The sequence below is a fragment of the Molothrus aeneus genome, chromosome 1 (genome assembly GCF_037042795.1).
Source record: "Molothrus aeneus isolate 106 chromosome 1, BPBGC_Maene_1.0, whole genome shotgun sequence".
Classification (NCBI taxonomy): Eukaryota; Metazoa; Chordata; class Aves; order Passeriformes; family Icteridae; genus Molothrus; species Molothrus aeneus.
Window position 1 is genome coordinate 135,442,067 of NC_089646.1, and position 288,358 is coordinate 135,730,424.

At 36.7% G+C, this 288,358-nt stretch overlaps 5 protein-coding genes across 7 annotated transcripts; 2 read left to right on the forward strand and 3 right to left on the reverse strand.

The window, feature by feature from the left end:
- Positions 1–52,819: 52,819 nt before the first annotated feature.
- Positions 52,820–113,943, forward strand: CNGB3 (cyclic nucleotide gated channel subunit beta 3). The gene is made up of 18 exons (XM_066547962.1): positions 52,820–52,927; positions 55,345–55,420; positions 64,943–65,054; positions 79,644–79,798; positions 81,239–81,454; positions 82,440–82,648; positions 84,476–84,526; positions 86,509–86,595; positions 88,194–88,258; positions 91,734–91,856; positions 99,575–99,716; positions 101,623–101,782; positions 102,151–102,248; positions 103,285–103,368; positions 105,216–105,334; positions 109,726–109,872; positions 112,402–112,582; positions 113,713–113,943. The coding sequence occupies exons 1-18, from the start codon at positions 52,820–52,822 to the stop codon at positions 113,941–113,943; spliced, it is 2,364 nt and encodes a 787-aa protein (XP_066404059.1).
- A 3,012-nt stretch (positions 113,944–116,955) lies between these two features.
- On the reverse strand, positions 116,956–143,298 carry CPNE3 (copine 3). The gene is made up of 17 exons (XM_066565604.1): positions 143,202–143,298; positions 138,646–138,738; positions 136,369–136,508; positions 135,540–135,719; positions 134,306–134,380; positions 133,817–133,888; positions 132,958–133,041; positions 131,282–131,371; positions 127,864–127,962; positions 126,655–126,741; positions 126,018–126,077; positions 124,889–125,022; positions 124,409–124,463; positions 124,267–124,318; positions 123,503–123,636; positions 121,194–121,430; positions 116,956–119,814 (listed from the first exon to the last, which is right to left on the reverse strand). Exons 3-17 carry the CDS (start codon positions 136,498–136,500, stop codon positions 119,704–119,706), a joined length of 1,602 nt encoding a protein of 533 aa, XP_066421701.1. The 5' UTR covers positions 136,501–136,508; positions 138,646–138,738; positions 143,202–143,298; the 3' UTR covers positions 116,956–119,703.
- A 2,898-nt stretch (positions 143,299–146,196) lies between these two features.
- On the forward strand, positions 146,197–160,388 carry RMDN1 (regulator of microtubule dynamics 1). Its single transcript, XM_066565648.1, has 10 exons — positions 146,197–146,338; positions 146,980–147,091; positions 149,789–149,876; positions 150,822–150,981; positions 152,329–152,418; positions 153,075–153,130; positions 155,192–155,279; positions 156,837–156,867; positions 158,054–158,187; positions 160,188–160,388. Exons 1-10 carry the CDS (start codon positions 146,228–146,230, stop codon positions 160,224–160,226), a joined length of 909 nt encoding a protein of 302 aa, XP_066421745.1. The 5' UTR covers positions 146,197–146,227; the 3' UTR covers positions 160,227–160,388.
- A 2,883-nt stretch (positions 160,389–163,271) lies between these two features.
- On the reverse strand, positions 163,272–221,813 carry WWP1 (WW domain containing E3 ubiquitin protein ligase 1). Of its 2 annotated transcripts, none has more exons than XM_066565636.1 (24): positions 221,631–221,813; positions 198,349–198,439; positions 194,583–194,721; positions 192,232–192,356; positions 189,293–189,430; positions 189,129–189,192; positions 186,917–187,098; positions 183,647–183,998; positions 182,293–182,388; positions 181,473–181,647; positions 178,083–178,137; positions 177,904–177,988; positions 177,676–177,804; positions 176,681–176,753; positions 176,517–176,588; positions 175,445–175,533; positions 172,628–172,787; positions 169,789–169,922; positions 169,552–169,692; positions 168,524–168,644; positions 167,264–167,368; positions 165,788–165,884; positions 165,416–165,488; positions 163,272–164,196 (listed from the first exon to the last, which is right to left on the reverse strand). In XM_066565636.1, the coding sequence occupies exons 2-24, from the start codon at positions 198,416–198,418 to the stop codon at positions 164,097–164,099; spliced, it is 2,775 nt and encodes a 924-aa protein (XP_066421733.1). In that variant the 5' UTR covers positions 198,419–198,439; positions 221,631–221,813; the 3' UTR covers positions 163,272–164,096. The 2 variants fall into 2 exon arrangements, with proteins under 2 accessions (XP_066421733.1, XP_066421724.1); XM_066565627.1 differs by having other exon boundaries at positions 189,129–189,195.
- A 22,390-nt stretch (positions 221,814–244,203) lies between these two features.
- On the reverse strand, positions 244,204–263,925 carry ATP6V0D2 (ATPase H+ transporting V0 subunit d2). Of its 2 annotated transcripts, XM_066547973.1 has the most exons (8): positions 263,739–263,925; positions 256,715–256,886; positions 254,709–254,887; positions 251,913–251,992; positions 250,000–250,077; positions 246,612–246,788; positions 245,150–245,227; positions 244,204–244,628 (listed from the first exon to the last, which is right to left on the reverse strand). In XM_066547973.1, the coding sequence occupies exons 1-8, from the start codon at positions 263,866–263,868 to the stop codon at positions 244,467–244,469; spliced, it is 1,056 nt and encodes a 351-aa protein (XP_066404070.1). In that variant the 5' UTR covers positions 263,869–263,925; the 3' UTR covers positions 244,204–244,466. The 2 variants fall into 2 exon arrangements, with proteins under 2 accessions (XP_066404070.1, XP_066404079.1); XM_066547982.1 differs by lacking the exon at positions 250,000–250,077.
- Positions 263,926–288,358: the final 24,433 nt, after the last annotated feature.

Genomic DNA, 288,358 nt, shown 5'->3' on the forward strand with positions numbered 1-288,358 from the left:
GTAAGAAGCATCTTCTATGCTATCTTCAGTTAAAACACTTAAGGATGATGATAGATAAAGGAAGTGGGGCTAAGAAGGCCTAGAAAAGCTCTGAAAAAAGCAAAATGTGTACTTAAAAAAAAAACAAAACCAAAACCTGCAAAAGTATAGAATTTCCCTCCAAAAGAAGAATGTTATCTCCTGCAAAGATAGAGTTGAAAGAACCATACGCACATGGGCACTGAAGTTCTAATTTGAGTTCAGAACTCCCATTACCACCTTAAAGTAGGACACCTAAGCAAACAAACCAATTTCTGATGAAAAGAGTGTTATATAAAAACTCTCTTGTGCAACTTAGCATCTTAGTATGCTGCCTTAAGAGTTAAAGTTTCATGGTAACTGTGGAGAAAATGGCTGGATAGAATCCCAAGATGGCACTGAGTCCTTTATGAGATACCAAATCAACTTTAACAAACCGAATTTAAATAGAAGCAGAACTCCTAATACACAAAGGACAAGGCATGCAAGCAATACCTATGCAAACACACACACACACACACACACACACACACAGAGCTCATTTTTGTCAAATGTCACATTTTCCCTGCGTGCCTTTGGACATACCATGTAGGAATATCAATCCCTTCTGCAGCCCTCCTCTAAGTGCAGTTGCACCCTCACTCTGCATATACACACCCTCACACGCGAGGAATTTGTGTGCACATGCTAATTCAAGCCTACACAAAAATAGCATTATAGTGGTGATGCCTCTAGCTTTCAGGGGCTGGGCCAAAAATCTTTATTGCTTGATAAAACATGCACTTCACCAAGACAGGCTTTGCATATAGCTGAATATGTGTCTCCTTTGAAAACAACCCTGAATATCCTCCAGTGTTCAAGTGACATTTTTGAGATCCAGTCCCATTGAACTATATTCTGCATATGCTAACACCTGTTCTGGAACTGAAAGACAGAAGAATGTTCTGATGAGACTGGGAGAAGGAGGGGGAGAGATGCAAAATATTTAAGGCAAAAGTTCTGAAAACATAAAAATCTGAATTGGCGCAGATGCTTAACTGCCTTTAGCATCCCTTGGCATGCAGCTTGTGCCTAATGAAGCAGCATTAGTTTAGCCTTTGGATGTAAGCAATACATTCAGTCGCCCCTGACGCATCACTGAAAATAATTGGACCATGCTAAAGGATATCATATGAATGCCAGAGATATATGTCATTCAACATATAAATGTCATAATTATTTCAACTAGGAGAAGAAATGCCCAAAATAAAACATTTATAAAGGCTGGTAAAATAAAGTGCTTTCTCATTTTGAATAGAAATGAATTTAAAAACAAAACTGTTTATTTTCTTCTTAGCTTTGCAGTGCTCCCTGTTTTTATCCATAATTTACTGTCATTCATTACTTAATTTACTTTAATTCTGGTAAATTAGTTTCATTTTCTAAGCCTTCTTAGCTAGTCAATTAAACAGAGGGAAAACTATCAGTATTAGAAATATTCTTTACTGTTCAGGGATTTTCATGTGTTTTCCAAAGAATGGATGGAATAATGTCCTTCTTGCACAAGATGACCCAGAAAGAAGCAGTAGGCACTTGACAGCATTAAAAATAAAATGTTGATGGTAAAATCTCATCTCTTCTCTTGCTGGTGAACTGGATGCAAGTTTTGTCACAGACACAAAGATTTTTAATCCAATTATTTCAAAGTAACCATGGAACTTCAGCTTATAAAACTCTGCTTCATCAGCATTCTTCACTGCAGTCTGATCTACTCTGCCTGATGCTCCATCTAAGGACATGAAGGAGCCTACTACACTTGAAAAAGTGGGTGCAACAGCTTAGCAGGTGCAACACCTTAGCACAAGCACTAGCTGTTGATTATTCTAGGTGTAAACTTTTCAGATATGATCCTCCCAGCCACTGAGATTCCTGTGCAAGCACTTCACCTCATCAGGGCACATAGACAGAGCATGAGAGACAACAGACATAACTTGAAACAAGGATTGGAGATAAGCAGCATATTTTTCCCTCTGACACTGCCTGGAGTAGGAGGTTGGATAGACTAGAGAATTCTTGAGGTCCCTTCCAACCTGAATCGTGGTTATGAACATGCCAAAGAAATAGGAATATGCTTATTGCTAGGACTTCCTTAGTGTATTTGAATTAATCAATACAGCAATAGCTACTGTTTCTCCATCTGAAACCAGTGACTACATCCCTTTTTTCTAAACATTCTGATAAAAGCACACACGGATTTTTAAAAAATTTTATATAAATTTTTAGACTTTATAAAAATGAAGATCATCACACCGAGTAAAACATATGTACACCTTGCACAAACCTGAATTGCTACTATTTCTTCAATAGACTTAAAATTATTTCAGGCTATTTGAAGGAATACTACATCAGGGAAATCAGACCTTGAAATATCTTTGGCTGTGAAGAAACTAATTCAATTAGAGTCAAGCAACATATTAGGTACTGTATATTGTTTGAGTCACAGAATAACAGAATCACAGAATTTCTAGGTTGGAAGAGACCTTTAAGATCATCGAGACCAACCCTTGTTCTAACACCTCAACTAGATCATGGCACCAAGTGCCACATCCAGTCTTTTTTTAAACACATCGAGGGATGGTGACTCCACCACCTCCCTGGGTAGACGATTCCAGTATTTGACCACTCTTTCTGTGAAAAACTTCCTCCTTAATTCTAGCCTGTATCTCCCTTGGCGCAGCTTGAGACTGTGTCCTCTTGTTCTGTCTGTTGTTGCCCGGAGAAAGAGACCGACCCCCAGCTCACCACAGTCACCCTTCAGGAAGTTGAAGAGAGTGATGAGGTCACCTCTGAGTCTCCTTTTCTCCAGGCTGAACAACCCCAGCTCCCTCAGTCGTTCTTCATATGGCTTGTGTTCCAAGCCCCTCACCAGCCTCGTTGCTCTCCTTTGGACATGCTCAAGCATCTCAATGTCCCTCCTAAACTGAGGGGCCCAGAACTGGACACAATACTCAAGGTGTGGCCTCACCAGTGCCGAGTACAGGGGAAGAATGACCTCCCTGCTCCTGCTGGCCACACTATTCCTGATACTAGCCAGGATGCCATTGGCCTTCTTGGCCACCTGGGCACACTACTGGCTCATGTTCAGCCAACTGTCAACCAGCACGCCCAGGTCCCTTTCCTCCTGAGCATTGTCCAGCCACATCGTCCCCAGCCTATAATGCTGCAGGGGGTTATTGTGGCCAAAGTGCAGGACTCGGCACTTGGACTTATTGAACTTCATCCCATTAGATTCTGCCCATCCCCCCAACCATTCCAAGTCCCTCTGCAAAGCCCTCCGTCGCTCTAACAGATGGACACACACTCCCAGCTTAGTGTCATCTGCAAATTTGCTAATGAAAGACTCTAAACCCTCATCCATGTCATCAATAAAAATATTAAACAGAACTGGCCCCAGCACAGACCCCTGAGGGAAACCCCTGGTGACTGGCCGCCAGCTGGATGCAGCACCATTCACCACCACTCTCTGGGCCCAGCCATCCAGCCAGTTCCTAACCCAGCAAAGAGTGCTCCTGTCCAAGCCACAGGCTGCCAGCTTGTCTAGGAGTATGCTGTGGGAGACAGTGCCAAAGGCCTTGCTGAAATCCAAATAAACAACATCTGCAGCCTTCCCTGCATCCACTAGGCGGGTTACCTGGTCATAAAAGGTTGGTTAAACATGACCTACCCCTCCTAAAGCCATGCTGACTGGGTCTGATACCCTGGCCATCCTGTAAATTCTGTGTGATGGCACTTAATATAAACTGTTCCATTATCTTGCCAGGTACTGAGGTCAGGCTGACTGGTCTATAATTACCAGGATCCTCCTTTGCACCCTTTTTGTGAATGGGTATCACATTGGCCAGCTTCCAGTCACCCAGAACCTCACCAGTGAGCCAGGACTGTTGGTAAATGATGGAGAGCGGCTTTGCAAGTTCATTTGCCAGCTCTCTCATTACCCTGGGGTGGATCCCGTCTGGTCCCATAGATTTATGAACATCCAAGCATTTCAGTAGTTCTTTGACTGTCTCCTCTTGGATAATGGGGGGACCATTCTGCTCCCTGACACCTTCAACCATTCCAGGCAGGCAGATGTCTTGAGGGCAAGTCATCTTCCCACTAAAAACTGAGGCAAAGTAGGCATTAAGCACGTCTGCCTTCTCCTCATCTGCAGATACTAAGTTCCCTCCCTTGTCCAATAAAGAACAAAGACTGATCCTACCCTTCCTTCTAGTATTAATGTATTTGTAAAAACATTTTTTATTATCCTTTACAGAAGTCACCATTCTAAGTTCAAAATGAGCTTTGGCCTCCCTAATTTTTTTTCTGCATGCTCCAGTAGCCTTCTTGAATACTTCCTTAGAGACCTGACCCTCCTTCCAACACTGATACATCCTCTTTTTATTCCTAAGTTCCTCCAAAACCTCCTTGCCCAGCCAGGCTGGACATTTACCCCATTGACTGATCTTTCAGCACACAGGGACAGTCTGTTCCTGTGCCCTCAAGATCTCTGTTTTGAGGCATGCCCACCTTTCCGGAACTCCTTTGTTTTTAAGGGCTGTTTCCCAAGGGACGCTCTGAATAAGTCTCCTTATATATAAGTCGCAAGCCAAGGCATTGTTAAGTTGGGGTTTTTGTGGTTTGGTTTGATTTTCTTCCAAATGCAAAAGTTCCTTTCTCTTTCCCTCTTCTATTTCAATGATTTGAACAAATATAGAGAAATCTAGCTATAGAGAACAGTCAATGTGCCACAAATACATAATGAATTTGGAACAGGTAAAGGATAATTGTTTTCTTGCTACTCGATTATTATTAAAAAAATCCATGCTGTTATTTTTTAAAAAACAAGGAACAGCATAAGAAGAAATGTGATTTTAAAGTTAACAAATCATGCAAATGGTTCGATAGCATCACTACATATGTGTTACAAATAATTTGACAAGAGACATGTCACAGAAATATTTTTGTGAAAATCCTTTTCTTAGGATTTTTCCTTCTGAGAAGCTGAGAGGCCTCAGAAACTAAATGTTAACAATGGTTATCTGCTGCTGTGGAATGCAACAGGTGGATCTGTGATTGGTCTCGTGTGGATGTTTGGAATTAGTGACCAGAGCTGGCTCTCTCTCTCTCTGTCCAAGCCACAGATCTTTGTTTTCATTCCTTTCTATTCTTACTTTAGCTGGCCTTCTGAGATGAAACTTTTCCTTCTATTCTTCTTAGTATAGTTTTAATGTAATATATATCATAAAATAATAAATCAAGCCTTCTGAACATAGAGTCAACATTCTCGTCTCTTCCCTCACCTGAAAACCCCTGTGAACACCGTCACAGAGACAGATAATTTTCTCAAAAGGAACTGTTGACTCAGATTTCAAGAAGTATCTTCAATCCTATCTAACATTGAGAAGTCAGGTTTGGCTAGGATACTAAATGCTTACTTTGAGCACATAGATTTTCAGCTTGTGTTAGAAAAGAATCAATCTAGTGTTTTATGCTGCATTCCTCAATGCTGGACTGGGGTGTAAGAGGCCCCAATGCCAGCGTTGGGGCCTTTATCTCCTACCCATTGCTCAGCGTGACATCAATGGATGTGTAGTGAGGAGAATGACCAGGAAGAAGATCCAAACTCTGACTGCAGCCTGACATGTCAGAACTTGCTGCAAAAAGCATACAACAGGTAGTAGGATTTTAGGCTGGGGGGAGTGCAGGGTGATGAGGGGTTGAAATGTAAATGTATGTCTTTACTTAGCCTAGAAGGCATGGGCTGTTTTGTTGCATAGTGACACACTTCTAAAGAATAGCATGTGCTCCAGGGTATTCTTCAAGTAAGGGCAAATATAGGTGGAAATATCACAAGCAGAAGCAAGCTTCAGACTGGGTCTGTCACATATAAATCAGATTTTAACATCCTGGTGATTCATGATGACACTCCGCTAAATCACTAGAACTGAACCCTAGACAGAGTCATCAGAAGGTTGTGAGGTAGGGTAGAACTGCCTCCAAACTAGTCGTAGGCCTCAAAATAAAGATTTAAAGACTAAAGACTAACAGTGGTATTGGGACAAAATAATTTTAAAAGGATCCATTATTAAGCTGTTAAAAAAAATCCAAGTAGGCATTTTGCTGCCATACAAGATTTAAAATCTTCACATGATGAGCAGTTCACGAGTAAAAAAAACCAAGTTGTAACAGCCATTGCCTGTTTAAATCTTCAGAAGGATGAAAGACCTCTTTGTGTTTTGCTTTATGCTCCTGGAATTGGTTTCAGACATTGTCAACACAAATGAAGATGATGAATTTATTGTTTCCAATCCATAGTAGTGATCAAAACATTTCTATTCTTGACAAAGATTTCTCAAGAAACAAGACTAAACCACTTACATTTTCTATCAGAGGAAGACAGTCAAAGAGAAGGCCAAGGTCTCAGCAGAGTATTCTGAGGATGGAGATGAATGAAAGCACATGTTTCCAATTGCAAATGCAGAAACAAGTAAGTGAAATCCTAGAAGTTTTATTAACTGATGTTATTCTAAAGCATTTTCTTTTCACAGATTGAGCATATCATAGTTACAAACGGTAGCTAATGGGAACCAGTGTCTTGACATGCAGTTTCTGCTTTGGAACTGCAATAGGCAGGACCCCCTGAGGTTCCTCCTAAAACTACAGGAGTGGAGGGGAGGGATTGTTATTCAGAACAACCTATTCCCAGTTTTACCATCTGCTATCTCATGTTTAATATTTACATAAAGCTTAGAGAAAAAAGTAATTATGCATCCAGTAAGAAAACCATGCATAAACATTTCTCATACCATTATTTTACCAGTTGCTTCTCAGAAGTCAGTAACAGAAGAAAGAAGCTTGAAGCCAGGAATATGCTAATTGAGGTGCTATTAATCAAGAGACTTAAGAAGAAGAAGGAAAGGAAAGGATTTGGTTTCCTGCACTGGAAGATGATATCCTCATGCTAATTCACAGGAAATTACAGGAAATAAACAAGAAAGAGAAATGCAGATAATATCATCTGGGACTGAAGAAGAAAAGACTTGCCCCAAACCTTAACACAAATGACTTCAATAAATGCCTTCCAAAACAGAAGTCAGGCAACTGCAGTTTCAAGAGCTCCCAAAGATATACTAATCCTTAAATTGTTTTTTGGCCTGTTTGAAGGGTTTGAAGAGCTGGCATAGATACAGAAACTGCTAGGGAGAATCTTATTGTTAAATACCTTTAATAATTTATTTATAATATTTTTAATGAATTTGATTAAGTTTTCTACATCTAAATCTATTTCATTTTAAATCCTGTTGTGTCAACATGACTGAATAAACAAGGGATTCCTTCATACTGAGTAGATAATTTTGGAAAACACCCTGCATCACCTTCTTCTGTTTCCCCCACGTACCAAGCCGTAACAAGGTTTTCCTATCTCGCAGCTGCACAGTCAGGCTCGGTACAGGTCCAGCCACTTCAAGGGCTGAATGATCAGCAAGGAAAGCCATTGCTTGTAACAAAGCACAACAGGGAAGATGGAGATGTCCTAGATTTCATTTTGAAAAAGTTCAGTGTAGAAAGTAGTACCTCTGGGAAAAACTGAGGGAAGAAATGTCCCTTCGCTTCTGCATAAAAACACCTAATATATAAATATTCAAATAATAAGTGTTTAAAAAATACAATGCTGCAGATCTGCTGTCCTTTGCTACAGACAGCTGTGGGAGTGGGGCAGGAACCACATTACAGCTGACACTGAGCAGCACCAAGATTTCCATGTTTGCTAGGAAAACTTCCTCAACTTTCTAAACTTCCAGGTGCAACTCAGCTAATAAAATGCTTGTCTGGTCTTTTAATCTTTACACACCATTAATCCCTACTCACACAAGAGTCTTAGCTCTTATCTTTCTTGTTTCTGAACAAAGAGTAGTTCTGGAAAAGTAAACAAAGAGAGCAGAGAAGCTGAGATCATAGTTGGGCCAATTAATGTGAAGTTTTAATTTCCATCAAAGTGCCAATCACATGTTGCTAACTGCGAATTTTTCTCCCTCTCTCCTACCTTAGTCTTTATTATGTGCAATCCCCAAAGCTTACCCCAGATTTCTCCACCATAATGTATTTCTTAATTGGACTTCATCCTAAAAAATCATATTCTTCTGTGACATCTAGGAATACAGTGCTAAAATGTTTGTGATGAAGCCAAATACTTAACTCATATTGTTGCAGGATTCAGGGCCTGAACATTTCACTTGAAAGGGCTTACAGAGTCTCATTGTTACCATGGAACACCTGTTCCCAGTCCACAACCCAGAATCCTTCACTGGACATCTCGTATAATATCAGGAGCAGAAAAGGCTTGATTTTTAAAACTTAAAGAAAACAGTTGCCCTTTTTGGACACAGGCTTAAAAATAGTGGTTTTATACATAGACTTAGAAAAGTTACCTTTTTTCATAGTATTTTCCCAGTAAAGGATGTAAATGTCTAAACAAACATTGAAGAATGTACTTATGCATGTAAGCTCTGCACCTTAACCAGAGATTAAATGAAACCGATGTTTATTGAAAAACAAAGTATTTGTGTGCATTTTCTGAGTCTTTATTAAATGTCAGTGCACATTGGAAATTTAAGTGTCAAAATCTTAGTAAAAATATCAAGAATTTTTCAGTCTTAACATTTTGAATTCAGATTTAAGCCACGGGAATCTCAGTTTATGGGAAGGATTGAAGAATGGCATAATTAAAATCTAATTAGCTCCACAAAGGAGGCTGCTATGGATGAACAAAAGAGGCTCCTTGATGTCAGGGACAATAAAATACAGATTAGTTTGGAAAGTTTAGGTATTTTCTTTAACTATTTTGAATTATAAGATATCCTACATATGAAAGATAAACATTAATTTGTAGAAAACAGTTTGAGCAGAAGGTGAATAACAATGCAATTATAAAGCTACAGAAATCTAAATTCTCTTTATCTATTACTCTAGAAGGTATGCACTATAAAATAGTACCAGTTATGTTTAATAGAAGCCCAAATCTATTACAATCAGAGGGCAACTTAGTCTTTTCCAAAGCAGCCTATTATAAGTGAAATTTTGAGAAGAGTGGAAAAAAAATTATATGCTTGCTTTGTGGGGGAGGGTGTCATGGTCTGTGTGTGTCTTTTGCTTGGAGATTTGGAAAAGAGTGTTGCATGAAAGTCAGGATAATTAAATTGATCCAATAAAAGGTGACATTTTTTGAACAGATTTTGATTCATTAAGAATGTTTTCATTCTGTGTTTATTCATAAGTCCAACATTCACAGTCATCAAAATAGCCTCAAGCCAGAAATATTCACTTTTTTATTTTCCGTATTATCTCATGATCAGGAAGGCAGAGCTCCTGGGTAAAGATGATAATGCTGGAGAAATTATCCTGTGAAGGAGAAATGTATAGGAGGCATACACTGCCTAAGAAGAAGCTATAAATCTCATAAATTATTGCAAGAGGAATAGAGGAGAAATCTGGAGAAAATAGAATTAGGTACTGCCTTTTCAGCTCATGCAGCTTCAGGCTTCCAATACCTTTTTTGCTGTGTTCCCCACAAAAAAGTATTATCCTGGACATTTACTAATATTTCAGAAGATTAAACTGAAGAATGATCATACATACCTTATCACTGAATACCAAAACACTTTGGTATAATCTAAAAGCACCTTCTAAAATATACAAATATATCTCAAGAATGTACCAATAGCTCTGTGACTCTTGTTGCATTTTGACAGAATAAATATTCTACAGACACTTTTAATAATAGTTACTAAAATTTTGAAGGCAAGTGAACTTAAGCAAGCATGTTACTATGCTAATTATCTTAGTAAAGTAACTCCCTCAAAGATAGCCTACAGTTTTAAAATAAGGTCACAAGGAAGACTATATTCATAGGTCCATAAATAAATTTGGCAGATAATCAAGCTAAATGTTGAGTTTCATGCTACAAGACAAGGGATCTTGCATGCTCCTTTGCCTTTGTAGTGTTCAGTTTTCCATCTACTCTGCCTCAGGGACCACCTTTTTACCTTTGGATTAATCAAGCAAATGTAAATGTTGAGGAAAAAAAGCAACCAACCAAACAAAAAAACCTGCTGCAAATCCAAATCCTCCTATGGTTTTTGTTCCACTGATTAATTATAAGAAGTTTCATCACTTGAAAAAAAAGTTAAAAAAAACAATTAAAGTTCTCCCAGGTTTAGATCATATTGGATTCAAATCTCACAAGGGTGTACATTATCACTAGAGTGACATATGGAATACTATCAGCAACTGGAGAATTTCAGAAGGAGAAAAACTCTGGAAAAGTGTCCCTTGGATAATAGAAAAGAGAGATGACATTCTCATTATAAGCAGAAACAAGCTGAACAGCTGTCCATCCCAGAGAACTAACTTTGAGAGTCAGAGAAACCAGGACACAGTTTAAAGAACATGTATTTCATGAGTCAAAAAAATGGTATGTTAGCTACAGATAAATAGAAAATTTATCAGAAACAAAATTACAACAAAAGAAAAATCCTCAATACTGCAAAAAAAAAACACCTAAGTCATGACTCTATTTATTTATCTTTAATTATTTTCTTTTTTCAAGTGTTTGAGGTTATTTACAAGCCTTTGTAAATAACCAAGGTCCTGAGAAGAATATCTTTAAAAGATAAAAATCGAGTGAGCTTGCTTAAAAAGTATTTGTTTATTTGGCAAGACAAAAATTAAATCTTGTATTCAATTCTTTGTATGTCAGGTGAAGACTTGTCCCATAATACAAAAGTTATTACAAATTTGCCTGCTTACTGTGCTTTTAGGCCAGAGAGCAAGAATGAACAAAATTACTCTTTCTGTGCTGAATAAAAGTTGTGTAAGTATTATCATTTATATATATATATTTATATTTTCATATATATAAATATATATATGAGACTTTTATGTGACACATTAGACATATGACATGACTTTGGTATTATTCATTCATGAGAAGATACTAGTAGCCAAGGGAGCTGTCCAGATACACCTTGGGGTTAATTAAAAGGTCTAAATATCATTATTATATCCCTCCTCTACTGGACAGACTTTCTGTGACAAACAGGTATCAGAATTATTTTTTTTAAGGCACTTCCAAGAGAAAATGTTGTTTTTACAATAATGAATTCTGAAAGTGTGCAAGCAAGATGATCTTCAAGGTCCCTTGTAACCCAAACAATTCTATGGTTGTATGATTTTTTCCCCCCTGGCCTAGTAGCACATACCCCATTAAATTCAACAGAGGCTAATAGCTGTCTAGAAGAGCTAAAAATCTTAGTTTCACAGCTAAAATTCTAGATTTCTGATAGAAAACATAAGGTCCATCAGGTTTCAAAGGGGAAGTTTCTTGCCCAACAGCTCCTTTCCGGACATGACACCAGCAAGGCAGTGATCCCTGGGGTCAGCCTTTACACAGCAGTTTCTCATTGCTGAATTTGCTTAGTGCCTTATAGCTTAAAGCTACTTCTCACCTGTGTCTTTCATGATACAAAATGAGATCTTTGAGGCAATATTGGGATAGGAGCTGTTTTATACCTCCTTGCTGAAGATGAGGGATTAACCTAGAAGAGAAATTTGAGATTTACATGGTTAGGTACAAATAGTAAGAGCCTGATAGATTCTATAGCTCTCAAAAACTATCTTAGACTCCAGTTCATACTTGCTTTTTGCTCATTAACTGAAAAAACAAACTTCTCATGTAATATCTTGTAATCTGTGTATTTCAATCAGATACTTCAAAGTATAACCTGTCTCTTTATGCAAAGAAAAAGTATTATGAGACAACAGATTTTTTATGCAGAGCTTTTAGATTGTCTGCAGGAATTAACAGAAAAGTTCAATGCAAAACATAATTATGCACATTTTGAACATCCTGATCATGGAAAATGTCAAACTCCTATGCAGTTAAGAGGAAACAGACCAATTACTTATCTGCTCACTTATCTATAAACACTGAATTTTCTTCATTAAAAGCAAGCAAACATAACTGGAATGAAGATGTGTCAGGAGTTTTAGGCTAGAAATTAAGACAAGATTCTTCATTCTGGTTGTTGGACAGTAGAACAGGCTCCTTAGGGAAGTGGTCACAACACCAAGTCTGACAGAGTTGAAGTGTTTGGATAACACTTTCAGGCATGTGGTGAGATTCTTGGAGATGATGTTTTGCAGCGCCAGGAGTTGGACTTTGATGGTCCCTGTGGGTCTCTTCCAACTCCAGATATTCTATGGTTCTATGATGCTTAATCCATATCAACCTTTGCTTTAATTGTCTATGGACACAAAAAGATTACTGCTTAAATACATTGCATTTTTGCTCATAATTTTTTTAAAGGGGTAATTTCTTAGGGTTTCAAATTCCAGGTTTTTACTGGACTAATTAGATTCAGTTGGAAAAAGTTCCCTTCTCATAATGATACTCTGGTCCAGTGAATAAAAAATGAAAAGTAAAATTTGATCTTGAGAAGATAGAAAACTTGACAAACATGTTTTTGTAGAAAAATAGAATTCATCTTTTAAAATTGGTTGCCACTCTGCTGTGTGTAGCAGTAGAGATCAAGAGGGCATTTACAAATTAGGGAAAGCAGAATGCTAGTAGATAGTGAATTTTTATAGATGTGCTTGACTAGAAAGAAAGACGAATTTATAATTCATAATTTATAACAAGGATCCTTTTCCTGGATTTATTCTTCAAAGATAGCTGTGGGGTATAACATACAGGAATCGTTTTCAGTGGAGCAGTGAAGCTGTCTAAGCATAATTTTAAAGCAAAATTGAAATGTTTCATAGCAAAAGACTCTAAATGTTTTATGCTCCCTTAGAAGCTTTTCCAACATTATAAAAACAATGCATGGACATTTTTCTATCAGAAAAAGTACTAAAGCAAAAGTCTCATTCAAAAGATTTCTGAAGGTGCTTCATTTAAATTCTAATCATTTAGTCTAAATAGAAAAGCTATTTAAAAAACTGTAAAAAAAAAATCTGGGTTACCTTTTAGTCTTACTACTTTGTAATAGAATGAACAGTCAAATGTTGTCATGTAGATGAAAGATATGTTGAAAAATACATTTCTTCATGAAAAAGTTCTTTAATGAATATAATATTTTATGCATATGGTAATCCTGTAGTTTAAGCATAGTAACAAATACTTGAGGCACAAAATTTTATTTCACATTTTAAAATTTTAGTTATTTCAATTTATAAATTATTCATTGTAAATATTTTACTTCCTCATTAAGCTAGTGGAATTTGGAAAGAATATTTTTTTTCATCATAAAACTTTCTACCACATACTCAGTACCACCTTAAATAACTTTATGTTAGATTCCATTATTTTTTAAGTCATGGCCAGACCTTGCCTCAGTGTCTCCAAACTGATAATGAAACTGCTCTCCATTGCTTTTATGTTATTTTGATTTTTAAGTCAGAGTATAGAGTGATAATGTGGAAAAAATAATCAAAAAATGTAGGGGCAAAAAAGGTAGAGAATTTAAATTATCTAGCAGATGTAGTGAATGTACATAAGAAATAATATATCCTTTCTTGCTCTGCATTCTATGAAATGTTATTATCCAGCTGTGGTAATCTACCCTCAGAAAATCTTAGAAATTTTCACTGGACCTGAGACTATGCGAGTTATACTCACATAAACCAGGGACAGACTTTCATTAAAGGGTAACTTTATTCTTTATTACTAACCTGTGAAGGGCTGTGGAGGTGACAATTTGAAATACACACACACACACACACACACACACACACACACACACACACTTTTTTTTTTTCTCAATTTTATAATATCTCACTAATAAAATGCAATGAGTCTTGACACCAAAAATACTTATATAGGAGGCTCACATCAAGCAGGGAAACAGCATTAGTTTTGAAATTTAATTATACAGGACTTTGCTAGACTCTCTACATTCAGATCCTATATCCAATGGGAAGTTCATTTTGAGATTTCCAGGACAGAATTTTAAAAATAATTTTGAAGCAGATATAATTTCCTCCGGAAGCACAATAAAAATGAAACAAAAATACCCTGAGTACCAAAGATCCCTATCTGGCTATTTCTAACCTTGTGCATAGATAAATTTCCTTGAAAATTGGAGCAGCAGAAGGAGAATTCAAACGCCCATCAAAGGGCATTTGGGATAGATTGTCTGCTTTTACTGAATAATATACCCCATTGCTTTATATGAGATCCTCCTATTAAATTTCAATTGTCACCAGTCAAAAAAATAAATATAATGTGGGGCTTGTGCAATTATCTTGATTTTATCAGATTTCTATTCTTAGACATTTTTATGGTCTCAAAGAATTCCTGTTCACTTATTGGTTTTCATCAGAAGGAACAAAATAACAATGAGGGCAGTGTTGCATTTTGGTTTTTTTTTTTTTCCTTCTTTTATGTGCAACAAATACATTTCCACAAATAAGTATCTCAAAAGCACCATTCACAACTGGCTTTCAGCATGAAACAGCACAACACAAAAAACATGTTGGAACATTAGTCTGGTTTCACACAGTGCTTTTCAAATACTGTGATAAGAGCTCTTTTCCTAACCAAAGACTGAATGATGGAAGCATATTGACTTGAAGGAAAGATCTGCCTTTTTTGTTATTCCATGTGTCATTACAAGCTTTAGACATCAGAACAAGTTTTATATAAATGATGCACTCTGCTAGAACTGCCTTTACTCTAAGAAAAATATCAGAAGTCAGATAAGATAGCTAGGGAAAAAGCAGTCTAATTTAAAATCTGTCAGAAATAAAGAGTCTCCTGGTGAGATACTCTGTGACAAGGTCTTAGATATGCAATCACATCCAAACCACAACTTCTGTATATGAGTAACAGCTTCAACTCAATTGCTTTTATAGCCCCTTATTTACACCAGAATTGAATTATATCTACTAAAGGCCAAACTTTATCACTGTCTGTGGCTGAAGAAGCAAGTGCTGCTGAGTTGTACAGAGACTTAACCAAGACAGTAACCAGGACAATTTACCTTAGTGTTCACCTGGCAAAGGCAGCAGAATACTATAATCAAAGCCAATAGGATTACACCAGCAATCAGAACTACAGAGTTAGATTCTCTGCTATGCTATACCCAGCAGATTTGTTCATCTATGTCTACATGGGGAATTTTAAAAAAGATCTGAATGGTGGCATTATATTTTGTGGTGTAAGCATAAGAAGCATATCACCTGTAGAAATGGTATTCCCGTTTTTACAGCCTTCCTGAATGACAAATCTGGTCTCCTGATTGAATATTTTCCATCACAAAGTCCAGTTCCCTGTTAGTGGTAGGCATCTATCACTGTCTCACTCGTGTGTAGCACCATCTGTAAAGCAGCTCGTCTCTTTTCTCCAGTGTTGTGATCAAATGCAGTTCCAGAACCTCCCTGCTGTTGCAAATACAAATTTTTTTGTGGCCAGTCTACACCTAACACAAAGTAAGATAATGCAAAAAATCAAAGACCTTCATGATTATTATTATTATTATTATACTTAACAAATATTTATTGTAAGCAAAAAATATTTTTTGAAGCAATCACACAAAAGTCCAGGTTTTATTTCTTACATAACCTCCAAAATATTTGAGGTTCATTAATGGCTGGTAAAAGGCCTTCTGCTGTTTCATGTTGGTATGTTATCAAGTGGATACCAGAGCCCAGAAGCTTCCTCTTCTATTCTGTTGTAGAACAGAAGTATTTTTCCTCTGCCATGGAGGAAGACAATAATTTCAATGGTAGACTAGAGAACATAGGCTGAAACAGCAGCAAAGATAAGATGAGCTCTCCAGTATTCACAGCCATTCCTATTTGACTGTGAGCTCTGAAAACCCCCACCAGAGTGCAAATGCCTCATGAATTCTAACCTATGGGAAGTACTAGGGTGCTGGAGAAGGACATCTTGTTCTTTCAAAATCACCAGAATTCTCTCACAAAATCTTAGTGTACCTTTAATCATAAAACTTGTCCTACCTCAGATTTCTCATCCATCATCAGATTTCTCATCTAATTTTCTGCTGAACTCAGAAATGGTATGAAAATTATTTGTATAGATTTCCAGTATGAACAGGTGCCTGAGATCTGACAATTTTCCTTACACAAAGAGCAACACCTCAAAGTATAACACTATATTTTAAAACTGAACAAAGCCTATAAGTACAGGAAAATTCAAATCTTCTTCACTTGCGAAGCCAAAACAGAAGTTTTAATGACTTTCCATGCTGATCTTATCTTTCAAGGAAGATAAAGTTTTATATATAAAATGAAAACGATGATTCACAACAATTTAATTCATACACTTAGGCTGGTATGTGTTCAAAGTCATCTGACCTGTTTTAAGAGTTGAAATGGCCTGTAAATACACTTTTTTCTTTATTTTTATTTCCACCAGAAGTAGCGGATACAGGAATCTAAGACTTAGACATTCAGGTTTTAAATGTCTAAGCTCTAAGACATGACTCATGGTCAAGATACTGTCATTCAGAGGAAGAGAATGGTAGAATTCAGCTTATCCTTATCCATTTACCTTCTTCTCAGGTGTCCCTCTGAAGATAACAGTAATAGTGCCTCAAATGTTGAACATTTGAAGCCAACTGTCAAAAGGCATATAATTGAAGGCTTGTGAAAACAATCAAATGCACTATTAAACCAGATTTATTTCTTCCTTCAGTTGATTTATTTCTTACTTCAGTTGATTCTGTGCTACTCCAACTGCAATCTGCTATCCCCAAGACCTTTTACAGATCTGAGGACTTTAGTTCAGCTGTTTCTCCCAAGTTTCACTAGTATACAAGTGACAAAAATCCATGTTAATCCTGGGCCTGAGATTCAAGTATCTGGAGACCACAGAATTCTGTGCTAAGTTTTGCAGCAATCCCACATTTTCATCACAGACAATGCTGGGACAGTGGGGAAAACAAGACCCTACTGTCTTCAATATTGTGATTCTGTCCTCAAACCCAATAGCATTGGTACTGTCATTCTACTATTTTAAGACAGAGAATAAGCCATAAACCAGGATAATGGCACTGGAAAGTGGAGTCAAAGGAGACCACAGATCTTAAGTAAGATCTTTCCTGTTCTGGACAAGAATGCGCTATGTCCCTGTACTTTCCCCACAAAAATTACTGAATTTATTCCAGCAGAGCAAAGGAAAACAAGGAAGGAGAAGTCTAACCCCACTGTAATCAGAAAACACCTTATTACATTCTTTTTTACCAAATTTCTAAGACAATCCAGATCCCAGCATCCAAATCCAAGAAATTCAATAGATGTTGAGAAGGATCAAGCAACATGCATAGCCATGTAATAGTCCCAGTGCACTTTGAATTAATTATAAACCCAGCAGGAACTCAGAAAGCATTGCACAGAACAGCAACAACAATTATTCTTAACTGTAGGCCCAGCTGGCTCCCAATCTTAAACCAGCATGAGTTTTGCTAATAACCATGGCAATACCAGAAAAATAAATACCTTTGCTTAACACAATCATTATTTACTTGCATCCACCCCACTGATGTAATTTAACTTGCACTCCTTATTCTATCTGCTCTCTTCATGTCTCCAACCAGGGTATCCAGGACATATGACACTAAAGTATATGCTGAATAACTGCATTGTTCCCACACTGCAGAAAATCCACCAGCTAGAGCTGGGAGCACTGAATTGAAGAGTAACATGCAAAAGTCTGTATAGGTCTCTCTTATTTAATTAGTTTACCTCATAGACTGCATATAAACTTGTGTATAATGTAAGGAATATCATCAGTCATGACAGCATTGGGGACTATGATTTGTATCAGGAAAGATGATCTCATAGCAGACAACTAGAATTTAATTTGTATAAAATGAATAAAAAATACAGTTTGCCACTCATAACCCTAAAGTTTTCAAGGAATGGGAGAGGAAAAAAAAATACCAAAATCTGAGTGCAACTGAGTCAGAATATGAAATTTTCATGTCTCCAGGCTGTAAATTCAAGAGAAGGTGTAGACTGGTAATTGCTAGAAATCAAATGGAAAGTAAGTTGTGACATTCTGTCAAATTCCACCTGCAAATGCAAAATACTGATAAAAATAAACTCAGCTCAACCCTTCTGTATCCACAATGCATCAAAAATAGAAGGTTGAGGTTACTTTCTCAATGTAATAAAAATGAATCTCTTTAATAGATTCAAATCGAAAAATGTGTTTTGCGATTCTAACTACAGTATTAATCACACTTCCTACATTCAGGAATGCAGAGTAACATTTTCAAAAGTGTCCAAGATTTTTCACTGACCAGACTTTAAGTTCTCTTTAAAAGTTTGGTTTTAGGTCAAAGGAGATGTGCAGAACAGCAGTTCCCAGCCATCACTGGTCCTTAAGTAATAATTCTGTGAAAGCAACATTGTTGTAGCAGCTCTGCATTGTGTCCTTCCATGATCAATTTTGAGTTTTCAGTTGCTCCTGAATGTGAGCAATATCACAGGGTCAGAGGCAGCATTTCCCCTCAATCTACAAACTGGCTTTGAATCTACTTCAAGAGAAATAAATTTATATATATCAGTTTTACTAAAGGCATCTAAGACTACTAGAGCTTTACTTTTAGTGTATGTATTCGTTGTTCACACCCAGTCGTCCAAGGTGATACACAAAGATGGATTCTAATTCTTCCATGGAACCTCACCAATTTCTGTGAAGCTTTTTTCAAGCATCTAGTCGTATGACTAACACAAACTTACAGCTCTTTGCACCTCATTCTTTCTGAAACAAAACCAGATAGGAAAGTACAATTTTTCTCTAAATTTTAATTTTATTTGCTCTAATATAGCAACATTTCTCTTAAGATTCATAGTAGTACCGTCTGTTTGTTTACATGTTTATATATATGATGGAATATATGGAATGATGTTTATAATATGATGGAATTTTTTAAGATAAACACCAACATGCTTCTCTTCATATAACACTTCTTTAACTCACTCTTGATTGTCCTTTGTGCTTTTTTCTTTAAAGTTTTGCAATAACATATTTGAAATTTTTTGCATAATTATTTGGCAGAATATCATGGTAGTGACTTCTGCAATCTGTGCAAGATCTTCGGAAAGTATTATTAGTTCTGGAAAACAGGACTTTTTGTGACCCAGAGGAGTGAAGATCTCTAGCTTGTTTAAAAGTAAAAAAAGATTGTTTGAGAAAAAATTATTACACTTTGTTTCCCACTCAGACAAAAGGAAAAGGGGGCAAACAGAAAGGAGGTTTTTGAAGTTTCCATCAGATGGTATACACTTTGCTGCCATTTCTGGTGAGATGGTAGTACACAAATCAGTTCTTCTCAGATAAGTTATGACTCTCCCCTCTGTGAGATTACTGCTGAGATTACTTACCTGAGATTTCCTGCTGTAATCTTTCTGTTGTAAGTACAATGCTTTACTGGACAGAATATGGGCAGATGTCATTGCATGTATCTCACATGTTGTTTTACGCTTATAGTAGGGGAAGAAGAGTTGGGAGGAGGGAGTGGATTAGTTTACTTACTGCACCAACTTTAAATCAGTACAAATTTCCAGTGTAAGCAACACCTTACCTGGCTTCAGCAATCACACTATAGTGTCTAGGAGGAGCTTTTCACACAGAAGTAAGAGCCAGACTGCTCTAAACTCTTGAAAGCTCTGAGAAGGCATTGGGAAAACTGGGACTGAGAAAACAAAACAATGAGCAACACTTGAGCTTTGTGAGCAACCAGCAAACTCCTGAGTGCAAAACTGCAGAACACCAGTTAGTGGAAGTAGACTACCCAGCTAAAATGCCTTGAAGGACTTTGGTTTTGTGTGCAAGAAGAGTAAAATCTATTTTCATATACTTAAAAAAAAAAAAAAGTAAATGCATTAAAGTGGCTTATATCTAAAACCAGAGAATTTTTCATTTACAAACCAAGATCAGTGCTGGAGCTGACCTATATTCCTAAAGGATGATTAGATCAAATGTCAGATTTAAGTGACCTAAATTTCCATGGATGATGCAGACAGTCAGAACTGCACCATTGAATAAGGAACATACCCTGATAATGCTAAATTGATGTGAAATAATGCTAAATTGATGCTGGCAAACATTCACTGCTATTCCATTTCTTTCAGATAGTCCATTAAATCGCTTGTAAATAGCAAACCACCTACCTTCAGAAGGAAAATAAAGAATTAAAAAGTACATTAAAACACTCCAAAATAAGGAAATTATAGAATTAAGATTGCCCGTAAAATCTTGATAGGCTTCCCTGTGTATGGTGATAGGATCCCTTGGTCCTCAGGACATCTGTTTCATTCATTCCTAAAAGGAGACTACTAATTAATTAAAAGAGCATATATGCCATGCCTTGTTTGTCACAACTGAAATTTTTTTTCTAGTTATTTTTAATTTGATAACTGTAAGGACTTAAAAATCACAGTTGCCTGTCTCATACACTGTTAAAACAACAGAACTTTGCAGAATGGAGCAGCAGGGTGGCACTGGTTGCAGGCAAGGGTTCCCTCTATGGCAAACGGGGTGGAACAGCAGCTGCTTGTACTCATGTCACTGGTATCACCCCAAGTTATGTGACTAATGGCATCTGTGACCACCAAAGCCCCCCTCCCCACACACACTCACTCCTGCTCCCAAATATGCCTCCATGGATTCCTGGAACCTGAACTATAAATTAAGCCACTTGACAGGAACATAAGATAGGATAAAGGTGGTACTATTGACCACCTTTTGTGGTTTAAGCCCAGCCAGCAGCCAAGCCCCAGGCAGCAACCTGTGGGGAGATGTTGCCTGTGGTGGAAGCCCCCACCCCCCCTCCCCAGTGGAGCAGGGCAAAGAATCTTCTCTCTGAGTAGCAGCAGAAAAACATGTGATGAACTGACCATAACACCCATTCCCTGTGTCCCTGCACTGCTGCTGGGGAGCAAGTGGGCAGGTAGAGTTGAGAAGGAAGGAGAAGTGAGGGAGAGGTGGGGTTTTTAAAGTCTAATTTTAGTTGTCATTATGCAGCTCTGTAATATCTCAATTAGACTCAAGTAATATCTCTAATTCTAGCCTGTCTTACCTGTGCTGGCATTTGGTGAGTGATCTCTCACAGTCCTTATCTAAACTCATGAACTCTTTGCTATATTTTCTCTCCCCTTTTCAGCTGTGGAGGGCAGTGAGAGAGTGGCTTTGTAGGATGCTGGGCTACCAGCCAGGATCCACCCACTACATGATTTTGGCATATGGTCTTGTCTGTACCTAAATTCAGGTAGAGGCATCTCTCAATAACTGGATCATCACACTAACCTTAAAACTGTTCTCTGAAGGGGATGATTAAATTCTTCTTCTCATCCTGTGGTGCTCTTCCTTCTAACAGGTGTCTGAGAACTGATACTTTTTTCCCTTAAATTTTCCCTGTCTGACAATGACTGAGGATAATCCCCATTTTACAAATAGAGAAGGCAATGAGCCAAATCTCACCAATTCTTTACACTTGGTGATGTCCTTAATACTTGACTCCTCTCCTAGGGGTTCCACAAGCACTTCCCCACCCAATCCACATCTCAGAGGGTGACAAGCATCTGCAAACTACAGTTCAAGGCCTTCAGTCAGGCCCCAGGAAACAAAATATGAGACATTTGGGGATCAAAATAAGACTGGCTTTAGTGGTTTGCCTACTATCAAAAGGAGCTCTGTGAACCAGGCAGAATCAGCAGTCACTTACTTCTTCCAGGTGAATGCATATCATTTGGAAGAAGGCTTGTCTTGCAATGCCATCTTATTCCATACTTTGCTTATAACTGAGGTGGTGAAACCATAAACTGCAGTGTCCTTCACATACACTACAAACCTGAATCATGACTACACTGGTCACAACTCAACACTACATACTGGATAATTAATCCTAACCTATCTAAATCCTTATCAATTAATTCTAACCAATCTTAATCCTAACCTATTCTAATTTAGAGCTGTGTAGCACTATAATTTCCAAATTTAAGAGTTCAAGCATTAATTAAAAAAAAGCCAGAACAGACAAATCTCACTGGGTGATACCCCACACAGCTTTTTGGCAGTGTTTTGGAGAGGCATTAGGACTTTCAAAAAGTCCTGCATTAAAACACTGCTTCTTTCAAATCAGCCTATTATATATTCAGAATCTCTCACTGTACAGTATCCGATTTTCTAAAATATATTCAGAGATTCTGTATGTAAGTTTTTAATTTATATAGAATTGCCTAATTGAGGAAGTGTGAGCATTTTTAGTTGCTCTTAGCAGGCTTGGATTTAAGACTTTAAGGATTCACAGTCTTAAGAAAAAAGTCTCCCAAACTTTTCTGGTCATTTCTAAGATCTATTTAGAGACAAGTCACAGTGAGAATCATTTGAAATGGTCTCACCACAACCTCAAGTTACTCTCCTAAAATATCCCTCAAGTATTTTCTTTAAAGCTGGCCTCTAAGCCTCTGACCATAAGAATGCCTTTGAAGCTCCATAGCAGGAACTGTGGAGTGTCTTGCTGGTGTTACTCAGAAATCCAGTAATTTGAGGAGCAGATCTTGAAAACAACTCAGTAAAGCTCCAGACAGCTGCTTTGTTTTTTCCCAGTGCAGCTTTATCAGGCTTGTTTGTTGCTCATGGATTTTGCATGCTCTGTCTAGTTTTAGGACTAGATGAAAGTGCTTGGGACAATTAATTATTTCAGGTGGTCCACAGAGATGCAGGAATACTTTCTTTCACCCAGTAGACCAGTTGTCATTATAGACATTTCCCAGATCCCCTGAACAATGGATGACAGATAAGTTGCACCCACACAGCCTTCTGCCTAAAGATGCCAACACATAGTAGAGATGGTTAAATTTCTTTTCAGAATGTTCTTCATCAATCTATTAAGATCTCCTGATAGAACTGGTAGAAAACTATATAGACATGCAAAAGAGCAGGTATCTTGTCCAACAGGCAAATTAATATGAGTCCCTGAGTCAAGAGTAACTCTGTACCAATAAATGGAATTCATTTGCTCTATGTATTGGTACATGGAGTTGGTTTGGTACCATGCAGGATCATGTATAGTTTATAGATGTCTGTCCTGCTCATCATGGTTTCCCTAGACAAAAAACATGTCCTGCAACAAGCTGACAAATATCTGAAGAAGTGGCAATAGAAAATGAATTGATAAAATGTTGGTTCTGATTCTTTTTGGGGAACCAAATCTGTCTCAAATGATGTTAATGTAATTTACTGTGGCAAATGTGACATCTCTGTCTGAGAGCATGTTAATGTAATTTACTATAGTGAATATCGCATCTCCATCTGCTAAAGCAATCTGTTAAAATTCACTAAGATTATTATCTTCAAAAGGAAGAGGTTTTTAATCTTTCAGGTTGTTGTTTTTAAGTTTCTTCCAATGGAAGTATTATCTAACATGTGATGCTGACAGACAGCCTTTGATTAAATTAAAAATGGAGTATGTCAATTCCTAGCTCTTACCAGATCACTGTAAAACAGCAGCTGGTAGAAAGTTTAGGCCAGAATTTCAATAGTCCAAAACATTTTAATTTCAGACAGGACTTCTTCATGAGTGGTAGATAGACACCAGTGCTATGAGAGTAATATGATAAATTTTACATTTGCCTAAATTGCATCAACTTTTCACAAGTCTTTGCTTGTATCAGAGACCAGATACCAGGTACCTCAATAGGCTACACAAATATTAAAAAAAAAAATTAGTGAAAGATTGCAATGGGTATGACTATTTCATTATTAGAGTTATGCAGTGTTTAAAACATAAGGATAAATCTTGCAGGCCCTACCACTGTGGAAATCAGGAATAAAAAGTCTGAAATATGTCAAGAACCACATTTCTTTCCTGAGAGCAACCCAATCTGTGCTCATTATGCCTAATCTATAATAATATGGAAAGAAAGATGTTTGCAGTACTAACTGAAGATACTTCAAAGCTGAGTCAAAAAGGACATAATGTAACTACACAAAATATTATAAAATTATATTTCAAAAAGGCATAATGTAACTACACAAAATATTATAAAATTATATTTCAAAAAGGCCTAAAATGAGTTTAAAAAGGCAAATACTTAAATTCTGAAATTTTTTGTTGAAAACAAATTTCAGTTCAGATTTTTTTTATGTCAGCAACTAACAGGTATCACAGATTAGAATGAGACTTTCAGGAGAAAAATATATAAGATGCAATAGCACATCAACAGTTTTGATTAAAATAGATTGCACTGATCAAAATTGCCAAGCATCCCACTTTTAGATGCTTTTCCCCTGTTTGGCTCTGGATTTGGCTAGGATGGGTAGAGAGCACAGAGGGTCTCAAAGACTGAAGTCAGAGACTGCAAAGCTTTGCAGTTCTGGGGATGGAGAATGAAAATGCTAGGATCAGTAGGAAAAGAAACTAAGAGGTACCTACAATGGGAATGGAAGGTTTGCTTAATTTCCCTCTCCTCTTTCCCCTCAAAAGATGGCTTCCTTTACGGTAGTGACAAAGCACTTCACAAAGTGAACTTTCAAAATGAGACATCCGAAATACTTACACCCCCTGTTCCAGCCTCCTTCTAACTGGATCCGGCTCTGGGCAGCATCTTCACTTTGGGGTATTGACACCTGCTGGCCGACATAAAAATAGCAAACTGGTTTTTTCTCAGGAACACCGTCCCAGTGATGGGTGCATATGGTTTCATGTTCTCTCTCTGCCATATGTTAGAAACTTTCTGATTCAAACTGGTTGCAAGTAAAAATCATAATTTTAAAAATATCTTTAAAAAATATCTGGCTTGGATTTTGTTTTACTACAAATGCCAGGACACTGTGAACAAGGGAAACATTACCTAGTTCTCTCCAAATTCTCCAGAATGACATAAACAGCAAAATTAATCCTTCGGTTCTGATTTTCACGGATTCCAATAAATCCAAAGAACCACATATTCCGAATTTTACTGGAATATAATCTGAAATGAAAGAAAAGGTCCATATACTGGCTTTGATATTTCTGCTCTTCCTATGTTTATGAAAACCTTCACCTCTTCTTCAAATGTTTTATATTTATTTAGTTTTAGAATCTAAATGAATTACAACATCCTTTTAAACACAAGTTAAATGTTTTCTGTGAAAGGCTAGAGAGATTCATGAGGGAAAAACTACCAACAGTCAGTAATTGCACAGGAATTACATTTGGCTAAATTTTAAAAAGTTTAGAATCTGAGATATCATCAGAGGAAATATTGATGTTATTTTGCTTTCACGCTTTGTACAAGTTTTCCTGGGCATCCTCTTGTGGTTATTCTCAATGGCAGGATTTGAGTTAAATTGCCTTTTGGTATGGCCCCATATGAACATTCTTGGCTACTGAAAAATATCTATTAACAAATACAAATTAAATGCCATTACCAGTATCCTACATTTTGCACCTTCGGGCTTAAGGACATATCGATTCATATTCCTCTATAATCCCACCAAAATCTGAAGTTCACAAGAATTTTCTCCTTAACTCTATGTCAAATAATCTCCCAGTAAGTGTTATTCCAAATTCAAAAATAAAGCTTTACACTAGATATCCTACTTTTGATAGTCACTTGCTTCTGTTTTGCAGACTGAATGTTAAATATTCAAAACAGTAAGACAAACACATCAAGGATGTAAATTCTGTTCTCTTCTTTAATGTACATTAAATCCCTATACAAACATCTTCATTTAAGAGACTGAAGAGTAAAATGGTTTAAATTAAATGCAGAATAATCCTTAGAGCATTGACACTGCTTTCATGATTTTCATAAATTTTCTTCAACATTTCTAAGTGTTTCTTTTAATCAAAAAAAAAAAAACAAAAACAAAAACAAAACCCTTAAGAATGTTACCTTTGTTTCTCTTGGTTTTTATTTTGGATAAACTATTGTGTTCAGAGAATATAAAAGTTAATTAGCCATGTTGCTGAGGAAGACTGTAAGATGATTTTCATCATATTTTCACTGCAGGCAAGATGGAACTACTCATTTTCACCATTTCAGCTCACTTTATCTCATCCAAACATTCTGAGCTACTGCAAACTGAAATGTCATGATGTATGACTGAGGGACATTGCAGTGCAGTAAATTTTTTATGCCAGCTTTTTTACATTTAAATTTATACAGAATTTTCTCCACCTCCTCTAGCATTAGCAGACTAGTTCTGTACTCTCTTTCATGAGAAGAAAGAGAAGGAATTATATTCATTCCTAGACAATGAAAGGCAAGAATTGAAACATAGATCAGAATGAGGTAAAAGAGGAGATGAAAGACAAAGAAAATTTATTTTAAACCTTCATAAGTGATAATAAAATGTTTACATAACCAAACAATGTAAATTCAGACTGTGAAAAAATACAAGTGTCTTGTTTTTCATTGTTAAAGACTCATAGTCTAAAATAGGACAGGACAAGCAAAAATCATCAGCATATATGGAATATTAACAATGTGAGGGACAGAAGAATCCTAAGGAAGAATAGAGTGGTCAGGGGTGGTACACTGGCCATCAGGAACCTGAACAATCAAAACCACTGTGTATTTTAGCAGACTTATGTAGGTGGAAGAAACATCATTTTAATACTCACAGGGATTGAATAAGTTTCTTCATCATCATCAAGAGGATCTGACCATAAAAATTCTCTTAAAAATAAATTAACAAATAAAGCCCAGAAACTAACTGATTCCTTGCAATACAAAACAGTGGCTTAGCAAAAATAAAGACATGAAGGGATGGCTGACTTTGAAAAATAAGCTCAAACATGGTATGTAATAAAAATTACTGCAAACCACTGTGACTGGAAAGATAAGTAGCAACTGATATGAATGATTCTGATTATCATGATGGTCTTCTCACTTAATTGAATTTGTAATTCTTTTACCACATGGTTCAGAATATAGCACTGTTTCAACCCCGTCAATGGTGTCAGGTTCCAGGTCTTGCTGAAAACAACCAGAATTGTCAGAAGGGAGCTAAGGGGAAGTAAATGCATAACCATGACATCTGGGGAGTTAGCTGAATTTTCAGTCTGGTGTTAGAAATTCTCTGAACAGCCAAATGCTCTCAGTTATCTTTCCCTGATTCTTAGCTGAACTGTTCTTGCAATAAATGGAAAGGAATGGCATTTGGTTGTGTGTCATAGCTGGAACAATCCCAGATGATGCTTAAATATTCATTGCTTAAAAGAAAAGAGTTCTGGTAACACTGGATTTTTGCTAATATTTTTGTCATCCCTGTTACCCCTACTGAGACAAAGAAACAAGGAGTGAGAAGACATGAATTTAATACACTTATCTAGTTCAAACTTGACATACCACTTGAGAGATGGTAGTTTTCCACCTCAGTTTGCAACATGTATTTCCACAACACATTTTCCAAAATTGGAGAATACTATTCCTTACATTATTCTTCATATTCCTAAGGATGATAGCAAGCAGCTGCACTGTTTGTAACTAAAAAGTCCTCAACATATTAAGTACTGAGTGAAAATTCACTGGTATAGAAGCAACTACATGAAAAAATGCAAACTACTAACATCATACCTTAGGAAAATTCTGAATATATCAAGTTTTGCTAATGTTTATGGTCCACACCTTTGGTTTCCTATCTCCTGACAGATGTGCCCCCTCTTTCACATGCAGGCTTTTTTGGTGTTCAAAAGCTAGGTATCCCAGCCCTAAAGAAATACTAAATTTCAGCTGTCCCCATTAAATACATGAATGTATGAGAAAAAAGTGCTGCCAACATGATATTTTAGCCCAGAACTTTCCTCTAGAGAGCAGGACACCTGAGATTTCCAGATAGCAGAGACTTGTCACTAGACAAGTGAGGCTAGGCTACTCCAAAAGCCCCCAAAAGAATGATGTGGCTACCAAATTCTGTTCTCACAAGTACATGGACCTTTGTTTAGTAACTGCTTGGTTTAAAATGCATAAAATATCCTTAGGAGTAAGGAATTTGGAGTGGCTACAGACCTTTCCCCATTGTGCACCCTAACATTAATGCAAAGGCATGCTCCCTCATGCATGCCTTCTTACACTGCCCCTTGAATCTTGTATTCCCAATGGCATAATGGTTCAGACTTTACAAAAGATGGGAAAACTACCATTTCTGCCTACCCTGTCTGTCCTGGTGCTCTTCCATAACACAGTAGATGTGCCTAGAACATACAGTACCAAGGAGGGTACAGACTTTAAAATGACTGTTTTGCTGGGTTTCAATGACTCTCTTACACGCCAAGAATAATATCACTTTGGTTTGGATTAAAGGAGCCAGGGATGATCCAGACAGTCTTGCCCAAATACATTTCCTCTGTAATGAAATTCAAGTAAGGCAGAATTTCAGCAAGGTCCTAGAGTGTGACACAAGCTGTTGGCCTATTCAGGCACCTGGCCCTTGGCATGTGCTTGTGAGTCTCAGCATAGATCCTGTGAAGGCATGTGCATCACAGTACCTAAATATCTTTTTATATCCAGAACTTCTGAAACATTAACCAATATCTACTTACCTGTATTATCAAGGTGATTTAAAAATATAAATTTTTAACTGTTCTGTCCCATAATATACTCTGAAATATCTTGTTTCAGCAGTTTAGTATTTTACAACTTGGTTTTAATTACCCTTGGATTATAATTTTCATATCTTCTCTAATGTTAATAATTTGAGGAGACACAAGACTGCCAGAGGGGAGAAAAGAAAATAATGCATTTACAAATGCAATAATAAAAGATCTTATAAATCAAGAAGGGTCCTGTGTTTAATTTGTATTTTGTGTTTGATTGCTCGCTTGTCTGCATGCAGGCTTTGCTTTTTACCTTTCTGAATTTCCAAGAGGATTTTGTTAATATACACATTGACATTTTGCAAATAATATAGGGAGAAAGGGGGAAACACACCTAATCAGTTCAATATAAATTTCCATCACTTAAAATGTCTCATGCATCCCACAAAACATATATCTTAAAATGAAGGTTGCTAGTCTATATTGATGATGTGAGATGTGATACAACAACCATCTATAAGCCTAATTTGCAGAATATGGGTTTAAAGCACTATTTATGTTTTCCTTGATAAAATACACCACTTTGTGAACGAGAAGATTTTTGAAGAATTTTGCATGTTGCAAGGTAGTGAAGAGGAATGTAAAGTTTACTTCTGATGTTTTGGTGGGTTAAGACAACTAACCTACTTTGCAAAACAGTATAAAGAAATTCCTGATGGCCTTTACCATGTAGCTCTAGGCTTTGAGAGTGTCACAGGAGGCAAAGTTCAGTATTCACAATATGGCTGCATGTACCTCTAGCTATGAGTCACTGAAAAATTGCACAAAATCTGTGTGTGAAGATTTGGGATAATTTTTTCTACTACAAGAAAGTTTTACTTAGAGTGGAACTTTACCTTTTTTGTGTTCTGACACCACACAAAACCTTATACTTCTAGCTATAACATTTTAGTGGTTTTGAACTCTGGTTAAATTAAGTGGTTTAACCAGTATATTTGATCTTTCTTTGCAAATTATGTAGGGCAGAATTATGATTATGTAATTTTCTTGGATAAGTATTTCATACTTTTACACAGCTGGATCTAAAGTCATTCCTCCCTCTGAACTCCCTGGATAAACAACATTTGGCTTCCTGGCAACCTCATTTGCCCTCATTCATTCAGAAGAATTACTGCAATTCAGTTTTAAAACAGTATGATTTGAAATTATAAAAAATACTTCTGTTGTGGATGTACAATTTCTCTACTGCAAAATTCTTTCACTATGCAGTAAAAACAGGCAGGAAGAGATACTATATGTAACCTACTCCATTAATTTCTCTCCTGCTCCTTACCTTCAGTAAGAGGAAGTTGGAAGCATACCCAGAAAAAAAAAAAAAGAAAGCAACATCCCTTGCACTTTGTGCATAACAGAACCTTTTGGACGGATACAGAGAAGTGACAGTGAAATGAGCTCAGAAGGGGCCAGACAGATGGGCAGTGGGCTGAAGTCCGTGGCATGCAGAGTGAAGCTGAGAGCCAGGTTTATTCAGTTTTCAGGAGAAGGCAAATGGTGTCCTAGCTAGAGATGCTGCCCAACAAGGCAGCAGGACAAGAGAGTGTGACAGTCCTTGGTGTTGCACAGCAATAAGGTGGTGGGTGATAGACAGTGGGAAAAAATCACAATGTAGGTGATCAGCCACAAGAACAGCTTGCCCAGCTAATTAAGTTCCTCTTTAAAGGCATTCAAAACTTGACTGGACAAGGTCATGAGCAAATGCCTTAGGCCATCCTGGATTTGAGTAGGGATTGAATGAGACAACCTAAAGAAGCTCCATGGTTATTCTATAATTCCAGCTTTTGAGCATGCTACTCTATCTGAAACAGCTGTGTTTTAACTACATGGATGAGCTAGACAACTGGACAGAGCAGGTCCCTCACTGTGAACATTAGAGTCTGTTTGGGGTTCTGCACATGACTTCAGCAAAAGCAGACCCTAGTTTCTGTTCCAAATAGTTGCATTTGTTCATTGACACAAATTTACAACTTCTGATGCTCATAAAGAAATGCTTGAAGTTGTTTACTAACTGTTCTACTTGATTTAAGGCATATGCAAGAGCAAAGTAATCCAAATTCAAGAGACTTGAAATTGCTGTTAATCTCTCTCCATGATGAAATAGTTTTTTTCATCTCAAAACTCATTTAATAGCTTTGCTTTTCTGTCCTGCATTTGCCTCCATCCCTACACTTAATTTTTTTTCCATGTTTTTTCTCTGACACTTCAAAGAAGGAAAATAGAGCATGAAGTAGAAATCAGAATAAGTTTTGCTTTGGTACCTACATTTTTAAAAAAAGAACTAGTACAGAATTTCATTGTTTCCATGGCTGCTATTATCTTACTGAGATCAATACCTCAAGTGAACTCTTATAGAAACTCCAAAAAATAGTCAAACACATGAGTCTGTGTACTTCTAAGTCTGAGTTTACATTTGCTATTGCATTACTTGGGTTCTGTGTTGCCATTATTTTATACAGATATGCCTCAAACCTCACTCAGACATAAAACGACTCTGGCAAGATGCACTGAATTTAGAAGCTCATGTTTTTATGTCACTCTTTTACATCTTTTTGAAGTCCTTCACTCCACTGAGATATAAAAAAGAGCAAAAAATTTAGATTGTAATGATACAAAAAGATCAGAATTCCTCCCAACAAATATACACCAGGCAGTGAAGGAGAACAAAAATATGTGCATAACCAGCACAGAAGCATTCCCCAGACATGTTGTCTGATGATCAGAAACAGTATCAGTTTAGATGGAGTCAGTTGTTGCAGCACCTATACTTCAGTGAAAATACAACCAATTGTTTTAGGAAGAGGGGAAAAGTGACATGGTTACACTGTGGCATTGCAGCCCCATGTAAGGAGCATCCACTTTGTTTCAGTAGATTTCCAAAGTAATGTGTACATAAAGGTCATCCCTCTCCAGAGTAGGCTGCCACTCTAAGAGACTGAGGAAAATCTGTATTCTCTCTGTTTCTCAGTGTAAAATATGAACACATTAAGTCCTCTAGAATTTACAAAATCAAACAATATTTCATGCATGTATTTGGAAAATTCAAAGTGCAATTCAAAGTCAGCTTTTGTTTCAGCCTAGTACTATTTTTTGTCTGAAGATGTTAATAAATAAGGCATCTCTGAATGTGTTAATGACATTTTAAAGAGGCAGCTAATTTGTTTCTGGTTCACTGAATCATATTTGTTTGAAATTTGCATTTCGCAATTTCACATTAGTTCCCTAAAAATGATACTTTAAGAATATCTTTGTAAACATTTTCTCACTACTGCTAAACATCACCACTTCTTGGCATTTATACACAAACACAGGTGTAACGAAGAGTAGAGTTCTGACTAGGTAATTACTGTACTGCTGCCAAGGACATAGTAGAAACCAGATGAGATGGAGGTTTTTGACACCAGGTGAACAAGTGTGCCTGATGGGTGCACATCCAAAGGAACATCCAAGGCAGAAGATTGCAATTGTCTCTGCTTTCCTGTTTCCTGTGGCAAGACCTGCTAAATTTTACTGCTTTCAGTAGCTTATCTAGCCTAATTCCATCATAGATATTCTGAGTATTGCTACAATGCTGTGGACAGAGCCCAGCTTACTGGGTTTTCTGCAGCTGGACAATGTGTTACTGGGGTAGGAACAAGAAAATTCAGTTTTAAGGATGAAAGTTTTACTACTGGTTCTACGCACCCAAACCTATTTCTGTACTGTGCAGAGCTTAGGCAGAAGGACCTGACAGCAAATAGAACATTAAATACTTTTCTAGTGATAACTGAATTTTTTTATAATGACAAACCAGAAATATACAGATTTTTTCAGATGAGGAAGCAGAGCAATTACCCAATTCACATAACACAAGGAATACTAAGAAACCCATCTGAAACTCTGAATGCTGAGGTACACAATTTAAATGCAAGACTACTACTCTTCTCACATTAAAAAATGGTGATAACCATGTTTCAAAGAGACTTACTGGAGAGACCAAGGGAAAGCTGTCTCCAGTCTTAGCAGGACTATTATTTTTCCTGATCTTATATTCTATTTCTCTCACTAAAATAAATGAGAAAACTTTTTATGTCTATTTGCCATCCTTTGAATCTCAGTACATAGGGCTGCACATCTCACCTTTAAATGCTCTGAACACTAGAAACTCAAACCACTAATAACTGCCTTTTGTAAGTGTCATTTTCAGAATGTGACCAAGGTACTTATTCTATTGACTGCACTCTTTGAAGTGCATAGAGAGATATCCTGCAGAGACTAAAGTAACTATGTATACTTCCCATGGGTAAAACTTCTGTCATCTTTCTCGTATTGCCACTAACTGGCCTGATTACCCTCACAATGGAGCCAATTTTGCACTGAAACTATTCCACTATCTTCAAAGAAGGTTGTCTTCATTTAAATTTAATCTGAGAAGGAGTGTAGGCTCCAAATATGATTTAATCCACAGAAAATCATAAGAAAGTTGAAGTGAGTCTGTTTAAAACTTAAGCTATTTGATTCCATCTCTTTTAAAAGAAAAAAAATCTTCTAGCACTGAAGAAGCAAAGTCAAGAGTTTTACCCATCATAACCATTTGAGTTATAAATGCTGATTTCTCCACCCTATACTCCAATGTTACTAAGTTCCTCCAGTTTTCTCCTTTTTTTACTTTACTTCAAGGGAAATTAAGTTAGCACTGAAAAAAAAATTGTATTTTTCAGGCTCAAGGTCTCAAACACAAAGCATTTTGAACACTCAGCAGAAATTCTCTAGAGTTATAACAGTATTCCAGAAGTTCATCAAGGCAGAACTGAAAAACGACTGGCGAGGATCACTCAAAATGAATTGATGAAACATGAACTCTAGTACTGGGATGTACCTTATATTAGATGTGTTTATTAGTCTTTCAGGGCTTTCTTTTATCTTTCCAATATGTTGATGTGACTTTGTAAGTAGAATCAGTATGGTTCTGAGCACTTGCTTCAAAGACCAAACTACTACAAAATTATATTAGATATGAAATGAAAGTCCTAAAGATAAAATCGAAATAGAATTTATTTTTAGGGGGTTTTGGGGGGTGGGGGAGGTAGTAAAGAAGAGTGTAGCCATCATTTGCATCCCAAATTATTTTCTAAGGAGAATAGCAAATCGCAGTGATCACAGAGTGTGTGCAACACAGCATCTTTCCCAAGGAACGACAACATCATATTTTGCTTTCATCCTCTAGATTCCAGACCAGCTCTGCCTCCTGCCCAACCACTTTGATGAAGCACAATCCACCGTGCAGTTGGTTGATTCTGAGCTATGAACATGAAAATAACTGTTCATAGACTTCTTGGCTGGCTAATTTCCATTTGATCAGCTCACAGTTAACATCTACCTGCGCCATCAGCAGGAACACAAATTCAGACCTCTCTCTAATAACCTCAGAGGTTTATGCCTTTAAGATTTTTTCAGATTTGTCCACACAGGCCGACACAAAAAAATTACTGTGGTGAACTAAAGACAGGCAACATGTCTATGTAAGCCTGATATTATTTAAAAAGTTAGCCTAAAAACATTCAGAATTACAGAAATTCTGAATGAGTATATCCTGTAAATCCCAAAAAAACTTTGTTTTTCATCCCCTTAAAGTACTTCTTCTGATTCTGGGAAAACTTCTCATGATGTTCTAACAGCTTAACGCAATGGTCCATGTAACCTAAGCCTTAAATTAAAGCAGAACAATGGAAATGCTATGTTTGCAGTATTATTTATTTGACCTGAGATTGCCTTGGGGTTTTATTTTAAGTTTGGAGGCTGCAGAGCTCTGAAAGAAGTTTTTAGCAATCAGCTAATTTACTGTCTTTGGACATATCCTGAAAGGTAGAGATACACAATTCATTTTTAATTCTTAGCTCAGGCTTGGACTCTTATGCTTACATTGGCAAACACAAAATTATTTATAAGCAGAATAAATAACAACTTTCCAAGAAAGTAGTGAGGCTCAAAAATGAAAGGACTACAGCAGTTAACTAGAAAAGATTGTATGTAGGACTATTATTACTTTATTTCACAGTGAGAAATACCTTCAGAAAAAAATCAAAACAATTTTTTCAGTATTAGAAAATAGAATAGAACACATCAAGTATTGCTATACCTGTGGAGAGAGGAGCACTAAAAAACTATTCTTACATAAAATATTATCCACTTTATCCATGAGCAGTTCTAATGGTCACCTGGCACGTATTTCCTACTTCCATCATCTCTTAATAAATTCAAGTTCTATGGTTGCAGATACTTTTCTTAAAATTCCATATCATAACTCAAGGAGATTAACCTACTTGAAAGAAAATATGAAATTGATCCTGACATAGCTTCTTTGCCATTCAGGTCTCCCTCCTACTATTTTTTTATTTAAAAAATCATCCCTTGATTAAATAATATTTCCTGTCAGATTCTCCATGTGTTTTTCCAGAAAAAGTCCAGTTTTGTTGAAGCAACACATTCTCATGTAAAAAGCCTTTCCTGTGGAAAATTCCACATTAACTCTAATCCAATTGTCTTCCCTGAGGTCCCAACAAGATTCATTCTTGCTATGCTTTCACCATAATTTTAAACTGGTCATGCTGCTGTCCTAGAAGTCCTGAGTTCCTTAAATGTCCGCCCCAGAGGTATTTTGCCCATCTAAAAGCCAGCTAAAGCTGAAGCTTTCACCCTCACTGTGTTAAAATTCCTGTTCTTGAAGCTGATGTGAACAGCAGCCACATGGCAGGAGTTTTAAAGCACTCAGAATTCTCAGATGTCCTTCGTGCCACCTCCTGCCCCGCAGCACAAGTACAGCTGTGCAGAGCTGCACAGGGGCTCCCAGCAGGTCCCCCTGCTCTCCCCAGCCCTGGGACTGCAGAGCAGCACCAGTAGGGCTCATCAGATAAGGCACAGCTTCTTGTCATCTGTCCTCAGCTGTGGTGCCTCTTCCAACCTAGCTCAGCCATCCATTGTATTCAGGAATTCTTCCTCACCAATGCTTGCAAGGCAGGGATTCTTATATCAGAAACAAGGCACAGGTAAAAATTCTTCTAAAAAGCACAAGTTTTTTTCTTTAGAGCCTTTTTTCCCTCCTGCACTGTTTCATTACAGCCTAATTCTGATTTTTTGTGATTGCAAGTTCCAACAGGTTTGTGCTGCCCATAAACCAGAAAGTCTACAAGCCCCTTGAGATGTTGTAAAGGTGGAAGATGACCAGGCTTGTCTCCTCAAATTTGTGGCATAGTTATAAGGAAGAGTTCTACAAAATATTTGTTCAAATTAATATCTTTTCATTGTTTCTTATTGAAAAAAATAGCCAAAAAAGTCTATTTTGAAACTGAATTGAGACATACCACCTAGTTCAGTCAAAAAGGAAATTAATTCAGCACTCAATGAGTAGCCTTCCAACAATTTTCTTTGTTGGCAGATACAAACCATTGAAAATATAGTACTCAATATATATGGCATGTGTGATACAATGCCATGTGAAAGCTTATGTATCTGACAGTGGCCTTAACAATAAATAAAATGGACTTGACAAGGACAGACTTAATGATGTGGCTCTTCATTCAAACGACTCTTCAGTCTCAGGACAATGGATAAGAACTCATCCATTCCTAAATGGGTCCTTCTACTAAGAACTCCTATTAACCTCTTGTGAACCCTTTTTAAACTGAAGAGCATTGAAAATGTTCTAAACCAGTAAATGGTGAAAATGTACAAGAAATGTTGCAGAAACACAAATCCACTGAGATTTGTGTTTTGAAATATTTCACTTTTCACGGATTTGAAGGCAAGAACTTTTTTTCCTTCACAATAGGTGTCATTTGAGTGATTGGTTGCATAGTTGAAAATTAAATTAAGTATTTTTGAAATATGCACTGTTTAAGACCCTAATATATTTGAGCCTACTTCTGTTTATAGCTCAGTAACTGCTCCACTGTCTTGCTTTCAAAAAAAGCAATTTTTTCCCTCTGCTTATTGTCAGTTTCTCTAGAAAACTATGTATCTTGTTTAATGATTTTCTTCTCAAAATATCTTTCAAGTAATTTAAAACTTTTTCTCTTGAATAAAAAAAGTTTATGAAGAAATGCTATAAAAATTCTTATCCCAAGGGATTGCAAGACTTATGTTCCTATCCAAGTACAAATTCTCATCACGGATACAGTAGAGTCCTTGATTCACAAATCCTAAGGGATTATTGGAAAGCATTAAAAATCTATACAGACAGTTATACTTCTAGACAGTAAAAACACCAAGAGAAAAATTATATAGAACAGAGAAGAGCCACAACTCCTGAGTTTATGGCTTCATAGAATGAAACTTAATCCACAGACAAATAAATTGTTTTATATGTTTAATTTGTTTTTATTCCCAGGAAGACGTTTACTGAACAATTAAACAAACTCCAAAAAAGTGTGAGAGCCCACTCACCCTGGGTCTAAACCACAGCAGAAATGGAGGGATGATTTTTAAATTTAAGATGTATTCCAGGATTAAGATGCCATTGTAAGCAAGTGAGAAGATGAAGAAAGTTATTCCTCTTTTTCTCACCAGCAGAATTCATAGCATCTGGATCTATCATGTCTGACATCAAGTCACATTTACCTCTGTCCTAAAGTGCAGCAATGTGTAATCATCGTGTTGGCTATGGAACTTTCTCTATAGAAAATTCTCTCTTCACAATATATAAATGTCTCATTATTTTTACCTTCAAAATTCTGTGAAAATTGCTCTCTTGTCTTGGATTTTTTTTATACTGAGCATCCAAATAGCCTCTTGGCTCTTCCAGTCTTTGCAATCTCATTTCCAATAGCTTATTTAATTGCTACTTCCATTCCCCTTTTAATCATTCATTCTGTGATCAACTCAGGCATGGAACATAACATATTCTCTTCAGCTAAGTCTCTGTTAAATTCAAGTGAGAACAGTTCATTAATTTTTTTCACACGTGCATATTTCTTGAATTTATAAAAATACCCTGCCCCTTTGACTGCTTTTTATACCATTAACTCTTTTTAGCAGACACCATGTTCAATTTGTTTATTCAGAAGCTGAATAAATATTTGTACATCCTGTAAAATCATAATGTCCTTTATATATGTTGGATCATAAACTGAGCTCTGCACTTTCTGATCACAAGGATTTCAGGTAGTTTTCAGTTTCCAGTACATATTTGGCACATTGGTGTTAGGAAGTGTGGGTCTGTTAAGAGATATGGTGGCTTTTGAGTAGCTGGTCAAATGAGAAGATAAGTTACATCACATTCACAGCCTGCATTATGGGGATGTTTTTAACTCATGTCAGAGACAATCATAATTTGAGAATCTAAGGCAGGCAGCCAATTGAGAGCCACATAAGCAAAAGAGGCAGCCATCTAAGATGGCATGGCACTGTGAGTTACCCTTCCCACACCAAGCTGTCCTGAGAAAGTAACAAGGATGTATGTCAGCTCCTAATGGGAGCAAGGAGAGAGAATGTCCCAGAAATAGTCTTAACCCTTCCATATGTCCGCAATGCAAGACCAGCAAACTCAATCATCTAATGGGATCCCAATCCTAACCCACAGACTTGCCATGATAACATGGAATAGACACACCTCCTTGAAGAACTAAAATTCAATTTTAACAACTTTTCTGATAGATCACAATCCAACATTTCCACCCATTTGTACTGCATATACCAAGTAACCATGCCTGGTATCCAGAGTATAATAATTCTTTAGGTCAATCTAACATCCAAAGTTAGCAGCCATTTTTGGGTTTTTTCTGTCTACATTAGGAAAGGAAGACCCAAGAAACTACAGGCTGGTCAGTCTGATCTCCATGTCCACCAAGTTTATGGAGCAGACTATCCTTGAAACTATGCTGAGGCAGATGGGAAATAAGGAGGTGACTGGTGACAGCATCTCTAAGGGAAAATTGTTCCTGACAAATTTAGTGGCATTTTATGATGGGACTGTAGATTTGATGGATAAGGGAAAAGCAATGGATGTCATCCACCTGGTCGACACTGTCCTACAGTGTCAAATTTTCTTTTCTCTAAACTGGAAAAACTTGAATTTGCATTTGATGGATTGACCATCTGGTGGATAAGGAACTGACTGGATGGTCACTTTCAAAGAGTTGTGCTCAACAGCTTAATGTCCAAGCAGAGACTGGTGATGAATGGCTGTGTGAGTTGACAAACAGGAAGCCACAAAAACCACAAAACCACAGCTGAAACGTAAACAGTACATTTATTTCCTTGCCTCATTAACCAGATGATCCTTAAGAAGCACCCAGGCAGAGACACACAAGAGGGAATGCAGCTCCCACCAAGCTTAGTCCATCCTAGCAAAAGGAGGGGTTGCTCTTCCCACCAGTTTATCAAAGGCCCATGCGCTCGTAATTTGCCAACATGCTGTGACCTCCCCTGTGCTTTTTATGATCTCTGAGCTTTGATCTTCTTCCTCCTTCTTCCTCCCAGAATAGAGAGCTTGTCCATGAGAGTGCCTCCAAGTCTCTCAGAACATCTACATTATCTCTACACAGAAATTCCACTTCTCAAAACAGAGGAGAAACAGCAATAGGCATAAAATATAGGCTTTCCCTCACCCTTATTCTCCATACTTTGGCATTTCCAACTGCAAGGCCATTCAAGCAAATCTAGCTTCCTCTTCACTATTCTTCCACTTTTAACCCTTTTGTCCCAAGAGTGGCATTCCTCAACGATTGGTGTTGGGACCTACAACATCTATGTCAGGAACATCATGCAGTGGGATTGAATGCACCCTCAGCAAGTTTGCCAAAAACACCAAGTTGAGAGGTAAGATCAAAACCCTGGAAGGAAGGAATGCATCCAGAGGACTTTGACAGGACTTTGAGATGTGGGCCTGTGAGAATCCAATGAAGTTCAACAAGACCAAATGCAAGGGCTTGCACCTGGATTGGGGCAATCCCAATCACCAATACAGGCTGGATGAAGAATGGATTGAGATCAGACCTCGGCAAAAGGACTGGGAGATGTTGATTGAAAGAAGCTTGACATGCCTTGAGCCCAGAAAGCCAGCTGTACCCTGCACCAAAAGAAATTTGACCAGCAGGATGTGAACTGGCTGCAACAAGTCCAGATGAGAGCCGTGAAGATGGTCAGAGCAATGGAACACTGGAACAAGTTGACCAGAGATGCTGTGCAGGCCCCATTCCTGGAAGTGTTTAAGACCAAGTTGGAGGGGACTTAGAGCAAGCTGGCCTAGTAGAAGATGTTCCTGTCCATGGCAGGGGATTGGAATTATATGATCATTACCTTTCCTTCCAACCCAGGCCATTCTGTGATTCTATGATTAATAGTCCATCTTTTAACAAATGAAAGTACAGGGAAAACACAGACACCTTACCCCAACGCCCCCTCCAAGTTATTCTTTGAATTATCTTTGCAAAAATAGCAAAATATTGAAGAGCAGCTGTGGCCCTCCATTTCACAGAGAGGAAAAGACATAAAAAGACGATGCAGGAGAACTCTACAATGCAAATTATGCTAAGAGCAGGACTTGGTGACTCAGTCCAGAACACAGAAAAGCTATGCATCTTCCAAGATGAGACAGAAATAGAGAAGGACACTCTCATCCTTGAGTGCTACTGCAGTATCATGCCTTCTGTACTATGACATTATAGAGTTAACATGCATCACTGAGCAAAATTGCCCATCTGTTAGAGAAGAAATATCTACATTTAAATCCTTGTGGCTTTGCTACAAGACCTCCAAGAGACCATGTCAGACACTCATCTGCATTGTCCAACTCAAGAATTCATTTGTCCTGATGCCTTTCATAATGCTGTGAGAAGAAAGGCACAAACAAGCCTAATCTCCCTTCAGGAGGCCTACAGCTCCCCCTTCAGATAGTTGGGATGAATCTCAGAATCTCAGTCTTGAAAACCAAGCAAAGACGTGAGAATAAACATGTTACACTTAGATGACCATACAGAGGTTTTTTTTAATACAGTGTTTACTTTTAAATAAAATTATTTTCCACTTCTTCATTTTTAAACTCATTGTACAGGTGTGTGACAAAGAGAAAATCAATACAAATAGAACAAAGAATATAAAACCAGGTTAAGAAACAATTAATAAAATAAAAACAGTTGGCAAGAAAGTGACAGATTATTTGGAGCCTGATATTTGCAAAAGGCTAAAGCATAGTAGGTGGCTGAGAAAATTGTATTTTCTATTAAGAAAGAACAGTTTCCTGTCAGATTCTGCAGACAGTAAGCATCTCAAAGCCATTTTTAGCTTTGCATGCAATTAGGCTGCTGAATTTAATGGGGATGCATAAACTCCCCTGTGTAGCTCATTTTGTAGGACGTATTTATCTCATGTTTTTGTGTTACATAGCAGTACAGCAAAACATGCTTGCTCCTATTAAAAAAAAACTTAAGAAACATCTATATTGAAATGTTTACATATTCTGTATGAAATACTTTTTTCCATACAGAAACCACAAAATGTAATTTTCAGTCTGTGTTAAAAGAAACTGTAAAGACATTACATTATCTTAACAAACAGGCTGTTTCTTCAGTGAGTCCAGGATCATATTTGCACACAAAAAATGTTTGGAATTTTTTACCTCTTTTTGTCTATCAAAATACAGACAGCTGAGAGTATGTGAAAAAAGTACATTCTTGTCCAGCTGATAGTGGTGCAATTATCTGACAACTTTCCCATCACCTGTGCTTGACAACACCTCTAAAGAGGAGCAGTGCTGAAAGAAGAGATTGATTATATGTAAAAAATAGCAGGACAAATCTGGAATTTAACTACACAGGCTACACAGCTTTTTATAAAACCTTGAGAAGGGAGAGTGTAAACCTAAAGTTTTACTAATGCCTAAGCTGAAGTTTGATTAATTTCTAGAAGACTGCAGTACATACCCATAAACTTTAATAAGGAAGCAAGACCTTGAGACACAAGAGGTGCCTTCTCATGCAACATTCCATACTAAAATAAATTAATACAAGAAGAGTTTTAAGTAGTACTCAGCAGGAGAGTAGAGGCTGCAGCAGGAAGCTCTAAATCTGTAGCATTTGGTTGTAAATTCAGCAGATCTGGTCCCTAAGCATTCAGGATTACAGTAATGAAAGGTATTTCTGTGTGCCTTGTACTGTAATAGCCATTCAGTATTTATTGACCTAAAAGGGAGGTAAGCAACAAAACCTCTTTGCAGAGGTCTAACACTTAGCTCTTAATCAAAGAATAGAGCCCTCTAAATTACTGACATGGAAAGGATGCACTCAGTCTTTTGCTGGGGCTGTAGCACTACCTTCAAAACTGCTCAATGTATGTATTATTAAATAGCAGGACTTTTCAACTCATGGTCTACAAACCAGTTTTTCTCAATTATCAGGAAAAAACACATCCATCCACAAGACTATTGTCATCCCTGGCATGGTCTCAACAAACTTCTTATCCAAAAACCTAGCTGAAGAGCTCTGACTGTGATTTGCTTTGTGTATCAGTGGTGAAAGAAGCTCCACTTACTATTAGAAATTGCTGCTGCTCTTGCTAATAGAGCACCAGTTGGTAATGCAAAAAGGCACAACCATCAGCATGTACAGGCTGCTTTGTCTCTGACAGAAAATAAATTAGGGTGAGGAAGTTGGTGAAGGACACCTGCTGTAACACTTGATGTGATTTTTCAGCAGGACACCGCATTGGAGCTCTGACAGGAGGAGCAGGTCTAGTGGTCTCAGAACAAAGTGGTCCTGGATCTCAAGATTCTCTGACACTGGCATGGTAGGAACCAACATGAAATATCTGAATATGAATATAATGTTTATTGATTTTAAACAAGCTGAAGAGGGAAATCAGAAGATTTAAGAGACATTTTGCAAAATGGAAAGAAAGAAAGAAAGAAAGAAAGAAAGAAAGAAAGAAAGAAAGAAAGAAAGAAAGAAAGAAAGAAAGAAAGAAAGAAAGAAAGAAAGAAAGAAAGAAAGAAAGAAAGAAAGAAAGAAAGAAAGAAAGAAAGAAAGAAAGAAAGAAAGAAAGAAAGAAAGAAAGAAAGAAAGAAAGAAAGAAAGAAAGAAAGAAAGAAAGAAAATTCAGATCACTGTGCAAGTAAAAATTAAGAACTGTATGGCTGATAACATGACTCATGGGTTTCATGGGTTTTCTGGGTTGACACTAAGTTGGGGGTGAAAAGGGGGGAAGTTTTGTTAATCTAGTGAAGAAACATGTTTCTCACAATACAAAGGTGTTGAGGATGCAAAAACATGGGTAACTGGAGGTATGAGTAGATGCCAACCTCCATGTTCTTCTTATACACACACATGAGGGAAGTAGAAGAATGGGACTACCCTGGAGCTCACAGTTTCTAGTCCCTCTTATCAGTCAGGTGCCCTTAAAAATATGAGGTCTTTGCTAAAGACTAAACAGAGATTTATAAACAAACAGGAAAGTTATAACTAAGAACTTTTCCAGGATTTAATCTGAAGGAAAAGCGACTATTGCTCTGCTGTTTTATAACTGGAAAAGCTATAATTTTAAAGAGAAATATAAATCTTCTCTCTCCCTGATAAAATTTACTGCTCTTCATAAACTGCTTAATCATGAACTTACTAGTGCTTTTGATTAATGGCTGGGGAGAGAAAAAAAGTCATATTTTATCTGAATTAGAGATGGCAGTTTTGTAGCAGTGAGAACCATAACCAAGCTAAATCTATAACAGAAAGGAAATGGCTTCTTTCCAGCTTGTACAGCACTGATTGAGCTTTTAAATACTAAATAAATCTATTTGCCTAAATTGCAAGAACTTTCATTTTTTCCAAGAACAATCTTAAACATGATATCAAATATATTAGCAAAGTCTACTGCAGAAGGGGAGAAAAGATGTGCTCTATTTTATTTCTTTAAATTCTTCAGGTGTTCTTTAAAAGTTTTTTGTCCTTAAATAGAAGTACTAGTGACTTAGAAAAGCAAATATTTTGCTGCATTTTACCACCAAACATGCTATATCACCTTTAGAATCTCTTTACCTAGGTTTCTGTCCAGCACACAATACTGCAGTCTAAGAACATTCACGTATAACTCATAACATTTAAGACACACTTTTTCAAAGACTTATGGACATAGTGAACTTTAAAGAGAAAACTAATTACATCACTTTTTTTTTCATTTACAACTTCAGTGAAGGAATTCACCTTTTTTAGATATACCCATATGCACATATCCCAGAAGAACAGAATCAAAATCTATGACAGATGATGGCAAGTAGAAAAATCTCTCGGGCAAGTAACTGTCTTTCACAACTGTTGAATTCCCACAAGAACCATTCCAGTGGTACATAGGAACACAGCAGACAGACTGGTGTTTCAAATGGGTGCAAGCTTACTTCAGCACATTGAGTTCACGAAAGTTAAGCTACCCTCTCCTTAAATTATCTGACAGCTGTGTAGAGGTAACCTTAAAACTAATGAAAGATGCTTTTGGGGAGAGGTGGAATATTGAGGTTAAAGAGATAATGAACTAAAATGAAGAGAAATCAGGTAAGTTTTAAAATATTGTTGTGGTTAGCAGGCCCCAATAGATGTAGAATTTTCTTATCTGCGGGATGGAAATGTCAAAGATTGATGAATTATATTTCATTAGGAGAGGATGTGCAAGTAACAACCTATCAATTTAAAATTTCCAAGTAGAGAACACCTTTTCATTCACATTGCCCCCAAAATATATTAGTAAAATGGGAATATGTAGTCTTCATAGCATTACCTAAACAGAAGTAAACCCCTTCCTGCAAACATAAAGTGAATAGAATAGGTCAACCAAGCCAATAAAGGATGTTTTTTTTGGCCATGCAATACCCTTTTCAAATCTATCTCACTGTATTATGGGAGTGTCTCTAGCAACACTAGCCTCTACTACTTCCCTTGGAGCTGATCACATTTTACTAGAAGTATAATCAATGTTATACTTGCAAAAGAGAGGTGCATGAAAAACTAGAAATGGAGGCTGGCTTACTTATGGAGTCATTGCTCTTCTGCCTTTTATTACTAAATCAAATGAGTTGCTAAATCAAGTTCATCATTAACACCAGACCCTCTTGAACTGCAGGCCAGTCAGGTGATGATTACTCTAGAGTCAAGGCTTATTAAAAGATATTTCCATTTGATTTTCACTCCTACAAGTTTTTTGTGTTTTATCCAGTAAGTAGAAATGAAATTATTTATACAAAATTTCCCATCTTTACAGGGGAAGTTACCAGTCTGCTCTATGCCTCCCAAATGATGGAAGTGCAGGGCTAACACTTGCTCTGGCTCTCCTTCTGATCTTTGTGTTATAATAGAAACAGCCATACTGATTCAACAGCAGACTTTGAAGATATTTATTTTCATCTTTACCAAAGGTCAGCCTAGTATTACGAAAGAGTGGGAATTGTGAATATGAATCCCTTTTTGTCAGAGGTCAAAACCAAAGACAAGTCCTGGATTTAAGCTTAAGATAGAATTCACAAGATAATTGCACTAAAATATTCTCACTTCTCCCTTTCAAAAAAAGATGAGAAAAGAAAGCAGAAGCCAGTACAGAACTTGGAACAGTTTAATTATCTTAGACACTACTTTTCTGAGCCAAGCTATACTTACACAAAGAGTTAATATTTCCTAATGTGAATGTTTTCATAATGCACTATCTCATTAGAGGAAACTGGAGTGTTAAGTACCATTAGCAATGAATTAAAAATTAGAATTCCTATTCCTTCCACCAGAGGTTTCCCCATCCAAACAACTTATTTGTCAAGCATGACAACTCTAGAAGTTGGCAAAAAAAGGGCTAGAATTTTAAAAAATATGCATTAGTCTTGATCTCTTCATGACAGGGAAAGCCTCCTCAGACAGTAATTACTTTTAAGGAAAGTACACAAAGGAAAAATGCAAATATTTGATGGACTGACTGAAACTGAGCTAAGTCCCAGTTCAATGCTTAATCAATTGTACCAAACTACCTCCATGTTTGAGGTGCTAAGGTTCTTTCTCTGCTAAGGCACTGTTTTTGCAGTACTCAGTTTGCAGTTTGTTACCATGTTGTTGACTAGATGAGGCAGCTTGTGCTAGTGGCATGCTTTAAATATTTATGTTAGCAGAAACAGAAGGCTTAGCACAACTGCAGAGGGAATAGGATGCTCTGAGGGTACATAGAAAATATGATGCTTTTAGAGGAATACATTACACACTTCTGAGAGTTTTTCTTCTTTTGATAGCATGATGAATTTCATCTTTCCAGAAGAGATGCAATTTATAACCAAGTTTCTATTTCCATTTCCCTCAGATAGAAGTGTTAACATACACAAGTGTTAATATTGCTGGCATGAAAGACCCTAAGTGTATAACCCTCTATTCCTCCCCTCCCCACAGTGATCATTTGCTTGCAAGACAGTACAGTGGCCACAGATGTTTTTCCCCCACACTTATTTCTGCTCTTCACCACCAGTACCTTTTTCATCTAACTGGGTCCTTTTTCATCTAAATCAAGCCATATCATCATCTCCACAGTCCCTCTTCAAGAAAGTATGTCGAGCTCTTATAACTAAAGTAATTGAGAAGTGGTCTTAAGGAAAAAAAAAAAACAGGGGGACTGCATCACTTAAGGTGTCACATTTGCTTCTGTTTCTTAAAACTCTCATTTTTATTAGAAAAGGAATTTTCAAAAGCCCTCAGATATTGAACATGAAATTACAATTCTATCCTGATCACCTTCAGATATTTTTCAGTGTAAGAAACTATTTCTTTCTCTCTTCTCCCCACCCCCACTCTACTCCTATAAGATAATATAATTGCAAAATGTTGAGATGACATTGGACAGAAACCTGGCATCAAGAATGAGATTGTGTACTGCAATTATTCTGAGCAAAATTATTTCTTATTTCATTGGTTTGATTTGTTTTTTGTGTTCTGTTGGTCGGTTTGTTGGCTGTGGATTTTTGATTTTATGTTGTGATTTTTTTTTAAAGAAAAAATGCCTTTTTTTAATGGGGGCTCATTTTCACCTCATATTAGATGGTTCTGAATTCCAAAATGAAGGATTTAGACTTAAATCTTATCAAAATTTGAGATTCAGGTGTTCAAGAATATCTCTTCTTCTCATGTACAATGAAGTTTCCTTTTCCTGATGCACTCACACATGTGAAAGACAAACTCACCCAATATTTTGTCAGAGTTTTACTTAAGGGAATTAAATTCTTTTCTACCACTCTACCATCCTTGTTATCCATGGATAAAAGAAGCACTGATTTACATAAGAGAAGCAATGATCAGTGGTTAAATAAGTGTTGTGAAATCATTGTTTAATACATAAATATAGTTACTAGAGAATAACCCTTGCATTTTTCTTTTGAGTATAAAATACATGTAAAGCAGTGGTTCTGAAACCAACATCACAATATCAAATTTTTTAACAATAAGAAGCATTCCAGATTAATGCTATTTTATAAGGCTTGAAAACAAAGCATCAGAAACACATTTTTGAAGTCTTGACATTTTTCTGAAATTTTGACAGCCTATTATTTTAGTGTATGCTTGCACAGTTCAGAGACCTTACTGCTCTTCCTAGCATTTCAGGGAAAATAATTTTACCAAAGTGACTCAGTTTTCTAACTCTTGATGTAAGTACCCTTCAGCAGAAAAAAACTACTTGCCCAGTAGTTTTCAGTAAAGTTTTTAAATTTGGTGCAAAGGCAGTCCATGCAGCTCCACACTGAAATGCTGGCTCGAGTCCAGGAGTCAGACCTTTCAAAGAAAAGCTTGTCTCCCCTCCCTGCTTTCCTCCTGAGCTTCCTACTGAAGACATTCAGCAAAGGAGCCCTTGTCAACTTTCCTACGGTAAACAGGTGCACTGTGTATTCACCAAAAAAATTTAGCAGTACAGAATGGCGTTGTTTGAGCTCATCTCACATTGTTGTTGTTAGACAATGGTTTCTTGTACAGTTTCTAACACTGTTTAATTCTGTACCTATAACATCATGGAATGGTTTCAGCAGAGGCCAGTCTTCATTTTTCCTTTGGGAAAACCACACCAGGCACTGTCTTCAGCAGGAATTTTTGTTTGTTCTGTGGTAAATACCCTTTTGTGGGTAAAACACTCTCTTTTGTACACTTTTATTCATGTTGTTGTGGTTATTGCAAATAATTAGCAATTTGTGATTCCATCTTCTACTCTCTCATAGTGTTTCATCCACTATTGGATGGGAAGAAAGGGGGACAGCTTGGGTGGGTCTGAAGTTCCCACTGGGTTTTAAACCAGCATAAGCATATTTTTAAAAACTCTAGCCCTTGAACTTCATATTTTGAACTACTTCATTTTCCCTTGAAGTGCCTTACACACAGAGGGTTTCCCCTGGGAAATATCCAGCAGACCACATACAGGCAATTTCCCATCTAAATATTGTGATAGAGAATTTATTTCCTTTTATAGCAATCTATTGTTCTTCATAGAGATGAAAAATAGGAAAAGAAAAGTGACTGTGACCCCAGCAGAATAAGGTTACTAAATGGCTGAATATGGCATGAGACCACTCTATTTTAGGTTTTGTTTACTTCTGACATGAGAGTGACCTGTCTCACATTCCAAACAAGTACTGTGTACCCATGAAGGTACTTGAGGAGACCCTAACTTGCTGGTTTGAGATTATGTGGTCTTCATGGAGGGTCTGCAGGACCCCTCATTCTTTCAGTGATGTAGCCCAGGCTGAGAATCCTCCACGTAGTTTTTGCAGCTACCTTTCTGGAGGGTCTGTTCCTTTTTGGCTTTAGGTTCAGAGACTAATTTTGAATACTCATTTAAGTGAGACACTTTTGAGCTCTAGCTTAGCAGATAAAGCTTTCTCATGTGATGAGTCACATTTTAGGCAGTGACAATGATGTTACTAAAGAAATCCTGCCCATAAGGACATGTAAGAAATACAGACATAAACATCTATTTATGGTACCTGGGTTTTTTTGTTTTTGCTCTGAGGGAAAAGAGATGCCAAAAAAGACAGGGAAAAAAATATAAGAAAAAAAGCCAGACATGCTAGGGAAAGTGTACCTTCTACTAGGAGACAAGAACCTTTCCTCAGCTTTTATTATGCCTGCAGATTAATGTCATAACTAAACATAAAGAGGTTTGCATTTTTCTTCTGTCTTAAATCCCACTCCTTTAACTCACGTGTCACTCTCATCAAAAGAGGTCACTAGCAAAAAGTGGCATCAGCCATTATAATTTTGGCAGGCTGACAGTCCATTTTGTCACCTCCTACAACCCACACATCACATTACAGCATGATTCCATGATCATACTCAAAGCTAGCCAGGATCTGCTGCATACTCTAGAAAATGAGCCTTTAGGATATGGCTTTCAACTCTACTAAGTAATTTTATATAGAGGACTGTGAAAAGGAATAGGAAAAAACAACATTTTATCTCTTTTCAGATTATTTTCAGATATAGCCGAAGTGTTTCGATCTCTTCTTTGCTGTAAGCTGAATAAATCCTATTATCAGAATTTTAAAAAAAAATTGAATTTAAAAGGAAAGTCTGCATTCATTGAAGTCCAAACAATCAAGATTATTACAAATTTTCAGATTCCTCCAGACCATAAGACTTATTATTGCCTCAAACTTAGGATTCAGAAGATTTGTGGCAGCATATAAACTGCAACATATGAAAAGCCTTATGAATCAGTGCAAAATTAGATATATTAAAATGGTGAAGGAATCATCCTGTAAGAAATCTTTGTAATTTCTTTAAATGCCTCACTGAATACCAAAGTTGTAATGCATACATCTGGCCATGACTGTGATTATATTCATAAGGAAATAGATTTCCATTGAAAGCATGAATTAATTTTCTTTATTAAGGTAGAGTTAGATAGAAGATATTATCACCTCTGTTTGAAAAAGAAGACAATAAGTAGATATGAACAATCTGAACTCCAAAAACAATTTTAATCTGAGGAAAAAATAAACAAAGTCTTTTAACAAAACCCCAGCATTAAGGAAGACAGATAAATTACTGTTATAATTTTCAATAGCTCACAGAAATAGTGAAAATTTTCAAATATTTCACTCTGAAGAAGCAAAAATTATGAAAAGTCCGAGATTCAGCTTTTGTCTATTATTACAGAGCTCTAAAGAAAGATGTGCTACTCTTAGCTGTCAAGATCCTTAAATCACAAAGATAAACTGAAGAAAGATACCTACGAAAAACATCTACACACTACATTTTGCATCTAAAGAATATCTGAGCAGAAGTGAAACCCAGGTATTGGTCTTTTTAAAATGTTCCACATGACTTAATACAAAATAAAGATTCCAAGTGATATCTATTGATCTGTACATTCAAACAACTGGAGCAAATGACACTACCTTTGGAGGAATGAAAATCAGTCCTTGGAATTCAATCTTTGCCTATTAACTACACTGGGAGTTAAATCTGTGCTCACGGTGCTTTCAAACATTTTATTACAAGTTCCAGGCAAGAAAAGACTAATAATAACCAAACCAAACCACCTCAAGAAATATAGTTCTGAAAAAAAGGAATCTCTTCCAATTACCAACTCTCCTAATTATTCAGAAAAAGAATCACGTTTCCTTTTGTATATTCTTATGATTTAAGTACTGCTCTCTTTAAGATTGAAAATAAAATCCTTTGAATAAGAATCTTATAAAAAGTTTGAAAAGCCAATGCATATGTCACATTTTTTACTGGAAAACAAATATGTCCTTGAAGAAAAAAAAAAAGGGATAGGAGGTAAATCAATAATAGATATAGGATGTAGTCATCCTATAGCTAAAGAATACATGAGGGAGGCTTGAAATCTCTGTACCCTCTGGGGTTTACCATAAATACAGCACCTAGTAAGCCCTGGCCAAAGCCAATGTAGCTAAGAAGCTAACTGCACACAGTCTATCTTCTTTTCTGCTGCACTCTTAATCTTCTTACTTAACAGTGCATCACAGTGCTCAATTCACTGATGTGTTTTTAGTATGTTCAAAACGTGGTAAAAATACCTAGATAGCCATTGCACATAGAAAAAAATGGATACATTGAAGCAGATCAGTCATTTTACTGGGGTCAGATATGAATTTGTACGTCCATTGGTATCAAAATACAAGTTTTGTTGTAATCTGCTTATTCTTTACAAAATCAGATCATATGAAGGGGTTCTGAACACTTGTTTAATTAGTCACAGACTAAGCAAATCTAACATTCATTAACTGTGGTTGTCCATAGTATGCACATATTCCCAATGGCACTTTCCTTTTAATGTCTGCTACATCCCTTTTTCATGCCTCTTAATTATAAAATATAAATTATATGCCAGCATAAACATTATATTTACAAAAAGCATTTGAACATATTGCTTCACATTTTTAAAAGAGATGACTGGTCATAATTTTGCAGAAATTCTTGAGAGATACATATTTCTCATGAGAGATGACATATGAATGCTACATATTTTCATTGCATTATGGTTTTTTATGCAGAAATTTACCATTTTTAATAAACAAGGAACAAAACTACCTGTTCTAAAAGATTTTAGAAATTAATATTTTTTAATGAGAAAATGGTTACTCCCAAAAAGTCTCAGTATTCAAATATGGTTTAGATGCGGCTATTGCTTAAAGTTACCTGAATTGGTCAACATAATTCAGTGAAATTTCACAAAAGAAATTTCAAAAAATAACTTGTTGTCTAAGATTCTTCTGCTATGGTGCGATGTAAAAATTCACATCCAGAAGAAAAGCTACTTATTGTCCAGACCTGCATGAATAAGTGAAAATACTATAGATATTAATTTATAATTTACTCGCTAAAACACTAATTTTAAAAACAATGTGAAAGATTAGCAAGAATTGTATAGCTTTTAAAGTAAATCAGGTCATAGAGGCAAATAAAAAGGGGAGGTTCTGAGATCTTGCTGTATCTAACAAGTATGAATTAATCATGCCCAGGGGGAGGTTCCCAGTTACAAAACTGAAGTCTGGCCAACTATTACAAGGTTTGCTTCATAAGTTTCATTGGAAGGAAAAAACTTGCAATCTAATAAACATTGTTGGTTCATTCTTACCGTTACTACTATGTTAGAATAAGGATTAAAAACCATCCTTGCCAGATGATAAACTCCAAGGAGGGACATTTTCAATGCTTCAATGTAATTGCTAGATATGTCATTTAAAGGATAAATCAGAGGAGTAGGTTTCTGTACTTCTTGAAGCCTTGATGATCAGCACAAATCAATTGTTAGCTGTTAACTCAAATTCAAAGCTCAAATTGAAGGCATAGACTAGTAATACATAAAGTGAAATTAAGGATAAAAAGGGACAATTAATTTGTAAAGATCCTTGCCAACAGGAGCTTAATCTACATGGCATTAGAGATACTTGAAACTGAATTTACCTATAAACTAAACCATACCTGAATTATATAGGATGACCCAAAGCCTATAGAATCTCAATACCATGTTGCAGTTATAAACTATGTTTTACTAATTTATAGGATATTCACTCACCTAACACTTATTCTCATCAAAATTTTAAGACACCAAAAATTGTATTGCCTATAAGCACATCAGAAAATGAAGGACAAATTTTTTTTCCATGTTTTCAAATAAGAAGAATGAGACAAATTATAAAGTTGCCAAAACAACTCCCAAGAGAAGACCTTTTATTGTCATTCACTTAAAAACAAGCTCAGGACTGCAAAGAAATTGAACCTTTTGAGACATCAGGTATTGTATTATTGGTTATTTATTAATTAAATATTTTCATTTCCTGGCTAAACTACAGATATGATAACAACTTAAAACCTTATCTCTAAACATAAATTAAATACTTAATATCCAATACATAAAAGATTAGAAACTGGTTTATTCTAAAAAGAAAAAAAAGTCACTCTCCTCTGACGTCTTGCATGAAAAGTGGAACTGTATATGGTGTAATGGTTAAGACTAAAAATAACTTACAAATAACTTACTCTACAAGATAAAAAGAAAAAGTGCTAACGTTGACCAAAGAAATGTCACTGAAATAGACTGTGCAAGAAATTTCTCTAAGGCACTAATCAGACCTAAACCTGATTAACTGTCTAATTGGCTTGATTACTGATGGCAAGAAAACATGTGCTATAAACCTGTTCATGGTAAAAGAGTCATAGAGGCTTCAGGGGAGCTGAAGAGACAAGATGTTTAGAAAACTAAAATCAGTATTTTCTAGACCAAAATTAGCACCTGAGATAGCAGATTGCAAGAATGAAGGTGCCCCTCCACCACCAAAGGCATCAACAGGCCAGGTATGGTTTTTCTTGTCTATTACAGACTCATTAATAGTATATTTTTGTTTAGAATGTATTTATGTAAGTAAATACCAAAGGTTAGAATTTCAAATATAGTTACTGAATATGGTATCAATCTTTATTTAGAAAAATGAAATAAATTTCTTCATTCTCTTATACCCTACCATCTTTTCTTTATGAAGAAAATACAATTTTCTCCTTTTGAAAGCTGCTTTCCAAATAGGGATAACCTGAAATAGTACAGGCTTATGAGAGGTCGTGATCAACATTGCAAATGGAGAATTAGAGATACAGGTACTGCTGCTTTACATATGGTGATATATTTTATGCATCTTGTTTCCTTCTGGCAGGAAATGTCAGTGTGTCCTTTCTGAATATTAGAATGTCATGCAGGTATATATCAGCCTGCTTCCTGATAAACACTGGAAAGACAAAGTAATTTAGTAGCTTTTTAAAGAAATCCTTTTTGCAGCTTGGTTTTGATAATGTAAATCTTCTTGGAAAAATAAAGTCATGTTAGTCTACAGTCTATATTTTTATAAACTATTTCCTCACCATAAAAGTTAATTCATTGTTTTCTATTTAATAATGAAACATTTTAAACAGGAGCAAAATGATAAGTACTTTTTCTCTCATTGCCTTTGAACTTTTATCTTTTCCCAATAATTTCCAAAAAACATTTTTGCTTTTTCCAACTTGACATAATCAAAACTTTACAAGACAAAATGACAGCAATTTATGGCTTCACCAAATAATTATGGAAGTGACAAAGGTTCTTTAATATCAGCCTGATATTAATCATTCAGACTATTAATCATTCACGCCTATTGAAACAGTCAAAACCTATCCATTATAAAGTTAATTTTAAGTAAGTTGGTGTATCCATACTGTCATCCACAAAAAAATGGCAAAAATGTCTATGTTCAATAACCTTTATATACTGCAGATCTACAGGCATTGTTCATGCTTTTATAGTTCAGTATTCTTCTGTCAATAAAATAATGTTTTGAAAGAAGAAAGCTCCTGGATGTCGAAAGGTTAGTTCTGTGCAGACTGATACCTCACTTGGCAAGGTACTTTAGTAAAACAGATCTATTTAGTTTTCACTGGAGACAAGGATTAGTCTTTTGGTGATAATTCATACATACAATAATTTCATACATCAGCACAACATTCAGGTTGTATCACCATCAGCCTACACACTTCAAAACTCTGCTAAAATGGAGGCACATGAATGGATTAGGGATTAAGACGTTTCTTGCCTGCATGGAGATGCCATCTAAAGAGTAAAGAAGAAAGAGAAGAAAGTACATAATATCTGGTAAATGGTTACTATACTGATTAATGCACTAATTTATGTACTTATACTATCAGGAGGGAGCCTGAAACAAAGAAAACAACTTTTACAACAAAATATCATGCAAAAGCCTTGAGTATGTACAGACTTTGCATACTCAAAGATTGGAATTTATTTTAATATGCTTACATATAAATATGTATATAAAATTTTATAATTTAGTTCTCTATACATATGTATATTAGAACTTCAGTGCCTGATTCTTCAAATAAAAGCAGACAGGAAAACACAAATATTTTCATAGGAAAAAAAACCCACAAAAAACCAAACCCATTTATTCTCAGAAACACAAACAAAAAGAAGGTCACTAACCTAGGAAAGGAAAAGAAAAAAAAGTGCATGAAGATCTGAAAGATACTAATGTCACATTATTTTTCCATATGCTGATACAACCCAACACCCTTCTCTATTAATAAGCATGCTGCACACCAGGGAAAATCATTCTACATGGGATAGCAAATGCTGATGGGCTTGATTAACACAATGCTGTTACATAGTATTGTGAAGGCCTAGGACTCCCCATGCACATCTCACTCCTTCCTCCAAAGGCCACTCTGTTATAACTGAGGTGAGTCAAGGTATAGGTACACAAGGATTTGGTCAATGGATCTAAGTCCGCAAGTGTGGGAGGAAGTTAATTTTTTGCAGTGAATGTTGATACCATCTCAGTATTTTGTAGAGATTGAGATGTGTCATTGTGTTAAGGTAGCTCAAAATATGCCAGGTGTGTTAGCCCAACAGAAGGTTCAGGCAGAATCATGACTAACTCAGAGATGCACAGTGGCTTGTGAGAGACAGCGCTGAACAAGACAACTCTGCAAACTCTAAGCTGAGCAGCTGGGTTTGCACCAAGGATATGAAGATTCCAGTGTTTGATTTCAACATCCATCACAAGTCCTTTGGCAAATCCATCTGCAAATAGACAGAACACCCAGGAACAATGGTCAGTGTGTGGCAGCTTAATCAAATTCCTACAAAAATGTTGCAGACATCAAACTACCCTTATCATTCTGAACAATGACAATCTACAGTGTCTAATCTTGTGTATTTTTTTAAGGATGAAAATAAAACAACAAGCGAGCCACAGAAAGCAGAGGCCAATAGTAAAGCAGAGCCTAAACCAAAGCAACAAGGTCAGTAATTTATGAGTTTTCAAAGATTATTGGGACATAGTATATGTATTCTCTATAGGATTGTAAATGAAACTGTTGTTTTCCAAGTGCTCTGGCAGGAGCTCTTATTTTTTCTTGGGGGAGAAATTAAGATCTCTGAATTGTCATTGACCCCAGGCCAATGATTTGTTACAAATATAGGAACAGCGTCCAACAATAACAAACGGCAACAAGCTTTCAAGCACACAGTGCCTTCATGAGCTTGCCCCCTCTGATCAGCTAGTCTAGGAAGCTCTATGTGCTCTTACTGCAATTTGGCTCCTTAAAAATCTTAAAATAAAGGTATTTAGTGGCTTAAGAAAAAAAAACAAAAAAGACCATATTTTTAATGTCTCTTTTAGTCACTCTTCTCACCAGAAGAGGTACCAGAAAATAAAGAGGTACAAGAAAAGATAACACAGACTTTTAGCTATCTGACATTCAAATATTTCACTGAACAGCCATTACAAACTTAAAAACAAAACAAAACAAAACAAACAAACAAAAAAACCCCGATAAAATACATCAAAATAATTTAAAAAAAAAGCAATGCTGTTATAAATATTTGCCATCCCCGTTCAGAAGCTATTCAGGACTGGTACTCAGGAACCTAGAACTCAGGGCAGTAAAACGAGGTAATTTTCTGCCTAAGCAGCTGGTTTCTGGAGACAGAGGCCACTGGCCATGGATATCCTGCCCCCCTCTTCCCCCACCTCCAGCAGCCAAGCCTGTTTTGTGCATACCAGAGCCTGAATGAGTGCTTATACCTGCTACCAAAATAAAGGCTCAGGATGGGTGAAGCATCAAACACTGCTGGGCCATATCCCCTCCTCCCTCCGTCACAGCATGAGTGGTGCAGCCCTTTCCTTTTCCATCCTCCACTTCTGGAGAAAAACAGAGTCCAGTCTTCCTGTCACCTCATGCTTTTCCTTTAGGAGAGCAGCTCATGTTCATGTTCATTTCACTGAAGCAGCAAAGCAAAGACTGAGGAATCTCCAGCTTTTTGTGATAAAAAATAACTAAGAGTGAAGCAACTGGAAAAAGATTATAAGGAAACTTTCATAAACCTTACTTGTGTTTGTGTAATCATAGCAAGTGTCACAATTTGTTTCCTCATGTAATGAAACTTTAAACAAAGTCCATTTAATGCAATTGTCTTGTTATATAATGGCTGTAGCATGAAATTAGGAGAAAACAAAGTCTGACCTGAATTAACTGTAGCAGCAATGGAAAAACCAAATATAATATTTGGCTTTTTTAGCAACACTAAGTCACAGATACTACCTCATGACAGAATCGAGTATCAGTACAGAAATTTTTTTTGTTCCCGTAAAAACTTAATCTAATTTTACAGATAAATATAACTAATTAAGATATAGTTTGGCACAATCAACTACTTTTTTTCCTTCTAAAATATAGGTGGTGGAATAGTAGCAACTACACCATTAGTTACTTCAGGAAATTTTAATAACAGCATTAAGGTCTATGTGTTTTGGGGAATATTTTTAAATCTACCATTCTTATGGAAGGTACTTCAAATCTCATTTTCAAACAGCTGCGACAAGACATGAAGAGTATTAATTAATTAGATAGACAATGGCTGTACAAGCCAGAAAATTTACAGGGACCACACCTCAGGAGAAACTTATGATTTTCACCACTCTGAATGTAAGTCCCTATCAGCTGAGCCAAATAAGGAACTTCTTTATCTCTGGACAGAAAATGGAAGCTAATCTAAAGCAGTTCACAGGAGGGTCCGGATAAATTTCTGCAAAATTTTGTCAACATTGTGTCACACTCAAAATTGTGTGATAATCTTCTGGAAGAAGAAAATGAGAATTTGTGTGGGTAAGCAGAGGATGAGAGACTAGAGAAAGCATTTTATGCTGTAGGTACAAATTTGGAGTACAGCCAGAGCTCCAACAACATTAGTTAAGGCAGATCAGCTAAATGGAGAACTTCAAATGTGTTAGAGAAAAGTCTCTCCAAAGCCTCTTGTTACTTTCTCTGGTGTAATCAAAATAAAATAGACCAGAAAAACCCGTAATCATAGTATCAGTTTGCAATTCCATAGTGCTAAATACAGATCAACAGACTGAGTGGAGCTTATCTTCACCCCCTTCTTTTCGCATCACCAAAACCAGCCATTACCTTTTTCCTTTCTCTATCTATTTCACAAAGCAGCACAATGTTTCCAGCACACATGAGAATCCAACAGGAGGTACTATTGTAGCCTGCTTGATTAAAACTTGGCCACTTAGGTCAGCCAGGAACCCCTGGTATTTTTGGCTTCTTTGTTGTATACTCATTGCCCTATTTCTGCCTCCTCAGTTGCCCTCTCACTAACTTGCTTTATGATTAATTCTTTGCATAATTACTTCACTCTGTAATTAATTCTCTGTGCTTAGTCAGTTTGTTCCATAATGGATTCATTTTTTTTTATTTATTCCCTGCATTTTTTTGTGTACTTAACAAGGTGTGATTCACCTAATTACAGGTTCTCCGTGATATTGAATCCAATTGCTATAATTTCTTTGCATATTTATCATGTCCCATAATTGACTGGCTATACAAATGCTTCCCTTGTTTTACGTACTGCTGTTCAATAGCTCTGTTGGTGCTCTCTTTAGAAGGACATATCCAGCTTCCACCTGCTAGCTGCTGACTGCATTATCACTCTGTTTTATAATTTCTTTCGTTCTCCTGACATATAATTCCAGTTTGACTCTTTTCAACTACATTTTAGTATTTCTCTGAAGTCTGTCCTCATCTTTACATTTTTCCCTTACTAGAAACTTGACTGTTTCCAATATTTTGGGTTCTGATCTTCTACTAAATCAACAAGTGTGGATGCCAGCCGGTCAGGGAGAGAGAAACGGCAATCGTTTCTCACAGTGCCTTGTGAGGATTTTTAGGGAGTTGTAGGAATGTGATCAACTTGTTAGTATAAATAATCTACAGGTGGTGTTTTCCCACCTTGTTTTTCTGTTCTTCTTAAGGACTGTTTGTGAGAAAGATGTTTTTTATCAACTAGCCAATCAAGTGGAATGTATCATATCACTCTATAAAAACCAAAGAATCTTTTGTTAAAAACCCTTCTTTTCTCCTCTTGCTTTGGGTCTCTCATCTGTTCTTGTGTCATTCTTGGCTCAAGGTAGACAAACAAGTGTCTCAAAGATGTTTTCCAAAGTCACAGTCACATTATTCAGCTTTTACTAAAATGCATATTGGCATTGCTTTGTTCTTGGTAGGAATTGACTGAGAAAGCTAAAGTAAAACTACCATAGGTATTTCTATACATGCTGGAATTGTGCTTCTACTCCCTTTGGGGAGATTACCATGTTAATGTTCAGTGATATTTAGTATATTCAGAGCCTAGATGCTTGGAAAGTATCTCAAGTGAGCAGTGCAGCCCCACAGAGGGAGGGCTGCTCAAAAAGAGCTTCAATAATTCACTCTAGACTCCCTCTTCTGTTCAGGTACTTGAGGAACTTTTCCACTAAGAAGACAAGTAAAAGCAGAAGCTGTTGGTAGCTGTCCCCTCTGATATATTAGCCCACCTGTTATACCTTGCCTCTTTCATAATAAGAGGGTTCAAACCCAAATCTCTCCCACTCTTGTAGAGCTACCTAACTACCTGTGTAAAACCTAGGCTAGAAAGCAATGGGAGGAAGTTCCATAGCCGTCCTAGCCTCTAGGCCATCGTGCAGAAAAGAAAGCAAAACCCTATGGAATACGAGAAATTAGAATGGAGCATGTAACTGACCTACACATGGATCATGGAATGAACCTAGAAGTTAAACAAAACAGTAACCATGCAGGAAGAATGAAGGACTTTTATTTCAGTATATATTTATATTACAATTGTTGAATCTTTTAAAAAGGGGGTAAAAAAACCCTCCCAACATGTATTTGACGCTCTCGCAAATAAATAGGCCCAGAGCCAAGAGGAGAGGCTTGATCACTAGCTGATATACAGAATATGGTTGCTCTTCCTTCCTGGCGATAGAAATAAAGCAGATGTATTTATTGAGGGTACCAAAATCTTGGCTAATTCTGGTTAATTAGGTACCAACTAACTCTGCATGGACTACAACTGAGTTAAAACTCTGAGAAGGGTGAATTGAATTAAACATGAAATCTTGCTAAAACCTTTGTTTGGCTTGTTATGAATTTGACTCTTAAATTGCTCTTAAGCAGCAAGACAAGACCTGTCCTGTAACACCAGGAAATCCAGACTTAAAGAAGGGGTTTTTATTTCAAAAAATACAAATGAAGTACATGATTTTATAAGCTGCAGCCCAATAGACTAAACCTGCCAATCCATAGAGACTTTGAAATAATTTTATTCCTTGTCATCTTATCCTTTATGCTCATCACTGGTACTCATTACTGGAAAACAGGCAGCTACTATTTCCATAAAATCATATAAAGAATAAAATATTTTTTCAAAGATTACCAAGGACTTGAATATGTTTAATCAGCTTTACTCACTTCTGCTCTTGTGAAGTCTTTTAACTCCTCTCAGATATTCATTTCTCACAGGAGTGACATGTCTAAATGTTAGGAAAACAAACTCAATTTCTTCATACAATCTTTCTTTCATAGAAAATAAACTCAAATAATATTTTTGTTAGCCACTGAAGTTGGGGGTTAAGACGGACCTACTTACTGATCTTTTATTTCACCCCTGTTGATTTCTGAACTTTTTTTCCCTGCACATAGCATTTGTTTAAGAAATGTTACTTCAAGAAATGCCATGCTTGCAGCACCATTTCACTGCTCTAATTTTTCATATCAGAAGAAGAAGATTACAAAGGTGTGCATTTTCTAATGTCAGACCTGAATTCTTTTCTTTCTTTCATCCACAGATTTTCTGTGTTGTTATTCTCTCTTGAGATCTTTGGGACCCTATAGCCATTTTTAGACATTTTGGATAGCTCAAGAGCACCTCCATGAGGCAAGAACAATCAGGCAAATGACTAACTATGTCACAAGCCTTACATGGAGTTTGTAGACTGGTTCTCTTGTTTCCATTCCATTGCTCCAAATGCCAAGTCTTTACTCCAGCTATTCAAGACAACCTGCTCTCTATGCTACGTTGCAGGCAATACCACTTAAAAGCCAATCTGAGACTTCTAACATATTTTGAAATGTCTAACACTTTGCAAAAAAGAGGAAATGTCAAAAAAATCACTGGTTTTAAGTGCTTAAAATTATGTTTCTAAGGCAGATAATACATCACTGCTAAAAAGAACAGATTACTCAAACATTAGTCACTCTGCCTCCTACTAGCAGACTCTAACCATGTCTTTATACACCTTTTCCTGTTTCAAACAATGCTGTCTACCCTCAAGTGTTTCCATGAACCATTAAAATTGGCACCATTGACTGTATAATAAATTAATTTTATTAAATTTATGTTTTCATGCAGGCATGTTGCAGTGTAACCCCAGCAAGCAACCAAGCCCCACACAGCCTCTTACTAACTCTCTGACCAGCAGAACTGGGGAGAGAATCAGAAGGACAAAAGCTAGAAAACTTGTGGGTTGAGGTATTTTATCAGTTTATTAGGAAAGGCAAAAGCCATGCACACAGGCAAAGCAAAACAAGGAATTAATTCAATTCCCATTGACAGCCATCTCCAGGAAAGCAGGGTTCCAGTCATGTGCAACAGTTACTTGGGAAGTTGGATACAATCACTCCCAACTTCCTTCCTACTTCTTTCCCCTAGTTTATATACTCAGCATGGTTAGTATATAAAGTATCGTATGGCCTGGAATATCTCTTTGGTCAGTTTGGGTCAGCTGTTCCATCTATGTCTTTCACAGGCTTCCATGCATCCCCAGTCTCCTCACCCCTGTGCAAGCCCTGCCTAGAAATAACAAAAGCATCTCTGTATTATCAGCCCTGTGTTCAGCCCAGATCCAGCACCAGCCACTGGTGAAAATTAACTCTACTCCAGCTGAAACCAGCGCTGAGCACAAAGATCAAGCTACACAAAGTTTTCAAGTAACCATCAAATATATATTCAACAGAAGAAATCTAAAGTATTCCTTTATCTTTGTCTTTTTGTCTACCATGACTAATTCTCTTCTGTGTTTCTGCCAAGTATTGGAAAACAGGTCAAGATAGTTCAGGCCAATCAGATTTGCGGGATTATTTTTCATTACTGAAGGAACAAAAAAGACCAACATTAAATGTTCTTTAAATCAACATTGCTTACACTAATCCTGGTAATAAACATCAGAAATGAGTGGTAACATTTACAACTGTATTACATACATAGCAACTCAACTATAATTAGTACTACACTATCATTATGCAACCATATACTAGTTTTTAGCAACAGTGTGTTTTAAAATTACCATATTTTTGTAAAAGTTACTAAGAAGTTAACAGTAGAAGGAAGTATTTGACCATATATATTTAATTAATATGAAATAGACATTATGTGTGGGTGTTCTGATGGAAATATTGTTTCCATAGATGAAATAGAAGATAAAAGTGAGTCAATGCTTTGTGAATCACTATATAAAACTATATATATTGTGGATTCAAAGTTAAATAAGATTATGTCAGTTGATGATTAAGTTGAACTAAAATGTGCTTTTGAGCAGACAAAAGAAGAAGCTCAGGAAATTCTTGCTTTTTATGTTAGTTACTGCTAGCCATGACAAGTTCTACATTTATGTATATCCAACCAGTAGAGATGGGAGGGGAAGCATAGATGTGATACTGTTCAGACTGCTAGAGCAAGACAGTGGAGCTGGCTGGGAATTCTGGGAAAGAAATTCTTCCCTTCCTGAACTATAGCTAAGCAAAAGCACTTTTTCTGTTTTGTATTCAAACTGCTACTATCCAGCTGCTGACATTTATTCATATCTTAATAACTAAAAACTTACCTAAGAGAGGTAAACAAATGGGTTTTATAAATTGCATCTTGCTCCTTGCTCCTTGGGGTCCTAGGCAGATCACTGGTATGATAAGGTTTCAGTGGGTTTATAAATTTAATCAGATTTATTTGGAGGGATTCTGTTAAACAGTGTTTTTTCCACAAAGTACTACTTCCCCAGCTGTCACTTTCCCCTTCCATCCTTAAGTAGAACCAGCAATATTTATCCCAATACAGTTTTAAAATACATTATCTTTATAGGAAGGACAAATATTTAGAATATGTGGACACCAGTGGGCTTCGTTCCTCAACTCCCACCACTAATGCATTGGGAACTTCATCCACCTCTATGCCAGTACAATGGGAATGCAAATAATTCAGAAAAACTCAAACCTATTATTTTGTTGAGTCAGCATGGATCTGAAGGTTTTCAAAAATTGCATTCATTGTTGGTGCCTTGGTAAGATTCTGCCTTTTTTCTCACTCAGGATTTCACTACCATGACCAAAGTTATGCAAAGCTGTCCTGCAAACCTGCCACCTACCTGCTGGATCATTATCTATTCTGGAAACCAACAGCTGTAGTCTAATTTTTCCTTAAAATGAAAACAGTTGTAGTCTAATTTTTCCTTAAAATGCCCACACTCTTCTTAAGGACATTCCTTTGGGCCTGGTTTCAAGAGTTAGAAGACTACAAGCTAGATTCAAGAAGTGAAGAGCAATGGGTTTATTTTTTTTTAATATGTGACTATGCAGACAGCCCTCTCAATTTCACACAGAAAGGAAAAATTAAAATTTGACACACAGCTATTAGTGGTGCTCGGCCCTGACATTCTAATATTAATGCAAATAAGCCCTGCTAGAAATTCATTAATCTTTGTATGTAAAAATTTGGAATATTCATGGGATTGCAAGGTTTTCCTTCAGTCTGGATGCAATCAGCATTTAATGGTCAGTGTGGGTTCAGACATCAGACTGAATACCTTGAGAATATCTATCAAGCTTAGAAGTTGTTATCCTCTGCATGGGAGTGTTTGTGTGCAAGCACCATGTATTTTTACTGTGTGCTTTTTGTATATCATACATGTTGTCATTCCAAAGATGAATTTTCTTATTCAGGAGCCTGTTACACTAAACAGTGTAACTACACCAGCATTTTGTTTCAATGAAGAATGTTCTTCTAACAAAACCCTCTTGAATGTCCTCTGATTTTCTCTTTTTTTTCCCCCAAAAAAATCCCAAAACACTTTAGGATCTCATAACTGGTTTGGTTTTATTGCTTTAGAATAAAACCAAATCAGAACAATCACTCCATGAGTCAAACTACTTTATTCAAGCTGCTTATTGACATTAATTTCAGTGGATCACAATACACCTAATCACCTAATTTGAAATTTATCTGCCAGATATGCCAGACAAATGACTGACAGATATAAATTCAATGCCATTCTTTCAGCACCATTTCACTGCTCTAATTGTTCATATCAGATTGTAGCCTATAGATACAGCTAGGAGTAACTACTATAACAAGGAAAATTCCCAAAGTGAGGTAATTACAGAAATGTTGAGATTACCTTTGCTGTCACTCTTGATTGAGTACTTGGCTTTTTGGATTGTGGAGACAAGGCAGAGAGAACTGGTAAACTACAAACCATGAATTCAAAAGGGAGCAGAAACTGCAACAAGTGCTGGAATTTTTTGCTTCTCTTCAAGGAATAACTCTCTAAATATGGAGTTTAACTATCAGGAAAGTAACTTTATACTATCCATGTAAAATATTCAAATTTTGATTTTCTTTGAGCTGTTCTCAAACTTAAAATATAGCACATACCATACACAGGCTCCTGATTTATTTGTTGCTATGTTTTGCTGCCAAGTTTTTCCTCTATTATCATATTTGTGAAGGCTGAGCTTGTTCCTCCATTATGCAAAGTGTCAGACTGATGAGAGCTATCACATTATTTTTCAACATGAAAGTTTAAAAGATATGGGACTAATTATAAGAAAGCATCATTTAAGGCCACTCAAATGGCAAGAGACCATGCCATTTGCTTCAAACTCTACAGACTTCCTGCTTAGATGACTTGAAAAAAGTTACTAGTAACAGAAATGAAGAAATAGACTAGACAAACGTACTGTCATGGCAGCAGAAGCATCATCTTTGATGCAGTACAAACATTGAAGCATAGATAATTTTATTAGCATTTCTATTCATAAGAAAATTAGCTACACTTCACTTTTCTTCCTGCATTTCTTAAGGCATTTCTGGACACATCTATCTGTCCTCTACCTTGCTGCATCACTTCTTGTCCCTCATAAATACAGAAGAGCTCTGAACTGACCATTGTTGAGCAGGCTACTGATGAATCTATTTAAAAACCACAAGTAAATTACATATTCTAAAAGGTGAACTTATCATAAACATGCAGTTACAGTTAGCAATGAAACAGATTTATGCAGGATACTTTTCAGAGGTCAGGTCCCAGAAGTTGTGTCTTTTAGTGCTTATCTACTGAAGAAATAATGTCAGACAGACTGTGATTCCTTCAAAAGTATTACTATAATAATTATTTTAAATTTCATTTTTTAAAATTAAAACCTTTTTTCTAGATACAGAATCTGCAAAAGCACCTGAGCCTTCAAAACCTGAAAAATCAACTGAACCAGCTAAGACAACTCAACAGGAAGAGCATGAACTCAAAGATGGGAAAGAAGATGCTAAGTGAGTAAATTCAATTAAAAAATTTGAAGATTCTATCTGGCATCCTGACTTAACATTTCTGTGTGCCATATATCTGTTCTTTAAAAGTTTCTCCTGTAAGGATCTGAAGAGCTTTATTTCAATTTCAAGGTAGCATATATATGAGGCATCCATTTGTTATGTGCTTTTGATAGTTTGTTGTGTACATCATCCTAAATTGCAGAAATGAGGAAAAGGATTTTCTCAACTACAGTTATATGCAAATTTTAGCAGTGCTGCTGTTTCATTATTACTATATCTTAGCAAAAAAGAAAGTCCCAGAATGCTGCCCTGAATAACTGGAATGTTTGTCACATCATTTCAACTTGAAACTTTTTACCCTGCACATTTTTTTCCTGAGCTATGACATTAAATCAGCATTAGTCTCCACAATTAGAAGATTAGTACTATCTCTTCTTGAGAAGAGACAAACAAATGAAACAGTAGTATTCCTTCAGGGGAGAATCTAGGGTCATTCAACCTTTGTAAGAAGTTGAGGTGACTGTTTTGTGAAAATAAAAACAAATATGAAGTCTATAAAACAATAAGCTTTGAATAGTTTATAGTAATTTCAGAAGCAGAGATTCATAGATTCATGGAATCATAGAATTCCTTGGGTTGGTAGGGACATTTAAAGGTCATCAAGTCCAACCCCTGTGTAATGAGCAGGGACAGCTATAAGTGGATCAGGTTGCTCAAAGCCCCATCCCAGCTGGTCTTGAATGTTTCCAGGGATGGGGCATCCACCACCTCTGCCTAACAGGTGCCAGTGTTCCACCAGTCACACTGTTAAAAATTTCTAATCTAAATATGCCCTCTCTATGTTTAAAAATGTTAAATCTTGTAATGTCACAAGCGCTCCTAAAATGTTTGCCCGCATCTTTTTTACAGGCCCCCTTCAAATACTAAAAGGCTACCAATAAGGTCTCCCTGAAGCTTTCTCTTCCTCAGGCTGACAAACCTCAACTCTCTCAGCCTTTCCTCATAGGAGAAGTGCCCCAGACTTCTGATCATATTTTTGGCTCTCCTTTAGTCCTGCAGATTACACCACCCAGCTTGGTGTCATCTGCAAACTTGCTGAGTGTGCCCTTGAAGACACTCTCTGTGTCACTACGGAAAATAAAGGTCTTGATAGAACAGCTCAGGCTGGGAGGCTTCTCCAGAAGGAATGAGGTCCAAACTCTTGCTGAAAATATTTTGACATTAGTCCCAACTCCCAGGTTAGATCAAGGCACCCAAAACTTTTTTCAGTATAATTGTGAATCTCTATCACCAAGAATGGAGCTCCATGGTTTCTCTGGGCAATCTGGTCCACCCTTTGACCACCCTTATTAAGAAAACTAAATGCAATTAAATTTTCCTTTGCTTTGACTTGCTTCTTTTGCCTCTCATACTCTTGCTGTGCACCTCTGGTGTTCTTTGTAAATCAGAATGATTAGTTAGCCCTCATTACTTACTAGAACACAGTATGGATTCATGCTCAATTTGTTGTCCACCAGGACCCCCAGATCCTTTTATGCAAAGCTGTTATCTAGTCAGTCAGCTCTAAGCCTTTACTCTCATATGGCCCATTGCTATGCATCATGAAGTTTCTGCCTTTTGAGATCACTTTGAGTGGAGAAAAACTGATAGACTCAATACAGAAGCAGGTAAAAAATCCTCCTGCTTGTTTTTGCCTTCTATTATTTTGATTGTCCTAATGACACAAAGAAAAATCTTTCCCTGACATGGAGTAAATTTATAGAGATAATAAATTAACTACATACTTCCTCCCCCTCCCTATTCCAGACTTCATGTCTGGAAATAATCAAGCAAAATGCTACTGCACATACCTTTATAAAATAATAGATGCAATTAAAAATAACTCTGACTAGAAAGAATGGCGAAGTTATAAATAACTTACTTCAATGTGAATCAGTAGGTCAAAAATGACAACCTAGATAAGAATCTCCTTCTTTTTGTCATCATACAATATGTTATTCAATGCTTACAGTTCCACTGGTAAATCTTGTAACCATGGTTAACATAATTATGTCCTTATGAAACAAAAGGGTATGTTTCTTATTAGTAGAAACAAAATCTGTCTGTTAAAAGAAAATTTAAAAATATTTACATTAAACATTGCTTTCTCAGAGGTGTTCTGACTCAGTGTCACATGTCTATCCAGATATACCTAGTCGGTCTAATTTGAACAACAGCTTCTAAAAATACCGTAAATATTTGATAAAGTCTACTGCCAAAACAGTTACTCACTGAATTCTGCAGTAGAGTCTGGAAGTCATGGCACTGGTGTCGTTGCACTGGCATGAAACCAAACAACAGATCTGTTGTATGACTGTCAGAGCTGAAGGGAGAATGATTTTTAAAATGTGCATTTGAGAGAATTTAATTCATTACTTCTTAAGATTCATGGAAGTCTATTAAGGCACCATTCCTTATCAAGGTAACTGCCTTATTGAGTCTATGAGTTCAAATTTGCTCACTAGAATATTTTTAGGGAAATCAACCACCTTTATCACATCTAGAAAAGCTGAGAATTTGAGTCAAATAGATACATGTGATCTACAAATGTAGTAGTAAATGAAACATGCTCAAACCACTGTCCAGCACTGAGGCCAACTAGAACAATAAAATATGCCTCCTGAAGAGTTTGGTCATTGCTAATTTTTAGGTATTTCCATACCTGGAAGTTATTTGGAACAGTGCTAGTTTTATTAGTCTAAGCCATTTCAAGGACTGTTAGGACAGTCAGGATAGTCAACTAAGGGTCCAATTGTCCAAGAGTTTTCTCTGTTACTGTTTAATCCATGTTTGGATACTTCTCAAATACAGATTAGTAACGAGTGCTACCCCTTGGGCAACACCAAGCTGTGTGGTGCAGCCTACAAACTGGAGGGAATGGATGCCATCCAGAGGGACCTTGACAGGCTTGAGAGGCTGGCCTACACAAACCACACGGAGATCAAAAAGACCAAGTGCAATGTTCTGCACATGGGTCACACTAATTACCCCACCCGTACAGCCTGCATGATGAACAGATTGAGAGCAGACCTGCAGCGAAGGACTTGGAGATATATTGGTGAATGAAAAATCAGCTGTGGGATGGCAGTGTGTACTCAGAACTCAGAGAGCAAACTGTATCCCAGGCTGCATCAAAAAAAGTGTGGCCAGCATGTCAAGGAAGGTGATTCATCCTTGTCTACTCCAGCCTGCTGAGATTCCACCAGAAGTGCTGCACCCAGCTCTGGAGTCCTCAAGAGTCCACAAGAGAGACATTGACGTGGTCTGGAGAGAGCCACAAAAATAATCAGAGAGGTGGAGCACCTCTCCCATGAGGAAAGGTTATGAGAATTGTGATTTTTCTTGCAATTCTACAGGGGGTGATGATATTAAAGAAGGCAGATTTAGACTAGATATAAGGATGAAATTTTTTGTGATGAGAGTGGTAAAACACTGGTTTGTCAGAGAAGTTGTGGATGTCCCATTGTTGGAAGTTGTTCAAGGTCAGGTTGGACATGGCTCTGAGCAACTTGATCTATTGGACAATGTCCCTGTCCAAAGCAGATGGGATGGATTAAATGATCTTTAAAGGTCTATTGAATATCAAACAATACTATGATATTGTTATGGAAATCAAGATTGGCAAAATCACCAGTAGAATTTTCTTAACTGAAATTTTAGACTTTGCCCAGATGTATTTTAGGTTGCTGTAAGGAGTTCACTGGGAGGAGATAAGAGCCAAGATAACCCCAGCACAAACATGTTCTTACCACCAAGGTTCAGCCTCACAGTGTCTGAACACAGCAAGCACAGCAGGATCCTAGCAACAGGCTCCATCAACAAGGCCAAGTGGTGGACCAGGTTTGGAGCCCATCCAGGGAGTCCAGTCAGGAGAAAACACGGTCAGAGACCAGGCTGGAGACAAGGCTACATGACAGGTCCAAAGTCTGTCTGGGAGACAGGACCAGAGGCAGAGCTGGAGGTAGACACACCTAAACATTGCCCAGGCAGTGACCAAAGCCTGACCTGAAGGGGACAACAAAGATCCATGGGCACAGACTGTGGGTGGAAGTCCCACTGGGAGTCCCAGGGCAATTAATTTGTGTAGATTATTTTTTTATGCTAATTATCTTTCAAGAGTCAAAGTTTAATCAAAAGTCACCTGATTTGCAAGAAATAATCAGTATGGCCATATGCCTGAGTAATATAGATAATGAAATAAGGTTCATGGATTTTTTATTTTTTTTTCACAAATCATATGCATCCAGAGCTCATCAACTTTCATGGAAAATTTAATAGAAAAGTTTTCACCTTATCTGCTGTTACTGTGACATTTAATTTTTTAAAATACATCTGTGCAAGCTCAGATACATAGAATAAGGAAGTGGGAAGGAAGGCAATTTTACTGTTTGGAACAGCACATTTTTTAATTTCCTCTAAAAGAGCAAATTTTTTTTGCTTGCTTGCTAAGTGAACGAAAACTTTGTCAAATCCTGCATTTGCTCCTAAAAATTCCGATAGAAATTTTTTGTCCACAAAAAAAAAAAAGAAAAAAAAAAAGAAAGAAAAAAACCCCAACAATCTTCCTTTCCCCCTCAGTACATCCTCATTTAAAAAATACTCCAGTACATGGTGATGGACATTAATAAAGAGTAGACAGACACAGCACTGGTCTCAGCCACCTGAACACTATGTCTGAAAGAAGAAATCCACAAGAATGGATGATGTACCAAGCACTGAATTACAGCCTAGTGACTGAAACATTTAATATCTGTTTCCTAATGGTTTGGATAGAATTGCACACAAATTGGCTCTGTCTGCCAATTTTTTTTTTCTCCCCTCTATCTTTATTGATAATGTAACAGAGCAACAGATAATTTTCATTAATAGCTAATTGCTGAGCAATAATAACCTCTGGAAGGGTGGGCTAGGACTACCCTGTCTCTTCACAGCAAGAAATAAGGGAGCAGAAGAACACTCAGCACCTCATTGGCACTCTAATAGAAGACAGGGGAGCCTTATTAACAAGAAACTAGCACAAAGCTTCAAGGTATGAGGCAAAGTTGCATCAAGTCCTGGCAAAGAGTGTGGAAGAAGGTAAACAAAGCACCTGAGAGTAGAGATCAGAGGAAATGGAAGGACAAAAAGAGCTTCTGTGACCTCTTCTCTCCTCTGTGTCTTTTTAAAGCCTTTAAGCCCTGTTGAATTTGTAAGAGTATTTCATCTTCCCAGATTACCAAAGAGATTACAATGTACTATTTATACTAAGGCAGTACACTGAAACCCCAGTCAATGATCATGAACCCTGCCATGCAAAATCCTGCATAAAATAATAATAATCCATATTTGGAGGCTAAATAGCCAAGACCACAGAAAGGAAAAAATTGCAGTAGGTTACTGGGACTTTCTATGCTTTTAGATTTTATCTCAAAATCTTACCCATTCTCAGTTATGTTTAGAGAGGAACAAAACATTATATCTGATATGCCACCTTCAGAAAGGTGGCATATCAGATATAATGATTACAAACAAAATATAAACATAAAATATAAAATGCATTAAATACATTTTAATAAAATATTAAACTTATTTTTAAAATATCATTCCCACCCAGAAAGCATACTCATCTGTTTTTGCTTTTTCAAATGCAGAAACACAGCTTTCAACGTTTTCAAAAAAAAAGGAATTCCTGTACTGCAAGCTTGCATATGACCATGGGTGGTTCAGGCAAACTGAACTTTATGCTTGTGGTTTGCCATTTTCATAGCCACATCCTATTACTTAATAGTCCTTTATAAAGATTTTTTTTCCCTCTTTAATTTGCCTAATAGCAAGAAAAGAAAACAAAGCAAAGATTAAGAGGCAATTTGCTACATGGTGCATAGCCGGGTTAATAAAGAGAACTCCTGCTGGTAGCATGTTCTTAGTGAGTAATGCACTTCATTTACCTCAATAGCCTTGAAAAAGAAAATTACTGTGCTTATTAGTGCTTGCTATCCACTAGTTACAACACATCAATTCACCCAGTAGATGCACCTTAGAGAAACTATGTCCTACCACAAGTATAAAGTCTCAGCACATTAGTGAAACAGACCCAGTATCAACCCTCTGCAGAGTCTCCAGAAATCCTTGATTACTGTAGGAACACCAGGGATGTACCAAAACGACACTCATGGCAATAATCTCCAGTCACATTTAGATGAAGTAAAACAAGGCCAATGCTGGGCCTTACAAAAAACCCCAGTTTAAACACAGTTCCAAGCACATTTTATGGAGAGGCTAATACATTTCCTTATTTGTTTTCAGCTAATCATTGCAGTACCTGAAATGGTAAACAGATAGAATGCATCTAATATATTTATTAAGCCTGACTGAAAATACATTAATGTGTTAAAAAATAAAATACTTTTCTTAGCACTTATGTTCCCCCTGCTTAGGCTTTTTTTTTCAGAGCCTTTTACTTCTTGGACTTAAGTTTATGAAATTACTACATTGAGAACCTGCAAATTAAATAGAAAGGTGATGGTGTGCTGTCTGTACCAAAATGGATTAAACATGCTGTAATCTTTGGTGAGATGTAATTTCCCAGAGCCTTTAAATTCTATCCAATCTGCAGGATGCAGTTACCCTTGCTATTTAATTTCACTCACTCTGCATGGCAATCGAGTAGGTAGCCTGAAATTAAAAAGTAGTGAATTTAGAAGTTCTTCATTGAAGAATAAATGAAGTGAGGAAAGGATAAGAATGCCATTACGCAGACTGAAATGCAGGATTTTTTTACCCTTGCACTGTTTCAAATCATATGCTCATAATATTCATACATCTTTATTGCTAACTGTACCAATGGAATAAATTTGAGTTTTTTGAATATGTAACAAAGTAAGGGTATTATTTGTCATAATTTGCTGCTGATTGATTTCTTTGGTTAAAGGCAATTTCCGTGTATTTTGTGTAAATCTTCCATTCACTTAGTATTTTTTAAAGTAAGAAATATTTTTGTAAGGAGAGAAATTATAATTTATTCAAAATTTTATCTCTGCTATTATATGTTGAGTCATTTTCAGGGAAAAAAGCAAAGCAATGAGCATTGTGATACATACACTACTATGTGTAATATAAAACATTTTTATTTCAATTACATTTGTACCAAACATTTGCAAATATATCAAGGCCTTTATTGATAAATCTAAGAGTGATATAAATCTAAAACATAATGCTTTTCATTTAGTAAAAGAAAACTGATTATTTCCTCATGGCAAGTATAAGTCTTCATGCCTATGTTTAATCTTGTTCAACATATTTTATTAAAACACCCCATCTCCAGTTATTTACTCTTTTTCCAAATCTTAGTAATTTAGGATGAAAACATCCCTAGTTGTACAGCCCAAGAGAGGAACAGAGGAAAGAGTGATAGGGTCAGATATGAGGGTCAGATGAGAAGTCAGACACATCTGGCCGCCCAGGTTTATTCAGTACCCTGGGTAAATGATGCCCAGGAGGAGAAGTGGGATGAGCAGGGTCTGCAGGGAGCACACCTGCTTTGCTGCTGCATTTGGAAAGGAATGTGCCAGGGTCTTGCAGAAGGGGAAAGGATGGTCTTTAATAGCTGTGGTTGGAAGTCATCTCAGAGGAATAAGTTCTTTTTCTCTGAGTTTCTGTATGATCCTGGGAAAGGTACATGTAGTCAGCTCCTACACAGGTTTCTGTACAACAGTTTACCCTAGATTTGCAACAAAGATGGTCACACCAAGGTGATTTTATATAATTAGCATGGGCAACAATGGAAGTTTGAGAACACACCCTTAATTATATAATTAAATAACATTCTTAGTCATCATACAATTATTACCCTTATATCAAGTCCTTTTTGTTTGGGAAAAAAAAAAATTAAAAAAGGAAAATATTAAAATGTGCATATGGAAAAAAAGTGGGATAAAAGAGAAGGGCCCTTAAATTTTACCCCATGTTCAAAATGCATAAGACAAATTGTACCAAAAGAGATTTCCATTGAGGAAAAAGAAATTATAAAATGAAGCTAGTGAAGCACAGAAATAAATTCTTTAGGAAAATTATGGAATAGACATGACTAGCCAAGACATATTTAAGAAAAGGTTAGATAAGTATATTTCAGGTGTACCTCATCCTGCTTTGAGCTGTGATGACAGGACATCTCAAACATCTCTAGAGCCTTATGGTCGTATGATTTTAGGGAACCATGAAGACAGATGACAAATGAAAGCATGTATTGCAAATTAAGTTTTTCAAATTTGAGGCTTTTTTCCTACCTTTGAAAACATTCACAGTGGGAAATTTTATGGCATTTTTATTTTAGTTTTTAATTCCCTGCATATTAAGAAAAACTTAAAGATAGAAAATAGGATGTGTTTGTGTTGTGCTCATGAACTCTGTACAAACATGTACTTTGATTAAATTATTTTACAAAGTCATAAATTAAAGACTTATGTAAATAAGATATGTGTTTGTGTTTAAATGCTAAAATGTTAAACATTCCTGATAAATGGCAGATGCCCCAGTCAGATTTAATTACTTAGAGATAAGAAAGCCCCAATGACACAACAGCACCATATAAGGAAATAAATGAGAATTACTTCTTTAGATTATTATACCTTTGCTCTAAAGAAATTAGTATTAGAAATTATTCTGTCCTTATTTCTCACATCATAATAAATAGTGCAATTAAAAAGCAGTATATCACCTGTTACCTTAAGGAAAGGTGATTTTTTGCATAGCTAATTGAGTCTTTCAACATCCCTACTACTTTCTTTTTACTTCTTTTGTAGTTCCTACTGCAGAATTTTTAATTAAAATAAAATCTTATTCACATTTCAATCTGGTACCTCAGTGAGAGTTCCATGTGTTCAGCATTGAGACAGACTTCTCCTTAGAGAGTACTGTAAAGAAGATTAGAGGATTCACAGATTGTTGAGACTAAATAACTAGGAGGATTGTCAGAGAAGCTGCTGTGAAACAAAATTTAGCTAAAAACCAGGAATCTCTGCAGCCTAGATTATGAGATTTCAGTCTGCGTTGCATCAAGAAGTTTATTCTGAGTTCAATACCAGTGGATAAATCTGAAAGATAGTGCCTTCCTTGAACGCTGTTGCTTCCATGTATATTTTGCTTTATGAACACAACACAAGGTCTGGGAAATGGATGACCTATGCATTTTTTTTCAAGAACATTTGCTTAGGGCCCAAACAAGCATGATCTCTGTACAAAGATTCTGAACTAAGGGAAAATCATGCATTCCAATTGAAAGATTTTCTTCTATGTTTTCTGCATGAAGCTCAAAAATGCCTATGGCCCATTCTTGCTTATATATACATTAAACCAAAACCAACACACATATTATGGTATCACTATGTTTAAATAAATGAAACACATAATAAAATACATAGTAAGACAAAGGAACAGAACATCAGTTTAAAATAAAATTGTGTTGTGAAGAACAACTCAATCCTAAAATGAAGTTAAATAAAAATGTGATTTATTCTGTTTTATTGCAAAGAAAAGTCAATATAATGCCAGTATTTTAAAAATGCAGCAAATAGAAAAGGACATAATCTTCTGTATCAGTAAAGATGGGTCTTTATCAGACACTTTCCCTTGCTAGGAGTTGTTCAGATTTGATATTAGGAAAGAAAAGTCATCAGTGAAAGAGTGGAAAAGCTTTGGAATAAAATGCCCAGGCAAGTGTCTGGATGTGGCACTTGGTTTAGGGATAACTGTGATGCTGCTGGGTTGACCATTGGACTACATGATCTTGAAGTTCTCTTCCAGCTTTGATGATTCTGTGATTAAAGGAAAACATGATGGGTCAGAGGAAGACACTTGTTTCAAGACAGTTAAGGAAAATTGCAATTTAATTAAGAGCTTTTTTGAAAGTCCATGGAATCTAATGTGTGAACAGCTTGTTCCAAGACTTTAAGATAATCTATGTATCTTAGAAACTTACTTTCTTAGCACTTGAGCTGTTAAGATATTTGGAAGAAGAAGTAGATGGTAAATATACAGGTTAAGTCACATATCCACTTCCTAAACCTTTATATATTTCAGGATTTTTTGCTGAAAAGGATTTCATGTTAGACTGCATACATTCTTTTGTTTTCTTGGGAATCACAGCCTGCAACAGTCTTCATGATCTTAGATAATATAATCTTGAAGTCTATCACACTTCTTTCAACTGCTCCTCACTCATAATGAAAGCTGCCTAAGATTCTGGTAATTAAAGACTTGGAAACTTTCTTCATACGTTTAACTCATGATAATTCACTGTTCCTCTATTCACATTTATTCTTCTCACAATAATTTTTCTCAGCTCAAATACCTATTTTCCCATGATTCAGCACCAAAATTTGATCTTGTAGACAGTGATCTTATTATGTCTCAATCTGTTTTTTTGTCCTTTTCAAAGTCATGTTCCCAGTAACCTTGACCAATCTAAGAGACTTTCTCGTGTCTTAGATGATGGGAATGCACCTTTTGAGTATAGTTGGTCAGAATCATTTTCACATTGGGTTATATTCCAATGTTAATATTTACTTACTTGGCAGTATATAATATGCATTCTACAGTTATATTTGAACCGGTGTTTTTCATAGCCAGATTATGTATGGCTCATATGCAACTTCCCTTTGACTAAACACTTGGACATTTATCCTTTTGTCACCTGCAACTGATGATCTCAGCATTTACAAATGAAATTCTTACAATTTGATTCTAAGTACATGTCTGTAGTATGGAGCATTAGATTTGTCCTCATTTCTATTACTTGGACTAAATAACTCAAATTTTCCTGCATAGGAATCCTTCCTACTTTTTAATCTTCCAAATCCAATGTCCTATTAAACATCATTAGTACATTACTAGATTTTGTAGCAAAATCATGAAGGGAACTATTAAAGCTCACTCCTAAATTCCCGTCAGCATCCTGTGCAGATAAAGGAGAAAAATAGTCTCTCTTCACAGGCAATTCAGAGCAGAAACCTATCTCAGTCATTCCTCTCCTCAGGGAAGCCTTCTTTGGACTATAAAGACAGTATAATAAAAATAGGGGAATTTAGCTTTTTGGAATACCTCTATTGCTGTACCAAGCAAGTGACTAATATGTTGGATTTTTTCTATTACTAGTTTTCCTAGTAATTTAGGATGACCGATCTTAGGCTTGGAACTCAGGGCTTCTATAGCATTACTCACACGGGGATTGTCAGCAAAAATTGGGGATGTATTTTTGAATCAATAAATTTCATGCTACTTGCAAATACATTTTTCTGTCTCTCTAAAATCTTTCTCATCTGTGCCATCATGTTTTGTGTATTATCATATCTTTCTGAAAACTGATTATCTGAATCAGAGATTCTCCCTAATTTATTCAGAAAAGACTTTTTTTTTCAAGACACAGATTGTAAATGCAATCACAAATCACAACATCAGAACTCAATAAAAGCATTGAAAGCTCTATTGCAGGACCAAGAACTCTATTTCCCTGTAATTAGCAGAAAGTTTCTTTGGTGCTGCAAAAAAAATAGGTTTATAACTGAAATCAGCAAAAAGTATCATGGATATTTTCCAGGCAGCATACATTTATGAAATACATTTTCTCAGGGGTCACCAGGTAGATTAAATGTGAAATTGAACTCAGGTATTTGGTGTTCAGGGCCAGAAACAGAGAGGAATTAAAACCCCAGACTGCAACTTAGAAAAGGGCAAGCCTTCTGAACTATTGCATTTCTTATCACTGTTTATTTGAACTTTTAATACAGAAAACTTTCCAGCCACAGTCCTTAACAGCTGTTGCATACATTAGTATACTCAATATGGTATTTTCATAGCCTGTTTCAAGGTGATATTCTTTAACTATGCTATAGGTGTCTAAATCTTCTCTTGTGGCCTGGGGAGAATAAAGGCACTGCAATTTTATCACTGAACAAACAAATTTAAATCTACAAGTAACAAAAATAAAATCTAGAAATGAAAAATATCAGAAAACTACATTATTATTATACTTCTCATGTTACACATATTGCTATCATTGAACAAAATATTTTTGAGATAGTAACAAGACTGTGTGCATAGTACATGAGTTGCCATCCTGATTTTCATTTCCTAGGCCACATGAAGTTACTTGTACAGGGAATAAGCATTTCCACTCTGTAAAGGACTACATGGAGAGTTAGTAATACAGACCTAGGCCTATTGTAACATACTGCACAAAGGTCAAAGATAAGATGAGACAGAAGGAGTCAAGTTTAATTAAAAGTAATTTAGTGAAGTTTAAATGGGCTTCATTTGCCCAGGCAATTTAAAGTGCACCCCCACACAAAGTACATATACAATAAACATCCTCAAATTAGCAGTGTTCAACATGCAGTCTCTTCCATCTGTATTAACCAAAGAAAATTTAAAGTAAGCATCTCGTTACAAGAAAATAATGGAGTAGGAGGTAATGCAAGCCAAATGAGAAGTAGGGCAGGGAAAATCAATTTCTCATCAACTGCAGGGCAAATAACTTTAGACTAAGTCACATAGATTCTAATCAGTACCAAATGGAAACATGGTTCCTCTGTGCTACATTGTACCAAATTCATGATAGAGGAGATTTTAACTTTTGTTGGAAAATCTGTGAAATAAGAGGAGAATCTCAAGCAATTTGTAGCTCATTCCTAGAAAGAAGTTAGTAGGGGCCTTTGTCATGACACTTGTGGTAAGGGTACCTAACTATAAGATAGGTAATAACCTGAGCAAACACAGCAACAACAAAGACTAAGAACTATTTTAAATTGTTTGCATAGAAGCAAAAAATGAATTGTGAGATGTTAGCTCAAAACCAGAAATGTCATTACATTACAGATGGCCTGAGCAAAGGGACAATGTGACACAAAAGGAACTGTGATGAGATTACAAAATGTATCAGAACTGTTTTGATTAATCTCCTGTCTGAGGAGTTTTAATAGACAATATATAAGGCTTAAGATAGAGGAATGGCAAGCAAATAATTCCAAACTTTTGCTTCTGCTTCTAAGTGGAGTATATCTCCACTTTATCCAATGGTTTTATTGCTGAAGGATTTTTATATGCTTAAATTATTCTTCCTTGGGCACTGTGATTTGTGTTGTGTCTCCAGAAAACTGCTTCTCAAAAAGCTTGACGCATCCCACTCTGACACTCTCCTTTTTTAGCTACAGCTCCTTCTGTTAGAAATTTCAAAGTAGGTTTAGGTTTTGAGGAGACATCGTGTTTATTCAAAGAGCACATTTGCAGCAGTGTTCATTTCTTCCCTACCCAAGGTACTGTCATACCACTTTTCCCCTACTCACATTTGGGAAGATTTTCTCAAGAATCTGGGCATTTCAAGCATATGTCACTTTTGATCTGCTGCTACTCTTGCTGTAGCCATATCCCTGTGGTACTTGAGAGAGTTGAAAAACTGTTAAGAAAGAAAGAACCATTTCCTGCTGTAGCTCCTATATTGGGCATAGCTTTCAGAATTTCCATACAGGGTGGCAACTGTGACCTGTGGCAACTGGGAGGAGACCTCAAGCTGCCTTGTGTCAGTCACAGCCATTTCCAACCATCTCTGACATCCATGCATCACATCACCTGAGAAGGATTGAGTCAAGAATACAGAAAAATAATCCCATGTCCTGGTCTCTACATGGAGGAAGTCCAAATGTGTGGCCAAGCTGCCAGCTGAGTTGCACTCAAAAACAACCCCAGTCTGCAAAATCAGACAGTAGCAAATAATCAAGGATGAAATTTCAAGTAAGAATAAGCACTGAAGAGTTGATCAAGAATCACTTTCACCTGGATGTTATATTCTACTGCCCAGCATGCATAAAATCTAATGAAAACATTAGTTTTCAATGCAGAGTATGAGTCTGCAAGTGTTTGAAAATCAATAGTTCTCAGGTTTGAACAAATGCTGTGAGTGCTGCAATATCAGCTTAGTGTTACTGTGACCCTGAGCAAACTCTTAACAGAAAAAGAAGAAACCTCAGCAAGAAGACCAGTATTTTGTTTCCACTGAAAACAGATGCAATTGTTTTTTACCTCATGTAAGCTATAACAAACCATAAAAATCATAGATGAAACAAATTTTCCCAACATTAGAAAGTGTAAAGTAAGCATAAGTCCCTCCTCCTCCACCTGCATTTCCTGTCCTCACTAGGATATTGCCATATCACAATGAGCACATTTTTATACACAGATGTGAAGAGGATGCCGTGTAACTTAGTGAATACATCAGGAAAACTCTAGGCCTTACACAGCCACAGTAGAACTTGGTGAAAAGCATCAGTGGGAAGCCATTAGTGCAGCAGGCTAAACAGGGTACCCTGACCTCTGCTTGAAATACAGACTGCTGCTGACATGAGCAGGAGGAACGAGCAGGTAACAGGTTTAACTTAGCATGAATGAAGTGATATGAATGAACACTGTGCTCACTAAAGATCCAATCTCAATGCCTGAATTCAGTTCACAAATAGAATTACCACTGTTTCCTCACATTGATTTCCAGTACATTAAGCCTTTTCCCCCTTTTGTTTTAACCAGTGCACAGAAGCCAGCACATCCGGGCCCCCAAACAAATGAGTACGCTGATGCCCAGCTTCAAGAGATTGTCAAGAAATTGCGTGAAAGGGCAAATGTCTATAAGGAAAAGCTGAATGACCCAGTGATATCTTCACCCGAAGCAAGTCCTCCAACTTGTAAGTGCTCTAGAAATAGCTGTGCATTTGCTCAGTTTAAAACTGAAAATAATTTTGTAGTAACAGAAAATACGATGATAACTTTTTTATAAGTATAGTATGTTTGTCCACAGGAAAGGATCACTTTGTGCCCTATGAAGTCAATTTATCCCTATTTCTCTACAGTAAGCCATAATCCTAAAGTACAACTTCCCTTTGAATGACATCATTGAAGAATTTGGGGAAAAAGCTTATAGAGGCAGTATCTAGAATCATTCATGTCAATACGTTTTCTGTATTTTGAAATAGCTCCCAGAGATGTTTATTCATGAAGATGAATCTGAAACATATGAAGAAACATATATCTTATGAGTGGATGTTAGTCACTTTGATATGAGATCTTCTGTGTAAATAAAGTAAATAAAATTTTAGTCTTGACAGAAATCTGAAGACACTGAAGACTTTAAGTCCATGCTTTAAATAGAGCAAACTCATCTGATATTAATAAATCATTGACTTTTGACAAAATATGAAATATAAATCAATTTTTCTCCTCTTCAAAGGAAAGTTTGACTTTCCACAAAGAAATGGGTGTGGTGGGTTTATGGTCTGGAACTTTTTTTAGTAGCTGTTCATTGTATGTGGTTTTTAAAAAGCTGTAAAAATGGTCCCTGAAGAATAATTAACCATATCAACTGATAAAGGAATTGTTTTCCTAAATTGTATATTTGCTGATCTACATCTTTTGTTCTCTTTGTAGAACTTATGACCTTTATTTCCTAACTTATTATAGAGCCAGTTTGTCATTTTACTGCTAAGACTGCGTATCCTAATCAGAGGTAAAGCCACCAGAATTAATAGGAAACACATGCAAACAAGATTATCCAGCTCAAAGATGGAAGAACTGGGTTCAAAGGAGTGCTTCAAGACTTTTATAAGCCTAGAAATGTAGACTTATAAAAGGCTATAAATGTAGGCTATAAAACCACAGGCTTCCCACTAGTTTCACCTGCCACATCTTGCATATCAGCTCTCAGGAGAGGGGAGAGATCAGCCCATGACACAGCTTCTTTTCTTATCTCCATCCTCACTGCATTCATTCTTTGCAACAGTCATGTAAAGAGAAATTCTCTGTTGTGTTAATGAATGCTAAATTATGAATTAACAATTTTATTGTCAGTTTTATAAAAGGTATAACTTGTAAGCAATGTCCAGGGAAATTCAGCAATATAGATATTGCACTCTGTAACTTAAGTTCAGGATAGCAGATGTACATGTTTATACCAGTAGTGATTTTATTCTTCAAGTGGTTTTCTATGTATTTAATATAATGAATTTAGTCACTGCCCAGTGTTTTTAGAAGATATTTTAACATAATGAGGCTTATCTTCATGTTAAAACAGGGTGAATTAATTGAGCCATTATTAAAATGCCTATGTTTTTGGTAATCTATGTGTCTAGCACCAAAGAAGCCTCCACCCCCAGCAAAAGATGAAAAAAAAGGTGAAAAAAAAGATGAAAAAAAAGATGAAAAAAAAGATGAAAAGAAAGAGGAGGCAGAAGCAAAGCCAGAGGAGGATCATTACTGTGATATGCTGTGCTGTAAATTCAAAAAACCTCCACTGAAAAAATACATGGAGTATATGAAGCTACCAGATACCATTGACTCATACACAGGTAAATTTAAAGTTGTGTGATAGAATGGCGTAAAGTCATATTGAAGTGACCTGGCATTACATGGTAGCTTACACAGGCTCACACCTGTGAGGCACCATAAGATACACATTCCAGTTTGCAACTCCCAAGGACACAGAGGTCCTGTCCTAAACAACATTTATTCCAAACAGGGAAAAGTAACATCAGTTTTAAAGATGGTATGCAAAAAAGTGTAATGCAAACTGACAAGAATTAGAACCCAAGTCTTCTGTTTCTCGATCTGGAATTTGTACCATTCATTAGGGCCAAATGTGGAATTTGCAGGCAACCCAAACATGGGAAGAGATGAGAATCTTGACTCCATGTTTCAGAAGGCTGATTTATTATTTTATGATATATATTATATTAAAAGAAAATGATATATTAAAACTATACTAAAAGAATAGAAGAAAGGATTTCATCAGAAGGCTCGAAATGAATAGAAAAGAATGATAATAAAATCTTGTGACTGACCAGAGAGTCCAAGACAGCTAGACTGTGATTGGCCATTAATTAAAAACAACGACATGAGACCAATCAAAGATGCGCCAGTTGCATTCCACAGCAGTAGATTATTATTGTTTACATTTCATTTCTGAGACCTCTCAGCTTCTCAGGAGAAAATATCCTAGCAAAATAATTTTTCATAAAATATGTCCATGACAGCCAAATAATTATTTTGTCAGTTACAATATACATGAGCAAGATACAATATCTTATATGCAATAATTATATTTGATCATATAAGTTTCTTCAGGAGCACTGAATATGTTCTCCTTTTTGAAAATTCCTTGTGTGACTCCTCTTTCCAAGCTATATCACTTTAGCAGCATTCCAGTTGCAAAAGGGAGAATGGTAGTTTGATCTGGGCTGAAGCATTCCCAGAGGCTGCAGCAGAATGAACGTGTCTAAAAAACGGCAACAGGCTCCAAGTTCACACCTCTCTGCTCAATGCTCTTCCTTTCAGATCGCCGTTACGTGGCGTGGCTCATGCTTGTGACAATTGCCTATAACTGGAACTGCTGGTTCATTCCCCTGCGCTACGTGTTCCCGTACCAAACCCCCAGTAACACCATATACTGGTTTGCCATTGATGTCATCTGTGACATCTGCTACCTGTGCGACTTGATAATTTTCCAGCCCCGAGTGCGGTTTATCAAAGGGGGAGATATAATAGTAAGTATTGGAAGTGGGACTTCCAGGGGAAGTAGTTCATCCAGGCTGACACTTCTTTTTATCACTATGTCAAATCTATGTAACTTTTTTTATCTGTCAAAGGGTACATATATTTTTCATCACTGACCTTCCATTCTAGACTGGCGTTCCATTATCCTATGTGGGAAAAAACATATCCATTACCTGAATTCTTAAAAATTGAAAAAAACTCAAGATTTCAGATTTGAAAGTAACAGATGAGAACAGCTGAAACAGGCATACAGCTCTAAACGGATTCCTCACTGGAATCAGTAGTCATATGTACTCGTGCATATATATAGATGCACAAATTTGTACGTTTTTGTGAAACTTTCACCTATTTGCCTTGTACCAGAATCACAGTTGAAGACAGGGCTTATTCTGCTAGGGTTGGACAGAATATGCATGCTTTGTAACAGATATTGACATGGTGGTTTTATTTTTTTCCAAAATCAGAACAAATCCCTGTAATTTTAGGATACTTTGAAAATAACTTATGTGAGATAATCTCTTTTGGGGAAATAAGTATGTTCAATTTTGATTCTTGCTACAATTTTTGTGCTATCTTTTTATAGAGAAATGTAAAATAAAATTTTAAACAAGTATCTGAAAGTTTGTTTTTAATCTACCAAAGGCCATCTAGAATGTTAACTTTTCTTTATTCTTCCCTGCTTTTGATTCTTTGACATCTTATAGAAAAAAAGATACCTAATTCAGAAAAAAAAAGTTTTGATTACTTCGACCTGACTTTACTGGGCCCAACAGACAGAAAATTCAAAATTATATATCTTCAAATCTAATTTGGAACTAGCTTTACCTCAGTGCTTTTACAAAAAAATTTATACATTGTACATATACGATATTACTGATACCTTTACAGACCAAGCTGTGCAAATATCATTTCAATAGGTATTAAATGCAGTGCAGTGGAATGTATTTTTCCACACTAAGACATTCAGTAACTAGATTTGCCTAAATCCACAAAACCCAATTTTTATGAACAAAGTTAAAACTCTAAACTATGAAGCTCAGCTTGTATTTCCCTTGAAGCTGTTTCTACAGTTCACAGATTTTAGTGCACAGAAACCATCTCCTGCCTCATCTCTTGCATTTAGTTTAATGTTTAATGTGATAATAGTGAAAGTTGGAATGGAAATATGATTAAGATTTTAAAGCTATTTTTAAAGTTTCCCTGATATAAACACAGAAAGTACAATAATAGATAAATTTCTTTATATACTTGTGATTATCCTTTCTTATTATTATATTAGCATCAGTTCCTATGAAGAACAAATTAAAAATAAAAAGCTAATCATTAGTAATGAATGCAGTGTTGATTACTGTAATGCTAGTAATGCTAGCATGTTAATGTTAGCTTTCAAGGAGCTAATTTTGTAGAGCACCATTTGAAAAACTCTTTGAGTTTTTCTTGGAATCACTGCAGATAAATGCATTTTTTGCCATGAAATTGAAGGGGTTGGGTTGAACATGAAGTCATACAGATGTCTTGAGAGGGAAGTTTTGTGGAAAAAATGTAATGTACTTTTCTAGACCAACACCCAGATTGGAAAAAATCAGACAAACCCCAACTTTCATTTTTCAAGTGATTCTAATAAAATCTGATCTAATGTAAGCTGTACTAATAACAGTACTTCTTCTCAGAAATACATACAGATATTTCTCCATTCATACTTTTAGACCATCATTAATTTAACTGTCATCACCACTACTGTACTGTGGAGTAGCAGAGGCTCATCCTTGATATTTTGATCTTGACTATGCCCTTTTCTCCTTTCATTATCACTGTAGTCAGACAGAGCAGAAACAGAGAAATTCTACCGCAGCTCTGTGAAGTTTCGGGTAAGTAGAACCTGTGTTACTGATGCCAATATGAACTTCTGGCCGTTCACAGGATTTTTTTTTTCATTCACTGAAAACCACTGTTGGTTTAAGAATATCACCAGAAAACATTGGCTCAATGGCATATAATGTAATGGCATATAATGAAACAATGGCTCACCAGCTGAAGACTGACATCCACATAAACAGTGTTTAACTGGAAGAGAGAATATTTATAAATGCAATTTTAAATATTATTTTGGAATTGTAATAAATTAATAAAATAGAATTTGATTAGTTTTTGAGAGGTCATCCCAGTACACTAAAGACAATAGCACCATTTGCCAGAGATTTGTTTAAAAAAATTAAAACTCCTGAAGAGAGATGATAACTATTCTGTAAACTCTTTTGAAGTACCTCATTGTAACGAACATTTCATAACTCACAGGAGTCAAAAATTCAAACTAAGATTTTTTATGCTCATGGTGCTTTGTAAAAACAAAGATGCATTTGATTTAGGAAAATTCTTAATGTTGCTTCTAAATGTTGGGGTTATCTGTCAGTGGAAGATAGGTAGTTTATTGAATTCCTGATGAACTTACAGCTCTGTTGCTATAAGCACACATGTCAGTCATTGCCCTCTTCTCCTCTCTACTTTTTGCACCTGCGTTGTTCAGAGTTATTTTTTTTTCTCAGTGACTGTGGTATCATTACTTAAATACTTGATATTAAGCTATCCAAAAGTGCAGGATATACACCATACAGTCAAAGTGGATTTGTAGGGGTTTATTTTAAGTTCACGCTTGAGGTATGTTTAGGGCTCTTGATTTCTGAAAAAACTAATGTGAGTTTTTCTCATGACACACAAGATATAGATACAACGTGGGAATTTGTCATATGGTTAAGTACTAATTAGCAGTTACTGATATTAATGCACTTTTGACTAAATTTTCCCTCCTCTTAGACATATGACTGAGAGTGGAAAAGAAAGAGAGACCATAAGAGGCTGTTTCTCTCAATCAGTTTTTTGGTTTGCTTTGCACACTGTTCAGATATTAATTGCTTCTTACCTGCATGGAATAAAAGGTCAGAGCTGCAGGCTGGCTGCTGCCAACACAATTTACACCCCTCAGAGCAAAGGCATTTCTGATTCAGTGAGATGAAGCCCAGAGTTCCACATCCTTCTCTTCCAAGCAATAACAGCAACAAAGCAAGGTATCCCAAGATCTTTAAAAAGGAAAAGATAAATTTGCCACAGCTTTCCTTCTCTATCTTAGGAAAGAATAAAGATACACATAAGAAGAGTAATCACATAGTTGATGGACTGCAGGGAGATGTTGAAAATCTTTGTGGTATGGGAAGAAGCAGCATGAAAATTTGATAGAAGAAAAAAAAACTGCAAACCAACCAACTAACCAAACAAACAAAACAAAAAAAAAAAAAAAGAAAACCAAAAAAACCCAACTCAGTCAAATTTATTATCCTACAATGAATATAAACCTGTTGTTTGGAACACATGCCTTCTGCAGGTTGCAAGCAAGAAATTTAACTCATTGTGCTCCCTCAAATTGCTTTAGGCAGCCTTGTTCTAAAAGCTTTTAAGAAGGACCTTTAAGAAATGCTTTTAAGAAGTGTTTTAAAGGACTTTTAAGAAGTGCTTGTGTAGTGGCCTCCCCACCTGCAGTCACCAGCTCCATGCCAGACATTTTAGTCTGATCAGAACTACAACTGAAAAAACAGAATGTATAATAATCAGATATATGAGATATTGTTAATAATCCACATGAAACAGATTAAAATCTCAGGCACAGGGGACTCAAAAGCAGGGCAGAGCCAAGCTGTTGGTGTTTTCAAGGAGATAATCTTACCTGCCCGTAACTAGGAAGCATGCTGACTCTTCAAATATTATCACAGTCATGATTCAGTCTAAGCAGGCTTTTGACAGCAAATAAATTCATTATGATTACTATGAAGTTTAAATTGACCTCTCTGCTCTTTAACAGCTTGATGTGATATCAGTGTTTCCATTTGACATTTTATACTTCTTCTTTGGATTTAATCCAGCACTTCGAGCAAACAGGATGCTAAAGGTAAGATCTGTGTTAGTGATGGATTGCTAACCATGCCTAGATGTTTTTGCAATGCAACAGAAATTTTTTTATAATATTTAGGAATATGAAATTTAGAAACTGTAAAATATCTTCAGGCTAAGGTACAACATAACTTAATAAAGAAAGAAAAAATACAGGGCATAGTCTAGCCAAATTAAGTCCTTATTTTCTTATTTTTCTTCTGACCTTATTATTTCCTAATATTTAAAAGTGTTTTTTGATTAAAGTTATTTTTCACATTATTTAAATTAGATCAATCTCAAATAACCTGTTTAATTTTCAACGATTAAAAAAAAAATCACTAAGTAATGCCAATGTACCTTCCCCTTGTGTTGCTTATGTCAGGTGTTTAAAAACATAGGAGGTAATTTTGAGGACAAAAACTATACACAGAATACCTATCAAGCACAAACTTACTTTTGTTATCAATTCCAAAGACCTTGGAGCTGTGTAATGAAAGGTCTGAGAAGGGATTAGAACACAGGCCACTGTGTGGCTAAATGCATTTCTTTGCACACAATCAACATGTTGACAAAGAATTGGCTTTCATTTAAAGCTGGGGGAATAACTCTGACAATAAAACAAAGGTGTTCTTCATTTTGGTATTCAATAAAACTTCAAAAATTCCTTAAATCAGAACCAAAATAACATGAAAGAGTGAAAAGTTAAATAGTACCTTGTATTAGGCAACCAGCTGTGTATTGAACAAAAACAAAGGAAAAAGCTACATGGAATCACTAATGATCAACTGCAAATACTAAACAGGAATAATTTGATACAGCTGCCATTGATACAGAGTATCCTCTAGTGTGTGGCTGTTGATACATATGATCCCTTAAGGAAAGTTACTGGAATTTCAGGAAGAGAAAAAATCATGTAATTCTTTGTGATCATGTTGCCCAAGAAATTATATATGTACGAGGAAGTAGAAGTTGTTCACTGAAGTACTCTGACCCAAACAGCAAGGTTATTTCTGCAATCACTCAACACCCAGAAAAACACTTGACTCAAATTTATCTTTGTTTTTCAGCTCGTATTTTTGTTAAGTGTTTGTCATGGTTTAGGAATAGTGCTCTCCAATTTAGTACTCCCACTAAAACTGCATGCCTGGTCCCTCTCCACCTTCAACTGGAGGCACAAAAGGCAATGATCACAGGCTGAGATAAGAACAATTTACTGGAAACAACAACGAGACAAGAAAATGACCACTAACAACAACATTGCTAATGACGACAGAGGGTGTAAGAAAAGAAATTATTCCCATGGAAAAACTCCCCAATAACAAACAATACCAGACAGCTCCCTCTGCTGGATTTTCTCAACAGAGAGGTACACCTTGCTTCCCTAGAAGAAACAGTCCCTTTATCCCACTCCCAGCAATGACCTGAGATTGTATAGAAAAACATGAGTCCTAGCCATGCCCCTCCCGGCTACTGCAAAAATTAACCCCGTCCTGGCCAGAACCAATATTTATAGAAAGTTTGATTGCTGAAAAATCCATTTTCAAAATGTGTACTGAAAAAAAAATGTGTACTGAAAAATAATGATTGGATTACTTTCATTTGTTTTCCACTCAGCATAACACGTTCTTTGAGTTTAATGATCGTTTGGAAGCTATTATGGAAAAAGCATACATCTACAGGTATGTGCTGATAAAACTCAAGTAGCATGCAAAGCCTGGCACAGAATGAATTTCAAATGATTTCATGAGTTGTCAGTTAAGCATTGGGTGAAATATGATACATCTTTAACTGTTCCATTTAAAGTTTTTTTTTAAATATCTGCCTTTATGGTAATCATTAAAATAATATATATATATAAGGCCTCACTTATGTATGAAATCTAGCTCAGTTCAGCTGGCCTGCTTCTGGCAAAATTTTCACCAAACTGAGGCTTCTGCCAAAATTTAATTGATCAGAAGTTTCAGAAAGTTTGTTTACTGAAAGAGCTAAAGAGCACTTTCTTTAGATTGCTAATAGTGGTTCCAAATCCTCAGAAGCTGTTTATTTGTACTTAATAGGAGTTATGAGCCTGGGCCTGTGTCAACATTTTTCTTGAAACATGCTCTCCCCGTGAACCTGGCATGTACAGAAACTTGATCCTTCACTGCATTGACTACAGCTGGAATGAGGATCAATTCAGCACAGTTCACAAATAGTGATTGTAACTGTAGTCTGCTGAACCGTGTTCTCACCTTCTGCATTGACAGAAAGAATTTTGGATCCAACTCAAGTAGTCCAGGGACATAGCTATGGCAAGACTCATAGACCCCTCAGCTGCCAGTGATGCCGCTAAGGTCCAAGGAACCCATCTGCTTTGTTATCATTATTGTCAATGTCATCAGCACTGGTTTAACTTGCATAATTCCTACACCAACAAATCCTTTTTCCTATGCTAGTTTTGGGGCATGTATTGCTCCTGTTTTCTGGTGCTGTGGAATTATGTTGGTTACCATCTTATTTCATTTCAGAGATTATTGCACTTATACAGCACACTTGATATTAATACATTCCAATGAGATATTTTATGAGATTTAAAAACAAGCTAAAGTTCAAAAGAAGGTTCAAATATCTGCTCTTTCATTTTTCCACTTACCTATGAAATAAAACAAAACTTAAAAGTTTGAAAGTTCTACTAAAATAGTTTTGATATGCTGACCTTCACAAAATTTATTCTTATATTTACCTCTCTTTTTGCTTATGGAAGATTCTGTTGTGGTTTGATTTGGGTTTTCCTTGGTTTGGTGTGGTTTTTGATTTTTTAAAAATTATTTTGGTTCAAGAGAGGACTGAATTTCCACAAGATAAAGAAATTTCTTGTCAGTTTCTGAATCTCTGCCCTCTTCAGTTTCTTATTTCATTTTCTTTAAAAATGGGCCTTTATCTGCTTATGGTGTTTAACTTGTTCTAATATTGATAAGCTTTAAAATTAATAGTTTTAAAATTAATTATTTTCCATATTATATTCTTTGTTTTTTGGAGTCATAATTCAATATTTTTTCTGTATTTCCTGTAACATTTGCAGCGAGTATTGAGAGATACAGTATATATAATATAGATAATATATAATAATATAGACAATTCTGAATTAAGTAATTAGTTTTTATATAACAATACTCTTATAAGTACGTGGATTTCAAAGAAAAGGGAACAAATTTAAATCTCATTTTCACCCAAATAAAGTTTTTCAAGGGACAGAGTTTCACACTATTATGAAAATATGGAATGGGAGATGAAGATTCAAAGGAGAAGTTGTAAAGGGGATGTGTATATCCTCAAGCTAGACCAGCTTTGAAGGATGCGATATTTATATACATGTCAAAAACAGGAAAGGTGCTCATTTTGAAAGGCTGAGACACACAGAGCAAGATCTCACTGGTCCTGTAAAATGCATGCAGTAGCAGAGCCAGCTACTCTGCCCTGTCAGAGAGTTTTTTTAGCGTGATATTGGTCAAGAACTACAACTGTGTTTGCTGCTTGTGTCTTTGCTTCCTGGCCAAAGGCCCACTCAGATTTTCAGTATTAAATCACTTGCAGAATGTAAACTGCAGAATCTAAATATTTCAAAGTGAATCTATTTTCTAATTCATACTTCAGAAAACACTGACTCCCAATTTTCTCATTGACAAATGGAGAACAGAGGTAGTTTTACAGAAGAGTACAAGCAGGAACTAAAAATCTTTAAAACCCCCAGTCTTTTTGTGCAAACTACTGCATTTAATTTTAATGTGACAATCGTGCTTTGGTCTGAGATTGGTATAACCACACTTTGAGCAACAAGGCACCAATTAACTAGATAATATCAAACTAAGCTTCTACAGCAAGGGGGATTCCTTCCTCAAACTAATTAGTTTGAGTCTGTAGAAATAGAGCTAGCATGAGTTACTTACATCTTCTCATTGTGATATATTCAACATATGTCTGGAGAAATATAACACAGCAGAGGTTTCTGGAATCTTCACTCAAACCTCAGGAGTCCACTTTCATGGATTCAAACTTGAACAGAAGACCTAGCATGGACAATATTGCAACATTACAAGATCACAACAGCTCTCTGCTGTTCTCTGTAGCTTGCAATCCTAAACAGAGCTGTCCTGGAAGCACACCAACTTTTAAACAGAAAAATAGCATTCATTTGTGAGCATCATAAAGAAAATAATATGATTAGGCAGATTATCTAATGGCACGGAAAGGCCAAGGAGGGCATAAAAAGTTACCTGAAGAAGCAGCAAAGGAGTGATTCATGAAGTAACCACAGAGATATTTGCTCCCATTACCTTTGTTTATAGATCCAACTTAGTTAAATCTTACTAAATTCTCATCAAAGCACTTAATCAGTTATTCTGTACTGCATAATGCATTGAATTCTAGCTGTAGCAGATAAACCTATGAACTACCAGTCTGTGTTTAGGCAAGTCCTGCCCTTTTCCTTCTTATTTATCCCCTGCTTGTATGAATATTTCAATAGCTAAATCCAGGAGACATTTCTTTTGATCCCCATGCTCTGAACAGAGGTTATACAGTGAGATCATTATTGTATTAGACAGAAAGCTGCTTGGTGCTTAATCATTGGTATTCTTCAAAGCACTGGCCATAAGCATAAGAACTGGGATTAGGAATGATATAACTCCTGCTGTAGCAACTAAATCATACTCTTTAGAGGATCTACTGCAGGTTTTATTCTACAGGTCTTGTAAAGCAGCTCATTTCTGACCTCAGATATTTCTTGGCTTTAGTTCACAAGTTTAGAGCCTATCTTGGATAGAGTTTGGGAAACACATTATTTTTTACCATGTACCCTCATTAATATAGCTTCAAATTTCTGGAAATATTCATAGCCATTTAAAGAAGTAGACTATTAACTCCTCAGGGAACCATAATTTAAAAATTACCCCATGTCAAATATTCTAGGGAAGATATTTATTTGACCTTGGACAGATGTGAGAGATGGGTAACTGCCAGCTATTTTTTCATAGACTCAATACAGGTGGGGAGCTACTTACCATAGTCTTAACATCAGTACTGTTAATCCAAAAAAAGTAATGGGTTCTATATTAAAAAAAAAAAAAAAGAAGGAAAAATTTAAGTTGTTTTACAGGAATCTGTTGACTTTTATAGGGTCATTCGAACAACTGGATACTTGCTGTTTATCTTGCACATTAATGCATGCCTCTATTATTGGGCTTCAGACTATGAAGGAATTGGCAGCACTAGATGGGTGTATGATGGCGAAGGAAACATGTAAGTCCTTTTCTTTTGCAAGAGATTTTTTTTACTTTGCTCATTCCTGCCTCCCCATCCTTCTCCCATGCCACTGCTTACTTTTTAAGTGCTTGGATAGCAAATTTTCAGTATCATGACTGCTGATAAGCAGCTTTCAATGCTAACACCTATTTGGAGGGCAGGGGCAGTATATAATCAGTTCACCACTTTCAGCTTTTATAGGTTTATGAGTCAGTGCTAAGTGCTGACTTAATTAAACATTTAGAAAGCAACAAGGGTCATAAATTAAACTTACTGGTTGCATATGCACATGGGAACTGTTAGAAGGATTGTATAGCAATTCCTCAAAGGAAACACAGGGAGAGTTAGGGAGTTTTTTTGCTGCCACACAGAATTGTGTCATTAAAGTGCAACATTTTAGTCCCTCTACACGATGGTGATTAGTCTGAAAAAATTCCACCAGCTCTCTCTGATCTTTTGAGAAGGTCATGCTTAAACATGTGGCAGAGTGTCTTCAGAACAAACAACGATTTTGGCACAATTTTCCACAAACTCCTTGTGACAGCACTGGTTGGGTGCAAAGTAAGGACCATTTATCAGGAAGATGGAGAAGATGTAAGAGAAAAAAGCAAAGTCAAAATATTTTCTTTGTGTAGTTTTGCAAAGATATATATTAGGTCCAGTTGTATGAACATTCGTTTCTTTCAAAGGCTATACTATAAAGCCACAGAAGTTCAATTTGTTCTTTGATTACACTCCTTGCAAAATCACATATAGTATTCTAATGCTGTCATAAACTGCCCTCTAAACAACTTTTCACCCTTCTCTTGGACATGTGCTCCTCTTGTTTGTAGTTTTGTTAGACTTCACAAGTTTGGTGTCAAGTCACTATCTTGAAGAGCAAAACGGACTCTTGGTAAATCAGCACTGATTTTTCATACATAGGGTTATCTCTTGGAAAAAAAAAAAAGACATATTTGAAGTTTACACACACCATTAAAATACACAGCTTGAGTGCTGCAGTCAGACATGTGCAAGCAGGATCGTGGAGCTTAGTGGAACCATTTAAATAAGTGAAGCTATAGATGGGTGTTTATTTGCAGGATTGAGGTTTCCAGAAATCTGACAAGAAAAATGCAGAAGCAATTTCCATTATAGCTATTTTTTTTAATGTGATTCTTAGGAATACTTGTCTCATACACAAAAAGTAAGGTACATAAGAATAAGAAACGTGTAAACTCTGAAAGTAGAGAGTCTTCAAGTTTTTAATGCTACTTCAGAACAGCCTAGAGAACAGGCAAGAAAGAATTATCTGTTTTTCACAGACAAAAATATTGCACATTTTTCTCAGAAAAACAATTGATCAAAATTATTTACTGGCTTTACTACAGACAATGCCTTGTGTGTTCACAGTGGCCAGGTCTTTTGACATTTTCCACGAGGAGACAAAAAAAAGTTCTCAAATGAAGTCACACTGCAATCACATGGAATTTAGAGCAGATTTGTTATAAAGAGTGACAATAAAATGATAATTCAAGTTCTGCATTAAACTGAGATTCTTAAATAAAATGCATGTTTGGATATCCAAATAGCCAAATGCAAGGAAAACATTGACCTGTTGGAATCAGTCCAGATGAAGCCACTAAATTAATCCCAGGGCTGGAGCACCTCTCCTGTGAAGACAGGCTGGGGAAGTTGGGACTGTTCAGCCTGGAGGAGAGAAGGCATGGGGAGAACTCATAGCACCTTCCAGTACCTAAAGGGGAGCCTACAAGAAGGCAGCACAGGGAATTTTTACAAGGGCATGCAGAGATAGAACAAGGGGGAATGGCTTTAAACTGAAAAAGGACACATTTAAATTAGATATTAGGAAGAAATTCCTTACTACAAGGGGAGTAAGGAACTGGAACATATTGCCCAGAGAGGCTGTGGACTCTCAATCCATGAAGGTGTTCAAGGCCAGGCTGGATGGGGCTTTGAGCAACCTGATTTAGTGGAAGGTGTCCCTCCTCATGGTAGGAGGGTTGGAACTGAATAATATTTAAGGTCCCTTCCAACCCAAACCATTCAATGGTTCTATGATATATCCATCTAAACCTCATTAAGACATTAATCCACTTCATTTTGATAATTGTTTGGTGAGCATATGACTTTATTCTTTTGCCTGTATCTAAGTCATACTGGAATATATAGTGCCATGAACATAGAACCCCAAAGAGTATCCTACAATGAGCTGCATTTCATAAAATATAGCTTCGTATTCCACTAACAGCAAATGCTGACTGTGTAAAATAGTCATTACCTCAGAGAATTAGGCATGACATAAAATCTAATCATCAAATGTTTGAGGATTTTTTCACACACGGAAGCATCATGTGAAGCATCATTAGTTATAATTAAAGATGTAAGTGAATTTAAGCTTATCAGACAAGATACTTCTAGGTATATTCATTTATTAGGAAAGCAGATATAAGAACAATTTTTCAGGAAAAGTGACAAGTACTGCAGCATATATTATGGCACAGCAGTGCACTTATAATTTTTCTTTCACAGAGCATTCAGGGTTGACAATATTTGAAGTCAAATATGCCAGTAGTCTCACAAAGAATGGGAACATATTCAGAAATACTATTAGGGATACATAGCTACTTAGCTAATTTTGAAAAATGATGGTAAGCAGTTTGACAAGTGTCGTGGTTTAGGACAAATTTGGAGGGGAATTTCCAAATTAGGGCCCCTCCAGTAAGCAAACCCACACAGCCCCTCCCCCCAATCGGTTCGGGAAGGATTTCTCGGAGAGGAGTGGAAAGAACCTGTTTATTTAATAGGCACAGCACCCCCAGCACACAAAATGAACAATACCGGATGACACCGCTCTGAAAAAAGATGACAAATTCAGAAAGTCTCTCTTGGGGGGTGGTCACTGTGTTCTCAGTCCCTCCGGTGCTGGGGCAGCTGCTGCAGGCCACAAGGTGCAGAATCTTGGTGTTTCCCAGGTCCCAGTCCGGAGCAGGTTCGAAATGGTCAGAAAAAGGAAAGGAGAAACCGTCCCGGAAGAAATTGGACAGTTTAGCTAAACTAGCTGATGAGCAAAAGCAAGCAGAAGCAAAGCAAGCAGGAGCAAGAGAGAGCAAAGCCAAAAGCAAAAGCAGAAAAAGCAAAAGCCCCAGTCCCTGTGTCCCGCCAGGCTGATAAGAAAACCAAAACAAAACTTTCCCTCTTCAGAGCCGGTCTTAAAGGTACAGAACATAATATCCAACATTAACAGAACACATGAATGGGGATACAAGCATCATAACGTCACCCTAGGACAACAAGCAAACCAAAATTCTAGCTGTCTCAGATTACACTGATGCACAGAATATGATCTGGCGCTGATTTAGTGGCCCTAATGCTTTATGTGGAATCCCTGCTTTGTCCATAAAATATTGCTAGTTATGGCCAAAACCAGTTCTTAATAATGTCAACACTCCTAGGATGTTTTTTTCCCTTTTCCAATCTAAAAATAATTAACAGACAGTAGTTCCCATTATTAGTTTGATTACATACATATTCCTGAACAGGCACACTAGCTGGTGAACTAAATCTATAACTAACAGCTATACACAACACTCAAACCACAAGCAAAATTATCAAAGTAGCTCTTCTGCAAATTTCCTCAAGCTCTATTCTTTTCTGGTTTTTGTCCAGGCTGTAAAGTGCTAGTGTCAGTCCAAGATTTGAGCTCTTTTGCATAGCAGCTTTCAGTCAAAGCCTTTGACTTGAGATGTAAAATGCAGCCAACTTTACCTCCCTGCAATACACCCAAATTAGCCACACAGGGTGTTTCCAGCAGTAAAAGTGCACAGCTTGAGTTAAGCAAGACCTCAGTCTCTCCTAATGCAGACGCACAGCAACAGCAGAGCATAGAGCCTATGCAAGGACAGTAGCAGATATTGAAAAGATCTCTTAAGTGGACAATTCCAACTATATGTGTTTATTTACAATCTAATTTAACTACCTAAGTAAAAGATCAATCTCCCTAATTCCTGAGGAAAATACACAAATCTTTCCCTTTTCAGGGATTCAAGGCAATGTTGTTGTTCTGAATTGTTCCAAGGAAGTATCTCTCTTTCATCACTGTTGACAGAGAAATTAAAACTAGGCAGCTGAAATTCTCATGCAAACCCTCCAGGTCAGCAGTAAGTTTAGGCAAAACAAATAATTTCACTTTGCTCATGGTGTACTTCTGCTGTTTGCAAGAAGTCTGCAAAATTATTTGGCAAATTTAAGACATCTATTTGCATCCCAATTATGTTTCTCTGTAGCGTGCTGCCTTCCTGTTCTTTGCACAGACTTAGTGGATATCTGTAAGTCCCAGAAAATGGTCACTGTAAGTGTCTAGAACAAATCCACTCCTTTGGTATGCATTGCCCAATGCACATTGAGACTGGCAAATCTTGAAACATGTCTCGTGGGTTTCAGCTGTGCATTGCTCTTGCAATAGGTCTGATGTGTCATGATCTCAGTACTTGCTATGCAAAGACAGTTTTGTGCCTCCAGGCAAGCTGTGAATGCACAGCCCAACTCGTATGTTAGACTTTCAGACTTTCACTTTTACTTATTTTTTTAAGTAAAAGCTTTGTAGTTTGCTCTGCTGTGCCTGAGATCGTCAGACCCACAGGCACCTGATGAACACATCACTCTAGAAGAGGTACCAAGAAGGAGGCCATTAGTTTATAAAGGCTGCTGCTTTTCTCTGCTTAAACCCATCCTGGCTGTAATCTGAGAGGAGTCAAACATGATAGTCCTGAAACAATGCTTCCCTGGGCTGAAACGAATATGTGAATATCACCTTAAAAGTTGAGAGACACATGTACAAGGACTTGATTTACCTGCACTAACCAAAACCATGACAGAAGTTTAGTGCACTCTGAAATGGACTTTTCTGACAAAGATATTTCTATTGACATAATATTACAAGTTATCTTATTTGCAGTGTTTCTGAATGTTTTCATACCTAGGATTTTTTTTAAGGAAAATCTAGTACTTTGATTGCCTGAAGGATAAACATACTCTCTATGATGCGCAGAGGAAAAAATCCCTTTCTTGTCTCATGGCTGCTGTTTACTTCAACAGTAATTTTATAGCAGGCTGGTAAGCTGTGTAGTGAACAGTGAGTGTTTCCAGACACATGCTGGTAGGAAGCAGAGCTGCTAATACTGTTGAAAAAGGAGTTGTTTTTTCTGGCTTTCCTCAAACAAAATTTACAATCTCATTTCCCCCCTTCTTAGGGAAGAAAAAAGCTGCTCTGTATTTCAACTGTGCAACTTCCATTTCAGATTATAAAAACAAAAAATAAAATAAAAATAAAAAATGTATAAATTGAGAAAACCTGTTCCAAAGAGATAGAGAATATCATGTATCTTACCAATAGAAAGTTTCTTTTGAAGTAAAATCACAGAAGAATACAGTATATTAACTAAATCTTAAGAAAGGGTAGAAAGATATAAAAATGCTCGCACATTTTGGACATACAACACTGCAAAGAAGAATGTGACCCCTAAATTCTTCTGAGGAGCTACTTTCATTCTTTGTAGACATTCCCAGAATAAAGATTATATTGTCTGTCATGGTGGAGTTTGCAAACTTGGCACACAGAGCCATTGAGGGTGAGTGATTTGCTTAATTACTTTTTTTTCCTAAAGTAAGTACCACAGAAATATTGTTAATTTCTTTACTTTTATATTACCCAATTATACATGTTTCAAGCACCACAGCATTCTCAGTTATGGCAAAATCAATATATTAATGTGTTTTACATAATTACACTCAGCCAAACTAGAAGCATCATTTTATGTTTAAATCCGTAATTCTTCCAAAATGGATCTCAGTCTTTTTCTTATTATTTGTTTATGTTACAAAAGTCTAAGAAAAAGCTGCCACTTATGCATACTTTGCTGGAAACATGCATATGTGATTTTTTTTTATCCAAGTGAAAATATTATTGTGGCGCAATCGAGCAGTTCATTTTGCATCCCTAACAAGCAAAAATGTTAAGATGGAAGATATGCAATGAATTTTTTTATTTAAGGACTCTGAATTAAAATGGCCAGTTCTGACTGCTAACATCTAAAACTAGAAAACTATGGTAAAAGTGATCACTGTTACTGCATTTTCTTAGTCTGCAACCAAGTAAAAAAGGGACTTTGTAGTGAAAAGCAGATATCAATTGCTTGGTAAAGGCTTGTATTTTGTGTGAAAAACTTGAAAACACTTTCAAGTGATTTAAGAAAAAAAAAATTCATTGGAATTGGTTGTTTTTGTGAGTTTATTTTCTCATATTTGCACGAAACAGACCTTGCAGCTGTATTATTACATTAACCTCTTATTATAGTGTAGTTCATACCTTACAAAGAGAGGAGTCTGAAATAGACCTAATGTCTGCAAGCAGACCACATGTCCTCAGGTTCAGAGCAGGCATGAGAAGAGGCACATGAGACTTTCTATTTCAAAACAAACTTATCTCCAAAAGTATTTCTTCTGTGTCTTACTGCTGGGGGTGGGGGGGTTGTTTGGGGTATTTTAAATTATTATTTAAAATGCAATAGAATTCAACTCACATAAGGAATCATCATTGCTTCAGAAGCAGTAGTCACAGCTAAAGTAATAGAAAATACCACTTTATAATTAAGGAAAATGAAGTTCCATTCCTAATCATCAGCAAAGATGAAGTCTGATTATCCAGAAACTTGGGAAGTCACATTCTAATTAATAGCAGTCTTTTAAAAATACATCTAAACCAGTCACTTGTTTGCTCAGAAAAGAAGGAAATTATAGCATTCTCACAACAATGATTTGAACTAGTTATTCCCCACTGCAGTGCTGCATTGCTTGCAGTTACTATGTTCTAGAAAGTAATTTAAACCAGAATTTTAGAGATGCCAAGACAATTTTTAAAGCATTCTGTTCAGGTCCTTTGCTCCTTTCATAAACTTGTAGTAGAAATAGACTACTTGAAGGCAAAAGGCTCTGTAGTGAAAAAGGCATGAAAGATTTTGTTAAGGTGACAGAAGGAGTTGTGGAGATGAGCAGCTAGGAGATATTAACAGAGGAGTCAACCTTTCAGTGCTGAATTAGTGGTTTGGAGAAGCTGAATTAACACACAGCTTGTGGAAATATATAACTTTTTAGGCATAACCCAGAGGTTGAGCCAATGAAGGGTGCTCAGACGCAGAGTGGGAGGAAGACCAGCAGAACAAATGGAGTAAAAATGGACACAAGAAGAGTGGTATTGCATTTGTCATTCCCACCACAGGGCTTTACACTGGTGTCCTCACACTAAAGAAAGGGACCTTCAGGTGTTTGAGCACCTATTATGCTGCTACAGACAGCTTCTGGGAAGTCTCCCACACTTTTACACTGCTTTTGACCATCTTTACTGGTAGCATTCTAACACTGTAATGTCCATCTTGGCTATTTTGTACACAAATCTTCTTTAATGCTACCTAGAATTACTAGAGAACAGTAAATTATAGCTGCATGCCCCATACATTCTTATTTTGCTGTGAGTGAGGATATTCAACTCAACCTGGCCTATGTAATTGTATCATTTATAGATTCACAACCCTTTATAAAATGCTGCAAGTCTTTTGGACTGAAAAGCATCACTGAAAGGCCCAACTCAGGCAGGCATATGCTTAACTTCAAACACATAAGTAGCTGCAGTCTAACAAAAATGCTGTTTGCATCCACAGGTACCTGAGGTGTTACTACTGGGCAGTTCGGAGCTTAATCACCATCGGTGGCCTTGCAGAGCCACAAACGCTGTTTGAGATCATTTTTCAACTGCTGAATTATTTCATGGGTGTCTTTGTCTTCTCCAGCTTGATTGGTCAGGTACATAAAAAAATCAATAACAAGTTAGACTCCAATTACTGTAATGTAGTGATAATATATTCAATTTAATGGACTTTAATTCTCAGAAAAAGTTTAGTTTCCATCCTCTATTTTAATATCAAACATACTTATTTTTCTGATAAATACACGTGTTTAATCAGTTCCCTGTTTTGCAGCTCTTTTGCACACAAGCTGATTAAAAGCCAAGACTCTGCAGGACACAGATGACTCTTGAAACTATGTATAATTCCTTTTTTTTTTTCCTTACTCACAGCCAAAGAGACAAATCCTTGACATTCACATTATACTGTTAAATCTGAAATAAAAATTGTGATTGTTGAATAACTCATGTTTAGTACTACTCCTGATAGGATTCTGCTAATTGAAATCCCATTATTTTTGTTAAACTAGACCTCTGGTCTCTTCTACAAATTATAATATATTTGTCAACCTGAAAATTAACTGGTTTTCATTTCTCTTGCTTCCCATTTGGCAGGAGAGAACTAAAAAAGCCCATAGCACAGCAAATCAGTTATATTTCCAAATGAACATAATTGAAATATTTCTGGTTTGTAACTATTAAACTTGGGCTTTAGATCATAGGTTTTAAAACACATTGCCTACAGAAAAATAAATGCTGAGGTTTCTGAGTGAGGCTGTGCCTTATCAGTTTCTGTAGAAACCATTCTAGACTTTTTGATTTCTCCATGCCTGTTATAAAATTAATAATTAAAAAAAAACTAAATTAAAACTGAAATGTAATTCTTATTTTGAATACAGCATTTGAAAAGTTCAATCAAGCAGCTAGAGATTGCATATGTCTCTTGCTCTCCAGAACTGCAAGAAGGGGTCACTGTCACTGAAGAGACTCTTCCTTATAGGATTTAAAATTCCCCCATAAACCAGAATTACCAAAAATAAAACAATACATACATATAAAATATTTCTTCTGGAAAACAATTTAAGCTTCAGAGCTTGCATATTTATAACTTTTCCCTGAATTGTTGTAACTATCAATGAAGGCCTCATTTCCCCAAGAAGATTCTACAGATGACTTTTTGTAACCAGTGGCGTCATGTGTAGTCTCAAACTTCAAACCTTAACACACAAGCTGCTTCATTGCAGTTTGTTGGTTATAATTTCTGTTTACAAAGAACCCTTGAAATTATTAAGTTATTTCTGCTTTAGCACACTTGCCTAAAAATTCTTATTCCCATTACAATCAATTGCATCTCTGTAATAAAGAGCAAAATTGAGCCCATGGCACATTAATCCTTGGCAGCCGCCACATGAAGCCATTCCAACTAAAATCACTAAAATCACACAACTAAAATCACATCTGAATACTTATTCTTTTGAAGAAGGAACATCTATAAACATTAACTCATCCACTTTCTAAAAACTGAATCACATTTGAGTTGAAATGTTAAATGATGTTCCTGCACTAAAAATTTTAAGGTCGCCTTTCAGCTCTCAGAGCTTAGGACTGATGTCAGCTATTTAACAGTGGCACAATCTTAGTTTTAGTGGTGTCAGATGATACTGTTACAGAAATTCAGCCCAGTTTTCTTTGCTTCTAAGTCGCATTCGCATTGCATGCGAAACAAAGAGTAGCTTTACTATGGATTTTTAAGAAAAGTATTATCTATCATTTTTAACCATGTCCAAAAATACAAGACAGAAGTATAAGCTAAAACCCAGAAACAATTCCTCTAAAATCATGTTACAATCAGACAATCAGATTAAATCTGCAATGTTTCTGAAAAAGCAGAAGAAGCACCTATTCAAAACATGCAGCCGAATGCATAATTTTTTGAAAAAAGCACTATATTTCATAAGTTGCTGACAAAATAAAATCAAGACTATTTTTTCTGAAATGTGTGGTAACAACAATTGATGTTTGCAGATGAGAGACGTAATTGGAGCAGCAACAGCAGGGCAGAACTACTTTCGTTCCTGTGTGGACAACACTGTCTCCTATATGAACACCTATTCTATTCCAAAATTGGTGCAGAATCGTGTTCGAACGTGGTATGAATACACATGGGACTCTCAGGGAATGCTGGGTGAGGATTTCCAGTTTCTTAGCATGTCTCAGTGAGAATGGTTGTACAAATACAGATATAGGGTGAAATTCACATTTCACCTTTTCTGAAAGGGTGAAATGTGAATTTCATGTGGGAAGTGAGAGGAGGCTGCTCAACTTATTTTGGAAAAGAAAGAAACTACAAGGCAATATGATTCTTAATACTCTACAAACGCTATTCATTAATACAGTGGTTTGGTAATAATTTTAGACAAGACTTATTAAGCATCTTAGTAAAAGGATATTAGCTGCTTCCTCACTTGAACTCATAAGTGTTAGAATAACTCCATTAAGTTATTTTTGCTCATTTTTGTGGACATTCCTAAATTTGTCTTTTTTTTTTCCCAGATGAATCAGAATTACTGGAGCAGATGCCAACCAAAATGCACTTAGCTGTTGCAATTGATGTGAACTTTGCCATTGTCAACAAAGTGGACTTATTCAAAGCAAGTAGTTTTACAAGAGAATACAGAAACATGTGGTATTCCATACAGAAACTTTGTTTTGTACATCTTGAAACTCTTAAGTACATGTTAGTATGCAAGGCAAAATAAGTCAAAGAAATATCTCAGGAATGGGGATGTCAGAACAAACCCAAATGCCTGCATTTGGATTTCTTTTGTGTCGAGGCAGTGATCTCAAAAGAAACAAATGAGATTAGAACAAAGTCCTGTTATGACCGCATCCTATAGCTGATGGTAGGGTCATCAGACTGTGAGTGAGTTTAGAGTATAACTCATCTCAACAGTCAGAGAACAATCTAATTTTTGACACAGTCACCTTGCTGTGACCACCCAGGTCTGCCTAAGAGATCACCCATGCTCTGTGTTCTGTCAATGTAACATTGGTGTAGAGAAAGTTGCATCATAGTCAGTTTTTGTGCAAAGGAGCTTTCTCTTTACTTACCATGGTAGTTTTCCAGAGCTACACTTTAAATGTGTACTTAAAATTGGATTTCTGGGAAAAAAACAAGGAGACCCTGAATTTTTAGAAGTACAGACAGAAAATTTTCTGGTTAGAATATTTGTAAGAAATCACATGATACAGCTATATAAGAATTACATGACTGTACATTTTTTTCTACATCTGCTGAAGACATAGAATTTATAGATTCATATGAGCATTTGACAGAATCGGTTGTTTTCCCCTGGACTGGTTTAAAAAAAAATCCCATAACATCCCCATAAAAGACATATAAAGCTCTGAATATAACACTAACTGAGCTTCCTCAGAAAATCTAGATGTACAGAAACTCACTTTATAAAAAAAATGGAAATATGTTCAACCCATAGAGAGCTTCATCAGTATTTGAAACAACAACTCTTTCAGTTCTTTCTCAGCTCTAGTAGCTGATCTTTATGATGTTTTGAGTTTGCATTCCAATCAGGAAATCTCTGGGTTATTCCTGTATTGTTGGCTTTTGAGGCACTAATAATCACTTTTAATACTGAATTAGCAGAGTCATCAACTCTCTTTTAACAGGGCTGTGATACCCAGATGATATATGACATGCTGCTAAGGTTGAAATCCATTGTATATTTACCTGGTGACTTTGTCTGCAAAAAGGTGAGAATTCTTGTTTTATTCAAATAAGAATTATATTATGTGTTTTAGAAAAAGAGTTCAGACATGGGTCAACAATGTCCTTTGAATAAACCTAATCCTGACTGAATTAGAAAGCATAAAATTAATTAAGCTACTCTGTGTAATAACAACAAATATGCTCTCAAATTTCAATCTAGAACAAGACAATATGAATTTTATTACTTACATTACCAACCTAGTAATATGGGAAAGTATTTAATGTAAATATGGTTTATCTAATGATACCTCATGAAATTTTAATATTTAAAATGGATCAAACATAATGTTTCTATACTTCTATGCATATAAACCCAGCCTACGGGTCTCAGCCTATGATGCTTTGTCTGTGCTTCATTTGTGTACTCAGACACACTTAAGTAGAATTATTTAAGAATGTAGAAAATACATTCCATGGAGCTCCTTCGAGCAGGGTCTGCTCTGCCTTCACTCACAGCTCTGAGCCATCTCCAGGTTTCCAGCTGAATGCTGTCACACTGTCTCTTAGCAAAGATGTCTATCTTGTCTCAGCTTTTTGGCTTAAACCTGGCCAGACAGGTAGTTCACAGATAAATATCTCAGCTTCTGACCAGGGAGCCCACGTCTCTTTCCAGGAGGCGTTTAAACATAGGGCAAAGTCAGATGCAATCAAAGCTTGGGGGGATGAATAGTAATCCATACTACTACTGCTCTGGCAAGTGACCACAGGTCCCACCACCTACACAAGTGACCGTCAGAACCCCTTAACTTGTCTTCAGCAGTTCTAGTCCAACATGCCCACTAAGGTCCTGCTCCATCCCAGAGTTAAGCATACAATCCTCCCCCAAAATGCTGGGCTAGCTTCACTGACTCCACTGTGCAGAAGTTAAACATTTGTAAATACACTGAAGGATCAAGTGTGTCCCTTCAAAGACCAATCCAAGAACTGCTGTTGGCTAAGAAGGGTGGAAGAGTAGTTTGGTGTGTTTGTTTATACAGTGCACAGCATAAAAAGATCTTAGACTACAGCTGGAACTCTGACACAACAGAGGGAATAAAGGACAGCAACAGATTCAATGCCTTGATACTGCAGTCCAATGCAAACAGTTCTTAACAAAGACAGGTTATGAGAAATTGAACTATCAACTTATTGCTGCTTGATTCAGAGCTAAAAGGCCTCTCACTTGTATAAGTCTACTATGTGACCAACTATCACCCTGTTTTTTTAAGATTTTCTAAGCTTTCTGATGTTGACATTCTTGTAGTGAACTTTTTCACACACTTTCTGTAAATAACTCTTTGTTTTGCATTCCTTTATAGAAGAGGAGAAAGTTGATAGACTGTTGGTTTGAGCAGTGTCATTGGAGAGGTGTCACTGTCACCCTCCAATCCACTGTCACTTTTGGAAAATTATAAATGTTAGAGTCAGAAAATAAACTTCCCTCTTTTCTTCACCTTGAGAGCAGCAGTGTGAGCTTGTGTTCTTTCGTGTCCTATAGCGACCACCAACAACCATAGCAATCTTCTTAATGCTGCAACATGAAGTAGGGAATGTTGGAACCACCTTCCCCCTGGATGTATGTCAGTCTCACCCTATTCACCAAGGAGATATTGCATGCAAGCTTGGAGCACCAAGTGAAGAGACAGGAAGTGCAAATCCCTTCATTTTCAGTCCAGGCTCTATGGCTGCTGCTTTTTCACTTTTAAAACTAAATTGCCACTTTGCCTCATGATAGTGGTACACCCTCTGCTCATGAGAGAGTAGAAAGATTTTTAAAGAAGAACCTGTAATATGATTCTAATAACAAAAACCATTGCTAAAACATGGGCTCCTTATGTGTTTGTATACCCAGGGAGAGATTGGCAGAGAGATGTACATCATCAAACAGGGTGAAGTTCAAGTCCTTGGAGGCCCTGATGGTACCAAAGTCCTGGTTACTCTAAGAGCAGGAGCTGTATTTGGGGAGATCAGGTAGGTCCATCACAGTTTTGAATACTTTTTTTAGAGCTTGTCAAATAATCAGTGATTGTTTAACATCTCTGTGGTAAGTGTGACAGTGGGGAGGCTAGAAAGTGGGTAGGATCAACAAAGAGGACACTGAGCAAGGAGATGCATGTAAGTGAAGGAAAATCTAAGTGAAGCACCAGTGATTAAAAGGGTAAGATCTGAGACCAGTGTTTTGATCAGTGCACACAGGGATATAGAGACAAATTCCTTCTTTAGCATTTTAAAGATTTAACACATCTCTCTGTTATACTGTCTGCAATACTGGAGGACCAAATGTATTTTATTGTCTGTATAATAAGACTAGGTGCCCTTAAACGACAGATGGCAAAGATAAAAATTAATCTCCAACAAAATAGATACAAAAATCTAAAATAGCAATTAAAAATAGTTAATTTAAGAGCTGATTAAATTGCTGAAAATCAGACAACCCAGTTCGAAAAAGTATTCATTTAAAAGCATACAAGACAAGAAAAAAGGTGGATAGACCAGATTTTTTTGTCTGAATTTATCTGGATGAGAATTTTTTTGCTGGTGGCTACAAATGGTTTTTATATTCTGCATGTACTTTCTATGCAAAATCCATTAACTCATATGTGCTAAGTTCCCCAGTAGGCCAATCAAGTGCTAATTTTTAGGCATTGCATCCCTCTGCTGGGGGTGGCCCAAGGAAAAGTAATAAAATAAATGTGCTGCTGCATGTGATAAACTGGATCCTTGGTTTCTTCCAGCTGCCTTCCTGTTATTGTTAATGCTCTTGCTGGTAGCTTTAATCTGCCTTTTGAAAAACAATAATCAGCTCCGGTCCAGGTTTAATTTATCCTCTAGTTGTGTCTCCCTTTGTAGTAGGGGAAACATTCCTGTTTATCCAGTGATGTGAGTACAGAACTTGCTTAGACCTCAAGTGGAAAACTTCTGATATATCTGAGTTACAGAACTTGTTCATTAAGTGGGAAAGTGAAATTATATTAGTTCTTGGAGAAGGTTATTTGGGAGGCATTTCTCTGTGTGACAATATAATTACCTGAGCAAAGTGTCCAAACAAAAGGCTGTATTGTAAGTTATGCAGAAAGACTGAGAATGAACCCATCAATAAGGGCTGACTAATGAAAAGACAGAAGAAAAGCTAAAGCAGCCCCCATATGTAACAAACACGTGGTTCTCAATTATTTATTAGTCTGGTATTTGAAGTGAGAACTTTGTATTTTAAACTGAGAAATGATAACTGTTGGGTTTAAAACACGGAAGGGATTTTTACACTTTTGATCTAACACAGGTGAGTGCTTGTTTCCATGAGAGAACCACACAGCGACCTTTAAAGATTCATTTCCCTGTACGTGTTACTCTTGCACAATTGACAATATGGCCAACAAAACCCTCAGCAATGCTATAACACTGCACTTCTAGTCTTGTTTTATTCATCTCTGACCTACTGCAGCAGCAAACCCATCTAGACACATGTAATTTGCATATAAAACATCAGGCAGTGGACAAACTCAAGGAGAAAAATTCACAGCAACTGGCAGACATGATGCACTAAGCTTATCAGTAGAGATATGCTCTTCCTAGTGGCAAGGTGCTAGAAAATAATGAGTTTGTATTGTGCCTTTCTATATAATTTTTTTCAAGGTCTTCTGAATAGAGAATACCACAGGCAAACAGAAAAGAATATTCTTTAATGGATTATGTACTACTTTTTCTAGGACATCCAAGTTTTCCTCTCACTTTATAATGGTTATAACCTGATATCAGGCTGATTTCCTTCTGATTTCCAAGTCAAGATTTATTTGGAGAAATATGTCAGCTTCCTTCTGAATGGTTTAGGTATATGATTTATATGCTTGCTATTTAATCTCACTCTGTTCAAAATGCATGTCAATGATGCTTAAAATTCTCCAGGAGCAAAGGAATTAAGAAAATAAAAACTGTTCATTTCCAAAAATTCTCTGAATTATACTAGAAAGCCAATGTAAGAGTAACAACCAAACATGTCCCTTGACAATTTCATCCTTGAAAATTATTACAGAAAGGGATTAAGTAATGGGAGTACCAATTAACATTTTACCCTCATTGCTATATCTATACTTTCCTGTATAGATATCACTTTGGGGACATAAAATAATTTCAGAATCAGAAGCAAACAGATTGTTGTCTTAATGAGAGCCCATCAGCAAAGACAATTCAGAACAAGAGAAATTCAGTTATAAAAGCATTTCACTAGCCCAGAGAAAGTTGCACTGGAAGCCAGATGTCCTCATTCATCCATTTACTGGTATTTCCTATCAGAAAATGTTAATTCTGGAAAAACTAAAACATTTCTCCATTTTATGTAAATTTTTTAACACAAAGATCTCTAAATGTTTGATCTCAGCATCAGCTTTCAGTTGTTTTGTAATTTTAAACTTTATATAAAAAATCCAAACTACAGGGACTATTTAGTTTTGTGAAAGATGATGTTTTCCAGTACTTTGGTCCAGGATTTCCCTCAAAGTAGTAGCTGCTATTTTTCATAGTCTCTGCCCTTTGGAGTTTGACGTCCTTATCAGAAGCAAGATCCAGATCTATTTCCCTTTCCTGACTTACCAGTTCTCCTCATATGCACATAGGTGCCCAGCTGAGCTGCCACTACCCTGTGCATGTTCAGCTGATAAAACAAGCCATTCCCCAATTTCTATTAACAACAGCTTCCCACAGAGATCAGCTATAAAAACAACAGATAAGCTGAGTCATCACTTTGACAACTTTATAGCTTGAAATTTAATTTGCTACCATAAGAATTCTAAGGTTATCAACTTCTACTATTATTAGAGCATTTGACATTCAAAACTGGAGTGAAAACTGTGAGGTAAAAAAGCAAATTTTGTGATTAATATAGATATTGCATTAACAAGAACCCCTACAAGGCAAACGTATCTGTTTTAAAAAATTTGGTCATGTAACTCTTCACACACAAACCAAACCAGATTGAATGCTGAAGTACCATAACTTTGTCCTTAGTCAAAGATTATTCTGTTTGAGCAAAGACTGCCTTACTTCTAAAATTCACCTCACAACATCACCATAATGAAAAAGCTGATCTCTTTAGTCCCTGTCTACCTTGATAAAATGAGCTTTCTGTTAGGAAAGCCTAAAAATGATTGTTCAATGACTTGTTGAGAAGTGATTCATCAGAGCTCAAAAGGTATTTGCAATTTTCTTTAGCAGATTTTCCTATTGTGCAAAGAGTTTTATTCTATCTGAGGAATCATAGAGAATTGTTTAAAAAGAAGATGATAAACTGCATTTTCAGCTTCAGTCCATGTATTGATTGCTGTCTTGAGTTGCAGAAAAACACACTGTGGGCATGTAAAACTAGCCTTGCACACACAGTTGCAGAGGTCTCCTACTATCCTTTATAAATTAAATATATTATCTACATGATTCAATACTTAGAAATATGTTTTATAACTATCTTTAATATTAAAACAAATATATATCCTTTATTATTACTTCAGATGGGTATTGATTCCTGTTTGCTGGGGTCCAGAATATTTTTTTTAATTACTTTTAATTTAGATAATACTAAATGCTCTCTAAAAATATTAATTCACTGGGAAATCTTTAAAGGAAAAATTTTGGGGTAGATCTTGAATAAAGTATAGAGCAATTTTAAAACTAAAAACAAAATGCAAATTCTCTTACTTACCAGCAGAGCTGACGAGTGAAGTCTCTTCAATTGCTTGGTGCAGGATGAACAATTTATTTTTATTTGTACATCTAAGTCTTTCTTACATGTCCTACCTCCGGCCAACTGCTGCTAGCTAAACAGGCCTAATGTCTTACATTCAAAACAAAATAGCCTTCTTTTTCTGGCAGACACATTTGTAACTGTCAGCCTGAAAGACCTTCCTAAACTGTATCGTTCATTGCCAACATTTAAATGTGAGATGAGGTATGTGAGAAAACCAAAAACAAGAGTCCCGCAGAAGTTATTCACTCAGGAAAAAAATCCTTGGGGGAAAATCACTCATTCACTGTAAATAATGCTGCTCTAGTACTGATGCAAATAATTTTCATCAATAAAACTGAGGAAATGCCAAGTTCACTTAAGAACTAAAGCAAGTGCAGTCTGAACTGTGCGTATCTCTATTAGCAAAACTTTTCACAGTCCTTAGCATCCACATATACCTGACCACCCGTGACAATTTACCTTCCTGAGATGGAATTTCTAATCCCAACTGCACAGGGTCCTTACAGAACACTGGACAGAACAGCCAGCTCCATGAGCTTTACAAGGACTTTAGTGGAGAAGCACCAGCAGAGAGATTCCTCACTAGGCCGAGTAACACTGTGACTGATGGTGTTTGTTTTCATTCCAGCCTACTAGCTGCGGGCGGAGGAAATCGAAGGACTGCCAACGTGGTGGCTCATGGTTTTGCCAACCTTTTTATTCTGGACAAGAAAACACTCAATGAAATCTTGGTGAACTATCCTGACTCAGAAAAACTTCTCATGAAGAAAGCAAAGTATGTCCTAACAACAGTTTTTAAATCATACCATTTAGCTGCAAGGTGGACAGTTGCGACTTCTAGACGATTTGCATTCCTTTCTTGGAAAATAACAGTTGTAAACACATTTGCTATTAGGGGTCAGATTTGCCTGGTAGTTTCTAGTTGAAAGCATGGTCTTGGAAGGAATCCCAAGGATTGTGGAAATGTGGTAAATAGAATGAAATCCTCAATATAGCTGCTTTATGCATTATATTTAAGATAACATTAAAAAAATAAATAGGAGACAGGGACACCTATCAGGACACCTTCTTACATCAAGAAAGAAACTGCAGGACAGACATTGGTTAAGGAATAGGTTTTCAAAGATGCAACAAAACAATTAATTCTACAGATATGCTTCAATGCATCCACAGACTTGAATGCATTTCCAAAACCTTAAGCAGCAGTTAGGAATGGATTGAAAGGCCTGACAAGATGGAACTACACAGATTAGATACCTGTGCATTTCATTCAAAAGCATTCCAAAATGGGATTTCAAACCAAGATTTCTTTTCACCTTCCTTTGGCTGTAGCTTGCTCGGATCATCATTTTCACAGCTTTGAAAAGGCAAAGTATTGTCAGATTTTGTCATAAAATCATGACAAAATGAGTACCTTGCTACCTTGTAAAAGATCCAAATATTTGAAACAGTTTGTCATTATTAGTATACTTCAGCACCGCTAGTGGTCTTTACTGTTGTCTTTACTGTTGTATCAAATTGCTGTCGAAGGTTGGAAGGTTGGTCGCAGACTTGAAATTCCCCCAGAGAAGACTAAACATAGCACAGGAGAGACATTTTGTTTTTCAGAAGTGCTAGCAAATGGCTGCATTCATCATGTTGTAACAGCCCAGGTAGTCAAACAACAGTATCTTGAGAATCATGATGCCCCTGAGGAACAAGGAAACCAGACAAAGAATGGGCTGACTGCTCAATTTTCAAAACTAGCATTAACAGGTAGAAAAGGGGAACAAATACATGGACCAGTGATCCCTAGCATTAATCATTCCTGACTTTTCTCCAGCTTCTATCTAAACAGTAGTATGACCTTGTTAGTCCTTTCTCTCTGTCCCACACTGCCTCTTCTCTTTCTTGCCCACCCTAGGTATATTCTGCCCATCCATTAAATTCTGCTTCCTCCAGACAACCTTTCTCAATGGTGGAGCTAAATCATACACCTTTTGTATCTGCACTGCCATTTGAGCTCAAAGAGCTCTCTAGATATCAGACTAAAAACAAGATATTCTGTTTAATTTTAAAGATATGCAGTACCTGCCCTGTGCAGGAGGACATGTTCCTTACCAGTCAAGGCATCCACAAATTCTGCCAAAACTAGACACAAAGAGGAATTTGTGCACTGTTTTCATAAAGATTGTGGTTATGCTCAGTTTTGGAATGAAGTTACCAGTTGCTCTGCCCTGGAAGGTTTCCATTAGAGTTCTTTTTGGCCATCTGACACCCTTAAAATAAGGGATCCTTGAAATAAACTGAAAGGATTTATTCAAGAAAGAAATTTGTTCTATTATCACCTGCCCAATAACTCCTATATGTTTTTTGCATAATAAAGCATGCAAGCTACTAAAGTATACCTTTTTATAATTTGTGACAATGAAATTAAAAAAAAAAAAGTAAAAAAAGTAAGTAAACCCTTCATTTCTGAAATTCCCAATGTACAAGATGCTGGAGAAAATGATAGTATTATGGGATTTACTATACTTCAGACTGCAAATATAGTCTTCACTCACAAAGAGCCTTAAGTTAGGGCTTTTGCAAGGATAGAAAAGTGGCCTTGAAACCTGTACAGTAATCTAATAGAAACTGAAAGCATGGGAACCCTCTGCTTTTTACTGGTCCCATCTATCTCAGATCTTTCATCTAATCTTTACCCTCATTATTCATTCTCAGTTCTTGTCATTATGGCTGCAAATCAGTACAGCTACAGAATGGTGTGGAAACCTAGTCTGCCACAAGGCTAGCAGTAGTGTTTGTATTGTCAGGGTGTCTTCTTCTACTGAAGGGGACCAAAACTAAGTATCACTGTCTGACCTGACCTATGAGAGATGAGCCACACTGGAAGTTAGTTTGGTAAAGTATTTCCTCCAAAAGTGCCAACTGGAGTCCTGGTGGAGTACCAAATGCTCCCTGGATTTGTATCCAGAAGACCAGATAAGAAACTGCCATCTCAGGATGGGGCACCCATCCCCCTCCACACCTCTTCTTTCTTTATCTTTCTCTTTGATCTCTTTTGTGACACCTTAATTTGAGCCAGCCCTTCTTTATACTCCAGGATATAGGTAAGCAACTCCAGATTTGAACACTTGCCTCCATCTCTACCAGAACCTAGGGCAAAACCTTTACTGTTTCCAATTTTGCTCTTGTCACTTGACCTGGGAACCAAATAAGAGCCATCAGATCTTCAATACCATAAATGTGGTATTCCAGCTTTGCAGGAACTTTACTCAGTTTCACAGCACCACTGTGTGTTCTTATCCACTTCTTTCTCCAGGGTGCTGCTGAAGCAGAAGGGGAAACCTCCTCCAGGACCACCAGTGCAACAACCACGGGGCTTGGCCAGTCTCTTTGGGCAGAAACAGGAAACTCCAAAATTGTTTAAAGCAATGCTTGGAGGAAAAGGAAAAGAAGGCCTTGCTAAGCTGCTGCAGCTGAAGAAACAACAAGAAACTCAGGTAAAGCCACAGAAAACATAGTAGAATCTACTCAGAGGGCTTGGGCAAACAGTGTAGATGAAAATTCAGCCTTTCTGCAATCAACAGCAAAATCTCCCAGTAGCTGAGATATAACCACTTTCCCTAATCTCTGTAAACACTAATTCTAAAATTTGTCTTGATCTTTCTGAACCTGGACTTTATGCAGACCAGAGAACACAAAAGCAAGGAAAAAAAAACAAGCAAACAAAAAATCCTGTAAGAAAGTAAGGATAAATGGATTTTACAAAGGTCTTAAGGGCATCTGATCTTCTAATTTTATGCAAACAACAGTAAATACAGAAATACCCAACCACAGTAATCTGATCCAGCTGACTCAGGCACATGGCGAACTTTCCAACTCAGTGTCAGATCTCTGGTTGTTAATAATTCTGAAGACAAAATATAAAGTGTAGCCCACACAGCTAAAACTGATTACATCTCTAATATCTTGCACTTATGAGAAAACTATTGTTGTTACTGATGAAAAATAATTCCCACATAATACTCTGTTCTGAGAAATGTTAATGTTAATAAGAACCTGCTCACTTCTACATATTTACCCAAAGGTGGTAGAATTATTTTCTTTATAGCTGAAATAGCTGTGGTTATATTTAAGTTAAATAAAGAACTTTGCACTTTGCTCACACCAATGACTATAACAGTATGATTGGAGGAGAAATACTGCTCATTTTAGTGTGTATTTGTGAACTTATCAGCAAATAGGCTTGGCCAAGGAATGGGGGCAGTGTGAAGTATGTTAAGGTTTACATAACGCTCTTTCTTTCTCCGCTAGTTTAAGGACATAAAGGAAGGAGAGACCTAAGGAAGGGTTCTATGCCCCAAAATGAGTCTGTTTCATCCCCCTATATTAGTAAGAAGCACATATTTTTAATATCCACAAGTGTTTTCTAGGTTTTATACTGGTATTCTGATTCAGAAATTACACTTTTCATTTAGAAACCAATTTTCAGCATCTGAATAGAAGTTTACATGTATTGCATACCATTAATACAGTTGTCATGCTGTGCTTGTCCATGGCATATGCAGAATAGAACTACTTCCTGAATTTCTTTTGCAGTATTGGAAAACATTAAACTTCTTGTTTCTAGGAAACTAAAGCTGAAACAGAGACCAAGCCTAAAGAAGAGAAGAAACCTGTGGAGCCTGCAGCCCCCTCTGCACCCCCTGCTAAAAAGGAAAAGCCACAGACAGATGCTAAGCCTGCAGTTATGCAGAGAACAACGAGTAAGGAGTCTCTGATCATTAGTATGACACCATCCCCCAGAGCAGGAGAAGGAGAGATTCTCAAAGTTGAAATTAAAGAGAAAGAAAAGAAATAGATCGTGCTGTGGGGCGTGGCCCCATCTATTTGTCTTGCTACATTCAGAGGCCTGGCCAGACTTTGCTTTTGGGTATAGAATATAAAAGTAGAGGCTACGTGTGAGAAAAATCTACACCAGCTCCTCGTCTTCCTGCCCTCCTCTCCTGGCACAACTGCACAAATTATTTATATTCTTAACCATGACACTGAAGAGAGAACTTTTGGTGCATTAGAAATTACGGCTCAGATTGTATTTCACGACCACTTGTTTCTTGCTTTATTCATGTTCTCCCTTTTCTCTTACTCTGTCTTGTTCCTACTTCTCCTCTTCCCTCTCCTCTTTATCCTTCCTTTCTTCCTGTTGTTCTTGTTGCTCAGTTTGCTCTTAGCTTTTGTGTGTATTCTTTTCTGTTTTCTCTTCTGCCTCCCCATAGTTATCCTATTCCTTGCTACTGCCCTACTGTTGCTAAGGTTCCTTATGTTTCTCTCTATCCTTCTCCCTCCTCCCCTTATACTTCTAATCAGTGACCTGGGTTTGTGACCAGCATGGCTCAGAGCAGATAGCAGCTGCTATGTGTTGGGATGTTTTACCTTGGGACAGAGGGCAACATAACAAAACCATTGTGAAAAAATAAATCCCAAAATCTGCAATAGGGAAGCAGATTATAGAATTATTGCCAGCCCTCTGAAAGCATAAACATCTGCTTCAGCTGTCTTTGATTCTGACAAATTAACATGGGAAAGAGTTCACCCTCCAGATGTGACATATAATTTTGGGCTGCTGATTTACTTGCTTGATCTTGTCAAGGGGTTGGGCATGCTCTCTGTTACATCTCATCAAGTAAGCACTTGATAGAGCTGTCTGAATAACCTTGGTATCTAAACAAGCTACTTCAAAAATAAAGGCTATTTTATAAAAAGCAGGATTTACACTTTCTGGCTCTGCATTGCAAAGTTGCAACCAATGCTCCAGTTGTTCATCTACATCATAGACTAATGGTGCAAAGAGAAACCTGTGTCTCCATGTCTTAGCTACATCACATTTGTGAACTGCATGGGTGCCACAGCTGGGGGATACAGCCTCCCATGGAGGAGCTCCCACACTGCCAACCTTCTACATCAACTCATCAGTCTCAGATGCAGTATTAAAACACAAAAGCTTGAAGCTGTGTTTTAAGATAAACTCCCAACTACATTCTTTTCTTCTATGGGTTTGCATCTCCTCTCTCTCCCAATCCCCTTTCAGATACCACTGGATGAACAGTTTTGTAAACAAAAAACATTATGCAGAGGCCAAGCCAAGAAGTGGAAAAGCAGGCTTCACAGCTCCCTGGCTGACCAGCCAACCAAGGCACCATGCCAAAATAAAACACTCACTTTGCAGGCTATGTATGACCCTACAGGCTATGCATTCTGTAGGCCTGTTCTTCGAAGCCTTTCAACTTCTGTAATCACAGGCAAAACTGGAAGCCTAACCAGAATCAGTGGGAAGTTTGCCCAAGTAAAAGCTGGATGAGTGAATTCCATATGTTGCATATTCCACAATCCTCTGATGAGACCCAAACCATAATCTCTTTCAAAAGAAAGTTCTGCTGCATTAGCAGTGAGGTGAAGGTTCAACTGCTTTGTGGAAAGAACCATCTTTTTGTATGCAGCTTGTTATTTGATATGTATGAAAAAACGACATCACAAAGAGGGAGAAAATTTTAAATTGTTTCATAAAGAATTATTCAGCTATTGCACATCCAGGACTGTCTCAATGAAATCTCAAGATTAGAAATACTGCTGAACTGTTCCATGAATGAGACCTTCTATGAATAATAATACTCTATGAATTGCAATATGTAGTTTCACATCCTTTTTTTTTGAGAGAGTTGTCAAAGCATTATGGAAGGGGTGGAAAATATTCCCCATATTTTAGCATTTTTATATGAATGAGTAAAGCTCACTCTCATTGAAAAGAGCCAATTCCCTTCTGCCTACACAAATGCTACCAGGTAATTTTGAACGTTTTCTCTGAGCGCATATTTAAGTTCATCAATCACACTCTGACATAAATTACAAAGTAAAGGCTGAGACTGCAGCACCAAGTGCTTCACTGCAGTGACAGAGCTTCCCACAAATTGCTGCTTTGCTACAGCTCAGGTTTGCAGAAAAGTTTGACAGTTCTGTCTGCAAGACTACTGTTATACACAGCTCTTGAGTTCCTTGGATCCAAAAAAAATTAGGGGAAGTATCAGTGCAGAAGACAGTGGCCACACATAAAGAACATCCATCTGGTTTTCTGTAACATCCTACTTTTCTATTGTTGGGGTATTTTCCTCTTCCCACAATTTCTCAATTCTCAGGGTTGGCAGGCACAAGAAGGCTGCACAAATCGAAGTTGCAACTATTTGTATGCATACATCTTACAAGATGTAAGATGCAATAAATTCTTTCAGGAACTAATTCTACCCTGTAGATTCTTGATTAGTGAAGAAGCAGAATTAATTACTCTGGTGCACTTAGAAGATGCAGTTTCCAGTGTCATAGTTGTCTCTGTGTGGCATCACATTCCACTGCAACACTGGCTCCTGTATCTTAGTGTCCTAATTCAGTCCCTCAGACTTGACTACACTTGAATGTAAAGAAACTGAAGGGTAGAGTAGGATAATGTATTTGAAAACTACAAATAACCATCTCTCTATGCCCCCTCTAACTAAAATGTAGAGATTGTTCTGGGAAAAGAATTTTTGGAAAACCTGATAATAATTGTATGAAATAACATGCATGGGAGAACTCTAATGTGGCACAGAACATGAAACAGTCACAGTTAAAATTCTCCAACTTCAGAATATCTTCTTGCTAGAAGCCTGTTTATGATACTTATGAAGAATAAAATGCAGAGTCATTACCACTAGAGTGGAAAGGCATTTTTTTTCCTCTCCCTTTTATACTTGTTATAAATCCGTGGCATACTCACCATAGGAATCACAAAAGCAGCATTTAGCATTACACAGGATATGCTGAATACAAAAGTACCACAGAACAGTATAGTGAAATGATAATTTTAATGCAGAGGTATTGTAAATCATTTAACTTCATCAGAACTGAAATACATATAAAAGTAAAAAATTCTGGTTACAGGTGAGCTCTCTGTTGTGCATATGTATATATTATGACCAATACATGGCAAAAAGCATCTGATGACAAAGACTGCCATACATCACTTTTATCACAAGGTGGTGCCAGTGACCTACGAGCACACTCACTTTACAAAACTTGGACAGTATTTTGCTTTGTCACCCGCAAGCTATTAGGGCATTTTTACATGGAAAATGGAAATATAAACAAAAAATGGCAAAACAGCACAGTAACTCCCCTTCCCCTTGACTCACAATCTGCTGCATTTCTTCATCCAGAATATCACTTCAGCCTACCCTGGAGGTTTTCAACAGGCATTAGCTGCACATCTCTAAGTTATACCAGGTCCTGTCTAAAACATTTAATTTACAAAGAATAGGGCACACTGAGAATTAGGTGTTGTTGATATGCTATTTAACTCCCTAAGCTTGAGGAACAGGGAGCAATTCTCTAATAAAAGATAATGAAATCTCTACTGTAGAAACTCAGAATTTATGTATAGAATACAGACAAAACAACAGGTTTTCTTTTACATGCAGCAGATACTTAGTATAATAATACATACTAACACATTTAAATGCACTTCCATGGCAACTTAAAACAGAATTGGTAACACATAACCTGGGTGCAGCATTTTATCTTTGGCAGACAGCTCAGAGGAACTTCAGTAGTATCCCGTACTTCTATCAGTAGTACTCCTATCATCCACTACAATTAATGCAGACAAAGTATTAATACTGCATCCAGTTCTCTCTGTACATGAAGCAGATAGCTGTGAAACAGTTTACTCTTCCAAAATAATTCACTCTCAATTTGCAGCAGTGTGATTTAGGTTTATTATAGTAACTTCCTTGATCTCAGTATTTTGAGTTGCATATTTGATACGACACTTCATTGCAATTTATACACAAAGTAGTAACAGATTTTCACTACACTGATAAAAAGATGATTACAGATTTTTTTTAACATAAATATATGAATTATATTTTTTAAAAAGAAAGAGCTTGGCTTAACATGAAAAACTCTCATCCTTAACATTTCACTACTTGATAGTATTTAGGATCCCCTTCCACCAAGAAAAATGAAGTGGAGATAATATATCCATTCATGATTGACTGATAAATGTCAGCTGTCTACAAAGCATTTGGTATGTCTTGTGCAAGATAATCTCAATAGATATATCCTTCACCCATCAATGTTAATGTCAATTCAGACTTTCTACAGGATTATACATGTAAAACAAACAAACAAAAACCCAACAAAAACCAAACCAAAACAAAACAAACCAAACCAAAACAAAAAAGCAGCACACTGTGTAGCTCCAGCAGCTAAAAGTCAAATACACTATGACCTGGTGAAATCTTGAGTGTCCAAGTGTGCTAAATTTAGCAGGAGCCCATTCTGTTCTTACATACTACAGCCAGACCATCCACATGAGATAAGTTGGATGTCTAACTCTTCAAACCACTTCAAAGGTGAAACTGCAAAATTAATGTTCAAGATTGGCATTCCAGAAGTGATAAATGTGACCTTTCCATCCACTTATGTTACACACAGTGACAGGCTCGGAAGGGATCCTCAGCAAGCAGTATGCAGCTGGAGGTCAAGAAACCTTCATTCATCCACTAAGCAAACACATGATTTACATTTGGTATAAAAGGTGAAGGGAAAACTCAAGCCAAGTAAATAAATCAGAAATTTTTTGCCCTAGAGAAATGTAGTATGATTATAGGATTAGGGCTTGAGAGACTTGACTTTCTTGAGTCTTCCTAAAAGGAGAGAAAAAGGGAATATCGGGTTTTTTGTAGGCACTTTTCATTAGCAGGCTCATGGAAAAGCAGCGTGACTCAAAATATGACAAAAGTAAATACAAGTAGCCAATTTGAAGAACTTACTTTACCTCAAAATATGCAGTTCTAAATCAGAGAAAACTTTTAAAGTAAAAACCAAATTCCTACTTCACAAAAAGCCCTTTAAAGGGCAATAGTCATGACTGTTTTATGGGGGGGATAGAACCCCAAAACAAAACCCTTACCAAAATAAATCTGGAATTTCCATTTTCCAGTACACTGCACATTGGAACACATCTTACAGCCTTTACAGTAGTAGCCTCATTGGCCAGTACTACTATTCTGAGATGTCAGAGGTTTCCCTTGATTGACCCTAGTTATTCCCATACTATCTTAAGAGAAGGCATAGTATAAAATAATATATACTTTAATGACTTCTTTGGCTTATGTTCACACAGCCCTAAATCCCAGGCATTGCCCAAAGGCACTGAAGTGACAAACATGAAGCAGCTGTGCAAGGAGGGCCTTCACACTCTGTGGCACTTGTCTGAATATGAAACACCTGTATCAAAATTTTGTTATGGCGGCTTAATAGAAACTCTTCTTTCCACTCTTTTCAAAATCAAATGCATCCATGTAAGCACTCTCTCTCAAATCAACATGAAACTTAAATACCATTACAATTTTGGCCCTTAAAAGGCACACTTGGCAAAGTGATTTGTAGGCAAAGTGATTTGTAGGCAAAAGCTAACATTTGACATTATGATACAGAGGCATGTGTACACATATACAGAAGTATATCAAGAACCAAAGTCTGTAGATCAGCAAGTAAAGCAAGCACAAAGTCTTTCCTCTGCTCAGCCCATTCATTTTGCAGCAGGATTCTTAGGAGGCTGAAGTTTGTAGGTGCTGAAGTAGTTCACCACTTGCTGAGGGACTTCTGCCAGGACACACTGAGCCAGAGCTTCTCTGGGAGACTTATAAAAAAAGAATATCAAGCTTCAGTTTCCACCAACTGCTAATGAAGATTCTAAGGCAAGTAATAAGCACCTCCTCTAGAAGGCCAATTTAAAGTCTGACATTTTACAGAGGATTTACACAGTGCCCTTGTGTGACAGACAGATGGAAGCTTTCCTCTTCCCTTCTCACTCCTGTTACCATGAATCATGGCATGTCTTGTGCCACTGAAGTAACAGGAGCTGAGTAAAGGGCTGCCATGTCTGAAGACACCTTTTTTCATGTGAAATACGCAGTGCAGATATCAGACTTCAGCCATGTAAACATACTTCCACTACCTACTTAAGATGACCCTTCAGGGATTTGTCTAAATCATCTGCAATCTTTTGTACCAAGCCTCATCCAGAATAACTGTACTTCTATGGAGCAGCTCTTCTGCAGATACTGTTTTTACTGTAAGACTAAGTATCCATAAGTAAAAAAATCTCTTTTTCTAGAAACTGAAAGCATTTGAATATATTTATAATATATATTATACTGAGCAATGACCCTAGTTAATCTACATCCAAGTGCATTACTTGATTAGCATATTCTGTTTTGATTTTGCTCTTTCCCATTTCAGTTTGCCTGAGTTACTCAGATTAAACTCAGAATTTGTATTAAAAGTAAAAATATAAAAGCAAAATAAGAAGTTGTAAGGAATATTATTAACAAGTTAATACTAAGACATGAAACAAAATTAGAATATATATTAGGATGGAATAAAAATATTGATCTTATTTGCCCATCCTGAGGAAATTTTGGTGGTTTTTAAGTCAACTATTTTCAACATTATGACACTTAAAATTTTACTTCCATTGGCCTACACCTACATTATTGGATTTTACAGAAATTAAAATATATCAGGACTTTATTCTTTCACCACCTTTTTTTAGGTATTTACTTTTATGAAAATGAAAACTATCACCACTACCGTGGCCACACAGAGTTTCTACTGATTTTGACCTCCCTGATTATGACTTAGCCTTGGATTTTAATACTGCACTAAATTGTGACACTAATCCACATTCATAAAAGGGCATCCACAATAAAAAGAAAAATTACCATAAGAAAAAAGTAATAGTAAGTTTTTCCTCACAAATAAAAAAACCCCATCCATTTGCTTAATCAAGTCTGAGGGAGTTTTACAAAGGTCATTCAGGTGCAGAATCTAGCCAGAAATGCAGTGCTGGAACTAGAAACTGAGGGATTTGGGCTTTTTTTTAGCATTTGATAAAAACTTGTCTTATGAGTACATATTGGATACACCACACAAAAGCTTAGGACTAGATGCAGAACATCCTAGCAAGCCCAGCATACCTCTACAATATTTACTAAGCATATCAGTAAGATTACTTACATTTTGGAACTTCCTGAATGGCACAAATTGGACAATGTCTCTGACAGCTGGTTCTCCCGACGAGGACCTAAGAACTCCATCGTCACCATCGAGGAACTCCATGGCATCGAAGTCGGCTCCTCCCACACCAACAATGATAATGGACATGGGCAACTTTGAGGCATTAACTATGGCAGTTCGAGTTTGATCAAGGTCTGTTATCACACCATCCGTTATGATCAGAAGTATAAAGTATTGCTGTCAAACCAATAAACACTGTGTTATGACAAAGAAATAGCAACCATTTAGCCATGTACACTTAGAAAAACCCACATACAGATACACATACAAACCCACAACACTACACAGTGCTGTCACTTTGGCATGTCTAATGTGCTCACTGAATTTTACAATCAAACATCTAATTTGTGGTCAGGCTTCATCTGCACAGTCTGAAAAAAGTTGTAAGGACAACATAATCTTTTAAAAAAAGGTGTCAATAAACAGCCACCATCCAAAACTCCAGTGCTATCACCCTTCTTTCCTCCAAAATCCCCAGACAAACCAACGATTAACCTATTTTGCCATTATTTGTTCTGGGATATAAGGCAGTTTACTGAGGTTCTGGAAAGGTAACACCTTTGAAACTTGCATTTTTTTCTTTTCTGGTCTATCAATACTTTTATGAAACACTACCCTTTACTTCATTTATTGTATCCAGAAAGTCCTAAATCACACCTTTCAGTGTTGAAACACACAGCCATTTTCAAATTCCTCTAATCATGTTTTCTAGCTGCTTCATGAAGTTAATTATCAAGGTGTCTTTGTAGTACATCAGTAACTTAATTAATTACCACCTGAGTTGCTTCCACTATTCTGACGGGGCTTCTAAAAGTTGGCATCCTAGCTTCTGTTCTGGATGAGCTAGAATGAGCTAGAAGTACCAAGTCTGGAAATTATCAAATGCTTTTTGAATTTCCAGTCTTCCCTCACTTCATTTCATATGATTACTGAATAGCATAAATTCAAGTCCCAAAGATACTCCCAGTATTCTTGCAAGTCTCTCTTCACTACTTTCCTTCCCATCTGCCTTTATCTGCCTTCAAATAATTGTTCTTCCCTCATCTTGTCTTTAGGTATCACCTTTTTTCCCTGCTTTCTGGTAGTCTGTTCCCACACATCAGCAAGAACATCTATAAAGCAGTTATGACCACAGAAAGCTATAAGCAACTGTAGCAGGATAGCACATCACACTGGATTTACTTCTCTCTTCTAATACTTCCTCCATACTGGAAAAACAACCAGCATCAGAATCAAAAGCCAACCCCAAATGACTATGATATGTATTAAATGTCAAGGTAGCAAATTGTCTTCAATATATCCTTTCAGGCAGGAAAAACAAATCTCTTGCTAGGCATACTACATAAAAGTTAAAAAAACCCAAACAAAAACAAAACCACAAGAGGTTTGCTCCTTTCCTAAGATAGAGACATACATACATATACATATATTTACATATACATATATTTATTTTTTTACAGCTACTAGTGAAAGACTACCAAGGTTAAACCTTAGCAGCCTCATGGCATATGAAAATCCATAGCTCTTTTCAAATTGGTTTCTACAGATAAATCTACATTTAAAATAGCTAATTTTTTTCCCTGATTTTACATGACATCAAATACACTAGTATTTGTCATCAGTGATTTAGGAGTTTGTGAACTTCCACGCATTATCAACATGACTGAATACTCAAGACTTGGTCTTCAGAATTTCTATTTTTAATATGGTCAACAACTCATGTATAAAATTTTAATATGGAGGAGGGCACAGCCCATACAGCACCTAAACCTTTATAGTGCAGTTAATTATCTGTGTTGGTACCTAGGTCAGGAGCTATACCATCCACTTCTTCACTACCTTAGTTAATCTTCTCTCCCATCTAATGTGGAACAAGGGCCAGTTGAATTTTTTTCTCAGCTGAGGTTAAATCACTCTTAGATATAAGGGCCTAAATTAGACTTTAGCAACTGTATAGCACTGCAAGAGCTTTCTACAGAAGATACCATAAAGGTGTTGTGTACTTTTAAGTTTCTATTTCAAATCTGAAGAGTTTATTTAGTTAATTGATTAAGAGGACTGTTATGTATAATCTGCAAAAAAAACCTAGGTTTTCTCTTGTTTTAAGGGTAACAAGCATTTATTCACAAGGTAAAGGGCCAACTGTCAAATAAATACACTCACAAATTTAAAAGAGAAAAAAAAGTATTTATAAACAAGAAGGAAAATAAAAAAGTAGAGAAACACAGAGAATACCATAAAGAACTTACAGATGCTGTTTGCTGCTGAGTAGCTGCAGCAGCAAATCTTGCCACATGATTTATAATTGGAGAAAAATTTGTTGGTCCATATAACTTCACTTGAGGAAGACAGGCTCGATATGCATCAACAATGCCTTGGATCCCTAGAGAACAGAAACAGATCTTTCATTTTTTTTTATATTAGATTTAGGGTATTTTGAAGCACCTGATTTTTCTAAAGCTGTATAAATCAGTTACTTGAGGTGATTATGCAAAGATTTAAAACAAACCATGGTGGGAAAAAAAAACCATGAGTGATGGAAGCTTTCAGTTTGACCAATGCCTAAGGCACATACATAACATGATTTGCCTTGTGTGAACAGACAGACCAAATACTCTATGCTCAAGGGTGTGAAACAGCTACAGCAATTCTCTTCACCTGGCAGCTTGTGGTGGTTGGTAGTCTGATCAGAGAGGCCACACTGAACAGGCATTAGCAGCAGCACATTCAAACCAGACAACTCCACACCAGCAGCAAAGTAGCATAAAGTATCTTGACAGCACAAGAGAACTGTTCCCAGCCTTGTGTTTAAACCACTTCTTTAACAAATCATTAGAGAAGACAGATGCAATGCTATTTCTCCTAAATAAGAAATTGGTTGCAAAATTTTTCCTGCTACAGGACTACATGAATTAATTAATTACAACAAGCTTCAGTTCACTTTTCAAGTGTCTTGATGCTGTCAACTTAGGTATTTTATTCTCTAGGTCTGATGTTACTTTCTCAGACTTACCATTACAGAATGGGTTTGAAGGATTAAAATTTATTGGAAACTCATGAGATACCTGTGAAGACACAGAAAACATAGTCAGGACTGCATATACGATCTCCTCCTGAAGTAAGAGCTTTCAGCTGTCATTTACACATTCCATTACCTGAAAGGAGGGAGGAATTTGTGCACCAAATCCAAACGCTGGAAACATCTTATCTCTAAAGAAGCAATTTTAAGGAAAACAAAGTCAGTGCCTTCCATTAAAAGCTGCCATAGTTCAGTAAGTGTAGTTATCAGTGCTGCTTTTCATCATTAAAAATGTTATTTAAGGGGCAAAATTAAACAGAAGTTCCTCACTGTAATTGTTTCTGGGACCAAAAGTAGTCTTTAACACTGAACTGGCAAGAATGCAAGCATATATTTAAATCAATGCTGCTCTTTTCATTAATTATGAAAAGCCCTGCTGGTCTGCAGTAGACACAAACTTATACTTGCAATTACATGATGGCATTTTAGTTCTGTAACTTAGCTCACAAGTTTCATTCCAGTATATCTGCAGGCATATTCAACACTGGTTTAAAAAGCTACCATAAGTGTCTATACATGTCTAAAAACATGATCCAAATAAAAATCTAACACTTACGTATCATAATCCTGAATGACCATCCCGACAGACCAAATGGCTGTTAGGTATTCATTAACTCCATTAGGGCTGAGGTAATGCAGAGAGTCCGGAGAGCGAGGGTCTCCATTGGAGCCTGTAAAATCTATCCCCACCTGCCAAATGCAGCATTCATATCTCATTGCTCTTAAAGGTTAAGTTATGCTTCTTAACTCTGGCAAAGCCAAAGTGAAAACCCTGAAAGAGTAGTAAACATGACATCTACAAATCTAACAGGCACAGTACTTGGATGCAGGTTTCTTGGAATATTAACACTCTTCAAACAATGTCACAACAAAACCCTCAAAAGCTCTGCATCTCTCCAGAAGGGCCAAAATTACTTTCATCTGAATCACAGAATGGTTTGGCTTGGAAGAGGCCTTCAAGATCATCTAGTTCCAACCTCCCTGCCATGGGCAAAGACAGCTTTCACATGACCAGGTTGCTGAAAGCCCCATCCAACCTGGTCTTGAACACTTTCAGAGACGGGGCATCTACAGCTTTTCTGGGCATGCTGTAAGGTTTTCACTGTGTTTACTTTCAGTTACTATTCACAGCAGCTCTTCAAAATCTGGTAAATTAATTTCATTCTGTATCTTGATACACACACACACACACCCCTTTCTTCTCAGAAGTACAACTAGTCAGGCTCCACAGAAGCCTAGAGAGCTCTTTCTGACTTCAACAGGTCTCCTTTGCTTTGGTGATGAAGCATGTTAATAAGGTGAAGATATCATACTGTTAGTTGTGATGCATTTGGTTCACAAATTATATAACCTAAGGGTTCTAACCCATATGATGACCTCTGTGTGTTGCTTTCAAAGAACAGTAAATTTCTCATTGGTCTCCATCCACACAACTTAGCTAGTTCCTAATGAACATAACCAGAGGTTCAGAACCATTTTCCAAGAGTAAAGACTATTTTTTTCTTGAAGTAAGAACAGACTAGAAGCACTCTGGCAAAATAGCTTCCTGCTCCATGCTACAGAACAAAAACAAAGTTGACAAGAAAAAAAAAATACAATAATCAAATAAACCACACAGCCAATCAATTCTATACTTCAATTTGCTCCAAAACTCAAAAAGTATTCATATAAATGATTTAACTTACGGTGAAATTCAGCTGACACCCACCCATGATGTAATCAAGGAATGTGCACTCTACAATAATCTAAAAATAGAAGACAGAAATTTTGGTTTTTTCAATGGGAGAAAACCCAGCCAATGTTATTGTAGCAACTTCTAAGGTTCCAAATATGTTGTCTTTACCCATTAAAAGCATTAGTTTTGCCCTAGAGCTATCCCACCCACCCACTGTAACCAGGATATTTGCAACACATGCTACCATACAGTCAGTATGACTGCATGACAGTATCAGAATCAGGCCTTTAACAAAACTACAGACATACACCAAAGCAGCTCCAAAACAACTTTCATTTATAAAATAACACATTATGACAGAGTTTTTTACTTTGCCATAAAACAGTGATTTGGGAAATGCAGTGGTTCAGAAATTACTTAAATCGGTAAACGACTTTTCTCTTGAAGATAAAGGGACAACGGAGAACAGCTGTAATTCAGCTCTCAATTTGTCTTCTTGTATGAATCAGAGTCCCTTAAATATTTACTGTATGTGGAACTTTTAGACATTTTAAAGTTTCTTACAATTTGAGGATGAAGATATATTAAATGAGAGTTGTTACGCCTTAACACTTAAAACCAGAATCATTCCAGAATATATTACTGACCTCACAATGTTTAACGCTCACAATGCCAGAGTTTTTATAGTTCTTTTTCTTCTGTCTTTTCTTTTCATTGATGCACTCAAATTCAACCTGCATGAATGCAAACAAATCCAACAAAAATATTATAATATCATTATCATTTACGCAACAAGTTTAATTATCTTTTATTTCAGAACTGATACTTTGGGCTTATATTAAAAATGTAGTTCTTTTCATAATACAGCAAAATTAAACCCAGCCTGCTCAATATCAGCAAGGAAAAAACATATTCTCAAGACAGAACCCAAAATCTATAAACACATTTGTTTTGACAAATGTATTTCAAACAGAGAAAGAAATTCTGTACCATTCTCCCTCCGAGGATTCTGCTAACAGCTCTCTTTTTGGTAAAGACATAGCAATTCAAACAAAGCATCAGTGTTCCAGAAGCTGTGGCTGGAATTATTATTATTTTTATTATTTAGTATAAATACAACACTCAAAATATTATTATGCACTCTTGTTTATAGATCCCAGTATTTTTATTGCAGAAATAGTTCTGGAGGTTTTACAGGTCTAAAGGAAAATATGGTAAAACATCTTGATAACACACCTATCCATAAAGCAAATACTTTTATGTTATATTTGCTATGCCAACTTTTGTCTTCAACATGCAAACCCTGCCTATTGAAAGGTTTGGCAACTATTATAGTTCATAAGATCAGGAAGGGTAGCATCATTTTAGGAAAAAGCCACCTAATGTAACATAGCTGCATTTTTGTGCACTGTTGTAAATACTGAATTTTCTCATATTCACTGAAGTATACATAATAGTTAATAAGTTCTACATTTTAAAATGAATTTAAATTAAGTAATATTTGAAAAAAATACTACAAGCTTTGGTCTTTTAACTGTAGTTAAATTTGTGCTGCATTCTGTCTTTTGACAACACAGTGGTTTTTTATTTCTGTATTTTTATGATTAGTGAATTTTTTTTTGTGGCGATGGTGAGGCATTTAGATACATAATAATAAACTGTAGCCAAGATATTAATCCTAGGAAAATGGATGAACAATGCAAATGCTGTTTCAGCCTCAACTCCAATAGCAGTGTCAAGGTGTAGCCTAGCCCAACTTGGAGGTCACCTGTGGCCAGGTGATCTAGGTTTTGCTGCAATATGTATGAAACAGCTTATCAAGAACACCCAGGCAGCTTAGAATGTGTAACACTTACAGGTGATGACCGAGATGCTTCCTTCAGTTTTGACAACGTTGTTTGAAAACTTCCTATGAGATCGTGAGACCCATCACTATCATAATCATAGCATTCAACCTAAAATGCAGCATTACTTACTGTTAGTAACAGAAATGGCCCTACAAAAACAATGAACACTGAAATGGCAAACCTGAACATCCCAAATATTCCTGTATCTTTTATATCACAGAGTTTTTCTTGCATTGAAGTTTTAGAACTGCATAGGGTTGCACTTAAAAAACATTAAAATTGGGTAGATGCCAATACACTCAGTCTTGAATCTAATCTTCTACTCAAGTGAAGGAGAGATGAGAATACTAAGTAGTGTCAGGTCTTACATGAGCAAGTAACATCAATTATATTGAAGAACTATGTTTTGAGAGTGATGGGGTGTTGGGAAGAGTAGGAAAACAAGACAGGGTTTTTTACATTCATCATGAATCTGAGCATCCAGCTAAAAATTTAGTAAATCAGTTTTGTAAGCAATCACAAGAGTTTTAGCAACACTTTTATGTTACTTCATTAATCCTCAAAATAACACGGAATTCATAAGCATATGAAGGTTCAGCCGTAAAGCTAGAAACAATATATGATTTTTTATTTTTTAAGATTAGAAAATTAAACAGTGGATCTGTTAAACTTTGATCTACACTTCATGGATCTGAATGTCAACTAAAAATCTCTTTTCTTACAGTGAGAGTTGAATGATAAGCTTTATTATTTAATCAATGCACTCTTCTAACAGCCCAATCTGCCAAACAAGGCAGAAGTGAAAAACAATTGTTTTTTTTCTCTTTGAAAACGTGATCAATCTGCCTTTCTACATAAAAAGCTTGTTATTTATCTATAAAAGCTTAATTTCAACCACTTCTGATATTTTATTTCAGTTCAGCAACACAGACATGAGAGCTAACTTAATCAAACACACATAAAAACATACTAAAATAATTTAATAATGATGATGATAAATAGAAACAATAATAAATCAATAGTCAAGTAGGTATCCCACATTACTTGGAATCAAAATGCAAACTTCGAGAAAAATGTTCAGAGTATGTATGGCTTAAACTGAACAGCTATTTGCATGTCCATCTTTCAAGTCCAAAATAATTGTAACTTACATTCAAGAATCAATTTAACTGATTACTTGAGCATTTCAGATAGAAATAAAAAAGCAAAACAAACAACTTCAACATACACTTGAGTTTCTGAAAGAAATTAAATTTCTGACAACAAACAGGAATATTGAAGTACAAAACATGATGTGTAGATTGGAAGTTCTACTGCACAGAACATACCTCTATCTTGCAGTTTGCACTACTACAATATTTTGAATTCACTAATAAATAAAAAAATGCATGCACATGCACTAAACAGCACCTTAAATTATGCAAGCAGCCAAAGAACCAACAGGCTAATTAATGTTCATAGCAGATGCTATGTAAATTCTTCTGAATGTCATAAATTATGCCAATCAAATACTCAGCGAAGTGCTTCAGTAGCTAAAATTTAAAATTGAACATATTTCCTAACGCAATAGTTCTGATACCTGCTAGTACAGTTAGTAAATGTATCTCCTTTTTATTTCAAAGGCATAAAAATTTGTCTTCCTTGATATGTTTGACCATTTGAGCCAATTTTTAATATTTATTCCAGACAAGAGAGAAGCATTTACTTTTTTTTTCCATATATGCCCTCCTGGACATGCAATAGCAGTAGGGAACAATGTGATTTAACATATTTTTCCCAGCAGAATTAGGCATGCATGCTCCAGCTGAAAGACTCACATTTGAGACAGAAAAACTTCACTGACTGCAAACATACTCACATGGAACATAACCATGAATCCAGAAGATAAAGGATCAACTTGGTTTGTGCACTGCTGGGTCTACACAAACTAAGCCTTTAAAGAGGTGAAAAGCCACTCATAGAAAAATTGCTGGTTTTACTTACTATGCCAAACAGCCCATTACACATGCAACTGTGTGCATATAAAAGTGTTAAAGGCATTGTTTAATCTTTCAATAACATTCCATAACACAATCCTGACTACATTTTAATGTTTGAAGTGAAAGGTCCTGCATTTCTAAGTTAAGGCATAATCAAACTGCCTGTCTGCAAGTCTGTAACTATTCCTAGTCAAGTCTATTTCCTCTGGATATAAACCTGCACTTCCCAGGTAAGATTTCAAAAAACAGACTTTATTAAAATTATGATAGAGCTGAGAGTAACTCTTTAGAGATACATTTAGATCAATAGTCTATAGCTTTAGTATGGCTGTTTAGTGAAAAGGAGAAATATATTTATAGTATATGGAGATGTAAGAGCTGTCACAGCTCTTTTGGGGACAAGGGAAGCAGAAAGGAATGAGATGGAAAAAACACAGAAGCAGCAAGAGAAGAAGGTTCTGGGCTTGTAAAGTTGTTCATTAGTCTCCTCTATAAATATGTATTTAAATCCATTCAGGCACTGGTAACACCCAGATCCCCGTGGCTGTTAAGGATTTTCCAGGACTGCTTCAAATCATATGACTAATACCCATTACATGCAAATCATGCTCTAAGTTTTCCTTCCCAAAGGAAGAACATCAAATATATAGCAGTTTGCTGCATTTGGGTTTTCAGGGCTCTTTTTCAAATGCTAAAATACCAGGTTTCTAACATGATCATAATAGCTTATAAACGGCATTTTGATTGGCTGTTTAGCTTCAGTTCCACCCCTAAAGGGAATTCCTGAAGAAAAATATTCAATAGCTAAATACAATTTATTCAAGATAAAATTGGAAAATAGAAAATATTAAAGCCCTAGTAGAAGTATTACCTCACAGCTTTGATTTACTTTCTGACAGAAAATTCAGTTTTATATGATGAGGAAAAGTTGCTTAAACTGGTATTCACAAGTTATATCTGACCCACATCTGTTAGCTAGTATATTAAATGTAATTTATTTTATCAGGCAGTATATTAAAAATTTCATTAATGTTACCTGTTGCACCAATAACAAAGTATTACAAGACCCATCACATACAACAAAGCATATTCTAGCCTTTAACATGCTTCTTTCACTGCACAGTATCTTTAACACCAGCAGTATTAGCTGATGCCATTCTAGAACTGTACAATAAAAATAAGAAACTGCATTGGACATTTCAAAGATACTTGTGTTCAAATGGTTTCCCAGATTTTCAAAGACCAGCTTCTACCACATAATGCATGACAAAATGTGCAGGGTTTTCCTTTTTTCCCCTAAAACATCTATCTGTGTCTTTCAAATAAGAAACCTAATATTTTCAATTAAATTTGAAATAAAAAACCTGCAGTAACTAGTAACATTTTCCCCTTGTTACATATTTTAACTTTTAATGCATTAATTTATACACACATTTAATATATGTTACCTTGATTGACTTATCCATGTCACTGTAACACAGAGAATTGAGAGAGATTTTAAAGGGCCTCCAAACAGGATTCAGGTTGTTTTTAATAACCTGTTGGGAAAAAAAAGCCAGAACACCATTGTTCACAGGGGTGGAAAGCAGTCATCATGATGGATCATACCTTCATGCCATGATTTTTGTATGCAAACAACAATTGACTAATGCTGCTGTCAATGCACTCCAAATCCCAATACACAGGATATAAATCAAACTACTCTTAACATGCCATTGTTCAAAAAGAGATTAGTCTCTTTCAGCTCCATTTTTGCTAGACTTCCCTATCACCTACTTATATCCTTCAGCTACTGCACTGTAAAAAGTTAAATTTATCATTACAGAAGTAAGATACTGGTTGCTTTCTTTTAATAAGCACACATATATACATACACATATAAAGCCATGCATTACCAAAAACGTGTGTAAAAATATTACATTAGAATTTCTGAATACATCAGTGCTAAAGAGATTACAACACACTCCCACATATTATTTATTCTGACATGTCATTTATGGAAATATGCTCTCAAACAAAAGACATTCATGGTGTAGTAAAGCAAGAACAGTGCATGAGGATAAAAGGCCTCTCAAGTAAAACACTAAAGTGTTATTTACAAATAATACTGAAAGATCTTCAAAATTTGTCTTTATCTGTAAATACACCCAATACACCAAATAACGATCTTACAAAAGTACAAGAAAGTACACATAATATGTACTACTTCATTAATAACACCTTACAATACCAATACTTTCAACACTGTAGGAGTGTTGTGAAAAATCTCTCTTGAAAATGAAACCAATAAAAACAGTTGCTAGAAAAAAGAGGTTTTTTTGAACCAGTAACATAAAGAACTAATCCACTAGACATTTCTAGGCTGAAACCACAAATTCTGGATTTACTCCTTAAGTTGATGACTGGAAAAGAGGCACCTTAAGCAGAAGAATGACCTCATAAGAGAAACTGTAAGTCTGACAAAAAGGATTTATAGTTCTTCAACACCCATACTTCAAAATGAATACAGTCAGCATTTCCTATGGGTACAGCACCTCAGCTGTAATGGGGCCCCGAGCTGCCACTGCAGTGAGACATTCTGAAACTACTCTTAGCCTGTCAGTTGCTGTCAGAGGACCCCTACGCCTCCTCCTGGGTGAAAGGCTGCTGCTGCTGCTGCTCAAGCACGTTTCCCCTCCCTCTGCATTCTCCTTGGCTTGCCCTTGCTATGCAAGCATTTAGCACCATTACTTTCACTAGTAAAGGGTACAGCCAGGTGACACTTTCCTAAGAATAGCAGAGTCAGGAATGCCCAAGTCCTACCCCAGCACTTGGTAGAACTAAGCAAATGTCTCTGAGTATGCAGCTCTTTTTCAAAATATTTCTTTTCTCCTAGATTGCTGAAAGTTAGAGGAAAAAAAAAGTGTTTTCCTTCCAAACAGAACAGCATATATTGAAATCAGCATAAAGAGAATAAGGTAGATTTCCCAGAAAAGTCAGTGGAAGAGATGATGTAATTTCTAACTAGTCTGCACATCAACTCCAGATAGTCAATTCTTTTTGTAAGGCATTTTATCTCTAGTGCTGTGACACACTGGAAATTAAATAACCTTAACCTCTTTGCTGTTAACTGAAAATATCCTACCTCTGTTCTGTGAACCATCACCCAGTTTCCATCTCCAGTCTGTTTGTGGAATTCCAGATAAGGATCTGACTTTCCAAAAAAATCCTGTATTTAAATAACATGCAATTATTTCAGAACAGCCTGTAGAGTGAATACCATTAAATTCCAGTTAACACACACTTAGATTAACAAAAAGTAAATGCAAGGAACAAAAGCTTTAGATGATGAAATGCAAATCTGATTATATTACCACCTGTGAAAGAGGAAAAGAAAGTGGTGAATGTCCTTCAATTTAGAAGAAAAATGTCCACACATCAAATACCTGACAGTTCAAGCAAAATACTTATACCTGTAAGTACTACAGTGGATAGACAGGAAACTAAGGAGTTAAAAAAATATCATGAAATCAAAAGGTAAAAATAGAAACATTTTTCTATTATTTTTCTAATTTTATTTTTTAAAGTCTCTTGGTAGCCAGCCCTACAGTAAACATAACAAATTCATACACACCAAGTACACTTTTCACCATTTATTTCAGAGAGGTAATGGGCAACCATTTATATATCCATTGAAACCAATGGATATAACTCCCTTTTATTTATGAATATATGTAAAGATTTACATTTTAACAATATTACATGTTGCTCACAGATTACCCCTGAAATGCATTTATCTTACTTAGAAATACATTACAATTCATTTCAAAACAGTCAATGAAGTTACTCTGCAGGAATCTTACTTCAATTTCTTTTTTAGTATAAGTAAAATCTTAATGGATTTTATTTTATAAGCAAAAAAGAGAAAGAATACTCAAATGTTTCCTGCTTTGACAAGACTCTGATTTACTACTTTATCAGAGAAACAGCAACCACTTAAATACCTTATTGTCCAGTTTCCTTGCTTCTAATTCCAATACAACCACCCTGTTATCCTTTACTTCTTCTGCTGTAATCTAGGTAGGCAAACAAAATATTTCAGTTTACTCATATTCACAGAATTCCTATGACATGCCCATTAAAAAAGCCCCCATGTTTTCTCACAAGTGAAGCATTAAAAAATGGGGGTGGGAAGGAGAGGAACAATTTGATTTGGCACTGGGATTCTATTCCATCTATTTGCCATAAATGATGGCACTGACAAAGATATGCCCCAAACAGAAGCCCATTGGATGCCCTCATGATGTTTGCAATGGGACTTATAATTCAGAAGGCGGGCTGCTATTCGATGACAAAGACAGATTAGTGGAGGAAAAAACTATGCTTTACAGCACTATAGAATAGACTCACTGTATTCAAGCCACTAACTAAAAATAAAACCCAGAAACAATTAAGGATGAACTCTGAAGACATTTATTTCTTAACTCTCTTACCGTAATGCTTCCTCTTCCAGCAGGTTTGCCATTTTTAAGTACTAATGGTTTTGTCAGAGTCCTGCTAGAAACTATCTGCCAAGACAAAATTGGAGTATCAAGAATTATTAACACAATTTAATAGATTTTCAGAGGAATTAAACGAGTTAGTGAGGTATTTTCATTTTAGTAATTTTCCTCTTTGTGAAGATGACAGCATTACATTTACTTACCATAATCTTCTATAAATAAATAGGTTATACTTTATTCACTTCAAAATTTTAAAACACACATGCAGATGAACATATGCAGAGCTCCAGGAGTAAGAAGAATTAAAATGTTTTCTGGTAACATGACACATATTCATGGACAAAGATAATACCTTAGGTTCCAATGTCAAATTGTTCTTTAGGTTCTCCATACATACCTTTAAAATGCATGCAGGGCACATTTCATAAATGGATTCAGGAAATAGATTTATAACCACAATGCCTGTCACTCAAAAAAATCATCAGCCCGCCCCTGCACAGTTTCCAGCTGATTTTATTTTACCCTATTCAGGCAATGCTTCCTCAGAAGTGTGTCTACTCCTCCTTTACCTTAAGAATGAATTATTAATTTTTAATTGACATTGAATTTCAGTTCACAATGCCTCTTTATTTTAAGTGCATTATAAGGATAAATGCTTAAGACACAGGGGAAGAAAAATCCCAAGACAACTTTTCTGAGAAGTGCCTTTGAAGGATCTATTCAAAAGAACAAGTTTAAAAGAAGCTGCCCAATTGCCATAGCATCAATAGCAGAATATAAGTGGGAAATAGAAGTAAATCTACAGCTGGCAGAGCTAGGATCATTGCTTGCATCGAGTGGAAAGCAGATTACAAGGATAACATGGCCCTTGTGAGCACTCATACGTTGTTCTACACTGATTCTCGTTTTTGGGAGCATAAAAATAGGAATTTGAGTATTAGAGTAAATAAACAGCAATTACAACTTTGTGCTCATTGAAAGCCCACTTACTTTTAGCTAGCAATCCAACAGTCACCATCCTAGAGCACATTTCAGGGCATCATCTCAAGACCTTTTGCAAATAAAATGCATATACACTGAACTGAGACTTTAAAAGTCAAATGAAGAGCATCCTATTCAACTTAAGAGTACTCCGACTGCACAAGAACATAGTGATAAATTCAAGGTAAAAGTGGCTAATGATTTTCAGTAACTTAATTCTAAGGGAAATCATCTGCATGCTTACCTGTCCCAGCGTACATTCTAATTCTCCTAAGAAGTCATCATCACTCAGATCATAGGTTTTGTTATCAATGTCATATATTCCAAACTTAAGTTTCTGAACAAGCTCAAAATAATAATCAATTAAGAATTTCTTGGAAAACTTTGGGTTCAAGGAATTCTTAACTCTTTCTGTGCGATCAACCTGAAATTAGAAAGATACCACTTTATCTGGTATTTCCCAAATGAAACAAGCAAGCAAATCAAATATGGTATTATTAAATATATTCAAAAGTTCTTAAAGTACAAAGGAGTATCTTCCTATAAACCTTCCATTAAATATAAGTTATATTACAAAATACTATATTATATATACACATTATATTTCAAAATCCACTGCTCTAAGTTAGGGATACTTGACCTATTTTTCATCACTCCCTCTAAGGTGGGACCTGTTCCTGCACAGAAAAGACCAACATAAAGTCTTGTATTGTCAAATCCAGGATGAGACCCCAGTTATGGAATACTGTATTTATAAAAGCACATTAAATCTCTTAGAAAGCTTCTTATATTGGTCCACATATGGCTTGGGAACAGTGCTAAAAATCAGACAGTTGTAAGTATTTAACAGCAAATGATTATTCATGTGCTGCCCATGTAACTATTTGTTGTGGTTTGACATAGCTTGGTTTTTAGTTAAGGGACAAATCCTAACCTACTAGACTATTAGAGTTATCATCTAATAAAAAGTACTCAGAAGTGCTGGTACAAAATTAAAATATTTTAACGAAACCATATGCTGTAGTGTTTTAAAAGGTCCAGCAAGCAGATTTGTGAGAAGCATCAGAATGTACCTCATACCACTGCTGACCACTTGTGTTCTGGAGAAGCACACACAGGGGGTCTGACTTGGAACCAACATCTTTATCCAAGAGATTGGTGCAGGCAATAGTCAGCTCCACCTTTGTCACACACTGCGCCGCCATTTGTTACACTAGAAAGCAGCAACAGAATTCATCATTAAAATGGACTAAAAAGCAAACAATAGGATTGTCACGATGCATTAACTCTCTAACTGATCACAAGAAGTGTTAGCTTGTCAAAAGTGATAATTTGAGATTACAAATGCAAATTTTAAAATTTATGATGTACCAACATTATTATAACATTATTACTGCCACACTCTTGTTTTTTTCCACACAGGTATAAAAATTAATTTCAAAAATCTGCTCATAAAAAACAAGATCAGGTTTCTGAGAATGCCCAAGGAACCAAATGAAAAATGGGATATACCTCAAAGAAGGCACAGTGGTTTGAATTGCTGACAATAAAACTTCACAAGCTTTAAATGAAATCCAAAAGCCCACATAAATGCCAGTATCTTAGAGATATTATTAGTAATTCCATCAATAGGGAAAACACATTGTATTATATAGTCCTCTACCAAATCTTTGTAACAAAGTGCTGAAACCATAAGCATGGCAGAATTGGAAAAGTCATTTAAGCAGGTAACAGGTTATCTTGCTTTAGTAAATCCAAAAAAACAACTACAAATTTTAATAATAAAGATAAATACTTTGAAGTCAAGTAATAACAGAGAAATTGGGGGAACTGTTCTTTCTGAAGATCCATTAAAAAAAAAGAAGAATAACTGAAAGCATTTTTACATTTTCTCTTTAAGTACCTCCATCATTGTCCACTGGACAATGTCCACTAAGACCAACACATATTACAAACCTACAGAAACAACTACTTGATTATCTGTTATGAGTCCCACATTGGCATAACATGCATTTGCAAGCCCAAGAAGGTCTGAGCACCAGATTATTTTCTATAGATACACATATATATAAAAATATCCATAATGATACACTTCAAGGATAGAGTTGATAATTTCCATCAACTCTTAGGGAAGTAAACCTCTACAGTGCAATTGTCCTTGACTCAGAGACTAAAACTTCCAAATCTTTCCACAAGAAGCATACCCTGAAAGCTCCCAAGCCTCTTTAGTTTCAGGCTTACCTTCTTTCCAGTAAACCCACAGTCTAGACCAAGTATCCCTCTGGATTAATTTATCTTACAAGTGCATGAGACATCAAAGAGAACAAGGCAGAAGGAAAGGCATCTGCTTCTATCTGGTCAGCTCCCTAGCAACATACATATTCATATTTGAATATGAAACTGTACTTAACCCAACCCAGCTCCATTCCTTTCACTGTATTCATAAGACTTTTCATGAAAAGGAGTGATTTTTTAGAGGAAAAAAGGAAAAGGAACATGGAAAATACAAAGAAGAAACTGAAAATAGAAGAAAGAAAATGTTGTGGGGTCTGAGGAAATTTTCCTCAGGCTTCTTCTATTCCTCTAGGGCACAATTCACATGTCTCGTCTTCATTTTGCTATCTCAGTGATGAACCTTTTGGACACTGAAGTACATATAAATTACCTGTAAAAAGAAACACTCAAACATCCATGCACATATTTTAAGAAGCATGTCAGATTCATAGAAGTCCTCATGCACCTCCCAAAACCTAAATGTGATTTCTTCCTTGAGTATCTTTTTGTTCCCATGACTTCCATAAAGTTTAATTCATTGACCTTGAGGAGAAAAGAGTGAAGGTCTAAGTACTAAAATAATTTTTAGACCAATGGTTTTTAGGCTTAGAAAGCACACCTCTTAAAAGCAGTCTGCCCCTTTATTCCTAGTTCTCTTTTTATACTGGTATTTTCCACTCCCTATTGCTTTCCTGGCTGCCAGACTGAGCTCATTAACAGTCAGTGCCTTTCCCACAGAATCCAGTGCAGACCAGTACCTGACCCCTTAATGACAGTTTTCAGAAAAACAAATTTCTGCTGACAAAATGATGCTCTAACTCCCACTGATGCTGCAACAGCAAGTAGAAAGGGTTTGCATGAAACGCAACAGAATTCAAACTTGAACTGAGATGGATCTTCAAACCAGTCAAAATTTTCTTGCATCAACTGTCTGAAACTCCTCATTAGTAAGAGTTCTTGAAAGCACCCAATTCTTTTTCCAAGGTAATATTTCCAAAATCACTAGTAAATGGATAGCATTGAGTCAACCTAAAAATATGGTCAGCTTTTTCCTCTTTGTCTGTGTGTGTACTCACACTTCTTGTACAACTCAAGTACTTTCTCGCATGGACACATCAATTCTGTTACTTCCTCTCCTCCTCCATGTCACCAACTCTCCCACTATGCATCTAATGCAGGAAAAGAGAAGATTAAGAAAGAGGTGCTATGCAAAAAGCATCCTTTAGCATAGAGAAGGGAAGAATAAAAAGGCTGATTTCCCTTCCCTGAAATGCAAATGCTCATTTGAGATGCAACGATTGTGTTCATATTAGATAAAAGACAACTTGTAACAAGAACATGCATTTATTTAAGTGGAGGACACTTAAAATTCAGATAAAGAGCAAAACTTCACAAGTCACAAGACGGTCCTTTAATCTTTACCATTTCCAGTTTTGAAAAATCCAAGATGAAAAATAAGGCAAGGCATTTTTCTAAGAAGTTTGGAGACTATTAGGAATATATATTTGTATAATAGGTTGAAGAGGTCTGTAATACAAATACATTTCCATAAATAATTTTGCTATTTTACTATAAAAAATGTTTCTCAGAAAAACTAATACATTTTACTGCAAATAGTTATACTGATTTTCAGTAACATTATAAATGTTAAAAGTTAGTAAAATACTTATTAGCAAGAAAAAGTTATGTCTCATTAACCCAAAGCAGTGTTTAAGATAGTGAAACTTAGTAAATAAGAGATACTTCTCTTACTACATTGCACACCTTACAGAATTTGCAGAGGGCACACATGCTTCACATGTGTGAAGTCAGGAGTCTTTCAAACAGCACTATCTGCTAGGGTTCTGCTCATGCTGCACAAGCCCTCATCATCCCAAATGCATGAAAGAAAGAATTACACCAGTTCCACCCAATTCTCCTCACTTCTAAAAGCCCATGTTAGCTGAAAAGTTCCCAAGGTTTGAGAGGTGGATGGTAGGGTTTCTAAAGATGATAAACATCCTCAAGGATCAGTCACTGCCAGGTAAGCAAGCAAACTCTTCTTGAGGACTTGATGTAATAAAGTCTGGCAAATTGCCATATTTTCAGGATGGTGAAAATAAACCATGGGTGCATTACCTCTTGAAATACCATTCTACAACACATCTAGTCGGCAAACCAAATGTAAAATATTCTAGATACATAACCAGATTACTTGAACATTTGGAATTCTGGAATAACTTAACATGGACAGATTATATTGTTCAGACAATGAGGATAAGCCTCGACTGCCACTAAGTTACAACACATAACAAGAAACTTAGTTCTTGAATTACTTAGTGTTATTAAAGTAGCTGTGCTCCACATTGGTCATATTTAATTAAAACCTTTGCTTTTCTCAAGCTATCAACTTGCCCTCCAGGTAGGGTACCATAAAGGGAGGCAAAGCAGTTCAGAATGTGTACAGGTGATAGCTCTGTCATCCTTTTTATTGAAATAGCTTTTATAATTGCAGAAGCCAGGCTTTAAAAATACATATCTGGACAGGAAAAGACTGAAAATTACTATATATAATGTACACCTGAACTGCAGTGATGTACAGTCACAAGGGACCCTCTGCCATGTCTAGGCTGCTCGAGAGCATGATTAGGTCAACTAAGAATATGACAAGTCTTTCTGCTTGAGCTGTAATTATCAAAGCAAAAATCTAAGTCAAGGACTAGTCCTGTCTTGCAGTTTTATAGATCAGAATGTTCTTTCAACTCCAGTGATGATTCTAATGAAGATAAGTGGGACAGATCAAACAACTGAGTCATTGTCTGTTTTCCAGCAGAAACTGCAAACATGGCATTCTACCTGGAAAGGAACAGATCTATTATCAGAATGATCTATCAGCGCACTTGGGAACTGCTAGACTGTAGCAATCCTCTCTGTGCTGCAATGTCAGAGGACAGTACTGGCTTGCCCAGATAACCTTGCAGAGCATTACAATGACATTGTTCCCAATTATAGGTGCATCCAGTCTGACAAGCAGAGATACCCAGCTAAAACACAGAAAAACTATTGAAGTGGGTTTGGCATCACTGTCTTTAGTCACAAGCCTCAAATCTGTTCTGACAGAAACTATTGCTGTCATTGAACATTTCCTAGCTCCTGTGAACTGCTAATGGCATTAGACCAAAAATCCATAATTTTCAGATATCTCAGGGCTCAAATGAACACAAAACCAGAACGAGAAACCAGAAACTTGCAAATGAAGTCTATTTCTGATCAGCTAATCTTGCCATAATGTTACACTTCAGCATTTTATGTCAGCTGTGTGCCAGACTGAAAAAGGCAGGAAATGCTATGTCTGCTGCAAGAAGCTGACAATGAAATTATGACAAATGGATGCTTCTTCTCACTGATAGAGCTTGTAGCAACACAATTGCTAGTGATCTTGGGCTACATGCACATAAATATACATTTTTTAAAATCTCAAGGTAACCATTCAGTTCTCAAGGAAATAGAGCGCTTCACAGGAAACAGACATTTCATATGAGGTTACAAGAGCTAAGACTGTTTCATAACCTAATTTCATCACTGCATTTGAAAAAAATCCCCAAGAAACTGCTTCTCTAAAAATCCTACCTCCAAATTGGAATTATGATGCCTCTTTTCAGTTTGTTAACAGACAATACAGCTGGAAAAATTGCCAGCTGATGTGCTGACAAGCTAAGTACCAGAAGCAGCTTGAGTCATTCTGAATTTGAAGAATCACACAAAATCTTGAGTGTAAGCTTTATCTTCTACTAGAACTGATACAGCTGTCACTTCCTGAGTGATAGCTCAGGAAGTATGTATGAGGTTCACTAACATCAAGTACTGCATCCTGCACTTGGGTCACAATAACCCCATGAAGCACCACAGGCTTGGGAAAGATTGGCTCAAAATCTGCCCAGTGGAAAAGGACTTGGGCATACTGGTTAACAGCTGGCTGAACATGAGCCAGTGTGTGTCCAGATGGCCAAGAAGCCCAAAGGTATCCTGGCTTGTAGCAAAACAAGAACGGCCAGCAAGACAAGGGCTGTAATTCTGTGGTTGTTCCACTGCACTTGGAACTGGTGAGGCCACACCTCAAATCCTGTGTCCACTACTGGCCCCCTCAGTTCAGGAAGGACATTGAGGTGCTGGAGCATGTCCAGAGAAGGGCAACAGAGCTGGTGAAGGGTCTAAAGAGTAAGTCCTATGTCAAATGGCTGAAAGAGCTGGGGGTGTTAAGCCTGGAGAAAAGGAGGCTCAGGGATGACGTTGCTGCTCTGTACAACTCCCTGAAAGGAGGCTGTGGCCAGGTGGGGGTTGGCCTCCTCCAAAGCAACAAGTGACGGGGTAAGAGAACATAACCTCAAGCTGTGCCAGGGGAGGTTCAGGTTGGACATCAGGCAGAATTTCCCCATGGAAAGTGTTGATAAGCATTGGAATGGAGTGCCCAGTGAGGTGGTGAAGTCACCGCTCTCAGAGACATTCAAGAAGCATCTCATTGTAGCACTTAGTGCTATGGTCTAGTTCACAAGACACTGATAGGTCACACGTTGGACTTGATGATCTTGGAGGTGTTTTTCAACCTAAATGACTCCATGATTATCATATTCACAATTCAGTATAAAGGAGGGAATTAGAACATTCTGAACTAAACAAGTAAGATCAGGCTGATAAAACCCTAATAACCACACCACTCATTTGACTGGGGATTATGTCAATCAAAAACACAAGCTAATACTTAAGAAATCTGAGATACATGCGTACATGAGAATGGAAGCATAGTTTTCTGTATGGGAAATGAATCACCTATTTATACAAGCTTTATAATACTCTACTGGATTGGTAGCACACTGGTATAACAAGTTACACAACTATTTGCAGGTTGTTTCCGTATATAAAAATCTGTCAGTAAGCTACATTGCCAAAGAACAAGTTTAGAATTCTATTTTTAAATAAAAACTCCACTGCAAAGAAATTATTAATTTGACTTATAGGATACCTGCTCACAAAATTACTTCAAAACAGTTATTTCTAAATATCTTTCTGTTGGTCTTTTTTTATATATTTTATTTTTTAATCCTGCATACGTGTGTTTGCCCTTTAGACACATCTTTAAGGCTTAGTTCTTCCCAGCATCTTCCTCACACAAAAGTATTTAGGTGATGTTTCGAATGAGCTAAACTGTAAAAGGTAATATTGTGCCTTGAACAAGAAAATTAAGAAATACAGATCTCCTGACTTCAAAATTCAATTATTTTAAGCATACAGCAGCAAAACAGAGGAACACACATTCCTTGCATATATGTTTATATGCTTTATCAGAGTATCTTTATACCAATTATTTCATGTAAAACCATCCATCAACTATGCAATGTGAATAGTATCTTAAATTGTGTGTTCTTCATTGCAATTTCCCTGTGTAGAGCCACTGACTAATTGACTACATAATTAACATTAACCACAAGAAAGAAAAAACCTTTATCTCAGTAAAACTTGCTATACTTTACTGTAGAAACAAGATGCAGGTGAACACATGCCTTAAACTAATCCTTTTAACAGTTCTTTTCAAGGGACATTGTCCCTCTTCACTGTTACAAATATTAGTTCTTAAATAGGAATTACAGTAACATACCACAGAAGTCTGCCTCCAGGCCTCTCAGCAAAAGGCTAAAGCTTCAAGCAACAGTAGCACTAAAAAGTGAAATGAAAGGAAATTAAAATGAAGAATTGTTATTCCCATAGATCAATCAAAGTAAGAGGTTTGAGGAACTACAGTTTCTCTTAAAATAAATAACCTGTCCAACAGTTTTATGTGTCCATGACAGCAGCACTGTAAGGATTGCTCAAGGGTAATTCAGAGCCTTTATTAGAGAATAATATATACTAAATATTATAAAAGTCCAGCAAGAAGAGCCCTTTAAGATTTTAAGAACGCAGATCCAATTACTGGTTTTGTCCTATTCATTTTTTTTTCCCAATAAGGTGACAGTGGATTAGAGTAAATAGATCAAAATCAGTAGCCCCCAACATTGTTTATGCTATAACTAAGCTGTACATCATTACACAGCTAAAGGATGACAAAGGAAAGTCCATGAAATCAGTATTCCACAGTGGTCCAGCACATCTCAGTATAAACAATAACATTTTGAAACCAGCAATTACAAAATTGCACTTTACTGTAGCCCAGAAGTATTTCAAACCTTCCTGTATGTAAACCAAGTGCTCTCCAATCAGCTGCTCTCCAGTTCTGTATCACAGCAGCTACTTGCACTCAGCATTCTCTGCACCTGGGAGGCATCATTCATGCTCAGCATATCCACAGGCAGTGGGTCCTAAGACAGGCACACAGTAATCATGCTAATTCCTGGAACCATCACATATGCTAATCACTTGCCATGAGGATTTTTTCAAAAACCCTTCTGGGAGGTAGGGGAAGTACCAGAAGCTAACTGCCCACAACTAGAACTATTTCAGCTGCCTCCTAACTGTGCCTTTGATAAAGCACTGAGTGAAAGTGCCCTTGATCCATCTACAAGACAGAATGGATCTAAAGGATATAGTCTCCTTCAATCAGAGAACAAAGCATGATTCAAATCAGTAAAGACTATTCCTTAAACAGAAGCTTGGATCCAGCGACCAAGCCCCTAAAATTCCTCTATTCATTAATCCTTCAGACACTTAATAATGCCCTTTCAAAAGGTCTGAGCAAAAGCATCTCATCTAAAGCAATATCAAAGATAAACCAAAGAAATCAAATAGAATCAGAGTTGATGGAAAAGACCTTTAAGATCATAAAAAAAACCCACACCACAATTGTACTTCCTCCCTACCGGCTTGCACATGCCATACCACACCTTCAAATGTCACACTAGGAGGGGCCAGTATTAATCTTTGCCTAACTGATCCAGGAACAGAAATAATATTCTTGGGTTTAACAGGAACTAAGATCTACAAATAATAAATTGATCATATATTACTTATGTTGGAAGAGCATCCTGACTTTCACAGGAAAATAAAACAGGAAAGAATAGAAGGTATCTTACTCCCTAACTTTGTCCCTGAAAACCATGTAATGACAGCATTTGTTCCTAAATCAAATTTAAAAAAATTAAAATTCCCTCCCAAATACGTGTACAGTTCAGATTTTAATTTTATTACCCCTAACACTAGGGCTTCCTTTTAGTATTCAATTCAGGGGGAAAATTTGGCATAAAAGAAGACTGTACAAACACTGTGGTACTAATTCTGCTGCTATGCATTTCTGGACATTTAATAATAGCTTAGTTATTCAGCCTACCAGAAATAGCTTTTTGCTTTTGTTACCTGAAATGAAATTAGTCTAACAGTCACCTATAATGAATCTGCATAGTTTAATTTTAAGACATTTAGCACAAACATACTTGTTGCAAAAACACTGCACTCTTCCTAACACCACATAACAAAAGAGAACAAAAGAACCTCTATCTCTTACTCCTTTAACAGCTTTCCTACTTTTTTCCCCTTCAAATGCTTTTTAGTATTCTGCATGCACTTTGAAACATCCTCTCTCTATGAGTATACACATATAATGTCAAAATTTAAAGCTCCAACTGAAAACAAAAAGGGGGGGAAAAAAGCCGGGATTAGGTTTGACTGCATTTACTTTTATTAAACAAACTTTTTGCACCACCACAAAAATGTTTTTAACTCGAACCTTCAGGGACATAACCCTCCAGGAAGATAAATGTAAGTGTTGGAGGCAGGGCAATATTACTTTGAGGATACTTAACGTACTTTGAAGATAGGAGCATGTAAGCAAAAGTGAAGAGATTTCACATTTTAAAACTTTTCCCTAGTGGAAGAGTAAGTTATGACAACATGAACATTATCTAAGATTTGTCTTGTATATATTATGCAACTACAGTGAAGAAAGAAAACAACCACCCACTCAACCAGGAGCTCAGAAAGAACAGCCTGCGGTTTTCAGGAACGATGCTGACTCTCGAAACCCTCCTCTCTCAGAGGTAAGGGTGCTTTTCAGAGCGGCGTTTACACCGCCACAGAGACCAGCACTACGGTCTCAAACCTTCAGGCCCACAGCTTTAACTTCACCGAGTTCCGCCACCCGCGGGACGGCGGATGGGGCAGCGATTTCTCGATCCCCGCAGCAGCCGCAGCTGGCAGCGCGCTCCGCGTCCCCCCGCAGGAAGCGGGGCCGCAGCTGCGGGGACGTTTCACACGAGGAAGGGCGAGGATAGCAGCCGCCCGGAGCCCTGCCCTGCCGCCCCAGCCCCGCACGGGTCCCACTGGACGGGGTAGAGCGGCCAAGATGTCAAGCCCCGCGGGACACGGCGGCCCCAGGGCACGGCCGGACCCCACCCTCACCTGCAGCGCGGCGCCTCCGGACCCCCGACCCGCGGCGGCCACACCCACGCAACCGGACACGCCCCACCCTGGGGCGCAGGCGCAGAGCCCCCGTGCGCGCCCCCCCGCCCCGGCCGGGCCAGCGGCCGCTTGGGCCCGGCGTGGCTCGGGGCCCGGCCGCGCAATGTCCGGCCCGCGGCACAGCGGGCTGCCCGGCCGGGCGGGCGGCCCTTGCCCTTGTGTGCCCCCGAGCCCGGGCAGGGCCGTGGGGCGGAGCGGCTCCTCCGCAGGCGGGGGGCGGTGCTGGCAGCGGCGATGGCGGCGCTCATGGCGGCGCTGGTGCGGCCCTTCCGCCGCGGCCCCGCCGGCCTGGGGACAGCACTCCGGCGAGAGGCGATGGGCGGCCCCTGCGGCCGGGGGACTCAGGTAGCCAGGGTGCCGCTCGCTGCGGGGAGCGCGGCCGCTTCCAGGGCCTGCTTGGAATGCGCTGCCCGGGGGGCTGGGGAGTCACGGAGCCTGGAGGTGTTTTAGGAAGACCGGACGGGGCGCTTAGTGCCGTGCTGTATTTGGCGTGGTGGGGTTCGCTCGTAGGTTGGACTCGGTGATCTCAGAGGCCTCTTCCAGCCTAATTCACTCCGATTCCCACGGGGTGTGGCCGCCGCTCGCCCCCGCGGAGCCGCTCCGCCGGCAGGAGGGAGGCGGGCGGAGGCTCCGGCACCGCGGGGGTAGCGAAGGAATGGTTTGTTGGTGCGAAAACTGCCCTGGGCTCGTTTGAGCAGTACGCATTTGATTTTTGCTTCTTACCTTGTGTTTGCTCCGTACTTACGGTTTATGTCCAGTCTAGTGCTCTGTTCGTTTTCCGGCGTAATCGTGAGCTTCTGGTGAATATACTTCAAATCCTTGCTTGATGAAGTGACATTTTGTCTTATGAAGATTTTTTTAAAATTTTAAAGTCTTTTTTTTTTTGCTCAGAATCTGAAATATAACCGGTGATACAGACAAGAAAAAGCTTTTTTTTAACTCGGAGTGATAATGTTCATTAATACCTATTTTATGATCCTACACAGGTGCTTAGGAAAAGCCTTCAGAGAGGAGTCGTGCTTTCAACAGGCTCCTTTTTGGTTTATGAAGCTCATAAGCTGATTTCTGGCTTTGCTGAGGTTCATGCAAGCTTCAAAGGTAATATTTTCTAATTTTGAAGTATATTGCGTATTCTGATATGAAACTTAAAATTTTTAGTACCGGAATTATAGAGGAAAATGGTGTAATGCTTTTGATTTTTTCCATTAAGACTGCATGCAGTGTCATTTCATGATAGAATGCTTTTGAATTGGTTATGGGTGATGTGGTAGCACTTCAACACGTGATTATTTCAGGTATAAATGAAAGCAGATTAGTAGCTCATCCTGTCAGGGATAGAACACATGCACAAGGTGGATAATAACTAATTTGTTGCCCAATCTTTAATTACGCTTATTTACTCTTACTTTAATTAAGTCTTAATGGGTCTGTTAGGAATGCAAACTGGAACTTAATCTATTTCTAGAAATTTTAGCTAGTTGAGATTTTCAGTATGAACACTGTCATTTCTGTTTAATCTAGTTGAGCAATACCAAGATAGTTCCTCATATAAAATTGAGAAATGTCTTCTGTCTCCCTAACACTATAAAGGTGGGAAGCAAAGCCTTGCTTTACGGACTAGAAAACAATTTAACAAGTGGTAAAATGTTTTTTTTGTATCCTTTGCATAAGAATAGATTCACTGTGGAAGGACAGTAACAATATCTTAAAAGGGGATATTGTTGCAGAATTAAAACTTGCTTGTCTAAATAAGGAATTTCAGAGTAAGCCTGACTGAAAGGAGAATGAGCCTAAACTGGATGTGTGCTCACTGTATAGTTGAGGTAGTATCCAGTTCAGGTAACCTGTTTCTCCATGTCTTAAAAAGAGGAAGATCTTAGATGTTTATGCAGAGAGAAATAAAAATTCAGATAATAAATTTATAAAAGGATAAGGAGCTGTTTCATATGCAGGAGTATCAGTGAGTAGATCTGAAGTAGCTACTCTACACAATTAAGAAATAATAATAATGAGGAATAAAGAATTCATCATTTCTCATGAGGAATATAAACATAAATAACACTGCTTAGTTGGTCTTTTCAGTGCTCCCACATAAATCTGACATTTACATTGCCAAGAAAAGTAATGCTAATGTGCTTTCTATACAAGACATGGTAAATATGGTAAAAACAAGGGTAAAACAGAAATACCTGAAAAATACTCTAAAATAATAAAAATATAATAATGTGTATAAAACACCTTGTGGGAAATGCATTCAGAAGTTTTGAGTTCTGAGCATTTAGTCTTTAGATATGTTAGTAGTGTTCAGGTCAGCAAGCAAACATAACTATTTAGTGAAGATCATACTGAAGATGTACCATGAAGCTCATTTTGGACACTAAAATCCAAAGCCCACATAGACCATTATCTTATCTTTGAAAGGGTTGAAAGAAGACATTTAGAGACAGCAAGGTTAAAAATTACCCAGAATGCATTGATTTATATTCTAGAATGTTTTCAAGCTGAAGAGGAGGCTTTTGTGTTCAGTCACCTTCAATGTTTTACTTCTTCTGTAAAGAAAACTGTGCTGACTTTAAATTGGCTACCGTATTTAGTAGGCAACTTGGTAAAGGAAACCTTATAAACATGATTAATTTTTATGAAAGGGGTTAGAACTTATGTTTTGACTTCTTAAGTTTGATCATGGACCCAGGAGTAATACCAAAGAGACAATAAGCATAGGTAGGTCTGTAAAAAATTAGACAAGGCTTTTGACTTAACAGGTATTTTTTTTAATGCTTTGATGTTGGCAGAAGAGTAAACTTGAAGCTTGTTCTTCTCCTGTACAGTTACCTACATCAACAAAATTACCCATCTGCTTCCCTTTGGGTATTTCTCCTTCTAATTCTATCCTTTTTCATGCTATAATCCTCTGTAGTGTGGTGTTTGATAATTCTATTTCCTGTATGCTGTTCCAAGTGCTATATTTATTTATATATTATTTATATATTATTATATTCATGCAGTTGTGGAAATTATATTTCCCCACCACTGTTGTGTTTCAGAGTATTTTCTAGAAAAGGCATAAAAATAATGGAACTTAGCTCATAAATTGATATTCTAGAAAGCCAATTCTGATTTTCAAAATTGTTTTTGCTATTAGTATCTTAAACACACAGGAGTTCCGGTAGATTGTCTGTTTTGGGGTTGTATTTGGGAAAATCCTATGGACTTCGGTCAGAAAACCTTTAAGCAATGTTTTGTTTTGGCTTGTGAGTAAATAATAGGACTCACTCAAACTGCAGTAACGTTCTGGCTAAACTGTGGAACCATAATGAGAATGAAGACTATTTTTAGAAGTTGAGGGTTTTTCATTGTTATTGTAAGATTTAAATTCTTTACATGTACTAATGAAGTGACTTTGTTACTCTCAACTCTGTACTGCACTTGCTCTCCTTGTCCATTTTCCATACTTTTTTTTTCTTTTCTACCATTTTCACAAGTTAAAAAATAACTTATTTCTAGTAGTCTGATGCACTGAGAAAGACACCTTGGGATGTTAAATCTGTCCAGCAACCAAAGCTGTCATGCTGAAAGCTGTTGTAGTGTCACTGGAGAGGCACTAGTTGTCATCCTCGTTGTGCATTATGCATGTTGCTTACTCAATCCTGCTGTGCTTGTAAGTTTGAAGTGATGGCCTAAAAATGAGCTACATAATTTTCAGCTAAGTTGTCTTGCTTTAAAATGTTTTGGTGATAATGTCTTAATTAACTACCATTCGTTCTTCTGTTTTCACAATTTTAATTCCTTCATAAGTGGAAGATGTGATTGAACAAGCAGACTACCTGTATGGGAGTGGAGAAACTGAAAAGCTGTATCGGTTGCTGGTTCAGCATAAAAACAGGTACTTCATTGCCTTGGGACATTAGTGTAGCTTCTTTTCTATGCTCTTCTGTATCAGTTTATCAACTGATATACTCATTGTGGAATGCTGGAGAACCTATTTTTCACCCTTAAGTAAGTAGGAAGGAAGGACTTGTGATGTTTTCCCTCCTGATGGAAAAATGAATGAAGAAAGAACTGATAGTTGTAGAAGGTGAGGGTTAACCCTCAAGTTTTTTAGTCATGGTTGTTCATTACTCTAAGAATCCCTTAGAATACACTGCAAAATTCTGAAAGATTTTAAAGTCTGTAGTAAATTAGTAAGCCAGTGGTAGTTATCTAAAGTATAATGAAGTGTAAGCAGTGTTCCAAAGTAGTATGTTAACAAAATTAAAATTAAGATCCATAAGCTTGGACTGTAACCTACAATACACCATTTGGTAAATTATATAAATAAATACTTAAAGTTACAGGTTTATGTGCTGGTGGTGCAGCTCATCTGTGGTTTTTCCATTGTTTTTCTAGGAAGAATTTAATAATTTAAATACAATTAGAACGAAAAAAAACCCATAATAATTTAAGTATTCCAAGTAAGCATCAATACAAATCGGCAGAGTGCTGGAAAAAAATACCATCTAGCTAAGAAGAGAGTAGCCCTCTTTTTCCTTCTGGTGTTTTGAGTGGTACCATAGGGGTTTCTTAAATCTGTCTTTCTTTGGAGAAAACAAAAACCTTTCCTGCAGATGTGTTTGCTTTGCAGACCAGAATGGCAGACCAAAGGTATTTTCTGACAGTCTGTAATACTGGACTTTCATCTGCTGTTTGTTACCTTGGAGTTGTACATAGCATAGCATGACAGATGATTCACTGTTGTCCTATCATCCACTTTAGATATACTTTAAAATATTACTTTTTTGCTTTGTTTCTCTGATTGCTTTAAAAATTCAGTGTTTCTGTTCCTAACCAGTGATGATGCAGAGTTGTTATGGCGGCTGGCACGGTCATCACGAGATCTGGCTCAGCTTGGTAGTACTTCTGCAGAGGAGAAGAAAAAACTGACATATGAGTCCCTTGAGTATGCAAAAAAGGCACTTGAAAAAAATGAATCAAATTTTGCAGCACACAAGGTGAGCCTTGCAAAATAACTGAAATCTTGTTTAATTTCTGCTTATAGAAAACACAACAAATGTCATTGTGTTGTTTTAGGAAACTTCAGCATAATATAACTTTTCAGCTGTGAATGAATGACACTTCTTATTCTTCCTTAAGTTTTTGGAAGATCTGAGTTCAGACTTTTCCAGGTAAACTTCCTCTAGGGAAGCAGAAACATTCAGTGCAGGACCATGGAAAGAAGCGACTGGTCAGGATGATAACAGCTGATGAAATCAGCTCCTCCTGCCCCAGCCTCGCCTTAAAGATGTTGAAATGTTGTACGTCACACATTCCATGCCTTTTCTGGGCTCTGTAGAGTTTCACTGGAAATATTTCAGGCCCTGGCTACATTCTGCCCCCGTTTTTTTTGTTTGTTTGTTTGTTTGTTTTGGGGTTTTTTTGTGTGTGCTGCTTTTCTCACTGGCAAAGAGGTAGGAAAATGTAGTCACTTGCCTTGGTATCTTGGATCAGGAGAGGACATTGATTCCCTTTACACATGCAGACCAGCAGCTTGCTCCGATGTTGATCGAGCTGTTCACAACAAATACTTACTGCTTTGCCAAAGCTCACCAGAACCCAGGCTAGCTCTGTACCCTCCAGTAGCCACAACAGGAGTGGGGAACAGCTGGGGTCTGGGATTTGCCCACAGCCAAACCTAAAGAGCTGCAAGCTCTACAGTGCACACTGCTACAGCCACGGCAGGGACCAGGTGAAGAAGGAAGGAGGAGACTCTTTGTCTTGAGGTTCCACTGGGAAAGTTTATTCTAGGTGGAGGGAGGAGGACAACAAGAGCGCCTTGCCCCCATGTGGAAGTGGTTTTGTTCAGATACAAGTCAGGTGGTGGATACAAACAGCTAACCAATAGGGAATCCTCAGGGGAGGAGTGAGGGGATTACATCAACTCTGTGGGACCAATCAGGACAGGGGGAGGAGAGGGAAAGGTCACATGGGCCAATAGATGAGGGGATTTCTAAGTGGGTGTTTCAATCAGGGATTGCCCCAGGGGTGTGTGGCAGGGCACATTCAGGAAAAGGGGAAGGTTTACCTTGACAGGCAGGGAGGGGACTAGAAGGAAGGGAGGGGAAGACTTGAGGGACAGCTTTAAGGGAGGGTACAACTTAGGGAAAAACCAACTTGGGGAGAACGTGGGAGGGTAACAAAATGAACCATTTAACAGTAACTTAATGAAATAAACATGAACTGCAACACTGCTTGTGGTTGTTTGTGGCAGCGGCAGCTGTTCTACTTGGAAGTTTTTTAAAGGGCACTGTTAATGTAGTGCTGTATTAATTTTTTTTTTGTTGTTGTTATTTGAATTACAGTGGTATGGAATTTGCCTCAGTGATGTTGGGGACTATGAAGGAATCAAGACTAAAATTGGAAATGCTATTATCATCAAAGAGCATTTCCAGGTAATGCAGTTTTTTGCATATGACAAGATTAATGTGTCCAGTATGTATATTGTGTGACAGCTGGTAACTAATTTTTGGTGAAATATTGAAAGCATACTTCTGTTCAGACTTCCTAGTAGCACTTTGGTGTTTGGGTTACTGTGACATATGCTCCAGAAATGCCCCAGAAACACAGAGTAGAAATTCTCTCCTGCAGTAAACTAAGTCACTTTAGAAGGGAGTCTTGAAATAGCTGAAGTGCTTCACACACCTCTTAGGACTAGATTAGTTGTAACTGTGATATTGAGAAATGGCAGTGTGGCTGTCCTTTTAACTGTGGATTATGTAACAGTAAAGGACAAATACTGGAGAAGATGAAGAACTACTACTTTTATATCACCAGAGATTATATCAGAATCTGAACATGCCAAGTCTCAAATGCAAGGTTTAATAACCTACTAAAGAGATGTGCTTAGACATCTGTCAGTGTCATCAGACTTTTGGAGGTGAGCTGATTAAATTGTGCATTGAATAAGTGGTGTGTTGTCTTGAAATTCTACACACCACAGTCTGGTTTAATTAACAGTATGCTAACAAGCCTATATTTAAATATATTTTAATCCATGTGTCAGAACAACTTCTTTACATATTGTGTTGTTTTTTTCTTCCCACACCAGAGAGCCATTGAACTGAATCCCAAAGATGCTACAACAATTCATCTTATAGGGATTTGGTAAGATGTATTTTCAAAGTAAAATTAGCGCATGGCACAGAAAAATGCAAGAGAATAAAATATCTTGCATTAATTACAGAACTGCTTGGAATAATATAGAATGTACTTGTAATTGATGCAAGCATGAAAACATATTGAACAGATATAGGATGTCATGCCTTGAAAAAGTCTAGCTATTCTTATGCAGTTGTAAAAGATGAAAAATAATTGTTCATTTAATTTATTTGTATGGAACTGTTAAAAAGTCCTTTTGCAGATGTTAAGTTTGCTTCATGGAATCCATAGTGGGCATCAGTGATAGGAAGTAGTAGCTCATTTTTTTCTGGAGTATGAATGGGGTCAAAACTCAGCACTGACTTTACATTGAATTTCAGTGATGGCTGCAACTTAATACAGTCCCTGAAAAGCTATCAAAAATGAGATGTATTCTGAAAATACTTTTGTTACTATCTGTCAGGATACAGTATTTTAAAAGTTATATGAAAAAAGGGAGCTTATAAATGTATATATATTAACCAAAAATCATTGAAATTGAATTTACTTCTCAATGAAAATGATACTAAGAACTACTGTTACATAGCAGATAAATGGACTAGAAATAGAACTTTCCATACTAACCAGGGTATTCTGTGCAAGTGGTGTGATGGAAAGCAATAGCATGTACATGTTAGTGAGAGACTCTAGACAGCACTTTTGGTTATTTGTCTGAAAAAGACCAAAGATGTCACATTGATTTACCAGAGATCTCTATTATAAGATTGAGAGATTGAAAATAAAGAAAGGCAATGTATTTTTAGCCTAAAAGAATACTGAAACCTACAGTCAGTTTTTCTGTGGGTTTTTTTTGATCCTAAGTATCAAAGAAAATGATAATGATAAATGCTCCAGAGTTTTTTACTAGTTCAGAACCTTTGGAATCCACCATTCATTCCCACGTGATCCAACAATTGCAGTAGTCCAGATTTTTAAGCAGAAGTATATGCTACCAACTGACTAAGCCTCAAAGTCCGTTTTGAGATAGGAAGCATGTTCTGGAAAGTACTTCAGACATTGTTCCCAAGGAAAATTAGAAAATATTATCAGAAATGTTAGATTAATGCTGCTTTTGGCTCTAAAATATTCCCATGCTGTCTATTTAAATCTACTCTTTACTGAATTTCAGAGCCATCTTGAATTGAAACTGGCACTTAGTATCAGCCAGTTCTTGAGTATTTCTCTTTCTTCTTTTTCTAATCTGTTCAGGACTAAATCTGTTTCTGATAAGGCACATCTAATGACATAATTTCAACTCCAGCAGTGTATTCCATGTCTTGCCTGCCTCTCCTCCAAACATTTACAGTTACTCATTTTTCACCTCCTCTAGAATGCTCTATTTTACACAGTGAATAACAATTGTAATCTCATTGTGGGAGGCCGCTAAAGTGAATATCATTGTTTAATGTTTGCACCCAGAATGTTCTGTGCACTTGAAATGCTTCAATAAAAATGTTTAATCCTTCCAGCACCAATAAGATAGGTGACTGATTGATTACCTGTGTTACTTAGTAGATAGAAAACCACCATAGTATGGCTTAGCCTAGAGCGCAGTGGTTTGATTCTTGAATTTATTTTCATTCTTATAGATCAGAGTCTCAGGAATGTACTGCAGATCTACTTTATACTAATAATTGAGAAAAGCAAAGTAGTGTTGAGGTAAGGCAATGACATTATTCAGTTGTGTTGCTTTTGCAAATACATTAGAACAAAATAAACATAAATCATTAAAATCATTCAAGCTCAAAATCTGTCTCATGCTTAGTAATTGTTCCAGTTTTAGCTACCATAGGTAGTTCCCAGTAAAACACACACCAAAACTTCTTTAGTAGCAGCTTCAGACATCTTGCTATTTTTTTTTTACAGGTGTAAGAACATGCTTATAGAACTTTCAATGTGTCTGCAGTTTTGACTCTTGGAACCAACAATTATGACATCCAGTTTTTATGTCCAACAACAATTCTGAGACTGTTGCTTGAAAACAAGTGAAATGTGAAGGATAGATATAAATGTTTCTTTTTCCTTCAGGTGTTACTCTTTTGCTGAGATGCCATGGTACCAAAGAAAAATAGCTGCAACACTGTTTGCCACACCACCAACTTCCACATTTCAGGAGGTACAGTATGAAAACATTTCACAGACTGTTATTCCACCCACAAAGCTGATGATACACTTTGTACTTATTTTCCTGACAAAAACTGACCTCTGATTATGCAATAGGCATGGAGTTGTGAGTTTACAACTGTCAATAATAAAATGAGAACATGAGAGTGAGAGGTATCTAAAAACATAAAAACCTTTAATTTTCTTCAGCTGTAGCACACAAAGAATAGTGTAAATTATTTTAGTAGTTTTTGCATGAGAAAATAATAAACTATATGTAACTTAGCTTGTAATTACTGTTGTGCCCTGTTGGAGATAACTGTCTGTACTAGTCCAATGCTGATGATTTATATGGTGGTGTTATGCCATGTACCTATTTGCTAGTTAACAGAATTTGTCCCCTTATATTAAATGCAAAAAGCAACAGCTCGCTTTGTTACTTAAGATGAACAAATACCCTTTAATTCTCTGGCCACATGTGGTGTGGGCTTTTTTCAGTTGAAAGTACTTTTGTTCCTCTTTTCTATGAAGATTCCTGCAGTCATACACCCTACAACATACTATCCACATGTTAATCCTTTAAAATAGTGCATCTAAACCAGTGTGCATCTTTTTTAAACACCCCTACATATATAGAAGCTTGACAGTTAAATTGGTAATAGAAAAATTTGGTGCAGCTGTTTTAATCGTTGTTTGTTTAGAGCAACCAGTAACTCTTTTGTTCTCTTAAAGTGGGGGTGGGCAGGCTGCTTGCTGTTACATAAAAAACAAATTAGGAGCTGTTTGAAAAATAAATAAAACTCTTTAACAGAATGTCAAGCTTGTAAGTTTTCCTGAAAAACCACTCTCAGAAGAATACAAAGTGTCAGCCAGGATTTCAAATATTGCCAGAATAATGCCAGTCCCAGCATTCAGTTCTGTAGCACTTAAACTTGCTGAAGAATTAAACTTGTACCGGTAAGATTTCTGCAGTTTCAGTACAAAAACTGTTTTGTAGATACATCCATACTTTCAAGTTCTGTGAGAGCTTTTTCCCTCCCCCTGCTCTCATTAGGAAAAGGTAGGGATGGACTGAGATTTTGGATGGGAAACTTATTGAAAATGTGTGGATATCATAGATGTTTATCCTTATGTAAGAGAGGTTACTGACTGGTGCTCTGTGGGAGTCAGTTCTCTCTCCAATATTTATTAATGACCCAAATAGTAAGATTTTTTTCATCTATTAAATTTATACATGAGAAATAGATGGGGAAAACTGTAGATGTGCTGGATAGTACAAACAAAATTCAAAATTTATCTTGACAAGTTGAACTGGAAAAACACAATCCAGTTTGGTAGGAACAGATAGGATGTACTACACTTATGGGAAAAGTAGTAGGAGGATAGTTGGGTAAGTACTAGTTCTTTTGAGATGATGTCAAATCTAATTGGACATCAGTAGCATTCTGAATTAATAAAAAAACATATCATGGACAGGAACTCCTTCTTCAGGTGTGTGCATAAGACTTTAGTTTGACTATTGTGTTGAGTTTATTCTCCATTTTAAAGAATACAACTTTGTCTTTTTCAGGCTCTCCGTTACTTCCACATGGCAGAAGAAGGTAAGACCTGTGGCTCATTTTGACTGAAAAATATCTTTTAGGATTGATGAGTTCAGTAAACCTCTAGCTGTCAGTATTACCTCAGTAACTGTAGCCACCAAACCCAAAACAGTATAATATGATCAGCTGACAACTGTGGTGTGCCCCTCAGCACACTGAGCTGTTACATTGCAACATTTTATCAGTATGTTACACATCTAGTATAAATACCAAAGTGAAATTTAAACCTTCCTGAGAATAAAGTATACTTCTCTAAGGAATTCAACAGGAGTGCAGAGAGTCAGAAGAAATAAAAAAAAGGAATTCTGTGTTACTTTTTCAGAATTTTCTTAAGAGTTCGAAAGTCCTCTTTATTCTAAATAGAAAACAGAAAAAGCAGACTTTTTATTATTTCAGAATGTATTATGCCAATCTGACAGTTAAACTTTACACATGATATAAAATAAAATATGAACGTGTTATTTCTCCAGGAGTGAAGCCATAAGCAAAACTCGCTAGCTGAAAGATAAAGGAAGACAAGGGAAGGCAGTGTTCTATGAAAGATTTGTACATAGTTAAATTATTGAAGATTAGAGGAAAGGCTCATAGTGTGTCTTCCTGAGTGTCAGGTAATGCAGCTGTGAACTGGAACAGTGAACTTCATCTCAAAATTTGCCTCCAAAACACCTCCATATGTTTTGAAACCTGACCTTAAATCCAGCAGTAGAGAAAGCCTGTGCTGTAAGTATGAAGAGCAGGCAAGATTAGTCTTTAATACTGAATGATGCTTTATAAAAGCAAGGTTAAAATCTCTCCTTAAAAAATGTTTCTTCTGTGCAGCAAAAATTAAGCTGGTATCTGTATGTGCTAGCAAATGTGCCCTATTTTCCCTTGCCTATACCTGCTAAGCTGGTTGCACTGCCTGTTTTACCTCCTAGGTCCAGAAAAGCCCAAAATCTGCAAAGCAAAGCTGTTATACTTTAAGCTCACTGCTTTGCTCTTTGTGAGGAATGTAGTGTCATTTAGTATATTAACTAGTAAGCTGCTAATTAATATAATTGTTTATGAGAAGAAAAAAAATCTAGCAAGTGAAAATTTTACATTTGCTTCCTTCTGATCCAAAGCCAAACCATGTTTTCTAAAACAAGTATCAAAGTATAATATGCTGCTAATTTTCATCTGAAGCTTTTCTCCTGTCTCTATGCAGCTGATCCAAATTTCTACAGCAAAAATTTGCTCTTTTTGGGGAAAACATACTTGAAGTTAAACAATAAGAAAATGGCTCTTCTGTGGTTAAGCAAAGCAAAGGAGTATCCTGCACAGACAGAGGAGGACAAACAGGTGGGAAGTTAAGAACTGTGATCATACAATCATATATCGTATCCAAGATGTATGACATCATGGCAGTGGAATGTCTTATAAAAGTAACTCAGGGCAACTTACAGTTCAGCACCTTTAGCTCAGAATCACAGCAACACCAAAAAAATTCTAGTATATTACTAGCCACCTCTGGAAGCTGTGGTTGGAAATACTCTGTTTTATTTCATAGCAGAGAACTGTTACCCTTTCTTCTTCATGGTAGTTCCACAGTGCCAACAACGACCCTGCCTTAGCTGTGTTACTGAAGGTCACACAGGCACCTTGCTAGCCTGTTTCTGTGTGAACACAGAATCACCTTTCATGTGCCTGAAATGGGTAAGGTAGGAATTACATTTTGGAATAGCTCACAATCATGTGAACACAAGGAAGAAAAAACCCAGATGTACCAAAACTTTAACATTGCAGTCCTTTCCAGGCCCCCAGGGAGAGATTCAGATGATCTGAGTAAGACAAATTAAGGTAATGTATCTTTGACAGCAGATCTCCAGTGCTAGATGTCATGAGTCACTTAATTACCCTTTGAAACTGTGCAGAAGGATTTTGGTTGGGAGGCTAGGCATCTGCTTCCTACCTAAACATTCAAAGTACTTCCAGGAGAAGTAATCCATTAGACTTGTTCACACCTGATAATGCATTCAGTATAAACCAATGCAACTGCAGTTACCTTTCAAAAACAATCCTGTTAGCATCACGACTAACAAAGCCTCAATTTGCATTTGATTTTTTTGTGGTTGACTGACCTCTATTTCATTTAGCATTAAAGCTGCAGTTGAGATGCAGCATTCTGAATGTCCAACATAAGAAATACTTTGGTAGGAGTTTGCATTTCACACCTTAGAAACAAACACTACTGAGACAGTGTTTCAGAATCCCTCTGTAGATTCGCTAGTAAGCCTCAAACTGTTTCTTCCAAAACTGAGTTTCTTTAGTAACATCTTTCAGTGAAAGAACAAGTCTTGCATTCCTCTAGTGCCTTGCACAATGTTTAGGAATTTAATAGCCTAAAGGAGTAGTAGTCTCAGGTGTGTAAGGAATTGGTCATTTCTTCTGACAGTTACCGGTAGCCAGAGGCACACATGAAACCAGTGATCCCAAAAGCTTGTCTTTAGGAACCATTCAAAAAGTATAGTCAGGAGTGAATTCTGTGCAGTGGCCAAGTTGTTAAACCACTGATCTGCTTCAGCTACTTGTGGCCTCCTGGTACTGACATCTATTTCTTAATCTCTTAGAGGTGTGCAGAGCTGCTGAACTGAGAAAGGCAGTATTCTCTCCATTCTCTGGGTGAATGTGTAAAATGCAAAATTCATTGGGAAATAGACTTGATAGTCCACTATGAAGGAAACTGGCCTGTGCAAAGACACCTGAATCTTGTCTCAGCATAACTAGGGTTTCTGAACATTTGTTACCCCAGATACTCAGAGGTTATCTGGCTTACACTGTCTGCATGGCTTGCTATGTTATTACCATTGTTAGGATGGAGGTTTTTTGTGGTTTGAGAAGGGAGGAGAGGGTGTTGAGATTTTTTTGCTGTTCACTTTGTTGTTGGGGGGTGTTTTAATATGAATGTTAGAACCATTGCTCCAAGCAAACAGAGCCTCAGAAATGGTCTCACTTCTTAGTTGCTGTCTAAGGTGTTGAAATCCCTAGGCTGGTTTGGTATGGTCAGAGGTAGGACAGTTTCCTGCATGCTCCTATTGGACTGCAGCAAATCAAGAACTAGTGTCTGTATTCAACACAAATAAACTTCATTTATGTAGTAAATGAATGACACTGAAGACACTGGCTTAAGTGATTTATTCTGATTCATATTTCAAGTACTTAGCATCTTAAACTACGGAAGAAAAATGACTCGTCCTAGGACTGTCACAGCTGCAGGGAAACATTTGGGTGCTTCTGAGGGAAGTTTTGCTAGAAGAGTCTGTAACTATCTGGGACTGTTATGTTACATTTATTTCTTTCAGGTGCAGAAAGAAGCTGTGGAGCTGCTTAATTCTATATAAGAAGAAACAAGATAATGGGAAGTAAGTGCCTCAGGTTTGAGCAGCATAGGAAAAAGGCCCCAAATACTACTTCAGTTTACTGAAGCTGTTACTAAAAGTACAGCTCAGACCTTCTATCTCCCTCTCATTTCTATTAAAATCTGAACTGAAAGATCTGTTTCATTATGTGATCCTGTCTGTTTATTTACATGGGAATGAAGGGGTCTTCATTCACAAGCAGGGTTGATAGTTAGAAAAGGCTGGGAGAGTGATAGCCTGGGGTTTAAATTAAGTTTTTTACACTTCTAAACTACAAGTTATTTATGAGGAATAATAAGATATGTGACTTGTGTAAGTTTAAAGAAAGGAGGGACAGGATAATGACATAATTATAATCCTGCAGTTTTTTCTACAGTGTTTTCTTGTGAGGTTCAATGGCCTTCAAGAGTAATAGATGCTCCTACATATTTATCATTAAGGCTGCACCATCTTAATTCCAATGGTCTTAAATGCTAGTGTTTGACTTTGCAGAAAGTGTTGTGGTTTGAAATAAAAAATGAATGAAAAAAGAACAAGTAGGGAACATCTAAGAAAATCCCTTTATGGGTGATACCATCATGTGCAGTGAGAAGCTTTGTGATGATTTAGTGGCTGTAAATGTTTGCTGAGCACACACTCTTTACCCTAGACTGTAACAACAGGAGAAATACATACTCCCAGTACATTAGAAAGTAACTACTGTGGAACAAGATGGGCTTCTGTTTGTAGACATAAAACTTTCTTCTTGGTCCTTCTACTGTGTTGGCAGGAATTTTCACCAGAAATACAAAGTCATCTAAATTAGGTGTCCAGCCAAACAATATATTCCAATTACCCAAGAGAAAAAGTGGACCAAAGAATGAAGGAATACCAAAGATGTGGTATTCTCAATAGAACAGCCTAAAAAAAAACTTACTAGAAAATACCTAGTATTTGCTTTACTAGGAAAGGGTATTGTAATTCTAGGAGTAAGATGAAGAACAGCATAAATTGCTTAGACTAACAAACCAAGCTAAGTCAGTAGTAAAATTTCATGATTGAGAGAGAATCTGGGGCTTGAATTGAAGCCTGGTGCCACAAAACTACAGTTAAAACTGGGTTTTCCCAACTACCATAAAGGAACTATTTTTTTTCTGTTAGTAGAGCATAATAATGAAGTCATCTGTGTTACAGTGTCTCAGGGTGGGTGATAGAGTGTTTGAGAGAGAATTTTCTGCATTCATATTCTAAAAAAACATCTGCATAGTTGCTTCCAGTAGCTTTGTGGCAGAGGCATCTTTATTTAGGTGCCTTTTCTACTGCTGCACAAAGGAAGAATATCCAAAGTAATAGCTGTGAAGTGTGTAGTGAAAAGCAGCTCAGTTGCAGGAAGAAAGGAAACAACAAAACCCATAAACTACACAACAGCTCCTTCAAGTTATATTACTTCCCTGGTCTGATCTCCAACCATTGCTGCCTTCCCTCTTTTTGCTATCTTACTCACTCTCCCCAAGTATAGGTGAAATATGGGGAATTCAAGTGGGAAAAGAAAAAATTACAACACAGTCCGTCTGAAATTCCCAGAAAATGCAAGTACGGTACACAAGTACACACATGCACACAGGTATATATATTGCTTTCTTTTCCTCCAGAGTCATTCTTTCAGTCAGGCCCTTGACACAGGTCATACACAGGAACAGAAAGCTACTGGATTTGGTTTTTTCATGCTTACTAATCCTTACCCCCACAAAAAACTACTGAAGGTATGAGACAGCTGAAGTTACCAAAACAATAAAACAACTACATTCTTGTGGTGTGCTGTCTTTTTTTATTTCGTTCAGTTACTCACAGATTCACAAAATTCAGCAGTTGGTAGTGGGTCACCACGTCATTCATTAGTGCAAATTCATTAACTGTGACATTTAGCCCTCCTTGTCTTTTAGGCAAGTGACACACACACTCCTGGTGCCTGGCCTTTGACCTTCTTGGTTTGTTTTCTTAAACTTCCTCCATTCTAACCAGCGTAAGTGATAATTTACGTGGATTTGCACTTCAAATGAATTTAGTGCTATATAAAAATGGTTTTGCAAAAGATATTTGGTGGTGTATGAAAAACCCTCAAAGTGGTGGAAATTTCTGAAGCTCTTACAGAAAAGTTAATGTAAGACAGCAGTCTCTTTGGGCCTGCTGCACCACTGCTGTGACCAGAGCTCTGTACAGCTACAGCTCCAGGGTAAGCTGTGCATATTGAATACAAAGCCTTGAGACAATCCAATATGTAGAAAAATAAACTTTTGGCAGAATTCAGCTGCTGCATTGGAAAGATACATGAACAGATATAGCTGTTATTTTCTGCATGTACACTTTTAACAGTGCAATATGATATGTTAACACAAGTGTGTTGAATCATATTCTAAAATCATGTGTGTACAAAATTCTGTGTAATTTAAATGTAATGGAATTTACAGGTAATATTTAAAGCATATTACAAGTGGTGATTTAAAACACATTTTTACTCTATAATAAGGAAGCACAGTTTGCTAAAAGTAGCATTTAATATAATTCACATGAATAAGGTGTTAAATTTTAGTATTTTTTTAAACATGTCTTTGCAGTTCAGCAAATATATGCCAATAAAATGCCAATAAAACTAATTTTAAAATGTTTTTATATTATTGTGCACTTATGACAAACCTGATCTACATAAAAGGATGACAGGTTTTAGATGTACTTTATTCAAATACATCTAAATTTCCCTTAAGAATTTTAGAGAAATGAGAGATTTAATACTAAATAATATTTTTATCTGTGCAAAGCTTAAGTAACTTTCATTTTATTTGAGTTTACTAAATCCAGTATCTGAAACTGAACAAGAACACGGAAAGCAGCAAAATTCACATTTCCTTTTGTATACCCTTATAGCTCAGTTTACATTAACATAACTCTACAAATTTATAAAAAGGACATCACAGATTGAAAAGGAAACCAAACAAAACCAAATTAAAAAAAAAAAAAGCCTGCAAGACACCAGACCAAGAAGAGAATGGGTAGTATTTTCTCTTTTATTATTTTTTCTCTGAAGATTACCTAACATCCTCATGGTAATAACCCAAGGTACTATGTAAACAAATTTCAATGCTGCTCAAATGAATTAAAATACTCTGTTCAGCTCCTGCAGTAAGTCAGAACAGTGGCACCAATTCCTTTCAACATTACATCACATTCATCTCATTGTACATGACTCTTGTGCAAGTAGTAAAGGCTTTATTCATGACCTTGGCTACATCAGTAGAGAGGGATATATCAGCTATTTATGTATTAAAAAAAATTTAACTGACAGAAGAACAGATTCTGTCGTCTCAAATACCAGCAGCATCTTTCTACATATTTAGGATACATTTGGCCTAAGCCTTTAACACCTTTTAGAACAGCCATGCAGTAAAACAAACTTGGAGATGTTTCTTTAGAGAACACTGAGCAGTTTAAACATTTTTCTGAATGATAAAGCCAAGATAAAGCAAATCCAGGCCCTTTTAAATGGCTGCAACTTTTCATACACTTAAAAGCTCTATAAAACTAGAGCCCATTAGTATATATATTTATATTTTTATATATATATTTTTTAAATAAGTCTCTTGTCTGCTTTCAAAATTTATGGAGGGGTATTTCTGGTCTTTTGAAAGGGCAATAAATAAAAGTAGAAAAGGCTGAACTGTTTTGCATATATTTGTGGAAGAACAGAGAACAATTAAACTTTTAGAGTTCCAGAAAGATCACTGTACAGAACAGAAAGCTTATATACAATAAGGTGTGCAATTTTCGTTGGCTGGGCCTTTTATTATTCAAGATATCCTTTTTGACTAGAAGTCACTTTTACTCTTGTCCAAATCCCTCTGTTTCTTCAATGGCAAAGAGCAACTTCTCTTTTAGTTGTTCATAGCTTTTATATGGTGGCAAATCCAAACGATTAAAACTGAGCAGGAAAAAAACAGAATTTTGTTAAGTTTACTTAAATCCCATGCAGAACTCTACAGAACTCAATTGTTATAGTAGAAGTTATAAATGTTCTGATCTAACAATTAGAAAAAAATAAATAACAATCAGCACAAATTCACTGCCTTGGCATTTCTACAAGAAAGAAAAACAGTCGAAGTTTCAGAGCAATATTTTAAGAAACAAAAGACTATTACCAGATGAAAAACCAGAATGGTGAAAGACTGTCCAAGATACAGGGAACTATAATACTTTGAAAAAATACAATATAAAAACATGATACGTACAATAATAATTGATTATAATAGTAATACATAGAAAAGGAAATTTTCAGCATGAAGTTTAATCCTAGTTTGATGCATCTCCAAATTTCAACAACATCATGAAAAAGCTGAACTTTTCTCCTTCCTACACATGCTTGGATATAGGTGGGTGTTTTTTCCCTGTAAACTTTCCCTAAAAGACTTCTGCCAAAACATTTAATTCCATGTCTTCCTCAAAATTATCCTAAACAAGGTATGTTTAACTCTTGCAAACATCACTCAAAACAAAATCCAGTGGAGAAAATGTAAAATGAAGGATACCCTTAAGTAGTTTAAAAATATGATGAATATTATTGTCACAGGTTGCCAAAGGAAGCTGTGTCCATTTTGCACAGTCTATATAAAAAACTGATCTGTGTACCTGATGCACCAGTTCAGTATGCACAGGAATGCCAAGCCAATAATGGCCCATCTGAAGCCTGGTGGGAAAAAGTATCAGCATTCTTGGCTAAGCATCCATCTTTTGAAGGTTTGCTGTCATTTCTTTCATGCTACTTCTTCTTGTGACTATACATTTTATCTTCTATAATGTTACTTCATAATAACTCTACCTAACAACTCTGTGCCTACTATGAACATGACTTGTTCAGTTATTTAATATTCTCTAAAAGAATTAGGAAAGCACCTTTCAGTCCTACACAAGGATATTCTCATATTTTTGATAGATCTGACACTGACAAACTGTTGAGCACAGTTGCAAAATTTTAGAAGAGGGCAACTAGGAAAGTTTTCAATACTGGCATGTCAGGGCAATCAAATGAAGCTGAAGATGGAGACAGAGAATTGATCCAAATTAGATTTCATTTGATTTGGCCAATGCAAGCCTGGAAGAGATAAACTAGTAAAGGTACAGAATGTTATCACATAACAACTCACCAAGTGTGACTTCTTGGTAACCAGGTTTCCTTACCAACTTTTTCAATGCAGAATTTCTGAGGACCATTACTTCCTAGAAAATAAGATTTTGAAAAGTGTAATCTGTTCCTTTTAAGTACCATACATAATACATACGTGAATACTACAGAACTCAGACACAGCAGAGTTCATTAATTACATGAACATGCTTCTCACAGAAACAAGCTAATTTCCAAATAGTTTATAAACATTTTCATGGGATTTATGATATAAACGCCCTTCTAGATGCAAGGTGATGAACATGAATTTCCTCCTATCTGTACACTTGCAGCATGATTCATTTCCAAATGAAACAGTGACAATATAAAACAGTTCTGGTCACCTTTTACTTACCCATAAGTTCAGCAAATCCACCCAGTGGTAATCTGCAAGTGCCAGTGACAAACTGCAGAAGTCGCATGCGAACCTCGTTGTCTGTTTCTTTTACAAACTAGGCATAGAAATTCAAATTATTTAATAAAAAGCTTTAACACAGCTGGACAAAACCAAGAACCTCATGAGATGGTTGAAAAAGTAGAATTCCATTTAAAAAACCACCACCTTGTTTAGCACCAGTTTGCATTTCTTAACTTTAGCAAAATGGGGTGGAGAGAAAAGAACAGTGATTTCAGATTAAATGCACTGTCAGCCACTACAACGTGAAGGCTGGGAGCAGCAAATAAGAAGAATCCTTACCTATTATATTCTACACTAAAATATAAATCATGTCAATGCTTTGTATAAAGACTACTGCCATTGTTATTAAACACAGCACTAGTCCACTAGCCACAGACTTTGGGTATTTCAAGACTAAGAAAAACTTGCATATAAATGTTGGTACTTAAACTTCTGGTTTAGATTCTTTCAGTACCAAGCATCTTAAAAAGATTTATCATCAGATCTTATAATATAAATAAGATAGGAAATAACTGATTTGCACCACTTTCCCAGAGAAACTTAGTCAAAAGCATCTCTAAAATGGTGATTTTTCAAAAGATAGGAAGACCCTAGGTCTGCCTTCTCTTTAGGAAAATTTGTAGAATAATGCCAGAATAGTATTTGAGGGTTTTTCTTAGCCAACTCCATTAAAATGTGAGTGAAGATTAGTCAGTGCTAGACTGACTACAACAGTTAATATGACAAATAATCATAAGTACTAAGTGAAATTTTTAGATCACTGAAACAGAATGGTTTAGGTTGAAAGGGACCTTAAAGATCATCTAGTTTCAACCCCTCTGCCACAGCAGGCCTACTTTCCCCTAGACCAGGTTGCTCAGAGCTCCATGCAGCCTGGCCTTGAACACTTGGAGGGATGGGGCATCCATAGCTTTTCTGGACAATCTATTTCAGTGCCTCACCACTCCCACAGCAAAGAACTTGCTCCTAATATCTAACCTAAAGCTACTATATCTTTGAATCCACTTCCCCTTGTCCTGTCACTACATGCTCTAGTAAAAAGTCACTCTCCTCCTTTCTTCTAGGCTCCCTTCAGGTACTGGAAAGTGAAGATGTTCAGGTGTACTACATGTAAGAATATTAGAAGGTAGATCACTAAGAATAAAATAAACCTCACTGAATAATCAGTAAGGACAAGGTACAGAAGAAAATATTCATAAGCCAGCATCCAAATGTAATGTGTGAATCTGTCTACCATTTCTCACCCTAAAGTATCCTCCCTAAAGACCAGTAATCCTCCTTTCCTTCTCTGAAAAGACAAAAGAAAGGAAGCTGTAAGAATCTTCATTTGGACAGCCCTCCACTACATATACCATTTGTGTTACAGATCAAAACAAAACCTACAGAAGTTAGAAATGTAACTGATTAACAAACCTGCCAGAACCATATGATCTGCTTGCTATTCCTTGTGTAATGACGATAAACAGTGTTCCTCTGCCAGTCTGCTAAATCTACTTCTTGCATACCACAGAGCATAACCTAGAAAAGAGAACAATTTCTTTATATTAAACACAAAAATTAAAAGTATTTTCTGTTTTGTATGAGACATGGTAACAAAAATCAAAGTCTCTGCCCTGAAAAAAGGACTGGTATTTTTTTTCACTTTATTGCACAATTAGATTTTCCTTTATCCTAAGTTTACAGTTATCCAAAATTGTGTATGTATATAAGTGGTCTGAAAGACTGAATACTAGAGACATGGTATCTTCCAACTAATAGCTCAGTAATAAAAGCTACTACCTTTTTCATAAGAGAAATTTTTATATTAAGGAGTATATTAGCCTTTCCATTAAATCTTCACCTCATATTCCAAAATGATGATGATTAAATTGCTGCTACTACTAATAAAGATAAAACATACTGAAAAGTATAAGTCTGAAAATTATTCATTACAAGAAGCAATGAAAGCTGAAAGTTCTAAAGGCAAAGTTTTCAACACTGAATAAGACTGAGCAAAGTCTTTTTTTTAGAAAAAAATCCTCCCTACTTAACTTAGGAAGGTTTCAGAAAACTGCTCAATAATACAAGGAAAGTTGTCAAGTCACACAGAAATAATGAGCACAGCACTACAGAGCCTTTTGTCCCTACTCCAGATGACAAACCCCAAGAGTAAACACAGGCCAGGCTGATTATTAAGTAAACATGGAGCATGCAAGCAATCCCTGTTATCAGCCTTTGGGTTGTGTACTGAGGATCTGCAAAGTTCCATTTCATGCCTTGTTGGTTCCTCCAAGCTTTAAATATAAGAACCCTAGAACCTGTCTTAGACATTGTATTTGATCCTAAGCAATCACTATGAACTACAGTCAACTTCTGTGTCATCTGTTGCAGAGTAATTCTACCCATCTACCACAGAGGGAAAAGTCTGTGACTCACAGATCCATCAGTGATCTCATATACTTTCACAAAAACTTTCAAAAATACATTTTAATGCTGAACACAAGAACACTGATTCAAGAACATTGATTCAATTTTTATCTTGATTTAATCCCACTGCTCTTAATAAATTCTCCATGTTCCAGAAGCTATCAAATGCAGCATAAACAGACGAGAGATTCAACCTGACCTATCCATTTAATCTCTCCATACATATTACCTTAGCAAATGCTAAAAATGCTGAATAAAAACCCTCACCTCCAGTTCCTTTTCATCAAAATAATGTAGCCATTGTAGAGGAACTACTTCATTAAAACCATCAAGGAAAGCTTTGGTTTGTTCTCTAACTCCCCGAGAAAATCGCCACTCTGCCATTAGCCTGGGATAGAACAAAACCAAACATAAATTAAACATCATTTAGCATTCAACATGAAGAAGTTCAAACACATAGGATTGTCTATGTGTTCCCATCAGGTAAGAATCCCTCGTTTCACTTCTTACACTGTTCAATGCCATTAACTATAAGTAACCTACTACACTATATTATCACAAATCTTCACATTTAGATAAGAGTAAAGTAGCAAGAGGTAACTTAGATTACCATTCCAGTTAAAAATAAATATTATTATTATATTATAGAAACTATTTCTCTGAGAAACTGAAGACTGCTAATGTAAGTGGAAACTTTATGTGCAGCACTGGACATACACTGTATCACAGAAAAGGGTCTGTGTACATCTGCTTTTGAGATCACTGAATAGATCAGAAACAGAGGTTAAAAAAAAGGGCAGTGATAAAATTAGGCAATAAGCAAAAAAGAGTAGTAAAAAGAGTTTAAAAAACAGTTGAAATCACAGCATGTTACACACTATTCTGATTTTCAGTTTCCACATTTGTAGCAAAGTTCTAAACAATTTTAGGATCTTCTGTCAAACAGACATCTTCCCTCTACCTGGATTTGTTACCTGAAGTTACTGAAAACACACTTGCTCATTTCAGTTTCAGCTGTTCTCACTGTACATATAAGAGCATTTCAGGTCATCTCTCCACATGGTCTCCTTTTGTACCAAGCAGTTGTGTATCAAGATAGCAACATGTACCAAGGTACTATTTCAATAACAGTCACAAGAATTACATAGTAACATGGGAAGAAAAAGTAAAACAAAACAAAACAAAACCACCAGAAACCAACGTGTCAAAAAAGACTAGAGCAACAGGAGAAACATGGAACATTTTTTCAGCATCTACACCTTCCTACTCAATATATTCTTCTTTGTTCTCCTTACCCAATATATTCTTCTTTGTTCTCCTCAGTTACCAAGATATTTGAGCCTCCTGATTTCAGCTCATGTGAGGTTACTTTCCCTAAGAGCTCCATATCCACACAGAAGTACATTTCCAAGTTACACTCCTCAATGTTATTATCCCTGGATGAAAAGAAAAAAATATTGCAATGAATTCTATATAAACAAAAACAAATCCATAAAATATCAAACACACACACAAGAAAATAAACTACAAACCTTATCCAAATTAGGGAGTTGTAAAATTCAGTATCAATAGATTCCAGGTCTTTAATAGTAAGCTTTTTGCTCAGCATTCGTTTGTAGAAAGGCAGAGAAAAACCAGTGTCAATAAATTTCCCATGAAACAATGCCTGTTGAACAGAAAAATACGTTTCGTTTTTATTGAACTACTGAATTATCAAAGTGTTTCTGGACTTGAAGTCTTTTTTTTTCTTTCTCCTTCAAATAATGAAAAGCACCAAATAGCAGTAGCAGCTTTATAAAGCCATATTTATAAGGAACAAAACATTAAATTAAATGGGAAGCAAAAAAATTGGACAAAATTTATCCAAGCATATGTTATTTATATATATTACAATTTAGTATTTATTTATATATATTACAATTTTATATATATTACATATATATTATAATTTAGAAATTCTTTGATTAAAAATAAAACTTCTCATAAAAGGACTTCATCCCTTCTTCCCTTAGTTATGTGAATAGGCATAATTGCCAAGTGTTACTTTATCCTACTTGATCAGAATATTTGATCTTACTTGAGTATTACTGCCATTTTTTACTACATACATACATCCAGCAACATCATCATTTACAGAATGCTACTGCAGCTTGTAAGAAAGAGCTTTGGGAACCACATTTTTTTGTAGGTGAGTAACAGAACTGAGGAATTAGGTTCTCCACAAAACTGAAAAAAAAAAAAAAACCCAAACCCAAAACATGGTCACACTTGTCTCACCACACATGCACTTAGGGTGTAAGCTGAGTAATAATAGTACTGAAGCACAGCATTACACACACACACACATACAGTGTTGTCTCTAAGAGCTCACAGAGCACAACCATAACCATGAAAACCCTTTCTTCCTCTTAGCTTTATCAAGTATACTTTCTCCACTTAAATAGCTCTTTTAAAAAAAACATCCTAAACATAGGCCATGTATGGCATTCATTGCTTCTCTTTCCTCTCAGCTGAAATTCTGAGAGCAGAAGAGCCAATTAACAGCCCATTTCCTCTAGGCTCCATCTTTTTTCCCCACCTAATTTCCCCCTTTTAGGCTTAGCCTATCATGCATTTTCTTCTGCTTAAGGAGACCTTAAAGAAGTTCTCTTAAAGGCCTGTATTTATTTGTTTGTTTGTACATCTATTTACTTTGAAACTAGTTTATTCTTCTCATGGGAGGCTGACCTGGTAGAAATTCCACGTCAAGTGCAGCACCTGGGCATATGATTTTCTGCTTTTGCAAAATTAAGCTCTTAAAATCAGGTTATTTGATGTGTATGATAATCTTACAGCAAAATATAAAAGTTGCCACAGCCAACTTCATTTAACAGGTTTTTATTATGAAGCAAGATGTGTACTCTTTATGTTTAATCCTGTTTCAGTTGAAAACAACTGTGGCTACTTCAGTACTTAAAACTAAAAATCTCACGACTATTTTAGAACTGCGAGAAGTACAGAAACTGCCATTTCATTTCCCAGTTGCATTATTACCTGAGCTATCTTAAGCCACTAGAGGGTATCCCAGGAAGCACTGCAGAAAGTTCCATCCAGTATAAACCATGAACACTCAAACCTTGCAACAAACCAAATCAGGCAGCATTACATGGGTCTCTCTCTTGGCCCACTTAGAGAATTTAAAATATAAACACATAAATACTTCAGGAAATAAAAGTTTGTCTTTTAATTACATTAATTACTTTAATTAAGTTCTCTACTATGATCTGTACTGTTATGAAATAGCTTTCCTAAAGTTAACATTTCTTACAGACAAGATCAAAAATCACCAGCAAAGAAACACTGGCTCTAGCACCTAACTGGCTTTATCACACCTTCCTGGTAAGCAGTCCTCTAACTTGCTGAGGACTCTAAAATAAAGAAAAAATGTGGCAGCCTATTGAAAGTGTAAACCCAATGAGCTAAATTTTCATGACAGCACAACAATTGTGAACTCAGCCATAAAACAATTGAAATGAGAGATGTTGTCATAGCTGAATATAATTCTTAAGAAGCATCTGTAAGAAAAGCAGAACTAAGAAACCACCCAAACCTAATTTATTTTAAGTCTGAAAGTATTTTTTCATTTATGTTACGCTTGGCTTGTGTTAATTCTAATTTTGTACAAAAAACCTGAACAACATGAGGCGATATGAAAATGCTTTCTACTCTTTTTGGTTTCACTATTCACCAGGTTGAGGGATGTTGCTGAAGACTACCTGTAGACGTAATGATTATGTGGAAAGATGACTGTATACTACATGGAGGGAAAGAAATGTGACAGAACAGGAGTCACTATAGAAGACTGACTTAGTGATACCAAAGAAATGATACAACATGCCTGATCAGCTTGTGGTTTAAAAGAAATTGGATGGCAGAGAATCAGCTCCCTGACAGCTTCTGCTCTCCTCAGTGTCTGACTTTTATTTACATTTAAATTAAGGCCCAGTGTACTCTGCAAAACATTCTAACTCATTTTTTCAAATATCCTCAGGTATACCAGGTCCAACTGAGGAGCCTTTTTCACAAAATATTTAGTCACATTTTTCAGAGCATCAGTATTCAGACACTCAGACAACAGTTTGCATGAAGTACACACATCCAATTGATGAAAATAAAATATTATACCGAACGTCATATTAACTTTGATAACTCTCCCAGGAAACATGAGTGTGCAAGACGCTTAACTCTCAGGGAATTGGCTCAATAAACTTATATGCCTTAATCTTCCATTTCTATGAGATTAATATAACCTTTAATAACTGTACAAACAAATACTGTTCAGGAGTAAATGTATAGCTACAGCAAATATAAAACCTTAAAAATCTAACCTACCATGGCAATAAAGCGCCCAATGAAACAGAAATATGAAAGATGGTCAGGATTGATTGTTGATGCTGGATTTATCTGCAGGCAATAGTTGCTCTTGCCAGCATATTCAAATAGGCAGTACATAGGGTTCAGTACTTCATGGGAAAGCAAGAAAAACCATTCTCTAAGGAAAAAAAAACATGTATACACATAAAAACCATCAAATACAGATGTTTATCACCATTCCCCTTAGGTAACCAGCAAAATGGTCAAAATATATGCAAACTTTGAAAAATAATATAAACAGTGTTTACATACTGAGTATTAGAATCACAGAATAATATATGGTATTATATATTTCTTAAATATAGAAAATTAATTATTAGACCCAATAATGTTAGAAAATCATGGTTTCCAAAGTTTAGAAATTATTAGAAGTTAAGATTTTCATCTTGAACACACCCTCACAGCACAGGTTTTAGCTGCCTATCAGTAACATTTTTTTCTTACACAGTCCTTGCTTCAACCAGTACACAGCATTTACCTGGTCATGCCTACTTTACTGTCTACAACTCACATCTTTACTCAAAAAAATCACAGATTATTCCACGCTTATTATAAACAACTTAGATAAAACAAAATAAAACAAAGCAATTGAAACCTCAGCACACCTTATTTGCTTTTCCAGTCTGACAGCAAAAACACATGCTGAGTTACTGTTGTTTAACAAATTACCATGCATTGGTTAAGCCTACATGACATGAAAGTGTAAAAGTATCTTTTTGCTGAGGTTAAATGAATACATGTTTTTCACCAGTTTAATTTTTTTCAACTCAGCTGATCTGAAATAATACCAGAATTTGGTATTCAGTGTTCAGATAGGTGATTTTGATAGTATTTCTTGCTTTCTAATATTTGCATATAGTATTTGCAGAGACCTCAGAACAGTCATACATACTCAGGGACTTTTTTATCAGGCCATAAATGTTTGGTAGTAAACAACCAGGCCTAGAGATAGCCCGTAAAACAGCTGAAAGTCTGTTCTATAATAACTGTAGGGACTGAATTCCATTCTGACTGCCTTTCAGCTGTCATAGTTAAAAGGCATCTCTTCTATCCTTGTATTTATTCAAGATCAAGGAATAGAAATGAGGTTTGCTGGCATGTTTCTCCTAACAGTGCCATGAAACTCAAGTCATGGATCATGGGTCACTATGATACACTTCCAACCCAAAGGCCAAGTAGAAAGAGTAAACAGAGAAAGGCAGCCAGGATCCAATAACCCTACCAGGGTTCCGTGTATCTTCCAGCAAGCACGAGAATGTTGTACAGCATTCTAGGCAAGTTTCATACTGAGACAATTACATTAACTACACAGAGGCATCAAATTTAATAGGCATTTAAATTAGAACAAGTCAGATAACAAGGGAGGAATAAACTAAATCAGCCATTAACAAGAAGTTGCAGAAGCAAGGAATTTTTCATATCAACAGCTAAAAACTTGCCACAGGACATAATGTCAGATTGGTCCTGCTACATGCAAGGTAAAAATCTGACAGGAACACTGAGTTTAGTCTGCTGAGAGACAGATGATCTATATTTGTATTAATGCTGTATTTCATTAGTCAGTACATGAACATTTATTAAGTGTCACTTAAGAACTCTCAGCTCAATTTACAATGAGATCCTGGCTGGTTCTCAATTTCACATTAAAAATCTTGGGCAAGACTTAAATAACTATGAAACTACACTGGTTATATATTTTTTATTTATTCATTCTCTACTTTATTTGATTAACACACTTCAGTTGAATTATTCTAACATCTTTTCTATGAAAAGATCTATGAACTGTTCCAGTTCCCACCCTAAACCTATGACCCTCACAATAGGGACGCCAACAAAACAAAACCCATGCAAAGCAAAAATTGAATTCCTTCCTGAAATCACTCCCCCAAATTCTATGTGATACTGTAATGAGAAGCAAAACACCACATACCCAAAAGAAGCTCAACCTTCAGAGGCAACCTTCCTTGCATATAAATACTATACATTTTCACTGAATTCAATTTCAATGCAGGAAGCTACATAAAACCAGAACAAAACCAAACCAGAATATCTTTACATATTAAAAAAAAAAAAACAAACCCAGAACAACCTAACAAGAAAAATTCTATCACCTATGACCTTTTCCTGTTCTCTGGATATACAGTAGTACTGAAATTTTTTACCAAGCAATAACATTTCACTGAAGTAACTAGCAGCAGTAGTCAGTGGCTGTATTCTCAGTGATCAAGAAATGAAATCTTGTCTATGGTTTTCCTGTTATCAGATTTTTCCCCTCTGAGTTCCACTTCAGATTCTAGAAAAACCCATAGTCCAGCTGTTTCACATTCCAGTGGAGCCAACATTGTCTGTCAGTTGTTCCTTCATGCCTGGACTACTCTCCTTTTGTTTATTTCCTTTCTGTTCTTATCAGCCCCAATCTGGTGTTTGCTTGCCATTTTTCCAAATAAGCAGAACACTTTATTTTCCCACAGTTCCCACTTCTAGGAAAATTAAACTTTCTGATAGAAAGTTTTTGAAATAACTCAGATAAAGCAATTAATTTCATTCCAATTTAAACATCACTCTTTGTCAAAGAATTGAAAAACTGAGACCATAGTTTTACCAATGTGAAGTTATAACCTGTGACAATAGCCAGTGCTGCCAGTTCCACCTCCTTAATACATTTAGGGGGACTAAAAAGGTACCGAGGGTCAGACTGCAAGAGAAATCAAGGCTAGAGTGCAATTAAAAAAATAAAAACTAAGAAATTTGGGAAATTAAGAAAATTTCTTTTACCTTGCCAAGCCACCGTAATCCAATCCTTCTTCTCCTCTAAATATAACATATAATCTTCTCCTCAAATCATAGGGCTTTAATGCCATAATCTATTAAAAAATAAATCAATGTTATAAATTATGCATTGTTACCACACCACTCATTCAGATTTAATTTATGTTGATACAGAAATTGTATATACATCAAATGTTACACAAATTTGAAAAGCAAGTAGACCATCTCATGGAACAAGCAATCAATGAACTACACACAAAAATACCAATTTGGACTTAAAATCCCTTAGCAGCAGACTGCTAGCAAGTGGAAGGAATATCTGGAAAGTAATGCTTTATGGGTATCCTGTTCTTACATTCTTCCTAAGGCAGTCATTAATTAAGGAAAACAGGTGAAAAGGCACTTCATCTGATATATATGATTTTTAGTTTTAGGGAAATCACTTAAAATAAATAATTTAATCCAGACTAAGTTCAATATACTTTAATTTATAATATACTTTTTTAACTTATAGAGAATTCCTGCCTAGAGGTCTTGTGGTGAGAGCAGCAAGAATTTTCATGAACCATTGGCTGCAGACTGTAAGGGCTCAAGGACTGTAAGCTTCAGTTACACAGATTTAATTTTTGAAGGACAAAGCAGTTTTAACTGGAGAAAACAACATGTCGTAAGGTATCTAAAGACACACAGGAATCAGAAAAGCAAATCCAATGTGGCTGATGCCACAGTAGTTAAGCTATGGAACTCCACCTCAGGAGGCTGTAGATGCAAAAAGTTCACAAGAGGAGCACAGGCAAGCTCATAAAAGAGAAATCCCTTGAGGATTAGTAAAATACTCAGAAACCACTTCAACCTCAAAAATAATTTCAACTGTATACAGCTGGAAAATGAAAGATCATATGGTAAAAGTATTATATACAATACTTCTTTTCTTACAGTCTTCCCTAAGAAACCCCCACTAGCTAATTCCAGAGGAAGATTACTGTGCCTGAAGGACCATTAGTCTGAACTAGCTATGGCCATTTTTGTTCTTCTGCTTTGTCTTGATGAACAAATACAATAATTTTTGCAGGCTTACTTGCTGGAAGGAATCCTCAAACAAAGTCTGTCTGGATACATTGATTTTCACATGACTTGGCAGTGCATTGGACTGTAATCATAAGGCAATAACATTAAAAGGTAGCACACACATTTGTAAAAACTCATATAATTTCAATAAATAAATAATTAATAAATCAGTACCTGACACAAGTAACGGAAATGAGCAAGTTTCCACCTAAAGCTACGCTCATAAGCAATCTGTGGCCCTTTATTTCTGTAAGAAAACATATTGGAGATACATTAAGCATGCAGACATCAAATCAATGCTAAATAACAGCATGAAGATTTCAAAAATACACAAAAATTGTTATTGTAAGATATGATCAAATGCAGCTGGTGGTTTGGAATGCCAGTCTTCCTTTCCACGATTCCTTGCCCTTTTTTTTTTTTTTTGCAAGTCAATTTACCAAATTTGATAGAAAGATAAAAGATCAAGAGGGCATAAAAACCCTATGAAATGCATAAAAACTACAAGTCACATAAAAGAGAGATATCGAATTTATCATCTTCACTGAGAAAAAGACTGCTAAGTTAGGCTTTATAAATTCAGCTGCTTCTGGAACTATGAAGGACATTCTGGTGCAGCATTCTACAGACTTGTTGCCATCATCACTATTTGACAGAAGTAAACCCTACCCATACAAAAGACATTAAGAAAGCCATTATAGGTTGGGTCAATACTTTTAATCAAAATATTTAAAAGAAGATTTGCATGTAAACTTTTTCAGAAGTATTTAGAACTACTTTGTTTAGACATTACTGTGTATCCATTACTGAGTGTGTATCATTATAAGGAATGATACATAATGTCCATTTGCTGTTACTTTAAAAATGCAACTATTAGTTATATTAGTTCATTATTCAAGTTAACCTCATTGCCCCTCTCTATTTATAAAATTATTACAATCTTGGTATTTCAAAAGCATATAAAAACTATTGAACATCAGAGCAGTACAGCAAAGTGTGTCATAAAGTCACAAATAAAATTTTTAAATATATTAAACTTATAATAGAAAAACTTGTTCATAATTTAGTGTGCAATTCCAGCTAAAAGCTCATTTTATAGTATGAGAAAATTTCACTATTTAATTATAAAAAGGTAAAACATTCCAAAATATATTTAATTTCTCACTTACACAGAAGATTTCCCAGTACGAGGATCGTTGAAGGTGGTGGTTCTTGTATTGTGATCAACAAAATATCTGACACCTTCTCTGGTGTATCTGATTTCCCAGCCCTCTGGAAGAGGGTCCTCATTTTGTAAACTGCAAAAGAAATTGCAAGCAGTGCTTTTTCCCCCATATCATGACATAAAAGAATTAAGCAGGATCTTTTGAACCTGTACAGTCATTATACACACCTACCCTTGAGTTCGAGGGTCCTCCCACTGTGTTGTCTTTGTGTTATGATTTACAAAATACACCCTATCATTTGAATCCACTCTTCTTTCTAAGGGAAAAAAAGAAAAAAATCCACTATACAACAACTGCATTCCAAATTTCTGTAGCTGCCACTTCCTGAAATCCACAGCTAATTAACTTACCCCAACCTGGTGGTAAAGGCCCAAGTGGATCATTTTCTGCTGACAACATCGAAGCCTATTTAAAAACAAGAGGACTTTCAGTCAGGCCAAATATTATTCATATTACTTTCTCAGTGTGTTCTAAGATTATCACTAGTCCTGAAGACTATTCATTCTGCAAAAAAAAACCCATCATGCCATGTTTAATCTGGTTTTGCAAAGAAACTAAGATTATATGATAAGATAGGCTTTCCACACTTGTTTTCAATGCAATGTACCCTCCCTTTCCCTTCCTACAGCAAACTTGAGTGCTCATACAAAGAGGCACAGTTCATACAAGTTTTGAGGAAGCATGGATCAGCAGATAAGCACTAAGGTCTTGCCTAAGAACACATCTTACCATAATAAACATTTCCAAGCACAGTGACTACTGCCAGCATAGGGGGTTTTACTTCCTCAATACATGATAACTTCCCTGAATATTTGGCTATTTTCAAACATTGTCATTTTTTCTTAAAATGCAGCTGCATCTATATGCGGATGGATAAAATTATACCGGCATACAGTAAGGTTAGAAGGGGGAAAAAAAGGGATTATATTATTATGTAAACACATGCTAAGCTCATAATATACTGTAACCTTGCAGAAGTCCCCAAGTAGCTCCCAAAAATACAAAGCATGGAAAAAACAAAAATAAAACACAGAAATCCCACAGACTCAGGATTCATGCTCTGATTTATAATTAAACGCATCCACCCCTAAAAATTTGTGGACTCTAACTTTTAGTGTGTGTGAGTGCAGAATGGAATTTTGATATAGGGTATATTTTCCAAGAGTGTCTTAGGAACTAATACTGCTTTATATAGCATTTGCAATACAAAAATATCAAATAAGAGTTTACAGGAGCACATTCAGGCAAAACAAATCTATGATATTTTTTCTCTGAAGGAAAAATAGATCAAGGATCAGAAGGAAATGCATTAGTTACACTCAAAATCGAGCTGTGCAGCTGCCCCAGCCACCAGCTACTACATGTGAACAGAGAATTTATTTATTTTTCAGCAGTTAGTCTTTTCTGCTTTAGGAGAACATACAATCACAATAATCCTCTAACCAAAGACTTCTCTGTGGTGACTGTAAAAGAATAGAGCATGAAAGGAAAAAGCTGTCTGCCAAGGAACTGAATGTTGGCACGGTTCAGATATTTCCAACCTTCTTAATGGGTCCAAGGATTTGTGTATGGCTGCTGGCTACACAGAGCTGTATATTTAACAGAACACAGTGAAAGACCAGGCAGATTCACTTCCAAAATGACTACCATAAATTATTCCAGGTAAAAATGAAAGTAATTCAAATAACCATATCCCATCTACTTTTCTTTCTTTACATAGTTTAGCTTTGACCATTCAAGGTAATTGAAACATTCTTTAACGGAAAGTATTCATCTACTTTTTTCCCAAAAATAAAAGACAGTCTCACTCAAACTGCTATATAGGCAGAGTCCCGGTATGTCACCAGAGCATGAAAAGGTAGCTATAGTTTGACCTTAACTATTCTAGGAAAAAATATACAGAATCACACTAAAGTAAAAAAAAAAAAAAAAACACAAAAAAAAAAAAACACAAACAAGCAACAAAAAAAAAAAAAACCTCAAAAAACAAAAAACCCCACTCTTTCTTCAATAAAATTTCAATTTTCCCCCTCAATAAACTGTGAGTTCTATCTGTGCAACAGATATAATAGTTAGAAAACAGAATTCTAAAGAGATACAAGCAGTCAAGTTTTCTTTTCCTCCAGGTATATTCTGTCTCACTAACAAATCCTCATTTATTGATTCTAAGGTCAGATGAGACATTTTAAGGAATAGGTCTGTGGTTTTCAGTAAGGGTTATCCCCTAAGGAAGGAAGTAATATAATTTAATTTTTAAAATATATTGTTCACTGAAGGATAAATCTAGCAAAAATAAAATCTTGGCATCAGAAAAGTGAAAGTTTTCTCAGATGCATTATGCAACTGATCAAAGTAGTACACAAAGTTGGCCAAGAGATTTTGGCTCTATGTGCTTCAAGCTGATTCTTGATTTTGCATTAGAAGTTACCAGTGTGTTTAAATACCTGAAGGAGGGCGCAAAAAGGATGAAGCCAAGCTTTTCTCACTGGTTCACAGTAGCAAGACCAGAGGCAATACACTGAAACACAGGGGTTCCCTCAAAACATCAGGAAACACTTTTTATTGGGAAGGTGACCAAGTGCTGGCACAGGTTTCCCAGAGGGGTTGCGGAGTCTCCATCCTTGGAGATATTTACAAGACATTAGTCCTGGATGGCTGGTTCTAGGTGGCCTTTCCTAAGGAGGGACATTGGACCAAATAACCTTAAGAGGTCCCTTCTAGCCTTGACCATTCTACTTTTCTCTAATTCCATAAAACAAATTGAATTTGATACATAGCCCTGGGAAAGTTCAGAAAATTAGTCGTGATGCATGTTTCTGCTATTGCTAGTGACAAGATAAAATGTCCAATTCAATAATGAGAGGCTGAGAATTTTTAAATGTAGCACTGCAGCATCCTTTACTTCAGAGGAGTGTGTGAATAAAGCCCATCAAATTTAAACTTAGGTCTGCACATGCAAAGAGTCCTATTCCAATGAAGCTGTTTTAGACTTGTACTTCAAAAGTTTCATGTTTAAAACAGTCCAGCTCTTCTGCATATCACTTACAAAGTTTCTGGGATCAGATCATTTTTTTAAGAAGCCAAGCACAATTCTTAAAGTGTTTAGAGTGACAGTGACACACAGGCACCATAATTCTTAACTCTGAAAAAACAACTATTCTGCTTATCCAGTCACAGATGGGAAAATCTGACCGAGAAATATTCTCTATGAAGCTACTCATATTTTCTTCAGGCAGAAGTTAGCAATCATGTTAGAGAAATGGAAAACCATTTAGGAAATTCCAGAGTTGAACCAGATGTATAACCTTCAAAGTAAAAGAATTGCCACTTGTATTAGTGAAGGAACTCTAATCACCTGAACAGTTTTTAAGGCTATTTAATGCTCAAAATGACCCCTAACAGCATTTACATTCCTTTCCAGTTTAAGGGACATTTTTAGTTGTACCTCTTACTACTGGCATTAATAATGTTATGAAAAATGCAGTACACAAAGCTGATGTCAGGAAACAAACTCAGAAGGGAGTACTTTCTGTCCGAAAGTACTTTCTGATTTTCATCCAATAAAAGGATGATTTCTAACTTTTTTCAAAATAATCAGAATCTAAATTACTGATGCTAAATATCATTTAACCCATATGGTTGAATAGTTACAAAATCCCTTTCTTTGAAGTTAAATTACAAAAAGTATAACAGAGTATAACCTATACCTCTGTACTAATTTGAAATGTTGTGTACTTTACCGAATAGAGGTATCGTTGGTTGAATTGTTGCATAGCTCCCTGCAGTTGATTCCGTTGCGATTGCCATTGCTCAAAGTTCCTCACTGACTCCATTGTTGGTCGCTGCCACGTTGTCGTTCTGGTGTTGTGGTCCACATAGTAAACTCTCCCACGATCATCAACTCTCCTTTCCCAGCTTTCAAGGAAAACAAATGTTAACAGTTAATTCTTTCAGTAGTGTTACTAACCATTTTTCTCTTTGCCAAATGCCAAATTCCTAAGTGGTACTTAAATTAACTACTGGAGTCACAGGCATGATTTCATGTTCTAAAGGACACAAAAGTACCTCAACTTAATTGGCAGATGAACTGATGAGCATACACAGACTACAAGCAATTGCCTGCTCAGCTCTCTGTCACCTCATTCTTAACTTTGTAAACACCTGTAATATTGGTAAATATTACAGGTAAATAAACACAAGTAATATTGGCAGACTTCACAAAGAACACTTTGCTGGGAAATCTGAGTTTTGGAACCAGGGCACTACACTTAGTGGTGCCACCTAAATGAAGGTGATCAAATATGCATTATTTCATGCTTAAGTTTTAAAGGAAGAACAAAATACTTTAATAGCTATATTTGAACAAGTGATCAAACCTAGTGACATATCCAATATCAACATTCCTGTAACAACAGCTGTAATTTTATATAATTAAATGAAAGCTAGAATCTCTTAATATATGATACAGAATTCAGTTTTGATGAGCTGCTGTTTGTTCCCAGCAACAAACAAACAAAAATATAGTAAGTTTATCATATTTAATTCAGAAGTGTACATTACCCAGGAGGTAAGGGCTGTGGTCTTTCCCATGTTGTAGTTCGTGTGTTGTGATCAACATAATAGGTTCTACCATGAGGATCTTTTCTTTGCTCCCACCTTGAAGACAAAGAGACTCACACATAAGTGAAGATGCAAATACATCCTTGGGCTTCCCACTAAGACAATAAATTATCTTGGCACTGAGTAAAAATACCATGGTCCAAAACCCATTCTCGAACACCAAAGAAAATTCATAACAGAATACAGATCTCTTACTTCCTATTTAACTAATATCACTGTAAAGACTTTAAAGGATTTAGCACATAATGAGCATACATCAATATTCACAAGCATTTTTCTATTATATTTAAGTTTGGAACAAAGTCATTAATTATCTGCTCAATGCTTGGATTCTAAAAAATCCTCATTCCAAAAGTTCTTAGAGAGACGCATTCTTTGTATTTCCAAGTTCATGTCTCTCAAAAAATGAGAGTGTTTGCATTTTGAAGCTCTGTTCCCAATATCCAACAAATAGCATCTTTCAGAGTGAACCTGAAGTGTGTGCTATCAGCTCTTTTTCCTGTGTTTCTATTTCCTATCCTGGTAAATTCTGTATCTGATATCCCTGGAGATTACTTCATTTTGTGAAACAATCTTACACTGAAGATGGAGCTAGACCAACAGCTGAAGTTTCATAATGCTGAGAACTACCACAATGCAATAAAAGTATGTATAAATGACAAGGAAACCAGGAGAAACATTAGATGAAAAGGTGAAGTGCTTGTCCACAGTTGATATATATTTATTTTTCTTACATAAACACTTAATTAGTTCCTAAAAATGTAGGCAGAACACCTGGCCTGCTACTACTAAAGACTACTAAAGCAATTTCAAATAATCTAGTAGAATTAAAATATTCCAGCTCTTCTTAGCACATACCTACATACACATCAAATCTTATTATTAACTCTAACATTTTTGAACTCATTCTTACACAGCAAGCACCTACAAGCATTTATAGATTAGTCATTTTCACTTCTTTGTGCTTTGGTCCCTACTACTAAGAAACATAGGAATAATTAATTATGGCCCAAATAAGTTTGAAAATATCAAATGAAAAGTCTTCACATCTGTTACATCCAAGAGTTTGTCTGTTAAGATCACAATACCATCTCAGCAAATCAGTTATCAGTTATTACTTTCTGGGACAAGACTAGCCAGTTATAGCAGCAGTACAAATCCCATTTTAGATCAAATAACCCCATCTCAGCCAGCTGACCTGCATTTGAAAATCCCTGTATAGAATTAAGTTTCTGTTTCTTTATATGCACATTTAGATGACACAAAATGATAGCATTAAAGCAAAACAACATACCCAGGTGGCAAAGGTTCTGTACTGGCACTACCAGGCTGCTGTCTTACAGGTTCTGCAGACGCACTTGCCGTGGAGGAGGATTCCCTCGGCTTTGCCGCATCTGCTGCTGCGCTGTTCCGAGCATTAGGCTGAGCACACTCTGTGGCAGCTGCAGGTTCTAGCCCAGCAGACACAACAGGTAATGCAGAAGTGTGGCTTTCAGAACAACTAGCTGCTTCTGTTGCTGACTGAGGTTCTGCTGTATCATTAGTGCAATCTGCTGAAGACACAGGAGCTTCATCTGAACCCGTCGGAGCCTCGGAGACAGAGGAATTGCCAGCTTCAGGTGCAGAGGCAGATGATTCGCCATTAACTGAGAAATGGGAAATAACATTTGTGTATCAGGATCTGATGAGATTTACTTTTCAAATAACTTCCAGAGTAAATTACTTGAAAGGAATGTATTTAAATTGCACCTGCCATAAGTAGCACTGTTGGCTAAGATGACAAAAAGTCACAACCCACTTGCATTCAGTTAAAACTTACAGTTTGAAAGCCATTCTCTGTACCTCCCTGTTACATAGGGATACACATATATATATATATATATATAAAAGTTATTTATTAGTTTCTCCATGTCTTGGTCAACTCAATGTTGCACCTCAGTCTAGATTAGCAAGAGTCACCCATCTGCTTTCCACAAAACTGTACAGTCTTTTTTAAAACTCTGAATTTATAGTGAAGTTCAAAAATGAATCTTAATCAGTACGACATGAAAACAAGTATTATGAGATTACTCTATGAGATCTGGAAAACTAAGAGGCATTCCCTACAGATAATTTCTTTTCTTTTTCAGAGCTGACGTACCAAACCCTACAATTAACCCTACACCTGTGCAACTTGGAAAAAAATCCTCCTCCAAAAGAGGGATTAAAATATAAAAACTATTACTGGCTAACACAACTTACATAGTTCAATGACTGAAGAAAATTACTTTAGAATTACAAAGTAAATAAATTCTGTCTTTTCTAGAACAATAAATATGCCATCAAACTGAATCAAGCACAATCTCTTAAAAGGTTTAAAGCAGGCATGGATTAACAGACAAAGGATGCTAAGAAAGCTTTATTAGTCCCAAGCCCACTTGGCAAACAATACACCAATCATCTGCAGAGCTTAACTGAACAGTCCCTCAGCACATCAAGATCTTGTCTAACTTAGACAAGTGACATCAGGTACAGCAGTCTGTAAGACATCCATTAAAAGTCAAGGCCCTATAAAACACAGCGCCACACCATTCAGCACTTTCATTTTCTGCACCACTAATCAACATCCAACGGTGACAATTCTTAGTAGCTCGTACCTGTTTTAAAAGTTGCACCAATTTTCTAAGGACTAAGGATATGCAATACATGCTTCAGGCAATTTTCTTACCTTACAGTATATTATCACCTTACCCTGCTAAGGGCTGAAACTAATTTAATTCTATACCCTTAACCTTATTGATACACATTTGCAAAATTTAATCCTACACTAGTGCCTATAAAATGTTGTTCCATCATTTTAAAGAGTTCACTTGTTTAATTCTGTCATCAGAATTTCAATTAGCAAGTCAGTTTCCTTAAAGAATTATCACTACACCATATACATTTTCCTGATATGCGTAAGCATAAGCATGAGCATGATTTTACAGGCAACAGATTTTTAAGTTCTATAAAGGCACTACTTTTTGAACAAAACTTTTCCAGGGTAACACACACTGCTTCCAGATGGCACAAAAGAAATTAACTACATAATACATATCAAGATTTTATATTGTTTCAGCATGACATGAAAACTATGAGCACATGAAAATTTGATCACATTTCCTCAAATTTCTGCTTATACTAGCAACAACTTAATTTACACAAGAAAAAAGCCAACTGAAATTTCAACTTCCATTTAAAAAATTCAACTCATCCAGACTAAAGAATGAATTGGATTACATAACAAAGTTAGAAGCAAAATAATGAACAAATCATCTGCTCTATTAGTAAGTTCATCTCCAAAACAGATGTATAAAACATTACATCAGATGATTACTTCACCAATTATGCCTAATACAGCAATTTTGGCAACATCATGTAAAATTACAATCCTACTAAAGCACAACAGTGGGGAAAAAAGTGTCATCGAAAAATGCCAGAGACCAGTTTTATGCCTTGCATTAAAAACATCTTCATCCGCTGGTAGAGTAGTTGATTACTCCTATATCAATGCCTCAGTGCAAGGTCAGTGATGATTTCGTCAATATTACCACTTGAACAAATCAATTATTTTTCAACTACCCTATTCTAATACAGATTTCAAATGGCTCTCTCTGCTGTTGAAGAAAAAGGGAGCAATGCCTTAATAATATATATGCCCTCTAGCCTCGAGCTGAAAAGAGAGGGGAATCAAATTAAAGTTCTCCAAATAGAGAAAAGCTTCAGAGAAGACCTAATTTAATTATAACTTTTAAAAGTTCATAATTCTTTCTGTTATCTTCCAACTATACCAGTCTATTACAGAGAGTTTGACAATCACTGTTCTACAACTTAGTAACAATTTGCCTATTTCTATTTACAGTTTTCTTTTCTCTCTGGTATCACTGTAATCTCTCCCAAACAGCTGAGAAAAGACAAAGGGCTTACAAAGCACAGTCATTATTAGGCACCAGAGAAATGAAAATCAAAAAAACCTTTTTTTCAAATCAAAAAACTAGTTTCACTGAACCAAAAGTGAACTGTAGTGAGAATCAATGTTTTGGTGTTTAAGAGGGAAACAACATTCAGTATTTGCCACTAGCTGTTTTTAAATGGAATTTATAAAAAAAATTGAAGGCACGGAAAGTCTGCAACACATCTCAACTCAGAGCACAGCAGTTTCCTGCCTAAATCAGATTTATATAATATCAGGAAAAATTTAACCATAGCTACTCAAATTAATTGTGAAAGAAACCTGATTTTTCCTCCAGACAAACAGTAATATGGTTTCATCATCCGGGACAGAAAAATGGAAGATTTTGGACACTTTGATCTTCCTTCATCAGAGAAAAGAACTTATAATAAAGTGTGAAACTCAATATATTTAAGAATGGGTCTACTGCAAAAAAAATTACAGAAGTGGACACACAAAGTTATAAATTCAAGCCACATCCTTTCAGTACTTTTGAATTCCAACAAAAAGTTGATAGAAAAAGTAGCTCAGCTTGAGATACAACTAGACAAAAAAGCCTCATGGAATACGTTCCCGTAACTCTCCCCTTCTTACCAGCGCTGTTGACAGGCTGAGCTTCAAGTGGTTTTGGTACTGGTGTATTTTTGGGTCTGGCTGCAACGTGATTAGGAGATGGTGTGCTGTCTCCATTAACAGCTTCCACACAGAATGTATTCTGTATTACAGAGCTGGAAGGTACTTGATTGTCTATCCCATTAGAAATGTCACAAGCAGATCTTGGTAAAAATAAAAGATGATTTCAGGTTACTATAAGCAACATGTTAAATGGTTACACAACTAAACTAAATGCTACACTAAACCATGCTATAGAAACAAATAAAGAAATGGTGGGAAATTCACAACTGTTTATATCGTGGTGTTTGCAGCCTAGATAATTATTTTGGTTTCACACTTGACTGTTAAGAAAAAGGCAAGAATCAGTTTTGAGGATTTCAGATACTTGTAACAGGTAAGAGTTTCCATTTTTACTTTCTCTTTTACTTTTCATGACATATCAGAATTTAATTGAACAGACTGATGCACCTGCTGCATCTTCCAAAATGGCCTTAGGGACCCTTCCAAAGTGCAGCTATGAGCAGGAAAGCCTTTTCTCTCATTAAGAGGAAGAACCGGTTTTGTTAGTCATATCACTAAAAATACTGATAACATAAGAAAGCAACAAAATTCTCCCTCAGTAAAAGGAAAATAAGATGAGCTTCTCTATGCAATGGCAGGATGGGACATTGTGAGGACAACTAAGCATAGGCAGCTCTGTGTTTGCAAGGCCACATGGATAAATGTATTTTAAGGGCTTATGAATAGAAAGTTTTGTTCAGTTACAGTAGTACATTGGTTTTCCACTTAAATCTCTTTCAGAATGCTTAAAGCCATCCACCAGAGACATATTTTGAAAATTACACTCAATGCCAACTACTTATCACCTCAAGGAGTAAAGGTTAAATACTGAAATTATTTACTATTTTATCTCACAAAAAATGTCAGAACAGTTAGAAGTCCAACTTTGTGGAGTAAGAAGGGAAGAAGCAGCATTTCCATGCTACCTTACACAACTCCAAAAGATCAGTATAGACAGACTGATCAGCTCTGGATTACAAACTCAATTTACCTCCAAAAGACATGGAGAGAAGCTACCTTAAATCTTTTCTTCATCTCTTAATTTTAAAACTGTAAATCAACACAGCTGGATAGTTGTGTAGAAAACTGCAGTAAATTAAAATATCAACACCAAAAGCAGGATCCCAGTAAGAGAGATTATCTCCAGCAACAATAGCTGAATGAAAACAAATGATTGTTACTACTGCTTCAAAATGGTATGCAGATGTGTTTCAAATCACTTTTAGCAGTCCCAATTTTTTCTAACAAAGAGAAAAAAGCAGAAGCACTGTTTTATTCTCACTCAGTCATCTTGAGCATCCATTGGGGAAGAGAGAAATATCCACAAATTCAAAAAAAGAATCAAGTCAAGCATATAAGGACAAATGTGTCCCTGTCACTCAAATGCATAGCAACTGTATTTTTTTTCACTCCAGTTAGTGTCAATAACTTAAACAGAAATGGGTTCACAGAAGGTAACTGAGCAGACCAGTAACATTAAATTGATCTGAATTGACCTATTTGTCTTACTAGAGATGAGGGGACAAAAAAATCTATTTCTATTTCTCTCCAGCCAGTCCTTGAGCAGGTTAGAATGGCAGAGAAACCAAGAATTAAGCTCTTAATTGGTCTGAATGTCTTTTTCTTGCCACTTCAGGAGGAAAAAACAGGCCTTGGCCTCAGTGTTACAAATACTGCTTGTGAAACTCAATACAAGTCTCTTAAGTCCCTGATTATGACCTTAAAAAGGCTTTGGAGGAAGTAATTCAGGCTTTTTTTTCCTCTTCCTTCCGTTCAGGTGCTACATTGCAAAAAGCTGCTAGACATTAATAGAAATGGTTCTTAAGCAGCAAAAGAAAATAAATTGAGTAAGTACATAAAAATACACTGAGCTACTGCTCCCCTAATTTCTGCTGCAGCATTTTTATAGATTTCCAAATCAGCTGAACTAAACTATGTAACTATCAAACAAATAAGGTTTCTAAAACCTGTGGCATCATAATTTAGACCTCAACAGTGAAAATCTCTCATCTTCAAAACCATTAAAAAAAAACAACAAAAAACCCACCAAAACACAAACAACCCAAACATTTCAACTGATAAATTTGCTGATACACTTCATATCGCATAAAACACAAAAATAAATTCCAACCTGGATGAACTTCTTGCTGAAGCATCTCTGTTTTCATGTACAGCCTCGCCATTTTGCTGAACTTCTACTGAACAGTAAGAAACAAATTCAACAGAAATATTCTATTATATCTGTTTGAAATCTTAATCTAAATATTATCATCTGACTTAATTATTTTAACTTACTGGTTGCTGATGAACTGAGATTTGTAAGAGATTCTTGTTCAACAACCAAACCATCTAGCACAACAGTCAGTTCACCTGTTTGCACCATGCCACTCTTGTTTTCCAAAGAGAGTTTCAATTGTTCTTTCACCTTCTCCACTAAAAATGGAGTTGGGGTGGGTAAGGGACAAGAAGGAAAGAAGGGATAGAGGAAAAATTAAATTCTAAATAATATTAAAAGAGATCTTCAACACACAAATGTGATATATGCATTTAGATCTATAAAACTGAACACCAGAGATCTTCAAATCAAAGTAGAAAACACTATGGAGTATATATATATATTTGTATGTATGTCTATAAATGTATATATTTACAGCTGCTGTGTGTACACGCACACTTTAAAAAGAACTGTCTGTTTACATTGTATATTCTATAGGTATGCCAAAGAATCCATGTGGATTCAGTACTTTGTTGTTAATGATTTCCCAGGTCTGCCGTTTCCATTAAGCCCTTTGGAAATTAAGCACTACTTACATAACATGTGATGGCTTAAAGTCAAACAACTTCTGAACCACACATCCAAATATTAAAAAGTCACTGGGAACCCTTCATTTTACAACCAGAGCCTATATTAATTTCTCTTAGCACCTTTCAAACCTAATTCTAAAAGACCACTGAAAAAACCATCTCTTTGAGGAAGATGAAAATGCAAAGACTGCATAGTGTCCTCCCTCAATTTTAAAACTATTTTTAATGAATCCTTACTAGCATTTTCATAGATTGCAACTCCAAGGATTAAACAGTAAGAGAGGATGCCTCAGGTAACCAAAAGTTAAATCAGATATTATTTTCACTGAAAGAAAATTTGAGATAACTGATGGTGCAGTAAAATAATTCAATCTGACTGACAAGCAACACACACATTTGTAGAGAAACATATATAATCCAGAGGTAAAACATGCTGAGGATGCTACGTAATTCTCTCTAAATCAACTGCTACAAGTACAACAGTTAAAGCTACATGTCATAAATCCAAACACAGTCAGCTAGGAGCTCACATTAATCAGGTTAAAATGCTTAAGACCTTTTAGTATTTGCGCTCTCAGATTAAAAGATTAGTTTTTAAAGACATGCCATCATATTTCCCTCCATATGACAGCATTCCAAGTTAAATTTAAACTAGGCACTTCTATGCATTAAACTAGCATTTCCATTTTTTTCATTCTTAGCATGCATCATAAGTGAACAATAAACATGAAAACAGGGGAGGCTGCCATAACCTACAGCCAGATACCCCCAAGCTATTACTTGAAAGAGCAGGTTTGACAGTGTAGTTGGGCAGCAGTTACCAGCAGACACACACTGCTGGGCTACAATGGATTTTAAGGGACTTCAACCCTTTGTAGCAAGCACAAAACTCCTAAATCTACAGGGTTACTGATTTAGCAATACACATTTTGGAAAAAAATACTATCTCAAAGAAGAGAAGAAACTAACCTATCACTGAATTGTTTAATTAACACATTTTTTAATTTTTGCAAAGGGTGGTTGGTTTAACTTCTGCTATTTTATAGGTTATCTTCCTAAACTAGATCAGCTGTTGGCTGTAGCTTAATTGAGCTGGCAAGAAAACTGTGAGGTGTGTGGGCAGCAATTTAATAGTTGTGGTGTTTAGCAGAAAAAGGAACCAAATTAATTCTAATGTTTCTGCATTTAGAGGACTTTCCATTCCATTTTCATCAGCAAAGAGCCTTTCAAGTGCTGCATTTTAGAATAGGTATCAATAACTAAATGAATTAAGGATACCAGTCAGACCATTCTACCAGTGAATTCTTAGATAATCCAGTAAGTATCTAACTACTGACTTGCTCAAATAAGAAACATTGCACATAAATTACTTTGGTTGCAATGTACAGCAAACTCAGTCAACCATTCCCTGAAAGAATTTGTCAAATTGTTAGATCCTACCTCCCCAGGATTTACAGTAATAAAATGTTAAATATTTTGTTAGAAATTTGTTAGAAATTTTGTTAGAAATTTGTAGAAAGTATTTAGAAATACTTTTTGTGGCTAACATTATTATAACCCAATTTATTCTGATACAGTTTTCTTAGGTAAAAGAAAATTTTCTGCCTAACTATGAAATTTACTGCTGAATCGTTATAATACTGTTGAAGAAGACTTACTCAATACTGGATTCTATTTCAATTTTCTGTAAGAATCAGAAAAATTTAGCTTTTTTTATTATTTTTTTTCTCATTTATCCCCACTGTTCAAAACATTCACCTCAGGTTTATATATATATAACTTGTGAGAAAGGTTAAGATTGGTTTAGCTTTTAGCTGGAATTCTACTGCCACTCTGGAGTGGAATTTAAAGTGTGGATTCACCATCTTGTTGTACTAAAGAAAAAAAATTTTGAATAGCAAATCAGATATATTCTATTAAAAATATTTAGAAAATATTAGAAGTTACATGGAACAATCAATTTCTAATGTACTAAAAGGAAGATCACAATTGTTTCATTAATCAATGTTTTCTATTGCTCTCTGGGCAGCTAAATTATGAGGGAGAAATATCCAGTGTTTCTATTAGTGACTCCAGAGAAGAAAAACTTGAAAAATTACACAGCTTTTCTGAAAGTTTAATTATTTTTTTGGTCACCAAATCTAAAACAGATCTTCTATCAAATTGGTTACTAGCTTGCTACAAAACATTGTATTTCTGCTTTTACTTTCAGCAATTAATACTCTACTGTTTGTTTCAATAGTATTATACCCCAGTGTTACATTTAAAATGCTCTCAATAGCACAGACATCTCTAGAAGAGACAAGTAAAGATTTCAATTGAGAGTCAGTTGTAATTACATGTATAGTTAGTAGTCTGGTTGCCATTTTGATATATAGATTAGTAGCAATAATTTTACTTTATTCAAAATATCCTTCATGATAACTTACATTTTCTATTGTGTACTTCCAAAGCTTGTCTCAAGTCTACAGTGGCTCTTCCTAATAAAGCATCTGCCTTTAAAGTGTGATGGCTCCACACTCTAAATTCCAGCGTAGTCTGTGGAGTCACATGCCTGCATAAAAAATAAATTTAACAAAAGATATATACAGATTTTTAAGAATTAATTCTTGTTATTAGGAGTATTTGAACTTTATTCACTTTCTCATTCTATTTTTTGATACTAATGAAGTGCAGTTTTGTATTGTACGGGGAAACTTTTGACTAAGAACTGCAAACACTATGATATATACACTTAGGAAGAAACTTAAAGTACATTACTATGATAGCCTAAGGAATTTGAGAAGCATCAGAATAACCTACACTCAGCTCAAATCTCAGCTATATAAAACAAATCTTGATTTATGAAAGACTTATTTCCCCTCGTCCTCCAGAGTTTTAGCTAAAAACTTGCATTATTAAATGTAGAGAAAAAGGTGGGAAGTATATTTGTCTGTCACTGAAAAGAAAAATAATAAGTATTTTTCAAAAAGGAAAAAAACAACAAAGCATCTATTTTCAAGCAAGAGCCCACTCAACAGGTATCAGCCTGCCATGGAAGTGTTGATAAACATTTTTTGTGAATCCACAAATATATAGAAAACCATAAGGCATACTCACATAAATCAGAGAGGAAAATTCAAATGATGAAGCTAAAGTAAAAACTGGAGGGAAGCAGAAGGTAAAGGACCCAATTGCAGTAATATTATGACAAGGTTTGGCATTGATCTCTCCCCTGCTCAAGCTATGCTAGGTCCTGGAGAGTAAGTTTTGTAATACAGGGTCTAGTACTGCAAAGGTAGTCCTGGCTGTGCAAAATAGGAGTAGAAGCACTTCATTGCAAAAAGCCAAAGGCCACATATCCATAAGTATTGACCTAATATATACAGAAAATTGTATCAGCAATGATGAGAATAATAATAAAAACAAGCCCCACTCTCCCAACAACAGGACTAATTCTACAGTCACTTGAATATGTTGGACAAGCTGGATCATTTTTGCTGAAACACAAGCAAATATATTTTTGCATTTTGAATAGGCTGCCTTCTAAGGGAGGTCTTAGTAAAAGAGCAGCTCAACAAAGTAAAGGAAAAAGTCCCCAACACCTACACACACAAATATATAGCTGACTCATAGAAGTGAGGGGAATTTGGCAAGCCAGAGAGGTCACTTAACCTCAAATACTATTCCAATAGTCAGAGGGGGCCAGAATACCTCAAAAATACATATAAGGGTAAGACCCTGAGTAAGCAATACTCATGAAATGAGTCTGCCATTACTATGCATTGCAATTTACCTAATTTCTATCAGATCACCAAATCCTGCCAAAGCAAACCTGCCTCCTCAAGAGAAACTTAGGTCCCTGTGAGTATACTGATAGCTCTGTAATTGTTCTAGTTCTTGATCCCAGAAATCATCCTCAGGTCCAAGACTATGTTATTCTCTTTTGCAACACTGCAAAGGGTGAATAAGTTCACTAAACCTAAATACCAAGAACTGAGGCACAGGAATACCTACTTGCTTCTGAGCAGGTCTGGAGTAAGTAAGTGTTCCCAAGCAAAGAGTTCCCCAAAGATGTACCAGTCCTCGCTCTCCAGCACTTACTGGAATCTAGCATGGCTCCTACTGCTAACAAAGCTGGCTACTGCACACAGACACGTCAGATGCTGTGAAATGTACTGGCCCAGGCTCAACGCCACTTGATAGGAGCTATGCTGTTCCCAGACCCAAGTCTGAACCAATATAATCTTGCTTGTGAATAAAGCATTCTAACCAAGTGCAAGATTGCCAACTCTTCATGGAGTTCTATTCAGGTATATCTACACCCCTGGCATAGTTAAACCAAACTAAACCACAAGAAGATTAAAACAGTCAAATATCAGGGTAAGGTGCGAGGTAACTGCAGTTTTTGTGTGCACATCCCTTCACTGGGAAACTCAAAGGAAGAAGTGAGCTTCCTCATAACTACTATTTATCCAGTTGAGACTTTTCCTTCTAAAGAGAGAATGACATGGTTACAATTAGTAAGTCTTTCTGGCAATGTATGCTGAATACAGTGCTGACAAATATCAAGACTATATCATGTAGTGCCACTGTATGCAAGTAACACACTCTGTAGGAAAAAAATATTCTCAAAACATTGTAAGGATTCAGAAAAAAATCATTTGAGATAAATACCAACTCACGTCTGCATTTAGACATCAACAGCCAGAGCAAACTATGTAGGCAGCCAAGCTTAGTAAATATTTGCCTGCAATGTCTGTCTAATAAATAGTATCAAACAACCAAAAAATCTACTTACACTGTCAGCTGCTCATCCCATTTGGGATTTGAAGAACTACTTGATTTTGCTGTTTTCTTAATTTCTCCATCTGCAGTTAATTCCGTGTAGAAAGTTGTTCCAAACCAATTCTTTTTCCGTTTCAGTTTGGCACTAGAAACTAATAAAATACATTGCTTTATCTCTAACAGTATACTGTTGCTGAAAAACAGAAAATGTCCTGCCTACACACTGTATGAAATACTTTGCAAGGCAATGTTTTTCCTCACCTACTCTACTTCTGCTGAACAGAAAGAAGTCAATGCAAAAATTACCATTTTATTTTATTAGTAGCTTTTATTTTCAAAAGGTACTTTGTCAGATAGTTGAAACCAATTGTCACTCTTTTCCCCACACACTGGCAGGACTGGTTGTACAGACAGCACAATTATTTTAGGGATAAACACTGGAAATAACGTAGGTTATTTTCTCATTGTTCTCCCTATTCTTCCCTTAACTGAAAAATGCCTAAGTATATCTGATGATGTATCTGAGGGATAATGAGACAGACTATTCTTTAGTTATATTTTGTTATGAAAGTCGATGCAGTTCACGCCTATTTCAAAATGTCCCTGTATAGGAAAGCCTGTATACAGAGCTTCATTTCTTTGCCTGTATTACTGCATGGTTGAATTTCTGGGTTTACACATAAGTTTGTAACAATTAAGAAAGCTACTCTTACCTTTCCTCTATTTAAACAGCTTTGCAGATGAACTCAAAGGTTTCAGGTAAATATTCAAAAATTAAGAAACACCACTGACCAAAGAAGCTACTTTCACATCCAAATCAGTGGTCAGTTCCTCTGTGCTCCTGAACATAAATCTGTTCACCCTCTTCCATGCCCAGTTGAGGAAGTCACTATAAAAACCAACAGCAGCCCAACTGCCAAGATTTTAAATTGTATTTCAGGCAGATGGTGTCTTGAAAAGACCACAAGAATGGACTCTCAACTATATTTACCTGCTGGCTCTGCCTTCTCTCTAATTCCTCCCTTGCTTCAGTGTGGTTCTTGTTTCCTCCACTTGCAAACTAAAACAAGGCTGAGTATCTTCAGCCATTTGAAAATAATTCTTCCCCATTCCTTTCCTTTATGGTACTTGCTAACTCAACATGGAAGTTTACTAAACTGAAAGGGAGACGTATTTCTGGATTGCAGTATTCTGAGACATAAACATTAGTCACTTAAAAGTTAGTGGGATGCAACCATCCAAGGTTCTAAAGGAGCTAGCCATGGACTTTTATTTGTTTCAAATAAAAGGTGCAAACTTAACTTCCTCACATTTGAAAAGCCCAGTCTTAGTAATGCATCATGGGTCATAAAAGGCAACTGATAATGATGAAAGCTGGATTGTAGTAAACTAAAACTGCAATTCCACACACAAGTCATATTTTTTCATCTCAAATCATGATATATTTTTAAGCTTTGACAACCTCTACTTCTTCCACATTTCCTCCACAATTTACTTTCCAAAGGAAAATACAACATTTATTAAAACACAGGTATTTAGTAATGATATTCAAGCTTCCTCCTAATTTCCCCTTTTTTTGTCTGATTATGTTTTGTTAGTAAGTTTTGAGTCCCCAAACATAAAAGGAGACCATGATCATCTTTTGGTTAGGACATCTTCTTAAAAAAACTATGAATAAGTAATAATACCAGCAATACTTCCAAAAGAACTAATAAGACAAGATGTCACCAAGAATATTTGAACAAATACTGATGGCAAAGCATGCCTACAACATGTTGTATCTGTCCAAACTCAAACAAGTCACCACTCCATACAAATTCTTTGTTTGCAAAATGAGTCTATGATACTTGCTGCCTTTATAAAAGTGCTTTTTAAGTATAGTTCTTGAAAAAATTATAGCTTCTACAGCAGCATAAACAAAACTGCACATAATTATGCAGTGTAGGTCAGCAGTACTACAGTCCCACACTCCCCTGCCTCCTACAACTCAGAATGCCACTGGCATTCATTCCTGTGATCCTGCAATAAAGACTAGGTTTAGAGAACTAAACCTTCAGAAAACTAACCACAAATGTTGTAAAGACTTCTTCCCATTTGAGCCCTGACCCAGCTTTCTTGGAGTCAAAAGAAGTCCCAGTACCAGAAAAATACAAGACTATTTACATAAGGAGGAGCTCAGCACAGGATAAAAAATTACCATTTCTGTAGACACAGATCTGAAATTAAGGGTCATTTGTGTAAGTCAGTTTACAGTTACATTCTTACATTCAATCTACAGGCGGCTCCATCGTTGCAAATTAGTCATTGCCAGTTTTGATGATTCATCACATTATTGAGTAATCTGCTCCTTACATAAGGTTAATAATTTTTGAGGCCTCTATCTTATCTAATTTCATAAAATATCCATTTTGGGGACTCTTCAACGATATATTTTTTCTCAGATAACCTGGCCAACTTTGGATCATCTAGCAAGATGCACCTTTCTTAAGATGCAGCCTTTATTAAGACATGGTACCTTACTCATGTTTTTCCCAAATTTTTTTCAGGATAGCTTTAATATATTCCTAGCCATGCATGCATTTTTACTTCAGCATTCCCAGATTTCTCAAAATCCCTGGAAAGCTCAAGTCAGTTATCAATGGTAAAATAATACTTATACACATAAATACACATATATATATTTAAGGTAGGTGTATTTATGTACAGTATCTTACCTATGTGCTGGTAACATTTTTACTTTTAACTGCTGTAACACTGTCACTATTAGCTATTGTTTACTTAGATGCACTTTGCTTATCTTCAGACTACCAGGATGCCTCAGTTCTGTTCTGCCATCCCACAGAGAGAGTAGCTAAGACTGACAACAATTGTCACATCTTTGACCAGTCCTTGTCCATCAGTAGCAAAATGCATAATCTACTTGGCCTGTTCAACAACTATTGAAAAAGTGTCCCCAGGACTGTTTTCCAGAAATTTCCGTGGATACTGGGATGGCTTATTTCTGCCCCAAACTATGAACACCAGCAGAGCAAAAGGAAAAAGGAGACTTCATGGCAATTTGTAACTGGATAGAAGGAAAAACATTCAAATTGACATGGCTTATCACAAGTAAAGCTGGTAATCTACAGACTTTGAGATACTGAAAATTCAAGTGAACAATATAATGAGCAACCTGATCCAACTTCAAAGGTAGCCCTGCCTTCATCAGAAGAGTGGACTAGGGAATCACCAAAGGTCCTTTCCAACCTAAGTTATTCCATATGTCTGTTAAGTCTAACCGGTGGCCCTAAGGATATTATATTCAACAAATATTTACCTGATATTTAATGAAAGAACTTAATCTTCTGAAGGGCTAGCAAATTTTGTGATCTCCTCCAGCTTTCCACCTTCACTACAACATTGCACCTATTTTCAGCTTGGGGTTCACAACAACCACCAACTTTTTTCCTAGAATTTCAGTAATCTGTGCTCCCTCTTCAGAATACATGTCATTAAGCACTCGTTCCCAAGCAAAATTTCTTGCAATTGTCTGTACTGTTGTACAGAATACCTTTTTTTTTTAATTTTGAAAATTTATTAAACTCTATCATGCAATTCACTATATAACCTCTGTTTAGCCTCAAATCATCTACATATATTATAGTCACATTATTAACTGCAACATTCATATCATTAATTAAGATATTAACTAGCTCATTTTTACACTCACTTCCAGGATTGCTTTTGTAGAATACATATGCTTTCCTGTAAAAATTTCTATGAAACAAATCACTACTTGCCTGTTACTTGCATCTGTAATCTTCCATTACAGTTGTGACTTGTATCAGATCTTGGTGAGGCTGTGGCCATGTCAGAGGTTTAGGCTTCAGCCTAAAATAAGCAAACAAGATAGTTTATTAAAAAGTACTTATCTCTGCATGTCAGCTACAGCTATTAAATAAAATGTTCAACTAATCAAGAAGTTACCAAGTATTATTTAGGTACAGCAGAACACATTATTTCATAACAGCAGCTAAAAAAAGCAATCGCTTTGGAAATTTGTCCCACGTTACACCTCTAAGGATGCCAAGACACTTCAGTAACATATATATTTACATAGCTTAGAACAACTGTGTAAGGCAAGAATAGAAATTCAGCTGTGATATATCAATAATTCTCTCTCTAGAAGACATACTTATGGTCTGATTTCAGATAAGCTGAGCACCAACAATTTCAAATGAACAAAACGTTTGAAATGTTTACATGCTTGGAAATCATCCTGTCACCAGAACAATACACTCAAACAGTAATAATAGCAATTCAAACAAACGTTTGCATTCTATCCCTAGATTTGCCACCAGCTTCCTGCCCCACTGCTGTCCACCCACAAATCACTCCCCTCATCTATTCAGACAGGAAGCACTTCACAAGGACACCCAGCTCACCACTCAGCAACTAAAACTGAGTGTGTCAGATCCCAGCTGGGGCATCCCAGCACGTACCCATGCAAGCAGCATCACTCCTGTCCTCCTGAGCTATTACAACTGAAACACATCCAGGAGTAAAACATTCTGTGTCTATCAGACAACTACTTTTCACATGAAAAGAATATATACATGTAAAATAGACTTTCCCTGATCTGGATAAACTTCCACATATTTGCTTCTGTGAATACAACTGGTTTCAATTAACAATATGGGAAGAGCTGTCACCAAACCTTTTTGATCATGCACTTCTATAAGTATGAAAATTTTGAGAACATACCCCCAGTACGTGTGTAGTTATTTCTAAATTAAATATATTTACCACTTTACTAATACACTCTGTATATATTACAACATATAAAACCAGAAATTTAAAAGGATGAAATGAAGAAGAAATAAACAATATTTTGAAATATTTTAATGGTAAAAAACCCTTATGCTCTCACTAAAAAAAAGTGGGGTTTTTTTTGTGAGAGCCATGTGATTGAATATGCTTCAGCATTTTTTAAAATGTTGACTTAGCACTTTGTAATACAGTGATTTGAAGGTCGAGTTTCAAATTCAGTTTATTGGCTGTCATAGCTGGAAAACACAATTTACAAAGATATGTACATCAAAATCAAAGTGCATCACTGGCTACACTTTCTAAATCATGACACTCATTTTGCATCTCCATCCACTAATTATGCAAAGGTTTTTCTTGAAATATGGCCATAAATTTCCATCTTCCCTGATATCAATCACTTGTTATCGTAAACCAATGGAAGGCACATTTTTATACTTCTATAAAAATTTGAGATTCTGAAACTCTTAACTGGGAGGACTTTTAAGCAGATAAGGAAGTTCTGCTTCCAAGTTTAACTCTACAAATACAGAAGGTTTTACAGATGACAAATCTTTTCTGGCAACAAAATCACATAAGGAAACATTTCAAAACATCCATTTTCAAAATACTTTCTCAATAGCATCAGTTTATTTCAAAAAACAATAGGTTTCTTGCTTGTTAAAATACCATCTTGACCTTCAAGTGAGGGTGTCTTAATTGTCCTTTTTTTTTTTTAATAACTGACAGTCAGCATACTGCTGACTGTTATCACCAAACAGGTCAGGAAATTCGTAACACTTGTTTTTCTGTGAGATGAAACATGTAATTAATCTTTAAGTTTTACAACTCTCCTAAGCACTTTGCCATGATAACTAGTGATCCTCTGCACAGCACACAAGATCTTCCTGGTCACACCCAGTGTCATTACAGATTATGTTAGATACTCAACTATTTAAAGGTTTTGTTTTCATACAATGAACCACAATAATGACATCCTGCAGCACTTTGTGCACTTATGGCTCCAACTTTCTTGTTGCTTGCCTATGCATGATGCAGTGAATGAATTCTGCAAGTCGTGCTCAACTTGTAACCGTAGCCAAGAACCTTTTTTTTACTTTGGTCAAATCAGCCACTCCATCTGTCCACCTGTGGTTACTTTTGTACAGTTTTTCCATTTAAAAAAAGTTATTTAAGAAGACACTGTTTAGAATTTATGCTTAAGAATGTCTCTTGTCTGGTACATCTTTCCCTAACAACTTAGTTCTTTGTGAATTTCATTATGCACCCAGAATCTAGCAATCACCGTAAGTCGAGCCACACCACAAACACCTGTACTTTCATCCAAGTGTCTGTAGAGCAAGCCTCTCCCACTGTGTAATTTTTTCTGATATTTGTTTCTTCAGAACTTTGGCAATGTTTCCCAGACATCTTCCAACAGTATCTGCTGACAAAAGAATGTGTTTTAGTTTGTCACCACATTGTTTACCATGTATTATTTCAGACATTTATAGTACTGCAGGAAGAGGAAATGCTTTCCCAACTGTATCCGTGTCTTCTGCTACTAAGAAATCTCAAAAGAGGCTTCTAATGATCTATCACTAAGTTTAGTGAAATCTTGTAAAATCTTGGATTGAGTTCATCATGACTTCAACGTTGCTGAAAAAAACCTGCAGATGCTTGCATGCTTGTCTTCATGTTTTGGGTGCTTAGTTTTTAAATGCCTTGCTAATTGTGATGGCTTCATACTATCATCAGCTGATACCTCAAGAAACAATGTTCATCATTTCCAATAGCGGATGTACATCCATATTTGAAATACCATTCTTGATAAACCAAATTGTTTTGGCTGACTTCTTGTCACCTGTAATTGCCAATGGTTTTATCCCTTAATACACGTGACCAAGAGCTCATGCTAGAAGCAGAAGCATCAGCTCTGCCATGTTCTTATTATTTATATTATTAGTATTATCTTCAATCTGTGGTCTCTTTGCAGGAATTTTTTTAAGGTACTTGCCTACTTTGTGAGGGTTTGCTTAGTAAAACCTAAATATTATAATCCACAAATCCTCCTAACTGGGCCCAAGTAAACTGCCTCCATCACAATATACTGGAAGTGAATGAACAAATGAAGGTGTTACTGTGACCCCATCATACTGTGGAATACTAAATCTGTCTTCGGGACACCTCATGAACCAAATGTGACACAGGACCATCCAACATACAGACCTACAGAGAGTGCCAGTGTCAATATTAAATAAAGCTTAATTTCTTTCTTATTTGTCAGTTAAAATGTAAGTCCTAGGCTTTCTTCACACATTCCACTGGATGGTTGTCTACACCTGACTTTGGAGGCCGCTGATATGGAAACGTCATAAAAGCAACACATTCAAACAACTCAAATAAATTCAAATTCTTCCCAAGAAACCAAGATCTGCAATTTAGTTCTAAACACACATTAAAAAACTAGTTTAGGCATACTTCTGTAATTGACAAATTATGATTATTTCTTTCCTTCAACTGTTTAACCTATGTAGATCTAAAACGCTGGGGTGGGGGGTTGGTTTTCATTTGGTTGGTTGGATGAAATGTGTGCTTTTCTTAACTTTAAATCAAGGATGTGCAAAGCAAAATAAATACAGAAATAAATAAATAAATAGTGTCAGAATTCTCAAGTAGACAGTTCATTGTATAATCTCCTCAAACTTCATGTGCTGATTTATCTGCAATACCACCTGCCCAAACCTGAGTTTCTGGCTCTGCAAGCTACTAAGATGCTAACTGCATTTGGCAAACACGTTTGTCAATCTTCTGATAACAGGGCAGCAAGAATTCACTACATTTAGCTTTGTATCTCTCCTCTTGAAAGAAAAAATGACCACGATACCTGGGAGAAATTATTGCACTGTGAGGGAGATCTCAATAGCTGACGGAGATGAAACAAAGTTAGGCTTGCAGTTGGCTGAGGGGCATGACTGCAACCCACAACAAAAGTCCCCCAATGTTCTGCTCTGACCCTGCTGAATTAACATCCTTCTATAACAGAAATCTATTTTATATTCTTGCCAATAAGGTACACTTAGGTGCATTTACAACTAAGCAATGATTATAGTTCCACATTTTCAGTATGCTGTAAAAAAAATACTGACGTGCATGTCAAATACTATTTAGGAAAACACACTGAAATATAGGAAAGTTTTTTAAAAAGCATTTAAACTTTTAAAAATAAACATAGGTTTTTACCAACAATACAGAAAGTTTTGTGTCATGGTTTATATTGAAAGGGCTTTACTGAACAGAGCAAGTTAGTTGAACTGACTGATTCTGTTTTCATCATGTTCCAAAGATTCTAACAGTTTCCATCAGGTTCCAAAGATTCTAACAGCTGCAGCCCACTCACCCTTTCTTAACTGATTAAAAATCAAGAATGGGTTAGGAACTAAGAGAAAGGAAACATTAAATTTATTTAAGGCTTCAGTCATCAGTTATTTTCATCACTAACTCAGCTACTGACATTTTTAAATTAACAGGTTATTGCCTAATCAGCTCAGATGAAGGTTGATTCTTTCAGGAGACAGCCTGCTCACATGACAATGTTTGTCATTTTCATTTAAGATCCAAAAAGCCACTCTAATGTTAATATTTAAAAAAAAAAAAAAAAAAGTCTTCACTGCCTGATGCACATTGGGTCATACTCACTTCCAGTCAAACATGTTTTTACTCCAGGTAAACAAAGCCTTCAAGAAGGAAAGTCAGCCAAACTAGATTGTACAAGATGAACTATTTTATCTAGAGCTTTGAACATCTATTAGTCCCTAAAGGCCGGTCTGAATATGACAAATGCTGCGCACAATTAAAAAAGAGAAGCATAATCCAAAACTTGGCCCTTCAACCTTTGACAGAAAAATTACTGGTGCAGATATGGCAGGGAGCAGAGGTGAGGTGAGGTGAGGTGAGGTGAGGTGAGACAGCGGGCAAGAACTCTATCACAGGAACCGTTTGCAGTGCTGACAAAAATAGTATTACTGACATTTGTGAGATACTAGTATGGATTGCCATACTCAAGTAAAAGACATTAAAAGCTTTTCTGGGGTAATAGACCATGAAAGAGCAGTCCAAAATTAACAAAGACTGGAAGTAAAGAGTGTTGACATAAACATTCCCAAAAATCTTGGGTTTCTGGGGAGCAAGGCTGCTGCAGAGAGACCATGCATATACTATGCATGAATGAAACTAAGCAGGGACAATAAAGAAGTCACATAAGTAGAAGAACTGACAGACTTATATGAAGATGGGACTACCATCGTTTTTTTACTTTACTAGAAGTAAAACCTTTTATAACCTGAGGAAGATTTCTGGAAGTTCTAGTAGGCATTCTTCCAATACTGAAAATCTGAAAGTTTCAAGGACTAGCAACCTGCCGTCTTGATGAGCCAGAAGAAATTATATCTGCACAGCCAAAAATAAACAAAATTTCAACTAAACACATTGTTTGATCTGCAGAAATGCATGGGATGGCAATTAGACCAAGCGAAGTGAAAATACTCATTAGGAGGACTGAGTAGTTTTGACATTCAGGGTAATGTCAAAAGCAAAATACCTGTATTTTCTTGATCTAATTTACAAAAAAGTCTCCATTAGAAAGAAAAATAGATAGTGAAGAAACACTGAAAGATGAGGATTTTTAACTAAACTATCTCAAAAGTCATAATTCAAATAATGCAAGCCCTTACCACTAATGGACAAGGGAACACTATGTCATAGGGGCACTATTTACCATTTTCTTGCATCATGGACAAATTTTTTTTTCCTCATCCTTAAATCCCTTTTTCTTGTCTTTTAAAATAAATGCCCAGTTTGGCTCTTGAATATGTCAATTAAGGGTTAAAATCTTTGAGGTTATCTTTACATAATCTTAAAAAGAGGATTACATACAGCAAATGTAAGTCACCATCTTTGTAGTTATAATCTTCCTGAAAATGAGGGGATTAATTCTGACAGGGCTACAATCACCACACATTCCCAAATATGAACTTGCTACACCTCTTTATTCAAAGTCTAGGTTAAACTTCATTGGTCTGAAGCATGTGAAGCTTTACTTTCAGAACTGTTCATCAATACATACAAATATCACTCCCAGCCTCAAAATTCCTGGACAACAAAAATTCACTGAGAGACTCTGGAGAGCCCCACAAAGACCACAGTGATCACAACCCTTCTTTCTAAACCACCCTCATCATATATAACTGTTACATCAACTGGAAGAGTACAATCTAGTTATTAACTCCTACAGCTGATACTTTAATATTACTTAATATTACTTCAGTTGTCATATATTATTTTGGGTAACTACAGATTGATTAGGACAAAATAAGACACAAGCAAAACTGTGGAATGGACAACATAGAAGTCTATTAAAAAAATTAAAGGATCATCTCCTAATTCATATGAATCAACAGTTTCATGGAAGTCAGTCTCATTAACAATAACAACATTTAAAAAATTTACACTTCTGTGAACAATACTCTCCAAATCTCAAAATGCTATTAAAACATCAGAAATCAAAGGGAACAACTACAGTGAATATTTCATTTATTTATTTTTCAGTCATTAGTAGAATAATTACTTATTCATAGAATTTAAGCAGGCACATTTTAAATGGCATTACTCATTTGAAAATGATTGCATCTAGTGCAGGTATTTCTTGTAAAGCTGAAAGTTAGGAAGTATCACTGGAGCAGCAAACACACATTTATAAACTGCCTGATGCTGTGAACCAGTAATTGAGGAGATATTTAATGAAGAATCAAGGCACTCAGATGTAAAAGAGCACACCCACCAAGAGAGAAAACTACTTTCTTACTCATACGATACCACAAGAATCAAGTGAGGAATAAGAAAAAAAAGTAAAAAAAGATAGTATGGTCCAATTACCTGTGATATCATTTCATAACATATGAAAAATCCCATCACAGAAAACAGTTAATTTTTTTTCCTACTTTAATTCATTAATGTAAAAATATCAATTAATGCTAAAGGTTAGAGAAGTAAACAGTGATTTTGAAGGCTGTAGGTGTCAGAATCTCTGTATTGTAGCTGTTCTGATCTTCTGAGTGTGAGGTATGGGAAGGAAAGATTCTAGGGAAACTCTGCCCATGGTGGAGCATGCAGGGTGACACAGCAACCCTGTGTGAGCATCTTTCAGGAAAAGACAGCTGTTCCACTTTGTTGGGTAGCACAGAAAATCATCCACACTTCTAGTCCTGCCTCCAGGCCCTCTTCTTCCACCAAAGAAACAAGGCTGGGTGGGGGGAAGGGAGTTACCAGGCTGATGAAAATGAGCAAGTATAGGATCAGAAGCAAGTTTATTGATGTAAAAATAAGAAAAAAAAAAAGGGGAAAAATGCCTTTTCTTAAGTCAGATGCAAGTAAGTTTCTTAATCAATCTCTTTCCATTAAGACCTAGAAAATACAGAATTTTTATTCAACACAGTTCTGACTGAAAAGTCCATTTCACTATTTATCAACGTTAAAAACGCTGATGACTTTGTCACAGCTACTTGAACACATGTCTAATTAACTGGGTTTAAAAAAAAAAAAACAAATCTGTATTACTTCCAGAGAGAACCAGTAACTCTATTATCATTTTAAAAATTAAGGATTTCTCCCTTTGCCATCAGGAAATTTTCACCTCAGTAATTTGAGATGCACAAACAGAAACCAGAGCTGAAACAGATCTGGAGAAATCTCTGTAGACCCAAAAATATGTTGGCCTTTCTTACACTGAGCAGGACAGTAAAGTTACTTCTACAATTCTTCTTGCCCTCTGCAACATTTACAAAAAAAAAAAATCTAAGACTTGCCATTCCCTATATGAGTATTTCTGATCATCAAAAGTTAAAATTACAGTAATAATTACACATAGGCAAATAGAGAACTTAAAGTTTTCTTTCCTCGAATGCCACAAACCTTACCACAAACCAAATGCCACTTTAAGAAGCAATGGAAATACTTATCACAAACACCAGCAGGGCCTTCTGAGAACCACTGAACACTTGCTTCATGTTGAATACAAAACTAATTTGTTCTTCACTAAAATTTCATCTCTCCTCCTCCATTTGAGATGTTCTCCTCCTCTAAGATTTACTATTTCAGGCCAATTCAGGAAGTCTGCAGTTCCATTCTCTTTTCTAACAAATATATGTTAACCAGGAATATACAGTAAAGCCCAATACAAATTTTGGTTTAGGTGCAATGGACTAGGGATACAAACAACTTATCATGTAGGCGAAGGTATTAGCTTTAATTAATCAGCAATTAACCGGTGTATGGGGGAAGGCAGGGGAAGAAAAGACAAACTTACTCCTGTGAACATTAGCTTCCAGTAAAATCTATATTCATGGACATCTTATACACTTAATGAAAATATTTGCTGGTTTGATTCCTTTCAACAGAATGCCAGAATTTAAAATACTCATAAAGCTGGCAAAATGGTACCTTGACATGCTTCAGCCACTTAGAAGAACTCTTTCACATATGCACTCTGTTGCACTGTTAAGGAGCCAAAATTGTTTAAACACAAGAACAAACTTTAAGAAAAAGAAAATACTGCTTAGCTATACTATTGTTTTAGCTATTTCACATTACACATCTTTCTAGCTGGCAAAGGCTTTAAAAAGGGTATATAAAGCTCTAAATGAACATATTGTAATAGTTAAGCAGGCAATAAGTCACACTAGAAGTTGCAAAAACATTGAAGAGATTTTTTTCAATGTCAAATAAAAGCCTTGACAAGCTTCAGTTAACTGAAATTAAGTAAATGAATTGAACAAGAACGATGGAGTAATGAAGCACCATTAAGCAGCAGGTGGGTTTTTTGTCATTCTAACAGATACACTGAAAGAAATGGTTCAGAGGCAAATCCCAGTAAACAGTGCTTCAATGTGTGACTCCTGCTAGACATATGAGAGAAAAGCAAAGTCCAAGTTACACAAACAGCTCTAACCTTTGATTTTTAATCTGGATGCCTTACCCTGAATGTCTGGGATTCTTTCAATTTAACTTAATAGATCTGTTTATATGACACTGGGATATTACTTTTTTTTCTTCACAGACTAAACCAAGTTCCACATCTTCTGCTATTCTGTTTTTGCCCCAAGCAGCCAATTCCCATACCTTTTTATCTGCATGAATTTAAACACTTCCTGGTTTTTGAACCCCTTATTTTTTTTTGTACTCACCTTTACTACCTTTAAATTTCAGTCCTATGTATATTTTTCTTTGCATTTGATACCTATATAATCTAAAATTTTTCTGGGAGATATTTTAATTATTCCACAGAAAAGTACACATGAAATCCATATGTTACAAATAAAAAATATTTAGACTGGAACAAAGTAGCATGCATGCTTACCATCAGGTTTTCTACCTATGTCTTAAAATTATGCATGAAACTGAAGAACCTGAAACATTACAAGTCCTAACTTATTTGACAGTATGCTCAATAAAGGAAAGATTATTAACTTTCAAAATCCCTGTGAAAACAACTTAAGCAATAGTTCTATGCTCAAACTGAATGCAAAAGATGGTACAAAATGTATTCAGAATCATAAAGCATAGATAAGTTTAATAATTAGCCAGTAAATTTGTAAGAGGCTGTGAGTAGTACTGAACAGCCTCCTCACCTATGAGATACCATTTGTAAAACAGTAGCTTAAGTCATTGTTTAATAGCTTAGAAAATACTAGAAATGGAAATCAGTTTTTCTCCGATCATTTAAAATAATGCTAAGAGCAGTGATTTTACTTTTCACACAATGGAAACACACAGTGACAGTACTTCTAGGACAGGATTGTAGTAAAGATTGTAGTAAAGTTTGTTGAGCAACAAATTATTTTCTGTGGTACCTACTGCTAAACTTGAGTCAGACAAATACTGAGGGACTGAAATGTAGGTCTCTACCTTAAATAAAAATCTAGGATAGTTTATAAAAATGCAAAGCTAACAACTTGAAACTATTTAATAGAATAGTTAGCTACTTATCAAGATCATAAGATTCCTTCAGATCCCTTTAGTACTTACTCCAATTCCTTAGGCATTGATGAGTTTAAAATACATATGCTAAAAAAAAAAAACCTGTTTCATGAGGCACATAAATATCACCGATACAAACAGATCTAGAAAACCTGAAAGGACAGTAAAATGTACTATTCAAAATATTTGTAACTGTAGGACATATTCTACGCTAATAGTGAATATTGGAAACTTTTTTTTTTTTTTTAAGTAGAGGTGCTCCAGTGCCTTAATCATCTTGATGGCCTTTAATTAAACTTTCTCCAGCACATCCATGCCTCCTTTGTACTGAGTGGCCCAGTACTGGGCACAGCACTACAGGTATGGCCTCATCACCAGTGCTGAATAAAAGGCAAGGACCACCTCCCTCAACCAGACTGAGATTCTTTGCCTAATGCAGCCCAGGAACCAGTCACCCTCTTTGTCCCCATGGCATATTGCTGCATCATGTTCAACCTCATGGCCACCAGGACCCCCAGATATCTTCTGCCAAGAGAATGTTTTGCTTCTCCAGTCAAAACTCAAACGTACTACCAAAACCATCTTCAACTTACAATATCCCTCACTCCTTTATCTAAGAACAGCTTACAAGTATTACCCTAAAAAATGAGAATTACTTGAGGCTGAGAGATCTGGAAAAGGACCAAAACTTGTTAATTAGTACTTCAACAAAACAAATGAGAAGAAAGCTATGAGAATATCCTCATACTTTCTGTTTTCATCAACATACTTTTGGGAGTGAATCTTCAGACCAGCGAGAACAGACAGGAATATAGCAGCATTTAATTTCTCACCTTTTTGCCAAGGCCACAGTACATACTGGTGATATAAATACAGTAGTGGTTTCCTTAGGATCTGCTTTCACAGAGTAGAATGTCAGCTTCAGCACTCTCCACTTCCAAGGTTTACAAGGCCTTGACAATAGGACAAGGCACTAGTTTTCCCTGACAGTAAACCAACAGCTTCTCCAGAGATACTCCAACGTCCCTGATACACTGTAAATATTTTGTTACTAAGTTCCAAGTTGCCAACCCTGCAGCAGATGGACAGAGAACTGAAGTGGAAAGCAAACTGTAACTCTTCTTAAAACACAGGACATTCTGAGATGGAAGAGAACCCAAAGGATCACCCTATCCAATTCCTGACTCCACACAGTGCAACAAAAAAGTTAAACATCTTTTAACATAAAGTTAAAAGTATCTCAGAGCACTGTCTGAATGCTTCCTGAACAGGATGGATTGGTCAGTTCCCAGGGCTATGATATTATTGGTGGGATGAGTCTCATGGCTGGAGCACTGGGATGGAGGGCTATAGGCTGGTCCAGGAGCAAAAGGCAGAGCAGGCAAGGTGGAGGAATTGCTCTGTTTGTGAGCAAGGGTTTGATTGCACAGGCTTACAGTTAGTGATGACATATGATTGAGAGCCCCTGAGAGAGGATTAGGGGTATGGAAGAAAAGGAGTTGTTTCAGTGGGCGTCTACAACTGATACCCCAGCCAGCACATAATCACTGATGAATTATTCTCAAGGCAATTTAGGGCAAACCTATGAATTTGTAGTCCTTGCCCTCATAAAAGATTTCAATTAATATCAATCAGGAGCACCATACCACTGTGATGAGGAAGTCTTGGAAATTCTTGAAGTCTGTAGGAGGTAACCTCTTGTCACAGGTACTCAGTGAGCCAGCTAGAAAAGATGCCCTCCCAGACTTGCTATTCGTGAATACAGAAGGACTCGTGGGGGATGCGACAGTAGTTTGCTGTCTTGGCAGCTGTGATCATGAAATGATCCTGTTTAATTTTATATCCTTCTAGGATAAGGTCTCTGACCTTGTGGATGAAGGGAAGGTGGCAGATATAGTTCTGGATTTTAGCAAGGCTTTTGATACTGTTCCTCACAACACCCTTCAGGAAAAGTTGCCCAACTGTGGGAAGAGCAGGTTTGTGGTATGCTCAGTGAAGTACTGTCTGAAGGGCAGAGCTCAAAGGGTTGTACCAAATGGGACTACACCTGACTGGTGACCCGTCCCAGTGCTGTTCCTCAAGGCTCAGTTCAAGGGCCAGTCCTGTTCAATATTTATATCAATGATCCAGATACTTGTTGCAGTGTGAAGCAATATCCTGTTTTAGCTATCCCAGTTTCCCAAGTGTGCCAACCTCTCCCTTCCCCTCCCCCTTGCCCCCTTGTTAAGTGCTGTCTGTCGAGCTTAACATTCCAGCAAGGGCATCGTCTGGTTGGTCAAGTTCAAAAGATGCTTCTCAGCCCTGGGGTCATTGGCCAGTCTAGGTGTCATTGTCCCCTGAGACTGCCCCCCTCCCACCTGGTTGGTGGCTCACCTACCCCTTCCCCTCCCCCTTTCCCTGGGCTTAAAAAGACACGGGACCATGCGTTCGGGATTCTGTTGGAGCTGTTACCAAGATTCGGGGATCTGTGACCATGGAATAAAACTCTGGATTAACCCTCCAGCAGAATCTGTCTCCTTTTCCTCTTCACCTCACCTAAAGCCTTTCCATTAGAGGTAAAAACTGAATTCCTGCTTGCCTGGACTTGTTCCAAGTGCCTAGCTGCAACATACAGCCAGCCAGGGGTGTCTCTGAGGTGAAAACACCACAGCTGCCGCCTCTGGTCAAGCAGCAAGGGCCAGAAGAGTCCAGGCACGTTCCACCTGGTAATATTGGGATCATATTCCAATAGATACTGGAGTTGAATGGACCAGTAGCAAGTCTGCTGACTGGAAACTGGGGAGGGAGGTGCTAATCTCCTCTTCCGGTTGTTTAGTGACAGAACATGTAGAAATGGTTCAACATTGAGTCAGGGGAAGTTCAGACCTGACATTAGAAAGTATTTCCTCACTGAGAAGGTGGTCAAACACTGTAACAGGTTTCTTAGAGAGATGGTCTATGCCCCAGGCCCATCAGTGTTTAAGAGACATTCAGACAGTGCCCTTAACAACATAGTTTACCTTGGTGTCAGCCCTGAACTGCTCAGGCAGGTGGACTAGATTATCACTGTAGGTCCCTGCTAATTGAAATACTGTACTCTATTTTATTGCAAACTGACAGCCTGGGGCCATGACCACTTCCCTGGGAAGGTTGTTCCAGTGCCTGACCCCACTTTTGAGATCCTTTCCAACATACGCCATTCCATGATTCAGCAGAGAATTTCTTATTAACCAACCAAAACAGTTTTAAGCAACTCCTTCACCTCCTATCACTAGACACCAGAAGATCAGCACCTCCTTATCTGTTCCCCATCATAAGGGAGTTGTAGACAGCAATGACGTCACCTCTACGTCTCATCTTCTCTAAGCTGAGCAAACACAGTATCCTGAGCTGCCCCTCATAAGTCATGCCCTCTACTCCTCCTTTGGACAAATTCTAACATTCTTCACATCGGGTCTGATATAAATATTACTGTATGTTTATATACAGTATAAACTCTCCTTCTTAAGCCAAGCTGTATGCATTTTCCACCCCTCCATCTCAGAAACCAAATCTTCATCTACTCCTATTGATATAGAGAGCAAGCTATATACAAACAGTATTTTCTCCATTTTTTTCAAGTACATTCATTGACCATTGCTACAAATGCTGCAGAATTGATCTGTGCATTATCTATAACATATTACCAGCCTCATACAAGGGTCTAAGAAAAAATATACTACCATTACATAAGTTTACAAAAAACTGAATTTCTGAGTGTTATGCAAGAGGCCCAGACAAATGACTATGATTCCATTGCACACATCTGCCTGTTCTGGTCTGCCATATACTTGGCCTTTTTTAGCTTTGTTTTCCCAAGCAAACATCACATGCATGACTCATACTGTCCACCTGCCTCTTCCCCCTCTTCCTTTCATCTCCATCCCTCTAAGTGAATCTGTTCACCACCAAATCCAGTTAAAATAAACCGAGAAGTAATATCTTCTGAAACACTAGGTTCTCATGAGTTTCACAAAGTTCAATAGCCTAGCAGAGGAAAGAGACACAATTTCATGTGCTTGCTGAGCAAAGGCTGCAGCGTGAGTTCAAGCTCTCTGCACTGCCTGACTCAAAAGCTACACAAACACCACAGAAAGCTCTGAATCAGTCTGAGCTGCAGCAGTGCACAGTGCCTTTTTTATTACAAGTAAGAAGGGTCTAGAACAGCACATGAAGCAAAGAATTGTAACTGTAAGAAAAGTCTGTATGGAGCCTAGTTCCACTGCTACAGAGCAACTTACAGCAAAATATTTACAGCATGCATTGCTTGCAAATCTTAATCACAATGATGCTTCTAGGTCCTACCACAATGCCTCCTCTGTGTGTTACAGATAAAAATACACACCCAGTGAAACAAACAGAGTAAACAACTTTCAGGTTTCTTGAACAGAACAATGGTAGGTAAAGGCCAACACATATGTCAAGAAATCAGGGAAGAATATTTTCTCCTTAATTCTAATATTTAGCTGAATAGTTCTCATATCTGTCAGAACATGATATATGCTAGCCACACAAGGCTTCTCGGTTGTCTTCTGTTATGCAGAATCCTAATGCTTGGTATAAATTATTGCTCATCAGACTTGCATCAAGAGCAATGTAAATCAATATATTAAGATAGATTGTTAAAATATGGGCACATTTTAGTGTACCTACACTGCAAACAGAAAACTTTACCCCCTAGTTACATATAGGTACTTCCATATTAAATTATATAGGTAACCTATTTTCACCACATGGAAAATGGAGAACTATGAGCTTCTGAACAGGAGGAGAGCCTGAGCACATACCAAGAGTGCCCAGATAGCTTATAAAATCCACTCACAGGAATTTGCGTCTGTCAGCACCACCTTATTAGTTATAATAGCTTTGACTGGTGTAAACACATCTCTGCTGCAGCCATAGCAAAATTAGCGACCATGGAACAACTTTAAAGACATTAACCAAAAGTGCTGCTGTTACTGTTCCATCCCCCCCCTATGTTTTTATGGGACATGAAAAAGGTGACTAAGGAATACCAATAATGGGAAATACATTATTACTGATCCACAAAATAGTTTCCCAGCCTCCCCATTGTTTTGATAAGTCACAAAAAAAACAATAATTCAAAGAGAGGAAGAGAAGCCTACTCAGTGTTATGAGAAAGTGGCAGAAAGGGTTTTGCACAATTTTTGTCAGTAAGACATTTGATGTGATCCACCTCTCACCAGTAACTTTATCTCAAAAAATAGCTCAAAGAGGTATAAGTAGAATTCACTGCATGTTCTCACTCTCTTTTCTCTGAATATTTGATTTTTTAAAAGTGCTATGCAAGGCTCTTTCCAGCTGTCAATCTCAGCAGTGTTAAAACACTAAAACATGTCTGTCCTACTTCCAGTCACAGACTGCACTAATCTTACCTACTGCTACCTGAGAGCATTCAGCCAAGCACTGTCGCTTGCTTTTTCAAAAATAGCCCTTCAGTCTCTACAGTGCTAGAGAATTCAACCTGATCCTTACTAAGGCTCTAAGCTGATGAATAATTCTCATGTCTTAAAACAAAGAGTTGCCTGTTTCTGCTAATTATTTTCCAGTCCAATTTTAGTCTGAGTTAATATGATTCCAAAATTTAACTACAAAAAAAAATCAAAGTTGAGAACATGAACATTAATAAAAAACACGTCACTGTTTATTAATAAATAAAAATTAATAATTGATTAATAAAATTAATAAAAAACAGGTCATACCAGAAGGGCCCAAGGTTTGACTTCTCAAGGGTCAATACTGAACCACAATAATATCTAACATAGTAAGTTTAACACATCATTACAAAAGCAACAGTGAATGAAAACACACCTTCATGAAGGTCAGTATCCTTTCTAGAGAAAAGCTAAAGACTAAGTTATAAAACTTAAAATTATTAACAGCTTACTCTTGTGAGCAACACTGCTTTGAAATCAGGTGGCTACAAAAAGTGCACAGAAAAGACCAGCTTCCCACTGAAGGAGGTCAAAGTTATTCAGGTTGATTTTCGAGGGACTTGTGAGGGTAGATATTAAAGGAAAGACAAGCAAGAGAAAAGCATCTCCAGCATGTTTTACCCACAAAATATACACTTGCATGATACGGTCAACACACAGGCCTTCAGCCTGAAGAGCACTAAAAATGCTTAGTCATTCTCTAAGTCTTCATCCATATGAATCTCTCCTCCTCTTGCTGTCCTTTCTTATGCCTTCCCCAGTTGTACTGTACAGCTTTCAAGACGGGGTAGGACACAGAAAAAGTTGAAAAAATACACAAAGCATTCATTCAAGCTAGGAATGCACTGTGCACAGAAACAGTGGCATGATGACATTGTCTGTTTTATTCTTTAGTCTATTCCTACATCTTCTATATTAACCTTTAGAAACACCAGTTTTTAAGCTGTGGAGTGTCACTGAACATCTGGAAAAATGTTCTTAGTTCCCCTCTGTTATAAGGGAAGGACTGAAACACAAAATGTTCAAATATGCAGGAAAACAAGCCCAAAGTATATGTCTCTGCTAATAAAGATTTATTTAATCAATTTTGATTTCTTATAGCCTTTAAAGCTTTGAAACTGAAGCAACCAGCATGATAGATTCATACAAAAGAGACAAGAACAGCAACCAACTCTGAAAGTAGACTGTCCCTGATAGTTATATGCAAAAAAACCAAACCAAAACATAAAAAACTGTAACCAAAAAAAAAAAAAAAGGCTACAGTGGGCAGTCTAACTAGCTCTTTGAAAGTATTTTAAAATGCATTTAGTTTATGTACTAAAGTACAATCTGTATAATATTTTTATTAAAATCCCTATTTCTTAGCAATGAATTTTCTCTCTCCTTGTCTGGTTATTCCTTATTTTGAATCATACATCAGTTAATCTCAACTGAACTGTGTAAGAATTACTTCTTGATAGACTACCCTCCACAACTTTTCAAAGTGTTCTCTAATACCTTTTTGTTTAGTTATATGACACAGGATTAAAAGCATGAGCTGAAAGCTATATTTAATATATGAAATATTTAAGGTTCTGTGTGCCTCTGCTAGAGGCCTCTCTTCACTTACTTTTAATGCTAAAAATTAACAACATTTTTCATTTTATTTGCACAGAAGCTGTACTACTCTGATAGTTTTCTCCTCAATCAGTTATATTTTCCTGATCAAACACTGAATACAAACAATAAAGAAACCCAACAGCTCATTTGTAAAATATCTGGGAGATCCCCAAAACCATTTACCATAGAAGAGTAACAAATATGCTTATGTAAGTAATATAAAAATAGCATGTAAGCTCATATATGTTTTATTCTGAATACATTCCAACATGTAGATTTTTACTCCATTTCTGATGGGACATTTTCGTAAAACAGTTCTTCACTATGTTTGGTTCTTGTTACCAATACTTCATTACACCTCATTTTGAGGAATAGTTGTAGCTACTCTTTCCAACACTAGGTCTCCTATGTTAACATAGAAAATGTACCTATCACCAAATATTACACTACCCACTGTTATTTCCATCTGAAGGTTCAACTACTCAATTTCCAATTTTGTCCGTTCATTAGCAGAAGACTTTTCATCATGTTATGAACTAAGATTCCAAATAGTTTTCTTTTCCATGGCTATTCCCTTAACAATGCAATTTAATTCACCATCCCATGACAAAATTTTGTCAGCAATCTCTTACAAGACACTCAGTCAGGGATTTATTTTATTCTGGAATGACATACAGATATCAGTCTTCCACCAAATTTTCAATACTAACTGATTTTTTACTGTCCTTGTAACTGGCATCTTGAAGTCAAAATCCATCTTCTTTTCCTTTCTTTTTTTTTTTAATGCCCAAAATCTTTTCAGCTACTAAGTAAGAAAAGTGATCATTTTTAAAAAGATAACACTGTACAAAGATCGTTGGAAGTGGAAAATAAATTGTGCCAAGAATGGAGGAAAAAGGGAACTGAAATTTAAGAAGCAGCAGTTTCCATGATTCTAACCTGAGGAGAAAAGGGAAGTTTGCCAATCCTATTACTATTCATCTTCTATTGAGCTTTCCTCTTATATTTTATTTTGTTTTTTAATTTTTATGCTTACAAACATAATTTTATGTCATCACAGACGCTAGGAAATACATTGTGTATGTAATTTTGGTACACCAGTTAATAAAAACAAGGTCAGCTTTTAAGACTAAGGTATCATGATCTGTTCAACAGTTTTACTCCATCCTTACAAACAACAAACAAAAAAAAGTCTTTCTGAATTTTTCAAGAACTACCACAGCACTCTGTTTCAAAATTGGACATGTATTATTTTTTCAGTTTTGATGCCAAAGCATATTGTGCAATTTTACCAATTATCAACTTTATCTTTCCTGTTTACTTTAGCCCATTCTAAAACTACAACTCATTTGATTTGATTTATATTGAGAATTTCTGGCTATCTTGAAATGCACATAAAATCCTAAATCCTCCTATATTTTTCACCCACCTACATGAGGAACAGGTAGAAGTTTTTAGCTGCTTCCTTTTTTAAAGGATTCTTCAGCTAATCTCCGGCTCCATTCAGATCTTATACCAAAAGATCTGGGTTAAAAACCCCAGTGATGAGAAATGTGTGCACAGTATCCTGTTTACTGCTCTCATGCTCACAGAAGCACAGATAAGAGCTCTCCTCTGCCCACTTCAGGCTGCAAGGTGAAGACACTTAAATGCATAAACCAGAATTATTTTGCTGCTTATCTTTAGAATCTGACTTCCTCTTCTCATCAGTTTTTAAATTGCTTTCCTCTATCTTCAAGACAATATCCTGCAAAATAAACCTAAAATCCTAATGGAATCGAAGTAGATGGGAGTAATTCTATGCTGTTTGAACTACTTGAGGGGTCAGATACTAATATGCATTTGCATTTCAATGCCGTTTACATGTAAGACAAATCAAGAGATTGTCCTACTGTGTAACAGATAATTTTATTCAGAAAAAAGTATTCAGGTTTAGAACTGGTTACATTTAAGTATGCTCAGATGCTAGCCACTTAAAGCTGAACAAAAGCATATCTAACAAACTCCAATGAAAAGAAAAAGGGTGGCTAATAAAAACTGAAGAACATAATCTGCTTTGTTAAACACATGCTTCACTCCAATTTTATTGGTGACTTTATTTTAGTCAAAAGCCATTATAAAGTAACACAACCAGCTCAGTAAATTTCAATTGATTCTTGCAAATTAAGTAGAATTTGTAAGTTAAATCCAAAGCCATACTCTCTTTTAACAGGATTTTAAAAGTGATTTTTTGACAGCACTGCATTATCAAACTGTACATTAGATTAACAATTTATACAGTCCTCAACACTGACTGACGGGAGAGCAAATCAAAATATAATTGTTTTTTGTCATACATAGGCTGCTATAAAACTACAGCAGTACAGTCATGTAAACCTGCAATGATTAACTACTTCTTACTGTATGTGCAATAATTAGTAAATCTATATGTAAAAGAAACCTAAAGGTTTTCCTGACATACTTTCCCTGGAACGCTAAGAAATTAAAAAAAAAAAAAAAGCAATGAAAACAAAACAAAACCAAACCTAGCACGCTCCCCTGTAAACAATTCTGACATCCTATAACCACTCTGACAGCTGACAGCTTACCTGGAATCTCCAGTGTTTCTCTCTAAAGCAACACTACACTTGGAAAACAGAGCTAAACTTAAATACGCGTCTGATTAAACTAGCAGCTCCTCAAACACAGCAAATACAAATCACAAGCAGCAGCAATTAGAGCTTTTCACTTACAAAAAGCAACTAAAAACAAAAATTCACTCTTACTCTCTCTTAAAGGTATCATAGCACATTTTAGCAAAAACTGTGCCATGTCAGTGTTCTACAGGGGAGAGGGCCAGGGAAGGGAAAGAGGGTGCACCACTCTAAGACTTCATCTTTTTTACAAGCCTTTGGAATGCCTCTTCTGGACACTCCCAACTCCTGCTGATAAAGTAGAGGAGGTTTCTCTTTCCAACTATATTATTTTTCTTCAAGAAAACAGTGGTGACACCTCCAGTATTTCCAATGATCCTTACTTAGGGCCACTTTATGTAACCACAGGAGAATCTCCAGCACACCACAGAAAATCTGAATGAACACCGACACAGAAAGTGGCGCCTACTGATGCAATGGCAGCAAACTTTGAAAGAAGGACCTGGATGTAACCAGCTCCTATTGCCTGCACTGGGACACAGACCTGAGAATATAGAAGAGTGTCACTATATTGCACAACTCAGAACTCAAATGATGAGTTCAGCAGTTCTGGTTTACAAGTTTCGCAAGGACAGAAAAAATAGCGGGATTTTTGCTAATATGACACTACCATAGAAACTGGGGAATCCTGCCCTAGTTCAGACACTTTATTACAGGCACACTGGAGCAGCTTTTCTGATTTTGAGTCACTATGCAACTGATTTTCTGGCAGAGCCAGAAGGGTTTTTCTCTTTATTTTTTTTTTAATTCAGGTGAATGTTACACTCTGCAGAAGCAGGCAAGTGAAGAAGACTTGCCTAAAAGATAGTACATTTTTATCAGTAGCTTCACTCCTTTTCAGTCTTCAGGAAGAGTCTTTTTAACACAGCTAAAAGTAACTAACAAGAATCACTTAAAGACAGCTAGCAGCAAGCACTTATTTTGGTTATCACTCCATTCATTACCTCACCTAGCCTTCACACTTCATTATCTCAACTCAATTCTAAAATGAACTTGAGGGTTTTTGTGGGGGATTTAGATTGCAGGGGTTTTTTAAGCTAACAATAAGTATTTACCTTAAGTGCATAAAGAGAAGCCATTTCCAATTAACAGGCATGGCTTAGGTCATGATGTTTTGATCTCGGCACCTTAATTTTCAAGTCTAACGCTTTAATGGCATAGGAAGTATGAAGAAATGTATGAATGTGATACCAAACCTTACTCCTGATTCTTCCTGTTCAAAACCCAGAAGGAATCTCTTTCCCCACACACATCCTTTCATGAAAAACAACGGGGAAGTGGGGAGAATTCCAACTTATCAAAATTTCCAACTTCATACTGAAAGCTAAAAAGATGAAAATCAGTAAAACTAGCAGACACTTCTCCTTCCAAGGGTTCCACACACTCATGAAAAGGGGTTGAGTCTGAACTCCATCAGTATTCCTGTGATTTAAGAAGCACTTGTAGGCAAAGCGATTATTTAAAGTTTATTGAAAACCCTTTAACAAAAACATACTGGCTCACTTACAGTGTTTTTTTCACTGAAATCAAACAACAAATGTAAACTATTTTACAAACAAAAATAATCCATATTCTTTTGGTAACAAAGTGTCCCATACCAAGAGAATAAATCAGTCCAAAAGCTCTCAAGCTTTCAAGTATAATTTTGTATTTAAGGGAATTATTCTACAGTGTCATTGGGGAAAGTCCATGGATAGTACTAAGCTGCTCAAGCTAGAAGCACTTACAGGACTAGACCTTTAAAATATAGCTCAAAATCCACACTGAGGAGGTGATAAAGGGATTCTAAACCCACAAGTTCACAAGCAGCATAAACCAGAAGTATTTCTACTTGCCCCATTTGAAAGCATCTTTGTCATGAATCCAAGTAAATTGTGTTTTTGCGGCTGTAAAATTTTTCTTAAAAGGATGAAAAATTCTCAGATTTTTTCTGTAAGTAAATTTATTTAATCCTTATTAGTATTTAAATCAACCAGAAATTGTTATTCAGTTTAGACCTTGACCAAACGGACTCAGATAAGGCAGCATACAAAATTCTTTAAAAATATACAACCAGTTCAAGTTAGTAAAGCTTTATCACAGCCAATATCAGTCCCTTTGTTTCTATACTGCAGAGATTAAACCAGAATACCAATTTTAAGAGTAGACTTATTACAATGAAGATCATACTGTCTTTCAGAGGTATGTCCATATATAACCCAGCTACCTGCAGTCAGTGATTGCATCTCCTAGTAAAGCAGTATTATTAAACTTGCCTACCTGAGTTTTTTTTCAATGCAGGGCATCCTGATTACTTTTTATAAGACACAGCTGCCCTTTGAAAGTGCAACTGAAATATGAATACCTTTTTTTACAGTTTCACCCAACATCGAAGAGCTCTCATTAAAATAATTAGATGCTGTTAAGTCCTTTTCTCTCTTTGATGTACAGTTTAAACATTTATAGATCTGGAAGCAGAGCTAGCTTATCCTAGTTAAACTGGGATGAGAATTGGTATCATTCCAAAAATAAGACAACTACAAGTAAAATCAAGTAAATAAACACACCGAGTTGTAACATTTTGCAACAACATAAACAAAGATAAAGAACACAAACAGGTCTTTTGAGGTCTTCAATTCCCAAAGTCTGCTCAGCCAAACACCCATCACAGGGACCCCGAGAGACGAGCAGACACCTAAAACCTGAGCGCTGACCGAGAACACCCCGTGTCCCCTGCGCCTGGCACCGTGAGGGGCGACAGCAGCGCACCGGGGAGAGGACACGGCTCCTCACCTCCTCCCCCCCGGCTCCACCAAAGGAAGGTGAACATAAACGCCACAATATCCTTCTCCTCTGCTTTCACCCGCACATAAGCGAGCCAGGGCCGGCCGTGGAGCTGCCTCACTGACTCCTGGCCACTAAAGCCTCTCGCAATCCACTCAGCGTTGACACAGGTCACGACTCAGCCCCCAGTCACCCTCGCAAAGGCCGTAGACAGGAATAAACAAGGTTATTCGCTGACACCGGACACCGGCGACACTCCCCCTCCCTGTCCCCCCGCCCCACAGAGACACAGGCTCACCACAGCCCCGACCCTCCCTCCCCTCGCCAGGTGCGGGCCCAGAGGCCCTCAGCCCTGTCCAGAAGCGAGCCAGAGTGGGAGACGGCAGGGAAAGCCAGCAATTTTCCGAACACCATGTGGGGCATCGGGAGGGGAGAAGCAACCCCCCGTCAGCAGAGCCCGAGGGGTGCGACGAGTGGAAGTGCCGGAAAGGAGAGACCGAGACCTCCCTACGGCTCCCTTCGCCATTTTAGCCCCCACGCCCATTCCCCTCCTCCCCGCCCCTCGGTGACAGGGGCAGATCGCAGCCGTCCAGCGCCCACCCCCCTGGCTGCCCACGGCCGAGCGGCGGCGAGGAGCGAACACGGCAGCCGCGTTTCTGCCGGGCCAGACCGCAAACCAGAGAGGCTGCGGCACAGCCTGTTTTGTGCCCTTACCGTGCTCGCAGCCTCACAGCTGCTGCCGCCTCCTTCTCCTTCCTTCCACCTTTCTCTGCTTCTTCTTCGCTTCCTCGCCGCCGCGGCGGCTCCTCACCCCTCCGCGCCGCGCTCCGCCGCCGCCGCCGCGCAGAATGATGCCATCTCACAGCGGCATCGGCGGCTCCCGCACAACAGCCCTCCTCCCGCCCCTCCCGGCACCGCTCCCGCTGCCGCTCCCGCTGCTCCCGCCCGGCGCCCCCGACGGCCGGGCCAGCCTCGTGCGCGCTCCCGGGGCACGGGCAGCAGGAACTTGTGGAGCTGGAGCCGGAGCCACTGGAGCCGCCCCGGCGGGAGGGCCCAGTCGGGACCGAGCAGTGCGCAGCGGCGGTGGGAGGGAAGAGGCGAGCCTGAACCGAGGCTCTTCAAAGGGGACAGGGCTTATTCCTAGCGCCTGCCCCGGGCTAAACCAAGTCGGGCGCCGCGGCGGGGAGAAGAGCCGAGAGCACGGAATCGACCTCGGGGGAGGCAGGGCTGGGCTGCAGCCCCGGGGCACCGACCGCGGGGCAGAGCCTGCTGGGGCAGGATAAGCAGGGCTCCTGCAAGTCTCTGTCCCCCGACAAGGCTCCTCTGCAGCGCGGAGAGCCAGCACACCCCGGTGCGGTGCGGGCGATAAAAGCGGGGGGTGTCTCCTCCTCCCGCCTCCCGCCCTCTCTTCCCGGCCGTGCAGGCAGGGCGGGATCCTGTGCCCCGCCGGGAGCCTCTGCCGCCGCCGTGACAGCAGTCCCTGTCCGTGATACCCCTGGCTGGTGCCCGTCCTCCACCGCCGAGCCTCTTCTGCCTCTCTGAGTAACGCCGCCCTTCCCGTTGTGGGGCGGACGGATGTGGGCAGGGAGAGCAGCTCCGCGCAGCCCTCGGCAGCGGCGCAGAGCAGCCCCGCTGCGGGGCGAGACACCGCCCGCCCGGCGACACCTCTGACAGCCCCGGCATGGGCGCGGGGCCGGCTTTCCCCTGGCAGGAGCCACAGGCCTCCCCTGCGGATTTACAAAGCCAAAAGTAGTTATATGCATAAGTGTGTGGAGCTGAAGTTGTGTCTTACATTGAAGACCAATGAAGCTTTGTTTTCATACCGCACAACATAACTGCTGTGGAGGCAGTGATAGCATGAACTTTCGGGCATAAACAAGGCCTTTGAGTGGTTGTCCCAGAAAGTCCAGCACTACTGTTAATTGAAAGGAACAAAAGCTTACAGTATGCGACCCTGAAGCAACTTTCAGCAACGTCTGGTATTTCATTATTCTTAAAAAACAACATGGGGGCCAGCAATCTGATTTGGGCATGTAAATTCCTTCAGGAAGTAAAAGGAAGGCTCTCAAAAGTACTACTTTCCAACCTATTCATTCTTCTTAGAAAATCTGCAGGAAAACAAAGTTTCCTAATAGAGTTTGGAAAGGAAACAGTATTTACAGTTCGGCTTTAAAAGTATCTTATAGTATTCTAGAATAAAAAAAAAATAGTGGCCTTCTCTTGACTGGTGGTAATACTAGTACAAGCAACTGAAAACTGTGATGGTTTGAGCTTCTGTACACAGCAAATGTAACAGAATATATGGGCTCTACACTCACAAAATCTGGCATGGGCATAAGATGAGCTGTATGCAGTTAGCAACCTAGTTGCTAATTGCAAGGTAACCAAGTTAATCCATGTGATTTACAGAATTCGGCATATACTATTTTCTCTACAGCAACTAAAACTTACATTTAAAGAAAACTAGAGTCCCTCTTTAGTTCTGAAATTGTCCAAAATTGGGAACTTGCTTACACAAAGAATCACTTTTAGAATATTTTGGTAGCATTTCTGGAGTGTGGTAATAAGCTCTATCTTGCTTTCCTGGCTGTTTGTTTTTCTAGTGTAAAGCAATCTAATTGAAATGGATGTAGCATTATATTCCCAGCTGCAAAGGGTGGGTGTAGGTGTACATGGCAACATTCTATCTCTTGCAGAAGATATTAATTTCTCTTCTACAGAACTTTGCTTGTTGCTAATATCAGTAATCTGATGCTAATACTTCATGGAAAGTATGGAAGTATGGAATACTTCATGGAAACTATTACTTCTTAGTAAATGTGTAAAATTTCTAAGTGCTTCTTTCTTGCCTTATGAAGTATGAAAAGTGTGTAGTTACTTAATACTCTGTAGACAAGTTATGGGCTTCTTTGGCTTTCCTCCTCTCTGTTTCAAAACAAATTTTGTCATACATTGTCTCACTCTGGGGAACAGTGACATTCCAAGTATTCTTCCATCTTAAAAGACATTTGATACCCTAATTAGTGCAAAATGTCACAAGTTTGTTAATGCCACAAGTTTGGTTTTAAATGTCTTATAAAACCTCTTCAATATTTCTGACTACTTTTAGAATAGTAGGTAATGGAAACATAGAACCATAGAATGGTTTAGATTGAAAAGGACCTTTAGGTTCATCCAGTTCCCCAGGCTCCCTGCCCTGAGCAGGGACACCTTCCACTAGACCAGGTTTTACTCAGAACCCCATCCAACCTGTCCTTGAACACTTCAAGGGATGGGGCATCCACAACTTCTCCAGGCAATGTGTTCCAGTGTCTCACCACCCTCACAGTAAAGAATTTCTTCCTAATATCTAATCTAAACCTACCATCCTTCAGCTTAAAGCTATTCCCTATTGTCCTATCTAGTAGGTAAAAAGTCCCTCTCTGGTTTTCTCCTAGGCCTCTTTAGGGACTGGAAGGTGCTGTACGGTCTCCCAAGAGCCGTCTGTTCTCCAGGCTGAACAATGCCAATGCTCTCAGCCTGTCTTCATAGAAGAGCTGCCTCACGTTGCAGTCCCCTGATGGTATTAAACACTTAATGGTTAAAAGCCATGCATTGACAACTTGCTGAAAACATTCAAGTTATGGAGTTATACATGTATACTTATACCTGAGAAAGTGCAAATACAGTTGTCTTCATTTTGCAGATAAACACCTTTGTTTGTTTGTTTGGTTTCTTCTTTGTTTTGGCCAGAAAAGATTACAGACTCTATCATACAGGGCTGAAGGCTAGCAGGAATTAATGCAGGTCTGGTGTCCTTGTTACCTTAGAGCTTTTCTCTTTGTAGGGTGACATAAAGAGTTTTTATTAATCCCTTCACCATCCCTTTAGAAAAGTTAAAGGTTTGATAAGCCACTAAACTTACCAAAACAAATCAACCAAAGTTGGAATTTTGCAAGAGGGTTGGCATGAAGATTGAAATAAATATAAGAGTACCTTCTATACACAACATTCCTGAAATAGTAATTTATGATACTAGTGGAAGATTTTAACAGCATCTCCTTGTGTATTTCTGACTTTTTTTTTCCTTTATTCTTTACAAAGTGAGGAGAGCTTTGGAGAACTTGGATTCAGAACAGATCTCTATAAAACAGACTCTAGAATATACTGGGTTTATCCTCAGATTTTAATAGATCTTCTCTGGCGTGCTTGAACAATATACATTTGATAAGCTTGGATTTTTGGATAGGCTATTGCAATATCTAGGTTTTAATAGACTAGAATGTACCCAGTGGCTGGAATTGTATCTTACCTTTTCACTAATTGTTTCTCTGTTGTAGCTGCACAAACAGGAGTGGCAGTGAGCTCTGCTAGCCTTTAATTGGAAAGTCTGAGTGACAGTAGTTTTGCTTAATTTATACTTCTGGAGAACTCTTGTAGACCTCAATAGGCAGTAAACCAGTACAATTGCAAATTAATGGCTTTCGCAGCCCATAAAATTACTGTTCAATACAATCTATTTGCATTTCTGTTTGTCTTTGATTTCTCTAACATTTTACAAAAGCTTTGTGTTAAACTAAAATCCCTGAATATTGCAGCATAGTTTATAAACTTCTGTAGAAAAGTGTAAGTGAAGTGTAATGATCCAACTTCCTTAACAGTGATGCAGTAGTAAAAGATGAGGCTGAAACCAAATCTTTCTGCTATTAATAGACTCCAATGAAAGCTGATTTTACCTGAGCAAAGGCATGTAAAACTAGTTGGTGTGGTTTCTGTTTGAAATGAGCAAAGTTTTATAATACAAGTCTTAAATGCAAATAGTTAAGTTGATTGCTTATTCAGTCCTAATTTCCAAACTGGGGGGGGAGGGGAGTTGAGGGGGTGGGGAATGTATCTAATGAGAGTAGAGGGAAAATTTCCTTGGTAATTGTTGGTTTTTTGGTTTTTTTACATGGAGATTTATTATTACAAAACTCATGCAGAGTAAGAAAATTTTTGGACAAGTTTCTTTGGACCATATTCAAAAAAGCATTTAGGCACCTGAATTGTGGTTTAAATAAAACATAAATTTTACCTTCAAGAGCACAAGCCACAAAACCCTGTAGATGTAGTCATCCAAGTCTGCCAGTGGATGTACTCTGTGTCCGTAGGTATTGGCAACAGGCATCTGATCATTGCAGTAAAAAAATTACTACTTGGCTTATGCCTAATTTGTTTGGGGTCCAGGTGGTGGGTAATATGTCACCTAAGATCTGTGGAAGGGTGAATCAGGGAAGTGTGGTTAAAGCTGTCAGAATCAATACAGAGTACAGAAGTTACAGTGAGGGCAGAAGCAGGGAGAAACATGGTAGCAGTGATCACCCAGCATTAGAGTGCCATGGTTGGAGAACTCAGAACCTAAAACAATCTGTGTTCTGTGCCCTCCTAAACTCAAACTAAATCTCTTTTTTCAAGTCAGGCTGTGACCAATTAGTGCTGTCTCATTTGGGACCAGGATTATCATTCCTGTGCCAGCTTTATGGAGCTTTGCAGAGTCCCACTGAAGTAGTGCAGCAGAGTAATGCTGGACAACTCTGCAGCTAGGGAACATGAGCTAGAACAGCTGGGAAGTTTTAGTTTCTGGTCCTGCTTCCCAACAGTGTTCAGACATTTTAAGCAATGGTTTTTCAATGCACAATATTGGCTCCTGTTCCAGGACAATAAACACTCCCTATAACAACTGAATGTCTGCATTTTTGGCATTCTGTCAGTCTTCTCATATTGCTCTCCCAGATTCCATGGTTGTTATGTTCTGAAAGCAGAGTGAGTATAGTTATGTGTATGTTTGACTTATACACATGCTTGTGTCTGTAATATTATACCATAAACATATATTGGCCTTACAAAATATCTTATTTATATGGTAAGTAAGGGATAAGGGTTTGTCCCTATGTTGTTATGTGTTTTTTTTGATGTTGCATTTAGAGTACAATCCTACTTTAGTCACTTTTTACTGTGTATAATTAAAAGTCACCAGTTTCACAATGGTTAAGGAACTTGATTTCTGCACCATCCAATTATTTAGTCCAATTTATTTATTTCCTTCCATCTGACAGAGGTTTCTTCTCATTTAAGGTGTGAGATATGCATTCTGCTATTATGTGTGCAATATTTGGCACAATCATGTTCAAGTTTGTAATATAAGGGGTTTTGTATATGTGGTAGTGTAAATAATGCATTACAGTAATCACCTTGGATACACTTAATTTAACCTGATTCCTCACAATAATTTGCTGTCTGATTGCATTAAAATGAGTAAGTCTTTAAAGCAGTATTGTGGAGAAATTAAAATGAAAAATTGCAAAGACTTGACTCCAGTTAGTATGAATCAGTAAAATTTCTTGCCTCTGGATTTAGGCAATATTAGTTTCTTTGTCTACAAATTTGGAATTAAAAGGAGATTCTTCTCCCTACACCTTTTTCCAAGACTAAAAATTGTTAATTCAAAAGTTTTAAACTTTTAAAGGAATTAATTAATTATTGAGGGGTTAAAACTCATTGATTTTCATCTACAGTTCTAAAAGTTGTATTTTTTTGTGTACAAAAATGTCTTCCAAAATGTATTCACAAATACAGTTATTTAAATACAGGTTATTTCAATACCTTGATATTGTCATCTTTTCAGATCTGTTAATCATCATTGAGACATCAGTGAATCAGCAATCAATGTATTGCTTTTTTCTTGTAAGTCTAGAGGTTGATGTGCCAAATCCTAAAAAACTATGAAAATAACTAGTCAAAGGGTTGTTGTTTCTGTGCCATCTCTTAGCAGCACAGAGTGTTAGATTTATTTTGGGGGGTGGGGGGAAATTTACAAACCAATACATCTCATTTTATATTCTAATGAGATTGTGTTGTAATTTCCTTTAAGTCTGGTCCTGCACAGTCTTCTCCAAAATCAGAAACCTTAGATTTTATGTCAGTACATTGTAATGTATTTGAAAAACAACTAAAATATAATTATCTTTTAATCAAGTACTGTTTTCCCAATGACAATAGCGTGAAATGTATTAATGGAAATTCACTTCTGTCTTGAAATTATAGCGGATAAGTGTTGAGCCACTGTTGGAAGTCTCTTGTTGTGTACTGGGTTACTTTTTTGAAGTAAGCCTGCCCTCCTGACTTGGAAGTGGGGCTGAGGTTGAGCACAAATATTGAGTAAGCTGAATGTGGCTTAGGTGCCTGAGATGAGTACAGAGACAGGTAATGGAGAAAAAGGGACTCCAATCCCAGTGGAAGTGGTAAGTCACAGAAGGGTGTGGAGCACAGCAGCTCACCATGAGGTGGAGAATGGAAGAGAATAGGGTTGTTTAGAAGGCATGAGTTATGGGGAGGGCATTTAAATAAGGGAAGACAAATAGTTTTGTTTATTCTGTTCATATTCCAGTGGCAATATTTTGTATTTTTTCTCACCAATAAATTTTCAGTGAGTTTTGGAAAAAAAAATCAGAGTATGGCAAGTTATTTTATCCTCAATTCACATGGAAGGAAGATGCATGTTTACCAAGTCTGTGCAATTACCCTTAAATCTCCATAATAACTTTTTTGAGTTCACAGGCCAACTTCAAACATGTCTAGTAAATCTGATAAATTCATTTTCCTTGAGAAAATAGATGGCAGAGTATAGTAGAAAGCTTCTGTAAATGTTCCCTGGAAGGCCTGCAGACAAAGGAAAAGCTACATCATTAAATTGCACACTATTAACCGCTGGAGAATGGGGAGTAAGGAGAGAGTAAACAATAAACCAGGCAGCCCTTATAAATGCCTACCATAAGAGAAGACTTTAGTTGGAGTTTGCATTCTTAGGCACCAAAGTCAATCAACCATGAAAAACAAATCTTTAAGAGACCAAGCTTCATTAGTTCCAGTGCTCACTGGGTGATGTGATTTAATTGCAGCACTACCTAAAGCAATGCTATGCAGCCCATAGTCTGTGGGTAATTGATGGTCAATAAAAATCAAAAGGGAGCTCAAAAAGCAAGTCAAAACCAGACATTCCTGCACAGCCATATTCTTTCATATATAGAAGCAGAAGGGAAGAGGAGAATGAAAATAAGGTTAATTTTTTAACCTTTATTTTTTTTGTCTCTAAAAGATGGCCATTGTGAGTACTTTGGCACAGTAAGCACAGGATGGCTTTTGAATTTGTTTTGCTTCCAGAGGTTAAGTGATCCTTCAGTTGAAAATGTTGAGAAATGTAGCGGTCTAGAGATCACAGTCAGAGAATCAAGGTTTTGGTTGTTGTAAGAAACCTTATGTCCTTTTTCCTTTATTGCCCTATTTAGGTTGCATAACTGAAAATGATCAAGTGAATGTAATTTGTGTTTGTCCTTTGTCAGAGCATGGCCTAAGTGAACCAGTCAGCCATCAGTTTGAGTTGCAAATTGTTTTTGTCTTTTGTTGAACCTTCTCTGAGAATTAATCAGAAAAACTAAGAAATTAAAATCTTCAAATTTGTATTTTCTTAGACTTAGCCATATATTCTTTCTCTTAACATTGCAGTGGTTTGTCTAGTGTTCATGCTTGTTTAAGAGCTGAGAGCTCTCTCTCCCTTTAATATAGACTATGTGCTTATTGAACTTCTGTGCTGAACTCCTGCCATGACTTTCTTTTATTCTAAGGAAAAACAAAGGTCTCGAACCTCAGCTTTCTCCTGACCTGCCTTTCTGATCTTTCTTGGATTCTTACCTGCAAGCTTTTTTTTGTTTGTCAAGCCTTAGAACTTTTTTTTTGTCTCTGAAAACCCCCTCTTCTATTTCTCAGCTGGACATAAGAATTAGACTACAGTATTGTATGCATACTAGTAATAAAATAGACTTATAAATTCATGCGTGTGTTTTAACAGCTTGGGAAAGTCCTTTTTTTGTCAGGTATTTACAGTACAGTACTGTTTGTTTCTTTATGAGTAATCCCAGCGTTTAATGCAGTTAAATGCATTTCAGTTTTAGATCAATGCACCTCCTTGGTAGTACATGGCAATCTTGGTAAACCATTCCTTCCATGACTGCTTAAACTGATAATGGGAATAAACTAGGAAATGTTTAACTCTGCCACTTTTGATTTCCTTATTATTCTCTTTTAATGCCTCTGGGACACCTTGTCCCCAGATCACTCTTGAAATCTCACTTGCAATTTGTGCATGTTGTATGTTTTAAAATAAGATATAAAATTTATACTTATGTAAATGTAAAATCTTTTAGGCATAGATAGGAGTCATAATATTTTTAAATTGTTGTTTTTAAAACTTCATTCTTCTTATGACTTATACAGGAGAGTTTTAACCAATTAAATATTAATACAGAACATTTCAATGTTTACTGTAGAAATCAGTGTACTGCTGCTCTTTAAAAGCCTTTAAAAATGCATTTCTTTTTTCTCCTACATACTGCACATTCAGCTTAACACGTAAATTTTTTAGCACAAATCTGATGGAGTGACAAAAGACATGTTTGAAGTAGAGCTGCTTTTGTGCTCTTTTTTGTCTTCTGCCTTCAATTAGATTACATCTGTTGCTTTGGTGGGCCAGTTTGTGACATGGTCACTAAAATATTGGCAATATCACATGTAATGCAGCTATGTTGAGGTCTGTATTTCCTGTTCAGCTGTTTGATGTATTGCAGAGGGAAATGAGCTTTTGCCATGAGTAAAAGCCCATGAATTTTAGTTTAGAAAACACAGGGTTTTCCATAGTTATTTCTCTGTCTGAGGTAAGACCTTGAAGAAGAGGCTTAGTTCTGAATTTCCTCGTGCAGAGATTCCTACAGGCAAAGGTATGTGGAAAATATATGTGGGTATGTGGAAGATATATGTGGGAGGTATGCTCAGATAGATCAGTTGTGTTTTTAAAGGCTGAGTCCTGTCTTGCACATCTCTGTGTGTGAACTGTAGGACTCTCCTTTGGCTTTCTACCAAGTACTGAGTGAATTACAGAACTGACTGTGCACAAAACATCTCCTTTATGAATATGGCCTCTGGGATTGTTCCTATTTTCATAAAATAGTACTGTGTATCAGTTTTCTTACCTTCAGTGGATTGTAGGTGAGAGAGAAATGAAAGCAGTGTTGAAAGGAGAAAGGTGATGGACAATGGATTTTTTAAATTATAGAATCGGAATATTAATGTATTATAAATTGGTATCATTATAACCATTATTGTTATCATTGTCATTATTATTCCTGCTGACAATTCCAGCTCTTCCTGAGGGATAAACAATATGTAACGTACAACAATGAAGTTAGTATAGTTCTTTTTCAGGTGTGTTATTTTTCCTCTCTAGAATTTAAAGAAAATACTGCTTTGATATTCAGGAAGAAATTATTAACTAGATGGAGTAGTGTTTGCATGGAATTTTTTAAATTTAAAAACAATTTTACCTACAAAAAAATTTTGGAACCTCAAAAACATGACTCATTTTCATCCCTGTTTCCAAAAAAATACTAGGGAAGAAAGGTATTTTGACTGGTATTGTTCTCTTCACAGAGTTGATTATTCTATTTAAGTCAGAACAATATTAAAAAATGGGTTTCCAGCAATATCCAGTGAAGTTCCTAGATACTTTAGGTAAAATAACAGTTTATTTGAAAGTGCTAAAACATTTCAACTTGTTCTGAATATTTATAATAATATGAAAATGTGAGTTAGCAAGTTCCCTAATGACAAAGATTTTATTATGAATAAAAACTAGATTTGAGAAGAGAGAGTTAACTTACCTTTCTCAAATATAAGTATTTTATTTTCTCTCCTCTTTCCCAAGATGTAGCACATTAACTTTGTTAAGGAGCATGCTAGTCTTGCCATATTGAGAAAAGCCACAGAACAATTTTGTTATTTTTCTTGGTATACTAGTTTATTTTCTTATTTATTTTATGAAAGAAAATGCAAAGAAAATTAGTTTTGAAAAGCTAACAAAAGTGGAACTCAATGAAATGGGAGGGATAAAATATTAATGTAGTAACAAAGAGAGAACTCAAATGATTTTGGATATGTAATTTTTTAAATGGTAAGTCACCTTGAATCTGAGTCATTTTGTACACTCCTGAAGGTTTGAGACCAGACACTATTTGAAAGAGAAATGGTAAAAAAAGCTGAAGAAAGTGTGTATATTTCTGCAAAATAATATCCCTTCTGAGGCAGAGATAATTGAAACATTATTCTGAAATAGTTCGCTTATACCAAACAATGGTTTGGGCTTTCTGCAAAGATATGGAAATCTATCCTTGTACCATTATATTACCCTCTAGGCAGGAGCAGAATTGGATTTTTCCCCTGAAGTGTTATGCATAAGAGTGATCCACATGCTTAGCCTTTGTTGTTTCCAAGGTATCACTTTTATTTTTCAGCAGCTGCGCCTGCTGCACTGACAGTGGCCAAACAGCAAACACAAGACTTGGACAACAACTAAGAACTTGTAATTGCATTTTCAGTCAATCTGAATTACATTCTAATGGAAATGAGAAAGCATTTTCTTTCAAAAAGCAAATCTTGAACATACAGTTCTAGCATAAATTTTATATATATGTAGATATATATGGATTCTAAAGTTTCACTGTCATTTTTAATATACTGAAATACCTGCACACAAATAATTGGTAACAAAACTGAGTTGCAGCCAATGTGATTTTTTTTTATTGCAACAAACATAACTGACAAAGCTGGACAGACTTCAATCAGAAGAGTCAAGTCAAATGATCTTTGTGAAGGAGCTTAATTTTTTAAATAATTAGATAGTGGAATTGACTCTTTGTCCCATCATGGGCGGTTATTAAAATCTCTTCTGGCCTTAAGCATTGTCAGTACTTTGATTGTGAAAGAGCTGTTTTCCTGTACTCCTGGCCTGAAATGTCTACTTCAGTTTAATAATACATTGTTTTTCTGTGTGGTTTAATGCAAAATCTGCCATATAAAATTCAACAACAAATTGTTGTTGTTATTGTTTTTCTCTCATAATTAAAATCAAAAGAGAGCAAAACAAAACAAACCACCAACTTCTGAAAATCACTGTTAGGAGATTGCAGTACAAATATAAAGAGGATCAGGCAAAGTCAGTGTGTAGGGAGTTTTTCCACTGAGTTCAGTCCTTCACATATTGAGGAAAAGAACTGACTTAAACCTGGCCAGTAAACTGACTGGTTGCAGTTTCTGTGATGTATGTAATCCACTTGATGGTATAAAATGTTGACAATTTTATGAAGACTTCTGTAAGTAAATACCAAGATGTGCAGTGATGGCATCTTGGGTTGTTTTTTTAATTACTCTTTTAACACAAAATTAGTTTATTCCATTTTTTTTTTCTTTCTGTGCTTTTCCCAGAGTGCTTTTCCTTACTAATGTAGTCCTCTCTGACAAGGTAGTATAATTCCTGAGCATCTAGCTTTCAAAAGCCAACAGGGCTTTCAAAGCCAGAAAGATTAATTAAGTTGAAATACATCAAGTGTTTCCATGAGTTGCATACGTTTCTAAGTTTGCTTTTACCCAGTGGTCTCTTTGAGACAGAAAGGGCCCAAATTAGGATAAATTTAATTTTCTATTGTTCCCACTTACAGCTTGGAAACAGGTTGTTAATTAACTTCATGTGGCTTGCAGCCTGAAAGAAAGTGGGAACACATTATTGTATTAGTGTGGCAAAAAACAACCCCGAATGTATTTGTTCTTATTGATAATGAAAGCTCATGTCTTTGTGTAGGCCATGGATATCTGAATATCCTTTGTAGGGAGGAGGTAAACAGCCTTTGCTATTTCTTTAGGAAGACAAATAATGTTTCAGCTTTTGCTTCACAAGTTTCATCTTGACAGAAAATTGTATTTGCCACAGAACAAGGTATTTTCCAGCTTAGCAATAACTTTATTGATGTCTTGCCTTGTTCTGAAACATGATCCCTTCACTGCTGAGGGTTTTTTTTTTATCTTCAGAATAGAAGAACATGCCTGACTGTGCCAGGCAAGAGTGCGACTGTATCCTGCACCATAAATGTAAACATGACCATTTTGAACTGTCAAAACCTGTATTAAGTTGGTGGATCCTATTAACAGGGAACTGATAAATTATTTTTCCTAAATTTTGGCATTAGTTCTATTAGGATTCCTAAATTACTGTGTTAGAGATAGTCTTTGGTCTGAGTGTGAGCATCATTTTTATTAGCCAAGGACAAACTGCACCCAAACACATTTGGACAAAATATGACTCGGTCTGCACTACTCCTTATCTTGTAAAAATCATCCTATTGCAGCATTACCCTTGTATACAGTACCAGATTCCTCCTGAAAAACAGCTTCATGTTTTTGCTCAAATTCAGATGCTTTACTTGAGACAAATACAGTGTTGTCTTCAAGAAATACTACTATAAAGTTAGACACCTTTGAACTGGTACCATTAGATTAGGTAATTTTAATTTTCCAGGTTTATGACAGGTTTTGGTATCATCTATATATTTCTGAATTTCTAATTCCATAGAGACAGACTGTCTAACTGTTTTTCTTTTAGTGGAATTAGATTGTTGTCCCCATTCTGGTTGCTGTGGGACTTTGCCAAAATATGTCAGTTATTTGTTCTTTCTGTAACTTCAAATACTGTCTGAGTAATGATCTGACCTTGTTTACCAGAATCCTTGAGTAGGTGACAGAACTCTTTAGGGAGAATTAAAGTTCCAAAAGGTTTTATTTATTTTTCCTTCTGCTTATTTGTGTACATTGTAAATGCACAAACTGAAATGTTTGAGAGAGTTTTTAATAATCATCATTCTCATTAATGTGCCTGGTGCTGTGCCCAAAACTAATCTTAATTGGTGCACTTCAGAAGATGTGTACTAATTGGAAGGGGTCCAGAGCAAACAAACAGATTTTATCAGACATCTAGAAAATATGATCTACAAGGAGGGGCTCAGCTTGTTTAGGTAGTTGAGCACAGCAAAAGAAAAAACAGAGTCTGTTCAGGGTAGTTATCTTTGATGATAATTTGACCTACTCTCAGTGGGGGGGTTGGACTATTCATTATTGGTAAGGTTTGTTGGGAAATAAGTCTTTTGAAAAGAACCTCATGATAGAAATGCTGAGCTAAGACTTGAGAAATGGGCACTCAGTTCTTGTTTCTTCCCAAAGTGGCCTTGGGAAATCTCTCTGTTCTTTGATCCACCAGCACTAATATGTTAATATTTTTCCACTCTGTTTTGTTTATAGGTCTTAAACCAATTAGGACTTTGGCACTGAAAACATAACTCTGTCATGCTTGCAGCACATGAATCTAAAATTGCTCCAAACAAGCCTTGTTCTGCCTCTGACTCTTCAAAATATCTAAACTCACCTGTCATTTCACTTTAGAAATTTCCAATTATCTTCCAGGATTTCTGCCTTTTGCCTAGTATTGTCTTAGTCTGAACAAATTAGTGAATAAGTTGCTTAAACTCACTTAAAAGCAGGAACTGGTGCAACTTCAAGTTGTTTCCTGTCATGCAGAGTCACTGTGTGCACTTGCAGAAATTCTAGGGACCTAAAGTGCATTGGTTTCAGGGCTCACTTTCATCTGGTTTCCAATGTCTCAGGCTTGCAAGTTCATACCTCTGACTTATGCTGGTTAGGACACCTCATTGAGCTTGGGTTGTTCATCAGACAGCCAAAGCTATTTCAGCTTGTTTGCTATTGGCTATAGATAAAGAAGTGGCACTGGCAGCACAGACCAACCCCAAGATCTCCCTGCTGAGGGATTTAATTGATAAGTTAATGCAGTTGTTGGCATTTACACCTAGGAGCAGCCTTCTGTCCAAAACTGGATAGCCCACTTATACTCCTGAGAAGAATAGTAGCTGTCCTCTGAGCTTTTGCTGTTGATCAGCGATGTGTCTCTTTGCTCATTTGAGTGCAGGACACATTTTGATTTGCTTAAGCTGTCCACACAGTACCTATTAATGTATTGGCACCCTGTGAAGTGTACCTGACAGTTCTAGCTCTTACTTTGTGTGCTCTGATAGTGGGTGAAGGGACTCATTATCTTGGTTATGACCTATAGGCATTACAATACAAATTGAAACATACCTACATACTTACTTATCTCAACTATTTCTTACTTATCTCAACTATTTTTTTAGTGAAATAGAGGAGTAGAACATATTTGAAAGTGTCTACATTCCAATTGCTATCACTTCATTTGAATACAAGTGAGTATTGTTTGGTAAATAAGTTTTGTCTGCAGCATTTCAGAGGCTCATTGTTTATGAGGAACTGGGTTATAACTTTTATTCCCTAAGAGCTCAAAGCGAAGTAGAAGAAAAAATCTTGCAATAGCTAAAACCTGAAAGAAGGCAGAGATCTGGGTCAACTTTGTCCTCTATCATTCTGCTCAGATGGTTCATTCCCCATATTATCAATATCAACATTTGAACAAAAGCAGCAGCCAGCTAAAGCTGATCTAACCATGATTAAGGTAATGCTGATTAAGTCTGTACATGTATCGATCCTGTACCTTTGTGGTTGCTGCCACTATTTTAAACTCCTGTTCCCACCCTGTCCAGAGCGTATAGCCATAGTTACAACTAATTGCAGTAAACTCTTCAGCAATAGGGGTTTTGCTCAAAAATACTTTGGGATATTAAACCAGATCTGTGTATTGAGGCAGCTGCATTGTTCTGAGCTGCCATTAAAAAAAGTAGTCTTATTTTTCATAAAATGGTAATCCGCTGCCTGTACTGCCATAGAAAGACAGATTGCCAGGTGATGTGTGCTGTGTAAGTCCTCTGCAGGAACAAATACTGTGTGATTCCATTCTTTGGGTGATATTTAAGAACAATTTGGAATTTCTCATAGCAGTGATTTTCTTTTGGAGTTGAAAGTCCTAGGGAATTCTAAAGGAGCTTCTGAGATCAATCCTGTATGCAGTCCTTAAGAAGTTAGCAGATGTATAAATATCCCACCCCTAAAAATACAAATGCCATCCATAAAGTACTTCAGTGGATATGAAATATAGCAACTTGTATCCTAAGCAATAAGGATAAGAAAGAACTTTCTAGTTTCTTGATTTCCTGTTCACTGCTTCTGTTTTTCCTCTTCCTGTTTTCCATGCCAGGTCTCAAATCTATAGGAGAGTTCAGGGCTGTAGAGTTCACAGTGTGTGAAATGTGGTGTTTTTTAAATAAATGACTATGATCTGTTTTAGTAATTTTTTTTTTAAATTTAATCCAAGAAATATGGCACTGCCCACTTCAAAAATAAGACTGGACATCTAGGTGGAATGTTTGTTCAAGGTCTGGCCCTTGAACACTTTTCAAAGCCTTGTGCAATGAAACACTTGATTTGCAAGACACTTAGATAAAATAGCATGTAGGGCACATGGGATTAGAATGAGTAGGACTGATTGGAAAGGCTGGCATTTTGATTTGTGAGTTAATACCTTTGGCAAGGGTTTGTTTTAGTGCAAGACTTGGCTCGTGCTCTGGTGAGGGCAAATCCTGAGAGATGAAATTACAAACTGTATCATTTATCATGATTCAATAGCAAGGACTGATCTAAAAACTGTAAAAGAAAAAAGTTACAGTGTTATGACAACATTCAGAGTGACAGCCTTGCTGCCATGGTGGAGGTTGTAAACTGTTACTGCTGGTTTTAAGAGAAAAATATTAAAGCTCACACCTTTAAATGACAGACTCTTTCCTTTAGAATGACAGAAATAAGACTTTGATATGGAAGTCATGACATTATTTTAGGCAGTTGCTTTTAGTAGCACTTTAAAAGCAGTGGCTTTCCCTGGCTTCAGTGGCTTTCCCTGTTTGGTTTCTGCATGTTTATTTGAGCAAAATGAGGAGTGTACACGCAGCTGGATCCCATAAACTAAATTAAATAGGTCTTTTTAATTAGTCAGATGATCAAACCTCTGGATCTGAACTGAAGTTCACTCGCTCAGAAGCACTCTATTGTAGACCATAGACAGAGAGGCAAGCGGTGCTAATAATGTTTGCAAAACTGCTCAGCTACTGTCTCCTGCCAATGAGGAGTCATCAACATTAATTCATCTAAGGGTTCTGAGAAAATGTTATCTTTTTCAGTCAGCTGCTCAGTCTGCTGTGACCTGTGCTGGGCACAGTGATCATGCTGGTTACTACCTGGCACAATATTTGTCACAGCATCCTGGCTGCTGCAGGACACTGAGAAGTTTGAAGGACAGATTCGGGTTTTTCACATAAACCGTAAAGCCATTTACCTTCCTGGAGGCTCTAACCTCCCTTCTCCTCCCACTGAATTCAATTGGAGCATTGTCATTTATTCCCACAGGACTATTACTTACAGTAGCTTTTGCTGTATGTAGTTAGATGCTTTTGTTAAGTCCTTTATTTGTTTGGGGGTTTTTTTGAGACATTGAACAATTTTATATATATTTTTACATGTTTTACAACATACTATTTAGACTAATTTGGAATTTGTTTGTGGTCTTTGTACATCCATGAGAGTCCTAGTATTTGCTATAAATAAACTTCATCTGTTTTATTTTGGCTCCCTGGGCTTCTGGACATTTCCAAAAATTTTAGTACTCCCTCTTTATGTAACATATGATAGACAAAATACTCAGGTTTTGGCTTTGTAACAGTTATGATGGTTCCATCCTGTCTAAATATATATATACACATACACACACTTCATGAAGCCATTTCTGGCAAAGGTCTGGTTGAGGGGAAAGATTTTTAAAAGTATGATTTCAACCTTTTGAATTTTTTAATTACCCTACTGAGGACAGAGAATATGTGACCTCCTTTTTTATGTTTCTTGGTTTGTCCAGATAAAGGACAGCTTTTGTCTTCAAATTCTGCCATTCTCAAGTTTGTTTGAGTTTTTTGGTTAATAGTCAGGGGTTGAAAGCAACAGCAGTATGGGGTTCAATTGAACTTGGTTGAAGTGTCATTGTATGTATAAAGAATTTTCATGAGCCTAAATTCATAGGTCCAATAGGCTTGTAATTATTTGAATGCTCTCATTTGCCTCTTGTGATTTATGGTGTGGTGAAAATGGTTTAAATTAGTTTAGTTGAAGATGCAAAAAGAGTTTGCTTTATTTGGCCTCAATGAACTTATTACAAATCTTTCAAATATTTTAATTGTTTTTCAAATTTTAACTGGCAAAAAGAGGTGTTGTGAAGGAACAACTTCTACATTGTTCTACATTGATTTACCCAATGGTTGCTCTCTCAGTTTACAGCAGATATGTGACTCAGTAGAAAATTCTGTAATTGACACATGCGTGCATGTGTGTGTGTGTGTGTGTGTACATGCATTGTTTGCAAAGCAGAACTTTCAGAAAGTAGTGAGACGATGTTGTAGTGTGTTTTTATACTTTGTAATATTTTGAAGTAGTTTTGTTTTGTATCCCCATATTTTTCCCAAATGGTTTATCCCAGACTGTACTCCCCTCCCTTTACCTGTGTTATCCCTCTCCCGGGATGAGATCATCCCCAAACCCCCACCCTGGCTCTCTGTCAATCACTCAGCATCCCATCCCCTCCATCCAGAAGTTTCGGTCAAGGTCGTTGAGTGATCAGCCAGAGGCCAGGGGTCAGCCCCCCAAGCCTTGCCCCATACACTGTCCTAAATGTCCATCCCCCAGTACCCATCCCTTAGGGTCACTTATTGGTTGGTAAAATGTTATCTACTTTTGGTTTCCACCTCCCTTTAAATGTAACCTTGGCACATCTCCCGGGGCTCTCAGCAGGAGGCCCCCTGAGGTGCAGGAGCTCCTTTGGGACTCCTAATAAAACCTTGGATTAACCCCTGCTAAGAGTCGGCCCTTTCTCTTCTACCGATGTCTCTGGTGTCTCTTCTGCAGCAAAGGCGACCAGCCCAGGTGCCCTCAGCACCCTCGGGGCACACACAGAGAGTGTCTCCCTGCTGTCAGCCCAGGTGCCCTCAGTACCCTCGGGGCACACACAGAGAGTGTCTCCCTGCCAGCCCAGGTGCCTTCAGCACCCTCGGGGCACACACAGAGAGTGTCTCCCTGCCAGCCCAGGTGCCCTCAGCACCCTCGGGGCACAGAGAGTGTCTCCCCGCTGCCAGCCCAGGTGCCCTCAGCACCCTCGGGGCACACACAGAGAGTGTCTCCCTGCTGTCAGCCCAGGTGCCCTCAGCACCCTCGGGGCACACACAGAGAGTGTCTCCCTGCTGTCAGCCCAGGTGCCCTCAGCACCCTCGGGGCACACACAGAGAGTGTCTCCCTGCTGTCAGCCCAGGTGCCCTCAGCACCCTCGGGGCACACAGAGAGTGTCTCCCTGCCAGCCCAGGTGCCCTCAGCACCCTCGGGGCACACACAGAGAGTGTCTCCCCGCTGCCAGCCCAGGTGCCCTCAGCACCCTCGGGGCACAGAGAGTGTCTCCCTGCCAGCCCAGGTGCCCTCAGCACCCTCGGGGCACACACACAGTGAGTGTCTCCCCGCTGCCAGCCCAGGTGCCCTCAGCACCCTCGGGGCACAGAGAGTGTCTCCCTGCCAGCCCAGGTGCCCTCAGCACCCTCGGGGCACACAGAGAGTGTCTCCCTGCCAGCCCAGGTGCCCTCAGCACCCTCGGGGCACACACAGAGAGTGTCTCCCTGCCAGCCCAGGTGCCCTCAGCACCCTCGGGGCACAGAGAGTGTCTCCCTGCCAGCCCAGGTGCCCTCAGCACCCTCGGGGCACACACACAGTGAGTGTCTCCCCCCAGCCCAGGTGCCCTCAGCACCCTTGGGGCACACACAGTGAGTGTCTCCCCCCAGCCCAGGTGCCCTCAGCACCCTTGGGGCACACACAGAGAGTGTCTCCCTGCCAGCCCAGGTGCCCTCAGTACCCTCGGGGCACAGAGAGTGTCTCCCCGCCAGCCCAGGTGCCCTCAGCACCCTCGGGGCACACACAGTGAGTGTCTCCCCACTGTTGGCCGTGTCGGGGCTGCCCTCCCCGGTGTCTGCCGACTCGGGACTGGCCCAGGGTTCCTGAGAGGCTCGCAGAGAGACAGAGACAAGACACAAAGAAAAAAGAGTATTTACATTTTCAATATAATATTAATTACATAAGAATGTGTACCTTTTCTGGATTGGAAAAAATATGCAGCTATTATCTTATCAATGACCTTGAAAGTTCTACCTGTTCCTTTTCAGGCAGTCTGATTTGCTGCTACATTTTATAAGTAGCAAGTTAGAATATGTAATTAACTTCCAGAGAATATATTTTTCTTAAGTAATGCTTAAAATAATTGTAGAATATGGATTCCTAATAGTCAAATATTTCTCATATTTTATTTTATGCCATAAACATAAAATTTTTCCCTTTGAGAGCTTTGTCTTTTTATTTCTTGAATCACATTTTTATTTTTCCTTTGTAATTTGGGAGGCATTCCAACATATTGAATGAATTTCTGTTTGTTTGAGAAGATATTTTTTGTCATGTAAACTGTTTTAACTGCCTGGTAGATATTATTGCCATTTATCACTTGTTTTTTCCATTATTTTTATTCCACATTCCTCAGTAAATCAATCTAGCTGTCCAGCAAATCAATGGATTTGACCTTTTTTCTTGTTTAAATTATTATGGTAATATTCACCGTAATAGCTTTATAAATGTGATGCAAATCCAAACACTGACCAGCTGTCTCTGGATTGTTTTTAGTGTTTTCTGAAATTCATGCTGGAATTTACAGAACCAGAACAAGAGATTCTACTATTGTCAGCTGTCTGTGAGTCCAGAGAAAATCTTATGACCACATGCTGATATGATTCATCCTATAAATCTTCATTTCTTAGCAAAGGCACCTAACACAGTAATTCATGCTGGAAGGAGGGATTGGGCCTGGGAAGTGCTTGGGACACCACAGCCCGGTGCATCCACAGTTCTGTACTGCCCAGCTGTTTGTGAGCACATGGCAAGCACATCAAGCTGGAGCTACAGCTCAGGCAAAGATGGGAAGGAAAGATTCACAGCTCTCAAAGCCCACCAGGAACTTGTTCTCCATCTCTCATGAAAGATGCAGTCCAAGGGGCATAGTCACCATAATCATACTGAACAAATTTCACTGGATAGGCTTAACCATTAAAGAGTGTGAACACAAGTTCTTGTTGAGAGGTGAAAGGGAAAAGATGAAAAGTGGCTGCTTCCTGTTCCCCTATGTTATAGGTTGACATTTCCAACAAGAAGTTAATGATGCTCTTTGTAGTGATCCTATGATCAGAACTCCCACTATAAGGTCTTGATGGAGATGATATATGGCCTTTAAATCCCCTTTATATTGGGTTCCTTCCAAATCAGAAAACTCTATGATTCTATTTTACATATCTATATTTATAGATTTATAGGTCTATGGATTTATATTCATATATACACCAGCATGAAAACCATTTTACTAAGAAGGCATAATGTAGAATATATTGTTTATAGAAAAAGATAAATTTTGAGGAGTTAAAAGTTTAAAGTCCTAGCTTGCTTGTCCTTGAATTAAATATAATTGAGGTCTATTACATGCTGTCTTCATTTGGCAAATATCTAGAGATTTGTTTTGAAAAAAGCATCAATCAAAACTGATGCTGTCCTTTCCATAGTCTAAAGACCAGTTCTGCTGACAACACAGTCATGAAAGCTGCAATTTCTGCTCACTTCTTTCTGAGCCAACACTATCCAGACTGTAGCAACAGCAGCTGCATATCTTCCCTGGCACAGAATGATTTAGGGTGGAGAGCAGATTCTTTCCCCTTCAAATCACTTCAGAAAATTCTTGGCAGAAAGTCAGCTCATTTGTTTTGTTCGAGGAAGGAGGCCTGATTTATCAGAACAGAAAAAGTATTCATGCACTGTGCTGAATTGCATTAACTAAGTTTCTGTGTCCCAGACCAGTTGACTTTGTTATTCCTCTGCTCCCAACATTTTTTTTAAATGCATATATAGAATTTCATGTAATTTTAATGCAAATATAGAAAAATATATAAATTTGTGGCAATGTTTTCTATTTCTTTCTTCATTGCAGTTTGTGAAGTAGTTTGTGAGACAGTTTGTTGTATATGAAAGCACTGATCACAGATTAGACTCGGAAATATATTCCTTTTTTTTGTTTCTTTTTATTTTTTTCTGAATTGCTGGATCTACTAAAGATATATGCCTTAATATAGAAATAAGACTTGTATTCTTGTCTTATACACTTATTAATTTTTAGTCAATTTTTCTAAATTCATACTAAATTATTTCTGAATTAACCTATGAAAATATTTTTTAAAGTAATAATATAAGGTTGTCTGGTACTCACAATAAAACAAAGTAATAAAATCATCTCAATTCTGCATTAAATGAGTATAGAATGTTCTGGGATATGGCCCTTTGGTGTTATTTGCAGTTCAAGAAGTATGGTTTTATAAAAAACCCACAAAGTTTATTACTTTTTATGTATGAATGCATGTGCACATTTACATATTATAGAGAGAGCTATATTATAACTCAGTTTTTAAGATGATGATGCCTGAATGTTTTTCATAATTCTGAGGTGTTGACATCAGATATAATTTTTTATGTCTACTCAGCAGGAAATGGATTGTATTTCTGTATCATATTTACTGGAGGAACAGCCAGCTGAAGAGTGAGATTTGCTGTTGTGCAGCCTGAAACTGGGAAGTCATGCAGAAAATCAAGGTATGACCTGTTTGAAAGATAAAAGGGCAAATTCTTCGAATAGAGTAGGAAGGCAGAATGTCGATAAAGCTTTCAAAATCCTCCCTTTTTCTTCAGCAGAATTAATCTTGTCCTGCTACAATCTGGCTTCAACTGTTCCCTCTATTTTTAGTTACTGATCCTAGCCAGTCCTCAAATAGCTCAGAGCTGGTGTTGTTTGTGTCTGATGTAAAACTGATACAGACTTTGTTGGCATTTTCATTCATGTTTCATAATCTTCTCCAGTGAATTCATAAAGAAAATTCTTAGGTGTGCTGGGAGGGGATATTTTTATTGCTGTGGACTAGATCAGGCCCCCATTGTTTGACACGTAGGGTGCTCCTCATTTGATCGTAAAGGAAGAAATAAAAACATTTTAGTGATACTATAGTTACTTATTTACATTTAGTTGCAGAGAGGCATCACAGTTAAGATCAGGAAGCTTCCCCTTCAGACTTGTTTCTCTCTTATTTGTGTATTAAGTCCTTCATACCATCTGTATGCCATGAGAAAGACCCTGTGAGCTAGAAGTAGTGGTTTAATTTGCCCTTTGAGAAAAACATTAATTAAAAAAAAAAAAGCCATTAAAGAGCTTTTCAAATGTCATTTATACAAATTTTGGTTCCACAAAAGAGAAAGAGTATATATGTAAGACATTGCAGGAGGTTTTTATTGATCAATTAAATTAAAATAGGCACAGTGGGGAACAAATCTACCAACAAATTGATTAAACCTATTAGTATTTCCTTATGAAGTACTCATATCTCTAATTGCATTACTTTTTTTCCTACAGTGATGTATTTAAGTAGGCTCATTAATACAATTTAAAACATCTGATAAGAGTTAATATTTGAAATAAGATTTTTCTTCTTTTCTATGAAATATCTTTTCAAGCATTATAGATTATCAGATTTAGAAAATTGGAATGTAGTTGTTAATTTTGGTTCTGTGTCTCTGAGAAATGCATTCAGCAATCCATACAATATTCCTGCATTCTTGTTCCTTTAACTTCACATAGGCATAAAATACTCCAAAATGAAACTGGTTGTTGAATGCAAGCACATTCAGCTTTACCTGTAGAAAAGATGAAACAAGTGTTAGGATAAAATATCAAGGAGGGTGAATGGGATTTTTATATGGTAGCTTTAATGTTCAAGACTTCTTGCAGCTTTGCAACCATGATTATATTTAGCAATCTCTTGAGTATTAGTGTAATTGAAATGTCATCTGTGGAATAATTTTGGTAATAGAGTACAGCAATATTACAGGAAATAAAAGACAGCGGTGAAATAACTTCTCTAGTAGATTACTCAAAAGAAATTTAATTAAGTGGTGTTTATGATATATCTTTTGGATAGGTTATCAGGAATGATAGCTGTGTAAAGAGTCTTCAGAAGAATGTTATAGGATTAATTTTATTTAAAAAGGTAAATTCTTCTATTTTTATTCAGCAAGATGTTGACAGCCATCAAAAATCCATGTTCTTGAATAGAAAGCAGTAGAGTAGAATCAAAAGCCTGGTACCTCATTCTTGTTTTCATTATTATTCCATGTGAATAACATTCATTTTTGTATTTTAAGGCTAGAAGTTTTACCTCATGTTCAAAAAATGCGTCTTCCAGTGTCTTTTCTCCAGTGCCACTCCCTACACCTTCAAACACAGCCTTGTATTCCTAAAAGCAGAGACAACCACTGTCCATGGAAATAAGGTAGTTTTGCATTCTGTGCAGCACAGACACCTTACATTACTTTGTAAATTAATCTTTGTTAAGTAATCTTTCTGTATAGAAGACCTCCTGTATAGACCACCATAAATCAAAAGGTAAAAGCATATAATCAGCAAAAGAAAGAAAAATCACATTTGTTCTTGTATTTCTTATCATCATTTCTAACAATTTAAATTAATTTGCTGAAGGCAGTAAAAGAGACTTATTATGGAATGACATGTGACCTTTCACTCCTTTGGGCAGAGAACACTGAACTTCTTGTACAAATAGTATCCATCAGAGCCAGAGCTCTAAATGGAGCCAAAACACTGAACTCTGATCATCACATGGCTGCTCCTTTTATTTCCAGTAGTCAGCTGGATTTGCCTTACCTGCATTAATATTATATCCAAATCCATTAGTCTGATTTGTCATCCTGGAATATCCTGTGCAGATACATTTGACTTGATTTCTTAGGTGTTATGTTTCCTGTGTAATTTCCTTCTCTGTGTGTTTGGTTTGTTTTTCCCTTAAAGTAGTGGTGTAGTAGAAGTCTACTACAATGGTTCCCAAATTCATCTAAATAACCCACCATCTCATGAACAGTCTTGCTCCATACCTCACTGACATGGTAACTCATGTTTAAAATGTTCTCTTTATGCACAGGAGCAGATGCACAGCTTCACATTTGTGGAGTTTTTTTGTGGAAAAAGCAATAGACCAGGTATTTTTTGTGTACCTATTTAGAGGTAGCTTAAATATTATAGTTAGACAGAGTACAGCAGGTAATTTGTAGATCAAGTATTGCAGATTACTAATCTTTAATAAAAACACTATTTGCATCAATATTAACATTTTCATCTAGTTCTTTGAATCAATTAGTGATTTTGAGAAAATGTTTCAGAAGGGAATTTTTATGGTATACTGGCAATAAATCAGGTTTGACTAATCTGCGACATTAATTGTTTCGTCAGCTCAGTTTAAAATGCTGTATGGCTATGCTCCAAAATCTTGGAGGCCGAAGCAATGAAGTGAAACTCAATTTGGGGAGAGTTAATGGAGTAGGAAGAGTTTTATTTACTAGATGTGATTTGCTCTTACTTAAACATCCTTGTAAGAGGAACTTTGTACTGCACTAATGTAATAATGTCTTCTCTCATATCTCTTCATATCAAAAGTCTTTGATCCCATACACTGTTTTATGGGAACTTTAGTACCTCTGCTGATATTTTTCCTGTCTCAAAAATTCTTTTAACTTACGTGTATACTCTTAACAATTTTGCTGATGTCAGGAGATGTTAATTAACTATTTTTATATTGGCTTTTTGTTTTAATAAATTAGTTTACATACTGCATAGTATTCTGCAACACACTTCACTTGCTCGTAGTCATCTGCATTGGCCAACAGGTGTAAGCCTTCTGGGTAAAGTTTTCCACAGGTTGGATACAGCTTCTCTCGGTCATCTTTACTCAGCTCAGTGCCAAATGAATTAATGGTGATGATAAAAGCACGTCTGTCTGCCTCAAACTTAATATGCAAAACAAAGAATAAAGAGGTGTTATTAGACATCTCATTCTAAATTAGGGTGGGCATATTCTGGGGTTTTTCAGTAAGTCAAATGGAAATGTAATTTTTTTTAAAAAGTCGACTTGAGAGCATTGGACACATACTTTATTTTTGAAATTGTAAATTCTCTCCCTCTTCTTTACAAATATGCATTAAATTTTGACTAGAAAATCAACAAGATTTTGCAACTACAGTTTTTATACTGTGTTTTTTATTCTAAAAATATAATTTCTGCTGCTTCCTCATTTCCCTGCTTAGTTACCCAGATGTTGATAAGAAAAAATATCTTCACAACCTCATGTGTAAGATTATGCAATAATGATCTTATAAATAAAACTGATAAAGGAAAGGACAAAGAATCAATAGTACTGCCTGTAACTCAAAGTGCTGTTGATAGTAAAAGTTGAATGAAAATCCTAAGAAAATGTAGTTTCTCAATGCACATATTTAAAATGATAATTTGACAAGGAGGAGGGGGCCATTTACTTGCAAAGTTAAAGTTTAAAGTAGTTCAAATAACAGTTAATTTTTAATACATAGAATAAAAGGCTATATTTCTTCTGTCAGGTTTAGATGCCTGCAGTATCTGTATTTTCACTGCAGCAGCAGACTGAAAGGCAATCCAATGTCTAGATCTTGGGTTCTTATTTTGTACAAGGCAAAATTTCACTTAACCATTCTTATAGTATGACTGAAAATGCAGTAGTAAATAAAAACAATCTTTTCTTCTGTCTTGAGATCTAAATTGACTATGGTTTTAGTTCTTTCCTTTATTCCTTGCTTTCATGTTTTAAGAACAGCAGAGCCCTTGCTAATTGCAGGGATTACACAGGGAAATTCTTCCCAAGTGAAGTAAATATAGTATAGGCACATTTTAGGTGGCTTAAAAAATTTCTTATCCTGTGAATATTTGAGCAGAGAGGTGCCCTTTTCATTTGAATAATAAGGCTGCATTTGCAACACTAATCTGCCACTTTAGCAAAAACACATATTCACATCTACTCTTGTGTATGGGAACAGACAATAACAGGAACTCGCTACCCGCTGGTGCTGACTTCGAAGTAAGGGAAAGGAGTAAACAGCAAAGAAGTAATGAGAAGAAAATAAGCATGCTTGAAAAGATTTCTAGCTAATGAATAACAGGGCCAAACTTCACTTCCCTAATTAATAAAAATAAGCCTATTAGACCTACTGAAATCATTTTAGAAGGACAAATGCTTTCTTTTTTTTAACTTGTTAAAGCCATGTAGAATCTAGCTGTTAGACGTGTAATATTTTGTTGATAAAAAACGTTGGAGGCAATTGCAACTCATGGTAGCAGGTGTGGGTTCTGCTTCTGGTGGCTTCCAGTTTGAGAAAATTTTCAGGATAACTCCCATCCCTACAGACCTCTCAGTTCATCAAATTATTGGCACATGAGGGTCTCCACAGAGAGGCAGTTACTTGGGTGACAGTCCATTTGATTGCTGCAGGTGGAGGCAGAGTCAGAGGATGACCATTTCCTTAGTGCATGTTTGCATGTGGGAGACTGTTGGTTCAGAATTTAGTGTGAGGCCAAGCTAAATTCTGAACTAGCAGCTTTAGCTGCAGTGAAATGCAGTCCTGCTGTTTCTTGCCAGAATCAGGGCTAAACATGCAGCATGTGCTGTCCACGGTGGAAAAGAGATCATCAGTTCTCTTAATATGGAAGTTTGGCACCACAAGTGGTAGTCAAGGAGTTGGGGAGCTAAATACTTCAGACTCATTCTGTAGGGTCAGGTTGGTAGTCTTACATATAAGATTACAAAATAAATAGCAAGTATTTGTTTGAATAATTTATCTTGTGGGTTTTTTGTGAATCCAACCATCAGCAGTCTGTTCTATGTGTCTCTTCAGGGTAATAAAATGTTATAGAAAAGAAAATCTTCTATAGAAAAGTTTATCCTCCTGGCTGATTGACATTAGATAGGGATTTTAAAGAAGCTTATCATAGGCTAAATTGTTACCACTGATATAAAGAGATTTTTACCACATGCTTAAACTAACATTAATAAGTAATCTGCACTGAGCATGAATTTCTAGTTAAAAACGAACTTTCTGAAAAATCTGAATCAACTATGCCAGCCAATCAGCCAGTCTACTGATTTTTATTTTTAAGAAAAGTCAAAATATTTAATTTGTCTTCAATTTAACTTGATTAGGAGCATTTTGTTTAGAGCATAAATTGAAATGTTGCGACCTGCTTAATTAAAATAGGAAATTGCAGTATCTTTTAGGATTTATTTTGTAAAATGCAATTCAGACACATTCTTCCCTGAGGAATGAGCTCCCAGGGTTATTATCTGTCTTCTAAATGCAAACTTTCACTATGATGTCATCAGCCCTCAGTAAATTTTTTTTGGTTTCCAGGGTGTGAAATTGCTTATCCAGAAAAAAAGACTCCTGGAAGCAAGTGGGTGGTCTGGCTGTCAGCCTCTGCAAAGAATTGTGATAGACTAAGTAAGAAAAAAAAGAAAAGGGGACCTGAATGCTGAGAATTCAATTTTAGAAATTACTGCATCTTTTATTGAAAAAACAAAGACAAAAATATCATTCACTAGATGCATGTATGCTGTGGAGGGAGGACATTAGGAGCTTTGTTTGCCATGGAAAAAAATATCAAACTTTGCTGAGTTGAGACAAAAATATAACACAGAATGTTCAACTTTTTTATATGACACTAATTCCAAAGGTCACTCAACTCTAACCTTAATCACTAATTTTAATAGGAGAGTAAACAAATGTAGCAGTGCCATGAAGCTTGAAGATTATTGATTAGTAAATAGACAGTAATGTTAGGCTTTAGCTATCCCAAACTCAATAGTCAACATTTTTTGGTTTTCTACATAATGGAGAGAAATGTTAAGGGGCAACAGGTTGAGATTGGTGAACCATTTCTTCTTTTCTGCTCTCTGATACAGAAAAATATTAACTGAGACTGGATCCTCTTTAGTAATGGTCTAGCTGCTTCTCTAGTGAAAGGGTAAAAGTCATCCTTGAATACACTATTTATCACATCTTAGAAAAAACAGGAGAAGCAAACATTTCACAGATTCTTTTGCAAATGGAGAGAAATTGAACAGGAAAAACAAAGTGAAACAATTATGACAACATTGTGGAGGACTTTAATGTATAAAGACTGAATGTTTCTTACCTCAAGAATAGGTCTCATTATTTCTGCTGTAGTACCACCTTGTTTTTCACAAAACTTATAAAATGCCTCGAGATAAGACTACATGAGAGAAGAAGAGAAATATTTTAAATGCTGCTTAAGACCTGGACCAGGATTGCACGTAGCCATGAACCTCATTTTTAAATACTTCCATTAACTTTGATAATTCCACCTATAAATTTAAATTTTAAGTATGTGCTCATTTACTTAGTTCAAATGAAAGCTGAAATATTCAAATGCAAATGTCTTGTTTTTACAATTTGAGATCAAATGTTTTCAAAAATTGTAATAAGAAAAATATTATGTTTTACTTGCTCTCTAAAGAAGGAACTTTTTGAGTTCCATTGAGCTTCCACTGCATAATAAGCAGATGGATAAAGGAAACTCTTCATTTATAGTGTGTGGAGGAGGGGATTTGGGCATATGCCACGGATGTTGGGCCAGCAGGATGAGAATACACAAACTAATCCCTGCTGCTCTACCCTAAACCCTGGATTAGGACAGAACAGCAGACAAAGCTTCTGTAATACTGGTCTACAGAGCCCTCTGGTCTATTAAGGATTCTGGCATCTGCACCCATTTCAAAATACCTGTGCAGGAAGGACACTAAATATCTGAGATGCTGTTCTGCCTGCCTCTCAATCTCCCAAAATACTGTATTAGAGAACATTTATGTGAAAACGCATTTGCTACAACTTCACACAATCTTGTTAGGAGCTGTCACTAACTATGCAATTAAGTGAATTTTAAGTAGAGACATCTCAAGGGGGATCTACCACATAGAATTATGCATTAGGTTCTGTATACTGTTATCTGATAGTAGAGCAGAAGCAATCGATCACATTGACAGCTGAAGTAAAGGAGAAATTATCTATTAATAATTTCACAGTGTTTGCAGAATGGTCCCCCTAATAGTCAGATAAACAAGAAGGAAAAAAAAATAGATTTGCTAAGTATGGATATCCACACAGGATAAAAGAATCAAATATGTATGTTACCAAATTGGAAAAAGTGTCTAGTATAGTAGTACTGTGAAAGAATTAAAATACATTAAAAATTAGCATATGTAAGCATAATTGATGTTGTATTGAATGAGAGAATTAGTAAAAGTTTCGAGAATTAAAAATCGGCTTTGGAATTTATGAATATCATTTGTAAGACAAACAGAATTTTCTTTTCTTTTCCTCTAGTATAATCAGATCACTGTAAAAACACTTCCTGCAATCTGGGGAATCCACTGTGCAAGAAAGATGATAAAGGTTTTGAAGAGAATGTGCCAGGAGGAACCTTTGATGGATTGGAGTATGTATAGCCTTTAAAGAGACCATTGTAAGAGTAGTGACCTGTGTGCTAAGATTTGTAAAGTACTTTGAAAATGCAAGGCTCGCGTTAAAAGCATATCCTATGCTAAACTTTGTTTTTAAAGGAAGAAAATTATACAAAAACCCTAAGTAAATATCATGTTAGCTAGACTCAAAACCATTAGACCCTTTCAAATCTCATCTTCCTTATATAAATAAAGAGAAATGTTAGCCAAAAGCCTGCCTAGGCTCACTCAGGAGGTAAGAGTTCTCTGGTGTTTGGTGGCTGAGTTATTCATAAACAAATCTGGAACTGGATATTAGCTTGACATCTAGAGTATTTTCATTAATGAGATATTAAATTAGAATTTGGATGCAGACCTAAAATTTGAAAAGTTCCCAGACAGTGGAGTAGAAATGGAAGCAGCTGGGTTTCATTTCTGGACTTGAAATCAACCAGATGACCTTAGACAATTTGCCTTATCTTGCCGTACTTCTGTTTCCCCATCCATAAAACTGGGTTAATGATACTGACCTGCTTTGCTGAGACATTTGATAAACCCCAAATATTATCATTTTGTTTCATAGACTTGCCTTGTATAGTTTGTTGCGCATTATTTCAATGTTCATTTCATCCAGGTCGTTTTCAGACAGGCAGTCTTGAAAAAATGCAGCTGAAAGCAGAGTTTATAACATAGCAGTATAAATCTGCATGCTGATAATATGCATCTCTTGTCTATTGCTCACTAGTGTGTGAACAAGGATCCGAGGGTTCTGTTGTACAAGAAAGGATGATATAAAAGAGAGGAAGAAAAATCCGCTTGATTTTCCCCTTATCCTCCTATCCCCTCCTTTTTAATGAGAATCTGCAGTGAGGGGAATCAATCAGTGCTGCAGGCAGAGCCCACGTCTCCAGAGAGAATCAAATAGGAATGCTAATGAAAGCCCTAATCTTCTCTAAAGTATATCGTTTGGTTATTATGGAGATTTTCTAGAGAGGGATATGAAAAATAATTTTGTCCAAAATCATGCAGGTATTCTGCAACTGTTAAGGAGAATCCTCTTTCCTATTTTCTCTTTTCTTCTTTGTCTATGAAGTGTGGGAAAGGCAACAGGTTGCAGCTGATAAAGGGCACGTGCTTCAACCTTGACCATCTGTGCTTATGGGTCCTTGGCAGAACTGACTAAAGAGCAAGCTGTTGAGCAGGGAGGCAGTGGATGAATTTCACTTGTGTAGCTGCACCATTTAAAAATATGATATTCATAACCAACGTGTGCCTCTCACTGTTCCTGAGCTATCCCAGTGGGCAGAACAGTACCATATGTAAATGTGTTTTCCTAAGAAGTGGCAATGGAAGATGGTATTTACAGAGAAGATGTGAGCCTGGCCAGGTTTTGTGGTCTTATCCCTTCCTACATTTCCAGCATCTAGATTTTGAATAGAGAATATTAGGAAGTGTAGCCCTGAGAGTACACTTCAGTATGTCCTTATAGATCTATTGCCCACAAATTTGTCCCATGACTTTAAAGAGCTGACAACACTTTTTTCTTTTATGAACTAGTTTAGAAAAAAACCCAAAAATCCAGAAATTTACTACCAGCTGTGTGAAAACAGTGGTTTAGTTTACCTTTCAAAAGTAGTTTTCTGCTAGCACTTGGTCTTCTGAAGGATTTGGTAAGCAGCAGTTCATAAATCACTATGAACAAACCATTGCTTTAAGGAATCTGTAAACCCTGTCCGTATCTCTCATCAGCTTTGTCCGCTCCAAACTGCAGTCTGGACTTTTTAGTCTGTCTACACATGGCAGCACTGTTCATTTTAGCTGTCCTGCTCTGTCCCTTCTCAGATTTCACTGTACAGTGTGCCAGTGCCCAGGCACTGATGGGAGTGTACTGTAGGGTGGCCTCTGTGAGGGAAAGGCTGTGCTGTGCTGGACACAGGCAGCTCCAGCTGGGACCCACCAAGGGCACAGCCCAGCCCCTCAGTTGAGCAGGTGTATCTGAAGGGGGCCTACATGAAAAACAAACTGGGACTTCTTACCAGGGCATGTAATGTTAGGACAATGGGGAATAGCTTTAATCTGAAAGAAGGTAAGTTTAGATTAGATGTTAGGAAGAAATTCTTTACTGTGAGGATAATGACACAGGAATAGGTTGCCCAGGGAAGTTATGGATGCCCCATCCATGGAATTATCCAAGGCCTGATAGGATGGGGCTCTGAGCAACCTGGTCTAGTGGAAGGTCCTTGCCCATGGCAGGGGTGTTGGAACTGGATGATCTTTTAGTTCACTTCCTACTCAAACCATTCTATGGCTCTAAACTCCCCCTGCTCCTTGAGACTGCCCTCCCTGTCTGGAGGGATGCAGTGTAACCTGCAGGGATAACAGGGCGGGTAGAGAAGAGGAGCATTGCATGAAGGAACAACAAAGGCTGGAGGGAAGGTATTTTTCCCAAGTTTCCCCAAGTTTTCCCCTAAATGTTTCATTATTTTCTGTTTGTCTCCTTGTATCTGGATCAGTAATTAATTATGTCATACATATATAAATCAGTAATAAATCAAGTTAATCTCCCCACTGATTTAGTCTGGTTTGCCTGCAGCAGTACTTTGTGGGTGATCTCAACCCACAATCTATTTTTTGCACCTTTTTTCTCGCCCTCATTGTGCTGAGAATAGAGGGTGAGCAAGTGGCTGGCTGGGAATTTTTTTCTGTCTGTGGCCAACCTATCACACCTTTTTGAGAAGCAGAACACAAAACCTCTCAGAGAACTGAAGATGACGGCACATAATGGCTTCATATACATTCAGATACATCCAGTTCTGTCTTATTCTCAGTGCCCTTCACAGGCTATTGGGTTTTGTACATGTTGGCTGCTACACCACATTGAGCAGAGTTTCATCTTAATTTATAATGTGACATCTCCAAACTTTACCTTGCTTTGCGCTTAGATTTAGTTCTTCAAAAAAAGGACTTTTCTTTATATTTGAACCATGTCCAAATCTCAAGAGGGAATCTGGGTTCTACCACAACATCCAATATTTATTAGTAGCTGTCTGCTTGATCCTTAGTAAAGACATATTTTTTAATATAATGTAGGTATTGAAATAAAAATATATATGTTTTAAATCAGTGACTGCTTTGAATAGAAAATATATACATTGCACTTCTTGAGTAACATGTTTTTTTTCTGAGTCTGCTACCCAAGATGGATATAGAGGTTATTAATAAATGTTACTAGAATATGTCCTGAACACCACTGCAGATGTTCTTGATCTACAGTTCAAGATTTGTTTTACCAAAACACAGCATGTCCACTGGGAAACATCCTGTTCTAAAGAATACAGGATTAGTAGTTTTGAGAAAAATAAAAGAAATCATTTAGTGGTTTTACCTAATGGTGTGTCAACCAAAATTGCATTGAAGAGTTCAGTGGGGTTTGAGGCAATGCTGACTGCTTCCATTTGCTCAAAGCTCCCCAATGGATGGCACTTGGGAACAAGTTCAGCTATGGGTCGCTGATGTAATGTGCCAGTTATTAAAAGAATTACGTTGTCAATCATATAGCTGTATCTGTATTGGAAAGAAAAAGTAAAAATAAATTATTTTTATAATCAACTTTCACTTGAAAAAATAAAAACCAAACATTTTTGAAAATTAGCCATAATACCAAAGTATTATCAGAATGCATGTTCATTCTGTATCAATAGCTCATCAAAAATCAGCAGTTTTTAAATAGCAAGTAGATAACACAGCACTAGCTTTAAACCTAATTGATATGAGAGATTTAGAAAATGGACATTTTTAAAGAAGGTGGTACTGACACATGACTATAATAAACATAACAGCTGAGATGTAGATTCACTGTAATAAGTGACAGTGAGTGATATCCAAAGCAAATCACCTGAGCTAGCAACTTTTCAAGTTTGGGATTTTTAATTTCATATATACCATGGACAAAGAAGTACATGGGAATCTCGGCACTAAAACTGCAGAGTTCATGCAGTTGGTCCAATCTTAGGTTTTCTTCTCATTTAGCTTTAAACATCCTCCCATGAGGGAGCTAAGAACAGGCACTTACAGATTTCTTCTCTATTACTTAAAGTTTTCTCTTGAGTAGAAGTTTTCTATCAGCTTCATACCAGTTTTAGTGTCAAAGGGGATGATGAGTCTTGTCAGTGACTCAGAAATGGGACCATAATTCCCTTGAATGCCAGTCTTGAGTATGCATTGTTGACTAAGAACACAGCTATAAACATACAGGGATTTATATGTTCTCACCCAAAATATGTAAAGAGGGCTTGAGGATCTGGTGGAATGTTGTTCAATGATTTATGTGAAATATCTTAGCCAGTATATCCATTATTTTAAAAAAACAGTGAGCAAAGGCTGTGCATACACATCTATACATTTATGTCAATGAGTGTGATAAAAGAACTGCCAAAACTTTCCTGCTTTCATTTTTTTTTCCTGAAACAAAATGTAAATATTGCATGCCCACAGGCATCCTAGGACAGCCTTTAAGATCCTGTTAATATATCAGCCTAAAATTGGTCAGCTACACATGACCAGAAAAAAAAATCATGACAGTTTCTTTTTTACTGTTATAATAAAGCTGCTCCTTGAAATTTAGTTGAACAGTTCATTGTTCTTGTTAAAATATATTAAAAGTATCAGATCAAGGGGAGTAAATAGTTAGGTGAAATATCATACGGTATTTTGCTAGTCCATGTTGTTATATTGTTATAAAGCAGATCCCTGTTCTTAAAGTTGTTTAAGTCATTCATTTGCAAGTTTCATCTATTCATGATGGTACTGAGATCAGAGCTTTCTCTTCATCCAGCATCAAACAACAGCTGAACTTTCAAATAAAGCTACTTGGATCTAAGTACCTTGCAATATACCATATAAAGTACTCCTGGTTTTTATTTATTTGGTTCAAATAGTATAAAAATTATGACAGGTGTAGGATATGTTGTCTTTCCTCCTTTAGAAAAGGTCTACACTTTGCCACATGCCTAGGAATTAAATCACTTCCCTGTACATCATGAAATTGTTAATGAATCACACCCATCTCCCAAACGTAGTTTTTCAATTTGTCTGACCTAGACAGTGTTTGAAAATTTTAACCATTTTTAAATTAATTAATCTCTACCACTTCTTCTGCCACTGTTCACACAAAGAAAACTGCTTCTGTTCTTTAAAATAATTAGTTGCAAAGACAACAGCTCTTCATATTACATACAGTTTCAGAATTTATATTAGCAAGTAAAGCATGCAAATGTAGCAGCAACAAAGTAATTTTGCTGACTTTAAAACTTAAATACAAATTCCAATATGTTTCATTTACACTATTTAAACTGCTTTTCTGTGTGGTAAGATATTTGGTAATATACTTACGTGACAAAATTCAGAAAAGTGGCAAGTGGTTCAAAAGCATGGTTTCTAAAGTAATGAAATTCTGTGAGTAGTTTTGTTTTCAGTTTTTCATCAATGGTGGAAACAGTGAGAGGGCCAGTTTCATTTGCCAAGAAATTGCCATAGTCTGTAGTCTGTAGATGTAACTTCAGATCTGAAATTAAATTCAGGAAAGATCATGAGGATAAACTGTCATATTGTCTGCAATCAATTTTTTTTAAAAAGTTAATTTCTAATACACTTTTATATTAAGCAACTGATAATACTCTATTGAAAAGTTTTTTGCATAGCTATAATATAGGGTAAATGCAAAATTGATGCAAATTTGTGCTTCCTTCTACCAGTAAGACTTTCTGCATACTGTAGGAAAGAACAAATAATTTATGTCTTTGTCAGAAGTTTCAACATCAGCTTTCATTTTCAGACATATCAGATAGGCTGTTACTTCCTACTGTCTCTAGTCCCTCCCTCATCACGTTTGTTCAATGTTTCGATTTCACTGATTTGCACCATTATAATGCATCAGTTGTTTTGTCTGCTGCACTCTCATGAACTGGAATAGGAATAATCCTTTAACTTGGGTAAGATCTTAAATATTCCCATGAAACATCTAAATCTCAGTAAGATTATAATCTTCTGTTATCAGGCTGCCTGAAGAAGAGAAGGAAACATATCTTGCCTGGCACACATTCTGGACTCCAAATGGATTCTGCAGTGGAGCACTTGAAAGGGGAGAGTTTACACTCTCTTAGCATTTCTGGTTTGGCTTTCTCTGATTTATGGCTGCTACTAGCAAATCCTAAGCTGTTCCAGAAACTTGGGTCCTTGTGACATTTTCTGTTTGAGCTCTCAACCCTGGTGACTGGGGAAAATGAGTTGTTTTGACCACAAAGTTAAAAGAAACTTTCATGATATCCTAGAATTAATATGATGAATTTTCTCTGCTAGCCCTTTTTTACCATGAGGCATAAGTAAGCATTTGAATAATTTCTTGCTGTTCAAAGCAGTTTAAGTTTTCTTTTAGAAAAGGCCCCACTGCAATCCATAATTGTGTTCAAATGCTATATTAAAACTATCTTAAATTATAGATTGGGATTCTGTTATATGATTTGGGCATTTCTAATAATTAGATTTCTATGTGAAATCTGAACTGATAATAAGGGAAAAGGACAGCAACACTCCCACTGATGGAAATAAGAAAGCTAATTTGCAGTTAGCAAGGTAAGCATTTATCAGTACAGTAGCTACTTTTGCCTATTTCCCCTATGTGTATACTTCCCTAGTATGCAATAAGGCTGCCTACACTGAGACTTGAAGCAAAAGAGCTAGTACAGTGTGAAGCAGACTCCTACGTTTAGCACTGTAGCTTACTGAGATAAACTTCATAGAGTCTTCTATGCAAGTTGGCTGCCTCTCAAGGTTGCTCAGAGTCCTGTCCAATCTGGCCATGAATGTTTCCAACTTCTCTAGGCAACCTCTTCCAGTGTTTAACCACCCTCCTTTTAAAATATTTCTTCCTTATATTTAGTCTAAATCTATTTTCTTTTAGTTTGAAACCATTGCCCCTTGTCCTATTGCTACAGGCCCTATTAAAAAACTTGTCTCTATCTTTCTTGTAACTCTCCTCGGGTACTGAAAGTTGGCAATAAAGTCTTCCTAGAACGCTCTCCAGGATCAACAGTCTCAAATGTCTCAGCTTTTCCTTGTAGGAGAGATATTCCAGCCCTCTGATCACCTCTGTGGCCCTACTCTGGACTCAGTCCAACAGGCCCATGTCCTTCCTGAGCTGGGGACCCTGGAGCTGGACACAGTACTCCGGATGGGGTCTCACGAGGGCAGAGCAGAGGAGGAGAACAATTTCCCTCCCTTGCTTTAGATGCAGCCCAGGATACAGATGGTTTTCTGGGCTGTGAGCACACATTTTCAGCTCATGTCTGATATTTTGTCCAAGAGTAGTAGACATCCAAGTCCTTTTCCACAGGTCTGCTCTCAATTCCTTCCTGCCCCAGCCTGTGTTGATACCAGGGATTGCCCAACCCTTGGCCTCATTGAATCTCGTGAGATTCCCATGGGCTCACTTCTCCAGCTTTGCTGGGTCCCCCTAAATGACATCCTGTGCCACAGTTGTGTAAACTACGCCACTCACTCAGTTTGGTGTCACATGCACCACTCAGTTTGGTGCCACCTGCAAAACTGTTGACAGTGCATCCAATCCCACTGTCTGTGTCACCGATGAAGATATCAAACAGTACTGGTCCCAAAAAGGACCCTTCAGGGGCACTGCTCAGCACTGACCTCTATCTGGACTTTGAAGCATTTCCCACTACTCTCTGGATGCAGGCACTCAGCCAGTTCTTTATCCCCCAAATATTGCCTATTCATCAAATCCATATCAAATCACATAACACACTTAGAAAAAGTCATACTTTCAATACCATCTTCCATGTAGGAAGAGGAGAAATAGAATCCAAATATGAAAAAAGAAACACAATTGGAGAAAGAGGGAAAGGTAAGCAAGACTAAGAGAAAAATAAAAATGCAGTTATACCCAGAAATTAGTCTATGTAAGACCAAGTTTTTAAAAGTTCATTAATATTTTGATTTTACACCTACATTTCCTGTGAAAACCTTCCTACTTTTCTCCTTTTTTGTTTCAAAGAGTACAAAAATACTTGACATATGCTGAGATTAGATAATACTACTTTATGAGATGCAGAGCTCAATTCCTTTTCTCAATTCCTTTTCAGATGAACCACAGATATCTACTTTCAGCGCCACTGTGTAAATGCCTTTCAAACACAGTACTTTTCAGGGGTTAATTACATAAAGCAGACTGCAAAACCCAAATATCAGCCCCAAGTATTGACCATTCTGAAATGTGATTAACATCATCATAAGATGAACAGAAACAAAAACCTGCTGATTGAGAGTAGTTTCACAAGACTTTGTTATTCTCCCTCAGTTATCTGAATTGATTTGAGTGCCTTCATAAACCATACCTTAATATAAGGCATGAAAAAGATTAGCTATAATTCATTAAATAGCCTCACCCATCTCCCAAAAGGAGGAAATGTTATACCCAGGAATATTGGATTTAAAACCCTGTCAGTTACACAGCCTGCTTTATAGATGTATTTATTTAACTGAATAAATAAATGCCAACATGCATACTGTATGTAAGAAAAAATTTCCACTCTATCTCACAGTCTTGGCCAAAACAATCATCCACAAGCTCCAATACCATATAATATCAACCAGGAATGTCATAATCAGAGTACACATCAAGACAGAGTTCAGGGCAGCTCAGAGACTGAACTGGTGGACCTAAATTATAGTCCTTTCTTTGCTGCTGGCATAAATAAGGCCTGGGAACTATTGCTGTCAGACACTTGCACTAGTGACATGACTTGGTGACTCAGCAGGAGTAGATGGCTGAGCATTACAGGGCCTCAGACATTCCTGTTCACCAAAACCTTTTATTGATGGTAGCTGCTCCTTTTCTCAGGGTCTCTTGGAGACCTACACAAGACTCTGGCCTTTGTCCTAAAGATCCCTAGGGAAGAAAATTCCTGTATTTCAGCTGTCATCCATTCATTTTGATTGTTGTCCATCTGCATTGTCTATTTCCTCATTAAATTGCATGCAGGAAAACAACTTATAGGAAAAATATGACCTTAAAGAATTACATGAGTTTACTCACAACTGAATAGCAAACAAACACAATTAACTAAAGTATGACTAAAAGTAATTAGAGCAGAGACTGGTTTGAGATGATTGCAGTTAAGACAGGAATGATCCTGATCAAAAAGAAAGGCTATTGTGAGAACTTTAACAAAATATTAACCTAGTCTCTTGTCATCAAATTCATGGTAATTTGTCTGACCCCTCACTTTGATAGCAATAACCAACTAGCTGCAGTTTTCTTTCTGTTAACACTGTTATTTCAGCCACCATGTGCTGGCAGGCCCTGGCTCTGGCAAGTTAAGTAAACTTGTGTCAGTGATTCTGTCAGGCCCAGAGTTCAGATGTTTGTCCTTCTGTGACCTACCCTCCTTTCTACAGAACAGAAGTCTTTCTATCACAGAAAAAAAAGCAAGAGAAGAACGAAACATTGCATTTAAACACCTCTACACTCCCACACTCCCATATTCTACTTCAAAACTGTCAGCAAGGTTGCTCTGGGAACCTCATTCCCTTGAAACAGATGATGCCATAGGACCAAACCGGCATGCAGCCCATGAGGTAGCTCCATGGAAATCATAGCTCAAACAAGCTGAAGAGGATGTCTAAATGGAGCTGAAAGCCTCTCCTCCTGTCAGTATGGCCCTGAATTGAGAGGACACAGTGGTATCATTAGTCTGTTAGCAGTCTTCTTATTTAATTTCCATCCTGCTTTTACACTTGCTCTGTAATTATCAAGCAGATGTAAAGCACTAATCTAAAGTTTTGCTTGTGGTTCTTCAGTAGTGATGTTATGGTTTCATCTCTAGAGATACCAAAACCACTTTGAAATTAAAAGATCTTTTTGCTTCTGTTTATGGGTTACTTTGAGTGGTTTTGATTTTTGTTTTCTGCTTGTTTGTTTTACCATATTTATAGTGTTTTTAGCTTAGGCCATTTTTTGTGGTGTGGTGCTAAGCCACAGAATGCAGAATAGGGTAAATTTATTACCTTTTAATGTGAAGACATGATGGCACTACTGAGAAAACATCACATTACTACAGCACAGATCCTCTTGCTGAATATTTCAAATTTGAATCAAAGACAATGTATGAAATTTACTTTAGAAATTTACTTTAGGTGGGAGTCTGTGGGTTTGGTGCACTGTACTCACAGTGAAAGTTCAGTATTACAGCACCCTACATGTGCAGAGAAATAAGTGTGTTTAGCACCATGTAGAAATCCATTATTTTTATATTTCTCATATTTTCATTATAAATGTTACAATTGGTAGGTAAATGGGGGCAATTTGTTAGCTGTCTATAATAAGTAGAAAAAAGTTAGTGGTGAAAGAGATGCAGCTGAATAGAGAAAAAGGGGAAGTGATAGTGGGTAGTAGAGATGTGCTTGTAGGAGGGATGATGAAGGCTGCTGCTTCTATTGATGAAATAATTTGCATTCTAAAATTGAATGAACACTAGAAAAAATAAGTTAAAAAATAAAACTAATTGTTCTTCCTATTATAAATTTTAATTAAGAATGGTTTTTATCTCTCTATTGTTACCTGTCCATCTGCTTCATGCTATTAAAAATATTGAAGGTTTATATATAAGAAATATTTGAAAGCTACCTCATGGTGGTAAATAACTTCCTTATAGCATGACTTAAAATTTAGGGGTTTTTTAGCTATTCTAAACTTAACACGATTGAGTATTCTTTTGTGAAGGGTACAAATAATCCCTTTTGTTTATATGTTTTTAACTCTATATCTTTTTTTCTTATTCAGAAGCAACCAGGAATTTTTTTCCTTCATGAAGCTTTGGATAACATAATGTATTGAGTTTGTTTGCAGGGAGAAGTGAAGTGACAACAGAGTTTAGTTATTCTACCAATCTGTTCTTTGTGTCTTTTATAGATGCTTGAAGCTGTTACCTTTTTCCAAAGTCTGTATCTTTATGCATCAGGACTTTTTCACTTAAACAATTAAATACTATATCAAGTGTTTCTGTAGAGTGTGTAAGTTGCATACATCACAAATGCTGGAACAAATGGGGTAAAGAAACAGTTGGTTTTGTCCAGCTGACATAAGGAATAGATTTCAGTTCTCAGAGTGATTGTATACATCTGTTCTGTGTGCCTGAACTGCCACTGTGTTTAGTGGAGAGCTGTAACAGCTCTCCAGGTTATCAGCAGAAGTAGACACATGCACTTGGTCTGTTCAATAGTGTCTAGATTCCATTGACTGTACTGATAAACTCTTCTTTAACATATTCCTACAAGAGGAATTTTATTCTGCAGACAGGTAAATATCTACGTGCATTTCTTTAAATGCAGTTGTTTTAATCTGAGAGATGAATGGCAAGCAATCTTCCCAGACTTATGTTATTACTAATATTAATAGTTTAGACAGCCTCAAAACTCTGTTGGATATGGGAATCATCATTCTTCCCTTTTTCTTACTCCAAACCCATTACTGCATGTACAAATCAGCCAAAGCTTAAAATAGAGAGAGCTTATTCATTCTCCTTCTTCCTTTTCCAAACTGATCTAATAGACTGCAAGTTATAGAAGTTGAGTGTACAATCATAGCTTTTATTTTGCAGTCAGGAAAATTAACTTTATGTTCCTTTAGAAAGGTGATTTCTTTCTGTTGCATTTTTTCCTGCCAAGTGTCTAAAGGTATGTCATATGATTCTTTGGTACAAGTCTGTCTTCATCAGGCTGTGACCAGTCTTGGCCACAGAAAGCTGCTTTGGAAACTACTCTGTGTTCTCTTTATTACTGTGGCAAAGTCACCTTGAAAAGAGCTTTTTTTTTCTTTTCTTTTTTTTCCTATTTCCCTAAGTTTTATTTTTGTGGAGTCTAGTTTTCTGTTCCTGGTAAGCAAAGTCTTCACCACTGCCCTAAAACTCAGGAAGTAAGAAATTACTAAAATCATTTATTTTATAGAGAAACTCAGAGCCAAATAGCAAGCTTTTAACAAGATTTTGGAAACTGTTTTATACAGCTGAAATGGTATGAAAGTTTCAAACCTGAACTGTTCTATAGCATGGCTAAAATCTGTGAGAAGGTTGTCAATCTCCATAAGAAGTCTGTGGAAGAGATTTCTAATCCTTGTCAGCAAACCAGAAAGCCCCACTGTCTGCATTGCTTAGCAAATTACAGCCTGCACACAAATCACAGTCTATGGAAAGCTATTAACTTTAATATGAGAGCAGTTCTTCATAGGACATCGGGGTTATCTCTGGGTTTAAGACAAACTCTCAGTAGCTCTGTCTTTTACCTTCCTTTCTTCAGAAACGTAAGCAACAGTGTTTCTTCCTGAATAAAAGAAGCCAGCACTTACCTTCTAGCGTCTCACACTGTGCTAAATTGACATAGTCTGCGCTTGTCAAGATCCCACCTTTGAACCCTCGGACCAGACCCTCCAGGTAGCCATGGTCCACATTGAAGTAAAACTCTGAGTATCCTGGCATGGAGAAAAAAGATATTTAATCTCTCTTCTGGGTACTTGATGGCACTGAATATCTGCCACCAACTGTATTTCCCCTCTTTGGAAGGAGTGACAAAGAGTCACAGAGTTCCTGCCAGCCTATGATTGTGTTTTACCAACCGGTTTCTTCCTGTTTCTTGCTCCTACCGTAGTTCCAGTACAGTTGATGCTTACACAATGGCCAGCCAGTAAATCCAACTCCCTCCTGTCAAAGCCAGAATATGAACCTGTTATTGTTGGAAGAGAAACCAAAAAGGAAGTACAGGATTTAACCCCTGCTTGCAAGGATGCTCTGCACTGCTTGGAGAATGAGAAAGCACATTACAAAGCATGAATAAAACTGTCTTATAAACAGGAAGTTGTCTGAGAATGCCTATAGAGGAAATATTTCTGCAGTAAAATAGTAGTCTGTGGCAGAACACTGCTTAGGAGCTTAGATGGTTTGGTAGTGTCCCTGTATTGCTTTCTTTTTTTAACATTTTTGTTTGCTGGAAATTTTCTGCAGCTCATCTCTATCACCAAATATGTATACGAATTATAAGAACCTTCTAATAATTAGCGTGAACGTTAGATGATATGCAAAGGTAAAAGGTTTTTGAAGTGTTTGACTTTCATTGTCCTTGAAAGTCAGTATCCAGAACTTGCCTCAAAACCATGGTTTGTCCCAGGGTGCCACCCACACCTAAAAACACACACTCATTTTTCAGAGCTTTGAACATGTTTGGTGCATGGTGTTGGCTGAAGGCATGCACCATAGCTAGTCTATTGACATTTGTGCTGAAATGTGGCTGCAGCAAGAGTTGTGAGTTGGCAGCTGGTGGGACAAGGCTGTGACTATGACACCTTCTCCCCTGTCCTAGGATGGGAGAAAATGATGAGACCTTGGTACTCACTAGATGATTCCTGTCTATACCACGCTGCTCCTGGCACAGCATGGCTTCGAAGGCTACACAATGAAGCACAAGATGCCAGCATATTTGCTGCCAAAACAGCCACTCCTACCTCCTCTAGGAAGGTCACTAGCTGACTGGTTTCTTGGCTGGCTGGCCAGGAGAATGCAATGGGCAACTGTGACTGTGGTCACAAGGGTTTTCAGGATGAAGAAGAGACGAGAATGTTGACTCCATGATCAGAAGGCTTGATTTATTATTTTATGATATATGTTACATTAAGACTATACTAAAAAGCAATAGAAAGGAAAAGTTTCTTCAGCAGCTAGCTAAGCTAAGAATAGAAAAGAATGAATAACAAGGATCTGTGTCTCAGACCGAGCAAGAGCCAGCTCTGCCATGAGTGGTCAAGAAATCCAAACACCCACAGGAGACCAATCACCTGTTGCATTCCACAGCAGCAGATAACCATTGTTTACTTTGGTTGCTGAACTGCAGCTTGTCACAAGGAAAAATCCTAAGAAAGGATTTTTCATGAAAGATGTCTGCAACAGGCAACAAGTGGCCACAAGCCACTGGGCAGCTATGCTGAGCCAGGGAAGCAATAAACTGCACCCTGAGGGTCAAATTAAAATTGTCTCAGGCTGGATATTATCCCACCGGTAACCCATGGCAGGGGGAATAATGACAGCATTTAGACATTTTGAAAAATCATGTGTTCAGACATGCAAACTGTATTTAGTTGGAAGTTCAATGGGGCCAAGAGTATTGGAGCTTGCTCCTCATACACTGGGTTTACAGTTTTAAATCAATCAGTTCTTAGCACTGCAGAGCTAACCCAGCTAAAGAAAAATGAGACAGATTAGGCCTATTAAACAATAGAAACAAAACATTCGCTCCCCCACACAAACAATTTGGTTTTGTCTCCCAAGTCCACATACCAGCAGTGCTCAGAACCTCCCAATGCAAGAAATTTTCAGGAGAATTTTGTCAATGATGTTTCAAAACTCAGAGAGATTTTTCACGATACATGACTGCCATCAGTGCTTCCTTACTGGCATGTGTCAATAACCACATTTTAACTTAAACCTGCTTCTTTGTTGCTGTCATCTGCTTTGTTCCAGCATGTTTTGCCCAACAGCCTCTGTTTTTCCCCTTTTCAAAGAAAAGAAATGGAGAGAGCTGATAGTGATTGCTGTGTACACTGAGAGCAGCATGTAGATTTAACCTATAGCTCTCCAAAGCGTGTGTAATTGCATAAACAAGTCAGGTCTCTCAGCAGCTGAGTTCAGGCTCCCTCAGCTGCAACCACAGCGTCCCACAGTGTGGCACACGTCCAGCTGGGGGCAGTCCAAGGTTGTGCTCCCGATGAGCTTCCAGAGCTTCAGACAGCAGAGCCAGTGCAGAAGTGGCTTTGCAATAAATCCTAAATTTAGTAAGGTCATGTTAATACTGCCTGGCAGGTGTAAATACCACCACTGGTGATCCTCCAGTGGGAAAGTACTACCATGGGTCTATAAATATTGATGGGACCATCACTTGAAGTATAATCATTCAGCCAAGTGGTCTAATGAAATCAGTGTAATTTTGAATGATTTTGAATAACTATAAGGAAGTTATTTACCACCATGAGGTAGTTTTCAAATATTTCTTATATATAAACCTTCAATATTTTTAATAGCATGAAGCAGATGGACAGGTAACAATAGAGAGATAAAAACCATTCTTAATTAAAATTTATAATAGGAAGAACAATTAGTTTTATTTTTTAAACTTATTTTTTCTAGTGTTCATTCAATTTTAGAATGCAAATTATTTCATCAATAGAAGCAGCAGCCTTCATCATCCCTCCTACAAGCACATCTCTACTACCCACTATCACTTCCCCTTTTTCTCTATTCAGCTGCATCTCTTTCACCACTAACTTTTTTCTACTTATTATAGACAGCTAACAAATTGCCCCCATTTACCTACCAAAGGTAGGAAACCAGATACTGTAAAATCAGGATAAAGTCTTGAGCAATTTTATCTACTAAGGGATAAGGTGTCAGGTAATTCGATCCAGATTGATAGCCTGCATTTGGCGACATCAGAAAATCCTCAGTTCTCTGATTTTTGTTGAAAGAAAAGCTGAGGAAAAGAGACAGCTTTAACAGCAATTTAAACACAATGCATATAGCTAGTTCATGCACTAAAATTTTATGAAAAAAAAATGTATATTCAATATCTACTGTTGCAGTCTATCAATATAATCTTATTTCTTATGAATGGTTTGTATAGTTTCTTTTACACTTGTAGTGGGCACAGTTTTATTAAATATTATTGGGTTTTATATTAATGATTTTATTTAGAAGACCTGTGAATTTGCTTTAACAAATTATCATGTGAGAAAACACGATACTCTCACCTGCTATGTTCGTGGAGTGCAAAGGTTGAGATATTTTTAAAAGAATCTTTTAGCAGTGAGCTAAACAAATATTGATAGTGTGCTTGGGAGGAGGAGTTATTTCAGGTTAGGCAACATTAACAACACAAAGCTCTTCAGATCTAAGCACAGAATTTAACCTTTGATACTGGAAGCTTTCAAGAGACTTTGATTCAAAATGCATGTATTACTTAACCACAAGAGGTCATCATAACACTGCTGTAAGCCACTTTAGTTTTTTCACCTCCACTGAGAGAAACTTGGAAGGAAACATTAAAAAAAAAAGTATTTTTGAATATGTTTTCAGCTAATCTAAAATTAACAATAAATCTGCCATATATTGATTATTTACTCAGAAGTGACAAACAAAATCCTTCCATGTTACCAGTGTTTTGGCTATATCCACAGATATTCTCTGAACTTCCTCTATTTTTTTCTTTTTTTAACACAGTTAACAGCTCTTAGCCACGAGGTTAGTAGTGAAGAACAAATGACAAAGAATCAGCAGAAGAGTGAGTAAGTGGTATTATATCATTGGAATTTTGGCTAAAGGTACTATTTTTTCATCTTAGAATCACATTTAGAAGTCTCTATCAGCCTTAGCAGGCAGATCTATTCTCAAATTTTGCTTTAGCGTATGCAGAAACAAAATTCCCTCAAGTCTTGCCTATGCAATTGTTTACAAGATAATTAGCATCATGAGTGACAGATTCACTCTTACCAGTATACAGTGTTGCTTCAATATATGGGTGAAACAGATTTCTTCATTTGTCTTTATATTGACTCTTTATCTTTGGCTATGGGAGATTTTTTGATGTAATTTCCTATCCTGTCAGTGGAAAATGCTCCTTCCTTACTTGTAAATAAGAAGTGGTTTTAAAAACATAGCCTGTTTTCCCAGATGTTGCACATTCCCCTTCCCCCTCAAAAATAGGATAATTTTTTCAGATTAGTCCAGTAAAAATATTATGTGCACTACCGAGATTAAAACTATTTTAATTTTCTAACACAACTTAACAATATCTGAACAGATTTTGATTCTTTTGGAATGCAGTTTCTAGAACATTTTTTGTTGCATATCTTTTTGCTGACATTGAAAGGCAATTACATCAAAACTCCCTAAACTTTGTAAATTCTGTGATGTTCCAGTGTCAATTTCTGATGGGTGTGACCCATTCCTAAAAATCTTTCCAATATGTGACCTGTTGAAATACCTTATTTTCTGAAAAAATAATAACAGGACAATTTTGACTGCAATATGTAAACTGAGATTCAGCGTTTCTGAGGTGCTGAGTATCTGAAACTCTTGTAAAATGAATACCACAAGCAATTGGATACTGCATGGAGGCTGGCACTCCATGGAATGCTACAAGTATCTGGTATGGGTAACAGAAATGTAGCTCAACCACAGAGAACACAATTACACTTATCCCAGTTTCTGAGCTTTGCTCAACTGCTCTCACTCGTGAAGAAACAGTACAAACACATTTAAATTTGTGACTGCTTAGAAGTTAAAATGTATTAAATAAGTAAAATACCTCGTATTTTTATAAAATATATGCGTATTAAGAATGATAGAGTATATGTGTACAGACACAGTCCAGCTACCATGCTTTGTAGCTATTTTTAAATCATTCCCATGCAGATCATCTTGATAGCTAAGCCCTCTTGTGCCAAAAACCTGTATCCAGCTGACACACCCTGTGTTAACCTGCACCCTGGCCAATTTACTCTGTCTTTGATGAGAGAATTTGCATCAAAAACACACCCCTAACTTTCCTATAATCTGATTAAACTTTGATTGAATTTAAATAAAATGCATCTTTTACAACTGTTCCTTGTTAGAAGTGGTTTTTTGATATTGGATTCACGAACGCCACTCACTGATATGAAATATCAAAGAGCTCCCTTTTCCCCCTTCTTTGCTTTCAAAAAATAATCTAGCAGCTTTTTAGGTCAGCAAGTCTTTTGATTTTTAGGTCTTTATTCAAGGAATTACATGCCAGTGTAATAAAAAGGTTTTTATCAGAGACTTAGAGTGGTAAGTCCGTGGAGAGAAGCCAGGACAAAATCATTATCAGTAGATATAAACTTAGAGAAAAGCAGATTTGAGCAAACTAACACAGCTCTGGAATGCTTTCAGAAGTGAAGATGGAAATTTACAAAGTTTCTACACTCTCTTACAAAATCAGGCAACTTTGTTCTGAATAATTTGTACTTTTGTACACCGATATTCACATGAACTCAGCAGCCTCCTTCTCAGACTCATGTTCTGGCTAATTCTACAGAGGATGACAAGATTCAGATCCTGTGTTTATCTCAAGTCTTTCTCTGCATAGTGTCAGTACTTTTCAGTTATCTTAATTGTTTCTTTGTGAGAAAAGTTCATGCAGGTGAGCACCCTTTTCTCTTTTTCATGGATCAGTAATTCATTAACTGTCACAAAATTCACAATCAACAGGTAACATCTTTACATTTCTTCAGGGATCCTGAAGGTTTTATCCTTGACACAACCTGGAAACAAAGTAAGGGTGATAAAACTTTGAGACAAAAAGTACAGACGTGTCAATCTGAAGTGCAAGGGCTCCATTAACTCCCCACACTTGCAGCTCTCTGAGGACCACTGCTCAAATGGTTTCCTCATCACCTTATTGATTTCAAACAGAGATGCAAATTCTGACAGCTTTTTTCTCAGATCAATAGGCAATTAATATTTTTGACTACCAATTTAATCTGCTTCCTAAAATAGCCAGAAGATGTACATGGCTTCAAAAGACAGCATTCTGCTAGTGTTTACACTAACATGATTATAGATTGTATCTCCTACATCCCATTCCTTATAATGTTCATTACAGTTCCATTTTCCACTTAGGACTTCTATCTCAAATGGTTATGAATAAAGTCTTAAAAATGGAAGATACTGCAAAATCAGAACTCTGTTTCAACAGGAAGATGAATAAAATTCAAGTCGAGGATTAATATATTTTATTTGGCCCCATGAATTGGATCGATTCAAAAAATATGTTGTTCAGCTTCGGACTTAAGCCTGATGTATTACAGATTTTTCACTAGGTGGAGCAATAGTATCTTTGTTAACCTGCTATTCCTATTCTGAACTCCTGTGCCAGGAGCTCGGATTGTGCAAGAATATTCTGAACTAAATCTGAATATATTGTAAATGGGGTATTTAATGTAGGAATATATTTTTCATCAATTTGATTTTTTTAATTTCTGACAAGTGTTAAGATAGCTCTGATACCTCTTAAGAATTATTAAAATGTAGAATTCTTAATTTTACTTCTTTTTTTTTAGTCTCAGATTCATGAATGTTTTATAGATAGTGGAAAAAGTAACACAGAAAACAGTCCAGATAACAACTTAGTACTTTAGGTTGTTGTTGTTGTTGTTTTTCTAATGCATGCAGTAAGAAAGAAAACCAAATTCTGGCTCATAAGTTGCCTAAATATTTGCCTAATTGAAATTCTCAAAAATGTCGGTTTATATGAATGCACATTTTTGAAATTGCTTATTTACATTTAATGTTAAAATCTCTTTTCAAGGTTTATTGCTTTAAAGTATAAAGATACTTACATTAAGAAATAAATTAAGAAGAGTTTCAATGGCAGTCTAGTTTCTTAAGATTATTAGTTTAAGAAATATTGGTGGTAAGTTTTAGAATTTTTCAAGACAAGATATTTTTGTTAGAGACCCTTCTCTTGATACCTGCATGAGTAATGATTCTTTATCAAAAGATTAATTCATGTTTTCTATGGGGTTGTGTTATCAGAAGAAAAATTACATTGTTTTACAATAAAATGTCAAGGAGATAGATTTTAAATTGCTATTCAATTATATCTATTTTCCATTTTAATCCATATATTTTAGTTCATGGCTTGATTTGCTCCTATTATGTTATACCAGTTCTTTGGCTTCAGGCCAAGAATATAATACCTGAACATGTGTTATTCTGATGATTTATGAAATGGCTGTTAGTAATGGCCCAAATTAATTTATGAAATTAAAACATTATATCAGATGTTGATTCACATTTAGGAAGAAATAAAGTCTGATAATGTGTTTATTTACCTTATTTCCTCCACATTTAATAGAATCAAAATAGTGTTTAATTATATAAAAGTATTGGAAAATAAATAACCATCAGATACAGTAAAGACAGCTTAGGACTGCTGCTGGCAAGGCTGATAAAATAAAACCTAATTTCAGAAAGAAAGCACATAGAAATTATATTATGTTACATTTTTAAGAAGTGCCTCACTAACCATTTAAGCACTTTTGTTGATAGATTGCTGCCTCTATGACACACTGGAACCTCATTCAGAAATTAACCTCAGTCTTTAGTAAAACAGCAGAGTTGGTTCTAAAAATGAATTGTGCTTTTTGAGATTTAGCTATAGAGCTCTTTGAACCCCTTTTTAAATTTCTGGTTTAACAAATGCACCCACCAGCACTGCAGCACCATGGGTGACTGAGCTGCCAGAACACACCATCATAAGGACTTAAACATTAGAGGAAATGTTATTCAGTATAATATTCAGGAATTCAAGTATTTAAGGTATTTAGGTATTCAAACACTATTCAGTTAGATAAAATTCTTAATATCACATTTTTCACAAACTCAAATGGGCACCTGAATTGTGGGAAAGGTTATTTCAGTATATTTTCATTTTTATATTTTCTGGTAAAGAGTCATATATTTTGGTCAAAAAACAGAAAAAAATTGTAGTAGTAGTAATGTAAGTGCACTAAATATTCAGACTCTGACTCCTTTACTGGAAAACAGATGCTAAACCTTCTTTAATGCCAGGGCCTGATGATCCATATGTAGGAGGATCCATGGGAGAGGTGGCACAGACCATGCAACAGTTTTTTACCCTGTCACTTGGGCAGTAGGAACTGATTTAGCATGAGCAAGTACAAACATGGATTTCTGTGTCTCTAATACCAGGAATATCAAATTCCAAACATCAAATTCAATGTCCAGAAGTTTTGCATCTCTGACTCTCCTAATCCCAGACCTGTTGTCATGAAACAGTTTCAGACCCAGTGCATAAGAAAACCTGGTTACTTTTCACAGCCCCATAGAAAGGGTAAATTGTCAGCAAACAGATCAGAGTTTTGTCTGACTTGAAGTAGAGAAATTCTGAAAGTTAAAAGTACTTGTCTCTTTCTTGAAATCATAATCTTCTTACTTAACTGATTAAATTAGCTCATATTGGCACAACAGTAGTCACTAATAAAGAGGTATGAAAGCCTTCAAATATTTTGAGTGTAAAGCATCTGTTTCTCACTGTGAATAACTAGCACCCTTCTGCCTCATATAGAAGCTGATTCCTCAACCTCAGACTTTATTAAAAATTATGATGATTATATACAAGCACCCATAAAAGACAGATTAAGATCTTGTTTGAAAATACCACAGTGAAATGTCTGGTTAATTCTCTAATCTCCATAAGCTATATTTATTATCTTGCCCAAATTACATTTACAGCTCCTTGCCTTTGATTTTATGAACAAAACCAAAATACAGAGAAGACTTAAGCTGGTACTGTACATAAAGTATTTTCACTATGATCAGTACATGTGTGAACAAATTATTAGATATGGAAAGAATTCCAAACACAGAGAAAATAATTTGCCAGGAAAAAAAAAAAAAAGATAGGTTGACCTTCTCACAGCAAAAATTGCTTTAGCTTATACTTGTCTACAACTTCTGCAAATGCAGTTTTGGATAAGTCTACTGATTCCAAATGAGTCATATGAAGTGCATCAATATGAAACGTGTGTAACCCAAAGGTGCTGCTGAACAGCAGCTGGGTATTGTCTCGAAATTAAAATTAAACTCATGGAAAATATGAACATTTTCATCAGAGTTTGCTAAGTGGTACATTAGTTTTGTCCATGAATTTTGCTATTAGACTTTTGATTTAAGAAATTTAGTTTGACTATTCCCCAGATAATTTGGAAGTAATATTCAGAACATAATACTTCTCAAAGATTCAAAAACACTCAAACTTTAAAACAAAATACAGTTACAGAAATTACCATAGTTAATTTTGAATTATTGTCATTTTTGCTTTGTTTTGTAAAAAATGTTGATGTTTTCTTTCTCTTCTCCTGCAAATCCTATAAATCTTTTTAAGTACATATTGCTTCAGTACTTTTCTTCTTAGTTCATATTCTGTGGCAGACTTCTGTTGACCAGCTTCCTTCTAAATCGTGGTATTTTATGCATTAATACCTGCAAAGATTCTCTAGAGCTGTCTTTCTGTTCCTGCAATGGTTATATCACATCTGAGCAAGTTCATAATTGTCAGCATTTTTAAAGATTCTTAAATAAGAGGGAATTAGTCCCACTTTGTCCAGCTTATGTATCGTCTGCCCACAGCTGCCAAAGACATTGGTCCTGTTCCTTTTTAAGTGAGTTTCCATGAGCAGAACTATACAGATTGACCTCCCTGCCAGGACATTGATTTCTTAACTCAGATTCAGTTTGAAATACCCAACATTAGTGAAATCTCTGAAAGCAAGTTGACAGAACATCTGTAACTATAAAAATATTTCTTTGTGATTGCTCGAAAATTCTGGGTAGATTATGCTGCAGGACTTAGATTTTTAGATCAAATTCACCAGATCTTTCAGGAGCCAGACTCTTAAAAAATTAGGCTTTTCTGCTCATAGTTCTCCTTCTCTTCACAGTTTTTATGAATGTCAACCCTCAAGAAATGCACAACTAAATTGTTCAGGGAAGCATGATATTAGATAAATAAAACAACACCTTTTCATAGAGCGAGTTTTAGCATAACTATTTTTTAAATAAGTTACTTCATAATTTCATGATTTTGTATTGAAATTAAAACAAAGAACTTATTTGCATTAAAGATACAAAAAATTATTTTGAGGAATCCCTCTGAAGTCAGTGGGTTAGTGCACTGTACTAACTCACTGACTTATTTTAACCTGATTAGTTACACATTAAAATAGTGAATTTTTTGAACATAATTTTAAAATTTATTAAACAATTTAAAATTGAGCTGTAGAATGCAAAGCTGAGAATTTAAAATTGAAAATTGAAACGGGCTTGTATGAATTTTGGGTGCAGAAACACATTGCTTTTTGATATGTCCTTTAGAAAAAGAAAACATAGACTAATCAGCTTTTTCAGATGCCCTAATGAAATGCAGAGAACCAAAAATGTGATGTAGATAAACTGGATAATCCAAATAAATATTTTGCAATTCTAGTCTATATAAAAAACAAATTTTCCAAAAAACATATTATTCATTTTTCCATTTCATAAACTGAGTTTATCTGTAAGTATTGAGAGCTATAAATGTTAAATATCTTAAAACTCAGATGCATGGAGGATTCTTCCTAGGCTAAAGGAGTCTGTAATGCCACTGACTCCCAAATGACTTTGATGAGACTGACATCCTGATTTCCACTTGTCTCTGGAAAATGAGTCTCAGGGTGACTCAGATGGGATGATCTTAAGTTAGTGGGCTTTTTCTGGAAATTTTTTGCATATAGTTTTATGCTTATATCTTCCTTACCCATCAAACAAAGCTCTGAATTACTGAGTAAAACATAGAACGACTGTATTCAGTTGTCAGCATATTTTACCACTGAAGTTAGTGGTAGTAGTCTTGCCAGAAGTGCCACTAAGAATAAACATCAAAAAATGAGATGAGAAGAAATGTTAATTGTCATATGAACGCTGTGTATTTGAGAATTAGCTGAATCAATTCCTGAAAAGAGAATTCCTGTTACAATGGCAGCACAGCCACTGTACAGAAGTCAAGCACACCCATGAGCTAACATCTGTGTGCAAACACACACACAAATAACATACTTGCAACACTTCAGTGGAGGGAATTTGTGCAAGTCCTGCAGGAGTAGCTCAGAAGTAAGAATGATTAATTTCTGGAGTCCTTGTTCTATTCTTATTCTTCTGTCTCTGGAGTTAATGTCACATTCTCGCCCTTTCTCTTAAGAGGCAACAAAATGTAGCATTCAGTAAGCAAAAATACCCACAAGATCCTTAAGATATTAATCTTTAGCTATTTTTATAAAATAAATTCAGATTTTTTTATTTGCCTAAGATTTTTGAGCTTAATGGAAAAGCTATTTTTTGAAATGGGATAAGTACAGTTTAGTACTTATCTGTACTTTTGTACAGTTTGGTTGTGCAGAATTGTGTAGAATTGAAGATAAACCCCAGGTGTACCCAACCTTTGGTGTTATCTGCGAATCAGCATATCTAATTTTTTGCCTTTTATCATCCTGATTATCAGGTCAACATTTTCTTTGGGCAGAGTATGATTTATGTTTATGCTTTTTCAATGGCTAAAATTGTGGCCAAATGGCTGTCTTATAAAATGAAATGTATTCAGATCTTAAAACTGCTGGTTTTGTGCTGTGCTCTGATTACCACAGGAATATCTGAAAAATGGAGAGTTCTCTTCTATGCCCTTTTGGTATCTAGAAGTCCTTTTAGATTCCAATTTGTCTAATTAATGCTGGCTTTCCACAGTTGTGGTGTTTTAGTTTTTTGGGAGGGAGAGGGGAGAAGAGTTGTTTTGTTTTCTTGGTTTTTATTTGTTCGCTTTTAAGTAACACAAAATAAAGCCCTCATATCTTTTAGAATTACAGCTTTTCAAGGATGGCTGCCATATTTAAATATCTAGACAGGGTAAGAACAAGTTTAGTTGATATCTGACTTCTAAGATTTAAAGAGGTGGCTTCAGTGAATGCAGCTCAAACTCTGATTTTGCCATTTGCTTCCTTATTGATTCTAATAATCAGTAATGATTATGTTACCATTTACACTAAAATATATCTATATAAAGTAAATTTCAATTAGCATCTGAAGTCTTTTTTTCTGCCTTTCTGCCTTCTGAATGTTGATTGTTCTTTGGGATATCTATTTTCTGTTATTTAGACAAGTAAAAGACTGAAGTGTCAGTTTGCTCTATGAGAGAAATGAATCCCGTTTTAGGCTGCTTACATCACAAAGTAAAATAAGAAACTATTCATTAGAAGAATTGAAAATAAATCAAAATTAAATCAAAATCTATATATCTTGCTTCAGATTACAAGTTACAAACAGTCTGATACTATCTTCTGTGGATGGAAAGCCTTAGAAATATATTCCATAGTCAGATTCTAGCACTGCTGGAGGACTAGGGAGAACAGCTCTCATTCAGTTACAGTGTTCCTGGAGAGATAAAAATAATTCTCTGAAATGCTATCTTTCCATTCCCAGAACTTGAATAGGCTGCATTTCAGATTAATTCAAACGTATTTCAAATTAGCTTCTTAATTATCTCAATGTAATTATGGTCCTAAACATTGTTCAAAATCAATCATGCATTACAGTATAAGTTTATTTTTAATGAACAACTTTATTGCTTTAATTATTGCAGTTATCAAACACATTGATTTGAGACAGAGCTGCTCAGGTATAACCCTTTTAATCCAATGTAAAACTTCTCTTTCCATATTCTTATGGAAATCCTGTGACTTGTTGTGACTCGTCTACAGAACTGTCTTTCAGGTAAACTTGGCACATAAACTTGGCTTCATGAACTCAAGCAAAAGAGAATTTTATTATTTCTTGCTGTCAGCCATAAGGCTTAATGACAGGTATGGGGAAATATTAGGGTAATTTCCTTATATGTTTATACTTAGCCCTTAAATGGCAACTTTTTTTTCCAAAGCTGTGAGATAAAACACTTTGCAGGAAGTTAAAAGAGCTTGATGAGGTCACATGGGAATAATTATCATAATTGCTGTATACGTAAGTCTTCCCACCTGTAAGCAATTATCTGTTTTACCACCATCATTGGACAATGCATTAGCAACCTGAGTCATTTCCATCAAACAGTAAATTTTGAAAATATCTGAAAAACATGAGGGTTGCAGTATTCTAATGTTTCTGGCTCTAATTGGCTGTTTTAGGCAGATGTGTCTGGGTTAATAATGCTTTCCATTAAAATATCACATTTTTGCTTTACAACAGCTGTAGAGAAACCACAACCAGACTCTTCTCAGAGGTGCACAATAAAAGATGAGAAACAAATCTACACATTCCAAGAAAAATTTTGCCTGGATATAAGGAAGAAAAAAAAAGCCAACAATTAAAAAGTGTAGGAAAAATCACTGCAAAAGGGACCTTGACTGCAGCTGCCCAGCTCTGGCAATGTTTGCTCAGTATGATCCGACAAAGAAGTACAGAGGAACCTTCTTATGCAACTGCTGCTTAGCCTCACACTTTCTGTAACATTTGGTGGCTGGATACCAGAGGGTGACAAAGGCCCTGGGGACAGTTAGTAATTGGTCTTTGCTAAGCAGAAAGTCAAAGAGATTTGCCTGGGGCTACGTGATTAGCAAGGCCATTGACAGCTTATGTTTGCAATCCAAGTTAGGAAGCAATAAATAATTAAGACAGTAGTTCCTGCTGGGTGGGTAGAGGGATACAGCATGAAAGGATGCCAGCCCAGCAAAGGCACAGCCTACAGGGGAAGAGTTATGGCCAAGCTACCAGCCAGGACCCCAAAACTGAGTGGGCAGTGATTGCCTGTTCCCCCTCATTCATGACACAGGTCTGAGCTGCTGGCCCAGAGGAACTGGGACCTGATTTGTGAGTACATGATGAACATGTGTGACAAAACAGAGATCTTGGAACAGAAAACTCTGGACAAATGCTACATCCCTTCTGTAAATAGTAACTTCAGAAATACATGTTTTTGTGTTTATCCCACCTAATTGGCCTGTAACACAATCCTTGAGATCTTAAAAACTCAGCTGAAGCAACGTGATCTAATGTTAGAATTGGTTTCTGCTTTAAGCAAAGTTTCAGAATAGATATTCTCTGGGACTGTCTTCAAACCTAAAGAATTCTGACATCATGACTACAACTTACAGCTAAAACTCCAAGAAACAATCATAGGGTTTTATTTATTAAATTATTTGGCTTTATTTGTTATACAATTTAAAAATGTCAAAATCCTATGACATACAAGTAAATGATGACTATGTACTGTCACATTCGGACTGTCATATCCTAGAAGAAGAACTAGAAAAGGAAAAATAGGTGATTCCTGATTTTCTTTGTTATGGCTGATGAACACACAAACTAGGAAATGGGAGTAATATGCATGATACAATTTTATTTTAGGGAAACCTCTCTCCTTGTGAGGAGATCAGGAAACTCCAGAAGGCGCTGTCCAGAAACTTGCCTGAATGCCAATAAAAAATGATGTGAAAGATCATCTCTACAGATCAGGGTTTAAACTAACAATGACCCTATGTTTTTTTTAGTATCATGGTTGCCTAGGTCTCAAGCAGCTATGAATGACCTGGGACATTTTTTTAGTAACTGTTGGCCACATTGCACCTCCCGCAGTGATATTATGGTGAAAAAAAAAATAGTCGTATGTCTGATGTAATAGTATTTCTAAATGGCCTATGAACCACTTACAATATAAACATAATACCTTTAATGGAACCATGATGAGAGAGGGAATTCAAAGGAAATTCCAATTTTCAATGCTTGCTTCATCTTGAAGAGAAAGAGCTTAAGAAATATTCACTTTAGAGGGAAATGGTGAGTGTCAGTATTTCGAACTGTAACTGACAAAGTGACACTTCGAAGTGTCTTACTTTCAGATGTTTATCTTAACTTTGACCTTTCTATCACTTAATATTGCTTTTAATGGGTTTTTTCACATTCCCATGGGCAAAAGCCCATGGTACCCAGTTATTTACCAAAAATGCCAGCTCCCCACACTACCCTCCCCTAAGCTTAGGTTACAATAGGACTGTGTTTTGCATTAAGGATTCTTAAGTCAATTTTCTAAAATCCCAGAAGATAAATTTGCTTCCACCACCATTCAGCTAAGAGAGTGGGACTAACTAGGGCAAGTGACTGGTTTGGAAACAAGACTTACCTTAGACTCTGTCCCCATTAATACTTAGCAATGCAAAATGTCACGTAGCTGGTAAAATTTTTCAACAGCCTGAGTCAATATTAAGTCTATTTTAAAAGTCTCTATTGTTGGATTAGCTGCTTTACAGCAAAATTACCAATTTCTAGTCCCAATTATGCCCAAGTACTGACAACACTGCTGCCTGTGAGATAAAAGTTCCTTGTTATTAGAAGATCTATTCACTGTGAATGATTTAATTTTCTGCCTCTGAAATCATCTTAAATTAAGTTGTTCATAAGAAGGTGACTGCAGACAGACGGTTATTATTTGGACAAGCCTCTATGAATGAAAATTCAATAGCCAGACTCTCATTTGTCTGCCTAAAAATGTTGTTATATTTTAGGTTCATTTCATTTTGAAAAGTTTGATGGTAACAGAGAAGGACAGTCTTCACTGGAACTTGTCTGGTGTAGGGAGGTCCAATGTCCATCTCCTTCATCTAGCCCATCAGAGAAAAATGCTAAATCTTACTGAACAATAGTAATATTGAGCTTCCGTGCAGAGACACTTTAAATAGGGCCTTCACAAAATTTTAATGAAAATGCCTCATGCCTGACCAGTGTTCAACTGCTTTTCAAGACCTTCACCAACATATATCTGATTTTGGTTCCTACATGTTCCTTTTCTATTGGGTCAAGAAAATCTTTAGGATGGGTACAGATGGTTCTGCAGAAGCAAGTGCTGAATTCATCTTTTCAAAAATGGACATCCCCGGAAGCAGAAAGGATGCTTTGAAAAGGGAATTTTCTAGGTTGTGCATGAAGCAGTGGCAGCAAACTTTTATCTGCTGGTGAAAACCATTGCTCTGCAAAGGGATAATTTTGGGAAAATAAAGTTGAGACTGGAGCTGTGCAGGCACTAGTTCTGCAGCCACATGTCAGCTTATCAGGAAACCTGAATTTTATTCGTTTTGTTGTATAAAGCAACCATGCAAAGTTTTGAGTTACTGTTAGAGCCAGAAACTAATAGCTGAAGGCTAATTTTTCCCAGATCTGCTGTGTGTGCTTGGTCTATTTGTGATGAAATACCATTTTGCTGATATAGGAGAGGAACAAAAGAAAACAAATGCCACAGAACACTTTCAAATATCATTTATTAGAGAACATTAGAAATTAGGGAATTATAGCCCACATTTCATATCTTATACAAAAATATAGTTTGGAAAGACTGGATGAAATTAATACTTATGACATAGATTATGTTGCAGCATATATTTAGGCAGAAGAGATACACATAGAACAGCAATAACCTTTGTCTGTTTTTAACACACTCAACCATTTAAACATAGTAGAAATTATTAATAATAACACTTCCATGTCTAGGCATCTTCAAGCAACAGACTTCTTTCTCTAAGCTTCTAGAATTCTACTAAAGGGAAGATTGCTGCCTGAGTCACAACAGTAGGAAATTAGTGCTAACATTGTATAGCTTGCTGCTGAAAAGAGGAAGGGGTCAATGTCATTGACGATTTGTCATCAGTTTGTGTTAAAACCTATGGCACTGTTTTTTTTTTTTACAAATAAGCCAAGTAATTCAAAATATTCTGCCCAAGAAACAATGCTCTTCCTACATAATGCTGTTAGCAAATTTATGTTGTCTGGCATTAGAACGTTGATGTTACCTTTTGCACATTAAAAAATGCATTGCTATGTTTTTTCCACATTTGAGATAGTCAATGTACATCTACTTAATGGCAATGCTATATTTCCTATGACTTCTTTTAAGAGGCATTTTGAATCTTTCAGGATTGTTCTTCTATTAATCTATTTCTAGTAAACATTACTGAGACATCATCAGTTTGTTGGGTTTTTTAATTGAACAGAAGCTTGCAAACAAGTCATATATTGTTTAAAACAGAAAACAAGAACATTCATTCTTAGCGTGGCATCAGTTTAGGAAGCTTCATCAAATTTCCTTCATTCATCTGCACTGGCACTCCCAAGCAGATCCTGAGTGGGTCTGTACGTGCTGCTCATCACACAGTGAGGCACTGCAGTATCTGGGTCTCCGAGCCATGTGACTGCTGCGAGCACTGTACGGGTCAGCTGCTATTTAATTTCTGTTTCACTAATAATCATAAAGAATGCCATAGGCACTTTTAACAGGCAGCAGCAGACCAGGGGCTTTTGAAGTATCCCTCTCCAATCTGAATGAAAACATCTGATAAATCAATTTCGCTATCTCAAATCTTGGCTTGGGTTTCCTGTGTTTTCCTAGTGGCATTCCTCTATGCTTCCAATAACATGGCAATTTCTATAGAGTGTGTTTGTGTGTGCAGGCAGACAACTCCTGATGACACTTCTCTTTTGTCCCTTCAACACAAAGAGGGATGTATTACTCTACCAAATACAAAGGACTAATTCTACTAAATCAGCTTGTGTGCTCATTAGTGGACATAACAGTTTGCAAAATTTAATCAACAAAGATTTGTAATCACCTTTACTCAATAGTAGCAATTCTTAATTTTCTTTATTATAATTCATTTTATGTCTGGCTAACTGCTACAAATGTAGTTTATTGAATAGATAGTATTCTTTGTGATTAGTTTAATATGAGGTGTCCAGTAATAGTTCTTTTGAGTATCTTTTCAAAGTAATTTCCTTGTATTTGGGTGCATAAAATTTTTTATCACAATTCAGTGGCATTCTTTTTACAAGCACAATACAGGAGATTAGGGACATGAAGATATACATATTTTTGATATGTTATCCTCATTTAAGAATATTAATGCTAATATTAACAGTTGACTTGTTAATTGTGAAGAAAGAGCAGACATGACAATAAAATAATTACAACATCTCTAGTCCAACTCGCTAATTGGTAAACTACTTAGGATTCATGACACACAGATTCCAATTACTGCTGAATATGCAGACTAAATTTTATAAAAGGGCTCTTCTATCAAAAGTGAGGTAAAACTACTAAATATGTTGCTATGCAGAACACCAGTCACCCCAGTGTTTTTAAAAAACAAAGTACTTCAGATATTTTAAATATTTGAAAAAAATCCAGATTGCGTTTAAAAACTGCACCCGAGACATTGTGCATTAGATAAGCAAGGCAGAGTATTACCTTGGAATGGAAAAAAGTTGAAAACATAAGTGTACTTACAGTGCATTTTTAAATTAAAGATTTTTAAGTTTGTGAATTGCAAAGTCCTCAGGGAGAGTTATCACACTGCACTACACATGTGCCATTTAGGAAAAAAAATGGTTGGTTGGATCAGAACTGGAGCTTCTAATGAAGTTTTAGAATGGAAGCCCAGACACATTGCAGAATACAAGCTCCTCACCAAGATTTGCCAGATTTCCCTGTCTACAGCATGGTGTTGCACTCATGCTGTACTGTGAACGTCTGGCTTTGCAAAATGATGCCTATACATATGTACATACTTAATATTTATTGGTTTTCACTACTAATGTAGTTTAGAGAAAACACCTTTGAAGCTGCAACAACTGATAAAATTTTTGACTGACTTTTGAATATGTGATGTTTTTAATATAGACTGTTATCTGTCAGGGTTTTGTTTTTTTTTTTTTTTTGTCATTTAATACTCCATGTTAAGTCATATTTCCTGAAATATTTCCAGTTAATATGGTTGTATGTTCTTGCCTGCCTGATCATGCTGTTCCAGGTAAAAAATAAATCACTTTCATTAGAACAAGGCCCCCAGTGTAAGCACTAGATTTAGTTATTGGGTTCAATGGTACAATTTATGCCTCAAAGCAGAGGGCACAGATGTGCAGAATGACTGCAGGTTGCACCTGGACACATTCAGTTCCCAAATGTACATGAAAATCAAAATTCATATCCAAATCCTTTTGATAAAAGCAATTTTATCAAAATTCTTTCGCCTCCTACATCATGTTTACATTAACTGTGATAAAAGCCCTTCATTCACAGAACAGGCTTTAGGGCATACTGATATTACTGCAACAAAATAACTTGGCATAATCCCAGGCCCAGTTTCTTCCTCCTGATTATTTCCCATACTTCTCTGAACATAGCAGGCTATAGTTTTCCACTCTGGAAACATTACTGCAACTTCCAGATTTTCTTCAGAAAATACCTTGTGGTTAAATTTGCATAAGCGTTGAAGACCTTCTCTGAGGCCTTTCCTTGATAGGAAACATTATTTCGCTATAGAAATATATTTTTACCATAAGGATTTTCAGTGTGTTCATAATTTTTTTATTGATTTATTCATTACTTGTTATTTAGTAATTATTTTATTTCCTTTTAGAATACAATATGTTCATACCTGTTCGGCATTTGATTTTTCACGGTGAAACAAATCAACTAAACATGAATTAAAAGTGAAATAAAATAAGGCTACTGCTGAAAGTATTTTCAAACCTCACCTACAATGTCTGAACATTTATTGTTCAAATTTGAGTAACTGGATTAATTGACAGAACTGACAAGGGTATGAGTGAGCAGTCAAAGAGTATTTCGTAAGCCTAAATTCATTTAAATTTCTTCTGTTGAGATGCAAAATGACTAAGGATTTCCAAAGCATTTTTGGGGTTTGGACCAGTGGTTTTATTTGATATTAGTAATTCTGGATTCTTGGGTAAATTTGGTTGTCTCCTCTTTCTGGACTAGAAACTCTGATCATATTCATGGTACAAAGCTAGCACCAAGATTTGCTGCTGTAGGAAGGACAGCATGAAGATCCTGAGGAGTACTTTAAACCCAAATTTATTTATTGAATCTGAAGCACAAAATATATGAGGCAGGAAGAAAAAGACTGAGAATTTGCCTGAACCTCCCCTCCTACACAAATCTGACCAGATACTTGTGGTTAATATGAAATTGTGTAGTGTTCAGTGCCACTTCTCTTTTTTAGCTATTGGAAATTTTATGCATTTAAATAAAATACATTCCATGGCTTGCTAATACATCTGCTACAAACAAATTTTATTCAATAAGTATACATCTTCCAGTTCTGACTTCACACTGTTAAGCAAAGGATTGCATAGAAGGGATTCAGTAAGATGGGAAGATGTGGGGATATAAGTTTATCTTATGGTTTTATGTTTCACTGCATTAAAAAAAATTGAAAAGGTGAGCAAGTCATTGAAGTTTTAGCATGTAGTACTAATATTTTAATGTGTAATTTCCACTAATTGCAATGTATTTAATAAAATAGCAAATTAAACATGCATTGCTTCCTGTGAGAATTATTTTACACTCATAATATGGAGTCCTTATAATGTGAAAAAGAATTGTAGTCTGTGTTCCCATTTATTCAACAGAGAAAGAAAGCACATTATTTAACTATCACAAGAATGTCCAATATGTCATACTTAAAATTTCAAAATAGCATACATTAACACGTCTCATTCATAGGTAATAGTATAGCCCCTCACCAGAAGAAATTAAATTTTTAGAAAGGGAATAATTTGCTGGAATATTTTAAAATGTACACTTATTAAGGACAGGATCCCCTCAGAATTTTGGAGGAAGTCACAGAAAGTTGAAAGGAGATCATATCAGGTTTTAACATTTTGGGAGGAAAGAATATGGAGCATCAAGTGAAAGGAAAAGTATGATTTTTTTAAATATAATATGGTGATTGTTTTGATATACTATGAGTTACTATCCTTTCTTCTGTACACTTTATTGAAAAATTATGCCCAAATCATGAGTGCTACATCATGAATGGAAAATTAATGAAAATTCAATTCCCTAGAATACCAAGTCTTGTTGATCCAGCCCTGCAAGCGTTCAAGACAAGGCTGGATGTGGCTTAGAGAAATTTACCTGCCATGGTGTGTGGGGGGTGGAACCAGGTGATCTCTAAGGCCCCTTCCAACCCAAACCATTCTGTGACTCTATTGCTTATTGCTCTATTTATTGCACAAATCCCCCTGGATGCTGCACCACTTCTGTTGTCACTGCTGTCACTTCCCCAGGTGACTGCAGGAAAGGCAGCCAGCCTGAGTCTGCTTGTAAGGAGCCAGACTGAGAGGACCTGGGGGGACCTCACAGGGGAAAGCTGCTCCTGCCTGGATGGGATTGCAGGCAGGGGAAGACACAGGCTCCCATGAGCATGACTCTGCTGCTCTAAATTTTTGCTCATATTTCAAACTTAGGTAGAATGCTTTTGCTTTGAATGGTAGTGAAAAATGGTAGAAAAATAGCTAAATTACAGTATTTAATAACAATTTAATAATCATGGGAATTCTGCAGAATGGCTTTTGTCCAGATACTATTTTGTTCAAAGGAAATAATTCAGCTGAACAACATTTTTAACTCAGAGCTCTGTCTTTAATCAGTAGCACACCATCTCAGTCACAGTGTGAGCTTTTATCACAATGAAGGCAAAATGAAGTCATAAAAGTCTTGGAGAAACAATTCTTGAGTATCATTCATGATGGCAGTGGGTGGGATGAGTCAAGTTGCAGAATATGGTGCTAAGGAGTTCTGTCCATGTTGGGCAACAACTGCAGTGGTGACAATTTTTTTTTGTTTTCTTTTTGTTTTCTTTCTGTTTTGTTGTTTGTTGGTCTTGTGATTTTTATATCATTCATTTTCTTCATCACTGTAAAAAAGACTTCATTCTGATGGCACACTTTTCTAGTTCTATGCTTGTGCCCTATTAATGTCATAATATGCTGCATGTGCATTCTGATTTTTATATCTCAGTCATGAGTTCCTGAACAAGTACAAGAAGAAATCAGAGTGCTAAATGTAGCATGTTAGATGTAAAACATCTAACAAGGTGCTTAGAAACTTGGATTCTCCATTTGCTGCTGAAACAGGGGCTGTTCAGGCCAGCCACAATAGCCCTGTTGTGCTGTGAAATTCTCTCACACTGTATTTGTATTTTGAATCAATAGCTGCCCTGTAGCCAAGGTTACAGTGACGCACCACCAAAGCCCACAGAGAAGCAGCAACTCATGGCTGAAGCTGGTTAGAAACTGGATTGTGGTGCATCATCTGCCATGGGATATAATCAACATGATATGTGTGTCCATAAAAGAAAATTAGGGATGAAAATGTGAGGTGTAAGATTCAGGCATGGATAGGAAAAGATAGGACTAATCACATTGCTAGATTTGATTTGGTTTTTCTTCCAGAAGTGTCTTTTTTTCTACTGCTATTTTTTCCCTACCATTCTCTTCATCTTCTATTCTTGGTCCTTTCCTCCTAGGAGACGCCCAAAACTACCTGAGGCTTTGCTGCTGTCAGTGTGCTATTGCTGAACCTCTCAGGATTGTGTACCTCCTTCAGCCACAGAAACAGAGTCTGTGTTTGGGTTAGCAGCTCCTTCTTGCTCTCACCATGATGCTGCACAACCCATTTGACCACCAGAGTTCCAGGGTGGGCCCCTAAGCAGTCCTATTGCTCTTCCAGTCTTGGGACCATGAGACCCAATGAGACCCAAATTCTTGAAAGCTTTGTTATTTATGTTCCTGCCTTCTCAGGAGACAGAGCTGTAGTTTTTAGTGTGACCACTGAAATATGTTTCCAACGGGTTTTGTTTTATATTGAATATGGACTTAATAAAGGCTCTGTTGCTTTGTATGCTGGGATGTTCAAAATAATCCTCAGTAACTTTTCAATGTGACATTTCAATTCAGGACTTATATTTTTTGGAAAGCTGAAGCATATTTCTCTGGGGGTAGAGTGTTACATGTTAGAAGATTTTGGGAGAGATATTTTTTTTATACTCACAGAACATGTGGTGCAAAACCATTCAGCAGCTTTTCAAAAATACAAAGATAATTTTATTCTTTTTTCATCAGAGTTGTTGGAAGAACATCTCATTCATTTATACAGTAATTTCATACCAATTTTTACAAATCATTGATGTTCTCTTTCTTCACTTACCATGTTTTTTACCTAATTTTTTACCTGTTATTTTTACATGAGAATACAGATGGAAGAATTATGCAAAAAGATTATTCTTAGTTGTGTACCTCAATAGTGTGTGTGGCAGAAAGCAGGAATATCTAAAATCTTTGTGTCTTTGAGCATGACTGTCACTCATACTGTCCTAAAGAATTGCTTTAATAAAATGTGTGGGTGTTAAAAATGAGCAGTCTTTGGCCAGATAAGTCTCTGACTTTGAAATCTAGTTTTCAGGTATAATAGTTTCTTTTTGGCTTTTAAAAAATGCCGAGGAATAACTTTTAAAAAATAGTTTCTTTTTGGCTTTTAAAAAATGCCGAGGGACTTTAATTTGGTTTTTATTTCTCGATTTTTTTTTAGCAGTTGAAAAGCAATGGGATTCTGTATTATATGGGGAATATTGTTGGGTTGGTCTTTTTGGTTTTTTGTGAAGCATGAGTATTTTTTTTTTAATTTAATGCCATCTTTTTACTCAAGAAGTTGGACACACAGACGAGAAGCATGTATCTTTACCTGAAGCCAGGAGAAGAAAGTTACGTCCCTATCCTTCCAAAAGGCTGTAGGATTCAAGCAGCAGTAAAACCTTTGAGATACTGGGAGAAAAAGCCTGACAAAGGGTGGTATGTTTTTAACCATGGGAAGGGAATGACAGTGGCATTAGCTCACCTACTAGTGACATGTTTTTAGAAATGCTTATTTGCAATTGTCCTGAGTTTTCAATACTATGGGCTATGTTATTTGTAACTTTGTTGGCCTACAGTGTTTGAAGGCATATCGCAAAATAGGCCAGATATTTTTGTCTCTTTGAATAAAGGGAGTATGTAGCTTTTCAAAGATTAATTTGGGCTTGCACAAGCTAGGCTTGGAAACTAACAGGAGTATAGTGTCATTAAGTACACTGTTCTCCAAGATCTAATAAAATATTTTTGTTCGTCTGCTGTGACACAGTTGTTCCCAGCCCTAGAGTTGTGTGATTCCAGAACAACCCACCGTGGCACTGCAGAAAGTGCAGTGAGTATTCTTTCCTTTAACAGTGAGGAAAGGTATCTGCAAAAAAAAGAATTAAAAGAAACAAAACAACCTCTAATTCTTCTTCATTAACTTCTTTCATATTCAACTTCTTTCATATTCAACTTCTTTCATATGAATGAAATTCATATTTCATTAACTTCTTTCCAAGTATTTCCCAATCAGCATGTGGAGTGATTTCATTCTCAAATCCAAACTCTGAAATGGTATAATAATAATAATAATAATTATAAACATAATAATAATATTAAAGTGTACTTC

Bases quoted from the DNA above. Each gene is read 5' to 3' on its own strand.
- WWP1 (XM_066565627.1), bottom strand. From the start codon at position 198,418: ATGGCCACAGCCTCACCAAGATCTGATACAAGTCACAACTGTAATGGA. The intron at 189,196-189,292 runs GTAAGTTAAAAT...CTTACTGTTCAG, and splicing joins TCTCAGTTCATCAGCAACCA to TAGAAGTTCAGCAAAATGGC. The intron at 168,645-169,551 runs GTAAGGAGAACA...GTTCTATCCCAG, and splicing joins AACAAAGAAGAATATATTGG to GCTAATGGCAGAGTGGCGAT.
- CPNE3 (XM_066565604.1), bottom strand. From the start codon at position 136,500: ATGGCGGCGCAGTGTGTGACAAAGGTGGAGCTGACTATTGCCTGCACC. The intron at 134,381-135,539 runs GTAAGCATGCAG...TTGTCTTGGCAG, and splicing joins TAGAATGTACGCTGGGACAG to ATAGTTTCTAGCAGGACTCT. The intron at 133,042-133,816 runs GTATTTAAGTGG...ATTTAAATACAG, and splicing joins CAAGGAAACTGGACAATAAG to GATTTTTTTGGAAAGTCAGA.
- RMDN1 (XM_066565648.1), top strand. From the start codon at position 146,228: ATGGCGGCGCTCATGGCGGCGCTGGTGCGGCCCTTCCGCCGCGGCCCC. The intron at 147,092-149,788 runs GTAATATTTTCT...TTCCTTCATAAG, and splicing joins GGTTCATGCAAGCTTCAAAG to TGGAAGATGTGATTGAACAA. The intron at 155,280-156,836 runs GTACAGTATGAA...TGTCTTTTTCAG, and splicing joins CAACTTCCACATTTCAGGAG to GCTCTCCGTTACTTCCACAT.
- CNGB3 (XM_066547962.1), top strand. From the start codon at position 52,820: ATGTTTAGAAAACTAAAATCAGTATTTTCTAGACCAAAATTAGCACCT. The intron at 88,259-91,733 runs GTATGTGCTGAT...TGACTTTTATAG, and splicing joins GAAAAAGCATACATCTACAG to GGTCATTCGAACAACTGGAT. The intron at 112,583-113,712 runs GTAAAGCCACAG...TCTTGTTTCTAG, and splicing joins AGAAACAACAAGAAACTCAG to GAAACTAAAGCTGAAACAGA.
- ATP6V0D2 (XM_066547973.1), bottom strand. From the start codon at position 263,868: ATGCCAGGATACTCAGAGTTTTACTTCAATGTGGACCATGGCTACCTG. The intron at 251,993-254,708 runs GTAAAACCACTA...CTCTGCTTTCAG, and splicing joins TTTGGTTGACACACCATTAG to CTGCATTTTTTCAAGACTGC. The intron at 244,629-245,149 runs GTAAAACTTCTA...TCTTTTCTACAG, and splicing joins ACGCATTTTTTGAACATGAG to GTAAAGCTGAATGTGCTTGC.